The sequence below is a fragment of the Triturus cristatus genome, chromosome 1_1, assembly GCF_964204655.1.
Source record: "Triturus cristatus chromosome 1_1, aTriCri1.1, whole genome shotgun sequence".
NCBI classification, from domain to species: Eukaryota; Metazoa; Chordata; class Amphibia; order Caudata; family Salamandridae; genus Triturus; species Triturus cristatus.
In genome coordinates, this window is record NC_140579.1 from 216,656,841 (window position 1) to 216,921,309 (window position 264,469).

The 264,469-nt window shown below is 47.5% G+C and overlaps 1 long non-coding RNA gene across 1 annotated transcript; it reads left to right on the forward strand.

Annotated features, from left to right (window-relative positions):
* The first annotated feature begins 21,009 nt into the window (after positions 1-21,009).
* On the forward strand, positions 21,010-192,272 carry LOC146870012 (uncharacterized). The gene is made up of 3 exons (XR_014981682.1): positions 21,010-21,156; positions 171,833-171,909; positions 192,184-192,272. It is a non-coding gene; the product is annotated as an uncharacterized LOC146870012 (long non-coding RNA).
* The last annotated feature ends 72,197 nt before the right edge of the window (positions 192,273-264,469 follow it).

Below are 264,469 nucleotides of genomic sequence, written 5' to 3' on the forward strand. Positions count from 1 at the left end.
TGCTGTTGCGCCAGAGGGCCAGGTGCCAGGCCAGGTGACCTGGGAGATGGGGATGGTCCGCGGACTCTCACGGTCTTTTACGTGGACGACCCACCTTCCTCCGGGGACCTTCAGATGCAGGCCTTGACGATGTTAGGGACGCTCCGTCAGACGAATCCTCCTCCTCCTCGTCCCTCCCTGTGTCTGGTGCAGGTCTACGCCTGGTGGTACAGGGAGGGTTTGCCAGGCTTTGGGCGATCTGACGGAGTGATTGGCTCACGTCCCTGTGCACCGCCAGGAGCTCAGCCAGTCTTGCCTCCATCCGTCCTTGGTGTTGTTGATGACTGGCATGATGCTCGACCTGCAGGTTCTTAATCTCATCGAGGGTCCCCTGAATCCCGGAAAGTCTGGACACGACCTGGTCGATGCCTCTGGTGTCACTCCGGTATGAGTCCAGGATGTTGCGTATGTGTGACATACCGGGGTCCTGAGCTGGCTGGTCAGGTTCGCGCCTCCGCCTGCCTCCACTCCCACCACCCCTGCCCACTTGAGCCTGGCCTGCCCTTGTGGGCACACCGGGTCTATGGGACCCCTGAGGGATGGCATTTGCAGGGTTGCCTGCCTCCTCCTGGGTGCCCGCAGAACCTTGTCTCTCCTGGTCAGACTGGCTCTGTTGTTCAGTGCGAGCAGGGCTCCTGGGTGTGTCCTGGGATGTGGCAGGAATGGGGGTGGTGGTTGGCACAGATGTACCTGACGCAGGTGCTGCAGGTGCTTGGGCACCAGAGGGGCCAGGTTGGTCGGGGTCATCCACGGAGTGGTGAGAGTCATCTCTGCCGGTGGGATCGCCTTCACGCGGAGCCTGGGACAGTGATTCTTCCCGCCCAGTGTTGGGGGGAGATCGACGACGTTGCCCTGTGTGTGAGAGAGAGACAATGTCAATGGTGTTTCCTGCCACATCTATGTTTCATACATATTCAAGTTGACACAGTTCCTCCAGGTAGTTGGTTGTCCCTAGCATTCCTCTCAATGTCCACTTGGGTATGGGTATGTTGCGGGGGACATATTGGGATGTTCCCTGAGTGTTTTGTGGTAAATAATTTAATTACCGGGACTTAATTTGATACAGAAACATAATAAAATAGCTCAGTAAATAAGAGGCAGAATCCGTGGTATTAGAGGTTCGGAATGGGCTTTATTCCAATGGTCGATTATAATCGGTTGCTCCAAGTTCCATCACCACGAAGGTTCAGGAAGTGAAGTACATACGTTATTGACAATCAATTACTTTTATACAATAGGCATTACAGTGAGGCCAATACAAGAGGCGTAACAATTGATAGCAAAGATAACATTTCACATGCGTAGCAAAAATAGGCGTAACTGGGAGTGATTCAAAGAACGTCATCAGATGTGATGTCATAAGAGGGCGGTTACATGAAAGAATTTTGCAATGTCAGCAGAAATTATTGACAGGGATGCGCGCGCAGCAGCATGGCGTGTGATTGACGTGCATCTAGGGGGTGGAGGGGACTTGACATTTAGCTCTACATGTGGCGACAGATGTCTGGAGGGTCAAGTCAACCTAATCCCAAATCATATCTAACATCCTATGTTTAAAGAACTATGTTATCCAAAAGAAAGGTCTCTTAGAGTAGAATCTTATTCTATACTGACTATACTGACTGTTAGTGCGTGTACAAGCGTCTAAGTGTCTACACTAGAAGCGAGGGCAGGAATCTTCCATAGTAATCAGGGCTATGAATTACTTGTATAAAGACAGAGAAGCCGGGCCTTTGCTCGGTAGCTGGCAGAATGTTTACTTAAACTACTAGACAGGAATGCATTGGGCAGGAATCGGAGCAGATAATTTCGAAGGTGAAATACAGTTCTTGGCAGGCAGCAAGCTGATGTCAGGCTTCGTGAGCCGCGCAGGGAATGAGACAAAGTTCATGGTCACAGATGCAGGCTCGGACTGGAGCTTCAGAGACAGAAAGCAAGAAAAGCTTGATGACAGAATCAGGGCCTACTTGCCTGGACTGTAAAAATGGCATAAGTGAACCATATAAAGGCGGTGGCCTTTTGTACTTAGGAATGGAATATCCGGCCCATTCATGGCGGATCTGAAAGAGGACATGTTTACCGGTGGACGCACATGTATTTGCGTCTTTATAACTGGAAATAGAACCGTTGGGGTCCAAGATAGGGGACATAACTGACCAGAAAAATCCATATTTCCACATTCCCTCCTTGTCCCCTACTTGCCCGTCAAGAGACATCAATCTTCATCAATCCATTGATCTGTTCGTATAGCATCATTTGTTCTTCTTTCTTCTTCCGGGATTTTGAACGAAAATCTTGATGTGGAATGCACGATGTGGCACACAGACCACAGATCGCTGGTCCACATTGCAGGCATAAGCAGCAACTGAATAGTATGAGAAGGCCAATACCTAGGAAGGATAGAACTCTCCATCCCCAGGCTGATAACACGCTCCAAAACCAACCGGACCAAGTCCAGGTGCCTGGATTCTGGTGTATCTGGCTTACAATCTTATGGAGGCGGGTTATGGCTTTATATACAGATGGCGAATTTTCTGGTATGAAAATGCAACAGCTTGATCCGATGACCCTACAAGCTCCGCCCCTATCGGCCAGGATGACGTCAAGGACAAGACGATTTTGAAGCACAACAATCCGCATAGCAGACTGCTCTTCTGTTAAATTGCCTAAGGCGGAAATAGTTTCGTTCACTACTATTCAAGGGTTCTAGTTAATCTACGTATCAGTTTACTATTAGTAACGGTACCTATATAGGGAAAGAGACCTTTATTGAAATCTGTGTATTTTTCCCATGCTGTTTCGGTGTAATCGACTATTGGGAGATCTCTCCTTTCTCTATTGTGTACTAAATGAGTATTTCTGTGATAATCAGGAGGAGCTAGCAAAACAGGTGGCAAAAGAAATCCAATGTAGCAGGTACCATCCCAATCTAGAGGCAAACGTACATATGCCGTCTGACCACATATGAAATAGGAATGGCGGGAAGCTCTAAATGTAGACTTGCCTTGATCACTAAATTCTATTACAGTGGTGCATCTACTATGGCCCATATGTATGGAACCATTCTTTCTCACGCATAATTCACCTTTTACTGAAAATACTGACATGGCGGGCAAACTTGGATTAGCTTCGGATTCGACATTCAAGATCAGGAGATTAAGCGTAAAATGACCTAATCCATATACTTCATTTTCTAGATCAGTTCCTGTTCTCTGGGGAAGTCCCTCCTTGTTGGGGTGGCAGACTTTAAGTAAAACTAAGTTCAGATTTCCCCATACCCAGTTATCTTGATAAACTGCAGAATTCGAATCAAGGGAATTAATTAGACTAAACCATGCTCCACAGGAGCCATTGTGTGTGAACGGGTATGGAAAGAGAGGTAGAATTCCTTCATAGTTCTGATAGGGAGGGAGTCGGCCACACATCCAACAATTTGTAGCATTGCTAACCTGATGGGAATGATGTAACATACTAATAAAAGTGTTATTGCGCAGCGCAAATCTATATGCCAATTCATGCGGAGGTAATTCACTAAAAGAATGTTCAGCAGTAACATTATAAACATGTCTAGAAATAGGATAATATATGTGCAACAATATACTTGCAGTAATTATTAAAAGACTTAAGGAAAATAAAATTAATAACGTCACTGTACAATGACTACGCAGTGATTTACAGTACGCCTGTCGTTTCAACATTTTTCGGGTGTTATCTCTATTCAGGTCCAAGGGATACATGTCAGAGACAATTCAACCGCTTCACCTCGGAGAGGACTTAAACAATCAAATTGCTTGACTGATTGGGCCTGAGTTTTAGTTTATAATGTTCGGAATTACTTCTTTCAACAAGAGGAAGTTTTGAGTCAATGGGTGAAGACACACGAGGTGTGGTATTCACATCTGCTGGTAGTCCATGAAATTTCTTGATATGACTTGAATGAATCCAGCCTTTCCTGCCTTCGATCTTCACGGCTGTCCTCGTCGTTAATAACACGAGCTGAGGCGACCTCCACCTAGGATCCAGCTGAGTCTTTCGATCAAAGTTTCTCACTAAAACGAGATCCCCCGGAATTACGTCATGGGGTTTCACTTCAGTGTTGTCAGGAAAAGCTGCAGCTACCTGTGAACGACAAGATTGTAGTGCAGACATCAAGGAAGCCAAATAATCTGTCAGCATATTACAGTCAATATCAGTTATTTTACGTGGTATAGGCGTCCCCCACATATTTGGTGGTCTGCCGAAGATCACTTCATACGGGGATAGCCCTGTTCGAGAGTGTGCTACCATTCTCATGTAAAAGAGCGCAACTGGTAATGCTACTACCCAGTCGACACCTTTCTCCCTGCATATTTTGGACAATCTAATTTTCAGAGTCTGATTATGTCTTTCTACGAGACCTGCTGCTTCGGGGTGTCGGACACAATGAAACTTCCACTGATATCCTAACAAAAGTGAAACGTGTTTCATTAGTTCGGATGAGAACGGCTGGCCGTTATCAGAGTGAACAACACGTGGTAAACCGTATCGTGGGAAGAATTCTCGAACTAACTGTTTGGCAGTAGTCGGGGCCGTGTAATCTGAAACCGGGTATGCTTCCGTCCAACGGGAAAGAGCACAAACAACTACGAGAACATATTTGAATCCTCGACATCGTTCCATCTGGATATAATCCATCTGGAGGACTTCAAAAGGGTGATCAGGAGGCTGAAATCCACCCTGCTCTACGGGAATGCTTTTTCCTGGGTTGAACTGACAACAGATCATACAGGTACGAACTTTTTGTTTGGCTGCTGCTCGTAAATGTTTGTTGAACCAAATATGTTGAATGCTGTCTAGCATAGCTTTCTCTCCTAGATGCGCTGGACTATGGACAGTGTTAATAATGACTTGGACCATTGAATCAGGAAGGAACCACACAGACTTTTCCTTCATCATCCATCCTTGATCCGTTTGGATCCCTCCTAATTCAATCCATTTCTTTATTTCGTCTGGTGTAGCATGTGTCTGTATATCAATTACGTCAAGAGTAGGATCTTTAACCGTCATACAATGTGTTGGCGTCGGGACTATTGTCTTTGTCATGTCGGATGTTTGAGTTTGAGCAGTCTGTTTAGCTGTTCTGTCAGCTAAATCATTGCCTTGAGAAATGATATCAGTAACTTTCGTATGTGCTTTGCATTTCATAATCGGTATTGCAATGGGTAAATGTATTGCATCTAATAAGGCATGAATGAGGGGTCCGTGCTGAATGTGGGCACCGTGAGAAGTTAAATAACCTCTCTCTCGCCACAGCACGCCGAAGTCATGTACAACTCCGAATGCATAACGTGAATCAGTGTATATGTTGACTTTTTTATTTGTGGCTTGAATACAGGCTTGTGTCAGAGCGACGAGCTCTGCGGCTTGAGCGGACAAGGTATTTATGCAATTTGTTTCAATAATTTCAGTGTCTGTTGTGACTGCGTAAGCGGCCACTAGTTCTCCTGTACCTTTTCTCATACATGAACCATCTACATACAACGTCAGGTCTGGGTCTGACAATGGAACATCGGTTAAATCTTGTCTGGGTTTCGTCGTGATTGTAATAACTTCAATACAGTCATGAGCTAGTGGGTCTGTTCCATTTACAGGTAAAAGTGTGGCAGGATTCAATGTGTTACAACGTCTGATTTCTATATGTGGCTGAAACAATGTGAGTTCGTACCCTGTAAGTCTTGCTATAGTCAAATGTTGTGTTTGCGTTCGATTCACAAGAACCTCCACTGCATGTGGTACTTGTACTGTCAATGGATGTCCTAACACTATGGCATCGCTTTGTCTGATTGCTAAAGCTGTCGCTGCCACTGATTTCAGGCACGCAGGCAGAGCCTGAGCTACGGGATCTAATGTACTAGAAAAATAAGCACATGGTTTGTGTGATCCTGCTTGTTCCTGTGTGAGTACTGACAAAGCAGTACCTTCGCGTTCTGTAACAAAGAGTGTAAACTGTTTACTGTAACATGGTGTTGCTAAAACAGGTGCTTGGCATAGAGCTTTCTTTAAGCTTTCAAAAGCTTGTGTATGTTCCTGAGTCCAAGGGAGAACAGTCGATGTGGCTGCCTCCTGTGTTGTCAACTGAATGAGTGGTTTTGCTAGAAATGCATACTGAGGGATCCACTGCCTACAATATGAAGTGAGGCCTATAAAAGCCCGCACCTCCTTTTGTGTCTTGGGTATTGGCATGTTAGCTATTAACTGAATGCGGTCGGGTGTAAGCTGCCTTCCCTCCTTGGACAGCGAGTGTCCAAGATAAACAACTCGCTGGACACAGAATTGCAGCTTAGAAGGGGACACCTTGTGCCCCTTTTCGGCTAGAAATCGTAAAACTGTCAGTGATGCTTTCTCACATTCGGGTTCGCTTCTCGCGGTGATCAGCAGATCATCGACATATTGAAGCAAAGCAGTGTTGACTGGCATGTGTATACTGTCGAGTTCTCGTTTCAGTGCTTGGCTATAGATGCTGGGGCTTTCTGTAAATCCTTGAGGTGCGCGTGAGAATTTGAAGCTACGTCCATTTAAACTAAATCCGAACAAATATTGGCTTTCCGGATCTATTGGGACGCTGAAAAAGGCATTTTTGAGATCAATTACAGTAAAGAATGTTGCTTCGGAATCAATAGCTGTCAGTAATGACGAGATATCTGGAACCACAGGGAATTGTGGCACAATGCATTTGTTTAATTCGCGCAAATCAATAACCAATCGATATACTGGCGGGGCCTTCGGATCTGTTCGTTTAAGAATCGGAATTATCGGTGAATTACATACATTGGAGTCTGTTTCTACAACCACTCCTTGGGCAATGAGCTCGTCAATGATTTGCAGTAAAGCCATTACAGCATCTGGGGGTAACTTGTATTGTCGCATTCGTGGTAGTACCACTCCTGCCTTCAGTGTGACTCGATATGGTGTAATATTCATGCAACCAACATCAGTAGGGCCTTGTGCCCATAGATGTGTAGGTAAAGTCTGCAATCGGGGATCCATGTCTCTAGACACATAATGACCTTTGAAATCACGTAAAAACAATCTTACTCCTTCTGGAGAACAACATATTATGGCTCCTAGAGCTTTCAGTGTTTTTATTCCTAACAAGTTTTCTGGACATGATTTAGTAAGCAATAAATCTGTAGTTCGGGTCAAAGGTCCTATCGTAAGTGGAAGAGGTTGTGACACTTCATTAACAATAGGTTTTCCTGAAAAACCAAGGGAAATATTCTGTGAGCCTGAGAGGGGTACCCCTGGAACTTCACTACGTTTTATAGTTGTTCGACTTGCCCCTGTATCGAGTAAAAATTTTCTGTCTTGACCTAATAATTCACTATGTACATAAGGTCCTTCTTGGTCTACAGGGACCTCGATAAGGGGTAAGTCAATTTCCTTCTCTAGGCTTGTTCATGCATATCGTTGGTAATCAGGATAGTCATACTGTGCGGTCTGGTACAGCTGTCGTGTCGTGGTTTGTGTGGCAGCAGCAGGCAACGCTGGTGCGGCTGGCACAAACTGTATAGACTGTTGTGGAGCTGGCATGGACTGTGCATGCTGCGGTGCTCCTTGTTCATTCTGATCCTGTCTAGGTGGCCGTGGTCTTTCTTTTGTAATACCTGTGGCGATATTACGCTTCAGAACTGGACAATCGTGTACATAATGACCTGGCTGTTTACAATAGTTGCATGTCCCTTTTACAGGTCCTGCTGAATCACCGGAATGTGTCGTACCCTTTTTATGTCCTTCAGCTGGAACTGTCTGGGAGACTAGCATTTTCATTTTCGTGTCTTTCATGCGTCTTTGTTCATGATCTTGTTCTTCTCTAATTCTATTGTAATGGTACTGTAACATTTGTAGCATTTGTGATGGGGTATTACCTTGCCAGGTACTCTCGAATTTTAATACTCTATTCTTCACTTGGGGCAAAGAATTTTCAACTAATTTTGTCACAAACAGATGTGGGTATGACTCGCTACTTGCTTTTATACCACTATTTATACCAAAACATTTTTCGAATCGGGCATAGAAATCACTAGTGTCTTCATCTTGCTTTTGTTTACAGGCTGAGATTGCACCCCAGTCTTCCTTTTTCGTGGTTAATAAACGTGGCAGTACCTGTACTAGTAAACCTGGTAGTGCTTTAGTTTTGTCCCCAAGCCCCGAACCTGGACCTCGGGCCTTTTCTTCATTTTCTAATGCTGTCCAATCTATCTTTTGGTCTCCCACTTCCCACTCTTTTTCCTTCAGTTTTTCGTAAATGCCAGCAGGCATCAATACCTTTAATATGGTCATAATGTCGGGATAGGTATACTCTCCCATGAGTAACATGTCTTTAATTTCTCGGTGGAAACCCGCTGGGTCTTTGTCATGACTGGGTACCACTTTCTTCATTTCCAACAATTCTATTTTCGATATGGGCGTATATACATATACACGTTTAAACTCATTGTCCTCGCCCTTTATTGGGTGCACTTCTCGTAAGGGATTCTGTCTGTCCATGTAATACGTGGTTCTTTCCTTGATGGGCAGTGAGACATGTTCTGGGCATATAAAAAGAATGTACTGCTTTCTTGATTCTAGTATTTCTTTAATTAACTTAGTACCTGAACCTCTCCATCTATTCGTGAGTAATTCAGTCAATATATCAGGTAAGGGACCAGGATCTGAATGTTGGCTTTTATATAGTATAAGAAGTTGTTGAATCATATAAATCCCAGCTAAACGCTGTTCATCTGGGGTGAGATTCAAAAATGTGTGTGCTACTGTATCATCATCATACTTTCCGGGACTGTCAATCCAATGAACGGCTGACCTAGCTAATTCTTGTTCATCCATAGAATCAAGAAAATGATAACCCCTTCGTTCTCGCAGTAATTTGTCAGCGGCTTGGAACGAATGCTCGGGGGACCTCATATTTATTTTAGGTGTTTGAAAATTCCTATTATTTTCTAGACATATCGGACGTATCGGGTCAGTAAGACATCTAGTATTATTACAAGATCTTCCTCTACCTACATAGGCTATAGTTTCTGACTGTCCTGTGGGCAGTCCTGATCCTTCTTCCTCGCTTTGCTCGAACTGGTCTACCGCTAATCTTTCTTCGTGTAAGCGTTCTATTTCTTTACGGATCTTTCGGCACATGGCTATTATACAATTTTGCTTATCATGTCTCCCTTCTGATATATTCTGGCTCCATCTGGTAAGAATTTGCATTACTTCCGGGTCTACCCCCGGTCGGTCTTGATTTCTGATCACACAATTTATGAGGAAACGTAACAGTTCCCCCTGTATTTCCACTTTCTGGTATTCCATAGCTCTGTTAATACTTTCAGAATCTCGCCCTGTTTGGACAAAATGGTATATATTATATAGATGCATAGTCATTCCTGGTAACTTCCCTAAATACATCGCGGCTCGTCTGATACGTAATGATGCCATGATCATTTCGTCCTCTTTGCCGGGCACAGGGTCATATCTACAATCTATAAGAAGTTCCTTAAGCGTACGGGCATTTATGAGTTTGGGGGTACGTGAATGTGCTGACTCTTGAAAGGTAAGTTTATTTATTCTGGGTGGCGTAGAAAAAATGTTGGTAGCACCTCCCGTAGCCCCATCTGGGGTATCGGGCGTGAAAGGATTCGTTGAACGTGATACAGCAACTATAGGTGTGGACACAGCTATGGAAGTAGCTGTAGGAGCAGATGTGAAACAGATGTGCTTGCCGGGACTTGTGTCAGGATTTGGTGCTGTAGAGATACAGATACAGGATCTTGGCGTTGAACCTCCCCGGCCAATGGTCTATGTGGGGCGGGGTTAGCATACTCGGGAGCTGCGTCATCTAAATATGAGGAAAGAAAAACATCTTCTGCGGTTCTAGGATGCCCCTTGGGATGTACTTTTATTGGGAATAATGGGGGTGGCAAGTCTTTTGGTATCCCCGCAGTAGCCTTAGGTAATCCTTCGGCCAGAAGGGGATACATACCTTTCATAAGGGCATGTCTTTGTCTGTCTACTTGTTCTGATTTCACTCGTGCACCTTCTTCAATTAATAGATTTTCTCGGACTTCACTTGAATTCTCTTTACTCTTCTCTTCCTGCCTACGTGCTTTTTCTGTACGTCTATACGATTCTTTACGCCATAACTCAATGGCGTCTTTCTGTGATTGTCTAGCTTTCTTTTTCCATAATTCTTCCTCTACTTTCACGATGCACTCTGCATCCCAGGTCCCAGCTGCGGGCCACCTCTGACTTTCTGGTAATTCCTTAGTGTAGTCTACCCATAAATCAAGAAATAATATAGCATCTAGGCCATGTTTATGATACATGAAGTACCCTGGAGTGTCCCTAGGAGGAATAGGAACAGCTTCTTCGAGTACCCCTTTTCTAGTTGTGATCTGTCTTAATTTCAAAAAGAGCGGCATATTGAGAACTGATCTGATACTTGATCTTGAACAAACTTAATACAATAAACACGATAATAAACAGTCATTCATACCACAATATGCAGAACGTATTAACACATTTAACATTTAACATTTAAATGAGCAAACAATGATGATGACGATCTAAGGAAAACTTAATCACTTAAACATAATACTCGGCATTATCTGAATTATTCTGAATTTATATACTTGATATACTAGATATACTGCTAAACAGTACAGATACACTGCTGAAACAGTGCAGACCGGATTTGTGTACCCAAACCCGTCTGGACCGGCACAACTTATGTGCACGCCAGAACGCCTCCCCAGTAATGGTACTCACCGGGTAGCTCGGAACGGAAGGCCTCGGAAACTGAACTGAACTTGAACCGGACTGGACTGGACTCGACTCGAAAACTTCGGACACCGGACTCGACTTGGGACTTCGGAAACTGGTGGGCCTCTGTATACCTCGGATCTTGCTCTCTCAGCTAGGCTCTGGTCGGGATACTTCGCACTTCTCACCGCCTCGTCTGGGTGTTGATCGCAGCCTCAGTCGCCCCCGCTTGACCGGAGGGAGATACAGGAAATCCTGCTGGTACGCGTTATTGTCCGTCCAGCTGTGGCAGGAGACCGGGCCTGCAACGCACCGCCGGCGCGTGAGATGAGAAAGTGTCCCTGTTCGGGCGCCATTCATGTGGTAAATAATTTAATTACCGGGACTTAATTTGATACAGAAACATAATAAAATAGCTCAGTAAATAAGAGGCAGAATCCGTGGTATTAGAGGTTCGGAATGGGCTTTATTCCAATGGTCGATTATAATCGGTTGCTCCAAGTTCCATCACCACGAAGGTTCAGGAAGTGAAGTACATACGTTATTGACAATCAATTACTTATATACAATAGGCATTACAGTGAGGCCAATACAAGAGGCGTAACAATTGATAGCAAAGATAACATTTCACATGCGTAGCAAAAATAGGCGTAACTGGGAGTGATTCAAAGAACGTCATCAGATGTGATGTCATAAGAGGGCGGTTACATGAAAGAATTTTGCAATGTCAGCAGAAATACTTGACAGGGATGCGCGCGCAGCAGCATGACGTGTGATTGACGTGCATCTAGGGGGTGGAGGGGACTTGACATTTAGCTCTACATGTGGCGACAGATGTCTGGAGGGTCAAGTCAACCTAATCCCAAATCATATCTAACATCCTATGTTTAAAGAACTATGTTATCCAAAAGAAAGGTCTCTTAGAGTAGAATCTTATTCTATACTGACTATACTGACTGTTAGTGCGTGTACAAGCGTCTAAGTGTCTACACTAGAAGCGAGGGCAGGAATCTTCCATAGTAATCAGGGCTATGAATTACTTGTATAAAGACAGAGAAGCCGGGCCTTTGCTCGGTAGCTGGCAGAATGTTTACTTAAACTACTAGACAGGAATGCATTGGGCAGGAATCGGAGCAGATAATTTCGAAGGTGAAATACAGTTCTTGGCAGGCAGCAAGCTGATGTCAGGCTTCGTGAGCCGCGCAGGGAATGAGACAAAGTTCATGGTCACAGATGCAGGCTCGGACTGGAGCTTCAGAGACAGAAAGCAAGAAAAGCTTGATGACAGAATCAGGGCCTACTTGCCTGGACTGTAAAAATGGCATAAGTGAACCATATAAAGGCGGTGGCCTTTTGTACTTAGGAATGGAATATCCGGCCCATTCATGGCGGATCTGAAAGAGGACATGTTTAACGGTGGACGCACATGTATTTGCGTCTTTATAACTGGAAATAGAACCGTTGGGGTCCAAGATAGGGGACATAACTGACCAGAAAAATCCATATTTCCACAGTTTGACCTGTAGATTGGTGGCTCTGATGCTTATTTGGCTCTGGATTGGTGTAGTTGTGTCACATGCCCATTGTGGGAGTGTGTAAATCCGTTGCCTGCCCCGGGGGTGTGTGCTTGTGTTAGGGGGGGGTGTGACCGGGCGTGCTGTCGTGTGTAGTGTGAGTTGTCATTGGGTCTCCCAGGTGATGTGTCTGTCCCCTCATGGTGCATGCTGGCATGACAGTGTGTGTGAGTTCCTGTGCTAGATACCTGTGCTTGTGGAGTTGGAGTTTGAGTGTACAGTGGTCCCAGGAGGGCCTTGTGCTGCATACAGCAGGGCCCAGTGTCAGCTACCTTGTCAGTAGTTTGCCAGTCCCTGTGCATTGTGCATGGGTATGTACATATGCCATATGGACTGAGGGCATTGTTGTCTGCGTCTCATTTCCACAATGTGTTGTGTGGGGCCCACCCTCCCAGCCTCCCGGACATCCAGTCTTGTGTTTGTGGTTGTTGTAGCCTTGGACATGGCCTTGCCTTGATTTGTGAAGGGTGCATGGAGACGTTAGTGGCATGAGCGTGGTTTGTGAGTGTGGTTGTGTGCGGTGAGTGCTTGGGGGAAGTTGTGTGCATTTGGCGTATATGTTGTGTGGACCCCATTGCCCCCATGTTACGTAAGTTGTTTGTGTACTCACCAGGCTCTGAGACTCCTTCCACTCCGTGTACTCCCACCGGCGGTAGCAGGGCCATCACCTTCTCCTCCCAGGGATGGTAGTGTACGGGTCTGCGGGGCGGCCCACCTCCAGTGATGTTAGTCTGGGCATATTCTTCATTCATTTTCCTCTTGACCGCCCGGCGCAGATCGTACCACCTGGCTTGGCATTCATGCCTGGTCCTTCGGACGGGCGCAACAGCTTTCACCTTGTCGACAATCCTCTGCCACATGGCAGATTTTGCAGATATGCTGGTCTGTCTGACCAATGTTCCAAACAGCTGTGGCTCTACTCTGATGACTTCGTTGACAAGGAGCTCCAGGTCCGCCGTAGTGAACTTTGGATTCTTGTCTGTGGGCATGGTGTGGGGTGTGGGTGTGGGTGTGGATGCTTGTGGGTGTGTATGTGTGTGTGTGTGTGTGTGTGTGTATGTGAAGAGGGGGTTGTTTGTGGTGGAGGTTGTGTGAAGGTGTGTGAGTGAAGGTGTAGTGAAGGTGTGAGTAATGGGGAGTTATTTGTGTGTGGGGTCTGGCAGCAGTGGGTCTGTTGCAAAGGCTCATGGGTTGTGTGTGTGGGCCCTTTTTATTGGTACATTTTTGGGTGTGGCTGTGTTTGAATTTTGGTGGGTGTGTTATAAGAGGTGGTTGTGATTTGGGGCCTCTGTTTGGCTGTTTGGATGTGCCAGGTCAGTCATTGAGATGTATTTTGTCGTGTGGATGTGTTTGGTGGTGTTGTGCGAGTCGAATTGACCCTCCATGTGCTGTTTTACAGTGTCCTGGTTCTGTATGAGTCTTTTTCGCGTAGGTGCGATCTGTACATACGCGATGCTGGGTGTGGGTGCTGGGGTACGGTGTTGGAGTGTGGCGCGTACATGCGGTGGGGGTACGGTGCGTACACGGGCGGACCTGGGGTACGGCGCGTGCATGCGGAGGTACTGCGCGTACAGGGGGGGATGGCGCGTACATGGGGGGTGTGGTGCGTACATGCGGTGGGGGGCAGGGGGTACGGTGCGTACATGTGGTGGGGGAGGCAGGGGGTAAGGTGCATACAGGTGGTGCTCGGGTCTGGTGCGTACATGCGGTGGGGGGCAGGGGGTACGGTGCATACATGCAGTGGGAGGGCGGGGGTTCGGTGCGTACATGCGGTGCTGGTGTACGGTCCGTACATGCGGTGCTGGTGTACGGTCCATACATGCGGTGCTGGGGTACGGTGCGTACATGCGGTGCTGGGGTACGGTGCGTACATGCGGTGAGGGGCAGGGGGTACGGTGCGTACATGCGGTGGGGGGGCAGGGGGTTCGGTGCGTACATGCGGTACTGGGGTACAGTGCGTACATGCGGTGCTGGGGTACGGTGCGTACATGCGGTGTGAGGCAGGGGGTACGGTGCGTACATGCGGTGGGGGGGCAAGGGGTACGGTGCGTACATGCGGTGGGAGGGCGGGGGTTCGGTGCGTACATGCGGTGCTGGTGTACGGTCCGTACATGCGGTGCTGGGGTACAGTGCGTACATGCGGTGCTGGGGTACGGTGCGTACATGCGGTGAGGGGCAGGGGGTACTGTGCGTAAATGCGGAGGGGGCAGGGGGTACGGTGCGTACATGCGGAGGTACGGCGCGTACATGCGGGGGTGATGCGTGTACAGGGGGGACGGCGTGTACAGTTGAGGGGCTGGGGTACAGTGCGGACAGGGTGGTGTACGGTGCTGACAGAATTGGGGGTGGGGGGGCTGTACGGCTCGTACACGGGCATAGGTTTACCCGTGTACATGTGTGCTTTCATTAGCTCCGTACGGGCCTTTTTACGTGCGATTGTTTATTCGGACGGACGGTCGGGATCGTACTTGCGCGTTCGGACTTGTGTTTTACGATTTGCACGTACAAATGTCCGGCTCACTCTCGTACACTTTTCCTGATGATTTTCGGACGTAAAAAATTTCCGGCGCACTCTCGTACACTTTTCCCAACGCTATTCGTAGATAGTTTTTCGCGTACGGATCGTACTTGGCCGTTTGTACGGTACTTGTACGACTCGTACGTAAAAATATACGGATACGAGTCGTACGGTATTTTTTTTTACCGGATCGGAATCGGCACCCATGTGTTGCATAGTACCATTGCATAGAATGTTGATTTTCTTACTAATGTATTCCCCAAGGCCAAGGTGTAGCGCTTAAATGTACTATCCCGCCACAAAAAGTGTGCTTGTTTCATCGACTTTGCTCAATGCCCTAAAGAAATTTTTCAGCCCCAAATGTAAAGTGATACCAAATAATAAAATTAGTTTTTTTTGCCACAATAAAGCCCCTCAACAGCGACAAAGTGCAGCCAAGTATCCAAATTCGTGTCAGTAAAAAAGCCATCAAGGAATCCAACCTTAGCAAAAGGTGTACAGGTAAATAAATGGTATTTTGCAAAAGGCTGATACCATATTAACATTGCTATTAACACAATGATTTGCATAGTACCATTGCATAGAATGTTGCTTTTCTTAATAATGTTTTCCCCAAGGCCAAGATGTAGCGCTCAAATGTACTATCCCGCCCCAAAAGTGTGTCATTGACTTTGCTCGAGACTGTAGGTGTAAAATGTCCTAAACAAAATGTTATTTTTCTACAACAAAGGCCGTGAGCAGCGACAACGTCCAGCCAAGTATCCAATTTAGTCCCATCAAAAAAAACACCAAGCAATCCAACTGTATCAAAAGCTATATAGGTAACTAAATGTAATCTTGGAAAGGCTATTCCTATATTAAAATTGCTCGTAACACAATGTGTTGCATAGTACCATGACATTTTAGAAGTAAGTGTTCCCTCGGTCAGTAACACCATTGTTTATGTTCATGACAAAAGCATTAATCCCCATTTCTGCGAATATTGGCATATGTTTTACAATCTCAAACAAACATTTGCAAATCAAGCAAAACGTGTTTGGTGTAAGCTATAAGCCTCTGACTCCAGTAGTACCCTGTTTTTGTCCAGCTAAATAATGTATACAGACTGAACCCTAGAGTACATTTACAAAGCTTATAGGTGCAATCTGAAGTGAAACATTTGTGTATTTTTGAACTAATGTACATAAAGTTGTGTATACTTTTGACGACTTACAACACTAATGCATCTACATGTTTGTGTGTCGAAACTAATATTGCTTTTGTATCTCCTTTTTTTCCCAGATAATGTCTGTCCCAAAGATGGCCAAATACATCAGCTCCAGCAAAGGAAACCATCTCCTAAAACATAGTGGTTATGTGTATTGTAAGGAGAGACATTCGGAGCCAAGGTCTCATTGGAGGTGTGTGCAATACTACTCCACACATTGCACAGGCAGAGCGGTTACTCTGGGTGACTCTGTTTTAAGAAGCCCAGACCATAACCACTCTGCCTCTGCAACGGCAATTGAAGTTAGAGAATCTATAAATTAAATGAAAGTGATTGCAGGCAACTCCAATGAACCCTGCGGTGCAATTTTAAGGGAAGTAGCCCAACACATTCCTGAACATGTTGCAATCAGTATGCCCACTATTCCTAACTTACAACGAATTATACAACGTAGAAAACAGTCAAGTAACCCTAAACGAGTTACACCCCAAACCTTTTCAGATATAAGTATTCCTCAGCAACTATCTCTCACTGTTTCTAATAAACCTTTCCTATTGCATGACAACAAAAACCCTGTCAAGCGAATTTTAATCTTTAGCACCCTCCCGTAATCTTATATGGTTGGAGAACAGTGATGTTTGGATGATGGAAGGTACGTTTAAAACCACGCCCCACCCTTTCACCCAAATTCCAAATATACACTATTCACGGCTACATTAACAACACAGTAGTTCCCTTAGTGTACAGTTTGCTACCAGACAAACAATCCTCAACGTATACTGAATTTATGTCAGTATTAAAATCCAAAACTCCAAACAAAAGTCCTAGAAAAGTAATAATGGACTTCGAATTACCAATGATGAATACTATAACGAAATTGTACACGGATACCCAAATCCAAGGATGTTTTCTCCACTTTTCTCAGGCATATTGGCGCAAAATTAAAAAAACTTCCTTATTTGAGGATTATGTGTCTGACAGCAAACTACAGTTAGAACTTAAAAAACTAACTGGCCTTTGCTTTGTTCCTCCTGATCGTGTAGACGAGTACTACACATCTATTACGGACTCTGAATACTTTACGTCAAACAAAGTGAAATTGGCACCTATTTAAAATATTTCAAAGACACGTGGATTGGCCATCTAAACAGGTTGGGTCGCAGGAGGAAGCCACGTTTTCATGTGGACTGGTGGAACTGCTACTCGACATGCTTAGAGGGAGCAGCAAAGACAAACAATGCTATTGAGGGATGGCATAACTCTTTGAACAACACAATTGGAAAACCTCACCCTAATTTGTACCATTTCTTGGAAATTTTGAGAAAGGAGCAAAGTTTCCAAGAAATGCGAATGTCACAATCATTATTAGGTAGTCTAAATCCACGTATTTCCCATAAAACAAAAGAAATGTCAGCAAGACTATTGGCAGCATTACAACTTTTTAAGTTGTATGTGGCTTCAGACTAACTTTCTACCCTTACACACATACTGAATTCGTATGCCTGAATATGTTAGTACTTGCCTGTTTAGCTTCCTTAATGTAAACGTAATTTGTTTTTTGCATTGTACCCAAATTTTGACATAAATTGAACATAATCAGCATGATAGAGCTCCATCAGAGATTAGCATAATAAAAGAACCTAAAAATAACTGGCGTAAACAGAGAAATAATTTCATATTGGACCGTTAGGTTAGCCTGAATGCATCAAAATTCAGCCAAAGTACATGGTTGCGTCATAAGTAAATCGTTGGGCTATTTCAGGTTACATTAAACTTTCCATAACCACCATTGACGTCTCAACACATTTAAAAATAGAGCACTATGATCCAAGTGCTACTGCGTTGGTTAGTACTGGAATGGGATCCCAAGTACAATTTTACATCTAAATAAAGGCAAAGAAAGCTTATTTATAGGAAATTCCAAGTTAGTTTCTTTTAAGTACCATTGGCAACTTTTAAAGTGGTTTGTGGCTTTAGACTAAGTTTCTACCCTTGCACACATACTGAATTTGTATGCCTCACTACCTTAGTAGTTGCCTGTTTAGCCTCCCTACTGTAAGCCTTACATTTATTTAGCATAGTACCAAAATTGGGACATAAATTGCTAAATGAATTCACCTTACCTGAAGAAGTTTTCTTTCTTCAACACTTGGACTTGTCCTCTCTCCATGTGTTCACCAAGAGTACTTTTTGCATTGTATGCTACAAAAAATAAAACCAATGCACACATACGGAATTCCTATGCCTGAGTTTTTTATTATTGGCCTGTTTAGCCTCCCTACTGCAAGCATTAAATTAATGTAGCATAGTACCCAAATTTGGACATAAATTGTTAAATGTATTCACCTTACCTGAAGAAGTTTTCTTTCTTCAAGACTTGGACCTTTCTTCTCTCCATGTGTTCACCAAGAGTCCTTTTTCAATTGTATGCAACAAAAAATAAAACCAATCACCTTTCCGTGTCCGTGGAATCCATAAATGTTAATGTCCCCCTATGTATTGAAAGGATGTCTCCTAATCCAACGATGTACTCCAAAAGAGTCTTGTAAATCCACGATTTGTATTCCAAATCAGCGCTCAATTCCATAGTTCCAAGAAAAACGTTAGTCCTTCTATGTAGCTGGCAATCCTCGATTTGTATTCCAATAAAGCCTCCTATTCCAAACATTCCTAAACTTTTGTATTCCAAAGAAGTCCTTCAATTTCGCTGCCAACCCGAAATCCATTAAAAATGCAAACACGCCATCCAAAAAAGCCACCAAATCAAACGTCGTTATGTGTCCAGAAGCTTCTGTACGTGACATTGTACATCCCAGCTGTATCTATGGCAAAAGGAGTGGATATGAGTAAAGTATTCATGTAATAATGTTTTTTTTAAATAACACGTGATAATTAGTCTAGTCTGGCAACTTGTCATGTAGTGAAAATGTTGTATACAAAACATCCTAAGTATCCGACAGACATTGCCACGGTTTATCAACATGAGTACCACACTATGTATATTAATAAAGTTAAAAAGTGTTACCTTAAGGTATCTTTGCCTTCCATCTGCTGTCTCTCGTATCGACGCTGGGACTGACGATAGGATCGTGTGCGCGCCAACGTACAATGTAAAAGGAAAACAAACAATAATTTGACATGTATACGATGTAAAAAGTGTACATTAAAATGTTAATAAACGCATTTTGTTAATATTTATCATGAATATAGTTCAAGTGCCTTACCTTGACGGTGCACTCCCTTCCATCTGCTCTCTCTTGCGACTCGGCCCGTAATTACGTTATTAACGTCTGCGCGTCAACGTCATCGCCTACTGTAAAAAAAAAAAAGGACAATTATTAACCAGGATTGCTATGTAAAAAATGTGAGATATGTTGTTAATAAACACCTGAATGTTCAAATGTATATGCAAAAATGTAAACATGTAAATAAAAAAACGTAATAAATAGTTTCCGATTTTAGAAATCAAACTTACCTTGTAATTCCTCCTTATAATAAAACAAATATTTGTAATCAAATTGTTTTTTGTGTTTAGTTGGTACCGTAAATGTTAGCCAAACCTATAATTAATGTATTAATAATAATTAATAAATAATAATTAACATTCAGTACCTTAATTGTATTACACATTCCCTATAAGTTATTAATATGTCATTAATCAGTCCGGCATACATACCTAACGTTAATATTAGCTTTCATTTCCTATGTAACAACCTAGCCTCTACTTACACCGTACACTAAACTTTCCAAATACAGTTTGTTTATGAATAATATAAAAGTGTGTTAGCTTACCGGAGCAGTCCCTTCCATCTTCTGTGTTTCGCGACCACCCCATGAATGACGACATTTCCGCATGAACGTGAGCATCAGCGCTAACTGTAAAAATGAAACAAGGACAATTAGTTCCATTGACTCCAATGTTAAACCGTGGGAAATTCCATTGACATCAGAGTATACACTTATAAATAATAATTCTGATAAGTGATAAAATTCTATATAATTTAATGTAAATACGAGTATTAATGCACATGTATTAATATATTGTTTCTCATGTTTCATTGTGTCAATAATAATTCAAAAGCGTGGCAAATCCCATTAACATCAGAGTATACACTTATAAATAATAATTCTAATAAGTGATATAATTATATAAAATTTAATGCGAATACAAGTATTAATGCAGAGGTATTATTATATTATTTCTCATGTTTTAATGTGTAATTAATAATTCAGAGTATACACTTCTAAATAATAACTCTAATAAGTGAGATAATTAGATATAATTTAATGTGAATACGAGCATTAATGCAGATGTATTAATATATTATTTCTTATGAATTAATAATTCAGAGTATACACTTCTAAATAATAATTCTAATAAGTGATATAATTATATATATTTTAATGTGAATACGAGCATTAATGCAGAGGTATTAATATATTATTTCTCATGTTTTAATGTGTAATTAATAATTCTAATAACGTATATATGTATATGAAATGTTATGTGTATATGAGTAGTATTGCTGAGGTATTAATATAGTACTACTCGGGGGAGCCCGTGTTTCTTTCCGAGTGAGCTGTAAGCCCGCATCCAGTCCGCACGCAGTGGGGACTTCAACACCCACAGTTCTCCGTGCCAGGGAGGCGCCGATGCCTGTCTCTAGCGCCAGAAGGCGCTTAAAGGGCGGCCGGGACTCCCGCAGCGCGGGAGCCCGTGTTTCTTTCTGAGTGACCTGTAAGCTCGCATCCAGCCCGCACGCAGTGGGGACTTCAACACCCACAGTTCTCCTCACCAGGGAGGCGCCGACGCTTGTCTCAAGCGCAAGGAGGCTCTTAAAGGGTGGCCGGGACTCCCGCAGTGCGGGACGTGCGTGGGCGTGCCCAGGCCAAGATCGGGCCCATCTGCGCCCATCCGCGACTCGAAGAGGCTGGGCCGGGCCTACCCTCTTGGCTGTGTTCCATTGCTGGATTTTAGCATTTACTGCCAGTGGCCACCCAGACAATTAGGACTTGTGGCATCGGAGGAGGTAGGATTGACTATTCTTGCTGCTTGGGGTTCCAATTTGGACATAATAATCCTCATAAAGAATCCTGGTGGGGACTGAGGTGGGAGTGCTGGACTAACTTTACAAGCAGCTAGGGTGACCAACCGTCCGTAAATTTCACGGACAGTCCGTAATTTCGGCCGTCTGTCCGTTGTCCGTGAAGGATTCTTTAACGGACGCCATTTGTCCGTAATTTTAACCGGGCACCGGTCGCACCACCCTAAAGCCGGCACAGCTTCCACCCACCTCCCTGCTTGACTCCGATCCTCCGATGCAGCACCAAAGCTCAGATCCCCAGCAGCATTGGGGAGGCACAGCGTGATGGCAAACCTCACACCCTCCGCCCTTGATGAGGTGCTTGAAGGTGACTGAGAGGGAGGGGCTGCAGCTTCAGGGGCATCTATTCAGATGCAAACAGCCCGGAATGCGTCATGTCTCTGCAATTTAGAGGGGCCTCACACATTCCCTTTCTGCCCAGGGCCCCAAACACCCTAGAACCGGCCGATTACACCAGGCAGCACGTGGTTCTCTTCACTGAGCTTAATTACTGTCAGTAAATTGTAAGCAAACCTCGGTTCTTCAAACATGCTGTGTATAATGTAATAAAATAAAGAAATGGCACAATCGCAGCAACACTGATTAACAAAGTATGGAGGACAATCAGTTAAGTCAGTTCTCTTCCAGTATCTCTTTTAAGTACTGTACATCACAGTGGGGGTGGCAAAACTAACATTTTAGAAAGAGAGCCTGTCCTCTCGTTGTCTTGTCCAGGAGGGGGTGAGGAGTCCTACCCCACCCTGGAAGAGACCAAGATGATACTAGAATACTGCATGCCCACCCCTGTGCCCACCCTGGTGGATCTTGTTCCCCCTCCTGTGATGGCTCCTCCCCCCCTCCCCCCCCCCCCCCCCCCCAGTGATGGCTTCTGTCCCCCCCATGTGGTGGCTCCTGTCCCCCCCCGCCTGTGATGGCTCCTGCCCCCCCCCCCCCCTGTGGTGGATCCCGTCTCCGCCCTGGGTGACTTCTGTCCCAGTCCTGGAATGGCTCCTCCAGCGAGGGTGAAGTTCTTGATGGGCCTCTTCTCAAAAAGGCTCAGCTCAAAATTAATATGAAAAGGTGAACGAGTGAATAAGTGAAGGGATGGGTGGATGGCTGGATGAATTAGTGAAAGGGTGAATGGACGAATGAAAGATTGAATAGATGGCTGAGAGAGGATGGATGGATTGATGAGTGAGTGCAAGGATGGATGAGAGAAAAGGTAAATAGCTGGATGTATGGGTGGAAGGGTAGCTGGATGGGCAAAAGGGTGGCTGGATGAGTGAAAGGATGGATGAGTGAAAAGGTGGATGATGAGTGAGTGGGTGGATGGATGAGTGAAATGATGGATGGACTGATGAATTGATAAGTGCAAGGGTGAATGGATGGAGGGATGAGTGAAAGGCGGATGGATGAGTGAGTGAAAGGAAGGGTAGATGGACAAAAGGATGAATAGATGGGTGAAGGAGTGAAAGGATAGATGGATGAGAGAAAGGATGGATGAGTGATAGGGTCAATGGATGGATTCATGAGTGGACGAGTAGATGGGTGGGTGGGTGGATGGATGGAAAGAAGGATGGCTAAGTAAAAGGGTCGATGGAGAGAGAAAGGGAGGATGGATGGATGACTGAAAGGGTGGATGGGGGAAGGATGAGTGACTGGGTGGATGGATGAGTAAGTGAAAGGATGGCTGGATGGGTGAAAGGGTAAATGGCTGGATGGATGAGTGAATGGATGGATGGGTAGAAGAGTGGATGGATGAGTGTACAGATGGATAGGGTAAAAGGGTGGATGGATGGATAATGGATGGATGGATGGATGAAGGGATGGATGAGTGTAATGATAGATGGAAGGATACATGATGGATAGGTTTGCAAATGGTTGAATATGTTTGGACATGGCTGGGCTTACTTATATACTATTGCGCCACCTCCTCTGATGTGTCTGTAAAACTTACCTATTGTCCTGACGTTTTGTCCTGAATTTTGACCTCCTGTCCTGAATTTGTGTCCTGAATTTTGACCCTTTGTCCTGAATTTTTACACTCACCGTCCTGAATTTGCACCAATGCCAGTTGGTCACCCTACAAGCAGCCCTCACATTCGGGGTTACATATTTGTTAATCTTGCACGTATTTTGCTGTGACACTGTATTGGCTCGTTAATAGTTTTAACAGTTTTAAAGTTATGGGGAGGTGGAAGTTACAAACAGCCTCTACAGGGGCTAAGGTTAGCTCTAATGCTGCTGTCACGACTATGGACTCTTTTCTGCTGAGGGCAGCAGCTGTAATTGATAAGGAGATCGAGCTTGTGAATAGACACCTTTAAAGGTCACCATCCAATAGCCTGTATCCAACATCTGCTGGCCTTAGTGTACCCATTGTGGAGGCTGTCATTGAACCCTTGAGTTCATCCATCTGTTCTGGGTCATGTGACGACTCCCAGGCCAACATAGGGTTACCTTTTTTGCCAGGAGCTCCACTTAAGGCTACGCACAGACCTCTTTCTCCAGTTATCATAATAGAAAACAAGGAGAGCTGTGTTTCTTACTCATTACAAGAGAAAGCTGGTAATTTAACAAATAAACACGCGGATATACATCTAGCACCACGTAGTGAGAGTACTCAACTGCCCGCAAAGGGGACCCTTAGGCCTAGTGTGGGCACAAAAAGGAAACTTCAAGCTATTGGGGGTAAAGCAAAGAAATCTAAATCAAACCCTGTTACTAAGCCCTTGGCATCTGTGCCGGCTGCTTCGAATATTGATCCCTCGGTGGTATTAGAAGCTTTCCAAGCAATAATGACTAGCTTGCTGGACACAAAGCTGGGTCCCATTCATGAGGGGCTAACCTTGATTGAGAAATGTTTAGCAGTGCGTAATTGGTCTGATCAATTTGCAGCCCCAGGTGGGCCAAGGGATAATTCGGGACTTAGTACTGTAATTGCTTCCGGTTTACCTACACATCCACCGATTAGCAACAGGGAACAGCCACGTACCCAGCGTCAGACGATTCACTTAGCTCGGGGGGAGGCAGACACAATGAGTGAAAGCCAGGTAACCAGTAGGGCTCTGTCTGCACACCAGCATGGGCTGGAAGATCCTCAAATTACCGGTGGTCGGCAGCAGGGGCTGCAGGGGAACTCAGTGTTGGAGTCACAGCTCTTACCAGTTATTCATCTTCCACCGGAATCTACACCCTATGTAGTGATCCTGGGGAACGTGCCGCTGCTCCCACTGGGTATCAAAAAGGACTTTAGCCAGCTAAAGAATAAGGTACTTCACTGGTTATCTAATAACACCACCATGGGTTTAAGGGCGGAACAAAACATTATCATAGTGCGCCAAGTTAGCAGGATAGGCAGTTTGTGGAAAATTGGTGGGGGTCACTGTGTTATTGTGAACTTTAACAGATCATATCTTGCCGAAAGAATTCTGTCCAGGGATTCACATTTTGGCCCCCCGAATTTTGGGTCTGCAGTACAGGTTCTACCGTTAGGATTTTTTTTATAAAGCAGATACACAAAGGTACACTTCAGGGACTAGCAATATGGATGCCCCCCGAGATAGGTGGACAAAAGAAAAATGGCTCCCACCAGTGGCACGCAGTCTAAATAAGTCAGTTCAGCACCAACTTGCCCTTCCCCTAGAGTTATCAAATAGATATTCTACATTATCAAGGTTGGAGGAGTGTGATTGACGGCATAACCCTGTAGAGCTCGCTGTAGAGTCAAAGTCCCAGCAGAAGGCTCCAATTGTGCAATGTGTGGGGGAAAATTGCAGGCATGGCAGATAAGTTTCAGGATCCCATTTGGGTGCAGTTTGTTAAACAATTCTCTGTGATCTGTTTCCAAGAGACTTGGTTGGTGGACTCCAATATATTCCTGGAGGGATTTAAGGCCTTCTTTGTCCCAGCTTCCCAGTCAGCATGTGGCAGAGCCAAGGGTGGTCCGGTCATTTATATATCTTTGGCAGTGGACTGCCGGATTCAGATCCTCCCATCTTCAAGTTTTGGTCTCCAGGCTCTGGTATTAAAGAGGGGGACTACTAGTATGGGCCTGATTAACTTTTACAACGCGATGACGAGTACCCAGGGAGAATGTAATATCACTCAGCTGGGCTCCTACATAAGGCAGTCTTGTGGTTTTATATCCATAACCTAATGGTGCTGGGTGACTTTAACATCCACCCTTGTGGAGATCCAAGGCTTACAAGTAGGGCTGATCTGGGCTGGCCTCGAATGAGTGGGTTTCACTTTGAGCACCTAGCTCAGGGGGAATTATTGAACAACATACTCAATGAATTTGACCTGATGTCACTAATGTCTCTCTCTGCTCCTCATAGTAAGGCCCTTGTTCCCTCTTTTAAGGGGAGAAGTAATGGTTCTTTTATAGACGAAATTTTTAATTTCATCTACCTTCCAGTCTTTATTTTGTGGGTTTACTATCATAGAAAGTGTTTCAGTGACCACAATCCGCTTTGTGTACAATTGAGTGGGCCACTCTTATTTAAAAACCCTTGGGTGGTGATACCGGGCACGCTAAGACCAACGGACGGCAGGCGCCGTCTTAAATGGTCGCAGGTCTCCCCCGTTGCCTTTCACGATGAAGTAAGAGATTCTTGTGCTGCTAAATTAGCACTCTGTATCTCGCTGGGTACCTCTTCGAGGGATGTTCTTAGCGCTTTTAACGGTATCACCATTAAGGTAGGGGAACTCTTAAGTGTTCCGGCACGTAAGGTAGTCACTCCAACTCCCAGATGGGTTGATTCATCTTGTTCTCAGGCGGCGCGGAAACTTAGGGAGGCTTTGAATTTTACTCCGAGTAACCAACTACTGATACGCGCCTGCTGTAATGAATACAAACAGTCCCTGGCCATACGTAAGGGTGCCTTGAAGGAGTAGGCATGGAGGGAGTTGTTAGAGATGAATACCCTTGGGAACAATTCAAGGTTCTGGAGTATTGTTAAAAGACTGCTTTTTGAGCATGATGCAGGGGGTGATTTGGGTTCCCACATCACTGAGGAAGACTGGGTGTCCCATTTTAAATTTATGTTTAAGGGCCCTACAGAGCAATCTCACCAGATAGACTGGGTCATCAATACCCCCGCCGTGGTTTTTGAGCAGAAAGAGGTAGAGGCAGGGATTGCTGGGTTGACTTGTAATAAAGCACCAGGCCCGGACGGTATCCCACTGGACCATTTTAAATCGGATCCACTTTTTTGGGCACCGGTTCTTGTGGCTGTGCTTAATGCAGCAGCCAGGGACGGTTGTCCTGAGTCCTGGGCCACTTCAACCATCGTGCCAGTGTTTAAGAAGGGGGACCATAATAGCACCTTTTGCTATAGGCCGATCTCCCTTCTTGACTCAGTGGTAAAGGTTGTTGGTGGGGTATTATTAAAAAGATTATCTTCCTGGGCAGAGGAGCACAAGATAATTTCTGATATTCAATATGGATTCTGTCCATGGCGGTCAACTGTGGCCCAATGCCTTAATCTTTACATGGTCCTCGGTAAGTACACGATTGCTCGCGCAGGTACGATCTATTTGGCCTTCATGGACCTTTCGTCCACGATTGATTTTGTCAACCGGGTCCAACTGTGGCAGTCCATGAGGGCCATGGGGGTGGAGAGCAATATTGTTAACTTCCTAGAGGATCTGCACAGGGCCACTAAGCCCAACGTTAGATTCTCTCAGGATCTTCGTGTCTCTAGGGATTTCGACATTGGGAGGGGGGTACGGCAAGGCTGTATTATGGCCGCTTTTCTGTTCAACCTCTACATAAACAATCTGGATAGTTTTAGCAGACACAGGGGCAGATTTTCCGTATGTAGGGCGATGGTGGCTACCCGTCCTACTATATGTGGACAATGCTGTCCTTAGAGCCAGAACTGCTAGGGGTCCCCAATCCCTGCTTGACGCCTTCCTGAAATTCATCAGGGCCCGAGATTTAGCAATTAATAATGCTAAATCCTATATATTGCAGGTAGGGATGCGGCCCAAGAAAAAGTTTCTCTTCAAAGTAGGTCCCAGGAAGGTTCCTTTGACGACTTGTCTTTTCATACTTGGGGGTTTTATTGGATGACCGTTTGAATTGGGGGCCCCTTATTCGGAAGAAAAAGGGGGAGCTGGCGAGGGTAAATGTTGCTATTTTCAACTTTGCTGCAAAGTTAGGCAAGCGCCCAATTGCAGCCATGCTGAAAGTCTATCAGGCTAAAAGCGTAGCTACAGCTTGCTATGGCAGTGAAATTTGGGGGCATATTGCCACAGATGCCTTGCAGGTTGTTGAGAACACTTTTCTGAAGCGCTTGCTGGACGCGCCTAGCAGTTTGTCGAATTTAGTGGCTCATGAGGAATTGGGGGTGCCTTATTTATGTGATACCCTGGCTTTGCACCCCCTAGTGTTCTGGCTCAAGTGTTGGCTGAATAAGGATTTAGCCCTCAGTCAGCAGATCATAAATGAATGCATGAGCCTTGACAACATGTCCCGTATACCATGGCTAAAATGTACTAAACGTTGTTTCGATGAGGTGGGGCTCCTTGAACTTTTCTTAAAGCCTGATTCTGTTGTACAAAAGGATTTGGAGTTTGTTAAGAAAGCTTTTAGTTGCTTAAGGAAACTAGAAAGAGACAAGCGAGAAGTGCGAAAACCTAGTGTTCGCAAATTCCTGATGCTAAAAACAAATCCATCTACTAAGCCTTATCTCCTGGGGTCGCTGTCTGCATATGAGCGTTTTTAATTGTCTAGGTTCCGCCTGGATCTTTTTCATCTGTTACTCGCTGTCCCAAAAGGGTGCAGTAGGGGTAAGGTGTTAGCACCCTGTGGCTGCGACGAAGTGGCTCCACAGGATCTGCTACACTTCAGATATTTTTTATTCCCCTTATTAAAGAAGTTGAATTTTAACCAGGTCCGCCCAGTGCTTCTGTTCTTGCAACTGTTGAAGGCTGATTGCATTTTTTCATCGTGGGTTACTTGAAATCTACGGTGAGAACCAGGGCCTGTCTGGACAATTAGCAGCCCTTCTTGTTAGAGGGTACGCTCCGTTTTATTGTTTAGCATGTGAGGTAGTCCAACGGGGCCCTTTTTTTAGTCTTTTACTGATATGAATTGTATTTTGTATGTAATTTGATTATATCATGTTTTAAATGAAATTTGGGATGTTGTGAAACTTTTATGGTTTTCTGCACGTGAAACCGAATAAAGTTGATTTTGATTTGATTAGTACTACTCGTGTTTTAATGTGTAAATAAGCTTCCAAATAGCGTATATAATTGTATCAATTTGTATATGAATAGGAGTATTAATGCCAGGGTATTAAAATATGAATAGGAGTATTAATGTCGGGTATTAATATATTAATTATTTACTGGAGTTTACCGGAGCAGTCACTTGCATGTTCTGGGTCTCGCAAATCCCGAAGAAATATAATAATATACATGTACAGTAATATATTACCATTATGTAGAAGAAATATAATAAACATAATTACATGTATGTACCTGTCACTTGCATGTTCTGTGTCTCGCAACCACCCCATAAATGACTAAAATCCCGAAGTAATATAATAAATATAGATGTACAGTAATATATTACCATTATGTAGAAGAAATATAATAAACATAATTATATGTACTTACCCTGATTTGCGTACTTACCCTGATTTGAGTTGTAATGGCTAGCGATGTAAAAGTCACTGCGTTGTAATAGCATGCGTAGTCAATGCATGCGATGTAAATGTTCGTGCGATGTAATGGGTGCGTTCCGATGTCACCGCGTAGTAATCACCGCGTTGTAATGGATGTTCGCCATCTGCCAAGGCCAAAAGAAAATAGTCCATCATCTGATCTTCATATTAAACATACATCTACTGGGGCTCTCACTTCGTGATAAAAGAAAGATCAGGAAGCATTTAATATCAAGATAATGACTTCACAACCAAAGGAACATCCACTTAAGGCACAATAACACTCAAAAGTCATTGATTACTAACGTAAACCCTTCTGCTTATTCATTGGGCCCAGTTTTTAAACAATGTTTATGCACAAGAATTTTCTCTGGATATAATTAGATGGTGACGGAAGGGACATAGCTCATCCCCATCACGAAACCTTGGGTTTGCATTACAAAAATAAACTACACTTTACTCTCACATATATCCATAGAGCCATCTCACACAGAGCCACACGATGTACCTACTGAAGCACATCAAAGTGCTTAACATAATCACCGCTAGTGACTGATTATTGATCACAATTCTATCCCATTCTGGTATGGGTGGTAAAGAGACTACAAGGGTAGGGTGGGAGGTCAAGGAGAATTGTTTAGCCTTGTGGGTTCAAAGGGTTTCACTGTGCAGTATAGGAAAACATGTGGCCAAGGCTGCTGTAGGGAAATATCCCTTTGTTCTAGGGCTATCAAGCAAGCCACACACCCACAATAAAGATATGACCTATGGCATACATGAACTACTGAGCAGGAGATTGATTAATACTGTAGGCCCTGACTCGATCACCTCAGCAGAATGGGTCAATATGAAGGTGACCTATAACAGATATGAAGACAGCAGGGTTGGATTGAAAGCCAGTGATGGTTACCTCTATGGTGATTGGCTAGTACACTTTCTACCACATTGTTCCTAGTATTAGCCCCAGCAACAGTCCACACACCACAGACCATATCACTACACAAGATGGAAAATGTGGATTATTAGCATCAGATATAGTGTTGGAATGTTCATGGATGGCCTAGCGCAGAAATTGGAGTCAATAGAATGGTGTAAATTTATTGATGAATATCATGTCTGTGTATTTCGAGAATCTTGGGCCTTAACCCCCTTTCAAAGGGCAGGCTACACTTCTTTTTGCGTCCCAGCGGCGAGACAATACAAATGGAGACCATCCGGTGGGTTCACTTTCTGGGTTCATATCTTTTTGAACTGTAGATTTCAATAAATTGAACAGGAAAACCCAGATAAACAGCAATTTTTGCTTTCAACTCAAGTGACCAGATATTCACCTACAATGTCTACAATAGAGGGCGCTACAATGGAGCTGATTCACCAGCACTTTCCTTTCTCGATGCCAGACTTCACAAACTCAGCAATTACACAAAAAGTACATTTAAGCCCAGTCGAATGGTAGCACCTGATTTTATCAATATTTATAACCACAATGACAACTACACAGATGTGATGGAAAAAGACAATGTAGCATGGGTTACTCCCATCTTAGCAGAAAAAAATATTAAATTAAGCAATTAGCCCTTCTAAAAGAATTCCATGGCCTCTGTGCTTCTATTGGAAAGTCTAAACTGGGCTCCCCAAGGCAACCCACATTTTCTACCTTTTTCATAAAAGTTTAATTTATTGTATGTATTGTTTGACTTGTATCACTGGAGCATGATGACCAATGTGAAAGTTGAGACCCTTCCCATAAGTAATCATGACCCTCTCATTTTTTTCTCTAGAGCAATTCAGGTGTTCTGTTGTTCCATCTCATACTGCAGTTTACAGTAGACACCCAACTATCAATAGCCATAGGAGATTGAAGGGAGACGAGGTGGAATCCAGCTCTACTGTCCCATTGATAATTCTTTACTTCACTATTGAGCTCAGTAGGAATCACAACTCTTAAGATGTATCAACATACTGAATTGCATAGTGCACTAACAACATATTTAGCTCTTCTCTTATGCAAAGTAGTACCTGTTAAGAGATCAATCAACCAAGTTACAGGGCAGTGGTTTGATAAAGGATGTGGACTAGCGAGGATAGCATGAATAGCAGTAATCAAGAGTGACATGTTTGAAGAAATTAAAGCATATCATCGCAAATGGTAGAAAAATAACAGTACAAGACCAGAGTTCCACATTAAAGATCACTGGTAGTCACATTTTTCTTCACTTTATTTAACTGCAGATCCACCTTTCAGCCCTGTGGCATGTAAAAATGAGTCTAAGAATATTGCAAATTTTTTATAGAAGGAAATTATGGTTGACATTAGGAAACACAAAAAGGGGAAGGCACCTGGCCCGAAAAAGATTCTGGACAAATTGTATAAATCTGATCCTATCCTATGTGGCTGTTTTATTACCACCTTAAGTAATGCAATATTAAATGGAGCACCAGTTTCTGAACGTGGTTAGGAGCAGGAATAGTCATATATAGGGGCCTATTTATGAAAGTGTCATGCAGTGCAGGAAGTCACCTTGCTGCACTGCATGACAGAGAAAGGGCAGGAATGTGCCATATTTAAGGCAATAGGACGCATTCCTACCTTTTCCTCTGTGCTGGCGTCCTTTTGGCAGCCTATCACCAACACAGGCAGCCTTGCACTAATAAACAAAGCGGGACTCGCACAATAACTGAAATTAAAGAGTCCACTGTTTCACACTCAGGCCATCAGTGGCACAAGTGGCCCACTGTCACCAAGGGATTTATTTCCAGTTCTATTTTCACAGTGCAAGAAGTTTCCAACTTTGTCAACTACCCAAGCCATGCCTGCAGTTTTATGGGGGTTTTTTTGTTTAAAGAAAATTATTGATATTATAAGACAATACATGTTAAGAAGTACAATAAAGTTCATTATAAATGCTGTAATTGTATTTATATAGAGCTTACTACCCCTGATGAGGCGTTGAAGTGCCTTTCTGCGAGTAGCTCGCTACTCTGAAACGCAAAATAAATTAGTGGTGGATTAGTATAGTGAAAAATAAGTTGCTAATTCACATGGCAGACATGTGAGTCTGTCAGCTGGACCTAATAGAATAAAGGAGGGATAGAGATTGGATATCAAAGTAATTCTCATTTAGATAACAAAGTCACAGGTATGGCAAATGTTCTATCTAATCTCTGGTTAAAACAAACTCCATGCCAGCATGCCTGAAAAATATCAGAATTATCTTTCCAATGTTTCATAATCTGTTAAAAAGCTATAGCTATAACAAGATCAAGAATTTGAACATTAAATAAACAACAATTCCATTTGTCTGATAAACTTCTTAGAAACAGATTAATGATATTAAATGGTATATTCATTTGAAATTTAGGGGGAGATTCTCAAACATTTTGCACTAGGTTAGTATCACAAAAGTGGCGCTAACCAGCACAGAATCTTTTTTCCTGATTCACTTTTCAGTGCAAATCTTGTTTTGTGCTGGAAAGTACCCAAAACTAAAGCAAAGCAGATTTATCTGATATGAAAGTTTATAACCTGAAACAGTAGCGAATGAGTTAACTTCAGTGAAAAAAGGGGGGGATTGAGGAATCAAGGTTTCAAATAAACAGACATCATTTGTGTAAACTACCAATTTTAATTGTTTGTCTCCATAAGCAAATTCTTGTATATCTATATTTTGGTGTATTTGTGTCAAAATAGGTTCAAGGTTTAGAATAAATAAGTGGCAATAATGTATAGCCTTGTCAAACACCTCTACGTAATTAAAAAGAAGTCGATGAAGATCTGTTAATAAAAAGAGATGCTTTGGGAGCTGAGTATAATAATGATATTAATTTTAGGTTCTTAGCGCCAAAGCCAATCAATTTAAAAGAAGCAAACATGAAATTCCAGTGCATTCTATCAAATGTTTTCTCAGCATCAAGGGTAATGGCAGGCAAAGGGTGCTTAAAAAATGTAGATTTGCTCAAAACATTAAAGAATAATCAGGTGTTGTTTGAAGATAAGCATCCTATGACAATACCAGATTGTTCTCGACTAATTAGTTTCAATTGGAAGGGTTCTAATCGTAGAGCAACAATTTTTGCAAAAACCTTATAAGCAGTATTCACTAGGGAGATGGGTTGGTAACTTTTACAGTGTTTAATATCTTGACCATCTTTAGGAATTAAACAAATAATCTTTAGGAATTAAACAAATAGGAGCATCCTGGAAATTACCTTCAGAAGTTTTGGAATTAGAAAAGTAAGATAAAAGTGGAAAAAGTTTAGGTAATAAAAGATTTGAAAAGTTACCTAAAATGCAGTTATAAAATCATCTGGACCAGATCTTTATCTTTTTTAATCCAATTGAAGTTTTCTACGGATTTTGTCTAATGAAATATCTTTTTCTATGGATTAAAAAGCAATATCAGTCTTGAATTCTTTCCTAACTAAATTTTGAGACAGCTCTGAATCGTTGCACGTTAACATGTTATTGGAAGTGTAAATTCATTTTATTTTCATATGTGCTTTTTAAATGTTAAAATATTTAGCTAATAATGTACCAGTTCTGTTTTGACCTCCATAATAACGAGCGCTAGACATTTTCAGTGGAAAGTTAATTGAATTGGAATTTGGCTTGTATTACATCTTCTAGACATGTTGGAGAATTTGAAGTATAGTAAATGTGCTCAATATGTTTTAAATAAGATTAAAAACCCTTAAATTTTGTTTCACTGTTTTTCATTTTACGAGAGCCAAGCTGAATGATAAAATCTCTAGATGCTGCTTTAAAAGAATACCAAATTGTATGAAATTGCATTTCAGGTGTTATATTGAAAGTATAAAATATTTTCAACAAAAGATTGGAAAGATTGCGTAAAGTCTTGGTCAGAAAGAAGAGTATTATGAAATCTCCACCTTTGGGGGCTTTGTGGAAGAAGAGCAAGATTCAAATCCATAATAACAGGAGTGAGATCTGAAATTAAAATTGCTCCAATAGCAGCATGTGTTAGTTGATGCAATAGTGTTTTACTCAGAAACATAAAATCAATTTTAGACTGGGAACCATGAACCAGAGAATAAAAGCTGTATTCTCTTTTATCTGGATTAACAATTCTCCAGGCATCAGTAAGAGATCGTTGAGTAATTGCATTTAAGAATTGTTTCTGCATTGAATTTGGAATGTATTTTTATTATAATGTGGAATGTATTAGATTTTCCGTCTAAAAAGGGGATGTACTATTTGTTAACAATCACTACCAAAGATCAAGCTGTCATCTGCCTATTCCATTAATTTAGAGGCCATAAAATCCTAAAACGTATTATCAGCTTGAGTGGGACCATATACATCACCAATATAATGGGGATATTATCAATTTCCAATTTAACAATTGACCATCTACCTTCAGTATCTATTTCTTGAGCTAATAAAACAGCCTTGACTTTTTTTTAAACTAAGAATAACAACCCCATTTTTCTTCTTAGAGACAGGTGAAGAGAAAACATTGTCAACCCAGCTTCTTTTTAATTTCTTAGCTTCATATTCATTTAAATGGGTGTCTTTTAGCGGTGCAATATCAACTTTAAGTTTAAGCAAAATTATCTAGTGCTCTCTGTCCTTTAAAGGGAAAGCCAAGTCCCTTGATATTACAAGAGACTGTTTTAGGTACACTGTGGATAGAATATCAAAACATACATAAAGATTATGTAGTAAACATTCTGAATCATAAGAACAGATGGATAATAGTTTCTGTAAATTCCAAGTGAAAAAAATTGAAAAGAGATATATGAATAAAGTCATCAGAAGAGGAATAAAATGTTGATGTAAAAAAGGGAGATAGGAGGAAGATGCAGGTTCATGTTTCTAAAGGAAAGGGGACTTTCTATGTTATCTGTTGGGAATCCCCTTCCCAGAACACCCAAACCTTTGGTAAAATTTTTTAAAGTACTTGAGAATTTTTCTTGAAGAGTGTTAAAACGGACCAATAGCAGCTTGACCCCTTCCGAAGGTTTATGGATGGCCTTATGATTCTTGTTAGTTACTGTGCTTCAAGAATACCTTAAATGTGCCGAGAGTCAACATGTCCTTTTACTGGACAGGTTAAAAAAGTCAAGGTAGCTTTGGCACCTGACAGCAAATATGCCAATTATAAGGTAATATAAGGAAGGCCTTCTGTAGCAGCTGAATTACCTTTATGTCGAAGTTTTGCATAGCTGGGTTTCCAAAGTAACTGGTAGAGCTGCAGCTACGCTGTCAAAGGTATGAGTTGTTAACAAATACATTGTCAGAGTTCTCGCGGCAATCAACCAGGCACAGAAGGATAACCTGTGAAAATTCTACAAAGGTAACAAGTACAAACACCTTGATCTGGGGCCCAAAAAGCTTCATGTTTTGCATCACAGAGTCAAAAAAATATGAGTTTGAAGACTAAAAAGAAACTAGAAAAGAGCATATATACCCAATGCATGAATTTTCTCTAAATGCATAAACGAGTCAAGGGTATTTGGTTAAAATAAAAAAAAGGTCAACAAAGCAGTCTTTGAAGATCCAGCAATCAGAATCAGAGCCTGGACAATGGTGGCCAGACATCAAATCATATATGGCCTTTTTAGGCACCCTCCATATTGGCACTAGCATGGCACACAGGGTTGCTACCCATTCAGATTAGACATGAATGGCCTTATTTACAGTCCTCTGGATTTCAGCTCTTTTGTGCAGATTTCAGACAGCCCCTGGGATGTCTAGAGCGATTTTCGCTGCAAAAGACAAAGATTAAAGAAGAAAAAGAAGGTGGGTTCTCCCAGCCTGCTATTTAGTTGCATCAGTTGACAATCACTGATGCCCTTTGTGAATAGATTTGTCAGGAAGCTATTCACTCCTTGTCTCCAAAGTCGGCAGGACTTGGACCCTCAAGGTATCAGGAGATAAACCACTATGAAAGCTTTACGTAGTCTCTAAAAAATGCAAAGGATTTTAAAAGAATATGGTGCCGATTACGATCCTGTAAAAAAATTCCCCGTACGACTCGTATCCGGTCTTTTTACCGTACGAATCGTACAAGTGCCGTACAAACTGGCAAGTACGATTCGCATGGGGAAAAAGTCCATACGAATCGCATTGGGAATAATTCCCCACACGTCCTCGGGTCGGAAAATGTGTCCGACACATCCTCTGACGATTTACCGTACAAATTTGAAAAGTGAAGTCCGACCGCGCTAGTACGATCCATCCCGTGCGTCCGATGTTACAACCGGATGGAAAAAACACCGTCCGCACCGAACTCCCATAGCAACCATGGAGACATGTGCCTGCATACGCGCCCAACACCCCCCCCAGCCCTCCCATGTACGAGTCGAATCCCCACCCGTGTATGTACACCCGTGTATGTACGAGACGTACCCCCACCCGTGAATGTACACCCGTGTATGTACACCCGTGTATGTACGAGGCGTACCGTCACCCGTGTATGTATACCCCCGTATGTACGGCCCGTACCCCCACCCCAACCGTGTATGTACGACCCGTACCCTCACCCGCGTATGTATGGAGCGTACCCCCACCCCAACCGTGTATGTACGACCCGTACCCTCACTCGCGTACGTATGGAGCGTACCCCCACACCAACCGTGGATGTACGGACCGTACCCCCACCCCAACCGTGTATGTACGACCCGTACCCTCACCCGCATACGTATGGAGCGTACCCCCACCCCAACCGTGGATGTACGGACCGTACCCCCACCCCAACCGTGTATGTACGACCCGTACCCTCACCCGCATATGTATGGAGCGTACCCCCACCCCAACCGTGTATGTACGGACCGTACCCCCACCCCAACCGTGTATGTAGGACCCGTACCCTCACCCGCGTACGTATGGAGCGTACCCCCACCCCAACCGTGTATGTACGACCCGTTCCCTCACCCGCGTATGCATGGAGCGTACCCCCACCCCAACCGTGTATGTACGACCCGTACCCTCACCCACGTACGTATGGAGCGTACCCCCACCCGCGTTTGTACGGACCGTACCCCCACCCCAACCGTGTATGTACGACCCGTACCCTCACCCATGTACGTATGGAGCGTACCCCCACCCCAACCATGGATGTACGGACCGTACCCCCACCCCAACCGTGTATGTATGACCCATACCCTCACCCGCGTACGTACGGACCGTACCCCCACCCCAACCATGTATGTAGGACCCGTACCCTCACCCGCGTACGTATGGAGCGTACCCCCACCCCAACCGTGTATGTACGACCCGTACCCTCACCCGCGTATGCATGGAGCGTACCCCCACCCCAACCGTGTATGTACGACCCGTACCCTCACCCGCGTACGTATGGAGCGTACCCCCACCTGCGTATGTACGGACCGTACCCCCACCCCAACCGTGTATGTACGACCCGTACCCTCACCCGTGTATGCATGGAGCGTACCCCCACCCCAACCGTGTATGTACGACCCGTACCCCCACCCCAACCGTGTATGTACGACCCGTACCCTCACCCGCGTATGTATGGAGCGTACCCCCAACCCAACCGTGTATGTACGACCTGTACCCTCACCCGCGTATGTATGGAGCGTACCCCCACCCCAACATTCTAAGTACGGAGCGCACCCCAGGCCCCAACACCAGCACCTTCACACAACATCGCGCATGTACGAGTCGTACCAAGCCAGACACAAGGACAGCACTGTACAACAAAATTGCCGAAGTACACACCGTACACATGCTAAAAACGCACGTACACAACCAGGACAAAGCACAACAACACAAGAATACACTATTCGAATGGCACAAAGCCACAAAACATGTCCAACAAGCACAAATACAACACATTCACTGACCTGCAACTGCCAAAATCCCAAACAGAGGCCCAAAACACAACCACTCCTTATAACACACCCACCCAAAGTTCAAACACAGCCACACCCACCAATGGACCAATAAAAAGGGCCCACAGACACAAACCATGAGCCTTTGCAACAGACTCACTGCTGCCAGACCCAACAGACAACCTACAGCACCATACTTGAACCTTTACTACACCTTACACTTGCACACCTTCACACACACACCTTCACAAACACCCCCTCATCACATTCACACACACACCTGCACAACCACACCCACACACCCACAACCATCCACACCCACACCCCCACAACCATCCACACCCACACCCCTCACCATGCCCACTAACAAGTATCCAAAGTTCACTAGCCAAGAGTTGGAGGTCCTTGTCGACGAAATCCTCAGAGTCGAGCCACACCTCTTTGGAACATTGGTCAGACAGACCAGCATTTCCGAAAAAACAGCCATGTGGCAGAGGATTGTCGATGCTGTGAATGCTGTTGCATCCACCAGAAGGACCAGGCATGCATGCCAAGCCAGGTGGTACGATCTGCGGAGGAGGGTGCGAGCCAAAATGACTGACGACCACAACCAGGCCAACATCACTGGAGGAGGGCCGCCCCGCAGACCCGTACAATACCATCCCTGGGAGGAGAGGGTGATGGCCATACTGCCGGTGGTGGCAGTGGACGGATTAGAAGGACTCCGAGACCCGGGTGAGTACACAAACAACGCACCTCACATGGAGGGAACGTCATCCACAACCAAACTCACAATCAGTCACGCAACCACCCCAAGCTATAGCATGACTCAACCACACTCCATGAACACGCACATGCCACTAGCGCCACCATGCCCCATGCACCCAGCTGGACAATGCCAAGTCACAGGCCACAGAAAACACCAACACAAGACACGGTAAGCCGGATGGCGGGAGTGTGGGCCCCAAAAATCACATAGTGCAACTCAGAAGCAGACAACAATGCCCTCTGCCCATATGGCCTAGGTCACAGCCAGACAAACAGTGTGTACCCACACAGGAAAGACTTGCCAGCAAATGGCGGATGCCTTGCATTAAGACATGGGGGTGAAGGCACGTTTTTGCACATGACAGCAGCTAATGAACAGCCAACACTGTGAAAGAGTGGCAGCACACACCACCACAGCAGCAGCGCAGACACAGACACTACACACAATGGGTGCCTGGAGATCAGAAACAAACTCACATCAACAAGCCAAGGGCCATTCAAAGATCTGCTAAAAGTGTGTGCCTAGGAAGCTGGGCTGAGGTGACAGAGGGTGACACACAGAGGGAGGGAGAGGGGGAGAGATAGGGAGGGAGACGGACAGAGGGAGGAGGCTGACACAGGGAGGGAGGGAGAGGGGGACAGAGAGGGAGTGAGAAAGGGACACACAGGGAGACCAATTCAGCCTTGTGGGGTGTGGGAATGTCTGCTCGTCAGCAGGTGGACTGCGTGCATGTAGACAAGGGTGGCCAGTGCCTGAATCCCCCTCTCTTCTCCATGGCAAAACACAGGGCCATGTCTCAACCTGTGCACCAGCACAACGCCAGCTACCTGCATTATATAAGTGTGTGGAATAACTCCATGTGCCCACGTACAGTGCAACACGGAAGGCGCCAATGCATGGCTCGCCACACCTGCTCACTCCACTGCTGACTGCAGTCACAATTGACGCAGCAAGTAAGACTGTGCCACACATAGGTAAAGTCTCAAAAGCTGTGGCCAAGGGACATACCCATGCACAATTGCACTGTGAGTGGAATGCAAGACATATCCAAATTCCCAGAGGAAATGTGCCAACTTTGAAACAAATGAAACATGGATGTTGCATGGAACATAAATAACATTGTCTCTCTCACACACAGGTCAACGTCGTGGATCACCCCCCAACACTGGGGGGGGGGAAGACTCACAGGACGGGGATGCCGATCCCACCGGCAGCGACGACTCTCACCACTCTGGGGACGACCCCGACCAACCTGGCCCCTCTGGTGTCCAACCACCTGCAGCACCTGCATCAGGTACAACTGGGCCAACCACCACCCCCACTCCTGCCACATCCCAGGAGACACCCAGGATCCCTGCCCCACCACCACAATGCAGCCAGGCTCACCAGGAGGGACAGGGTGTACCGGGCACCCAGGAGGAGGCAGGCGACAACGCTAATGCCACCCCTCAGGGGTCCCGGAGACCCGATGTGCCCAAAAGGGCAGGCCAGGTGCAAGTGGGCAGGGGTGGTGGGAGTGGAGGACGGCGGAGGCGCGAGCCTGACCAGTTGGCTGCAGAACCGGTATATTCCCATGTCAGAAACATCCTGGACACATACCGGCAGGACACCACGGGCATGGCCCAGGTTGTGTCCATCCTCGAGGAGATCAAGACCCAGCAGGCCCAGCAACATGCGGAGCAACATGCCTGTCTACTGCGACACCAAGAGCGGATGGAGGACAGACAGGCTGAGCTCGTGACGGTGTTCACGGGAATTCACAGTACACTCTGTCGGATAGCCGACAACATGGGCAACCCTCCCTGTGCCACCAGGCGTAGAACATCACCACCCACAGGGAGGGATCAGGGGGAGGAGGAGACATCCGACGGAGCATCCCAAACATCGTCACAGCCTGCTTCTGAGGGTTCCCGCAGGAGGGCGGGTCGTCCACGGAAAAGACCCTGAGGGTCGGCGCAACAGCACCATCTCCCAGGACACCTGGCCTGGCACCTGGCCCACTGGACCAACAGCAGCACATCAGCAAAAGACATTCTCTGCCACATGGACTTGCTGGTCACTGTCTGACCAATGTTGACAAAGACTGTGGCATGGACTCTGTGGATTTCCAATGGCAAGGACACCAACTCCCCTAGTGAACTTTGGATTCCACACACCCGGAAAGCCCCTAATGTCATACCCCCCCCCCCCCACGTACCCCAACAAAATTAAAAAGGTACACGATGAAGAGATGATGCCTACATTTTGCATTATTACCTTACATGTGTCTTAAGTCTAACCATGCCTGAGTTCTCATATGACTTCATCCATCCACACCCTGGGGCCTGAGTCTGGCACAGGACACACATGGGTCACAATGTATTAGGCAAGACAGACATGGAGCACCATACACACCCTTGATGGGCCCAACCAGCTGAGGGGGTGGCCGCACAACCGTGCCGACAGACATATTGAGTACAGCGACAGCCATGCGCAGAGGTCAGGGATCATGTGGAGTGTCCTGGGGGGCACCCAGGTATGTGTGGACAGGTGGCAGAACCATGTCCTGCAAGCTTGAGTCAGGTGGATGCAGAGAATGGTGGCCTGGCCAACGTTGGATGCATGGGGATGGCACATGTCACAATACCCACACAGTCATGGACATCATGCACAATACACAGTCTAATCCCACACAAACAGCTTGCATCTTGCTACTCGACACATAGACACATAGCCACTATCACGGAAAACCATGCCAGACATGCCGTATGCACCGTGGCAACACACCAGCATTGACTGAGAATAGGCACCTTGGAGGCATAGGGACACCTTTATTATTCATGTATTCGGGAATGCAGAGGCAACTCGGAGTACACATAAACAGGACATGTGGAGTAACATGTGGGTCCAACACTGGAACCCCCCTTCTGCAGCACAAATGCGTGATAGCCATGGAACTGGCACACAAGTGTCGGCTAACAGCTAAACACCCCCTGCTGCTCACGGAGAGGCTGCCATACACCATTGATCCTCTGATGTGGAAGTCCCACACCATGTCAAGCCAATGCAAACCGTATGTGTCCGAGGGCAGTGTTACACACATTGATGCCATCATCACAATCCACTATCCCATCACAGATAACTGTCAACAAGTCTGACCATCTATTCAGGTGTACCCAGCTACATGTCATGTGTCCCATGGTGATGCGACATGTCTGCAGAGGAACCAAACATCAACAGGGGCAGTGTGCACACATCGGAAACAACAGCCACACCCAATACACCCCTGATGCATCCCTTACCCTAAGGAGACTTCCAAACTTGTCCGTGCGTGTAACGCTGAGTCAGCACACGATGACGTGTCCATGAGGAATAGCAGTGCCACAACAATGCAACCAGCAGACGGCATGCGCAAGTACCTGGGGATGAGAGACACACAAGAAGTCAGCCACAAAAAGCACAGCCACTTGCATGTGCATGTACTCGACACATGTAAGGATGACAACATGCTAGGTCACAATTATGACTGGGGAAATACACTCATCACTGGCACCATCACTCCAGTGACATATCCACACACACCTCTGACTCACGTGGCATACATGCAGATGGACACACACATCGCAACACATGCCACACGGGGACCAATGCGTGCACACACAGACACTGGTACTCACCACTAAGCAAAGAAGTCGCGTATGAGCCGACTCCGGATGTCCTCTTGCGGAACCACATCCTCCCCATCACTAGCCCCATTGCCAAGCCCTTCGTCCTCCACGGGTGGATGGTCCTGATCATCTTGATCCAGGATGAGTGGCACAGCTTTCTCAACTGCCATTTTGTGCAGCATGCAGCAGACCATGAAGATTTTGCAGACCTTCGCCGGGGCATATGGGAGGGCACCGCCGGTCTTGTGGAGGCATCTGAATCGGCTCTTCAGGAGGCCAAATGTCCTCTCTATCACTCGCCTTGTCCGGCCATGGGCGGTGTTGTAGCGGAGCTGGGCCGGCGTGATGGGGTTGCGAAGACGTGTGATCAGCCATGGCATGTTGGGATAGCCAGCGTCCCCTACATGGAAACCACATGGACATAAGTAGGACAGGAGAAGCGGTCGTGCTGGAAGTCTACACAAAATACAGGACAGACAGAGTGTACCCACCAACAACACATGCTCGTTCGTTGCGCAGCTGCGTCATCATTTCAGGCACCCTGCTACGCCTCATGATGTAGGCATCGTGTGCTGATCCTGGAAAACGAGCACAGACATGTGAAATCACCATGTTGGACAGACACACCACAAGGGCATTGATGGAGTGGTAGTGTTTGCGATTCCTGTACGCTACCTCCTGTGACTGTGGTGGTACCAAAGCCACATGTGTCCCATCTATAGACCCAATGACATGGGGCATCCCTCCCAGGGCATAGAATCCACGCTTGACCCTAGTCAACAGTTCAGGAGTTGGGAAATGGATGAACTCATCCAGGTGAAGCAACATGGCCTCTAAGAAATCATGCAGCACATGGCTGAACATGCTCTGGGACATGCCACCAACATGAGCTATGGTATATTGAAAGGTACCCGTGGCAAGAAAATGTAGGGCTGCCATTACCTTCAGCTTGGGTGTCAGTGCCGTAGGATACCTGTGCAGCGGTTGCAGGTGTGGTGCCAGCCTTGCCGTCAACTCCTCAATCAACGGTTGGGGGAAGCGGTAGCACCGTATACAGTCCTTCTCCCGCATGTCAGCCAAGTCCGGAATTGGTCGGGGAAGAGGCGGCGCTCTGCAGTAATTTGGAAGTGACAAGGAAGAGTGAGTGCCCTACAACAACAATTGATTTGTACTGAGCACATGTTAATCTGTCAATACACATATGCCACATACGGAGTCAGGTATGTGCCACATGCCCTGGACACGTATGGCTGCCAGGTGACACTCCTACCAAGACCCAGCTACACACGGAGATTGTGAACCTCCACATGCCATGGCATGGGATTAGCTGTGTCCCAGTGTAAGTGAACAGCCAGACGCAACACAGGAGTGACATACATCAACACATCAGCAGAAGTAGGATGTCGATTTCAGAGACAGGTAGCGGAACACTGGAGCCACAGGTCACATGACATTACACTAGGACAGCCCACACACCTTGCCAATAAGGTGTACATTAGGGGTGGGAGGAATTTGCGGAATTAACCTTCGCAAATTATCGCGAGAATGTTTAAAATTATCGCAAACAAGCAGAAATATCGCGAAGATGCGGAAGTTTTTTTCCGGCATGTTCGCGAGATTTTCTGCATGGTTGCGGGTCGCCAACTTACCCATGTGGTTGCTTGCGGGCGCGGCCATCTTGTTTTGAGTTGTTCTCGCGGTGCATGATCGCGAGAAGAAAGACGTGATCGCGCGACGCATGACGTCACTGCGGGCGCGAACTGTCGCGAGACAGCGCAAATGGCTAAAAACAATACAACATCTCATGGAGAACGCGACCGGATCAAGAAAACTTGTCGGCGAACGCAGGGATTCAGGTAAGGCGATCGCGCGCGAGAATGTATCATTTTACAGCGCGAGCAAGAAACAAATTATCGCCAAGCTGCGGAAACCGGAATTTTTGACATTTTCGCGCTCTCCGCGGAACGCAAAAATGTCAAATTATCGCAATTTCCGCGAACGGAACGAAATTTTTGCCCAGGCCTAGTGTACATGTAATGACTCACCACACATACATTGAGAGGATGCAGACATGTCCTTGTTACGCTACTCCGTGTCCCATGCATACATACGCACCTCACATCCGATACCACATGTGGCCTGGTGTGCGTAACAGTGTGCCATGTCCATCTACACACAGACACATGTTGGTTGCTGCAACAGCTGATGCTTTTGAGGGAGCACCAACATCAAGCTAATGGGAACACACCACACATACATGACATAGACACATCGTGCACCGTGGGTAGTCACATGTCTGGTGTGGTAACCCCTGTAGCGGGCATCAGGGGACACTTCGTGTGTTGTTGACTGTGCCATGCCAGTGACGCTCATCCCAAGTGTGCAGTACGACATGCACACATGTCAAAGGAGTTAAGGGCATGCCTGGCACACATTGCACCGTCACACATAACATCAGTACACATCTCATCATACATCTGTTGCCTTCTCGACTCAGGAGTAATGTGCCACATCACAGCCTTTCACACCTGTGCCCCACACATGTAGTACTGCCCAGACAATGCCTTGATGTCCATCCATGGACAAGTATGTCAGCTCTATTCCTTCCTGTGTGCTGCCTGTCACCACTGTGATGTGTGAAAGGCACCGTACATTCGCTCAGAGGGCCTGTGTACGTTCCCTATCACTATGGGAGTGCTGCCGTGTGCGTACCCATAGTGATAGTGAGCGTACGCACGCGTGTACGGTCCATATCACTATGGGTACGCATACACGAGCACACCCATAGTGATAGTGAGCGTACAGGCGTGTGTACGGTCCGTATCACTATGGGTGTGCTCGCGTATGCGTACCCATAGTGATAGTGAGCGTACAGGCGTGTGTACGGTCCGTATCACTATGGGTGTGCTCGCGTATGCGTGCCCATAGTGATACGGACCGTACACACGCCTGTACGCTCACTATCACTATGGGTGTGCTCACGTATGCGTACCCATAGTGATAGTGAGCGTACAGGCGTGTGTACGGTCCATATCACTATGGGTGTGCTCGCCTATGCGTACCCATAGTGATACGGACCGTTGCCGTACACACACCTGTACGCTCACTATCACTATGGGTACGCATACGCGAGCACACCCATAGTGATAGTGAGCGTACAGGCGTGTGTACGGTCCGTATCACTATGGGTGTGCTCGCGTATGCGTACCCATAGTGATACGGACTGTACACACGCTTGTACGCTCACTATCACTATGGGTACTGTTGGACTTGGCCCTTCTGGCAGGTTCACCCCCGAGACTTTTTGCTTTTTATTGGTGACTTGGTGTAGTGCTTGTTGGTTTCTGCGCACTTTACCGCTGTGTCCCAGGGTAAAGTGCGTGCGTGTTGTGAGGTTGGCCTGCCCTCCCATAGGAATGCATGGGGGAATGTATGTGTCCTGGTAGTTCCTGATGCGTGGGGTGTGCAGGCCCGAGTTTGGTATGTGCGGACTCGTGTGATTGAATGCTGCGCGATGATGTGTGCGGCGTGCATGTACCTAGTGTGGAAGTGCCACTTCTAGAAGTGGGCACTTCAGTGTGCAGTATGAAATGTGTGGCTTGTCTGGCGATTGGCTGGTGGAGGTCATGTGACGGGCTAGGGATTCCCCAGAGTCAGGAGGAGTCACCCAGTGGTGAATGGGAGTTTAGCATACTGATGGCTGGGGAGGAGTACACCTGGGTCCTGAATAGGACAGGGCTTTCCCTACACAATGCTGGCTCCGGCCCCTGTGGTGCGTCTGATGACCCTAGCCCTGCCAGTGAATAGGGAGAGGGGCTGAGCAAAACAAAGTGCTCAGGAACCTGTTGTAACTGGTTCGCCCCTTCCCTGCACCTTCAGACAAAGACTTTTACTGTATAAAAAGGGGCTGTGTCCCCTTGCAATTTGTTCTCTTGCAGGATCCACTTGAGGGGGGGCCTGCTACTGCTGGGCGCCAGGAGAGACCGCCACTGGGGACTGCCTCCCTACTGGAGGGCCCTGTGAGCTGGCTCTGGGCCCAGTCTTTGCCCCCCTGCTCTTTGAAGACTTTGGCTGGACTTGCTTTCTTGCCCAAGGGCCTGGAAGCGCTTTTTACATATAGCGCTAGGAGCGCTCCATTTGTGGCCCCAGCAGCGCTGAGCTGCGATCCCTGCCAGGGGAACCCCGACGTAGGGATTCCCCCCGCTTGCCGATTTGAAGCGGGTGCCCACCCCGCATTGCCGTGGTCGTTGGCGGGTGCCCACCCCGCTTATTGGTTTATTTTGTTGGCGGGTGCCCACCCCGCTTATTCGTTTTGCTTGCGAGGGAGCCTACCCCTCTGACGGCCGAGAATCACCGCTGCAGCCCGGGCCGGAAGTCAGGCGGGCCGGGGGCGGGCCTCCGGGACAACCGGAACTTAGAATAGGAGGGTGGGAGCCTACCCCGGAGCCCCGGAGCAGGCAGGAGCCTACCCGGGGCACTCTGCCCAAGAACGAAGTGCCCGGGAGCAGGAAGATCCAGGCGGGAGCCCACCCCGAGCAGACCTGTTGTAGAGCCTAAGAACTAGGTCAGCAGAGCTGCTCTAGAGCCAGAGAACCAGGTCAGCAGAGCTGATTTAGAGGGAGAGAACCTGGTCAGCAGAGCTGCTTTAGAGGGAGAGAACCAGGTCAGCAGAGCTGCTTTAGAGCCAAGGGACCAAGTCAGCAGAGGTGCTCTAGAGCCAGAGAACCGGGTCAGCAGAACTGCTTTAGAGCCATAGAACCAGGTCAGCAGAGCTGCTGTAGAGCCAGAGAAACCAGGTCAGCAGAGCTGCTTTAGAGCCAGAGAACCAGGTCAGCAGAGCTGATCTAGAGGCAGAGAACCAGGTCAGCAGAGCTGATTTAGAGGGAGAGAACCTGGTCAGCAGAGCTGCTTTAGAGCCAGAGAACCAGGTCAGCAGAGCTGCTCTAGAGCCAGAGAACCAGGTCAGCAGAGCTGCTTTAGAACCATAGAACCAGGTCAGCAGAGCTGCTTTAGAGCCATAGAACCAGGTCAGCAGAGCTGCTTTAGAGCCAGAGAACCAGGTCAGCAGAGCTGCTCTAGAGGCAGAGATATATCAAAAAGAAGGGGGAAAGAGAGGTTTTTTAACGGTTAGGTTCACCCTCCCATTGTGTACATGACTAAATAAATAATCCGAGTCTTCAGATTATGAGAACCTAACCAAAGGGTGTGAGGAAAGCACTTGTTTCCCGAAAGAACACCCAAGCAAAAGAAAGAAAGGGCAATTCCTTTCTTTAGTCCCCTCACTCACCAGGGTTTCCCCACGGTGACATGCTTCATCATTGGGGTCCTCTCAGTCCTCTATGGGCTGAGGCGTGCTGCGACTTGCGGATTTACGTAGGAGCACTGAACAAGACTATGTGTTGTGCAAGTGTTGTGGTGTGGAGTGGTTTAAAGTGAGTTAAAATAATCAACTAGTGGGCCAATATAAATTTTAATGTTGCTCCTAGCTAATTAGTTAAAAAGTGGGTGATATGCTAGAGAAAACTACTATAATGGGTAAGTGTACCTAGCATACGGTCGACTAGTTTCAAGCTTCCCAAGCTCTTCATCAGGACTACACTGGGACCAGCCCAGTGTAAGTACCACTCCTAGAAGACCTAATTTGGTGCAATAATAAGTGAAAAAAGAGGTGGAGCAAAGTTTGGCTGGTCCCCGTTCCAGAACGCCCCACACTATGGGCCTCCACCCCCACAATTCTTCTATGGGCCGCCACCTTTTCAACAACCATATCCTCCACAACCTTACCCGTATTGGGAACCCCAGAACCAAGAATCCAATCAGTCTTTTTTAGGGAGAGGCAAAAATCCCCCAAGAGGAAGAAACAGACGCGGCCAGCAAGTGCAATGGGCACAGCCACTGGAATCAGTGAGGAGTCACACACGGAGCATGGGCCCACCGAATCTGCCCTCAACGAGCAACAACCCAGCCTGATAGTCAACCTATCTAACCATTCTTTAACACCAATTCAAAAAAATGTGTTGGAGAAGGGTTTAGGGTTTGTACACACAGCAACCTTGGATAAATTTAAACTGATCTGCGAATTGAAAGAATTCATACGCAGAATCAAGTTGGAAGTATTTTTCAAAGACAAAGAACCAGACCTTACATCTAAGACGGACACAGGACTGCACAAAAAATCAAATTTCACACCTCCTCCGAATACCCTTCCTATTGAATTACTAGCATTCGAAAAAGCAGTAATTAAGGAGATTAGGGAATTGGACCCTAAATCCATAAGAGTTTTCCATAACACGAGTAGAATTGAACAAGAGGCGATTCACCAACTCTCCAAAGACGAAACTATCACAATCAAACCAGCCGACAAGGGAGGAGCCATAGTCCTGCAAGATGCATCGGATTACCAAACTGAATGTCTCAGATTGCTGGACGACAGAAGAAACTACCTAGCTATACCAACCAACCCAACTGAACGGCTGAGGATAGAGATTGCGAACTTGGTCGAAGAATCCCTTATCAATGACTGGATTAGTAGAAAAGAGGCGGATTTTCTTGAAAACAAGCGACCAGTCATCCCCTACTTTTACACTATCCCTAAGATACACAAGTCTATGGTGAAACCACCTGGCAGGCCCATAGTTTCAGGGATTGGTTCTATTTTGGAACCCCTGTCAAAATTCGCCGACGCTTTTCTGAGACCACTAGTCCAAGCGACTGACACGTATCTACAAGACACTAAAGCTGTTCTGTGTCTGATTCAAAATCTAGATTTCAATCCTACAACCAGCATCTTAATCAGCCTTGATGTGGAAAGCTTGTACACCAGTTTACCACACAAGGATACACTGGATATCCTTGAGGAAGTACTCTTCGAAAATGATTGGGCTTACCACACACCCAGACATGTGGTGTTGGAGTGCTGTCGACTAGCTCTAACAGAAAATTTCTTTCAATTTAATGATTCTTTGTTCAAACAGACCCACGGTACGAGCATGGGAAGCACCTTTGCGCCGAGCCTGGCGGGGCTCTACGTACACCATTTGGAACGACACAAGATCCTCCATAACAACAACCCACACATCAACAATATCAAGTTATGGAAGAGATACATCGACGATGTGCTCCTCATCTGGGAGGGTAACGAGACGGATTTTGAATGCTTTTTTCTCTGGCTCAACCAACAAGATCCATTTTTAAAGTTCACCTTCACCATGAGCAGATCAGAGTTGGTCTTTCTTGACCTTAACATATCGGCGCACGACGGCCGCCTGATCACGACCACACACTTTAAACCCACGGCAAGAAACTGCCTTTTGGTATATGAAAGTTTCCACCCGAGGAGTCTCAAAGATAATTTACCCTTCGGGCAATTCTTGCGTCTAAGACGCAACTGCACCACGAGAGAGGATTACAAAAGGCAAGCTCAAGATCTATCCAAAAAATTGATGCAACGACATTACCCACCACATCTTGTGTCCAAAGCACAAAAACGAGCATCCAACAACAACCGGGATGCGCTTCTGGAACCTAAACCTGAAAAAATATTGGATAAGAATGAGAAACGACAAATCTGCATCACAACTTTCAACACCGCATCAGATCAGGTGACCAAGATCATTAAAAAACATTGGCGAATCCTCAATAGTGGAGGTTTAAATCTGCAACTACCAATGTTTAGCCATAAGAAAGCAAAAAACATAAAGAACTACTTGGTACATACCAGACCTAATTCGACAAGGACGGTTGGTCCAGTACGCCTACTACACCCACTCCCAGAGGGACATTACCCCTGTGGCAATTGCAGCGTATGTCACCTAACCACAGCAACTAAGATTGTTACCTGCAACAATGGCATGACGTGGAATCTGCGATCTTTTACGAATTGCAACACTACCGGGGTAGTATACCTCATTACATGCGTGTGTAATCTCCACTACGTGGGAATGACCACAAGAAAAGTGAGCACGAGAATGGTCGAACACCGCAGCAACTTCAGATGCAAACATAATAACACCAAAATGACGACGCATTTCTTGGAAAAACAACATACACCAAATGACTTCAGCTGGGTCATTCTTGAACATGTCAACAACTATCCCAACAGTGAGAAGAATCTACACGAAAAAGAACAACGTTGGGTGTTTAAACTGCGTTCAGACGACCTCGGCCTTAATGATGATATACCATGGGGCCATTTCACAACAAACTGAGTTATCTGTCAGCAACCCTTTGTTATTTAACCACTCTGATTTTGGCACCCTGAATACATGAGCCTATCAAATTATATTGTGCAATTCAAGCACGCCATAGCGTTTCATTGTTTTTCATAAAACATGAGATATACAACTACTCTCCAGTATTTGGGGCACCTCACAAGATGTCTTTACAATCACTATTACAACTGAGGTAACTGTCTTTTCATTCACCCATGAGAAGTGTAATTGGGTCTGTTCAAAACCTAGTATGGAGGTACTAATGGGACAATTGTTTTTCCCAATCTGTGGGTAAGGAACTTATTGACTACCAAGAAAATCAGTTTGGCACTGCTTGATAATCTTCATCGGTTCCTTTTAATAAATTATACTCTTTTCCCTACCTAAGATGGCCGAACCAATTCAAATTACGAGAAATGACACCCTAAGGCTCTTCAGCCTTGTCCGTTTTTTGTGCGCTGAACGGAGCAGATGAGTATAACCTCTTTCGTCATTGCCTAAAATTAATTTCTCTTAATTTTTAGTCTTTATTAACTTTAACGACTGGTGCCTGCTCCAAGATGGCGGCGATCGAGGGGAACTACAACCAGCGAGCTGGTTCGCCGGAGCTGGTGTGGAGGGGGCGCGAGGCACATTGTCGGTGCCTGCCCCTCCGCGTTGCAGAGAAGCTCCGGAGTCCATCGCCGCCGAGAGGAGAGACGACGCGGGAGTCCCCGGAGAGCAGCCCGGTGAGTGCAAAGGGCTGGGGGACTCCGCGCATGTGTTGGGGGTGCGGGGGCAGTGTCAGAGCCCCGTGAAGGCTCCAACGTTGCCCGGCATAGTAGTGGCAATCAGAGCGGCCCCGGAAGGCAGTGGGCCGCTCCAGCGTTAGGGGCACCATTCTTTTCGAGCCCACGAGGCTCCAACGACGGGGCAAATATTTGTTCAGAGCCACGAAGGCTCTAGGAGGCATTCTTTTGCCAGAGCCCAGGAGAGGCTCCACGAGAGCGGCGGATTTGCTGTGAGGGGCACAGTGGTGCCCACGCTCAGTTCTACAGCTGCCCAACACTTAGTGGGCAGCTGCAACGTTTAGGTTGGGATCTTGCGCTTGTGGCTTGCGCAGCTGGCGCAGCCTTACTGGGACAGGGCGTCCTAGCCTGGACAAGGCCAGTTGGCCTAGGGATTGCCACAGGTGGTGGCATATGAGTTCTTGCGCAATTGTTCCTTTCCTGCACCTCTGAATGTATTTTTATGCATCATTTGTTTTCCTAACCTGCACCTCTGAATGTGTTTTTATGCGTCATGTGCCCTTGTTTTACACCGCTGAATGTATTTGATGCATCATGTGTTTTCCTTCCCTACACCTCTGAATGTTTTAGGCATCATGTGTAATGTGCGTTTACCCCTACAGGTATTGTGATACTTAGGTGGTTGTTTGTTTTCTCCTAGTACAGGTGGTGCTAGTGAGGTCTTAGTTCCCTGCGTGACATTCTCCTAAGGTGGTTAGGGTTGCGTAGGTGGTACTTTCTGGTTACCAGTAGTTACTGGTTGTGTGTTGTATATGTTATTGTGTGCTATGTTCTAAAGTATTATTCCTAAGTTCTAAGAGTGCTAATTTCGGACAGTGGTCCATGTGGCCCTGTCCCCTGTACATATAATCCCTTGTAAATTCTGCCCGTGCCTGTTGGCACATTGTAAAGTGTGTGTTTTTATCTAATGTGTTGTGTGTAATACAAAGGCTATTTTTATAGAAAACCTTGTGTGGAGTTTCCTTTGTGGTGGGCCTTGGCTGTTGTTGCTGGGTGCGCGCGCAAACGCTTTACACCTTGCCTCAGAGATAAGCCTGACTGCTCGTGCCAAGCTACCAAGGGGGTGAGCAGGGGTTATCTTTGGCGTGTAACTTCCTTGCCCTGACTAGAGTGGTGGTTTCTGCCTGACTTTGGCGCAAGCCTTAGCCAACCAGAAATCCCAGTTCTAACATTGGTGATCAGCGGTGGGATTTGGACTTGCGTTTGCGCTGTACCGCAGCAGCAACTGGCTGCACTACAAAACTCTGCATTAGATAATCACATTTTAGGGATTATTGTTTTTGAGTTCCATTATTTCCTCTACTAAAGGTGTCCTTTGTGAATTATGTACTCCTGTTTTAGCTCAGACCCCCAGGTTCCTTGTGTTAAACTCTTCACGAGAACGTCCACCAAAATGGAGCCTGCTTTTAATTTCTGTGGTCTGTTTAGATACAGTAGGTTGGAGTTGGTAAGGTTCTGTGAAGAGAGAGGCATAGAGGTGGGTGAATTAGATACCCAGTCCAGACTGAGGGACAACCTGATCCTATGGCAAAAGGATGAGTGGGAGCGAGAGCGCAGTGAGGAAGATAGGGCCCGGGCCGCACGCCGAGAGGGTGGTGGGTCTGAGGGGAGCCCTGAGGAATCTGAAGAGGAGGAGGATTACCTGACAGGGACGCCAGTAGAGAGAGAAGACCCCATAGATAGGGAGTCCCTTGCTGGGTCCAGTGTCGGGAGCAGCACCCCATCCCTTTCCCTGTCCCCAGAGGAGTGGAGAGATAGGAGGGAAGAAAGGGAGCATCAGATGGCCATGGAGAAGCTCAGGTTAGAGCATGCCCGGGGGATGGCGCAGCTGAATATAGAGGAGAAAAAGCTGGAGACCGAGAGGGTCTTAGCGCAGGAGAGGATAGAGGAGGCTGAGAGGGCCTTCACCAGGGAGAAATCGGCGCTGGCGAGTAGACTATCCCCTGCGTGCAGTCTTAGTTTTCTGGGCTCCCCAGGGAGGGTTGAGTCCAGTGGTGGCAGCGAAATAGAGTCCCGTGCGACAAGTCCCACTCCCAGTTCCCCGAGTCTGGTACCTGTTTCCCAAGAGGAGGAGTATAGGTTGAAGTTCAGGGGCAGCAGAAAACCGTCTCACCAGTCGTGGGGGTTGTTTGTGGATGACTGTCATGAGGCACTGTTGGACTGGCTGATGGTTAACCCGGAAGATGATTTGGATGCAGCGCTCAAAATGATTGTCAAAGAGCAGATGCTCAGTAGTTGTTCTCCAGGGTTGCGCCAACATCTCTTGAGGTATGACTCCTTTTGTCCTTGGAAGCTTGCAGATGAAGCAGAGCGTTGGGAAAGTGCTAGAGGTTCTCTAGAGTCAGTAGGGAGTGACTCCAAAAGTAGTGGTTCAGGTATCTTCCAGCCCAGCGTGGTGGAAGAGGCTCAGTGTAGCCCAGCTAGGTCCCAGGAGAGCGAGGAGGGTGTAGGGGCTTACGGCCTGGCTCAGTGGAGCGGGAGTAAGTGGGTGACCGAGGGTCCCCAGTCGTACGAAACCCTGCCTCAGGACTTGGATGGTTCCATGAGGGAACACCAAGTTGGGGACCTAGGCTGTCCTGTTAGCCCATTTGAGGAGGATCTCCTAGTGAGTAGAGGACCTGGAGCGCCTGTAAACAGGGCTCCTGTGGTTCTAGAATCTGGCAGTACAGCTCCAGTAGGGAGGGTACAGGAGTCCAGAGTGAGGAGTGGTTGGGGGATGAGTTTCCCAGTGGATGCACCAGTGGACCAGGGACTAGCCAGTTGGGCTAGATCTTCTTGGGGGGGACCAGGGTGGCGCCACTTCTGTTCTGGGGGATCTTCACGCACTGTCAGGGGGACGGGAGATCTGCGCCAGACAGACAGTCACACGACACATGGGTCATGTGTCAGCGTCCGCGTCAGGGGGATGGTGTGTAAATCCCCAGAAGTCCTGGAGTGCCAGGCAATTATTCCACCGAAGGTTCTAGACCAGAGGTTGGGAGGCCAGGTTCAGGAGCAGCCTGACCTGAAGGGTAGGACTACTGTAACAAGTGTCCTGACCGGTTCTTCTTCCAGAGGTACCGCCCCAGTTGGTAGGGAGCAGGAGTCTGGAAGGGGGTGCAGAGGGTGGGAGAGCCCACCTCTGACCCCGGTGCAACCTGAGGGGTTAAACCCTAGGTTGGGAGACCAGTTCTCAGGGAGGGGTCCTGAGCTGGTTGGTGAGTTATGTTACGGGGTCGCCTCTCAGAGGAAGAGAGGGCGGAACCCTAGGAGAAGAGGTAGGGGGAGGAGAGCCTCACCCGTGACTTTTGGTCAGCTTGAGGGTACAGACCCTAGGCTGGAGGATCAGTGGCAGTTTAGAACTGCCCTGATGAGGGGTAGAGTGGAAAATGGTCACTATGTGCAAGGGGTTACTACCCCCCACTCTGTGGTTAGGCAAGGACCAGTGGCGCCTAGATGGTCTAGGGCCTGGTCCTGGCCACGGACAGCTGAGGAGTACCAGGGGGGTAGCCCAGTTGGTCCGCCGAGTTTTTTCAGAGGAAACCATGAGAGTTCAGAGTGGCGTAAAACCGGAGAGTGTCCCTGCCGGTGCGGGCCTGCATCCGTGTTTTATCGCCCCAAGCAGGGAAGACCATCACGGTGGTGATTGGTCTCCCCTGCGTTTTGGCTGGAAGGGGGTTGTGTTGGACTTGGCCCTTCTGGCAGGTTCACCCCCGAGACTTTTTGCTTTTTATTGGTGACTTGGTGTAGTGCTTGTTGGTTTCTGCGCACTTTACAGCTGTGTCCCAGGGTAAAGTGCGTGCGTGTTGTGAGGTTGGCCTGCCCTCCCATAGGAATGCATGGGGGAATGTATGTGTCCTGGTAGTTCCTGATGCGTGGGGTGTGCAGGCCCGAGTTTGGTATGTGCGGACTCGTGTGATTGAATGCTGCGCGGTGATGTGTGCGGCGTGCATGTACCTAGTGTGGAAGTGCCACTTCTAGAAGTGGGCACTTCAGTGTGCAGTATGAAATGTGTGGCTTGTTTGGCGATTGGCTGGTGGAGGTCATGTGACGGGCTAGGGATTCCCCAGAGTCAGGAGGAGTCACCCAGTGGTGAATGGGAGTTTAGCATACTGATGGCTCGAGAGGAGTACACCTGGGTCCTGAATAGGACAGGGCTTTCCCCACACAATGCTGGCTCCGGCCCCTGTGGTGCGTCTGATGACCCTAGCCCTGCCAGTGAATAGGGAGAGGGGCTGAGCAAAACAAAGTGCTCAGGAACCTGTTGTAACTGGTTCGCCCCTTCCCTGCACCTTCAGACAAAGACTTTTACTGTATAAAAAGGGGCTGTGTCCCCTTGCAATTTGTTCTCTTGCAGGATCCACTTGAGGGGGGGCCTGCTGCTGCTGGGCGCCAGAAAAGACTGCCACTGGGGACTGCCTCCCTGCTGGAGGGCCCTGTGAGCTGGCTCTGGGCCCAGTCTTTGCCCCCCTGCTCTTTGAAGACTTTGGCTGGACTTGCTTTCTTGCCCAAGGGCCTGGAAGCGCTTTTTACATATAGCGCTAGGAGTGCTCCATTTGTGGCCCCAGCAGCGCTGAGCTGTGATCCCTGCCAGGGGAACCCCGACGTAGGGATTCTCCCGCTTGCCGATTTGAAGCGGGTGCCCACCCCGCATTGCCGTGGTCGTTGGCGGGTGCCCACCCCGCTTATTGGTTTATTTCGTTGCCGGGTGCCCACCCCGCTTATTCGTTTTGCTTGCGAGGGAGCCTACCCCTCTGACGGCTGAGAATCACCGCTGCAGCCCGGGCCGGAAGTCAGGCGGGCCGGGGGCGGGCCTCCGGGACAACCGGAACTTAGAATAGGAGGGCGGGAGCCTACCCCGCCTCCTACCGAAGCGTCGCGGCTGGTCGGAGCCCCGGAGCAGGCAGGAGCCTACCCTGCGCCCCGGGGCACTCTGCCCAAGAACGAAGTGTACGGGAGAAGGAATATCCAGGCGGGAGCCCACCCCGCGCTGGACCGAGAGGCGGAGTGCGGCCGGAGCTGGTGCGGAGGGGGCGCGAGGCACATTGTCGGTGCCTGCCCCTCCGCGTTGCAGAGAAGCTCTGGAGTCCATCGCCGCCGAGAGGAGAGACGACGCGGGAGTCCCCGGAGAGCAGCCCGGTGAGTGCAAAGGGCTGGGAGACTCCGCGCATGTGTTGGGGGTGCGGGGGCAGTGTCAGAGCCCCGTGAAGGCTCCTACGTTGCCTGGCATAGTAGTGGCAATCAGAGCGGCCCCGGAAGGCAGTGTGCCGCTCCAGCGTTAGGGGCACCATTCTTTTCGAGCCCACGAGGCTCCAACGACGGGGCAAATATTTGTTCAGAGCCAAGAAGGCTCTAGGGGGCATTCTTTTGCCAGAGCCCAGGAGAGGCTCCACGAGAGCGGCGGATTTGCTGTGAGGGGCACAGTGGTGCCCACGCTCAGTTCTACAGCTGCCCAGAACTTAGTGGGCAGCTGCAACGTTTAGGTTGGGATCTTGCGCTTGTGGCTTGCGCAGCTGGCGCAGCCTTACTGGGACAGGGCGTCCTAGCCTGGACAAGGCCAGTTGGCCTAGGGACTGCCACAGGTGGTGGCATATGAGTTCTTGCGCAATTGTTCCTTTCCTGCACCTCTGAATGTATTTTTATGCATCATGTGTTTTCCTAACCTGCACCTCTGAATGTGTTTTTATGCGTCATGTGCTCTTGTTTTACACCGCTGAATGTATTTGATGCATCATGTGTTTTCCTTCCCTACACCTCTGAATGTTTTAGGCATCATGTGTAATGTGCGTTTACCCCTACAGGTATTGTGATACTTAGGTGGTGGTTTGTTTTCTCCTTGTACAGGTGGTGCTAGTGAGGTCCTAGTTCCCTGCGTGACATTCTCTTAAGGTGGTTAGGGTTGCGTAGGTGGTACTTTCTGGTTACCAGTAGTTACTGGTTGTGTGTTGTATATGTTATTGTGTGCTATGTTCTAAAGTATTATTCCTAAGTTCTAAGAGTGCTAATTTCGGACAGTGGTCCATGTGGCCCTGTACATATAATCCCTTGTAAATTCTGCCCGTGCCTGTTGGCACATTGTAAAGTGTGGGTTATCTTTGGCGTGTAACTTCCTTGCCCTGACTAGAGTGGTGGTTTCTGCCTGACTTTGGCGCAAGCCTTAGCCAACCAGAAATCCCAGTTCTAACAGGTACTCATACGCGAGCACACCCATAGTGATACGGACCGTACACACGCCTGTACGCTCACTATCACTATGGGTACGCATACGCGAGCACACCCATAGTGATACGGACCGTACACACGCCTGTACGGGCCGTTGCTATGCATTTGGGGTGCCCTAGGGCCCCGGTACGTACCGTACCTGTGTGTGAAACTCCAAATTACATAGGGGACACATGAGGGACAAGTATAAAGGCCTACATGCATGCTGGTTGTCATGGAGACCAAGTTTAAACTTTGAATTTTTTTCAGCAGGTGCACAGCAGAAGTCAGTTTGAATGAATCTACTTTGTTGAAATGTGGTTCTGGAGTTGACATCCTGCTCAAGAAAAAAACACAATAAGAATCCACTGACTGTGCTAGGTTTGAAGGGATTGGAGGAAACATAGGATGCAAATGTGAGTGACCAATCACTCTGTACTCCTGTGCATGAAACAGGCCAGCAAGGCAGATATAAGGCAGCCAGGTCCCATGAGGGAGCACTTGCCTGCACATCTTTGGATTCTACGACCCAGCTGCTGCTACTGATTCCCTGGAACCATGTCAAGGTCTGTGGAGAGGGCACAGCCTTTCACCCTGGAGGAGAACCTGGCATTGCTGGATGTGATCCTCCCACAGTACCCCCTGCTGTATGGGCGACCAGGGTATCAGGTGAGTGCAGAGTCTACTAGCACAGACTGTGTCCCTTTTTTGTGACTGTGACTTCTGGCATTGTGTCCAGGTGTGATACACATGCTATGTACTGTAGGGGGGTCCCAATGGGGGGAATGCCTGATGTCTCCCAGCCAGAGCATGCTGTGGTGCATGTCTGCCGTCCTCACTTGCATTGTGTTTACTGTGACAATCACTGCATGGTGCATGCCACATTCTGCCTGTCTTGTCCTCCTGGGAATGTAGCCTCTACAGTCCTCATTTGATTATGTGGTCAGCCCAGTGTGACAGGTGACTGTACGCACAGATGTGTGTTAGTTCTGTGTACCTGTGCTGAGAGTGTCCACATGATGTGTTCGTACCCTGGACATCGGTGTGTGTGTGTGTCCCCTGTCATGTGGGTGGGTGCATATGTGGAGTGTGGCACCCGGGCTGCATGAGGGATGGATATACCCTGCCCATGTGATGTGAGCAGGGAGCAGTGCTGTGTGTCTGACGTGCAGAGCCAGCCCCACACCTGTGAGCCCCCCCCCCATCTAGTGGCACATGTGCAGAGTGAGGTTTGTCGCTGCATTTGGCAATGGCAGGTGAATGTCCTGTGCCTGTGTGTGTCTGTGTACTCTGCTGAGGTAGCGTCAGTGGCCTGTGGCATGTGACTGCTTAGAGGTGTAGCTTGTGATGCACAGTGTGAGCCTGGATCATTGATTGTGTCGTTGCCCTCATTCCACCTGTGTACTTTCAATGGCACGTACTGCTTTTGCCCTTCCCCAGAGGATCCTGTCCCTATGACAAAGGTGCAATGCGTTGGATGCATACTATGCCTTGTTGTAAACAGCAAATTTGTTCTAATATGTGTCTCTGTGACATGTGCCAGGTGTATTGATGTAGTGTCACTTGTTCATCCTCACAGGTAGGCGCCTCTGCCAAGAAGCAGATCTGGATGAACGCCGTCAGTGCCGTGAGGAGGACGGACGGTCGCAAGCGGCGCCTGGCCCAGGTGAGGAAACGCTGGCAGGATATCCGGTGCTGGACGCGGAGGATCGCACGAGTCCTGCTGGGGGACTCACCTGAGACCCATAAGAACCGCGGGCGCCGCCGTCTGACCCACATCCACAAGCGTGTGCTGGCGGTGGTATTTCCAGACTTGGACAGGCGCTTACAGGAGAAGCAGCAGCAGGAAGGGGGTAGGTACATGTGTGTTTGTTGTGTGTCACCAGCATTTGTAAGTGAACAGTTGCATGGATACACTGCCAGGGTTTAAAGGTGCTGTGCAGATCCTGTTACCCACAGTATAGCGGTGCTCTCCTGCCTCCCTTCCCCTCCTTGCAATGTGTGCCCTGGTCTGTGTGTAGTCACTCCTTCACAAGGTTATGTAGGCTGGCACTTTATCCACGTGAACTATGCCTGTAGCATCATGTGTGGGGGTGGTGTGTAACAGGTTTTGGGACCTTGCCTGTGCCCTGTCCAGTTCAGTACTTGTGGGTTCCAAGTCAGTTGGCACTGATGCTGAGTCCAGACATGGGAGTTAGTCTCTCAAGTGTCATGCCTTACAGCACGCATGTCCTATGTTGTGGCCTGTGACATGATGTGCATGAGTGTGCGATACGCATAGTGCAGGGATGGTGGCCTGTGTTGCAGTCATTCCCATTCAGGACCATGGAGTTGTGTGGCCACTACTGTCCCCTGGGGCATATTTTCCTAGGTGTCATGTGTGTCATCACAAAATGTGGACACTCTCAGTGTCTACAGCATAGGTTGTGCTCTGTGCCATTGTCCCCTGGCACCATGTATATTGACGTAAAATGTAGTACAAGTGTCCACTGTACAGCCTGACCTGATTTTCCTTGTTCATACTCACGGTGGCCAGTGCCTGTGTGTCTTGTTACAATCATCTGATGATGACCATTTGTACATGATTATTTGGACAGGCGCACCTTGGGTATTTTGTGTCCAATCTTGCATTTATCCAGCCCATGTGTATTTCACCCAGACTAAGAGATGTAAGTGCTTCCTGTGTCTCAACAAATTGTCTCATGTAGGGGGTGGTTGGTGCGGGCAAATCCTACATGTCAAAACCTGATATCTCCTTGCTAGGTCTGGCCAGTGTGTGATGTTTGTCTGCACATACACTCAAGGTGCAGTGAGCCAGTCATGGTGGGCATGTTTTCAGTATTACCTATGCAGCATGTGCCTCAAGTTCATGGATATGGTCCCTGCTCATCCCTATTTTCGGCAACGCTGTGTGGTGCAGATGCAGTGCTGGATTGTCCCCAGGGCCTGGCTCCTCTGTCAAACTCCATTTCATGTCATTTGCTATTGTGTCATGCTCTCCATAGTTTTTCAGTGGCATGGTGGGTCAACCAACTGTGTGTTGCATGCCCTACATCTGTACCTTGTTTTGTCGATGTTACTCATCTTTCTTTTCAGGCTATGCACTGTAACCTATGTAGATTGGACTCATGTGACATATGTATACAGGTGTATGATTAATTGCTGTCTCTTCACCTTGCCCACAGCATCGTCGGGGGACACGGAGGGAGACATCAGCACAGACGGAGCGGAGGGACCGAGCACCAGTGTCAGCGGTGACATCGTGGCTGGCACATCGAGTGGAACTGAGGCGGAGGAGAGTGAGGCCGAGGACCTGTCCACTGGCACGACAGAATATGAAGCTGACGGGTCCGAGGATGATCTCTCCGAGTGGGCGGAGGCTGCACCAGCAGCTGACAGCGGCACAACATCTCTCCCCGCCCCCTCCATTGCCATCAGCCACCTCCCACTTGCTCGTGTCCCTTCCCAGCGTGCCCAGTCACCACATGTCTCCTTCCTGCCAGGCACCGCACCCCCTGCCCCTGTCTCCACTGCTGCCGCCAATGCCGAGTCTGTGGACAGCCAGCGGCAGTTGCAGGTTGGTCAGGCTGCGATGCTTAATGTCCTCCATGGCCACAGCCAAGTGCTGAACAACATGGAGGCATACTTGGAGGGCATTTTCTCATCGCAGGCTGACCAACGCAACTTGCTGAGGTCCATTGACTCGACACTGACTGCAGCAGTGGGTCTCCTGCAGCACTACGTCCAACCCCCTACCCCCTACCCCTGACCCATCCACACTTCCCACTCCCATGCCTGTCCCACGTACACCCAGACATCAGCATGCACCCACCACAACAGACACAGGCACCACACCAGCAGGGAAGGTCAAACGCACACCTCCTGGCACGTACACACAGGGTGAAGTAGGCACACCCACTGGGTCGGGGGGCAAACGTAAGACACGCAGCCAGAGTGGGAGTCCGCATTCCACCAAATCCACTCCCTCCAAATCCCCTCCCCTCAGCTCTCCTGGCCACATATCCGGCAAAGACTCCTTCATGGCCGCTCTGTCCCTGAGCCCCACAGTGACACCACCCCGCAAGCGGTCAAGGGAGTCCCCGGTCAGGGTGGTTGAGTCCCCCCCCCCCTGTCCACACCCTCCCCCAGTGGCGCTGCGACCCATCCCTCCGCCCCCCCCCCTCCTTGGGGCCTGTGGTTCCTTCGGGTGCAGGGGAGTCGCTGGAGGACCTTGTTAAGGTGTGCAGCGCCATCCTGGCCTCCGCCTTTGGCCCTGCCCCACCCCCTGTGGTGGAGTCCTCCATCCCTGCACCCACGACGCCTACCCTTCGCCCTCATGTCCCTGCGGTGCCTGGTCCTTCCCCCCCACATGATGCCCTCCCCCCTCTGGAAGACGAAGGAGTCTGACTGTGCAGGCAAGCTAGGGGACACGCGTCCCACTGTGTCCCCCACCTAGATTTGAACTTTGGATTGCCCTATGGGCATTGTACATTTTGAACTTTCAAGGGACAGACAGATTTTTGGATGCTGAATAAAGCAATTTCTTTTTCCTTAGTACACTACTGTCTGTCTGGTATTGCTGTTGGTGGACCTGCCCCATAATTTTGGGTGGTGATTATGTGTTGGGTGTGTGGGAATTGTAGTCTTGTGCTGGTCATAGGGTGGATCCTGGTATCTGTGTGCCATCACAAGCTGTTGGCTACATAACTTTGTTCATGTAAGCAGTTACTGCATGGTGACATCGTCCCAAGGTGTGTTCCTTCCTCTGTGTAACCTGACATCTTCCCTGCAGGGTCTTTCCAATATGTGGTGCTGAGCTGTGTCTACATTGGCTGGGTGTGTGACGGACTCGTTAGACTTGGGCCATGCATGCTGAGCGATGTCTCCACCTGCATCATTCATGGCGTCCTTGGTGGTCACTGTACTTGTGTATGTAGACTGTTGTCATGACTTCATGTGGACATGTTTTCTTTTTGGCGCTATGCATGTGTATACTCCCAGCCTCGCACACATGTGGTACATGTACTGCAGGATCTTTGTGCACCTGACTGACATTTGTGGGCATTGGATCTGTGGGTACTCCACCCTTCTCTTTGCACTGGGCACTGCTGTGAGGGTTAGGCACCCACCCCTCCTGTGTCTGGGCACTGCTGGGAGGACTCTGCACACACCCCTCCTGTGACTGGACACTGCTGGGAGGACTCTGCACACATCCCTCCTGTGTCTGGGCACTGCTGGGAGGACTCTGCACACACCCCTCCTGTGACTGTGCACTGCTGTGAGTGTTAGGCACCCACCCCTCCTGTGTCTGGGCACTGCTGGGAGGACTCTGCACCCACCCCTCCTGTGTCTGGGCACTGCTGGGAGGACTCTAAACACACCCCTCCTGTGTCTGGGCACTGCTGGGAGGACTCTGCACACACCCCTCCTGTGACTGGGCACTGCTGGGAGGACTCTGCACACACCCCTCCTGTGTCTAGGCACTGCTGGGAGGACTCTGCACACACCCCTCCTGTGACTGGGCACTGCTGGGAGGACTCTGCACACACCCCTCCTGTGTCTGGGCACTGCTGGGAGGACTCTGCACACATCCCTCATGTGAATGGGCACTGCTGTGAGTGTTAGGCACCCACCCCTCCTGTGTCTGGGCACTGCTGGGAGGACTCTGCACCCACCCCTCCTGTGTCTGGGCACTGCTGGGAGGACTCTGCACACACCCCTCCTGTGTCTGGGCACTGCTGGGAGGACTCTGCACACACCCCTCCTGTGTCCGGGCACTGCTGGGAGGACTCTGCACACACCCCTCCTGTGACTGGGCACTGCTGTGAGTGTTAGGCACCCACCCCTCCTGTGTATGGGCACTGCTGGGAGGACTCTGCACACACCCCTCCTGTGACTGGGCACGGCTGTGAGTGTTAGGCACCCACCCCTCCTGTGTCTGGGCACTGCTGGGAGGACTCTGCACACACCCCTCTTGTGACTGGGCACTGCTGGGAGGACTCTGCACACACCCCTCCTGTGACTGGGCACTGCTGTGAGTGTTAGGCACCCACCCCTCCTGTGTCTGGGCACTGCTGGGAGGACTCTGCACACACCCCTCCTGTGTCTGGGCACTGCTGGGAGGACTCTGCACACACCCCTCCTGTGTCTGGGCACTGCTGGGAGGACTCTGCACACACCCCTCCTGTGACTGGGCACTGATGGGAGGACTCTGCACACACCCCTCCTGTGACTGGGCACTGATGGGAGGACTCTGCACACACCCCTCCTGTGACTGGGCACTGATGGGAGGACTCTGCACACACCCCTCCTATGTCTAGGCACTGCTAGGAGGACTCTGCACACACCCCTCCTGTGACTGGGCACTGCTGTGAGTGTTAGGCACCCACCCCTCCTGTGTCTGGGCACTGCTGGGAGGACTCTGCACACACCCCTCCTGTGTCTGGGCACTGCTGGGAGGACTCTGCACACACCCCTCCTGTGACTGGGCACTGCTGTGAGTGTTAGGCACCCACCCCTCCTGTGTCTGGGCACTGCTGGGAGGACTCTGCACTCTCCCCTCCTGTGTCTGGGCACTGCTGGGAGGACTCTGCACACACCCCTCCTGTGTCTGGGCACTGCTGGAGGACTCTGCACACACCCCTCCTGTGACTGGGCACTGCTGGGAGGACTCTGCACACACCCCTCCTGTGTCTGGGCACTGCTGGGAGGACTCTGCACACACCCCTCCTGTGTCTGGGCACTGCTGGGAGGACTCTGCACACACCCCTCCTGTGACTGGGCACTGCTGTGAGTGTTAGGCACCCACCCCTCCTGTGTCTGGGCACTGCTGGGAGGACTCTGCACCCACCCCTCCTGTGTCTGGGCACTGCCGGGAGGACTCTGCACACACCCCTCCTGTGTCTGGGCACTGCCGGGAGGACTCTGCACACACCCCTCCTGTGTCTGGGCACTGCTGGGAGGACTCTGCACACACCCCTCCTGTGACTGGGTACTGCTGGGAGGACTCTGCACACACCCCTCCTGTGTCTGGGCACTGCTGGGAAGACTCTGCACACACCCCTCCTGTGACTGGGCACTGCTGTGAGTGTTAGGCACCCACCCCTCCTGTGTCTGGGCACTGCTGGGAGGACTCTGCACCCACCCCTCCCGTGTCTGGGCACTGCTGGGAGGACTCTGCACACACCCCTCCTGTGTCTGGGCACTGCTGGGAGGACTCTGCACACACCCCTCCTGTGACTGTGCACTGCTGTGCGTGTTAGGCACCCACCCCTCCTGTGTCTGGGCACTGCTGGGAGGACTCTGCACCCACCCCTCCTGTGTCTGGGCACTGCTGGGAGGACTCTGCACCCACCCCTCCTGTGTCTGGGCACTGCTGGGAGGACTCTGCACACACCCCTCCTGTGACTGGGCACTGCTGGGAGGACTCTGCACACACCCCTCCTGTGTCTAGGCACTGCTGGGAGGACTCTGCACACACCCCTCCTGTGACTGGGCACTGCTGGGAGGACTCTGCACACACCCCTCCTGTGTCTGGGCACTGCTGGGAGGACTCTGCACACATCCCTCCTTTGACTGGGCACTGCTGTGAGTGTTAGGCACCCACCCCTCCTGTGTCTGGGCACTGCTGGGAGGACTCTGCACCCACCCCTCCTGTGTCTGGGCACTGCTGGGAGGACTCTGCACACACCCCTCCTGTGTCTGGGCACTGCTGGGAGGACTCTGCACACACCCCTCCTGTGTCCGGGCACTGCTGGGAGGACTCTGCACACACCCCTTCTGTGACTGGGCACTGCTGTGAGTGTTAGGCACCCACCCCTCCTGTGTATGGGCACTGCTGGGAGGACTCTGCACACACCCCTCCTGTGACTGGGCACTGCTGTGAGTGTTAGGCACCCACCCCTCCTGTGTCTGGGCACTGCTGGGAGGACTCTGCACACACCCCTCTTGTGACTGGGCACTGCTGGGAGGACTCTGCACACACCCCTCCTGTAACTGGGCACTGCTGGGAGGACTCTGCACACACCCCTCCTGTGTCTGGGCACTGCTGGGAGGACTCTGCACACACCCCTCCTGTGACTGGGCACTGCTGTGAGTGTTAGGCACCCACCCCTCCTGTGTCTGGGCACTTCTGGGAGGACTCTGCACCCACCCCTCCTGTGTCTGGGCACTGCTGGGAGGACTCTGCACACACCCCTCCTGTGACTGGGCACTGCTGGGAGGACTCTGCACACACCCCTCCTGTGTCTGGGCACTGCTGTGAGTGTTAGGCACCCACCCCTCCTGTGACTGGGCACTGCTGGGAGGACTCTGCACACACCCCTCCTGTGTCTGGGCACTGCTGGGAGGACTCTGCACCCACCCCTCATGTGACTGGGCACTGCTGTGAGTGTTAGGCACCCACCCCTCCTGTGTCTGGGCACCGCTGGGAGGACTCTGCACCCACCCCTCCTGTGTCTGGGCACTGCTGGGAGGACTCTGCACACACCCCTCCTGTGACTGGGCACTGCTGGGAGGACTCTGCACACACCCCTCCTGTGTCTGGGCACTGCTGGGAGGACTCTGCACAGACCCCTCCTGTGTCTGGGCACTGCTGGGAGGACTCTGCACACACCCCTCCTGTGACTGGGCACTGCTGTGAGTGTTAGGCACCCACCCCTCCTGTGTCTGGGCACTGCTGGGAGGACTCTGCACCCACCCCTCCTGTGTCTGGGCACTGCTGGGAGGACTCTGCACACACCCCTCCTGTGTCTGGGCACTGCTGGGAGGACTCTGCACACACCCCTCCTGTGACTGGGTACTGCTGGGAGGACTCTGCACACACCCCTCCTGTGACTGTGCACTGCTGGGAGGACTCTGCACACACCCCTCCTGTGACTGGGCACTGCTGTGAGTGTTAGGCACCCACCCCTCCTGTGTATGGGCACTGCTGGGAGGACTCTGCACACACCCCTCCTGTGACTGGGCACTGCTGTGAGTGTTAGGCACCCACCCCTTCTGTGTCTGGGCACTGCTGGGAGGACTCTGCACACACCCCTCTTGTGACTGGGCACTGCTGGGAGGACTCTGCACACACCCCTCCTGTAACTGGGCACTGCTGGGAGGACTCTGCACACACCCCTCCTGTGTCTGGGCACTGCTGGGAGGACTCTGCACACACCCCTCCTGTGACTGGGCACTGCTGCGAGTGTTAGGCACCCACCCCTCCTGTGTCTGGGCACTGCTGGGAGGACTCTGCACCCACCCCTCCTGTGTCTGGGCACTGCTGGGAGGACTCTGCACCCACCCCTCCTGTGTCTGGGCACTGCTGGGAGGACTCTGCACACACCCCTCCTGTGACTGGGCACTGCTGGGAGGACTCTGCACACACCCCTCCTGTGACTGGGCACTGCTGGGAGGACTCTGCACACACCCCTTCTGCGTCTGGGCACTGCTGGGAGGACTCTGCACACACCCCTCCTGTGACTGTGCACTGCTGGGAGGACTCTGCACACACCCCTCCTGTGACTGTGCACTGCTGTGAGTGTTAGGCACCCACCCCTCCTATGTCTGGGCACTGCTGGGAGGACTCTACACACACCCCTCCTGTGACTGGGCACTGCTGGGAGGACTCTGCACACACCCCTCCTGTGTCTGGGCACTGCTGGGAGGACTCTGCACACACCCCTCCTGTGACTGGGCACTGCTGTGAGTGTTAGGCACCCACCCCTCCTGTGTCTGGGCACTGCTGGGAGGACTCTGCACCCACCCCTCCTGTGTCTGGGCACTGCTGGGAGGACTCTGCACACACCCCTCCTGTGTCTGGGCACTGCTGGGAGGACTCTGCACACACCCCTCCTGTGACTGGGCACTGCTGGGAGGACTCTGCACACACCCCTCCTGTGTCTAGGCACTGCTGGGAGGACTCTGCACACACCCCTCCTGTGACTGGGCACTGCTGGGAGGACTCTGCACACATCCCTCCTGTGACTGGGCACTGCTGTGAGTGTTAGGCACCCACCCCTCCTGTGTCTGGGCACTGCTGGGAGGACTCTGCACCCACCGCTCCTGTTTCTGGGCACTGCTGGGAAGACTCTGCACACACCCCTCCTGTGTCCGGGCACTGCTGGGAGGACTCTGCACACACCCCTCCTGTGACTGGGCACTGCTGTGAGTGTTAGGCACCCACCCCTCCTGTGTATGGGCACTGCTGGGAGGACTCTGCACACACCCCTCCTGCGACTGGGCACTGCTGGGAGGACTCTGCACACATCCCTCCTGTGACTGGGCACTGCTGTGAGTGTTAGGCACCCACCCCATCTGTGTCTGGGCACTGCTGGGAGGACTCTGCACCCACCCCTCCTGTGTCTGGGCACTGCTGGGAGGACTCTGCACCCACCCCTCCTGTGTCTGGGCACTGCTGGGAGGACTCTGCACCCACCCCTCCTATGTCTGGGCACTGCTGGGAGGACTCTGCACACACCCCTCCTGTGTCCGGGCACTGCTGGGAAGTCTCTGCACACACCCCTCCTGTGACTGGGCACTGCTGTGAGTGTTAGGCACCCACCCCTCCTGTGTATGGGCACTGCTGGGAGGACTCTGCACACACCCCTCCTGTGACTGGGCACTGCTGTGAGTGTTAGGCACCCACCCCTCCTGTGTCTGGGCACTGCTGGGAGGACTCTGCACACACCCCTCCTGTGTCTGGGCACTGCTGGGAGGACTCTGCACACACCCCTCTTGTGACTGGGCACTGCTGGGAGGACTCTGCACACACCCCTCCTGTGACTGGGCACTGCTGGGAGGACTCTGCACACACCCTTCCTGTGACTGGGCACTGCTGGGAGGACTCTTCACACACCCCTCCTGTGTCTGGGCACTGCTGGGAGGACTCTGCACACACCCCTCCTGTGACTGGGCACTGCTGGGAGGACTCTGCACACACCCCTCCTGTGACTGTGCACTGCTGTGAGTGTTAGGCACCCACCCCTCCTGTGTCTGGGCACTGCTGGGAGGACTCTGCACACACCCCTCCTGTGACTAGGCACTGCTGGGAGGACTCTGCACACACCCCTCCTGTGTCTGGGCACTGCTGGGAGGACTCTGCACACACCCCTCCTGTGACTGGGCACTGCTGTGAGTGTTAGGCACCCACCCCTCCTGTGTCTGGGCACTGCTGGGAGGACTCTGCACCCACCTCTCCTGTGTCTGGGCACTGCTGGGAGGACTCTGCACACACCCCTCCTGTGTCTGGGCACTGCTGGGAGGACTCTGCACACACCCCTCCTGTGTCTAGGCACTGCTGGGAGGACTCTGCACACACCCCTCCTGTGACTGGGCACTGCTGGGAGGACTCTGCACACACCCCTCCTGTGTCTGGGCACTGCTGGGAGGACTCTGCACACATCCCTCCTGTGACTGGGCACTGCTGTGAGTGTTAGGCACCCTCCCCTCCTGTGTCTGGGCACTGCTGGGAGGACTCTGCACCCACCCCTCCTGTCTCTGGGCACTGCTGGGAGGACTCTGCACCCACCCCTCCTGTGTATGGGCACTGCTGGGAGGACACTGCACACACCCCTCCTGTGACTGGGCACTGCTGTGAGTGTTAGGCACCCACCCCTCCTGTGTCTGGGCACTGCTGGGAGGACTCTGCACACACCCCTCCTGTGTCTGGGCACTGCTGGGAGGACTCTGCACACACCCCTCCTGTGACTGGGCACTGCTGGGAGGACTCTGCACACACCCCTCCTGTGACTGGGCACTGCTGGGAGGACTCTGCACACACCCCTCCTGTGTCTGGGCACTGCTGGGAGGACTCTGCACACACCCCTCCTGTGACTGGGCACTGCTGTGAGTGTTAGGCACCCACCCCTCCTGTGTCTGGGCACTGCTGGGAGGACTCTGCACCCACCCCTCCTGTGTCTGGGCACTGCTGGGAGGACTCTGCACACACCCCTCCTGTGACTGGGTACTGCTGGGAGGACTCTGCACACACCCCTCCTGTGTCTGGGCACTGCTGGGAGGACTCTGCACACACCCCTCCTGTGACTGGGCACTGCTGTGAGTGTTAGGCACCCACCCCTCCTGTGACTGGGCACTGCTGTGAGTGTTAGGCACCCACCCCGCCTGTGTCTGGGCACTGCTGGGAGGACTCTGCACCCACCCCTCCTGTGTCTGGGCACTGCTGGGAGGACTCTGCACACACCCCTCCTGTGTCTGGGCACTGCTGGGAGGACTCTGCACACACCCCTCCTGTGACTGGGTACTGCTGGGAGGACTCTGCACACACCCCTCCTGTGTCTGGGCACTGCTGGGAGGACTCTGCACACACCCCTCCTGTGACTGGGCACTGCTGGGAGGACTCTGCACCCACCCCTCCTGTGTCTGGGCACTGCTGGGAGGACTCTGCACCCACCCCTCCTGTGTCTGGGCACTGCTGGGAGGACTCTGCACCCACCCCTCCTGTGTCTGGGCACTGCTGGGAGGACTCTGCACACACCCCTCCTGTGTCTGGGCACTGCTGGGAGGACTGCACACACCCCTCCTGTGACTGGGCACTGCTGTGAGTGTTAGGCACCCACCCCTCCTGTGTATGGGCACTGCTGGGAGGACACTGCACACACCCCTCCTGTGACTGGGCACTGCTGTGAGTGTTAGGCACCCACCCCTCCTGTGTCTGGGCACTGCTGGGAGGACTCTGCACACACCCCTCCTGTGTCTGGGCACTGCTGGGAGGACTCTGCACACACCCCTCCTGTGACTGGGCACTGCTGGGAGGACTCTGCACACACCCCTCCTGTGACTGGGCACTGCTGGGAGGACTCTGCACACACCCCTCCTGTGTCTGGGCACTGCTGGGAGGACTCTGCACACACCCCTCCTGTGACTGGGCACTGCTGTGAGTGTTAGGCACCCACCCCTCCTGTGTCTGGGCACTGCTGGGAGGACTCTGCACCCACCCCTCCTGTGTCTGGGCACTGCTGGGAGGACTCTGCACACACCCCTCCTGTGACTGGGTACTGCTGGGAGGACTCTGCACACACCCCTCCTGTGTCTGGGCACTGCTGGGAGGACTCTGCACACACCCCTCCTGTGACTGGGCACTGCTGTGAGTGTTAGGCACCCACCCCTCCTGTGACTGAGCACTGCTGTGAGTGTTAGGCACCCACCCCGCCTGTGTCTGGGCACTGCTGGGAGGACTCTGCACCCACCCCTCCTGTGTCTGGGCACTGCTGGGAGGACTCTGCACACACCCCTCCTGTGTCTGGGCACTGCTGGGAGGACTCTGCACACACCCCTCCTGTGACTGGGTACTGCTGGGAGGACTCTGCACACACCCCTCCTGTGTCTGGGCACTGCTGGGAGGACTCTGCACACACCCCTCCTGTGACTGGGCACTGCTGTGAGTGTTAGGCACCCACCCCTCCTGTGTCTGGGCACTGCTGGGAGGACTCTGCACCCACCCCTCCTGTGTCTGGGCACTGCTGGGAGGACTCTGCACACACCCCTCCTGTGTCTGGGCACTGCTGGGAGGACTCTGCACACACCCCTCGTGTGACTGGGCACTGCTGTGAGTGTTAGGCACCCACCCCTCCTCTGTCTGGGCACTGCTGGGAGGACCCTGCACCCAACCCTCCTATTTCAGGATATGTACGCTTAGAACATACACGGGTATGGGTTCGCTCCATGCATACGAGGTGGGGGTACGGTCCGTATGTACACTGTTGGCATGGGGGTACGCTCCATACGTACGCGGGTGAGGGTACGGGTCGTACTTACACTGTTGGGGTGGGGGTACGCTCCATGCATATGCGGGTGAGGGTACGGGTCGTACATACACGGTTGGGGTGGAGGTACGCTCCATGCATACGCGGGTGAGGGTACGGGTCGTACATACACGGTTGAGGTGGGGGTACGCTCCATGCATACGCGGGTGAGGGTACGGGTCGTACATACACGGTTGGGGTGGGGGTACGCTCCATGCGTACGCGGGTGAGGGTACGAGTCGTACATACACGGTTGGGGTGGGGGTACGCTCCATACGTACGCGGGTGAGCGTACGGGTCATACATACACGGTTGGGGTGGGGGTACGCTCCATACGTACGCGGGTGAGGGTACGGGTCGTACATACACGGTTGGGGTGGGGGTACGCTCCATGCATACGCGGGTGAGGGTACGGGTCGTACATACACGGTTGGGGTGGGGGTGCGCTCCATGCATACGGGGTGGGGGTACGGTCCGTATGTACACTGTTGGCATGGGGGGTACGCTCCATACGTACGCGGGTGAGGGTATGGGTCGTACTTACACTGTTGGGGTGGGGGCTACGCTCCATACGTACGCGGGTGAGGGTACGGGTCGTACATACACGTTGGGGTGGAGGTACGCTCCATGCATACGCGGGTGAGGGTACGGGTCGTACTTACACTGTTGGGGTGGGGGGTACGCTCCATACGTACGCGGGTGAGGGTACGGGTCGTACTTACACTGTTGGGGTGGGGGTACGCTCCATGCGTACGCGGGTGAGGGTACGGGTCGTACATACACGGTTGGGGTGGAGGTACGCTCCATGCATACGCGGGTGAGGGTACGGGTCGTACTTACACTGTTGGGGTGGGGGGTACGCTCCATGCATACGGGGGTGGGGGTACGGTCCGTACATATCCGTACCCACGCTATGGAATGCTTGTGTGGGCCGTACCCAGGTCTTTGCCACGTGGGTACAGCCGTCCCGCCATTGTTGGGGTGACGTAGGTGTGGGCGTGGTACGACTCGTACCCACGCTCTTAAGGCGTGGGTACGGGACATACCTGTATTGTTGTGTTGCCGGTTCGCGTCGTCAACCACTTCCGTTGTGGCGGAAGCTATCTTTGCTGGACACGCCCCCACCCCCTCGTAGTGACCAGGGCCTGGGGGTCAGGTATGTCCAGGGCATGTGTGCTGTGTGACTTTGGTGGGGGTTTTGTGGCCTGCCCCTGCCCCCCCCCCCTTTCCCCTCTCACTTTGTTGTTCTGACCTTCTGCGGCGTCTGCGTCGTAACCTGTAGAGGAGGTCGACTGCTATGAGGGCCGGGATGACACGTAGGTTCGGGTCCATGTCTGTCCGTCGCGTGCAGGTACTCCTTGTTCGCGTCGTCCTGATTTCCCGGCAGTTTTTGGCTGCCGGAAAATATTGTCCGTGCGGGATGACGTCGGTGCGAATCGTACTTCCTGGTTCGTGAATGGCAGGCTGCGTGCGTCCCGACGTCACGTCGGCGCTTTCCCGGATCACATTTGTATGTTTATTTTCGTCGGTCGGGGTTTTGTACGATTCGTACGGAAATAGTATTTCCGTGCGAATCGTACTTACATGTTTGTATCTTGTTCCGACCGGGTACGCGTCGGACGGAGAATATGCTCCGTCCGACGTGTCGTACCCGGTTTTTACAGGATCGTGATCGGCACCTATATGTGTGATGATACCCGAAGTACAAAGGGAGACAGGAGTAATTGATTCCTGTAAGATATTCACATTTTGGCATCATAAGGAAAATAATTATATGCCTGTTTAACACATTTAATGTAATGAGACACCTGTGTGTAGGTGTTTGTGCATAATTATTATAAAAATGGCCACATATATAGAACACAATATATCCACCAGGATGGCTCAGTGAGTGGAAATGTTTGAGTGTCTGGCAATGACAACTTAGCCATCCATCTATCCAAGGGCACTAAATTGGGTAGCATTGAATTGGATAATATTATCACCAGTTATTTACAGCTCTTAAAGCAGTAGTGTGGTGTGAAGTACTATAAGTTATTAAAAACATAGAATTTTATTTCTTTGTTGTGAATAATTACCTAACAGAATGATACTCATTTATTCAACTTCAGAACAATGAACCTTCGAGTCAGCCCTGCAAGCCTGATAAAGTATGTCTTGCTAGGTAGAAGCAGATATTTGCAGTAGATACATAATCCACCAATGGACCTTATGCCCGCCAGGATGTGCATAATTGTTTTTTTAAAAGAGTTGAAAAACACTGTGCTATATTAATAGGAGTCGAACAATAGTTCTGCAGGTTATACAGAGTGCTCTGCTGGATGCATGTTCGACATCTAAAATATTCTATGATTATTCAATGCTAAAATCAGCAAATTACTTACTAACAGGTCCTTCTCAGTGACGTAATCCAAAAGAGGTCCAGAAGTAACCATGAGGTAAGTTGTAAGTAACAGGTTTATTAGCTTAGTTGCAGGATGGTAGTTACAGGATGGTTCTTCATTAGTTGAACCCCACCAGGAGCTGGGAATGGGTAACGAGTAAAAAGATGCATTATAGGAAAACAAGGTATAACACATCCCCTTTCCTTGGGAGAACAATATATAATGATTTCTACAACAATGCGCAATAAAAGTACAGTGCAAAATAGAAATATACAATGTAGAAATAATAATTGCAAATTTGAGTTCTTTACAATAGAAGCAAGTACGAAAGAGAAATATGCAATATACAAATGATAAGTGCAAATTTAAAAGTTTAAAAGGACTAAGGATAGGAGGATTATCCACTATCTAACAATACTGAATAAAAGTAGAAATTACACAGAGGAAATTTTGTGCAAGACTGGGAGAATGGAGGACAACAAAGAAATGTAAATCACTCACCACTCACTGCCTTCTGCACACTTCACATACCTGAGACAAACAGTTTCAGGTAAAAACACAGCAAAGGGTAAACTCACTCATGGGTAAAACAAAAGTATAGGGTGGATGACCCCCTCAACGCACTCCTAGGTAAAATAAATGTACAGGGTGCACGACCCCTCAACGCACTCCTAGGTAAAACAAATGTATAGGGTGCACGACCCCTCAACACACTCCTAGGTAAAACAAATGTATAGGGTGCACGACCCCTCAATGCACTCCTAGGTAAAACAAAAGTATAGGGTGCACGACCCCTCAACGCACTCCTAGGTAAAACAAATGTATAGGGCGCACGACCCCTCAACGCACTCCTAGGTAAAACAAATGTATAGGGTACTAGGTAAAACAAATGTATAGGGTACACGACCCTTGAACGCACACCTAGATAATGACTACATTTGCATTGAGAAACAACGTCATCCACAAACGGAACATGGCAGCAAATTAAACATAAAAATAAAGGAACACAAGGGCAGAACAACTAATACATCTCAAGCATTTTACCTCTGCCACTGGATTAATACCTCACCTCATCCGCATCAACAAGAAATAAGACAACATAAAATCAGCATACATACAAATCACATTTGGCAAAAACTGGCATAGTGACACAACAGCAAGTAATAAGGATTGAAATGGACACCAAACACAATGAGAAAAGAAACCACAACTCCGGTGAGTGGTCTCTCACCTGAATGAAATGTTAATGATGAGCAAGATATGCACAGTTCCATCGTGCCAGGTTGGGTCAAGATGAATACAATTCTCAGTACTTAAGAAGTTGCCAAAACGCTTCCCTTGTTGCTGAAATTTGTCGCAATAAAGAACGCAATGAAGTTCAGGTAGCAAGCGGCATAATGTAAGTACATGGCACCGGACCCAAAAGTAAAATGACAAATATGTGACAATGCCAGAATGGCAACCTTGGAGATGCTTTCGCAGAACCAATGCGTCAAATGACTACATTGGACAGCAAACTCCACAGCCCAGACAGATGCTAATAAATGCGGTCTCCCGCACTCGCGGGTGCACTTACTGGCTGGACTTTTCCAAATGCCCATTGTTAGTATCCCCTCTTCATCTGACAGTGGTCTGACTCATGAACCTCAGCTGGCAGCGACAATATCGGGCTATGTTAAAACAAGAATGACAGCACGCAGGAGAGGGGGCGTCGGGTGGCTCACGGCGAGAACGTGCTCTCCCAAAGTCACATGACAGCACAACGTCATGCTTCACACAGGCTTCTTGCAGTCACCCCACTCGCGGCTCCACAGCAACAGGCAAGATAGCTTTATACGTCATAGACGTGTGGTGATGTTTCTTGGTCACTGGAATGGTTACATCTATGATGTCACTTAGAATGTTATCTTGAGCTTACTTGGAATGTGCAGAGTGACAGTTGCTTTCAGTGCCTTGTCGGTGCTTGGGACGGTTCTCTGTATGTCCTAATAAATATCTTCATTGAGTCACGACCAGCTTGCTCTTTATAACACTGGCGACAGAAGATGGGATGCGTGTCTACACATCTTACTTCGGAGTCTACCGCGAAGCTTTACGACACGAACTGAATCTCTTGTGAGATTTTCACATTTTCAGTATTGTTTCGTCTCTTGCCTCCGTTGTGGAATAGAAGTATCGTTGAGTTCCTGTTCGTCGAGCCAACTGCGAGTAATTTTTATTATTCTAAGGCACATCCCATTTTTAGCGGGACTTCGCACAGAGAAACACAGAGAGCCGTACCCGCGATTTTTTCATTACTCACCCCGAGTCACTTTGAACTTTGGAGGGTTCTATTCTTCGTGAAAAGGATTTCACGCATTAAGGCTGACGAAATTGAGTGTTGCAGGCATCAATTTTGCAAACAGTTCAGCGCGCGCACTGAGAGAATTCCTTACCTGATCTCGAGGCGCGACTTGTTCCATTCTTCAAGATTCGCACAGTCTGCTGGAACGCAACGCAATGCACATTACGCTGACATGCACAGCTTTCGTGCGTCACATCCAGATGGCATTCTTCCAGTTTCCATGACAACAAAACAACGGAGAAGTAACGCTCTACAAATCCTTATGCCACAATTTGTTTGAGAAGTGATTTTACGCTGACACGCACAGCTGTTGTGTGTCAGTCAACAATACAAAAGAAATCTACAAATCTGGCAACTTCCACACTGACCAACACAGTTTAAAAAAAAAAAATATATACATAGAGAAGAATAATTTCAGAAATATACTCATACTCTTTGAAAGTGACGATTTTCATTAAGCAATTTTGCAGTTGCCTGTCAGTTCTGATTATTTTACTTCGCTAACATGCACAGCATTGCTTCGTATTTCAGCTTGCTACTAGTTTCTATGAAGATTTGAAACAAACTAAACCAACGCTGCCACCTTGTGGTTTAATTTATTTTGGTTTCTACACTCATTTTTATCATGCTTTTACCATCTTGCTGTTTTAATTTTTTTTTTCTCTTCTTCTTCTCTATTCTTCTTTTCTTCTACGTGTTCATCTTAAGTCTCAAAATGCAAAGTGTCACACCGCCAGCACCTTTCTTACAGGAACCTGGGGAACCACAGCTCGAATGGAAGTTGTGGATCAGATCATTCAAAGCATATTTAGGAGCTATCGATGGTCAAAGATATAGACCAGAAAGAAAAAAAAACCTGATGTATTATCACTTAGGAGTTGAAGGACAGAACGTCTTCGATCACCTTCCTCCTTTTGAACCACCTGAAGGTCACGATCCCGATGAATTTGAAACAGCAGTTTTACAGTTAGACATGTATTTTTTACAAAGACTAAAAACATTGTTGTACACAGATACAATTTTTTTACAAGGACACAAAAACCCAATGAAAGTATAAACACCTTCATCACCGCGTTAAAGGTTCTAGCTGCAAAGTGTGAATTTGAAAATTTCACATCTCAACTTGTCCGAGATCAACTAGTTGCACGATGTCCTTGCAAAAAAATACAACAGAGATGACTTACCTGTAAAGATCCTACTTTAGATGAAGCTGTCGACATTGCAAAGAGCATCGCAAGATCAATGGATGATGCTAAATAAACTTGAATCTGCTCTATCCAATGTCACTATTTCTGGTGCTGTGTCTACTAAAAATTCTCCTTCCATTCCTTTTTCTTCTAGCATTCCTAGAGGGTTTACCACATCTAGGGGGGGGGGGGGGGGAGGAGTTTCAGGCCATATAGAGGCGGAAAAACTTTTACACCTAATAGACAGTACAACTATAGAGTAAATTGTTACAGATGTGGGTCTAATATGCATGTTTCATCTTTTAAAAACTGTCCTGCCTTGAATCAACAATGTGGTAAAATGGGCCATTTTGCAAAAGTTTGTATGAGTGGAAACAGTAGAGGTGTAGGTTGTGTTCTTAATGATTCTAATGAACAATCTGTAGAACAATGTTCGGATGATGTCACTAGTCAAGAGTATGTTGTTGTTGTCAGGAGTTGTTCGGAGAAAGGCTCTACACAACACATTCCTGACCCTGAAGTTGATGTCACAATTGACAATAACCACATCCAACTTCTGGTAGACACTGGAGCACGCATAACGATAATTTCTCATGAGAAGTATATAAAATTCAGGTCCACTAAGAGTCTACTCCCTCCTGACATTCTCACAGTAGCTTTTGAAGGAAGTAAAATAGACTTAATTGGGTATTTCTGGGCAAATATAAGTGTCTTTGCAAAAGTAATTAATGGTAAAGTATATGTAGCCAGGCGTGGGATAAATGTTCTCGGCCTTATTCACCAAGCCGAATTTGGGATCATCATTAAACCTGGACTAGCTAATCCAGTTTTTATTCAATTCAATTTGACACTAGTCACCCTTCTTCTAATAAGAGTGTCAATTCTCTATCCGACTCACGATCTGTCACTCACTGGGAACAAAAATACAGTAACATTTTTGAAGACCGTCTATGCAAAATCACAAATTTCCAACATTTTATCAAAATAAAAGAAAATGGTATTCCTGTCAAACATAAACTTAGAAATGTTCCTTTGTCAATTTAGAGGTGATCTGTCAAAACACCTAGAATCGTTGTGCAACCAAGGCATAATTGAAAAAGTCAAATCTACTCTTTGGCTTTCTCCCATCGTTTTAGCCAAGAAGAGGTCTGGTGATTTGAGGATGTGTGTTGACTTGAGGAGTCTTAATGAAGCTATTTGGGTTGACGGTTTTTCTCTACCACACATTGAGGATCTTATTGCTAAAGTAGGTTCCTCCTCATGGTACACCAAACTTGATCTTAAGGCGGCCTACCATCAAGTCGAACTACATCCTCAATCCTGACACTTCACAGGTTTTGTCACCCCAGATGGGGTATTTCAATTTTTTCGTCTTCCCTTTGGTCTTGCTTCTGCTGCTGCTATTTTCCAGAGATTAATGACTGAAATGTTTCAACATAACCCTAATGTTGTTGTTTTTCAGGACGATATTTAGATTTTCACTCAAAGTGAAGCTGAGCACGATTCTGTTCTTGACCAAGTGTTTAGTGTGCTAGCAAATAGAGGAGTCACTTTACAAAAGAACAAGTGCACTTTAAAAGTTAAAGAAATTGAGTATCTTGGACATGTCATCTCCGAACATGGCATCAGACCCAGACCGGGTCTCATAAAAAGCATAATTGATGCGCCTTCTCCTCAAAACAAAGAACAACTTATGTCCTTTCTTGGACTATGTGAGTTTTATTCCAAATTTATGAAAGATTTTGCTAAGACAACAGAGTGCTTTAGGGCGCTATTAAAGAAAGGATCGACTTTTGTATGGTCTGAAGAGGGTGAAAAAGGTTTCAAATCTATCAAGAATCATATAGTGCAAGCTCCTGCTTTACAAGCTTTTGTTGAAGGGAAACAAACGGTTGTCACTGTAGATGCTTCTGAGTATGGTTTGGGAGCTGTTCTTTCACAGTGCTTCAACGGAAAAGAGGATACCGTTGGGTTTGCATCCAGGACACTCCGTCCTGTTGAAAGGAAATATTCGGTAATTGAAAAAGAACTTCTGGCTTGTGTATGGAGCATCGAAAAATTTAAACAATATGTGTGGGCCAGATCTTTCATTCTCAGAACGGATCATCGCCCTTTGGTTGACATTCTTTCAGGAAAAAAAATCAAGCGTACCACGGCTCGTCTGGCACGCCTGTCTACAAAACTATTGGAATATAGCTTCACTGTGGATATATTCCTGGAGGAAAGAACTGCAGAGCAGATTGTCTGTCGAGACTTCCTATTCCGGACACAGATGAGCAAGAATGGGAACCTGAGGTAGAAGAATGCTTTATTGCCGTTATCAATCAGGACAATTTATCTTTTGCTGAAGTTGACTGGGTCACACAGATCGGCAAAGATCCTTTTCTCAAGGAAGTCCTTTCTTTGATCAGGAAAGGTTGGCCGAGGGAGAAGTGTCTTTCTTCAGATGTACTGGAAGGTTAATGATGAACTTTCTGTAGAAGATGGGAAGGTTGTCAGAGGGGACAAACTCATTACCCCTTCTTGTTATCGAGAGAAGATCATTCTTGCTGCACACTCAGGTCATCTCGGTGCAACCATTACAAAGAGGAAAGTCAGGAATGACTTTTGGTGGCCCAGAATGGACACGCAAATTGACGAATTAGTGAAGCAGTGTTCACGATGCAACTCCAGTGACAAAGTTCTAGTACTTGAGGGTACAGTTGATTCCCCTGTACCTTCTCCTAGCAGAGCGTGGCAAAAACTGGGGATGGACTTTCTTGGGCCTTTTCACATTCTGCCTTCAAACTCGAAATATTTTTTAGTTCTTATTGACCATTTATCAAGGTGGGTAGAGGTTGAACCCATTTCAATACCTGATTCGAAAAGTGTCATCAATTGTTTAGATACTATTTTCCGTAGAGAAGGTTATCCAGAGGAAATTCTCACTGATAACGGAGTTCAGTTCGTCTCTCATGAAATTACTTCATTTTTACATTTGTGTAACATCAGACACACAAGGGCTCCGCTTTACCATCCACAGAGTAATGGAAAGACTGAAAGGTTCAACAGAGTAGTGGTGGAATGTGTGAAAGCGGCCTTTAGATCCAGATCCTGCGTTTTTCAAGCTGTAAAGGATCTGGTGTGGTCTTATCGCACCTCACCCCATGTGGCTACCATGAATGATGAGAGGTAGAAAAGCTTCCTCTCAAGTTTACCCCTTTTGGATGGTAAAATCATTTCATCTTGGTTGCAACATGAGGTGTGTGTGGGAGTCTGCTAGAAAAAGCTCGAATGAAGTCTCTTTAAAATCTCACAAATTACCTACCATGAAGAACACACATAAACTCAGTGTAGGTGACTGGGTTAGAATCAAAAATCCAGTCTTAGTGAGAAAAGGTTTTTCAAAATTTCTTGATTCCCTACAAATTATTGATATGCGAAAAAATGCAGTTAAATTGTCTAATGGGAACTGGTGGAGCACTTCGCGTGTTGCAAAAGATCCTGGTGCTCCTAGTGAGGTTATCAAAATTAAACCAAAAACTGTGGGAGAAGAAAGTGTTAGGAAAAGTTCTAGGATGTGTGCAAGACCACGAAAGTTGCAAGACTACGTTTGAGTCTATTCAACTTGCATTTATATTGAATCTTATGCTCTTTTCTTTCTTCTTCACTCTTGTTGTTTTTTCTTCATTTCTTTTCTTCTCTTTGTTTCATCTTGTTAAAGGGGGGAGGTGTGGTGATGTGTCTTGGTCACTGGAATGGTTACATCTATGATGTCACTTAGAATGTTATCTTGAGCTTACTTGGAATGTGCAGAGTGACAGTTGCCTTCAGTGCCTTGTCGGTGCTTGGGACGGCTCTCTGTATGTCCTAATAAATATCTTCATTGTGTCACGACCAGCTTGCTCTTTATTACAAGATGCCTCTTTGAAAAGTCGGTAATATTTAAATGCTAATAACTAGCTTGTAAGAGCTCACCCTGGCTTCCCAGTATGGGAAAATCAATCCTACGCTTTAAAAAAAAGTTTTTCCAAGCACAGTCACCATTTTAGAATAAACATGTCACAGATCTCCAGCTAACACCTTTGTGCATAGCAGCAGTGGCTCCGCAAAAAGCTTGGGAAAAGTTTAACAAAGTTGTTTGGTGTAGTGCCAGTCTTTATTTATGCCAGGTCCACATCTTGGTAGAAAGGTATCTGAAAGTTTGCCAGTCTTCAAAGCACACTGGTTAGCACACATTAGATGTTTACATCCATAGATGTAAAGAAGGTAGAACGCCCTAGGCAGACTGTCCAGGTGGTAAGGGACACTGGTGGAGCTTACAGGGCGGTCTTCTTCTAGTTTCAAGCTTGTTTACCTCATTTTCCTTAGTAGATTCCAGTACAGTTCATTTTCATCTTCCTTCAAATTTCAATTATCTTCACCTCAGGTCTCTCAGTAGCTTCAGATACACTTAAGAACACACAGGTTTTTTTTCTCCAAATCGTCACCATTGATGTAATCCAAAAGAGGTCCTGAAGTAACCATGAGGTAAGTTGTATGTAAGAGGTTTATTAGCTTAGTTGCAGGATGGTAGTTACAGGATGATAGTTCATTAGTTGAGACCCACCAGGAGCAGTGAGAAAGGGAGATCTTTGATCAGAGCCCCAAGGGCGTGGTCACTGCCCCTTAAGAATGCGAAATACCTTCCGTGGGTGATCACAGGCACCAGCTCAACAGTTACTGAAATGAGGAACAAAGTAGTGAGATGACGCAGTGGCATTTATTTTGGAGTGGCACATTTTATTTAATTAACACAAGCATGCTAAATATATGGAAGAGGATTCACGTTACACAGGCTAAACCTTCAGCAAAAGCCTGGCTTCACTCTGCCAGGGAAAGCATTTAAATGTCGTAAGCACATACTTTTAAGCAATATACTGACAAAAGATAGATGATAAGATGGATCGGTGGAAGATCCCTTAATGATTTAATGACACGGCGTATTTAAACCCTCGGTAGGTTTAGATGCTCATGTAATGCAGTCTTTTTGCAGATAATCATTTGAAATACAGCTATGTCTGTGAATAAAGATCTAGGTGGCTAAAACATTTCAAAGTGACCACATTTGCTACGGCTAAGACCTTGAAAATATGTTTGAGACAACTTAAATGGAAGCAGAAGCTATCCTAGGGAAGCATAGTGCCCAGAGGCAACCTCAATTTAAGACAAATAATCCTTAAAACTTAATTATTAAAAGCTGAAATGCAAGGGAATGGGTGTGGATCAAAAATGCAGAGCTAAGAAGGATATCTTTAAGAGATAAAGGAAAATCCCCCAAAGAGGGGGATGTTCTCCCTGAAATAGGCTGTAAGGTCCCAAATCAGGTAGGCAGCCGGCTGGAGAACAGGCCTGTGGACAGCACAGAAAAGTTCTACCTTCCAACTGTCGTGTTGGATCTTAAATATCTTGATATGGGGAACCAGGGGTGGACCTGACGTATTTTCTGACGCCTTTGCCAACAGGTGGCTTGACCGCATGTGTTCCAAGATACAGGAAAGGGTCAACCGCATGTGTTCCAAGGCCGTGGGTGGGGTAAGGCGGCCAGGTGGCACAACGGTTGATAGGTCATGCCTGACCGCAACGTATAAACAAAGGAAATGTTGTGATCCGTACATTTCTTACAGTATGCATGTGACCAACACCCACAAGGCAGGTGCAGTTTTCATCAGACATTGCGGTTTATCTTGAGCAAGCTAACTTCCAAAAATAGGGTTTCAGCGATGATAAACAATGTCAACTTGTACCAGCTGGGTTTCTGTCTACGTGTGGGTGTGCAATGGCCTTGTAACGGTGGAAAGTTACTGTGTTTTTCTAGTGGCTTGGGCTTCCTCGTGTTTTCTGGTGCAACTGAAATGCAACTCTGGAAATCCTGGGCCTAGTAACTTCTGAATGTTACATACTGATATCATGGGGTGGTGGCCTTTGGGCCTTGGGCCTCCTATTTGGGCTTATGTACGTTGGGTTCTACAGGTGCTATGGACTTCTATGTGTCTTACTATGCTCATTGGGAATATGGTAACTTAGCATGTTAGCAGGTTTTGTGTCGGGGAGCAGAAGACTGACATCAACACTTTATTTTGTCAGGGTAGGTTAGGGAATGGTATTTAAGTTATTAAATGGTGGCTCGAGACCCTCCATCATCTCCCTCCTCTTGTTCATTCAACATGAACACATGCCTAAGTGAATATCTGCTGACAAGTGGTGGTCTCTCGGCTATCGGTGAAATCCATGGGGTGTCGTTGACATAGCATTCAATGTTATCGGGGAGTTGTCCTAGCTGCCTGGCCGCTCCCTCATCAGTCTTGGTACTCCACTGCGTATAGCCTGGGGCTGGCTCCCTGATCAGACACTCATACCGAACAGCAGCAGGGGTATTGTTGTATGTATTTCTGGCTGGTGGGAGCGGAGGTGCCGTAGGCACACCATGGCGTGAGGCGATGAGGGGTAACTCTATCATTGGTACCTGTACTCCAGACCCATCCCCAGGAGGCCTATCCATATCTTCATATTTTGGTGCCTGGTAAATCCCTGTGCTAGCGTAATTTATCCCTACAGCCTTTGTGCTCAATTTCCTAATACAATGACTCCCTATCTGAAAGGCGCAACACAGAACCAACATAATTCCAACTATAGGTATCACTAGTTTCAGTATTGCTGTTAGCCAGGATGGCATCCAGTCAAAGTCAAACCAGTTCACTGGGATAATGTCCGCAGGGGCACCTCCTTCGTCGATCATCTTCTTTCCCAAGTTCGACAACTCCTCAATGGCCCTTGCAATTGATCCGTTGTCCTCGTCGTTTCCTGGTATGAACGTGCAGCATGACTTCCCTATTTTGTGGCACAGACCACCCTCCTTGGCGGTCAGCATGTCCAGGTAGTAGCGGTGCTCCAAGACCATCTGTCTGAGGGGACGTAGCTCTTCCCTAATTGCATTGAGCCCATCCCTAGTACTGTTGATGGCCTTCATGACCTCATACCGGGTGACTTCCAGCCAGCGGGCATTCGCCTTTGTTTGAAATAAGGGAAATGCTCCTCCAAAGAATAGTTGGGCGTCGTTGAAGAGGCGGAATTCTTGGGGAATGTTACGATGTGTCTCTGTTGCGAAATATTCAGCTGATCTCCTGTGGCGGTGCAGGAATGTAACATCCCCTGTCATTGGATGTGACAGTATGTGGGAGACGTTCGATGCTGGTACCACCAGATGTATCTCGTGCAGAGTCACCAATGAACACAGTCCGAGCCACTGAGGAGGAAGTTGAAGGTACAGGTGTTCACCGCAGGCCCAATAGTAGTCCATCAGGGTGGAGGTGCCGTACTGCATATCGAAATTGAATGTTGTAGAGTTACAGTCTGTGTTAAGCCCAACAGAGACGGAGCCATTGCCTATGAAGCAAAGAGAAGGATTTTTAAGTTTAAATGCCTTTTTACGTTTGTACAGTCTGTCCCCACCCCAGGTGTATCTGCTCCCTGCCTCCTTCCAAATTTGTGCACAGTCATCTTCTACATCCCAATCAATATTTTCCTCCCACTCTGTTTCGCCCGACCATGGGGGGCCCAGGGATGCTGCTTTACAGTATATGTGGCTAGGATCCTCCCATTTATCGTTGTAATATACTCGGGCTTGTACTTCCAGGAGCGTTCTGTTCTGGCATGGACAGTCTGGGCCAGGGAAATTCCCCGGGTGGGAGTGGTGATGGAGGTGTGGTAGTGTGTCACAGTCCGCATAGGGTGATGAAATTGAAATGTAACGTGCTCGCCTATACATCTCTGCTCGCTTATCCATATTTGGTCTATTTCTCTTGTACTTTGCTTGTATCATCCGCTCTATGTCCCCTTTGTCAGAAGTGACCTTAAATATCACATTGTTATTGTCCCATTCCGATATGTTTACAATTCCAACCCATATTTCAGCCCCTCCTACTAGCTGCACTAACCCCTCAATGCGGCAAAGGTAAAGGTGTAGCAAGCACATCACTGTTTGTGGTGGGACCTCTTTAGGGAAAACTAGTCTGTCTGCACCAACTGCGTGGGGGACATATGAACACACATAGCAGGACTCGTTTGATATTCTTTTCCCCACGGCTGTCATGTCCCGGTACCATGAATTTTCTTCCAGGGAGGAGTGTACTGAATGTTCTCTTATGGATTGGGGTAGGCTGAGCATAGGCCCGAGGCCTTCCTGTATCGTCACGAGGTGTTGGAACGTTTTAAATGGCATTCCCTTAGGCTTGTGTCTCGGGTCGATAGGGAGACCATGGATGACCCGGTGTTTTGTAGCTTTCCCTATATATGGGGAGATGGGGGCGAATCTGCGGGCTCTGTGACGGCGTGACCGGTGTCCGTGGGTTACTCGTTTTTCCGTCAGATTGGCAGTCTTATCCCAAGTGTTCCCTTTGTCGTCTGGTACTACCATTGGGGGCTCGGGAGGTGAAGTGGTGTGTACGTTACTGGCCCTAGAGGCTGGGAGTTCAGGGCCTGTCGTGTGGTGTGGGGCTGTGTCCTTGTTTCCGGAGAATTCTATGCTATGTGTCGTGATATCTGTGTTTTGTGTGACCGCTGGTGCAGTTGCTGGGGTTGTAGGTAACATGGCATCAGTGGGTGCTCCTGTACCACTATTGCTTACAGCATGATAGCTCCTTACAGCAAGAAAAAAGATATACCAGTTAAATGTAGCCAGTGCCACTCCAATGATAATACAAAACAGTACTATAGACAGTATACATATCTTTGCTTCACGGCCACTGTACTCGTGGATCAGTACGTGAGTGTCCTCATCGTCTTCCTCCACAGTGGAGGGACAGCCGCTGTCTTCATTCAGGGGGACGCTGGCCATTTCTATTTCCTCAGTTAGTCCATTGTTTATTGTGGCGGTGGGGCAGGGTCGAGCCGGACGTCTTTCCTGTGGATCCATGCCTTGCGCTCAGCTATCCGGACAGCCGTTGGGGAGGAATCGGTCACTTGGAAAGGTCCTTCAAACTTGGGATCTCTCCAGCGCCGGACGTGCTTTCGGATAAAGATCAATGTCCCAGGACGTATTGGTGGGAGCTCTGGATCGGTGGGGCCCTTCTCCTTCCTCTTGGATGCCTGTACAGAAAGGAACTGCGCAGCGCGGGTTAGTGTGCACAAAAATTCGTAAAGCTCAGCTTTAACAATCTCAGAAGATGACTCATTATCCGTTTTGGGCCTTGTGGGAGGGACAGCTACATTTATGGATCGTCCGGTGACAAGTTGGTGGGGTGTGAGGTGGTGATCCGAACTAGGTGAGTTTCTTAGTGAGAAGAGGGCAAGTGGGAGGCAGTAGAGCCACTTTTTACCGATGGTGGCGCTGATTTTGCTTATTTTGTTCTTGAGTAGGCCGTTAAGGCGCTCACAAATGCCGTTACTTTGGGGGTGGTAAGCAGACGTCAGTTTGTGTCTGATGCCTAGCATCGTAGTTAGGGAGGAGAAGATGGCATTTGAAAAGTGGCTTCCGTTATCTGTCCGGATGGCCTCAGGGATCCCGAAGCGGGAGATGACATCACGGAGTAGGAATGTGGCTGCTGCTTTAGCATCGCAGTGGACGCATGGTCCAGCTTCGATCCAGCGTGAGAATGGGCAAACTACAACAATGAGGTATCGGTAATTTTGACATCGGTCAATCATATCGACATAATCGATATGGAGCTCTTTGAAGGGGCCAGAGGGTTTGGGGATGGTGGAAGTCACTGTTTTGAGAGTCGGATTTGGTGAGTATTGTTGGCAGATGAGACATTTATTAACGAAGAGTTGTATTAATTCGTAGGCGTTGGGAATGAACCAGTCTGCCTGCAATGTAGTGGACATGTTATCTCGGGAGACGTGAGCAGGAAGGTGGAGTTGGTCTAGTGCCACCTGCAGTAAGGCTAGTGGCATAACGGGCTTTCCTGACATGGTCTGTCTGTAAATGAAATCTGCAGGGTCCTGCTGTACTCCCCTCTTTTTCCATAACTCTTTCTCTTGATGTGGTGCACTTTCTTGTATTTCCCTGAGGTGCAGTTGGGCGATCTTGTCGTATTGTTGTGTGTTGTCCATAGGACAGGCAACGCTCGAGTCCAGTGTCTCGTTAGTCGTGCCTGTGTGTTGCTGTGAATCTAAACTGTCTTGGTGTGTGTCTGTCTGCTGTATCGGGGCTTGGATGTCATCATGCGTGGAGACAGGTGTGTTATGAGTATGTGGCCATGTTACAGGTGGGGGGCCTCTGGCTGCCGCTTTGGCCGCCCAATCTGCCAGAGCATTCCCTCTGGAGACAAAGTCCTGTCCATTGGTGTGTGCAGCACACTTGACAACAGCTACCTCAGCTGGAAGTGTCAGAGCTTCAATCAATTCTTCTAACAATTGCTTGTGACATACCGGTGTTCTGTCTGATTTGAGAAATCCGCGCCTTTTCCAGCGCAGTATGCTTGAATGTGTTGTAGTTGTGACGTATGCAGAGTCCGAGTATACTGTGATGCGGTCGTCGGCCCCATGTTGTAAAGCTGCAATTAATGCCGCCAACTCGGCAGCTTGGGCTGAGTAATGTGGAGGCAATGTTAATTGCTGTATAATGTCTAGGGAGTCAGAGGACTCGTGCTGCTGGGCCCGAACTACTGCTGCTCCGGTGTACCTGATCCCTGTCTCTTGGTCGATGGTAGAGGACCCATCAACGAAATACACAGTGCTGTCTGGTAGTGGGTCCTCTTTTGCTGCTCCTGACTCATCTGGAGAGTACGTGGCACAGTCATGAGTGTCATCGTCTGAGGCTGCAATGGGATGGGCAAAAATGTAGCAGGGTTCACCGTGTGACATTTGACGACTTTCAGGGAGGGTAATGACAATATTACTTCATATCCTGACACTCTTTGTGTGGTTAACGTTGTCTTGGCTTTTTGAATTATGGCGAAGACGGCGTGTTCAGTGTATAGTGTCAGGGGGGATCCCATGACTATGGGGGTGCTCTTTTCTACAGCAAAGGCGGCGGCAGCAAGAGCCTGCTCACAGGGGTAATGACCCTTCATGACAGAGTCCAGCATGCCACTAAAGTACGCAATGGGTTTGTGACCCATAGGGTACTTCTGGGCAAGCACAGAGGTCATGACCTGACCATTGCAATGGGTGAACAGGTAGAATTCTTTAGTGTAGTCAGGTGAACCCAACACTGGTGCATTCGTTATTTCATCTTTTAGCTGTTTGAAAGAGGCTGTCATGTCTGGGGACCAGTTTATCTTGTTGCGTCTGTCTTTAGCTGCTTTAACAGCTTTCAGCAAAGGGGCTGTTATTGTTGTGAAGTCAAAGACCCATTGTCGGACATAGTTGACCAGTCCAAGGAATTTCTGCATGTCTTTTACAGTTTGGGCTTCTGGCGTTCTATTTATGGCATCAACTCTATCTGGCGTGACTCGTCTCCCTGAGGCTGACAGTATTTGGCCTAGATAGTGTACTTCTGTTTGGCAGTACTGGAGTTTGTTCCTATCCACTTTGTAACCTCTGTCGGCTAAGGTGTGGAGCAGAGCGATGGTGTCTACTCTACATTGCTGTTCCGTGGTGCTGCAGAGCAAAATGTCGTCAACATACTGCAACAAGGTGCTGTCGCATTGGAAGTTGGATAGGTCTTCTCTGACAGCCCTGTTGAAGACGCTAGGGGATTCGCAGTACCCTTGAGCTAGACGGGTGTATGTCATCTGGACCCCTTTGAACGAGAACGCCAATAGGTACTGGCTGTCTGGGTGAAGGGGGACGCTGAAAAACGCATTTTTCAGGTCTATTACGGAGAAATATTTCGTGTTCGGGGGAATGTTTGTCAGGATGACGGAAGGGTCTGGGACAATGGGAAACTCGGGTATCACTATGTTGTTTACGGGACGGAGGTCATGTACCAGACGCCATTGGTTGGTCTTACCCTTCCGCACCGGAAAAAGACAGGTGTTGCAACAGGAAACGCATGGGTATATTACCCCTTGGTCAAGCAGGGCCTGTATTGTGGGAGCTATGCCTTCTTCTGCTTCCTTTGACAATGGGTACTGTTTTATTCTTGGCAATATTGCTCCGACTTTTAAGGTTATCTTAAATGGAGCGGCAGAACGAATGAGACCTACATCATTGGGGCCGGTAGTCCACAGGTGTGACGGAATTTGAGCTAAGTCTTCCTCGCGTACTGAATCATTTTTGGGAGGGGCAGTGGGTGTTCTTTTCTCTACTGTCACCGAGAGGGGCACCTCATACTGGTACAGAATCTCTGTCATGGGGCACTGATCGGGATCGCTAAAGAGCTGGTCGTCTGAAATGTCTCTCACCTGGTGTCCGGGCTCAATGAATATTACACAGGCCCAGGAACGCATATAGTCGTCACCTGCTATGAACGCCCCATATGTCGGTGTAATATGGAGGGCAAGTAGGCCTAAAATCATGCTTGTGTCTGATATCTGGGCGTTCCTGGATTGTGGGCGGAAGAGGAACTCCTTTGGGAGCTGAACAGTGCGGTCATGCAGCTCTGGGGTGTTGGCCACAACGATATGTACTGCAGTGGAAAATGCTTGCTCGTCTACAGGGCGAGCTCGTATGTGGGCTGCCAAGGAGGAATCAACGGTGAGTGCCATCATCCTTGCCAAGGGGGTGCCTGGTATCGAGCAGATCATGGTTCCATTGTCATGGAAGTGTATGGACATGTTTAGTTTTGTCATGAGGTCGCGCCCCAGAAGGTTCACTGGGGAGCGAGGGGAGTACAGCAGTGGCTGTTCCAACACCCGGTCTCCTATTTGTATGGGCACTGGTTTGGTGAAAGGGACCCTTTCTATCACCCCAGAGAATCCCTGTGTGTCCGCTGCCTGGTTTGAAATGGGCAGAGGTCCGCCAGTAATGCAGGAGTACGTGGCGCCTGTGTCGATGAGAAAGCTGTATGTTTCGTTGTTTATCGTGACCAGGACGGTGGGGTCATCTTCACCGCTCATGGTGCATGACAAAACTGGGCACACAAGGGTTGTCTGTGGGCTGGCCTAACAAGTGTACCCCCCTTGTTGGTATTGGTGGATGGTGCCTTGCGGGGACGAATTGTTGGGTGTAGACGCGACTATGATACCCCCTAAGGGTGTGGAACTGGGGCCCTGGGGCATCACTTGGTATGTTGGTACCTGCTGCTGCTGAAGCATAGGGGTATGTAAGGTGGCTTGTGCCTGTTGCATGGGGACCAGTTGTTGTTGGGGTGCCTGCTGAATTTGTGCTATTACTGGCGTTTGGAGCTGTGCCAGCTGCATGTTCTGCTGGGGGACATGTTGGGCATAGGTGTACTGTAGTTGGTGTTGCTGCGGGTATGACTGTTGTTGTTTGGACTGTTGTCGCATCGGCTGTGCTTGGCCCCTAATTTGGTCCATGGACCTAGTACGACAGTTTCTTTGTATGTGGCCTTGCTTGTTACAATAGAAGCAAATTGTCGGTCCTGACTGCTGTTGGGCCCTCTGCTGGCCCATACCATAGCCTCTGCCTTGCATGCCTGTATTATTGCTGTTCATACCGTAATACTGTTGCTGGTCGTTATGATAGTGCTGTTGTGCAGCAACGTTTTGCCCTGGGGGTTGCTGTGGCGTTTGTACATACTGTACTAGTGGCTGGGGCTGCACTTGGTGCATTGTATGATGTGTCGGCGCTTGCACATACTGTATGGCCGGTGGTTGTGTTTGTGGCTGTTGTGTCTGTTCATATAGTACAGTGGGCTGCTGCACCTGTTGCGGAATAGACTGAGTATTAGCGGCGAGCACATTTTGAGCTGCCTGAGGGAATGTGGTGACGGCTGTCATTTGGTTTACCGGAGCGGCCAACATGACAGTATCCACAGTGTCTCTCTTTTTGTTGAGCTTCTGCTGTACCAATTTTGCAGCTGCATTTTCTATGGCAAGTTGTCTATTTTTTTCCTGCTCTAATTTCTTTTTGCAAAAATGTATAATGTGGTCTTGTATTTCAGGCCATGGTTTGGCCTCCATGGCTACTACGGCATCAAATTTTTCTTGTACTTCCTCAGGCAGGCCTCTCTTAACCATGTGATAGAAAAGTCTGCTGTTCCCCCCCGTGGTATTCCAAGAGTCGCCTAATTCTTGGTGCCATTTTTCCTTCATTCTAGAGATGAAGGTAATCGGGTCCTCATTTACTTGCATTGTCAATGACATTAGTGACCCAATGTCTGGGACATCGGGGTACTTTAGCTGCAGTTTTGTCCAAACCCCCGCTCTTATTTTGTCAAATGGTTCTCCGTCGTATGTTGTGTCGTTCATAGTTATCAGCCCCTTACTTATACTTTTAAAAATTTCTTCTGCTTCTCTCCCCATCAGGGAAATAAGTAAACTTTTCATATCGCCTATCCCTGGTACTGTGCCTGTTGTATTTTTCTCTAGTGCCACTATCCATTTGCTGGCACCCTCCGTGAGGGGTCTTTTTAATGGCTTCTCTTTCTGCAAACGACCAGCAGTGATATACTGGGGGGTCTTGCATCCTCTTGTACAAGAGCGGCATTTGGCGAGCAAATCCCGCATCTTGAAGCGTTGGTCTTGTGGTGTCATACCGTCTGGCATATTTCTGCCATATTTTTAGACTGGCTCGCATGTAGGCATAATCCCAATCCTCATCCCCTGCACCTTGCAGGATGCATTCTACGGCTGTAGCCAGATGCTGAGGTTCGAAAGACCCGTCTCTGGGCCAGGGGAGCATCTGCGGGGCCAGAGACTCCGTCCAGCCAGCCAGGTCGTCCGTGAAAGGGTTGACAGCATAATCTGAACCCTCTCCTGCTTCTACTATTTCGTTGGGAGTCATGCCATTATTCTTTTGTAGGGCATGTGAGCTACAGAGGAGCATGCCGTTACCTTTCTTGTGTCGAGTGTTTCGCATGGAAGCGGCACCAGTGACATCATAGTTGACGTAGGCGTCAGTAACAGGGAAGTCATTATCAGGGAAGTCATATAAGGTGTCATCGGGGCGCCCGTGCGTTCCTAGTATCTTTAATTTGTCTACTTCTGTGCGCCTAGTCCTCCTTTTTCCCCCCGTATCCCTTGAACTCGTCAGTCCCTGATCCGTTTGGTGGAAGGGGTTTGTATTCGTCGCCGCCCGTAGTTGGCCGGACGATTGTACCCTAGTTATGGCGGATGGTGGGGTGAATGGGTTCGCCACAGGTGCCGTAGTTTGTGGGGAAAGTGTGGGCATCGGTACTGTAACCTGCAGGCATGGGGACTGGCCATCGTGGCCTGTTGTGTTATTCCTGCTTGTGCCCTCAAAGGCCCCCAAAGGTGCTGTCACCTTCCCTGGTGAGGGGTCTGCGGTGCCCGTGGGTGGAGGGTTGGTGATCTGCTGTTCAGTACAGCCTAGTGTCCCATCTCCCTCTATGGCTGTGGTATGTTTTTGCACATGTTGTGTTGTTGGAAGATGTGGCGGCGTTCGAGCCACATATTGTTCCGGGCGGGCCAGGGTCAGTGTCTCAGTTAATCTGTCATTTATTTGTTCCATTTTTAGTGACATGCGTCGTATGGTGGGAAGTATTGAGTCTGCCTCGGAGCGGTGTAGCACCGTTCTGCCAAAGAAGTCTGTGGCGGGGTCTTCGGTCGGACTACATTCTAGGCTGCCGTGTGTGTATGGGGCCGTTCTCCATTGTTCGTAATGGACTAGGGGTGGTGCCGGAGAGGGCCACTGCCACTCTGCTGTTGGACAGAGGAGAATGTGGTCTTTTGGTCGGCGGCGTCAGGGTTACAGAATGGCATGTGGTCTCGGGCTGCGGCTTCCTGCTCCTGGAGCTGCGGAGTAGTTGCGGCACGGAGGGCGTCGAGGTCTCGGTGGGGGTATAGTGAATGGTGAGATGTAGTGGACGAATGATGCGATGATGTGTGGGAAGCGAGAGATGGCGCGATGGACGCATTATCTACATCTTCATCGCTTTCGTCGGTGGGTAGGGCAGAGGCGGACGTGGGGAGGAGCCTTAATGTAAATTGCGCGTCTATTGGCCCTAGTAGGCCAGGTACTGCGGCGTGCAGCGTTGGACCGTTGCCGGTGGTGGATGACGGGGGCTGGGCGGCTCCACCCGGGATGCTCGGGGCTGGTCCTGTGACGGAGGCTGCCGTGGCTGATACTGTGACGGGGGAGCTTGGGCCACTGCTGGTGGCCGGTGATGGCTGGGCAATACAATGGTCGGTGGTAGGCGGAGGGGGCTCAGATGTTACGTTGATATCGCAGGGAAGCTGACTATATCCTACTGCCGGCATGCTATTAGTGGTTGTCTGTAGGGTTAGTTCTTTTTCTTCCGTGGACGTGAGCGCGGGATACATGCCACTAGCCTGATAGGGTGGGGGTGCCGAAGGGGCAGTGGACATGGTGGGCGTGTGCTCTTGCGTACTGTCTTTAAAGATGCGCCAGAGATCTAAAGTGGCCTTCCTTTTTTGTAGCTTGGTACCAGTGTATTTGGTGTTCAGGAAGGTGGAGGCGTGCTCCAGAATAGTTTTATTAAAGCTCCCTTCCGAGGGCCAAGGGTGATCCATATTTTTTGTCAACTTATGGAGCTCCCTACTATGTTTGAGTATCCTTCCCTCTTGTCCGCCGAATACGCTCAGGACGTGCTGAAGGGGTGTCGCCATGGTGGGATATGGGTGCGGTCGCAGAATGTGTTCCTGGGGTGGTGTATCTATGCGCCCCTAGAGGTCTGGCACTAGTTCTGTACCTACCCCTTCAAGGATGCGGTCATATATACCGTTCTGTAATTCAATGTTTTGGGAGGGGGTGCACCCAGGGAATGTCAGCTGTCCGCCGAAGCAGGCGTCAGCTATTTTAGATTGGAGGGGATTTCTTGGCCAGAAACCTGATACAACTGTGGTCTCTCTTGGTGGGACCTCCAAAATAAAGAATATTTGAAACCCAGTATGTGTTTTATACACAGTGGAACTCAGTATCCTACTCATAGGGCTAGTTAGTGCTTGTTTGTGTCACCTGTAGAGCAACGTGGAAATGGCGGGGGATGTGTGGCTGGAATACACGGACTGCCTGTGTCTGCGTAGTGAGGCTAGTTGTTGGGGCTGTTGGGGTCTGTGGAGTGTGTGTTCAGGATGGTGTTACAGTCAGGGGGAGGCAGGTCTCTGATAAGTTCTTCACCTACTTCCGTACATATTATGTTGTACAGTATGAATCTTAGGTGTATTTCATCAGGTCCCCTGTAGTTTCCTTCTGGGGAAAGGTCGGGAAATTCGAGATTGTGGCGGGCAAAGGCGAGACGTATTTGGCTTTGCAGTGGGTTTCGTGGCCAAGAAGAGGTAAATACGGTGGGTAGTTCTAAGCCTGGGGACAGCAACCGAACCCCTATGTAGATCCAGGCGGGGGTTCTGTGCACTGAGGTGCCAAATATTCGTTTGTTGTACACCGCATGGAGCGCCTGCATGGGGCTGTTATTCGTGTCGGACTCCAGGTGAATGACAGACCGGTATTACAGAGGTGTAGTGGGTGAAGGAGCACTTATTTGTTGTTTTGTTTGTGAGACTTGTTTGTGTAGTCGGCGGGGCGTGAGAATGCTGGTGCGAGAGATAGAGTAATTTGGCAAGGGTGACTGAAGTCAGTATTCAGTGTCTGAAAAATTGTGAGGAGGACGGCACTAGTGACGGGCGTAACATATATAAATGAAGCTGGGTGGCCGTCAGAGAGACCTACGATATTGTTATTGATCAGGTATACAGTAATATAATTATGGCAGTTGTCAGTCATTCCCTTTATTTCGAGAGGGAGCAGTGTGGTAAATTAGCAAGATTGGGCAGGGATCTGGAATCTGCAGAGTTTTGAAAATAGTCGCTCAGGAATGCTTTCAGGAGCGGTACTGTGTCGTCCTGGTACTGCTGGGAAGAATGGGAATCAGAGGCGGAGGGTGTTGGGGAATAGGGACCGTCAAGAGGGGGGATGGAAGCAGCTTCAGAATAAGCTAGTGTCTGGATGGAATCTATTGATGATGCGTTGTCCGTGAGAAGACTGGCGGAGGGGTGGTCGGGGTGCCGTGGGTATGCAGGAGAAGCAGTGTAAGGGACAGATAGGGTGGATGAATTGGAACGGTCGTCGGTGTACAATAAGTTCGGACAAGTGGTGTCCGGGGATGGTGGGGTGAGGGATATGGCAGGAAGGGCGTCAGGTAGATCGTTCAAGGATAGTGGACAGATGCGAATTTGGGTGTTTGTGGTGAATGGGACCCCTAAAATTTCCCAGGCGTCGTTCAATATATCGCGGTCGTCGTCATTAAGCTGGATGAATTCGCCAGTGGAGATATTGTGGACAGCTTGTGGAACCCCGTGTACAAACTGAATAGTGCGATAAATAATATGTGGGGGGGTGTGGGACATTACTGGGGTAAGGGGAAGCTGGGCATGGTGGGCAGGTGGGACACAGGAGGGAGGCAAGGGTGCAACTAAGAGAGCTCTGATCCCCCCCCTTTTGGCTATCATCGGCGGGAGCAAATGATAGGCAAAATGTGAGGAGGCGGGCAGGGGGAGAAAACCGTGCGTGTGAGTGTAGAGACTATAGCGAAGGAACCCAGCGGAAGGAAGAAAGGAGACTATCAGGGGGCAAAGGAGCATATGCGGGGGAATGCAGGAACTGTGGTACTGGACAGAGAGCGCGCACTGAAGCACATGAAACAGGAAAATGCGGTGGCACGGAAACAATGAAAGCACCTGATATGCATAGTACAGTGCGGAAACATGAAAGCACACAGGGGACGATGGACATGGAAGCGCAAGGCATATGGAGACAAGTGGACAGAAAACATAAACAGAAGGGAAAATAATGAGAATACAAACTAAAAACGACATGGCAATCCCAAAATGAAAACATTGCAGTACACCCTGATCCCAAAATAGAGTATGCAGGAGCCATTGCGCTGGCAGTGGCGATAGGATGGAGAGAGAGAGGAATGGGAACGGGCAGGAAGACGGAGGGGGGGGGGGTAGTGGGAGAGGAAAGGAAGAGAAAAAGTGGAAGAATTAGTGCAAGGTAGAGAAAAGAAAGACAGAGGAGAAGTAGGGAAGAAGTGCAGAGAAGGAGGGATAGGGGGGGCAGAGGGACAGAAAAGCAAGGGCAGTAGAGAAGGGGGCATGGGAGAGTCAGGGAGGGGAGGCGGGAGGAGGCAGAGGAACGGGCCGGAGCCAGGCGAGGAAGTGCGTGCTCGTTGGATCGAGAGATCTGCAAATACCACAAAGTAGTGTCCGGCGGTGGGGGTGTGCAGGGTGAGGCACCGGCAAAGGCGGCGGGCGAGGGGTGTGCAAAAGAGGCGCAGAGAGCCGAAGAAGAAGAGGTATACCGATAACAAAGACACCCAGCCCTTGCAGATAGAGATCAGGAGGGGGCGAAACAGGTGGATAGTGGCAGGTGGCCCCCATGGGGGAAGGTGCGCCGGAAAAAGACGGAGGGAGGCGATGGAGCAGGAGAAGGAGAGGCGCAGGTTTTGTGTCGGGGAGCAGAAGCCTGACATCAACACTTTATTTTGTCAGGGTAGGTTAGGGAATGGTATTTAAGTTATTAAATGGTGGCTCGAGACCCTCCATCAGCAGCACCCTTGCTGCTCAGCCCACACACTCCAACTGTCTCTCTCTCTCCACTTTACTCCACCGGCACTCCAGCATTCCACTAACTCATCAAGCATTCTAACATTCCACATACACAGCACATTCATACTGGCTGAGCAGCAGGGAATGGGTAACCAGGGAAAGGATGCATTATAAGAAATCAAGGTATAACACTGAGCCTGTGCTTTCATGACAGTATTATACCTAAAGCTGCAGGATAAACTCAGATTTCCCCAGCAAATACTCATCCCCAGTGATCCATCCAAGAAATAGATACACCTGGCAGGCAGATATGGCTGGTAAGATACTTCAGTGGTCAGTTACGTAGACTAGTTGCCACCAGTGGTGGTTCTCTGTGACGGCTGTATGTAAGAGCGGAGGGAGGGTGGTGGTGATACCTGCGGCAGCCTCTCTGTGGCCGTGTGTAAGACCAGGGGGGTGCTGCTAACACAGGTAAGAGCAAGGGAGGGAGGCAGCCGCCCCCAAAACTCAGACCAGCCCCCCCTCCTTGCTACGCCATTGTCAGTGGTCAATGTTTTCTCTGTGTTACCTAAAAGACTCAGGTTTTAATATTTTTGCAGCTAATTTAGGGGCATATTAACAAGGAACAGGGAAAATTAACGCTAAGGGCGCTTAGCGTTAATTTTTTTAATGCCCGCTATTGCTGGATAATATCGCCTGGTTATCGCGTTATTAACAACGCTAACCGCCTAGGCGATAAAAAATCCTGCGATAGCGGCATTTTGGGAGGTTATCGCTGGTAATGCAGCAATAAAACTACAAGGATATGGATATCCTTGTTGATAGCCCATGGTGGATTTAGCCATGTAATCCACCTCCCATTGGATTACATGGCTAAGTCTGAAAATTAGCAGACGTAAAAAAGCAGCGTTAACCGTGGTTAGCGCTGCTTTTTTTGTCTCTAACAGGGTTAGCGTGAAGCTTGATAATAGGAGAAATGTTGCTTAGCGACATTTCTCCTATTATTTTGCTCTGGAACGCCCACTTTTCATCTCATTAGAGATGCAAAGGGAAGAGTAGTGAAAAAGGGTGCTAACATGCGATTTTGCATGTTAGCACCCTGTTGTTGATAGGGCAATATTTTTATCTCCGCTTCTTTGGCTTTTAAAGCCAAAAAAGATAAAGCCCTTGTTAATATGTCCCCTCGTCTTTATTCTAGAATTAATGAAATAAACATCCGCTACTTGGATGATGAAACTTCCTGTTAGAATTACAACTATGCTGCAAAACTATGGTAGCAAGTAGCATGGAAAAGTGTGTATGTGCACCTAAATAGATTGTGGGGCATATTATCAAGAGTCGACGTTACAATTATCCCAGCTTTAGCAGCAGAATACTGCCGCTTAAGCCACGATAATGGGCTTGATAATATGCCCTTGAGAATTCCCATAGAAGCCCATGTTCTGGTGTCAACATGGGCTTCTATTGGAATTCTCTGCGGCATATTATCGAGCCCATTATCGCCACTTTAGCGGCAGTTTTCTGCTGCTAAAGCAGCGATAATTTAACGCCGTGCTTGATAATATGCCCCTAAGAAAGGGGGTGCGTGGCCAAGGAAGATGGCTGACAGAACGTTCTACCAAATAATCCTGTTAAAATCCTGCCCACTCCAGGCTGTCCCTTCCAGGGGCTTACTCCTGGTTGAGTAGAAGAAGCAACCGGGCGAGCTCAGCCTGATCTGGCCTGTCCTCCATCACTGCTAGGGCCCGTGGGAGCTGCGCATCCTGACAGAAGCCACGAAATTTGCCAATGATAAGCTGCCTGCTGGGGGTCTCCCGTGGCTGTGCGGGGCTCAGACAGTGGCCACCTTTGCACACGGCTGACCAGCTGGAATTTGCCGCGCCTGGACTGGTGAGGCTCTGGCCCCATGGAGCAAGGGAGAAATTGGAGGGCCGCGAGTCTCTGTGCAACTGGTGGCAGGCACAACCACGCGCAGCTGGGGAGCTCGGTGAAGCTGGCCTTGTTTGGTGTCTGCACCAGGTCCCTGCTATGCCGGAGTGGGCCTGGGTGGAGGAGGAGAGATGGAGAGGGCCCCTCCCCCTGACTGTGGAGAACACTAGTTGCTGCTTGCTGGAGCACCCGCTGAGAAGTGTGGACTCTTCTCCCTGGTGCCGATAGTCAGCGGAGTGCTGGCCTGGTGTGTTGCTCCCCTTACCCCAGTGTGACGTGACGAGAAGCAGCACGGAGCACTGTGAGACAGTTGGTAGGTCTAACCCCCCTCCCCCCCCCCCCACCAGTGTGACTGGTTTAGGGGTTCCCGGGGAGTGGGTGACCGGGGCAGTGGGTGGTAGCAGACCCCCCACCTGAACTGACTGCTGGCTGTGGGGCCCATGGAAAATGTACTATCTGGAACATCTGGGCCCTGCTGCTGTGCCTGCTGTTTGGCACCCCTTTGAAGTACCTTGGTCGTGCCGGCTCACTGCAGTGTCACTGGCATGGGGTAGCACAGATCTCACCACTAGACCCAAGGCAACACAATCGCATAGTATACCACCACATGCAGGCCACCGCATGGGATTAAACGGCAGGGTTGGGTGTCCTCGACGGACCAATCCCCGGAGTGGGAGGTGGAACCATCCAGAGCGGCTTTACTAGCTACCATATAGGGCTCTGGGGAAGCACTTGAAGGACAAATTGCAGGTGTATCCATCAAATCAATCTCCTACATGCAGATTTATTCAAAGTAGCTGACAAGGTAGACAATGCAATATCCAACATTAGTACCCTGCAATTGGAAGTTTGCCTTTTGAAGCAACAGGTGCCACAAATGTCGTTGGTCACGCATATCCTGGAGAACTAAGTTAAGGATGCCAAAGGGTGCTTGCATCGAAACAATGTGCAACTTTTGGGATTTCCAGAATGGCTGGAGGGCCAGTCGGTGGATAGCTTTCTCGAGAACTGGGTGCGGTACACCCTGTGCCATAGGGTCCTCTCAGAGCTCTTTGTTGTGGAAAGGGAACACTCGACGTTGGTCCCTTTTCCACTTCCAGGGGCCCAGCCCCCACCCTGGGCTTTCATTGTCAGAATCACGAACTACCATGACGGACGTTATCCTGAGGGCTGCCAGAGAAGTGCCAGTTCCGCAATTCGAGAACCACAACATCGTCATCTACCTGTACTACCAGTGGCGGCTGGTGCCATTTGAAAATGGTGAGAAGTAAAAGTTGTGGATGAGAGTTATGTTGCGAACGAGCCCAGTGGACAAAATATGGGTTTGGGAGGCTTCTTCCCCCTGAATTTGAGAGGAAATTAAAGATTTTAGCAAGATTCTGTCACAGTTTACCTCAAAATAGTTAAGCTCGCATGACACTGGCATCCCTAGAGACCACCAGTATTTTCAGTCGTTATCATCTAAAACAATGCACGTCTTGGGCGTTAAGGAGGGGGCATAATGGAATTACAAGAAAACACATAATGCAGCATTAAACTCTTCGAGTGGTTTTAAAATAAAAGTGTAACACTTCTTTCGTAAAGACTCAGGATAGTCCGAAGAAAACCCACCTCCCTGACGTTAATCCGATAGTTTTTATTTACATTATTTGAAGTGTTGCTCTGCGCCAGGGCATTACAAATGACTTTGGAATGATACATCACTTATTGCCTATCTAAATATATACTTAGCGCGCTCTACTGTAGTGTGTAAATCTTTTAATTTATAGTTTTATTATAGCGCAAACCCACTGCCCAAGAGAAGCTAATCGGCCTGGAGCAGAAGCAGAGAATGAGTAATGTCACGGAAACAATATCCCCATTCCCTCGTCCAGCTAAAAAGAAAGTCTACCTAATGCATCCATGCAGGAATGAAGGTGCGCACACACTTTATACCGCTGCGCCTTCTGCAGCAGAAGAGAACTACACTTCCCTCTGGAGAGAGATGCAATAGATGTGTCTATCAGCAATAAATAATATTAAAGTCGCCTGCTGCACACTTATGGTAAAATGAGGAGACATGCTAATCGCATCATGAGAAATGTAAAATCACAGCAGCACCATACATGTAAAAAAATATGTAACTATAAACAACCATAATCTTCCTCCATCCACCACTTGCCGTGTGAAGTGTTCCCTCGTCTAAATTGACCTTGCGTCGTTAAGCGTCCCTCTGTGCTACTTTCCACGTCAGGTCACATTTTAGGCAAATCAAGTGAGCACTCCCGTGTGTGGCTGCCGGCCCCCTGAGCGGTGTTAGTGTCTCACTTGGTATCTGCACCTATGGTTACAGAGGCATTTCAAAGCTGATGGGGGTGAAGTGGGCTTAAGGAAAAGGAGAGAGTTTCCAGGAGGATGATCTTTTTTCTCTACTTCTATCCATTACTGAGGCACAAAGTAAACACAATAAGGGCAATTTAGCTAGGAACACACTGAAAGTTACTTACTCTCAGGTGCGGTGCTCCAATCTCACCCTAGTCTTTACCACTCCCTGGGCTGGGCTGAATGATGAGGCAGGAACAGCAGCAACTGAAGGAAAGGTAGCAAGTGGATAGAAAATGACCAATCGCTGCATGGCTTCAGAAAAAGGCCATATTGTTTTTGGCCATGTTCTTCTGTAAAGCCAAACCTCCCACCTCCCACCCCAAAGCTGCCTCCAAGACTAGGCCTATTCCTTGAATCTCTTGAGCCAATCCAGATACTGATCACTTGCAGTTTATATCAGCAAACAGCATAAGAGCAGCGCCAGGATTGGCTGGAGCAGGGTAACTCAGCAATCCTCAGGAGACTGGGGAGGCTGAGACTGTGATCTCTGGCTCAATAACATTGTGCTGGTAGAAGAGGCCTGAGTTGGTCATAGAAAGACACCCCTTCAACCCAAAATGCACACTAATACGTCTTCAGACCTGTAAAGTTACTCCTTTGCCTGTAGTGCAAGGACCCCTCAAGGATAAGCAGGAGACAGGTTCTGGGTACTTAAACTGCCTTTATTATCTTTATAAATCACATCACCAAGAGAGCGCCGGGCTGTGAGCTCCGTTCGCTTCTCACACGCCTCCCTATCTCTCGCGCATGCGCAGTAGCGTCCAAAACGGCCGCTACGCGCATTCCTAATCTGACGTAGTGCGCGTCAACTAGACCGCGACACTACATATCTCCCCCTTTTATACCATGCAACACAAAGTACCTAACCTGGGGGTCAGTCCATTTCATAGTCTCTGAACTTGGCCGGTCTCACCACTGCTCGCCCAACCCGGGTGTGTCTTACCGGGGTGGTGTGTCCTTCTTGACCTCTTTCTGCAACCGGGCCCCCTCTTCTACCTTCCGGAGTGCCCTGGCTCTCTCTCACTCCATCCTCATCGTCTTCCCGGGCTCTTTCCTCTGGGGCCCATCCTTCCGGTATGTCTCTCTCACCACCTTGTCCTTCACTCCTGTTCTCTCCGCTTTCTCTCTTAGGAGCTCCTGCTTCCCTCGTCGCCCCTTCTGGTGGTGTCGCCTCTTCTACGTCCTCCCGGGCCCATTGTAATATTTTGTTGCACTTGGCCATGCGGTCATGGGACCACACGTTGCCATCACTGAGCAACGCTGCGCGGTCGTACACTTCTTCCACTCTTAGGGGTGGGGAGTACTTGCTTTCTCCCTTTCGTTTTAGAGTTGCCAGCTTCACTCTGACCTACTCCCCTCTTTCCAACACTGTCTCCTTCACCTTTCTGTTGCGGTTGTAGTGTTCCGTGTAAATGCGTTGTGCCTTCTCCAGGTTGTGTTGCACCATCGCCGGAGACCACTTGCTGGTGATTGTCTTCTCTTGCCAAGCAACATTGTCTCTGGTGAAGGGTTGCCTTCCTCGCAGGATTGGAAGGGGCTGTACCCCGTACCGGTGGGAGTGATGCGGTATGCCCAGATGGTGCTCTGTACTTCCTTTTCCCAGTCTTTGCCCCTCGTGATGGCGGCCTGTATGGAACCCATGAGCACCCTATTGAACCTCTCCACCTGTCCGTTACTGGCCGGATGAAATATCGATGTGTGTCTGAGTAGAATGCCATTCCTTTCAGCAAATTTGGACCATTTGTCCGAGGTGAATTGGGGACCATTGTCACTGATTATGGTTCTGGGGATACCTTCCCTGAGGAATACCTCCTTGAGGAAGCACAAAATAGCGTCTGTGTCCATGACCTCTTTGATGTGTACCTCCGGCCACTTTGAGTACTTGTCCACTAATGCACATAGGTATTTGGGTATCCCCTGGTCGTCCAGTATAGGTCCTAAGATGTCCACTGCCACCTCTTCCCAAGGGTTGCTGGGGTTCGTGAATTTCCCTAGTGCCGGCCTCATAGGCTTTAGTATTTTGTCCGCTCCTTGGCACTGCATGCAGTCTCTCACGTGCCTTTCTACTTGCATATCCATTCCCGGCCACCAATACGTTTGTTTGGTCCTGGCCTTCGTCTTCACGATTCCCAGGTGTCCTTCATGTAATATGGATAGCAGGTCCGGTATTATGTTTCCCGGTGGTACCACTCTGTTTCCTCTGTATACGAACACTCCATCGTTCCCCACCTGTGGAAATATGAATTTTTATGGTCAATTGTGTCCCCTATCTTAGACCCCAACGGCTCCATGTACATGCTATAAGTACATGTATGTTCCCTCCAGTTCCAGCTATGAAGACGCAAATACATGTGCGTCCAACGTCAACATGCCCTCTTTCAGATCCGCCATAAATGGGTCGAATATTCCATTCCTAAGTATGAAAGGCCACCGACTTTATGTGGTTCACTTTTCTAGTTTTATAGTTCGGGCGAGTAGGCCCTGAATTCTGCCATCAAGCCTTTTTCTGCTTCTGCCTCTGAAATGCTCCAGCTTGGACCTGCATCCGTGTCCATGAACTTTGTCTTACTCCCTGCGCGGCTAACGGTGCCTGACGCGGCCTGTTGCCTGCCAAAAACTGTATTCAGCCTTCAAGTTATCTGCTCCGCTCCTCATCCAATGCATTCCTGTCTAGTAGTTTAGGTAAACATCCCTCCAGCTACCGAGCAAAAGGCTCGGCCTCGCTATCTCTATGCAAGTAATTCATAGCTCCTGTTACCATGGAGGATTCCTGCCCCCTCGCATCTCATGTAGACACATAGACGCTTGTACATGCACTAACAGTCAGTATAGAATAGATTCCGTCCGAGAGACCTTTCCTTTTGGATAAACCAGTTCCTTAAACAAAGATATTAGATACAATTTGGGATTAGGTTGACCTGACCCCCCAGACTTCTGTCTCCACATATAGAGCTAAATGTCAATTCCCCTTCACCCTTTAGTTGTACGTCAATCACACGTCATGCGGCTGCGCGCGCATCTCTGCCAAATATTTCTGCTGACACTGCAGGATTCTCTTATGGATCCACCCACTTGTGACATCATTTTAAATGACGTTTCTAGTATACGCCTGTATTTACGCCTATTTTCATTACGTATGTGTATTCTTATCTGTATTATCAGCTGTTACGCCTCCTGCATCTGTCTTAATGCAATGCTTTTTATATATATATTGTTACTTGTCAATAATGTATTGCCTATCCCTTCCTGAACCTTCGTGGTGATGGAATAAGATTGCCTGGTTCGAACTATAATTCCTTTGTAAGGAATAAAGTCCTTTTTAGAACCTCTAATACCACGGATTCTGCCTCTTATTTTGACTGAGTTATTCTTACTAGACTTTACCGCATAAAAAATAGTACAGGTAATTTAAATATTTACCACATAAATTGGCGCCCGAACAGGGACACTTTCTCATCTCACGCGCCGGAGGTGCGTTGCAGGCCCGGTCTCCTGCCACAGCTGGACGGACAAAAACGCGTACCCGCAGGATTTCCTGTATCTCCCTCCGGCCAAGCGGGGGTGACTGAGGCTGCGATCAACACCCAGACGAGGCGGTGAGAAGTGCGAAGTATCCCGACCAGAGTCTAGCTGAGAGAGCAAGATCCGAGGTATACAGAGGCCCACCAGGTTCCGAAGTTCCGAGTCGAGTCGAGTCGAGTCGAGTCCAGTCCGGTCCAGTTCAGTTCAGTTCCGAGGCCTTCCGTTCCGTGCTACCCGGTGAGTACCGTTGCTGGGGAGGCAGTTAGACGTGCACATTAATTCGTGCCGGTCCTGACGGGTTTGGGTACACAGATCCGGTCTGCACTGTTTTAGCAGTGTATCTGTACTGTTTAGCAGTATATCCAATATGTTCATGTATATAATTCAATATCATCTAGTATTAGTATTATGTCAGTAACTAGTTTTCTTCTAATTATCATTGTTCGTTAAAAGTTAAATGTTAAATGTTAAATGTTTTACGGTGTTCAAAAATTGTGGTATGAATGAGTGTTTATTATTGTGTTTATTGTATTCATTGTGTTCAAGTCCGGTTCAAGTAAGAATCAAGTAGCAAGGTTTAAAGATGCCGTTCTTTTCAAAATTAAGACAGATTAAAACTAGAAAAGGAGTACTCGAAGAAGCTGTTCCCATTCCACCTAGGGACACTCCAGGGTATTTTATGTATCATAAACATGGCCTAGATGCCGTATTATATCTTGACTTATGGGTGGACTACACCAAGGATCTAGCAGAAAGTCAGAGGTGGCCCGCAGCTGGGACATGGGATGCAGATTGCATCATGAGAGTAGAAGAAGAATTATGGAAAAAGAAAGCCAGACAGTCACAGTAAGATGCTATTGAGTTATGGCGTAAAGAATCGCATAGGCGCACAGAGAAAGCGCTCAGACTGGAAGAGAAAAGTAGAGAGAACTCAAATAGAGCCCGAGAAAACGTATTAGTTGAGGAAGGTATCCGAGTAAAAACAGAACAAGTAGACAGACAACGAAACACTTTTATGAATGGTATGTATCCTCTTTTGGCCGAAGGTTTACCTAAGGCCACCCCGGAAATACCGAAAGATTTGCCAACCCCATTACTCCCGATTAAAGTACATCCCAAGACCGCAAAAGATATTTTCCTTTCCTCCTATTTAGACGATGCAGCTCCCGAATATGTTAATGATCCTCCACACACGCCACCTGTCGATGGTGCTCAACGCCGAGATCATCCGCCCCCACATCCGCAACAACAAACTCCTCCGCACGATCCCACAGGTCCATCTGTTTCCACCGCTTTTCCTGCATCCACAGTCTCTACCTTACACCCCACAAATCCTTTTGTGCCTAGCACCTCAGAAGGTGCGACAGCAATTTTTGCCACGCCACCATCACGAAGTAAATCGTCTCTTAGAGATTTAGCAAACCAACGTACACCCCAAATAGCAACGTCCGACATGTTTAAGGAACATCTTGTAGATTGTAGATATGATCCAGTGCCCGGTAAAAATGATAGAATGCTGCTATCATCACTACGTATACGACGAGCTTCACTATATTTAACGACGCTACCAGGAATGATTAAACATTTAGACAATATATATCGCTTTGTCCAAACAGGGCAAGGCCCTGAAAGTATTGACGAAGCCATGGAATACCAGAAAGCGGATATACAGAGACAACTGTTACGTTTCTTCATAAACTGCTTGATCAGAGACAGAGATAGGTCCGAGGTAGACCAGGATGAAATGCAAGTACTTACCCGATGGGGTCAGAATATATCCGAGGGAAAACATGATAAACAGACATGTATAGCAGCTATGTGCCGAAAGATCCGCAAAGAAGTAGAGCGAACACATAAAGCCAGAATGGAGGCAGACAAAACTGAATCAGAGGGAGAGGAGGAGGAAGAATCAGAAATGCCCACAGGACAATTAGAAACGATAGCCTATGTAGGTAGGGGAAGACCTTGTAACAATACCAGATACTTTAATGACCCGACACGTCCGATACGTCCAGAATATAACAGACATTTTCAAGCCCCTATGTTAAATACTAAGTCCCCTGAACACTTATTCCAGGCTGCTGATAAATTACTCCAAGACCGAAGGGGGTATCATATGCTCGATTCTATGGATGAACAAGAATTAGCCAGGTCAGCAGTACAATGGGCTGACAGTTCTGAAAAATACAGTGATGATGCGTTGGCACACACGTTTTTGAATCTTACCCCAGACGAACAGCGTTTAGCTGGTATATACATGATACAACACCTCCTTATATTATATAGAAGCCAACACTCCGATCCTGGTCCCCTACCTGATATACTGATAGAATTACTCACAAATAAATGGAGAGGTTCAGGTACTGATTTAATTAAAGAAATTCTAGAATATCGACACCAGTACATTGTCTTCGTATGCCCAGAACTTGTTTCAGTTCCCCCCAAGTTGGAAAGAAAAACGTATCACATAGACAGACCGAATCCCTTACGCGAAGTGCACCCAATAAGAGGTGAAGACAATAATTTTAAACGCGTGTTTGTGTACGCGCCCATAACTAAAATTGAATTATTAGAAATGAAGAAAGTAGTACCTAGCCATGACAAAGACCCAGCAGGTTTCCACCGTGAGATAAAAGACATGTTACTCATGGGAGAGTATACCTACCCTGACATTATGAAAATATTAAAAGTCCTATTACCCGCCGGTATTTACGAGAAACTCAAAGAAAAAGAATGGGAGGTGGGAGACCAAAAGATAGATTGGACAGCATTAGAAAACGAAGAAAAGGCCCGAGCTGCAGGTTCAGGGCTTGGGGAAAAGACTACAGCATTACCAGGATTATTAGTGCAGGTACTACCACGTTTATTAACTACGAAAAAGGAAGACTGGGGTGCAATCTCAGCCTGTAAACAAAAACAAGATGAAGACACTAGTGATTTCTATTCCCGATTTGAAAAATGTTTTGGTATTAATAGTGGCATAAAAGCAAGTAGTGAGTCGTATCCACATCTGTTTGTGACAAAATTAGTTGAAAATTCCCTGCCCCAAGTTAAGAGTAGAGTATTAAAATTCGAGAGTACTTGGCAAGGTAACACACCGTCACAGATGTTACAAATGTTACAATATCATCACAATAGAATTAGAGAAGAACAAGAACATGAACAAAAACGTATGAAAGACACGAAAATGAAAATGCTTGTTGCTCAGTCAGTTCCAGCTGACGGTCATAAAAAGGGTATGACACAGTCCAATGATTCAGTAGGTCCTGTTAGAGGGACATGCAACTATTGTAAACAGCCAGGTCATTATATACACGATTGCGCAGTTTTGAAACATAATATCTCTACGGGTATAACAAAAGAGAGACCACGTCCGCCTAGACAGGATCAGATCCAACAACAAGTACCTCAGAATATACAGCCTTTGCCAGCTGCACAACAGACCGAACCACAACAACAGCCACAGCCTATTGCTGCAATACAAAACACGACACAACAAATGTACCAGTATGCACAAAATGACTATCCAGAGTATCAACGCTACACATGAAATAGCCTAGAGAGGGAAGTTGGCCTACCCCTTATCGAGGTTCCCGTAGATCAAGAGGGTCCTTACGTACAGAGTCAAGTATTAGGGAAAGACAGAAAGTTTCTACTCGATACAGGGGCAAGCAGAACCACTATCAGTCACAGCGAAGTCCCAGGGGCACCCCTCTCAGGCTCACAAAATATTTTCCTTGGTTTTTCAGGAAAGCCTACTATTAACGAAGTATCGCAACCACTTGCATTTACAGTCGGTCCATTAACACGGACTACAGATCTATTGCTTACGAAATCATGTCCAGAAAACTTGTTAGGTATAAAAACATTGAAGGCTCTAGGAGCTGTAATATGTTGTTCTCCGGAAGGAGTGCGACTCTTTTTGCGTGACTTTAAGGGTCACTACGTGTCTAGAGACATGGATCACCGGTTACAGAATCTACCTGCACATTTATGGGCACAAGGCCCCACTGATGTAGGTTGTATGCACATTACACCATATCGAGTCACACTCAAAACAGGAGTGGTACTACCACGAATGCGACAATACAAATTACCGCCAGATGCTGTTGTGGCTTTACTGCAAATCATTGACGAGCTCATTGCACAAGGAGTGGTTGTAGAAACCGACTCCAATGTATGTAATTCCCCGATAATTCCGATTCTTAAACGAACTGATCCAAAAGCACCACCAGTATATCGATTAGTTATTGATCTGCGAGAATTAAATAAATGCATTGTACCACAATACCCCGTGGTCCCAGATATCTCTTCATTATTAACGGCCATAGATTCAGAAGCAACGTTCTTTACTGTAATTGATCTCAAGAACGCTTTCTTTAGCGTCCCAATCGATCCGGAAAGCCAATATTTGTTCGGATTCAGTTTAAATGGACGAAGTTTTAAATTCACACGCGCACCTCAAGGATTCACAGAAAGCCCCAGCATCTATAGCCAAGCACTGAAGAGAACTTGACAGTATTCACATGCCAGCTAACACTGCCCTGCTTCAATACGTCGATGATCTGCTGATCACCGCACAAAGCGAACCTGAATGTGAAAAAGCATCACTGACGGTTTTACATTTCTTAGCCGACAAGGGGCACAAAGTGTCCCCTTCGAAACTACAATTCTGTGTCCAGCAAGTTGTGTACCTAGGGCACTTGCTGTCCAAATGGGGGAGACAGCTCACACCTGATCGCATCCAGTTAATTGTAAACATGCCACCACCCAAGACACAAAAGGAGGTACGGGCCTTCATAGGCCTCACTTCGTACTGTAGGCAGTGGATCCCCCAATATGCATTTTTAGCTAAACCACTCATTCAGTTGACAACACAGGAGGCAGCGACATCGACTGTCCTCCCTTGGACTCAGGAACATACACAAGCTTTTGAAAACTTAAAGAAAGCTTTATGCCAAGCACCTGTTTTAGCAACGCCATGTTACAGCAAACGTTTTACACTTTTTGTTACAGAACGTGAAGGTACTGCTTTGTCAGTGCTCACGCAGGAACAAGCAGGATCACACAAGCCATGTGCTTATTTTTCTAGTACGTTAGATCCCGTAGCTCAGGCTCTTCCTGCGTGCCTGAAATCAGTCGCAGCAACAGCTTTAGCAATCAGACAAAGCGATGCCATAGTGTTAGGACATCAATTGACAGTACAAGTACCACACGCAGTAGAGGTTCTCCTGAACCGGACCCAAACACAACACTTGACTATAGCAAGACTGACGGGTTATGAATTAACATTGTTCCAGCCACACATAGAAATCAGACGTTGTAGTACATTAAATCCTGCCACACTTTTGCCATTAAATGGAACAGACCCATTGGCACATGATTGTATTGAAGTTATTACTATTACGACGAAACCCAGACAAGACTTGACAGATATTCCATTATCAGATCCAGACCTGACATTATATGTAGATGGTTCATGCATGAGAACAAATACAGGAGAGTTAGTGGCCGCTTATGCAGTCACAACAGATACTGAAATTATTGAAACGAATTGTATCGATACCTTGTCAGCTCAAGCAGCAGAGCTCATCGCTCTGACACAAGCCTGTATTCAAGCCAAAAATAAGAAAGTCAACATATACACAGATTCACGTTATGCATTTGGAGTCGTCCATGACTTCGGCGTACTTTGGCGAGAGAGAGGTTATTTAACTTCTCACGGTGCCCACATCCAGCACGGTCCCCTTATTCAAGCTCTGTTAGATGCAATACATCTGCCTACTGCAATATCGATTATGAAGTGTAAAGCCCATACAAAAGTGACTGACATTATTTCTCAGGGTAACGACCTAGCTGACAGAACAGCTAAACAGACTGCTCAGAATCAGACTCATCCAACTGACACGACAAAGACAATAGTTCCGACACCAACACACTGCATGACAGTTAAGGATCCCGCCCTTGATGTAATTGACATACAGACACATGCTACACCAGAAGAAATAAAGAGATGGACTGAATTAGGAGGGATCCAAACGGATCAAGGATGGATGACGAAGGGAAAATCTATATGGTTTCTCCCCGACTCAATGGTTCAGGTCATCATTAACACAATACATAGTCCAGCGCACCTAGGAGAGAAAGCTATGCTAGACAGTATTCAACACATTTGGTTCAATAAACACTTGCGAGCAGCAGCTAAACAGAAAGTACGTACCTGTATGATTTGTTGTCAGTTCAATCCAGGAAAAGGCGTACCTGTAGACCAGGGTGGATTTCAACCCCCCGATCACCCTTTTGAAGTCCTCCAGATGGATTATATCCAGATGGAACGTTGTCGAGGATTCAAATATGTCCTCGTAGTTGTATGCGCTCTTTCCCGGTGGACAGAGGCGTATCCCGTCTCAGATTACACTGCCCCGACTACTGCCAAACAGTTAGTTCGAGAATTCTTCCCACGGTATGGTTTGCCCCGTATCGTGTACTCAGATAATGGCCAGCCGTTCTCATCCGAGCTAATGAAACATGTTTCACTTCTGTTAGGCTACCAATGGAAATTCCACTGTGTCCGACATCCCGAGGCAGCAGGTCTCGTGGAGCGACATAATCAAACTCTGAAAATTAGACTGTCCAAAGTATGTAGAGAAAAAGGTGTCGACTGGATAGTAGCCTTACCAGTTGCGCTCTTTTACATGAGAATGGTAGCACATTCTCGAACAGGGCTATCCCCGTATGAGGTGATCTTCGGTAGACCACCAAATATGTGGGGGACGCCTATACCTCGTAAAATCACTGATGTTGACTGTAATATGCTGACAGATTACCTGGCTTCCTTGATGTCTGCACTACAATCTTGTCGTTCACAGGTAGCTGCAGCTTTTCCCGACAACACTGAGGTGAAGCCCCACGACGTGGTTCCGGGGGACCTCGTGTTTGTGAGGAATTTTGACAGGAGGAGCCAGCTGGAGCCTCGGTGGCAGTCGCCGAAGCTCGTCTTATTGACCACAAGGACAGCCGTGAAGATTGAGGGACGTAAAGGGTGGTTGCACTCAAGCCACATCAAAAAATTTTATGGACTACCGTCCGACGTGAACCCTCAGCCCTGCATTCCCTCACAGACTGATTCAAAACTACCCCTGGTTGAAAAAACCGAGAGTGAAAACTATAAACTGAAACTAAGGTCTAGCAAGTCAGACAATTTGATTGTTTAAGTCCTCTCCAAGGTGAATCGGTTGAATTTGTCTCTGACATGTATCCTCTAGACCGAAATAGAGAGAGAAATAGACAGAAACATGCGTACTGTAAATCACTTCGTAGTCACTGCATAGTGACATTGTTAATTATGTTTTTTCTAAGTCTTCTGATTATTATTTCCAGTATATTATTACACATGTATTACCCTATTTCCAAGCGTGCTTTCAATGCTACTGCCGAACATTCTTTTAGCGAATTACCCCCGCATGAGTTGTCCTATAGATTTGCGCTGCGCAACAACACATTCATTAGTATGTTACATCATTCTCATCAGATCAGCAATGCTACAAATTGTTGGATATGTGGCCGACTTCCTCCCTATCAGAAATACAAGGGAGTTCTGCCCCTCTTTCCGTATCCATTCACACACAATGGCTCCTGTGGAGCATGGTTTAGTTTGATTAATTCCCTAGATTCAAATACAGTAGTTTATCAAGACAATTGGGTATGGGGAAACCTGAACCTAGTTTTACTTAAAGTCTGCTACCCTAACAAGGAGGGACTTCCCAAAAGAACAGGAACTGATCTAGAAAATGAAGTATATGGATTAGGTAACTTTACACTTAATCTCATGATCCTGAATGTTGAATCCGAAGCCACATCAGTCTTGCCCACTATGTCAGTATTTCCAGTTAGAGGCGAATTATGTGTAAGAAAGAATGGTTCAATACACATGGGCCATAGTAAATGTACCACTGTAATAGAATTCAGTGATAAGCGCAAGTCTACATTTAGAGCTTCTCGTCACTCCTACTTCATCTGTGGTCACACCGCATACATACGCCTACCCCTAGATTGGGATGGTACCTGTTACATTGCATTCCTTCTGCCACCTGTTTTCCTAGCCCCGCCTGATTATCATAGGAACACCCATTTAGTACACAATAGACAGCAGAGAGATCTCCCGATTGTCGACTACACTGAAACAGCATGGGAGAAATACACAGATTTCAATAAAGGTTTCTTTCCCTACATAGGTACAGTCACTAATAGTAAGCTGATACGTAGATTAACTAGAACCCTTGAAGCAGTAGTGAATGAAACTACTTCCGCTTTGGGCAACTTAACAGAGGAGCAGTCTGCGATGCGGATTGTTGTTCTCCAAAATCGTCTTGTCCTTGACGTCATTCTGGCCGATAGGGGCGGAGCTTGTAGAGTCATCGGATCAAGTTGCTGTGTTTTCATACCAGAAAACGCGCCGTCAGTATATAAAGCCATAACTCGACTTCATAAGATCGTAAGCCAGATACACCAGAATCCAGGCACCTGGACTTGGTCCGGTTGGTTCTGGAGCGTGTTGTCAGCCTGGGGATGGAGGATCCTATCCTTCCTAGGTATTGGCTTTCTCATACTATTCAGTTGCTGCTTGTGTCTACAATGTGGGCCAGCGATTTGTGGTCTGTGTGCCACATCGTGTATCCCGCCTTCAAATTTTCATTCAAGATCCCGGAAGAAGAAAGAAGAACAAATGATGCTATATGAACAGATTGATGGATTGATGAAGATGGATATTTCATGAGGGTCGGTAGGGGACAAGGAGGGAATGTGGAAATATGAATTTTTATGGTCAATTGTGTCCCCTATCTTAGACCCCAACGGCTCCATGTACATGCTATAAGTACATGTATGTTCCCTCCAGTTCCAGCTATGAAGACGCAAATACATGTGCGTCCAACGTCAACATGCCCTCTTTCAGATCCGCCATGAATGGGTCGAATATTCCATTCCTAAGTATGAAAGGCCACCGACTTTATGTGGTTCACTTTTCTAGTTTTATAGTTCGGGCGAGTAGGCCCTGAATTCTGCCATCAAGCCTTTTTCTGCTTCTGCCTCTGAAATGCTCCAGCTTGGACCTGCATCCGTGTCCATGAACTTTGTCTTACTCCCTGCGCGGCTAACGGTGCCTGACGCGGCCTGTTGCCTGCCAAAAACTGTATTCAGCCTTCAAGTTATCTGCTCCGCTCCTCATCCAATGCATTCCTGTCTAGTAGTTTAGGTAAACATCCCTCCAGCTACCGAGCAAAAGGCTCGGCCTCGCTATCTCTATGCAAGTAATTCATAGCTCCTGTTACCATGGAGGATTCCTGCCCCCTCGCATCTCATGTAGACACATAGACGCTTGTACATGCACTAACAGTCAGTATAGAATAGTTTCCGTCCGAGAGACCTTTCCTTTTGGATAAACCAGTTCCTTAAACAAAGATATTAGATACAATTTGGGATTAGGTTGACCTGACCCCCCAGACTTCTGTCTCCACATATAGAGCTAAATGTCAATTCCCCTTCACCCTCTAGTTGTACGTCAATCACACGTCATGCGGCTGCGCGCGCATCTCTGCCAAATATTTCTGCTGACAGTGCAGGATTCTCTTATGGATCCACCCACTTGTGACATCATTTTAAATGACGTTTCTAGTATACGCCTGTATTTACGCCTATTTTCATTACGTATGTGTATTCTTATCTGTATTATCAGCTGTTACGCCTCCTGCATCTGTCTTAATGCAATGCTTTTTATATATATATTGTTACTTGTCAATAATGTATTGCCTATCCCTTCCTGAACCTTCGTGGTGATGGAATAAGATTGCCTGGTTCGAACTATAATTCCTTTGTAAGGAATAAAGTCCTTTTAAGAACCTCTAATACCACGGATTCTGCCTCTTATTTTGACTGAGTTATTCTTACTAGACTTTACCGCATAAAAAATAGTACAGGTAATTTAAATATTTACCACACACCGACAGCTCCTCTCGAACTTCGTAGAACTGCCGGACCTTGGGCCTCTGTCGCCTCCTTTCCGGCCACCCTTTTATAATGTACTCCTTGATGTCGCCCAGATCTCCATCTGCTGCGTACGCGCCTTTCCACTCCTGTCGGCTGATGGTCTTTTCCGGATCATCCGTCAAGGCCACCATCTCATCTTCTTCCTCTGTGCCGCTGGTGGCGCTTTCCATTGCTGACGCCCTGCTGAGGTAATCCGCTATCTTGTTTCTCGCGCCCGGTACGTACTCCACATCGTACCTGTACTCCAGGAGTTTCAGCGTCATTTTCGCAATCCGGGGTGAGGCACTAGCATGGCCGCAGGACGTCAACACCTTCACGAGGGGTTTGTGGTCCGTCTTCACCTGGAAACGTGTGCCCCACAGGAATTGGCGGTACTTCCCCATGGCCCAGACCACGGCTAGCATCTCTTTTTCAATTACGCTGAACTTTTGTTCAGGAGACGTCAATGTTCTAGACGCGAAGCTGATTGTCTCCGTCCCGCCTTCTGGTCTTTCTTGCATGAGCACCGCTCCTAGCCCCTTTTCGCTTGCGTCCGTCATCAATATGGATCTCCCCTGGGGGTCGTACCCCTGCAGCGGGATCGCCTGGCTGATTTCCCGTTTCACCGTGTCAAATTCTTCTTGCGCCTCTTCCGTCCATGCAAACGCCGTCTTGTCCCTCGTGAGTTGTCTCATGTTGTGAGTTTTCCTGGCGAAGTGGTGGACAAACTTGCTGTAGTATTCCGCCATCCCTAGGAATGACCTTACTTCTTCCTTGGATGTGGGCGGGGGTGCGTCACAGATGGCCTTCACGTTCCCTGTCTTCGGTGTTATCCCGTGTTCTCCTCTCGTGCCCCAGGTACGTGACTGATGTCATTCCGAAATGACACTTCTCCCACTCCGCCGTCAGACCATTTTCCTCCAAGATCTTCAGCACCGCTTCCAACTTCTCGTCGTGGTCGTCTAGCTCCTTCCCCATTATTAGGATATCATCCTGGAAGTATTGCACTCCCTCTATTCCCTTGAATAGGCGGGCCATAAGCTTTTGGAACACTGCAGCTGCGTATGCAAGTCCGAAGGGCATGCGACAGAACTGATAGCATCCAAACGGCGTTATAAATGACGTCAATTTCTTGCTCGATGGGTGCAGCACCACCTGGTGGTATGCCGATTGCAGGTCGATGGTGGAGAACCATTTCACACCTTTTGTGCGGGCCAACATTTCTTCTATGCGTGGTAAGGGGAATTTCTCTACCACGATGCTCTTGTTCAATTCTCGGAGGTCCACGCATAAGCGCACCTTGCCTGACGGTTTCATGGCCACTACCAGTGGCGCCAACCACTCCGCGCTGTCGATCGGTTCGATGATTCCCCCGTCTTCGTCGGTGTAGTTCCTGTTGCACCGCCTCTCTCACTGCGATCGGTATGTTCCTCACTCTGTGCGCCACAGGGCTGACGTTTTCCTTGAGGACGATCTTGTGGGTAAACTTCTCGAGTTTACCGATCTTGCCGCCAAACACTTTCGGGTGTCCGCCCTGCCATTTCGCTGCTGTCAACTCATCTCCGTCCAAGGTCACCAGCACTTGGATGTCCCCTCCTGGGTTCAGCTGTACGCCCAACTCTCCTTGGTCCATCCACCCTAGGACTGATGGTCCCTTCTCCGCGACATACAGTTTACATTGGGCGCTGCGTTCTTTGAATTGGAACAGCAGTCTCCTGAATCCGACCATCGGAATGGGTTCCCCTGTGTAGGTGACCGGTCGTATATCCGGTGGTTCTAGGCTTGAGCCCAGTGTGGGTTTGAACCTCTCGTTCCACACCGATCTTTGGACGATCGTGTATGGGGAGCCCGAATCCGCCACTATGGTGATTCCTACTCCTCCAATGAGCATGTCGCACTGGGGCTTGCGCGCTCTTCTTCCCTCGATGCCCAGTACCTGGTCTTCCACGCACAGGACTTCGTCGTCTTCCTCCTGGCCGTCTTCCTCTTCGCCTATGTCCTGTGCCACGAATTTCACCGCACGTTGTTTCACTTTCCTTCTGCACACCTTCTCGTAGTGGCCGACCAGGCCGCAAAACGCACATTTGGCTCTGAAGGCGGGGCACCGTTTTTCATGTGCCGCGTGGCTCGGGCTTCCACATCTGTAGCACCTCGCCGTTTCTCCCTTGTCTTGCTTCCACGGCTGTACCGGTTTTCCTTTCGCCTTGTATGGTCCTCTATTCTCCAGGCGCCGGTTTTCCTCTTCCTTGCTGGTCTGCGTCATCTACCTTGTTTATCGTGAGTCTCGGGGCTTGATCTCTCTTTGCTGCTTCTGCGCAGCGCTTGGTCAGCTCTGCCCTCTTCACTATGGCGATCACATCTTTCAGCGTCGCATCTCCACTCGCCCACAATTTGTCTTGCACCGATTTGCTTGTCGTGTGCATCACGATTTGGTCTTTGATGAATTCGTCCTGCAATCCTCCATATTTGCATGTTATCGCCAGCTTCCTCAGTGCCGCCACGTAATAGTCTATCGTTTCCCCCGCTTCTTGCTTCCTCTGCTGGAAGTTGTAGCGGTCAATGGAGGTGCACACTGCGGGACGGTAGTGGTTGTCCAGATCTTCGAGGGCATGTTTGAACACGTCAGTGTCGGCTGCCTGTCTGGCGACCGGTGTGAGGTTCTGGAATACCCGTATGCCTTCGGGTCCCAGGTTGTGCAGTAGTATCCTCTTCCTCCTGGCGCTGGAGAACGTCTGCTCATTCTCATCTTCCAGCGCCTCGAGGTAATTTTTGAAGTACTCCCTCCAGTCTTCCCATTTCATTTGGGGTTCTCCTGGTCGCGGGAGGAACGGGACCGGCGTCGTTAATGCTGATGCCTGCGCACTCATCTTGGCGTCCGCCTGTTTCCTCGGGCTGCCTGGCGCTTCTGTCCTCTCTCCCCTTCTTCGGGTCACTGGAATCTCGTTGGGGCTGCCTGCGCCGTCTCCGCCCGATTCCGCCAGGGTCTCTACTGCCGCACCCCGGTTCGCCCCTGCCTTTCTTCTTCCTCGTGGACGGCTCACTTACTGCTCTTGCGCCTCCCTCTGGCGTCCGTCAGCCTCTGCCGCGCTCTCTCGGTGCGTTGGTGTCCGTCCTCGACCTCCAGGATCTGTTCTCCGCGTGATGAGCCTTCCCCGTGCGTTGGCCGTCCTCCTATGTCCAGATTGGGGGCACCTCTCTCACTGTGGGTCTCCGGATCCGCTTTTTCCGAGCCTCGTCGCCACTGTAAAGTTACTCCTTTGCCTGTAGTGCAAGGACCCCTCAAGGATAAGCAGGAGACAGGTTCTGGGTACTAAAACTGCCTTTATTATCTTCATAAATCACATCACCAAGAGAGCGCCGGGCTGTGAGCTCCGTTCGCTTCTCACGCGCCTCCCTATCTCTCGCGCATGCGCAGTAGCATCCAAAACGGCCGCTACGCGCATTCCTAATCTGACGTAGTGCGCGTCAACTAGACCGCGACACTACAAGACCCAGCCAGTCTTCCTGCGCTGTCTTCAGTAATGATGCCCCACCACCCTGCCCACTCATGATTTGAAAGCCTGCTGCCTGCAATCTGCACTCGGCCCGCGACTGAAATAAAAGCACCGCGGCCGGGAATATAAACCTCCTAAATGCATTTTGTAATATTAGAATGTAACATTTTTAATACAGGGGCCAGGGGTCAACAAATTCAGGGGGTCACGCCCCCATAGAGAAACTGCTGCTGCGGACTAGACTCATAAGGTACAGGAACAGCACAAGTCCTTCACTGCTGTGACAAAGAAGCTCTGTAAGATGAACCTCAAAAACATGTTGTTATATCCCGCGAAGCTTTCATTTCTGGCCAATGAGAAATCATACATCTTTGAGCACCCGGAGGGGGCATGGTCCTGGCTGGACTTACCTCCCCAAATCTCAGCACATCCATTGAGTACTGTGGACCCCTTCCACAATGGCTCTAGGATCGGCTCAAATTGCCGCCCTAGGGGTGGAGATGGCAATCCGGAGGGAGCTGTGGGGCCTCAGCCGCATTGTAGTCATAGAGGATGGCATAATAGACGCCGCCACTGAAGAAAAGTCCCTGGTGCCTGAGACTTTGATTACCGTGACACCCCCACCCGATGTGGGTGATCAGGGATCCCCTACACAGACCACTGATGTAGTGCCTGAAACTATGACATCATGACTGCCGAGCTCTGCCTGTACTTAATGATCAATGATCTTGTCGGTCCTCCCCCCTCTGGGGGGATGATTACTTCTGGGACGAAACTGGTTACGAAATTGCCCCTGACCCCTCTGGGAGGGGGCTGCATGTCATCTTTGAGCGGGGCAGATGGGATTGTATAACCCTGATTTTTTAGGTCTCGCCTGCGATGCAGTGCATGCGCTGCTTCGCCTTGGCGAGAACTATAGTTGTTGCTTTTCTGTCCGGCTTCTTTGGAAGCGGGGTTGGTGTCCGCCTTGTCACCCTTAGGCCCGCCCACTCGCCTAGCGTTGCAGTGTCTCTTCACGTTGTGTCCTTGCTTTCACTTTCACAAAGGCAGCGCGTCACACTTTAACATTAGCGGCCGAGCGCCTTGTTCTGATCAGCTGAAAATGTGCCGCTAGTCAGCGCGCCCTGTCTTTATAGAGCCGTCGCCGAGGCTCGAACCCTAATGACGTCCATGCTTTTACTGTGGCCGTCAATCCTCGATTCTGTCACTTCATTGAAGAGTCCTGCCCTGATTTGACATAGGCTTAAGCAGCTGCTGACGCCATGATTGCTTGTGAGAAGGCAGGACACCATGCAATGGAGGATGAAGAGTTTTCATTAAGGCCTGTCAGGTCCTGAGGAGACTACCTGTGCCATCATTGGATTACCACAGAGGGCACAGAGGAGCATCGAGTAAGATGCCACCGCAGCCCTCCTTTCACCGCTCTTCTACACCTCAAGCACTCTTGGTTTATTCCTCACAGTCTGGCAGGCAGGAATGTTGTGAAACGTTGCATGGTGGGAAAGGAATTCTGGCTTCATCATGTTGGGTAAGTCAGGATCCCTCTGGTATAACTTCAGGAGCATTGTTTCACTGCACTGACGAACGCACATCAATGCAATGTAAGCATAGAGTGAACAACTATTAGTGTAATGGGTGGTGCTGTGCTGAGGTCAAGATACAGTGTTTTGTGACCGGTAACAGCACTTTTCCCATAATTGTCAGGGGCAGAAACTTCAACATGAATAATTCTGATAAAAAAGATTCATGTCAGAGTATTGGTGTGTCTGGCTAGAAGGTGGAGAGAAAGACTAATGTAAACATCAAGCACTTAATTTAAACTGTAAAACCGGCTGGGTCACTTCCAATGTACAACAACGCTTGTGGGTTTGGAACACAGCTGTCAATGTTATAGCAACACTTAAACTTGCCCATTTGGGCTGCACAGCTGCTAACAGAGACAGATCTGGACTAAGGCCCATTCACAGAAGGGTCAGCACTGTACTGCAAGTCTGGCTGGAGGCTGGGGTGCACCAGTGCGGCTCTGTTGACTGCATTATGTCATGTCATGCTGATTGCTTTCCATTTGTATACTTTTGTAGCAATCTCAGCACACCACACTTTAGGATTTAAACATCTAAAGCAGGGCCTGACACGAATACTACTAAGGCAAATAAATAGAAAAAAAATGCGACTGCCACCTGCCTTTTTTTTACAGTTAATTACTTGTGTAGAAATTGTTTTCGAACAGGCACCAGACACTATGTTTTAGAAAAGAGGCCGTTTTTAGCAGGTGTGTTTTTAGGTCTTGTGATGTAAGCAGCGCATGCGTTGCTCTCGTCTTACGAGGCTTCTTAGAATCAATACGATTCCAGAAGCCTCGTCCAGCTCCGCCTTCGGTTTTGATTCATGCGCGTCGTTTGGCGTCACGAATTATGCCGAAGGCAGTGCAATGATTGCATGCAAGGCATGTCATTCGCTGCTTGTTGCCACCCTGTCTCCTTTTAGCCACACCCACCGGGATTTGATCTTTTACCGGCGGCGTGACACTCTCCCCTTTATTACTCCCGACCCACTTTTTTGTTTGCATTCCGCTTTGGCAAAGTCAGCGCGTGTTTGCTTTCGCATTGCTGAAAGAGAAGAGAGAGAGTGTGAGAGAGAGGGAGAGAGAGAGAAGACAGAGAAGGAGATAGAGAAGAGAGAAAGAAAGAGAGAAGAGAGACGAGGTAGAGAAAAGAGAGATAAGAGTGACAGATAGAGAGAAGAGAGAGTGTGAGAGAGAGGGAGACCGAGAGAGAGAAAGAAGAGAGAGAGAGAGAGAGAGGAGAGAGGGACAGAGAAAGAAGATAGGGAGAGAAGAGAGAGAGAGAGAAGAGAGAGAGAAAGAGAAGAGAGAGAGAGCTGGAGAAGAGAGAGATAAAGAGAAGCAAGGGAGAGAGAGGAGAGAAGCGAGAGAGAGAGAAGAGAGACAGATAGAGAGAGCGAGAGATTGAGGGAGTGAGTTTTGAACATTCTTGCCATGGCTGCGTTTGGTTCCCAGTTCGGCTCTGGAGGAGATCCATCGATAGAGATTGACCAGTCTGTGGCATTGCACCCATTCAGGAAATGAGCAGACAGGGGATTGCAGTCACTTAAAGTGAAATCGCGATGCGAAAATAAACATGCGGCTGCCTTTGCAGTACCAGCGCTTGTTTTTAATTTGGCACACGGTTGCTTGTTGTAGGACCTGCCGGGTAAAACATAACAAGTACTGTGCTAAGCACTCGAGTTCTGTTGACTGGCAGCGGATGGGAAACCATACTGTTTCGTTTAGTTTTGTAAATAGCCATGTTTTTGACCGGGTCCTGTTTTGTTAATGTCCCCAGAATACATGTTGCTGTGTTGCATGCTAATACTTTCAGGTTTGCTTTTGAAAAGTGCACGTGGGGTGAATACGAGAAAGGGGCAGGTGTGAAAAAGGTGCACACCACGACCAGAGGAAGCATTTGTAGTTCCATTGGTATTTTTTAAGAAGTTGCCTCCCCGTCAACATCCTGAATCCCCGTATGGCAGCGGAGCTTTAACAGGGTGAGGGAGTAAATGAAAAAGCCACTGGATCCGTAATAGTTCTTCACTTGACTGCAGCCGGCAATAACAGCGGGAGCAGCCGCAGATAAGAGCGCCTCTGGTGTGTGAATGAGAGGAGCAGAGAGCGTCCCCCCGACAGAGCTCTGACACTTTTTTTCCTCTCTCCTTGCTCCTTTTTAGGTCTCGCTCGCTATCGCGTAAGCGATCGCTCAGCGAGACTCTAGTAAAGGGGCTCCCAAAAGTGCTCCCAAAAGCGGATTGCATGGCGAGCACGCGCACAATTACGTGCATCGTGCCGCCATGCAATCCGTTTGGCATCCTACTTCAAAGGGTCCGCTCCCCCGCCTGGAATGCGCTCCCCCGCCCCCGCCAAGCGCGCGCGCCACGCTCCGCCGGGCTTGTCTTGTTTTATTTGCTCCCAGATTGTCCCCCTCTTTGCATATCTTGGTGTCTTCCGTAAACAGGGCATGTCTCAATCCGATTTGTAATGGATCGGAATCAGCTGTAAAAGTTAACTCTGCGTAAGGATTTTTCGTACCATCCAATCCCTGCAGAAGATTTTTCGGCCTGTTCCGTGTGGTATCACTCAAGGACGCCTTTTCTGGCAGCTGCTAAACTGGCTCAGTGAGTTAAACACTCTCTGCTGATATCTGCTCTGATCTGAAGGGCCGGAGTCCACATCCCAGATCAGCCTTTCATCCTTTTGATGTAGGTAATTTGATGGCCATGAATGTCAGTAACTGTGTATGCTTGTTCTTTGCTTGTTTATGTTGCTTCTGCCCCCCTCTGTGTTGCTTCCGCCCCTTATCCCAGCGGATTTTCTTAATTTCTCTTGGCAACTAGAGAATCTAGCAGAGTGAACATTGAATTTATAACTCCCTCCAATCCTGCATGCAGCTGAAGCGATTACACTCATACCACCACACGTGTCTGTATATGGTGAGGTCTCTGTGTATTGTTCATGCAGCAGGAAGTGTCAGACACAGCCGGCCATTAGCGGTGGAAAGAGCAGAATCATAAAAATTACAGAAAGTGAAAAGATTCGCACTTTCTATTGGATTTGGCCATTTACTCCAATCGCTGGAGATGTTTAACCCATTTTACGAGCTCTGATCCTGGACATAAAATGCGTGCCTTCATCTAGAGGGGCGCAAAGAGGGCCATTAAGCATGGGTGCCACCTATGAAGTCATACCCAGCACCATCATTACCAAGCCGGAGCAGCCCCACCTGGCGAGTTATGGGCTGCCGCGGCAAAGCTTGCGACGCTTAATATCGCACCCGCAAGGGCAATGACCATATTTATCTTTTGCTGATGACCATCAAAGGAAAATCCTTTTACCTGAGGAGGGAAGCAGTATCCAGCCAAACTCAAAGTAGAATAAAAATGAAACATGGTGCCAATGTCAACTTTCATAGTTTATGGTGATTTATTTTATAATAGTGACAGGGAAAATGAGCCCCTATGATTAGTGTCAGTATAAGTTTAGGCTGATTTAGAAATATTCTTTTTCAGATGTGAATTCTTTAAAAGTAATGGAGAAGTACATTTGCTGGCCTTTCGGTGGTAAAATGCCTTTGTCCTTTCTCACACTTCTTTCTGCTTAAGTTTCCTCAGCTCAGGATCCGAGGCTGTAGCAGTGAAAAGTTTAAGGATTTTATTTCATGATAAATCACTGGGTTTCCAAATCAATGCAGGTGCAGCATGGGGATCGGAGCGTAAGAGAAACATGGCCATGCAAATGTACCCCGACAAGAGTTAAAGACTGCAATCCCCTGTCTGCTCATTTCCTGAATGGGTGCAATGCCACAGACTGGTCAATCTCTATCGATGGATCTCCTCCAGAGCCGAACTGGGAACCAAACGCAGCCATGGCAAGAATGTTCAAAACTCACTCCCTCACTCTCTCGCTCTCTCTATCTGTCTCTCTTCTCTTTCTCTTCTCTCCTCTCTCTCCCTTGCTTCTCTTTATCTCTCTCTTCTCCAGCTCTCTCTCTCTCTCTTCTCTTTTCTCTCTCTCTTCTCTCTCTCTCTCTCTCTCCCTATCTTCTTTCTCTGTCCCTCTCTCCTCTCTCTCTCTCTCTCTCTCTTCTTTCTCTCTCTCTGTCTCCCTCTCTCTCACACTCTCTCTTCTCTCTATCTGTCACTCGTATCTCTCTTTTCTCTACCTCGTCTCTCTTCTCTCTTTCTTTTTCTCTTCTCTATCTCCTTCTGTCTTCTCTCTCTCTCACTCTCTCTCTTCTCTTTCTTTCTCTTCTCTCTCTTTTCTCTCTGTCTCTCTCTTAGCTCTCTTCTCTCCCTTTCTCTTCTCTCTGTCTCTTCCCTCACTCTCTCTCTCACTCTTCTCCCTCTATCTGTCTCTCTTCTCTCTCTCTCTTCACTCTCTTTTCTTTCTCTCTCTCTTCCCTTTCTCTTTCTCCTCTCTCTGTCTTCTCTCTCTCTCTTCACCCTCTTCTTTCATGTTTCTTTCTATCTCTCTCTGTGTCTCATCTCTATCTCTTCTCTCTGTGTCTCGTCTCTCTCTCTCTCTTCTCTCTCGCTTTCTCTCTTCCTCTCTCTCTCTCTCGCTGTGTCTCTTTCTCCCTTTCCATCCATCTTCATTCTCTCTCTCCTTGTCTCCCACTGAGACAGCTCTCTCTGTCCTGGCCCCCCCACCGCAACTGCTGCAACCAACAATGGGGAGCTGGAGAGACAGAAAGTGACGCAGTCATCATCAGCAGCCCTTGATCTTCGAAAACCAGTCTCCAATGATTCCCACTTCCCCTCCCCACTGCCACCCCAAAATGGCCGATATGATATATGGCCCTGCACTTCACTGATGTCTGTTTCACTCTTTTTTAGATATGGCTAAAGGAGGTTTGAGCTCTCTCACGTTCAAAGCCAATAGTTATGGTCTTGGCAAGTCTGCAATTTATTTTGCAAAAGGATGCAACGGGGATTGAAATAGTGACAAAGTAACAAGCATTTGCAATGCAATAGGTCTCGCATTATAAAAGTGTGAGCAGTTGGCATTGCTAATAATAATGCAACACTAGCTATTGGCATTGTAAATGATAATGGCATTTATTTATGTGTTTGTTTTATAAAATAGATAAAGGCATTGTCATGAACAATGCCAATAGCTTAAACTTTTGCAAATGCGAGACCTATTACATTGCAAATGCTTGTTCTCTCCCCCACCAACCCCTAGAATCCAATGATAGCTGGACAAGTAAGCAAGCCTGCGCTGCTGTCGCTGCGGATTGAGATGAAAGCAGAGGTGAGAAGCGAGGAGGCGGCCGGGGCGCCGGCGTAACGAATCATGAGGTTGCCCCCCTGCAAAGTTCATGGAGGGGCCCCCTTTCAAACTCATCCAAGAACTGTCCGGCCAGGGTGCTGTGCAGAGGGGGCCCCCTGGAGCTCGGCCCTCCCACCGCACTGCGGGGGCCTTTGTTACGCCATGCGAGGGGGGGAGGCATTAAATCCCTTTTAGCCCCATGGGAGTTGGGCACTTGCCACTGACGGTCCTAATCTCGCCCACCGCATTACCTTGCAAATACTCACCCATTCATCCACATCTCTATTACGCACCTTTATCTCCTCGCACTCACCTCATTTACCCCCACTGCTTTACCTCACTATCCTCTCACCACTGTATCTCCCCCCTCTCCTCTACCTCTCCATCATTCACTGCACATGTCTCCCCCTACTCCCCCCTCCCCACCTCTGTCATGTTACCTCCCATAATCCCCGCCCCAATGTGTCACCCCTTTCTTCTGCTGCCCATTATACATAGCCGGGAGTAGAGGTGTGCCACCGTCCTCTCCCAGGAGCCCTCCCCTAGGCCCCCCCCCCCTCACTGTCTTGGAGGTGACCATGTTCAAAAGCGGAGCACCGGAGGGGAGAAGAGAAGAGTAGAGGAGGCCTGCAACACTATACAGCAATGCTTTACTGTCAGAACTCACGCGGACGCATTACCAAGCCCGATTCAGTCCTGTGTTCCAGAGACATGAGAAGGAGCGGCGCATGGCCTCCTCGCATGAGACCCAGGAATGTATCAGCACATGTCACAGCACAGGTCCAAGAGCAACAGTTACACTGGCTCCGGCCACAGGCAGCTGGGCTTTCCCTACAGTTACAAATTCTCAAACGCTCAGGACTCCGACAGCAGAGCTGTCCCTGATGTTACACAGATCTCATTTTCTCTCGTCTCATAGAGCGGAGCTATCTCTCTGGTTACACGTATCTCACTATCTGTGGCTCTAGAGCAGAGCCATCCCTCAGGTAACACAGATGTGTCATGCAGCAGCGCTGTCTCTCATATTACACAGATTTCGTTGCTAGCCTCAGACAGCAGAGCTGTCCCTAATGTTACACATATCTCATAGTGTCAATATCTGCAACACTCCCCATCCCTCCCACAGCAATATCTTAGAGAAATAATCAGACAAGACACATTCTTAGTTGATAAAATTGCTGCAGGTTTATTTGCATAACAAATATGTCAACATGGTGGATTATTTTAAGGGCGATCCCAGGGCAGGCAGCCCCTCGCCGCCTGCCAACCTGATGAGCCAAAATTCACCGTGGCCCTAGCCAAACTGTGTTTTTTAGATTTGGGGGAGGGGGTAGCCCCTCCCACCGGTGGACCACCAGTCCACCCCCCTACTCCCGCCCCCCCAGCTAAAGGGGGTGGAGCATTGAGGCAACCTCCGGTTGCTCAGGTCCACAACCGCCCGTAGGACTAACGGGGCACCGTCGCTCCTCCAGGGTCCAACGCGAGGACCTCCCTGAGGATATTTGGCTTTAGCACTCTTACTGTGCTTGTGCAGAGGGTACCCTTCTGTACCTTACAGCCTCTGGATCGCCCTGTAACTCCGCCTGCAACACAAAATAATAAGTTAGATAGACACACCCCCATCCCTGCCTGTATGCCGGGTAAGCGGTGGGGAGGGAAACGGCGTCCAGGCAGGATAAAAAAAGAGGGCGACCAGTGTGCGGGAGAGGTATATGTACCTCTCCTCCCCACCCCCTCCTGCCCGGAAGTGACGGGGGGGGGGGACCCATGAGGGTCCCAAACACTGGGAGGCTGACTCGTCGAGTGCCATCCAGTGGCACTAAGGGGGCCCGCCCTCTTAGGAGCATTCTAGGGTTTTCATTACATTGTGTTTATTAGTAGGTAAGAAATTTTGCATTCACATTGGGAAACACAGTGTAATAGGTGTCTTTTGAATCTAACAAGTGCTTGTCGCAGGTTATTCAATTTATTTATTGCAACCATGCAGAATGTGACTGCTCCTCCCTTCTTTTTATCGGAACCAGGTGAGCCCGCTATCAAGTGGAAGAAGTGGAAAAAAGTATTTGAGAGATACGCTAAAGTCTGTGGTGCGAATCTTGGTGCAGAGAGGAAAACTGCTCTTCTCTTACATTGTCTTGGTTCGGAGGGTCAAGATGTTTTTGATCATCTAGCTGATCTCTCTGTTGTTGAAAGCAGGCGTCTAAATGAATATGAAGTTTGTATTAAGAAACTAGATAATCATTATCTACCAAAAGTTAGCACAATATTTGAGAGGTATCAATTTACTAAGAGGCTTCAAAATGATGGAGAATCTGTAGAAATGTATGTTACTCAACTAAGGAAGCTTGCGTCTTCCTGTAGATTTGAACAACTTTTGGAAGAGAGAATAAGGGATCAGTTTATGTTAGGATGCAATTTAGAAAAGGTGCGTGAAGAACTATGGCTAAGAGATGAACCCTCTTTAGATGAGGTATTGCAAGTGGGGAACAGCCATTACAACGCGGTTTTTACCACGCGCGGTTTTTACCACGCGCAGCGTTTACATCGCATGCGTTACAACGCATGCGATGTTACAACGCAATGCCATTACAACGCAAGTCTTTACATCGACTTGCGCTAGATGGCGTGCTAACATTACAAATAGTGTAGTTTACTATCCCAACACCTTCCCTACTGTTACGTGGACTGGAGTTGGAATAGTAAATTACACTTTTCTAATGTCAGCACGCCATCTAGTGCAAGTCGATGTAAAGACTTGCGTTGTAATGGCATAGCGTTGTAACATTGCATGCGTTGTAACGCATGCGATGTAACTGCACGCGTTGTAATGACACACGTTGTAATGTCATACATCCATTGCAAGTTGCAAAAATGATTGAACATTCTTTGAAATGTGTAGACACCTTAAAGAATGATGTGAAAGTTTCTGTTCAAACTGTTAAAGAGGGAATTGTTAGCAGAAACATCTCTAAAGGTGATGATGCTGTTAAAGGTAAATCAAAATCTTTTGTTCCAAAATGTTTCAGTTGTGATAAACTTGGGCATTATGCGAATGATAAAAAATGTCCAGCTCTGAAGGCAATTTGTGCTAAATGTAACCGCAAGGGTCATCTTGCGGTTGTTTGTAAAACAAAAAATTCTTCAAGCAATGTCAAAACAGTTGAGACAGAGTTTCAGGAAGAGGACTTTGTATGTGGTCAAATTGTAGTTCAAATTCAATCTGATGTACAGCAAAATAGGTCTGGGGAGCATAGGTCTTGTCCTTTGGCTATAATACAGTTTGAGGGTGAACCTACAAGAGTACTGTTTGATTCAGGGGCCAAAATTACTATTGTTTCAAAATCATTTTATCAGACAAAGCTTGCTGGGAAGGTCAATTTACTGAAGCCAGATATACGCCCTTTGGCTTATGGGGGTGAACCTATACCACTGTGTGGGTATTTTATAGGTTTAATTGAGTATGGTGGGAGATATGTATCAGGGAAGGTGTATGTCTCCAAGAAGGGCGACAGTATCATCAGGTGGTTCCACCAGGCAGATTTAGATGTTATGTTGGATCCAGGGAGTTCCTCTCTTATCGTTCTTAAACAGAACGTTCAAACTGTTCTTCTAAATTTAGATGGCGGTGTTCTGGGTGACATTACAAGTAAATTTCCAAGAGAGTTTAGAGAGGAATTAGGATGTCTCAAAGATTTTAAATTAAATATACCTCTATGTCCTAACTCTCAACCTTCTACTTGTAAAGTTAGGAGTGTTCCTTTAGCAGTGAGGGAGGAGATGAAGAGGGAATTGGATAAACTTAAAGATGGTGGAATAATTGAAGAAGTCTCCAACACGGAATGGCTTGCTCCGGTGGTCGCTGCACACAAGGCCAATGGGTCCCTACGCTTGTGTGTGGACTTGAGACAACTAAACAAGTGTGTGGTTGTTGATAAGTATCCACTACCTAATATCTCGGAGTTACTCACATTGCTAGGTGGTGCCAAGGTCTTCAGCACAATTGACCTAGCTTCTGCATATCACCAAATTGAACTTGAAATGTCTTCCAGAGACTTGACCTCATTTATCACACCTTTCGGAACTTTTAGATTTGTTAGGATGTCGTTTGGCTTAGTGTCGGCGGCATCTGTGTTTCAACGTGCTATGGAAAGAGTTCTTGAAGGGTGTGATGGGGTTTGTGTATATCAGGATGACATTTTAATATTTGCAAAGGATCACAAGGAGCATAGGAAGGTGCTTTTTGGGGTGTTAAACAGACTTGAAAATGCCAACTTAACTGTAAAATTGGAGAAGTGTTGTTTTGAAACCTCTTCTATTCATTATTTAGGGCACACGATTTCTGATGCAGGTATTTCTCCGAAACCTGATTTGGTCAACACAATTTCTCGAATGCCACCTCCATCCTCAAGAGAAGAACTGATGAAGTTTTTTGGGATGGTGGAGTATTATAACAAATTTGTTGAGGGATTTGCGGAACATTGTTCGAGCATGAGAGCACTCTTGAAGAGAGGTGTGGAATTTAAATGGTCTCGGGAGTGTGATGAGGAATTTGTTGGGGTTAAGGAAAAACTCTGTAATGCACCTAACCTTAAGGGTTTTAATCCTTCAAGAACTTCAGTTGTGACCACAGATGCAAGTGTTAAAGGGTTGGGTGCGGTGTTGCAACAAGAGAGTGAAAATGGTTTGGAAACCATTACTTTAATTTCTAGAGGGCTTAAGGATACGGAATCACGCTATTCGGTGATTGAGCGCGAGGCTCTTGCTGTATTTTGGGCTATCAGGAAATTAAAGAAATTTTTATGGGGGTACTAAATTTGTTGTTAAATCGGATCACAAACCTTTGTGTGAGATATTTGGAAAGAAGGGTATAGACCAAGTTTCTGGAAGAATTAGTAAGTGGGTCATAGCTCTTCAAGAGTATGATTTTGCAATAAAATACATTCCTGGTGTTGAGAACACGGTAGCTGATGCTCTTTCTAGGCTGGTAGAGGGTTCCGGTGATGATGAAGACACAGATGATTGGGCTGAGAGTGATTTGCATGTGTGTTTTGTCAATACTGGCATTATTGATGAGGATCAATGGAGAATGAAGTTATCTCAGGATCCGGTATTATCTGAAGTGATGAGTTTAATTCAGAATGGGTGGAAAAAAAAGAATGCTTGGTCAATTGAGGCTACAAAGTTTTGGGGCGTGAAGGATGAGATGGGAGTGTGTAACGGTATTTTGTTACGTGGAACACGGTTAATACCTCCTTTAGAGATAAGGAAAGCCTTGGTGGATATGGCTCATGAGTTGCACTCTGGTACGTCCAGGACCAAAGAGCGGCTTCGTTCTTCATATTGGTGGCCTGGGATGGACTTACAGATAGAAAGGGTTATTAGAGAGTGTTTGGTGTGTGCAACACGTGATAAGTCGAAAATTGTTAGAGTTCAACCTATGATCATCAGGGAACTTCCCAGTGGACCGTGGAAAGAGGTAGCTCTGGATATTGTGGGTCCCATTCATTTCAATGGACAGCAAAATTATATATTGGTGCTTTTGGATTTGTTTTCGAGGTGGCCTGAGATACGGTTTACATCTGGTATAGAGACTGTTCATGTGATTAGATTTCTTGAAGATCTCATGGTTAGAGAGGGTTTCCCAGAATCAATCTTAACGGATAATGGGGTACAATTGGTCTCAAAAGAGATGGAGAAGTTCCTTAAAGATAGAGGCATAAAACATAAAAAATGTTCCCTGTATCACCCAGAAACCAATGGGATGGTTGAGAGGTTCAATAGGGTGATTAAGGAGACAATCTCTTTGGCAAAAAGCTCTGGGAAAAATTGGAAAGAACAAGTGTTAAAGAAAATTGAAGACTGTAGGATGACTCCGCACAGTTCAATGGGTCAGTCTCCTTTTATTCTTTTTAAAGGGAGGGCTCCTTGTACTCAGGTGGAACCCTCATGGGTTTGATGTTTGGGGGATACTGTGTTTGGTTCTTCTGTCAAAGAGAACACTGAAGGGTGGAGGAAAAGAGAAGAGAAAAAGTGTCTAGACAGGAAGGCAAATTTTGATGCGAGGAGATCTACTAAACAAACGGAAGTCAAGATTGGAGATAAGGTGGTTGTAAGGCTTCCGGGCTCTAAAGTAAGATTCTCTAAACCTATGTATGTGGTTAAAGTGTTTAATAATGCTGTAAGAACAAATGACCATAAGATTTGGAACTTAGGAAGAATCTGTGTGTGTTCTGATTTTAGTGTGGATTCAGAGAATACATTGAGAGATGATACAGTGTTGTCTGAAACCTCTTCTAGGGTTCAAAGGAAACCAGAATATTTGAAAGATTATATTTCGTGATTTGTTGTGTTTTTTTTTGTTTTGTTGTTGTTTACGGAGGGAGGAGTGTGGTATTCTCGTTGTCATAGCGATGCTTTGCCTATGTCATCTAGGTTCTCCAGCTTATTATTATGTCTTAGGAATGTTCTAACTGTTACCTTGGTTAGAGAATGTAATGTTTTGAAGAAGGTTCTAAGACCAGGGGCGGTTGAGGGAGAAACAGTACCATGTTGAGCTGGCTGAGGATTGGATGGGTCCTGTTTTACCTTGGAATAAACCTACAAGTTCCTGATGAATTTCCTGAGTCAAGTGTCTTTATTATATGAAAAGGAGATTCCCACAGTTATCCCTGACCCCTAAAACTCATACGCTCCCCCATTAGCTGCTCATCTTACGCATGGAGGACTTCACATCTTCCAGCAGTGCCTTCCTACCCAGGAAAGTCAACTCATGCCTCCCCTATTGTATGACCAAACTGATGGGAGGGAAGAACACCCCCGACCAGACTGTTGCAGCTTCTAAAGCAAGATGTTCCAGCACATGCCTGGGACCCCCGCCTAATTATCTCAGTAGTGTGCTGCAGCTTCTACCCCAAACTGTGCTCGTGCATGCCTGGGCCCCCCAACCCAGTTAAGTAAGTGGTGGAAAATCCATGCCTCCATTTATTGGATTCCGCCCGTCGCGCCACACACTGGACGCATGGCCGGCCCTAGCCCATAGTAGTCGGTCTTTGTGATCCTAACCCTCTATTCCCACAATATTAGGGTACCAGCACCCTATTGGGAAAGGCAAACTCACACCCCAGCTGACAGGATGGAGCCTATTCGTACTCGTTCTAAAAGACCCAACCGACATTTCAAACGCTGACAAGAGGAGGCCTGCTAAACTGACCCCCCTTCTTAGTAAACAACAACCTGTGCAATAGTTGGGGAAGCTGCCACCCAGAAAGACCCTCCCCGGCACCCGGGGGTCAAGCAGTCGCTCCTTGGCCTGAAACTAATGACGTTCACAAGTGGATGAAATCGAAAGACCCATCCCACAGCGCCTACCAGAATGCCGTCCTGCATGTGGAGAATCTACTGGAATGGGGTGCTGGAAAGAGGACCTACCAGGATCCGAACCTGTGACCACGAGGTTGAACACAAGCCCCTTTAATTTCTGCCGCTCCACAGGCCTGTGAAATTGTACCCCAGGCCCGACTACCGGCACCTGAACCCTTACTTGGACATGCCAGCGCTAGAAACCCACCTCTCGCAGGCCTGCCAACCGGCTGACCACCTCCAACCCCAGAGTGTCACGCAGCCACTCCGTAGCCAGGAACTAAACCAGGTATAGCTGTATTGAAAACCCATCTCGTGGCACATGGCAGCCCCAAAATTCACTGCGTATACCAGTCTGTTAAAACCAGGGTGCAGGGTAGCCGTCATAGCTAAGCCCACAAAGAAATAACCCGCCCCAACATGCAGATCAAGTATCCCTTACTCACCCCGCCACTGAGACTTACATGTTGCATGTAGCTGTTAGGCACTAGCCACACCCAGCTTGCACTGGACGTGGCCTAAATTCCAGTCACCGAAAAATAGACAATGGCATAACTGCACTGGGCCCATCCTAATAAGACATTCTATATTATAACCTTAAATTAAACTTGCGGGAAGCTTTAATACCCATGCCAGGGTGCAACTAAGGGGATTGCTGTGTCCCTGCTGACAAATTTTGAACCCTCTGACCCATCCCTGAATGAATGAATGAATGAATGAATGAATGAATGAATGAATGAATGAATGAATGGCGATTTATATTGCGCAGAACAGTAACCCGCAGGTATCAAGGCGCCTAACAAAAATGATCAGAGAATGATCAAAGAAGGAGACAGGAAACCTTACATGTATGCTTGCCGAAAGAGAAGGGTTTTTAGAGCAGAGCGGAAGTACTGTAAAGACGGGAGAGATCTCAGGTCCAGGGGAAGGTCATTCCACCACTTAGGAGCAAGAGTGGAAAAGGCTCTACCACCCCATTTGGCTCTTCGTACACGGGGGGCTGTCAGACGCAATTTCCCAGAGGAACGCAAGTTCCTTCCGGGGATATAGTGGGAAATGATGGACCCAATTCCTGTGTCGCTATTTTTGGCAATGGCTCTGTAGGCCATGCATAGAACTTTGAACCGGATTCGGTGTTCTACCGGCAGCCAATGCAGCGTTTTCCTGGCTGCAGTGGCCGAAGAGCGTCTGGGGATATCCAGGACAAATCTAGCTATAGCGTTTTGGACTACCTGTAAGCGCTGCAGCAGGCCTTTGTTAAGCCCAGCATACAGTGCATTACAGTAGTCCAAGCGCGATCCGATGAGAGCAACAGCTATTTGTTTTCTTGCCTGCAAGGAGAGATATTTCCTGATCCTTTGTAGGGTGTGAATCAAACCCCAACAGGTGGAGACAGTTCTGCTCACCTGGCTGCCTAAGTCGAGGGCAGGGTCTATCAGCACCCCGAGGTTCTTGGCAAATGTTGTAGGGGAAGGGCATGTTCCTAGTGAGTCAGGCCACCAGTTGGCTGACCAGATGTTTTCTTTCCCCCCGAACACCATCACCTCAGTCTTCTCCCCATTCAGTTTAAGAGAGTTCTGAATCATCCAATGACCAACCGCCTCCATACAAGATCTAAACCTGGAGGCGATTAGTTCATCTGAATGGGGAAGAGAGACGAGGATTTGAGTGTCGTCTGCATAAGAGACTATCTCCATCCCGAAAGATCTTATAAGTTTGGCTAGTGGGGTAACATAGATATTAAAGAGGGTCGGGCTAAGTGCTGACCCTTGAGGGACCCCACATAGCACAGATCGGGATGGAGATAGGAACTCCCCCAGCTTGACTCTTTGTTCCCTCCCCGTGAGGAAAGAGGTCAAAAGATCCAGAGCTGCGTTCTTCACCCCCACCTCCCTCAGCCGAGATGTAAGGACTGAGGGGGAGAGGGTATCGAAAGCCGCAGTTAGATCGAGCAGGACCAGGAGAGAGGTCTGGCCCTCATCTACTGTCGTGCGGATCTTATCGAGCACGATGGTGAGGGCTGACTCGGTGCTGAATTCTCTCCTAAATCCATGCTGGGAGGAGTCTAGGCATCCCGAGCTTTCCATAAAAACAGCGAGATGCCTGTTAAGATGAGTCTCAAGCATCTTCGCTGGGGCAGGGAGCAGAGAGATAGGCCGGAAGTTCTTTAAGACCCCCGGGTCCAGGGAGGCCTTTTTCAACAGGGGTTTTACTACCGCCTTCTTCCATTCTATAGGGAAGATACCGTCTCTAATGGCTAGATTCATTACCTCTAGCAGCGGAGGTAAGAGGGTATCCCTACACTGCTTGATGACTTTCAGTGGGCAGGTATCCAAGGGAGAACCAGACTTGGTCTTAGTTAGCAATAGCTCAAGATCTTGCAAGACCAACGGGGGAAAAGAGTCCAGGGTGCTTGAGGGGGGGATTTCTGTGGTGGTTAAACTCATCTCTACCCCGGATGTGGATGCACTGAGACCAGCTCTTTGTTCCTCGAGGGCCAAGTGGATATCCTGGATTTTAGTGTGGAAGAAGGAGGCAATCTTATCACATAGATCCTGCGAAGGAATAACAGGGTCAGGGGCTTGCAGTTTGACCAAGGAATCAACAGTTTTAAAGAGCTCCTTCGGGGAGGAGAGCGAGGTGGTCACGGTAACAAAGTATTCTTGTTTAGCTTGCACAATTTCAGCTTTGTATTTTTTAATAAGGAGTTTATGAGCTTCCTTGTTCTTGAGGTCCCAACTAGTATGCCAAAGCCTCTCCTTTCTCCTCACTTCTTGCCTAAGGAGCCTAAGGGAGTCGGAGAACCAGGGGGCAGATGGTCTCTTTCTGGCTCGGCGCCGAGATTGTACTGGGGCCAGTTTATACAAGGCCTCGGTGGTGACCTGTTCAAAGTGAGCGACTGCAGTCTGTACGTTATCTAGGCCAGTGATAGTAAGGCTTGCAGCCCAGGGCTTGAAAGAGTCGCTGTTGATATTCCTGAAGTTTCTGGCAGTCTCCATTAGGTGGTTCCCTTTTTTACCGGAGTCCATCCTATGATATTTCAAAAGAAAAGGGACCGCCAGATGATCAGACCAGGATAGATGAATCGGGTCCTTAGTAGTCAGACGGGGGTCATTGGAAAAGATACCATCCAAAGTGTGTCCTGCACGATGTGTGGCTCCGGTAACACGTTGCGTGAGCCCACATGATTCCAGGGCCTCAATGAGACAGGGGGTATCAGAAAGGTCAAGCCGTTCTAGGTGGTAATTAATATCACCCATGATGGAAAAGTTATCTCGACCAAAATAGGGTTCAAGGGACTGGAGGAGGTTGTGCGTAAAGTGGGTTCTCGAGCCGGGAGGTCGATAAACTAAGATACCATTGAAGGGGCGTTGCGCTTCCTTTATTGAAAAATAAAGTGCTTGAAAACTGTCAGGAAAATCGGGTATGGGGACGATATGGCATTGTAGGTGATCTTTGTAAAGGATCGCTATCCCCCCTCCCACTCGTCCCTGTCTATCGAGTCTGGCCAGGCAGTACCCTTCAGGGACCGCCTCGATTAGATCAGGGTCGGATGAATCCTTGGCCCATGTTTCGGTCACAAACACTAGAGTGGGCGTTCTATCCAGAACCATCTCCTTGAACATAACCTTGTTCTTGACAAGGGAGCGGGCATTAACCAAGATGCCCTCTATTCCTACTGAGTTGGGACTAGATATGACGGGGTGTTCAAAGAGAGGGTGGATGGGGGCGGAGTTAAGAGGCCTAGACGTGGAATGACAGCCACATCGTAATGGGAACAGAAAGTCATCTGGTTCATAGGAATGTGAACAGCGTTTTTTACGAGGTTTAAGGGCCAGCATTTGGCTAAAAGAGTAGCTGCATGGGAGAGAGAACATTTTACCAGAGTCCAGGGGACAGCCGTCCAGCGCGTCCTCAGCGCGGACGGACGCAGACGGGCTGGACTCTGGCGTGACTCCGGCGGGCATCCGGCGCATCCGCTAACGCATCCGCTACGCGGAGCGTCTAGTACCCCCTTTTGTAGCAGCTAGAGCGCGAGAGCGCAACTCCACACCCAAGATGGCCGCTAAGCAGCCCTCGCCTCCCCGGGACCGGCTCCCAGCGTCAATGCTCAGCTGGGAGCGGCCCAGGAGGTAGAGGAAGGTAGGAGACGATAAATCAAGTGCAAATAAGCTTTAAAATCAAGCGCCTCTTAAAAACGAGCGTCACTCAAAACGCGATCTAAAATACGTGATTACCCTCAGCAATTCAGTCTGTGGCAAGGAGAGTAAAGAAAAGTGCAGTAGAACCTCCGGCTTCCGCCTCAGAGGGTGAAATGAAGTCGCTGAAGGAGTTTGCGCGGGATGTCCCAGTCGACCAAAGGGTGGGGACTGGCCTAAGTGTCCCTGCCACAACTTACCACAGATACCATAACCCCCAAAGTTATTGCTCACCAACCTGACCAGTCCTTAGACCAACTGACCCCTAACCCCAAACAAGGTGACCCACCACAAACAACTGAAATTTCCATTATGATCACCCCGCATTCACCAAACAGGACTGCTGGGAGCACAGGCCACCAACTCCGCCGACCACTGGCGACAGGACAAGCCGTGCTCATGCCCAAACCGAGCGACACAAGCTACCAACCACATGTGGCACAGTTCCCTTGCCAGGTTCCTCCAACCTTTACACGCACCTACTGCAGGAGCCTGAGAATTAACTCTGGTGATCTGCATTGTATAAATTAGTGAAAGATGCACATTCGAACTGGTAGCTGATAATGTTAATTAAGCCTGCAAATACTCCGCTCAGAGCAACCCGCTAGACAATGGCTTCCCTTGAACAGGCGGTGCCAACAGACCTCCAAGCACCGACGGCGGTACATCTGCGTACAGCTTCAGTCTAACAGATGCCCCTTGCATCAGATATCAACCATACACACCTGGCTGAAAGCTGCTCAGTGCTTCTGATGCATCGGCGCTCCCTGACCCCCCGCCCGCTCACCCTGATAAAATCAGCTCGTGACTGGGACTTAACAGTGCGATGAATGCACCAGACGCCCGTACCCGACGTTAGCTCTTCAACCAGGCTCCACCACAAAAGCCCCTCGCAAGACATGTGGCCTAAAACATTCACCCAGTGGGGTGGTTGCAAATGTACTGCAAACAACTCCTAGGCATTCTCTACCAGTGTTCAAGTGGAGTTTCTGGTTGGTGAAGGTGTGCACCTGAGCCTGGCCGAACCCATCACTAGTCAGGAGAAGGGAGCACACACTTTAGCTAGGGCCTGCTCACACCCTAGGTAGCTAGGCAGAGCCTTACGGCTTATCCCAGAGGCAGTGTAAATTTAATGTACCAATCGCACACCCACAGTATCAAACTAGGCACACCACAGAAGAGACTCCATACAAGGTTATTCAAATTATCCTTCGCAAAAAACTTAGTTCTAACTGCCTATATCACACTGTGCTGCCAAACCTAGTCATGACTCCAATCACTAGATCAATTAGGTCACTATCCTACAGATCAGTTAGCACAACCCGTAGCTACTGGTAGGAACTGTACTTAACACAACACGTTATGCACCAACTCACTCAGCAGTGTACCCTACTAACACTTGTAGCCGGGCGCAAACCAAATTTACCTCATGTTAAATTTAGGCATCACCCCAGCGTTGCATAAAATTGCCTTCACACAGGGGCTAGGGCTAAGCTTGTCCACCCTCCTGTTGGCCAAACTCTGGTAATACCTTCACAACGTGGAGCACGGACGCCTCTGGCCAGCCCCATGCAACTCTGCCTACGGACGCTTAGAGTCAAAGAAAGACCAGCATCTGACATTCCCGCGCAGTCACAAGTAGAGGTAAGTCGCGAGCCCAGGGATTAAGTTACTGAGGGCAATGACACCCAGTGGCCCCAACTTGGCTGTACTCCTATAAGTGTCCCCAAACTCTTAACTGATCAACTCTGGTGAAGGGGGCTATGAACACGGCGTTGTACTAATTTGCAACATATACTCGTTCTCTCTCTCCCACTTGTATGATACTCTATGACCTTAACTTACTCCTGCCGCTCCTGTCTTTCCTGCGCACCATAGCATCCAGTGGTCGAAGTGGGGGGGAAAAAGTAGGGGAACTGTGGGCGGAGAATTAGAGGGCGGGAATAGCTCAAGGATTGGATCAGTGGGCGGAGCCAGATGTGTGGCCAGTGTGAGCCAACATCCCAATTTTTAGTATTTGTTTGGCATTTCACTGCCCAGTTTAATCAACCAATGGATACACATGATTATTTAAGGGTATAATGAGTTATTGACATTAAAATACATTCACAAAGTTGGATATGCTTCTAATCACAGAATGTCCCTAATATGATAAAATGTAGAAGCACAAGCCATTTGTCGCCGAGCCATGGAGTTTCTGTCATCAGCACTTCTCCCTTTTTCCACAACAGCAGTTCAAACATGAATGACAAAATATCCTAGTTTGCAAATGTTTTCTCTATAATTACAACTGCCATATTTGCCTCATAATGCAAGATCTGCTGCATGATCTGACCATTTAACCCCTTGTGTGCGCACAACAGCTCCCGCCCGTCGTGCATTACAGTGGGCGTGTGCGCACGACGGCCGGGAGCAGTCGTAATCCCGCCCACCGTTTATTTCTCCCGCACAGCGCGGGAAATAAACTCGCACACAAGGGGTTAAACTAATAAATTGTTTATAGCTCAAACGTATCAAACGTTAATTAAAAATGTGACTTCTGTTGCTGCGGAGTGGATGGCCTATTGCAAAGGTTGACTGATCACCTTTCTCACTGCTGCATTTGTATGTTACACTGGTACTAAGGCAAAATCTTTCCAGAGACTGTTAGCATGTGTACACATGTCAAAATAATAAAATCAGAAAATATACTGCATTACGCTGCAGCCTTTTTTTTAATGCATAATTTAGTCAACACTGCGGCATAATTTTGTTCTCATTTGCTGCATAATTAATTCTAGTGGCCCCAAAGCAGGCAGCACATGTTAAAAGTGCTTGTGAATGAAGCAGAGAGACTGTGAAGTTTGCAAACTTAGTTTGGTGTGCGTGCAAATTCTGCATTGCCAATCTCTGGTGAGTTGCAGCTTTTACTTCTGAAATAAGGCCAATGGAGGTATCTATGGGTGAGGCAGACTGGCCTCAAGGGCAGGGCTGGCCTTAGCACTGGTGGTGCTTTGTGCATTAATGTTTGTTATTGCCCCCCACTGACCACCTCCGCCATGCATTCCCTCACTATCACCCTTTAACAGTGCCCCTAAAGTCTCCATAATTACACTCTCTCTCAGATGCATTTAATTTGATTTACAGCGCCACACATTCCAATGTAGGGTGTCAGAGCACTTTACATCACACACATTACACAGAGACAATCAATATGTGTATAAATCACTGTATAGAAAATGTTACATAGGACTAAGGACTACAAGGTGTAGGAGTCACATGACAACCACACTAGTACGCCATATAGTTTAATAGTGATTGGTCTGGAGAAACACAAACTTAGAATTTAAAATGTAATACAATGGTTGGGGTTCTCTTTAATAATCAGAATTGATTTCTGTCCAAAAGAACACTTTTTCCAACATTAGGATAATCAAAGACTGCGGGGAAAAATAGAACGCTCTAATTTATACCTTGCAGTTTGTATGCAGCTCTTAGATGAAAGTTAATAGCTCACTGTTCTATGTTAGGATTTTAACTTATAAACTGCAAGTAACAAAAGGATCTCTCTAACAAAAGCAGTAGCCCACTGACCTATTTACATTATGTGCACTTTGTGATCTGCATGGTACGTGTTCTTTGCAGCAGGCACATTAACCCTCTGAGCTACCTTTCCATGAGTCAAAACTTCCACTAGACAAAATTCCGATCTCTCGCTAGGAAGAACATTGAACACCAGAGTCATCATGACATTTTTATTGTTACCGAAAATTGCTGGAGGCCAGGAAGGAGGCAGCAAGCGCTTTTAAAACCTTAATACACTAGCAAACATAATGCCTCCACCCAAAGTCAGCGCCCGGTGCGGTCACACCGGTTGCACTGCCCTAGAGCTGGCCCTTCTCAAGGGTCCTGTGACCTCAGTGACAGAGTCACTGTTGTTCTAGGGTGTGCTGCTTCATAGGCCTGCCCGCAAGACAGGAATTGAAATTCAGTATGGATTGTGGTGGACAAGCCTTGAAGGTTAACCCACACTTGCCCTGCTAGGGTCCACCTGCTGGAGCTAAGAAACCAGGGCTTCTAAGGTCTTGCGAAGCCTTCTAAGGTCTAGCATGGGATTGTGCTCTCTCAGGAGAGTGGTCTGGTGGACTGGTTATTAAGGCTGAACCTGGTTCCCCAGTTCCAAATTCAGCAGCTCTGGCCATAGTGCCTCATCCTCTCCCCCACTGACCAACATACTACCCCACTGAGAAAAACTCACACTGCCTTCAACTACAACTCAATTGTTGCCGGCTATAAACACCTGGATGCGGCTCATAAATGACGCACTAGACAAGAGCAATATGTGGCCTACAAAATAAAGTAACAACATCCTGGAAAAAGCAAACACTCATAGGGAATGCAAACTTTTGCAAACCATGTGAAATGTAAGCAGGAACAACATGGGTACCTTAATGCTTTTACACCCACTATTCAGAAATCATTGAGTGGTTTTGCCTGAAAAGTTAAGGACATGACTACAGGGCCCTATATGGACCCATTTCAATAGCCATTGCTTATATCCTTACAAAACGTAAGCAGTATGGTAAAAAGACCACATCCCTGAAAGCAGAGCCGCAGTACACATTTTGTTTTCCAATCCACACATTGCAGTACCTCCAGGATTGGTGAACTAGTTGCAAGCCCAGGGAAAACAAAGACAAGAAAACAAAAATAGCGCTTCTCTGGCAAACAATGTAAAAGTGGCACTAATGTGTTTGGGTGTGAATAAAATCAATCTGGCCAGTTTGCTACCAGTCTGTCTTACTTTATTTAGTTATTTTTCATATTTTTAACCTTTCATTCCCGATGCTGCACTTTGGAATTAAAATGTCAGAAAAATACGACATTTCCAGCAAAAGTGTTTTTCTTTTTTGGATCCATTTCACAGGGGAGCAAATAAAAGAAAGGAGAGGAAAGAGAGTCTTGAAGTCACGGTTTTCAGTAAGAGAAGAACTGCTAGACAGAAAGATTGGGAAGAAAGAAAGAGTGGGGGCAGTTGAAGGGGCAGAGCAGAAGTGGACACTATATTTTTCTTCTCTGGGCAAGAAGGAAAAGACAGAGTCCTGTTACTTCTCTGCCGCCCGTCCTCGAAAGCCAGGAACGCCGAGCTTTATTTATAGGCGATGGCAATTTCTTGCGTCCTGGGACCCATTTTCAAAATAAAAAAGTAGGGGAACGGAATCCTTGGATTTAAAGAAGTAGGGGCACGCCGTGCCCTTCCGATCCCGCCCACTTCGACCACTGCTAGCATCCCATCTTCCTGACAGCTGAACGACTGACAGACATTGAAATTATATACCAGCCACAATCTTTCGCGCACCTCTGAGACAGTCAGTGAAAACAGCAGAGTGGCCTTGTGGGGGGGTGGGGAGGGGGGGTCCCCCATCCCCCTGCCAGTACCAGAGAGAGCGATTACCTCCTGTCACCCAGGTGAGATGCGACCAAGGGAAAAACATGCTAATTACTCTGACATGTCCAGCGGGTGGACCTCGGCGGTGTAAACAGGCCGCCCGAGCATCGCAAAAGCACAAACCAGCAGTCCGCCGTCCCTAAAAACAAACTGGGAGGCCAGTACGCACAATACGCTGGCTGCCACACCCCCTACTCTCACTCCAAATAGGCTTTTTAATGAAAACGCTGTAAATATGTTTTTCCGATCTTAGGTTGCATTCAATCACAGACAATGCAATAAAGCTTATCATGATAAACTGCTTAAAACATGTTTGCTAAAATTCTGTGCTTAGCATAGTGTGCCTCTCGATACTTTGCTGTTTCTGCCATTGCCACGATATATAAACAGCTACCATTACACCTACAACAAGTCAGGACCATTTGGCTTTATCAATGGTTGTTAGTTGCATAAGATAAATAGGCAACAACTATGGCTTGTATATATTATTGCAAATGCTTCAGTTCAGAAACGAAGAGACTGGACAAAATAAAATGAGTCTGTTTCAGGTTCCCTCAAAGGGACCTGTCTCAGCACCGGCAGGAACGGGCCCGTTTAAAGTCCTGGTGGTAAGTTATCTGTGCTGTAGTAAATCACATCCGCCTCGCACTAGTTCCAAGGCGTCTGATTTTGTACCGTACCAGCCTCAGCGTTGGTACGTGAATTTAAATATACATGTGTTGGGCTGGTAATACCGTGGAATAAGTTTCTAGTTCGGTTTGGACTGGTTAGGCACAAAAGGCCACGATCGGGCAATATAGGACGTAGAACAACCTCCTTCCAGTCGTCGCCCGGCCCCATTTGCCGTAGTGTCGAGGTTTCAAACTATACATACACCTCTGCGACCGGTGTCCGACATAAAAGTGTCAGTTTTGAAGAGCAACGCTTTGACACAGTACAAAGGTGCCCTGAAATATATTGCAGACATTTAAAAAATAAATTAGGTGAAAGGTATGCACTCAATCAACTTATGAACAAATTAAATAAATGTGACACTGAAAAGGAGGGCTGTGTTGGGTTCTGTTAGAATTCCACAGATGTTGCCAAGATGCCGCCAAACAGGCAGCTGAATAGTCGGAAAACAGGCAAACTGCATACTCAGGCACTGGCCACACAAAGAACTCGCACAACAGGTCAGCCTGCCTGGCCCTGCGCAGGCGATAACCGAGGAAAGACACCTCCTTCCCTGGCCAAGCGACGTTGACGGACACAACCAACTCTGACCCCTCACCCTGTGTGCTTGTCCGACTGGGGGCCAAGCGGTAGTCTGCTATGGCGGTGAAACCTACCCCCAGATGGCTGCCGTTTTCACATACCAATGACCATTGCGCCACCCCCCCTCCGAACTGGCCGCCTGCTTCAGCTCATGAGGTTGGGTAAAGTAACCCCTTCAAACCCCGCTGTTGGGGGGGGTGGGACCCTACCACTGGTGATATTGCCAGGGTCGCAGGAGACTGCACGACACAACACAGGCTGCCTAGAATCTGCAAATCATAGTAACTATCCTAAGAACTCGCAATCTTCCAATCACGGGGGCCCCTGCAACAGTAATATGTGCCTGCAACAATACTTGCCAATTCCCCTCGCCGCGACACAGGGCCCGGCCGGTGACCCGACAGGCCACATTCTTAAAACAAAACTGCTCGGAGCGCACGCCCCCAACGTCTCCCACCCTCAGGCGACAAAACAAGCCAGGCGGTGCGTCTCCAACCGAGCCGGGGCTCAGTTCACTTACAACGGTTCCACATACTCAGCCCCCAAACTTCTATAAAAATTCCCCTCGGCTTGGCGGGCCCTGCACAGACCGCACTGGAAAAGGCATACCCAGTGCAGGTATGATCCTGCAAAGCAACATGCCCAGGATCACAGGGTGTTGCAGACACTGAGACCATCTCCCGGCTCATAGGCCTTCCAGTCGGCCCTCACACCATAGTCCACCTCTGCATACACACACACCGATTGCCTCCACCCTAAGCGTGTCTTGGGCGAGGCCTCGATACCACAATCGCATTAGCATTGAGCCTGCATTGAGCTTCCGCAAGACCCCCGAGAAGGGGTGGTGGGTCACCCACATGCCGCTCAGTTGTTCCCCTGCTCCTGAAACCAGTGGGGGGGTGAACAAAACCGACACCAAACCAGGGACCGCAAGCGGAGAACTCCCTAGCCAAACAAACGGTTTAAAATACCTGCGCGCAGTACCAGGCAGGGGGTACCATGTAACCCCGTGAGACGCCTCCCGAGCCACAACCCACGCCCAGGGACGCCACACATGGACCCGTGGAGCTGTACCAACCCCCCCCCCCCCTGGCATTCCGCAGCCGCGGCAATGGCCGGGCACTGGATGACCTGCCTATTTAATAAAGATGGGGGGGGATGGAGTTCACCGACTCACCGCAATGAGATACAGCTCCAGGGAGACCCATCTAAACGGCGTCCAGGCAGGATAAAAAAGAGGGCGACCAGTGGGCGGGAGAGGTATATGTACCTCTCCCCCCACCCCCTCCTGCCCGGAAGTGACGTGGGCATGGGGGATCCATGAGGGTCCCAAACACTGGGAGGCTGACTCGTCGCGTGCCATCCTGTGGCACTAAGGGGGGCCGCCCTCTTAGGAGGGCCCCCTGCGTGTGCCCGGGGCAGCCCTGCAGTGTAGCGGCTCATTCTATGCATGGATGACGCTTGCGCTGCTGCAGCTCATGCTATGTGTGAAGGACGCCTGCACTGCAGCTTCACGTGCTATAGGTGAAGCTCACCCCGCAGCTATCACCGGATGTGCAGAGCATGGAATGCATTACGTGGCTCTGTACATGCGGGGGCGGCTGCACAGACACACCCTGTTCTGTCCCGGCGCTGTACAAAGGCCCCTGGCGGTGCCCGGCCCAGAGGAGCCCGGAACGAGCTGACGGGAGTCCCTCCGCACTGAGGCCGATGGGCGACCAGTGGGCGGGAGAGATATATGTACCTCTCCCCCACACACCCTCCTGCCCGGAAGTGACGTGGGCATGGGGGACCCACGAGGGTCTCAAACACTGGGAGGCTGACTCATCGCGTGCCATCCTGTGGCACTAAGGGGGGCCGCCCTCTTAGGAGGGCCCCCTGCATGGGCCCGGGGCAGCCATGCAGTGTAGCGGTTCATTCTATGCATGGATGACGCTTGCGCTGCTGCAGCTCATGCTATGTGTGAAGGACGCTTGCACTGTAGCTTCATGCGCTATAGGTGAAGCTCACCCCGCAGCTATCACCGGATGTGCAGAGCATGGAATGCATTACACAGCTCTGCACATGCGGGGGCGGCTGCACAGACGCACCCTGTTCTGTCCCGGCACTGTACAAAGGTCCCTGGCAGTGCCTGGCCCAGAGGAGCCCGGAATGAGCTGACGGGAGTCCCTCCGCACTGAGGCCGATGGGCGACCAGTGGGCAGGAGAGGTATATGTACCTCTCCCCCACACCTCCTCCTGCCCGGAAGTGACGTGGGCATGGGGGACCCGCGAGGGTCCCAAACACTGGGAGGCTGACTCGTCGCGTGCCATCCTGTGGCACTAAGGGGGGCCGCCCTCTTAGGAGGGCCCCCTGCGTGGGCCCGGGGCAGCCCTGCATTTTCTCTCGCCTCATAGAGCGGAGCTATCCCTCCGGTTACACCGATCTCACAGCATCAGGGCAAAGACAACATAGCTAGCTCTCTGGTTAGACAGATCTCATTATCTGTGGTTCTAGAGCAGAGCCATCCCTCAGGTAACACAGATGCGTCATACAGCAGAGCTGTCTGGCCGAAGGCAGCAGAACTGTCCCTCAAGTTACCCAGACCTCTGCATTGACTCAAACAAAGGCTCCCTTTCCCATGGAATGAGACTTTTAAACCAGCCTGCTCCGCCCTGTGCATGTAGTTCCCTGAACAGAAAATGCTTTCAAACGTGTCACATAGGAATGGCCAATAATCCAAACCACCTATGTTCCTGATGCTGTCGGAGGTGCCTGTCCTTCCTTTGTTCGTTGCGGATGTTCCGACGCCAGTTTCCCCCCTGCGTGACAGGTTCGAGAAACTGTAGAGACTAAGCAGAAAGACACGCATCAGTAGAGTGCACGTGGCCCACTTACAACATGTGCAGCCGCACATAACGTTTGTAACAATTGGAGGACCACCTCCCAATTCTCTTGACATTGCTGCTGTGTAGCCCCCTCGCTGTTGCCTCGGTCGCAGCCCCTATTCTAAACAAGTGAGTTCCAAAGCGAGCAGGATCTAAACCTGTCTGCTTAGTTGCAACAATATACATCTGTTATTCAGCGCCTTGAGACTTTCGGGTGATACGTGCGCTCTACAAAAGTACATGTTATGTTTGTTAGTTGCCATGTCCATGACCCTCTTAAACTGAAACCGGGTGAGAGGTGTACCGTCTGCATGGATTAATAAAGTCCCACACCTTACAGAAGATCTCTGTCCCAAAAATGCCTCCAATTGTGCTACAGGGCAGCATGGATTGCCATGTGCTCAATGCAACACTAACCCCTCACCGCGGGCCTCTTGGTTAGTTTTGGACTTTTTAATTGATATTAGTAGGGCGTCGCCATGTATTTTCACATGGTCTAACTGCAAACCTCACTGTGCATCCTGTTTATTCTGGGCGACCAATTCCCCAACGTTATATGCGCCATAAAAGGCTAGTGAAAAAGCCGCCCTGAATAATAAAGCTTCCCCTTTTGTCGTGCAGACCACGTCAAGCGTCCCCAGTAGGACAGCCAATAGTTCCACTCCTATTCGACGCCTTGAATCTGGTGTTGTCCCCTGGATGCGCTGCCAACCTTTTAAAGCCTTCCTCACTGTAAAGCTATCAGTGGGATCCCCCTTGTCCCTGGCTCGGGCGAAGAAAGATATCGCTGCCACGTGGCGCCTGGCTGCCGCCACTGAGTGTCCCTCATCATGCAATATGCCTAAGTAACGTAGCAATGCCTTTGGGGTGTGCCAATCTTCTGCCCAATCCCTCCCCATAAAAGTGCAATATGCCCAAAATGCCCCCTCATAGGCTTTCTTTGTCCTGGGAGCTAGGCTAGCTGCCACGAGGTTTGGTAGTTGGGGGCACCAATCAGCCAAACTACTTCTAGGAAGGGTGTTGGGTTCGCTTCTGCAGAAGGGAGGTGTGTTCTGAAGACCTGCATCTTGAAGCGAGAGCGTGCATCAGCAGCATTATTCAATACGCCTGGGACATGCTTAGCCTTTATCAATATATTCCCCTTCATACACAACAGGACAATCTCTTTTAACAGGCGGAGGATCATCTTACATCTCGCAGCCTGCTGATTGATGCATTCAACCACAGTCATGTTGTCAGACCAGAATACCACTGATTGGTTACGCAGCCTGTCCGGCCATACCGTTAGGGCCACCAAGATAGGAAATAATTCTAAGAAGCCAATGTTAGCCATTAGACCGTTCCGTACCCATGCGTCTGGCCACCTGTGCGCAACCCATTCATTGTCAAGTATGGCACCAAATCCCACACTACCCGCAGCGTCAGTCCATAAACCTAACTCTGCAGCGGTAGTGGGTGGACCGGGCCAGACCACCCTGCCGTTAAAGTCCTGCAGGAACACCATCCAAATCCGCATGTCCTGCTTGACCTCAGCCGACAGCCGAATGTGATGATGTTTTTCTTGAATCCCGGTCATGGCTTGGGCGATAGAGCGAGAGAATGGGCGTGCCATTGGAATCACTCGAAGGGCAAAGTTCAACTGTCCTACCGTTTGCTGCAACTGATGCAAGGTAACCTTATCCTTTGCTAAGCATTGCTGTATGGTTGTCTTGAACTTCCAAATCTTATCTTCCGGCAAGTGGAAACACCCTTGAACTGAATCTAGCTCAATACCTAAGAATTCTATCTTTGTTGTTGGTCCCACTGTCTTTCCTGGCGCCAGGGGAACCCCAAAAGCCCGCATGAGCGTGCAGAATTCCTGCAGTGCCCACGCACACTTCTGAGAGCCCGCAGACCCCAGGATAAGAAAGTCATCTAGATAGTGCATGACAGACTGGTGCTCGGTCACACGTCTAAAAACCCATTCCAAAAATGAACTGAATTTTTCAAAATAGGTGCAGGAGACCGAGCAACCCATTGGCATATCCATATCCATGTAGAATTTGTCCTGAAACTTGAAGCCTAGCAGGTAAAAGTCCTCTGGATGAACCAGTAAAAGACGGAATGCTGATTCAATGTCAGACTTTGCCATCAAAGGGCCAGGGCCTAGCTCCCTGAGCATTTCCACAGCCTGATCAAATGAGGCGTATTTCACACTACAACTTTCCTCACTGATGGCATCGTTTAGTGAATAGCCTCTAGGTGCAGATAGGTTATGGATCAACCGGAATTCCCCCTCCTCTTTTTTGGGGACAACACCCAGTGGTGAACAAACAAAATTATGCACCAGAATGCGATCAAATGGGCCCATTATTATGCCCAGGCGTAGCTCTTTAGCAATTTTATTTGCCGCCACTCCAGGGTTAGTACTTACTGACAATTGATTTTTGCATTCAGGCATCCCTACATAACCCGGGGCAGGAATCCTAAACCCATATGTGAAACCTTCTTGCAGTGTTCTAGCAGTATCATGACAGGGGTATCTGTTTAGCCACGGGGTCATAGCTATGACGTCAATGGGGGAAATGTGTGACTCGATGCACCCTGCCATCAATCCTGCTTTCTCTTGCCTTTATCCCTAGATTTTTTGAGACACTTGGATTCTGGGTGGGAAGGATTTGAGCAGATAGAGCAGGCATGTTTAAACTTACATGTGCCTGGCGCCCTAGTACATGTTCTTCTGTTAACCCCTTCGCTGCCAGGCCTTTTCCCCCTCCTGTGCCACGCCCTTTTTTGGCTATTTGGGGTAGTGCGCGCTGAGGCCCCTGTAACTTTTTGACCCCATAAGGTATCCACGCCAAATTTTCATCCTTTTCTTCCAACATCATGGGGCTTCCGAAGGTACTCAGGGTTTGTGGATTCCCCTGGAGGGGTCACACAAATGAGCCAAAATACAGCAAAAGTTCGGTTTTTTGGGGGGAAATGGGAAAAACGGGCTGCAAATGTAAGCTTCTGGGTTTTTCCCTGCAAGTGTTATCAAAAAAGAGTTTGTGGGGCTGAAATCACCATTTTCCCAGCTTTTAGGGGATACCAGACTTTTGTCAGAAACCCAACATTTTTTACAAAGTTTTGGCATTTTTCTGGGACATAGCCTATTTTTGCTATTTTTTGTGCTTTCAACCTCCTTCCAGTTAATGGTAGAAATGGGTACAAAAGCAATAATGGATCCTGGAAAGCTATACATTTTAGAGAAGTAGACAAAATTCTGAATTCAGCAAGGGGTCATTTGTGTAGATCCATCAAGGTTTTTTTCTAGAAACTAACAGTTAAATATAGGATACATTGAAAATTTGTTGAATAAAAAAGCCTTTTGTGTCAACGTTTTCACCTGTAACTTCTTCTAATTATGACAGCTCTTTGAAAGCAATATACCGTTACATCCGCTGGACATTACTGGTTGTGGGGATATATAGGACTTGTAGGTTCACCAAGAACCGACGAACCCAGAGCCAAAAACTGAGCAGCAACTTGCAATGGTTTTTTATTATGTACCGGGTATATAGTAATTATTCTGTAAAAATGTGTACATGGAAAAATCGGTATGAAAGACACCTATGTATTTCTGAAATGGGAACAAAATATAGAGTTTAGAAACAGTAGATATTTGCACATTTCCAAAATTGGGAATACTCATACTAGCATGAGAATTATCAGTCATATTTTAGAATGACTTCTTTTTTACACAATGTCTTTCATTTGGAAGGCCGAAATGCATCGAAAGTCAATAGGTAATAACAGTTCCTTTACAAATCTGAATTACCCTAAGTCTCCCGATAAAAACGGTACCTCACTTGTAGGGGTAGGCATAGTGCCCATGACAGGAAATGGCTCAAAACCCAACGTGAACACACCACATTTTCACAATGCACAATTACCCTTTTTTAGCAAAGTGCCTAGCTGTAGTTTTTTAACCCTAGCTCTGCCGGCACCTAGGGAAACCTAACAAAGATATACATTTTTGAAAACTAGATACCCAGGGGAATCCAGGATGGGGTGACTTGACTGCCTCCCACCAGGTTCTGTTACCCAGAATCCCTTGCAAACCTAAAAAATTGCCAAAAAAACACTTTTTTCCCACATTTATCTGGTGGAAAGTTCTGGGATCTGCGTGGATCCACAAATTTCCACCCACCCCGCGTTCCCCAAAGTCTTCCGTGAAAAATGGTACCTCACTTGTGTGGGTCAGCCTAGTGCCTGTGACAGGAAACGGCGCAAAACATAACATGGACACACCTCAATTTCGTAGCGAAAAATGACCCTTTTTTGGCAAAGTGCCTAGCTGTAGTTTTTGAACCATAGCTCTGCCGGCACCTATGGAAACCTAGCAAGCCTATACATTTTTGAAAACTAGACACCCAGGGGAATCTAAGATGGGGTGACTTGACTGCCTCCCACCAGGTTCTGTTACCCAGAATCCCTTGCAAACCTAAAAAATTGCCAAACAATACACATTTTCCCCACATTTCTGTGGTGGAAAGTTCTGGAATCTGCGTGGATCCACAAATTTCCACCCACCCCGTGTTCCCCAAAGTCTTCTGAGAAAAATGGTACCTCACTTGTGTGGGTCGGCCTAGTGCACGCGACAGGTAACGGCTCAAAACACATTGTGGACACAACTCAATTTCGCTGTGAAAAATGAACTTTTTTTGGCAAAGTGCCTAGCTGTAGTTTTTGAACCCTAGCTCTGCCGGCACCTAGGGAAACCTACTAAACCCGCCCATTCCTGAAAATTAGACACCCTGGGGATTCCAGGGAGGTATGGCTTGCGTGGATCCCCCAACGTTTCCTTACCCAGAATGCCCTGCAAACCTCAAATTTAGCTGAAAAAAATCACATTTTTCACACATTTTTGTGTGGGAAAGTTGTGGCATCACCAGGCTGACACAAATTTCCTACCAACCAGCGTTCCCCCGGGTCTCTCGATAAAAACTGTGCCTCACTCGTGTGGGAGGCCCAAGTACCCGTGACAGGCAAGGGCCCAAAACGTATTGAGGCGACATGAAAATTGCCTACCTGAAAACGACCTGGTTTTGCAAGGGGAGTCACTTGGGTTTTTGGCCCGGTGCTCGGCGGCCACCTAGGGAAACCTACCAAACCCACACATTTCTGAAGACTAGACATCCGGGGGATTCCAGGGAGGTATGGCTTGCGTGGATCCCCCAACGTTTCCTTACCCAGAATGCACTGCAAACCTCAAATTTAGCTGAAAAAATCACCATTTTGACACATTTTTGTGTGGGAAAGTTGTGGCATCACCGGGCTGACACAAATTTCCGACCACCCAGTGTTCCCCCGGGTCTCCCGATAAAAACGGTGCCTCACTCGTGTGGGAGGCCCAAATACCCGCGACAGGCAGAAAGACTGTCATTTTTGGGGGGGGGGGGGGGGAGGAGGGTAGGGGCATTGGCGTGCCCATTTCGGTCAGCCCACACCCTAAATACAATTGCGCAAAAAAATCCCTGGTGGATAGTGGGCTTTCTGCCCCTCTGGGGGGGACAGATTGGGGGCAGCCTCCACCCTAAATAAAACCCATCACCCTAAAGAAAATTGCGCGAAAAAAATCCCTGGCGTCAAGTGGGCTTTCCGCCCCCCCCAAAGGGGCAGATTAGGGGCCAATGTCCCATCTGCCCCCAAGGGGGGCAGAAAGGCTGTAATGGTGGCGGGTGGGTGGGGGCATTGGCGTGCCAGTTTCGGGCAATCCCCACCATAAAAAAAATCTAAGAATCAAATCCTGGTGTTTAGTGGGCTTTCTGCCCCACCGAAGGGGCAGATTAGGGGCCAATGCCCCATCTGCCCCACGGGGGGGCAGAAAGACTGTAATAATTGGGGGGGGGCATGGGCCTGCCCGTTTTGGGCAGCCCCACCTCTATTTTTTTTTTTTTTTAATTCCCTGGTGTCTAGTGGGCTTTTTGCCCCCCCGGGGGCAGATTGGGGACCGATGCCCCATCTGCCCCAAGGGGGGGCAGAAAGGCTGTAATGGTGGCGGGTGGGTGGGGGCATTGGCGTGCCCGTTTCGGGCAGCCCCCACCCTAAAAAAAAACTCAAAACGAATCCCTGGTATTTAGTGGGCTTTCTGCCCCCCCGAAGGGGCAGATTAGGGGCCAATGCCCCAGAAAGACTGTAGTAATTGGGGGGTGGGGTGGGGGCATGGGCCTGCCCGTTTTGGGGAGCCCCACCTCTATTTTTTTTTTATTCCCTGGTGTCTAGTGGTCTTTTTGCCCCCCCGGGGGGGGCAGATTAGGGGCCAATGCCCCATCTTCCCCCTGGGGGGGGGAAAAAAGACTGTAGTAATTGGGGGGTGGGGGCATGGGCCTGCCCATTTTGTGCAGCCCCCACCCCTATTTTTACTTTAAAAAAAATTCCCTGGTGTCTAGTGGGCTTTTTGCCCCCCCGGGGGGGAAGATTGGGGGCTAATGCCCCCATCTGCCCCCCGGGGGGCAAAAAGACTAAATTGCGCCAAAATAACCAGGGGGGAGCAAAGGCCCTTGCCCAAGGGGCCGCTGCCCCCTCCCTGGTGTCTAGTGGATGGATCCCTGCTTGGGGATCGCCCTCCTGTGGCGATCCCCAAGCAGGGATCCACTGGGGAGGGGTACCATTGGAAAGGGGAGATTCTCCCCTTTCCAACGATACCTCTCCCGTCTTTCTACGTGCTCAGGTGGCTGAGATAGCCCCCTGAGCACGTAGAAAGTGAAACTGAAATGAGCCAAGACACTTTCACTGTAATGACGTCGGCGCGACGTGCGCGCCTATAGTCATTACAGTGAAAAGGGGGGGGGGCCTCGGGAGCTGGGGAAGCTCTTCCCCAGCTCCCGAGGCTAATTTTAATTAAAGTCATGGGCACAGCGCGACTGTGCTCCATGACGAGTCCAGCTCGTCATGGGCAGTGGAGGGGTTAAAATCCCAACATGTCACCTTCCGCCCCCCTCCACCACCTGAGCCATGGGCAGGGCCTGTGTTCTGCGCAGGCCGAAAGGGCTGATCAGGCTGAAACGCTGGAATTGCTTGTCCTCTGTTCGCCTGTGTTGTGCTAAACTGAAAATTGGTCTGAGGTGCACCAAACTGATCCAACCAAGAGATCGTGTCAACCATGTTCCAAGATAGCAGGGGTCAGATGCCTTTGCCCTCCTGAAGTTTATGTCATACTGTTTCCAACCCCATCCCCCGTATTTGTCGTGAGCCATGGTAATGCGGTTCTGGTAACATGCCATCTCTGCCTGTATGTTTGGGAAACGTTCTGCCATTACTGCCATAAATACTGAGAAACCCCTGATCCAGTTGTTTAAGTTCTCCTCCTCTCTGAATCGTAACAACTCGCTTTCCCATTCTCTGGGGAGCATCCAGTCTTTCTGTTTCTTAGCTTCCTCTCGCTCTCTCTCTCATCTACTAGCAGATAAAACATGCTAACATAGCACCTTGACCAAATGAGTTCCTTCAATTCGCGTGACACATGCCTAGCCAAGTTCTCCCTCCCGGTACGAGATTCACCCACTCCCAGCATAGGCAGTGTCTCCTGCTTACCTGTTGTGGTCACTCCCGCAGGCTCTGCCAGCTTCTCTTTTGCCTGGCTCACCACCGGTACTTCTTTGTTAACGCCCCCTGGTGAAACCCCTTTGAAGGGGCTAGGAAGAGAAGGAGGCGCCTGCCCTGTTCCTAGTGGCCCTACAAACTGTGCAATCAACTTCCTTGCTTCTGCCTCAGGGTCGCCCTGCATGCCCTTCCCCCCCCTACAGCTGGTGACAAAATCCCTGCTTTCCCCAACCAAGGCAGAACCGCCGCTAAATGCGCCACCAAATCTGTTGGAACCGGATTTATGCCTGCTGTACTATCCTTAGGGACCTCAGTATCTGGTACCCCTGTGCCCTGTGGCGGGATGGCTACCGGAACTGCACCTTCCGAGACGACTGGTAATGGCTCAGGCAATGGTTCTCCCATAGGTACCACCCCCACTGGCAGTGTCGGGCCGGGGGACTCAAAGGGACCCCCCCCCCCAGCGGGACCACTCCTGATGGTCCAGGGACCTCCCCCTCTTTAGGCTGAGACACCGGCGCCATTGCTTTAGGCTTAATCCCCCCTTCTTTGGCCTAACCCGCTTTGGAAGTGGATCCAATTCACCTCTGGGCTTGGGGGGTACTATGGTGCGCCTGGGTCTTTCTAAGGTCCCTTCTTGACCCTCAACCCTCTCCTTGAGATCTGCCAAATTTTTCCCCAATCTATCCACCTTCTTCCATTTCTTGTCCATGCTAACCATTTTTCGCATCATTGTCTCCTTCATGTACTCCATGCGAAAGCGCTTGTCGCCCCGCTTCATTTTTCCTGCCATTGCCACTTATGTGCCAAATGCTTTGACCTTAGACTAACACCGCGTATACAATGCTAGCTTCGTCCTAACCTGCCTAAAAGGTACCAACGTAAGAACGTTCTTCTGGATAAAATACTTGTCAGCACTGTATCACTGCAATATATAAAACACTATTGCCTGAAGCGCAATCCACAAAATATGATGACCTCCTGCGCGCTGCACTCCCAAGGTAGAACAATTTCAAACGTAAATGCTGAATAAACAGTATACTTATTTTGACCAGCGCAAGTGTTTCAGACCCCAATACTGAAACCACAGTTGCTTGCCCCACCTGCATGTTCTACTCCAATTGCATCCTAACACATTCACCATGAACACAACCCTGAGAACATATATATATATATATCCAGAAAGCAAACATTACTCCTTCCGAGGTGCTGGGACCCGAGAATCCATTACTGTCATCCATTATTGTCATCCATTATTGTCATAACGTTCCAGAACCGCCCTTGCATTGCGGGCAGCGGTGCACTTCCACGGCTGGACCATTGTGTATATAAAAGTTCCACCTTGTCCCCAAACGAAGCACACTCGCACTAGGAAACAATCATATGTGGCAAGTCAAAGCCAGCATGCCGCCTTTCATCTTAAATTTGCCCAACGCGTTTCGGATTCCTCATTCTCCTTGTTCACGGGCAGCGATATTGGGAAACAACAGTTCTCTCAAGGAAACACCTTTAAATACCCCTGTTATCACTCCATGGAGCTCAGGTGAGTATGAGGAGTGTTATTTGCAATTCTGAACACCATGCTGACTTTTCCAACTTATCAGGGTGATTATATATTATTGAATTGTGCGATATTGGAGATCAGTAAATAATGTGGAACTACATTTCCCAACATGCATTGTGCTTTATTATATACTCACCTGAGCTGCATGGAGTGATAACGCGGGTATTTAAAGGTGTTTCCTTGAGAGAACTGTTGTTTCCGAAGGAGGAAAAGGAAGCCACCATTTTTATCAAAAAGTAGAAGAACACGATGCCATATAATTTATATTACATGGTCTGAAAGAGAGGTATACAGTGGAATTTACGTAAATAGCACCACTGCTCCAACAACGCATTCCGTACTGAATTCCCAATAAGGATTTATTGGTTTTATATAAAGAACACTGTGATTTTATGTTGTGGGTCCTGAAGAAGGTGTCTTAAGTACAAGATACACCGAAACGCGTCGACAAAAAAAAAGGACACAGTGATTTTGGTTTTAATAAAAATTATGTGATGTAGATTATGATATGTATTGAGAAGCATATAAAAGTGTTTTGAGTAATTTTTGGAGAAAAAATTATTGTAAAAAAATATCATCCTTTAAATATTTGTGCTTGATTTTATGAAAAAATGTACAATGATATATAATGAAAAGTGTTTTTAAATTGATGCAATTAACATTTTTATTTGTGAAAATGCATGCAAACAATAAAACAACAAGAATATTAGTTCAGTTTATGTGCTGCGATACTTGAAATGTATTCTTTTTTTCAATTTTTTCTTTGGTTCATTGTAGTATGTATACAAACTCATTTGAGTAGTGTTGATCAACACAAAAGGGATATCTTTATTGTTCAGTATTTATAATACCCGGTCCCTTTTGGTATAGCCTGGGCAACTCTTTTTTTTTTTGGACAATTTAAAAGGGATACAACATTGCAGTGAGCCAAATGTAGAAAATAATCATATAATGTTGCAGTATAGTGTGTCAAAGAAAGAAAAACAGGAAAACAACAAATAGCATGTCCTAGCTAAACAAGCATTGGCATAGCCAATAGGTCTCGCCTTTGGGACCTTATAAGTGTTTAGCCATGCAACAGTTGATGTTGTTGCACCAAGAATATTGTGCTGCATAACTAAATACTTGTATGTTCTGACAGGCAAGACGTATTGGCTATGGCAATGTTTTTATAGCATAACTATGTTTCTAAACACTACTACAAAGTAATGAATTCTGTGCTACTGAAAAATCTTGTTCTAGCTTTTTTGCTTAAAAAGCAAATGTGGAACAGCTTTACAATTCGTTTTAATGCTAAAGTAGCCTGAAGGCTAAAAATACAAAATGTACCTTCTGAGCAATGTGCAGTACTATTTTTTTAGCATACATAAAACACCCAATTAGAGGTTGGCAGTTTGGATTTTATTTTTGAGCTATTGGCATTGCTAATATGTGTTGTTTTTTTGGCACCTTATAAGTTGTTAACCAAAGATATTGGCAATGGTTTGTCCAGGAATAACTGACAAATGTTTGTTAGTTTAAACTTTATTGCAAGAATTTTTAGTTAACATTTTTAGTACTTTAAAATAAGATGAGTGGAAAAAAAATATTTATAATGTACATTTATACATGTTTTATAAATATATTCATTCTGTTGCAATATCTTTAAATATTTTTGCAATAATCCCATTGTAAAATATTACTTCACATGTCTGTGCTAAATATGGCCCAAGTGCATCGGATAAGTCTTCCACATCTGTATTGATCATAAACCAGTCTATTAGAAGTTCATTGCTAATATCCATAGATTGATATGTTACAGTATTGTGCACTTGTGTTATTGTAGATGGCCCCAGAAATCTGTGCACACGCAGCAGCCACAGGTTCAAATGAAAGCAGGGCTGACTCTAAGTTTCATCTTTTCTATAACTTGAGAAGAGACGCAGCATGTGCTAGGAGAGAGTACTTGTTTATTTGGTGTGTGTAGAGAGCAGCCCCTGTTTTAATGTGAATTGATAATGTGCACCGCTAACGTTATAAAAATAAATGTAAACAAATAATAACAGAGTAGGCATGGGGAGATTAAGTGATTGTTATTGGCAGTGATCAACATGCCTCAAACTTGGTTAGGTGGAGACAGTTAACAAGAAAGGGCACGGGTGAGTAGGCTGGGAGAGAGAGTTAACAAAGATAAAGAAGCGGGCGCGGCCACACTAATTAAGAACAGATGGCACCAGAAATCTGTGCACACGCAGCAGCCACAGGTTCAAATGAAAGCAGGGTTGACTCTAAGTTTCATCCTTCCTATAACTTTGAGAAGAGAGGCAGCATGTGCTAGGAGAGAGCGCTTTTTTATATGATGTGTCTACAGCGCAGCCCCTGTTTTAATGTAATATACTAAAATACATGCTAGCAGATACTTTTGACAAAATACGATTAGTTTTAGTGCAGCTGCTAGAAATGTAGCACAGTTATTGGCAGAGATCAACAAGCCGCAAAAACAGATGGTCCCAGAAATCTGTGCGCGTACTGCAGCCACAGGTTCAATTTAAACCAGGGCTGACTCTAAGTTTCATCCTTCCTATAACTTGAGAAGAGAGGCAGCATGTGCTAGGAAAGGTTGCTTGTTTATATGGTGTGTGTATCAAGCAGCCCCTGTTTTAATGTATTATATACTAAATTACTTGCTAGCAGATACTTTTGACAAAATACAATTATTTTTAGTGCAGCTGCTAGATATGTAGCACAGTTATTGACGGAGATCAACAAGCCACAAAAACAGATGGCCCCAGAAATCTGTACGCGCACTGCAGCCACAGGTTCAATTTAAACCAGGGCTGACTCTAAGTTTCATCCTTCCTATAACTTGAGAAGAGAGGTAGCATGTGCTAGGAGAGAGTGCTTGTTTATATGGTGTGTGTGGAGAGCAGCCCCTGTTTTAATGTATTACACTAAAATACATGCTAACAGATACTTTTGACAAAATACGATTATTTTTAGTGCAGCTGCTAGATATGTAGCACAGTTGTTGGCAGAGATCAACAAGCCATGCAGATAATCATATAATTGACATTTGATTACATTTGATATGTACAGATATCAGATGGCTATCCTTAACATAACTCTAATACAAGTTATTCCTATCCGAATCTAAGCATAACATCATTCATAACCATAATGGCAATCACTTTCTGTGTATCCATGTTTGAGCCTACGGCAAGGTCAATAACTGGTGTCAGATCCTTATCAATTAAACCCTGCCCTCCCGCCTGAGTGCGCATGCGCAGCGGGCCCGTTCACCGTGAGGGTACTTCCCCCCCCCCCAGTTACCCCCGTATGCTCTGTATACTATCTCCATCGGGGGCCCTTGCAGTTCTGCGCCCTTTACTAGCGCCATTGTGCACGTGCGGGGTGGTCAACCAGCCTAGGAAAAGCGTAACTCCCCCCTTCCCCACACCCATACAGCCACAACGGCTGTAACTGCCCCTGGAGAGTTCTAGGAGGGACGACTTGTCCCTCCCCCTTGGGCGACCCCATTCAAGAATGGCGCCGCCTCCTTAAATTTACTGCTCACCAATCATGACCTTACCGCCACAGGCCAGCATAGTTGCCTGACTATCTGGCCCCCCCTACCCTCAGGCTAACTAGGAAGTCATGCCCTGCTTTTCAAGCCCACCAACCACGCCAGCAGATTCTCCGAGAGGATTGCATTCCCCACAGTTGATAAATGGACACCGTCTTTTAAGAAGCACAGGTCCCCTCTGATACACCCGTGGGCGATAGTCTGCAATTGAGGAGACCTAAACAACCTCTCTATCTTGTTGTTGATACGTCCTACCGAGTGGTTCAGTGCCCTTACAGACTCCACCCCCCCTCCATTGACATCTAGGTACCATCTGCGACCATGCGATGGTACATCCCTGGCATGCTTTTGCTAACCAACCCACTTCTGTGCTTTTGGATTCCACCAGCCCTCTTCTACCCAGATTCACCAGATCATTCCCTCCCAGGTGTAAGATAATGATATCCGGAAGGGGACCCCTTCTACTCAGCAAATCCCCTATAAAACCCCTGCATTGACTCAAACAAAGGCCCTCTTTCCCATGGAATGAGACTTTTAAACCAGCCTGCTCCGCCCTGTGCATGTAGTTCCCAGAACAGAAAAATGCTTTCAAACGTGTCACATAGGAATGGCCAATAATCCAAACCACCTGTGTGCCTGACGCTGTCGGAGGTGCCTGTCCTTCCTTTGTTTGTTGTGGATGTTCCGACTCCAGTTTCTCCCCTGCGTGACAGGTTCGAGAAACTGTAGAGACTAAAAAGAAAGACTCATCAGTACAGTGCACAAGGCCCACATACAACGTGTGCAGCCACACATAACGTTTGTAACAATTGGAGGACCACCTCCCAATTCTCTTGACATTGCTGCTGTGTAACCCCCTCACTGTTGCCTCGGTCGCAGCCCCTATTCTAAACGAGTGAGTTCCAAAGCGAGCAGGATCTAAACCTGTCTGCTTAGTTGCCATGTCCATGACCCTCTTAAACTGAAACCGGGTGAGAGGTGTACCGTCTGCATGGATTAATAAAGTCCCACACCTTATACAAGATCTCTGCCCCAAAAATGCCTCCAATTGTGCAACAGGGCAGCATGGATTGCCATGTGCTCAATGGAACACTAACCCCTCACCGCGGGCCTCTTGGTCAGTTTTGGACTTTATAATTGATATTAGTAGGGCGTCGCCATGTATTTTCACATGGTCTAACTGCAAACCACACTGTGCATCCTGTTTATTCTGGGCGACCAATTCCCCAACGTTATATGCGCCATAAAAGGCTAGTGAAAAAGCCGCCCTGAATAATAAAGCTTCCCCTTTTGTCGTGCAGAGCACGTCAAGCGTCCCCAGTAGGACAGCCAATTGTTCCACTCCTATTGGACGCCTTGAATCTGGTGTTGTCTCCTGGATGCGCTGCCAACCTTTTAAAGCCTTCCTCACTGTAAAGCTATCAGTGGGATCCCCCTTGTCCCTGGCTCGGGCGAAGAAAGATATCGCTGCCACGTGGCGCCTGGCTGCCGCCTCTGAGTGTCCCTCATCATGCAATATGCCTAAGTAACGTAGCAATGTCTTTGGGGTGTGCCAATCTTCTGCCCAATCCCTCCCCAAAAAAGTGCAATATGCCCAATGTGCCCCCTCATAGGTTTTCTTTGTCCTGGGAGCTAGGCTAGCTGCCACGAGGTTCGGTAGTTGGGGGCACCAATCAGCCAAACTACTTCTAGGAAGGGTGTTGGGTTCGCTTCTGCAGAAGGGAGGTGTGTTCTGAAGACCTGCATCTTGAAGCGAGAGAGTGCATCAGCAGCATTATTCAATACGCCTGGGACATGCTTAGCCTTAACCAATATATTCCCCTTCATACACAACAGGACAATCTATTTTAACAGGCATCGGATCATCTTACATCTCGCAGCCTGCTGATTGATGCATTCAACCACAGTCATGTTGTTAGACCAGAATACCACTGATTGGTTACGCAGCCTGTCCGGCCATACCGTTCGGGCCATCCAGATAGGAAATAATTCTAAGAAGCCAATGTTAGCCGTTAGACCGTTCCGTACCCATGCGTCTGGCAACCTGTGCACAACCCACTCATTGCCAAGTATGGCACCAAATCCCACACTACCCGCAGCGTCAGTCCATAAGCCTAACTCTGCTGAGGTAGTAGGTGGACCGGGCCAGACCACCCTGCCGTTAAAGTCCTGCAGGAATACCATCCAAATCCGCATGTCCTGCTTGACCTCAGCCGACAGCCGAATGTGATGATGTTTTTCTTGAATCCCGGTCATGGCTTGGGCGATAGAGCGAGAGAATGGGCGTGCCATTGGAATCACTCGAAGGGCAAAGTTCAACTGTCCTACCGTTTGCTGCAACTGATGCAAGGTAACCTTATCCTTAGCTAAGCATTGCTGTAAGGTTGTCTTGAACTTCCTAATCTTATCTTCCGGCAAGTGGAAACACCCTTGACCTGAATCTAGCTCAATACCTAAGAATTCTATCTTTGTTGTTGGTCCCACTGTCTTTCCTGGCGCCAGGGGAACCTCAAAAGCCCGCATGAGCGTGCAGAATTCCTGCAGTGCCCACGCACACTTCTGATAGCCCGCAGACCCCAGGATAAGAAAGTCATCTAGATAGTGCATGACAGACTGGTGCCCGGTCACACGTCTAAAAACCCATTCCAAAAATGAACTGAATTTTTCAAAATAGGCGCAGGAGACCGAGCAACCCATGGGCATATACATATCCATGTAGAATTTGTCCTGAAACTTGAAGCCTTGCAGGTGAAAGTCCTCTGGATGAACCGGTAAAAGACGGAATGCTGATTCAATGTCAGACTTTGCCATCAAAGCACCAGGGCCCAGCTCCCTGAGCATTTCCACAGCCTGAGCAAATGAGGCGTATTTCACACTACAACTTTCCTCACTGATGGCATCGTTTAGTGAATAGCCTCTAGGTGCAGATAGGTTATGGATCAACCGGAATTCCCCCTCCTCTTTTTTGGGGACAACACCCAGTGGTGAACAAACAAAATTATGCACCAGAATGCGATCAAATGGGCCCATTATTCTGCCCAGTCGTAACTCTTTAGCAATTTTATTTGCCGCCACTCCAGGGTTAGTACTTACTGACAATTGATTTTTGCATTCAGGCATCCCTACATAACCCGGGGCAGGAATCCTAAACCCATATGTGAAACCTTCTTGCAGTGTTCTAGCAGTATCATGACAGGGGTATCTGTTTAGCCACGGGGTCATAGCTATGACGTCAATGGGGGAACGTGTGACTCGGTGCACCCTGCCATCAATCCTGCTTTCTCTTGCCTTTATCCCTAGATTTTTTGAGACACTTGGATTCTGGGTGGGAAGGATTTGCGCAGATAGAGCAGGCATGTTTAAACTTACATGTGCCTGGTGCCCTAGTACATGTTCTTCTGTTAAAATCCCAACATGTCACCTTCCGCCCCCCTCCACCACATGAGCCATGGGCAGGGCCTGTGTTCTGCGCAGGCCGTAAGGGCTGATAAGGCTGATCAGGTTGAAACGCTGGAATTGCTTGTCCTCTGTTCGCCTGCGTTGTGCTAAACTGAAAATTGGTCTGAGGTGCGCCAAACTGATCCACCCAAGAGATCGTGTCAACCATGTTCCAAGATAGCACAGGGTCAGATGCCTTTGCCCTCCTGAAGTTTATGTCATACTGTTTCCAACCCCATCCCCCGTATTTGTCGTGAGCCATGGTAATGCGTTTCTGGTAACATGCCATCTCTGCCTGTATGTTTGGGAAACGTTCTGCCATTACTGCCATAAATACTGGGAAACCCCTGATCCAGTTGTTTAAGTTCTCCTCCACTCTGAATCGTAACAACTCGCTTGCCCATTCTCTGGGGAGCAGCCAGTCTTTCTGTTTCTTAGCTTCCTCTCTCTCTCTCTCATCTACTAGCAGATAAAACATGCTAACATAGCACCCTGACCAAATGAGTTCCTTCAATTCGCGTGACACATGCCTAGCCAAGTTCTCCCTCCCGGTATGAGATTCACCCACTCCCAGCATAGGCAGTGTCTCCTGCTTACCTGCTGTGGTCACTCCCGCAGGCTCTGCCAGCTTCTCTTTCGCCTGGTTCACCACCGGTACTTCTTTGTTGACACCCCATGGTGAAACCCCATTGAAGGGGCTAGGAAGAGAAGGAGACGCCTGCCCTGTTCCTAGTGGCCCTACAAACTGCGCAATCAACTTCCTTGCTTCTGCCTCAGGGTCGCCCTGCATTCCCTTCCCCCCTACAGCTGGTGAGAAAATCCCTGCTTTCCCCAACCAAGGCAGAACCGCCGCTAAATGCGCCACCAAATCTGTTGGAACCGGATTTATGCCTGCTGTACTATCCTTAGGGACCCCAGTATCTGGTACCCCTGTGCCCTGTGGCGGGATGGCTACCGGAACTGCACCTGCCGAGACGACTGGTAATGGCTCAGGCAATGGTTCTCCCATAGGTACCACCCCCACTGGCAGTGTCGGGCCGGGGGACTCAAAGGGACCCCCCCCCAGCGGGACCACTCCTGATGGTCCAGGGACCTCCCCCTCTTTAGGCTGAGACACCGGCGCCATTGCTTTAGGCTTAATCCCCCCCTTCTTTGGCCTAACCCGCTTTGGAAGTGGATCCAATTCACCTCTGGGCTTGGGGGGTACTATGGTGCGCCTGGGTCTTTCTAAGGTCCCTTCTTGACCCTCAACCCTCTCCTTGAGATATGCCAAATTTTTCCCCAATCTATCCACCTTCTTCCATTTCTTGTCCATGCTAACCATTTATCGCATCATTGTCTCCTTCATGTACTCCATGCGAAAGCGCTTGTCGCCCCGCTTCATTTTTCCTGCCATTGCCACTTATGTGCCAAATGCTTTGACCTTAGACTAACACCGCGTATACAATGCTAGCTTCGTCCTAACCTGCCTAAAAGGTACCAACGTAAGAATGTTCTTCTGGATAAAATACTTGTCAGCACTGTATCACTGCAATATATAAAACACTATTGCTTGAAGCGCAATCCACAAAATATGATGGCCTACTGCGTGCTGCACTCCCAACGTAGAACAATTTCAAACTTAAATGCTGAATAAACAGTATACTTATTTTGCGCAGCGCAAGTGTTTCAGACCCTAATACTGAAATCACAGTTGCTTGCCCCACCTGGATGTTCTACTCCAATTGCATCCTAACACATTTAGCATGAACACAACCTTGGGAACATATATATATCCACAACAGCATTTCCCCGTTCCGGAGCCCCAGACCCTTCAGGGCGGCCTCACGCAATGGGCACGGAGAAGCCCATCAAACACACACTGGTTAGGCAAACACAGTGAGGCCCACTACTGTAAAAGAGGTTTTATTTCCAAATTTCAGCAGCGCCTGATTCCACTCGTCTAACGTTTCGGCACATTTGCTTTGATCACAGACTGGAATTACAAGGGCCAGGTGCGCTCAGGTATGCTTTTAAATAATTGCATCACGTGACTGGAATCACCATACTACCAATCCCACAGTGCATTGTGATTGTTTTTAAATGCACAAGATGGAAGTCCATAGATGTTATGACCTTACTGGCAATTATATTGTAACACAAGCACTGTTAATACTGTGGAAAATTCTTAGAGGACAGTCAGGTGAGTTGGTACATTACCGCAAATGTTCTCATGTTGTATTTGACTTAGGAAATGCAACCTTTCACGGCACGATCATCGCAGGATATCGTCCTGCTTGAATCCCTTCCAAGCGCCAGTCTTTTTTGCTCTAGTGGCAATCCTAGTAGGTAATCCTTGGTAGGTTGTAGGCGCAAGTGAGTCAGGCTCCTCCATTAAACATCCACAACAGCATTTCCCTGTTCCGGAGCCCCAGACCCTTCAGGGCGGCCTCACGCAATGGGCACGGAGCAGCCCATCAAACACACACTGGTTAGGCAAACACAGTGAGGCCCACTACTGTAAAAGAGGTTTTATTTCCAAAGTTCAGCAGCGCCTGATTCCACTCGTCTAACGTTTCGGCACATTTGCCTTGATCACAGACTGGAATTACAAGCGCCAGGTGCGCTCAGGTATATATATATATCCAGAAAGCAAACATTACTCCTTCCGAGTTGCTGGGACCCGAGAATCCATTACTGTCATCCATTACTGTCATCCATTATTGTCATAACGTTCCAGAACCGCCCTTGCATTGCAGGCAGTGGTGCGCTTCCACGGCTGGACCACTGTGCATATAAAAGTTCCACCTTGTCCCCAAACGAAGCACACTCGCACTAGGAAACAATCATATGTGGCAAGTCAAAGCCAGCATGCCGCCTTTCATCTTAAATTTGCCCAACGCGTTTCGGATTCCTCATTCTCCTTGTTCACGGGCAGCGATATTGGGAAACAACAGTTCTCTCAAGGAAACACCTTTAAATACCCCCGTTATCACTCCATGCAGCTCAGGTGAGTATGTAATAAAGCACAATGCATGTTGGGAAATGTAGTTCCACATTATTTACTGATCTTCAATATCGCACAATTCAATAATATATAATCACCCTGATAAGTTGGAAAAGTCAGCATAGTCTTGTGGACTTATTCACGATGGGGGAGCTGAGCTTTCTTTACCTGAATAAATGCCACACGCCACAAGTCTTCTTTCGAGTGCATCTCCGCCTGGGGGCAAAACGGAGCTTTAATTGACACGTGGCGGTCCCGCCACGGGAGTTGCACCACCTCGATACTACTGGGGGCCACGCGCTTGGCATACAGTCATGTGCACTACGTGGGAAGAGGACTTAAGGATGAATGACTGCTCAGCAAACCGGGGTCCATTCTGGACTTCCTACTGGGACACAGGAAAATGAAATGTGCATCCATTCAGGATTTTAGCGAAGGCACAAACCACAAAGTCCATAAGACTATGCGTTTGGCTCATTGGAGCAGCCCATCGGAGGGCGTACCAAAGTGGGTGTGTCAGCAAGCACGTGGTTATGCCGAGCCTCTGAGGAAGGAGCTTTAAGCTCTGAAACGCGTCAGGCTACAATCGGCTTCCTGGCTGTGTTCACGATGGGGGAGCTGAGCTTTCTTTACCTGAATAAATGCCACACGCCACAAGTCTTCTTTCGAGTGCATCTCCGCCTGGGGGCAAAACGGAGCTTTAATTGACACGTGGCGGTCCCGCCACGGGAGTTGCACCACCTCGATACTACTGGGGGCCACGCGCTTGGCATACAGTCATGTGCACTACGTGGGAAGAGGACTTAAGGATGAATGACTGCTCAGCAAACCGGGGTCCATTCTGGACTTCCTACTGGGACACAGGAAAATGAAATGTGCATCCATTCAGGATTTTAGCGAAGGCACAAACCACAAAGTCCATAAGACTATGCGTTTGGCTCATTGGAGCAGCCCATCGGAGGGCGTACCAAAGTGGGTGTGTCAGCAAGCACGTGGTTATGCCGAGCCTCTGAGGAAGGAGCTTTAAGCTCTGAAACGCGTCAGGCTACAATCGGCTTCCTGGCTGTGTTCACGATGGGGGAGCTGAGCTTTCTTTATCTGAATAAATGCCACACGCCACAAGTCTTCTTTCGAGTGCATCTCCGCCTGGGGGCAAAACGGAGCTTTAATATATATATATATATATATATATCCAGAAAGCAAACATTACTCCTTCCGAGGTGCTGGGACCCGAGAAGGGTGGCGTGCACGGCGGCGGAGCGTGCCGGTAATCCAAATGTCCCAAATTGAGTACGCTCTCAGGAAAGCAGGCACAGCAACCACATATAGGGGTCCAAGTATTTATTTACACTACGCATTTCGGCAGAAAGCCTTGATCACGTGTAAAGTGAACAGACCACAACAAACATTAAATAAAGTTTCACATGACCCATTTGTCAACGAAATAAACAAAGGACTATACAGCAAAATGCTATCCCCTTTCATGGTCGCCATCTTTGAATAGTCAAAGGATAATTATCTGATAACAAAACAGTGTTGCATCTAATCACATTCTTTGTACATAACAATATCTTTCAATTCAAATGAATTAGTATATATCACTGAATCTTGTCAATGCATTGTTTAAATTCATCATAAAATATACACATGATAGAAACAATTTGTTACTCGTTAGGGTGACGTAAATCCAAAGTTGCACAACAGACCCAGTATGATGTCGCTACAAAACGAAGCTACTCCATTCATGTGAGGTTGATATTGATTAAACCAACACTCCAAAATATTAGACTTCGAGTTAGGAAACAAGCGCTAGTTCCTTTCGTCCCAACCCTTGAAGTGCAGGGGAAACGTAGCAACAGAAAGAAGAGACTCAGACAACGCTGGCAATACAGGCAGAGGAAGGGGCGCAGTGGGAAATCGCCGAACACGCTCCAACAAGAACTACTAATGGACAACGAAACGGTAAATAAAACGGTAGTGAACATGTCCAAGAGACTTATGAACGATGTAGAAAAACGAACTCTTAAAAGGGATACAACATTGCAGTGAGCCAAATGTAGAAAATAATCATATAATGTTGCAGTATAGTGTGTCAAAGAAAGAAAAACAGGAAAACAACAAATAGCATGTCCTATCTAAACAAGCATTGGCATAGCCAACAGGTCTCGCCTTTGGGACCTTATAAGTGTTTAGCCATGCAACAGTTGATGTTGTTGCACCAAGAATATTGTGCTGCATAACTAAATACTTGTATGGTCTGACAGGCAAGACGTATTGGCTATGGCAATGATTTTATAGCATAACTATGTTTCTATGTTTCTAAACACTACTACAAAGTAATGAATTGTGTGCTACTGAAAAATCTTGTTCTAGCTTTTTTGCTTAAAAGGCAAATGTGGAACAGCTTTACAATTAGTTTAAATGCTAAAGTAGCCTGAAGGCTAAAAATACAAAATGTACCTTCTGAGCAATGTGCAGTAATATTTTTTTAGCATACATTAAACACCCAATTAGAGCTTGGTAGTTTGGATTTTATTTTTGAGCTATTGGCACTGCTAATATGTGTTGTTTTTTTGGCACCTTATAAGTGTGTAACCAAAGATATTGGCAATGGTTTGTCCAGGAATAACTGACAAATGTTTGTTAGTTTAAACTTTATTGCAAGAATTTTTAGTTAACATTTTTAGTACTTTGAAATAAGATGAGTGGAAAAAAAATATTTATGATGTACATTTATACATGTTTTATAAATATATTCATTCTGTTGCAATATATTTAAATATTTTTTGCAATAATGCCATTGTAAAATATTACTTCACATGTCTGCGGTAAATATGGCATAAGTGCATCGGATAAGTCTTCCACATCTTTCCTATAACTTGAGAAGAGAGGCAGCATGTGCTAGGAGAGAGCACTTGTTTATATGGTGTGTGTAGAGAGCGGCCCCTGTTTAAATGTATCCTACTAAATTATATACTAGCAGATACTTTTGACAAAATACGATTATTTTTAGTGCAACTGCTAGATATGTAGCACAGTTATTGGCAGAGATCAACAAGCCACAAAAGCAGATGGCCCCAGAAATCTGTGCGCGCACTGCAGCCACAGGTTCAAATTAAAGCAGGGCTGACTCGAAGTTTCATCCTTCCTATAACTTGAGAAGAGACACAGCACGTGCTAGGAGAGAGCACTTGTTTATATGGTGTGTGTAGAGAGCAGCCCCTGTTTTAATGTGAATTGATAATGTGCACTGCTAACGTTATAAAAATAAATGTAAACAAATAATAACAGAGTAGGCATGGGGAGATTAAGTGATTGTTATTGGCAGTGATCAACAAGCCTCAAACTTGGTTAGGTGCAGACAGTTAACAAGGGAGGGCGAGGGTGAGTAGGCTGGGAGAGAGAGTTAACAAAGATAAAGAAGCGGGCGCGGCCACAGAACAGATGGCCCCAGAAATCTGTGCACACGCAGCAGCCACAGGTTCAAATTAAAGCAGGGCTGACTCTAAGTTTCATCCTTCCTATAACTTGAGAAGAGAGGCAGCATGTGCTAGGAGAGAGCGCTTGTTATATGGTGTGTCTAGAGAGCAGCCCCTGTTTTAATGTATTACACTAAAAAACATGCTAACAGATACTTTTGACAAAATACGATTATTTTTTGTGCAGCTGCTAGATATGTAGCCCAGTTATTTGCAGAGATCAACAAGCCACAGACTTGTTTAAGAGAAGACGGTTAACAAGGGAGGGCAAGGGTGAGACAGGAATGGGGAGAGAGAGTAAACAAATATAAAAAAGCGGGCGCGGCCACGCTAATTAAAAAAATGTGGCCCCAGAAATCTGTGCGCACACAGCAGCCACAGGTTCAAATTGAAGCAGGGCTGACTCTAAGTTTCATCCTTCCTATAACTTGAGAAGAGAGGCAGCATGTGCTAGGAGAGAGCGCTTGTTTATATGGTGTGTGTAGAGAGCAGCCCCTGTTTTAATGTATTATACAAAAATACATGCTAGCAGATACTTTTAACAAAGTACGATTTTTTCAAGTACAGCTGCTAGATATGTAGCACAGTAATTGGCAGAGATCAAAAAGCCACAAAGTTGTTTAAAAGGAACCAGTTGACAAGGGAGGGCGAGGGTGAGGCATGCAGTGGAAGGGAAAATAAAGAAATATAAACAAGCGCCCACGTTAATTACAAACAGATGGCCCCTGCACGCCGCTGCTCGCTCCCGCAAGTGGGATGCCACCACAAGCACGAGTGCTTGAAAAGTGCAGACCGATATCTAAAGGTCATCTCCTAGGGCATCGCATGCGCACTGCACTAGGCTCGACCTAAAAATGTTAATGGAAATCCCCAACTGTAGTATGCCGAACTCAGAGTGTAAACATAGCCTCTGATAATTGCTATAGCGTGTTGAGCTTGAAGCAGTACTGCAAAAATAGTAATAGTGCTCCACACTGCACAAAGCTGAAGAATTGCCACAGACGTGCTGCTCTGTAATTTGCCAATTTCTGCCTTTGCCACAGGCGTACAATATGCCAAATCCAGCAAATGAACAAATAATCTAGAAAGTACCATTCTACAGTGTGCCAACTCGTGAGACGTAATGGAGGAAAGCTACACTAGTGTGGATTGCTACATGGCAAGGTTAAAAAATGTGGCATTGCAATGTTCAGACTACCTTATTGTGTGTCGAACCTGCAGCAATAACATAGAAATACTGCACCTTGATGTGCTAAGTCCAAAGCAGCACAATGCAAAATACTGCATTTTGGTGCCAAATCAATAAAATGATTTACTGTGTGAAATACACAATATTATCGTCATAATACTGCCCTATAGTGTACCAGATCCAAAACGTGATAAAAAATGTTGCATTGTTGTGTGCTAAATCTAGAAAACTGGCAGAGTAATAATGCTGCTCCATAGTGTATCAAATCTTTTAAGCTGGTGGTACATCAATAGTGCGGAAAACCTAGAGCAGGACAACGGGAATGCTCGCCCATAGTATTCAGTGCTCCAATAATAGTGCACTACAGTGTGTCATATCCACTGCCATAGAAATTCTAAGATATGGCACTGTGCCCACGCCACATAATTTTGATAGGACTGCCATGCTATAATTTGACAAATAATAGTCATTACTGAAGTTATGTAAGCCTAAATGGTGTGACTTGTAAATAGCCAGTGAATCAGCAACAGTCACAGTACATGGGGAACTCATGCAAATATTTGACAAGCCTTAAAAAGTTGAACTTATTCAAAGCCTAGGCAAGAGTACATTTCAGACTTTTTTGAAGGTGCTTTTGTGAATCAGAGATAGTTTCAAAATTGAAAAGGATGCAGAAGCAATCACATTTCTTTTCAATTGTAATCTATGATCGTTTAACAAAGGCGGCTATTCTATTAATAAAAAAATCTTCATGTTTATTCTCCACTTTTTATGCTTTATAACATGGACACACTTGAAATGTGGTCAAACGAATATATTTTGAAAACATGCTGGCTTAGGAAACTTGAATGAGCAAACACAAGGCAGCAGAGGTTATTTCCAAAGCAGTCAAGCATGCAGGCAACCTAGTTTTTAGGTCTCGCTTAGCAGCGTGCATGCGCTGCTCTGCGAGACTTATTGTAAGGGGGCTTCAAAAAGCTCACCACACGCTCGTGCGTATGGGGCATATTGCTTGCGGTTACCCGCACGGGTGCCATATGTTTTGAATTATCGTGCCCAGACGCGTGCGCGATAATTCAAAACGCATGGCTCGCTGTGGCACTCGTGTGCTTGTTATAACTTTAGCTCCACACTAGTCTTCAGGACGAAGCTGGGAGAGTCACGGCATTGTTTGCATTCCTTATGGGCCACGTGACACCCTGTTGCTTCACTCCCCTCTGCCTGCCCTCCATGGACTTTCCAGCGGCAGGGGGACGGTGCTCTCTGCCCCTGCAGACTTCTGCTGTCTCCCGGTCCCTTTCTCCAGTGCTTTCAATGGAGAATTTGCAGTGTATGTAGCTGCTGTGAGCTCAACCGCTGGCAGTGCTTGCCTTATCAATAACATTGCTGTGCTCCTTACAAATTCCAGACCCCTTTGCTTGCATTGAAGTCAGGTAGGCGCTCCACAGCCGCCGTCTCCCGATACTTACTCCCCAGAATATATGGCACTGTCTGTTCTGTTGAAGCTATAACAGCGGCGGTGGCTTTAAAGCATCAGTACTTGTTTCACATTCCATCCAATTCCACCCTTCCTGCCCTTTCATCTTCCCCTGAATATTTACTCCCTCGGATTCCTGAACTAACCTTGTTCTATTTATCGCCAACAAAATACACTTTCGACTGATGTCTGATCTGTTCGTTTTTCTTTGCAACTTTCGAAAGCACGTGAATAATTTTATAACTCTTGCTTTTATGTTGTGAATCTTTTTTTCTCCATGATTGACGGTATTTTCTACTACCCTTACTTTTAACACGTGGCCCTACCTATTCCCGGTCAGTGCTCCCACCTGTGCATATTTGTATTTGCATTCATATAGCGCTTAGTGCTTACTATGCAACTTGGGCAATGGGCAAGTTGCATTTCAGTTCAGACGCCAGCTAGGGTGCCACTAGCAGTGGGAAGCAGAAAAAGCGACACGGATTGCCCTTGTGACCTTTGTGTGTGCCACTGCGGTGCTCGCTGCAGTCCTGTTTTTAGGTATGTTGCTTTTATGTTATGGTTTGTTATTTTGAGCTGCATCATGTGAAGTTACAGTGGTCATATCACTGGATTTTCTGCAGATCTCATCACCGCCCAACCAAATATGCAACTAAGTGGCTACTGGAGTACTAGCAATCTAGGGGAAATCAGCCAGGCAACAGATGGGTACTAAATGAGAAATTATGTATATATGGCAAATCAAGCAAAAGCTTATTTCTCCAACTGGGTATGTCTGTGTCTTCCATGCAGTGTGGGGTTGACAGAACACAGAAGCGAATCTGCACATAGAAAACATCTGGTCGGATGCCTTCTAGCAGTTAATCAAGGTAACAATACATTTCTGACAAAACAATCATTAGAACTAATGTGCTTGCATATTCATTTATTTGATGTTTCTTTTTGGCAGCATATGAATTGTCTCCCGCCATTGATTTACCCCAAACTTTTATATCTTAAATGACTAATGTAATAGATAATGTGCTGCCTGTCTAAAAACTTATAAGGTCCCAAAGGTGAGACCTATTGGCTATGCCAATGCTTGTTTGAGCAGTTGTGTGCAAACAAATGTTTCTACTGTTTAACATCTGACGAGTATATTTTGGAAAGCGTTGATAAATGTAGATGCTGTGTTTAGAAGATATGAGGCAGTGTTATTGAAGCCATTCAATTGTTCAAATACTTGTGATCGGGGTCATTGGAATGATGCAGCAGTGGATGGCTAAGGTGGGAGGCGGGGTTGCCTAATTAGGTGTCAAAAAACAAATTATATTGTACAGAAAGGCAATTTATACAGCATGTTACGTAACTAAAAGCAAAATATATAACGCATTCAGTGGCACGTTTATTTAGCCATTTTGTCTTTTGTAAATACACTGGAGCAAAAGGGATCCTGCTCCCGTAAACAAATACATCCTTTTCTTAAGAAAGAATCAGATACACACTCAGCAGTTCATGTTCAAAATGTTATTCAGCAACAACATTTTGTCATGTTTGGAAGCACTGGAACACACATCATTAATACTCTCCTTTCCATCTGCCTGAGGAAAATACATTGAGGGTTTACTCATCTTAACTTAAGCCTACACCTACACACTTCTAACAAAGTGTGTAGTTCATTTCTTTGGCACATCCCAGTAACGTTGTAAAATTCTGAAATCACCTCTTTCGGCTAGTAAACAGGCCTGCAGAGAAGTATGGTACATTCATTTTCATTATGAAAGTGTCTCACTGGGAGTACATTAGGAATCAAGACATTGGACCTTATGCAGAGATGCAACAGGTTTGTGATTCTTTCAAAGATAGAATGCACACTTGCAATAACTGATGGTTTGAGACCAGAAACTGTAATGTATATCTCATCTTTACGGATAGTAAAACAAGGCATTTATCGGACTAAAACAGCTAATTACTTGAACGCTGTTGGAACGATATGTAAATAAAGGTTTTTGATTCCTGGAACAGACAAAAGCTTTTCCCCTGGTCTGGCAACTGAGGATGTATGCACTGGGTCTGGAGATTGGGCACCTCTATAAATAAGTGAATATAGAAGGCCACAGCTGAAACTTGACTACTTGTGTTTTTTAGATTCAAGCACTGCCTTGCATTCAGTGGGCTGTGATTTTAATGCCAGTTGATTAATCTAACCTCGAAATCAGCAGCACATGATGGCAGTGTGGCAAATTTATATTTACCATGCAAAACCTAGTGCTGGAAGGCCCACAAATAAAGTGATGGATGGGAATTCTGACAATCTGCAGACAAACTTAAATATGTAAACTCCGCATGAAAATCCTCGGTGAGGATTAGGGATGTCCCTTCTTGTAGTACTCTAAGATCCCAGTTTGCATATTGTGACGCTATACAGGCCTGATCCATCAAGACAGGACGAGATTCTGTCACCAGGCAGTCTCAGTCTCTTAGCCATCACCGCGTCCAATCCACCGTCTACCCCAGCATGTTCATGGTATGAAAAAGACTCCCAGATGAGGAAAGCGTTTTAGTGCTATGAGAAAGGCTGAGGAGGATGTACAAATACAGAAGGCAAAACATGTTCTGTAGGTTGATTCTGTATCGCCATGCCCGGGTTTCTTACTATTAGTAGACTACGGTCAAATGCAGAGAAACCAATGCTATGACATACACGTATTTAGCATTGATCAATGCCATCAGATTTAAATATAGGACAGTTTTAGGATTTGTATATCTGACTGTGAAGATTGCATTGCCTCTCCCGTTTCTTTTCTCCCCCAAGACAACCAAGGCTGGGTATGTACTCTAAGAAAGCACATCCCAAAACAACACCAATATATAAAGGGGACTGGATTTTATTCTGTCTTCTCCCACTGTCCAAATCCAAAATCAGCACACAACTGGTATTCAGTATGCTATACACAGTCAATACCACATGCAACCAACACACCTCTGATGAGCCATATTTGGCTTTCAATGAATATCCAACAGCGCACTTTAGACAAAAACACCAGCCACCACTGAAACAAACGCACCTACTGCAGACCCAGTTCAAGGGGCCACAAGGCAGACGGGTAACTAGGCCCCAACCGCAGTGGTAGAGGTCATTTGTCACTCGTATCTTGGGGTTTGTCCTACTATTGGTGTGTAAACTGGGATAAGTAAAATATTTTCTGCACTTGACTCTCAGGATTGGGAAGGTGAACTGTCACAGGCGCACAGAACTCAACATTCAACCAACAGAAAACACGTCAAGCCCAATGCGTACTCAAAGGAAACGGCATACAAGGTTGCAAAGAAGTTGGGTAAAACAATGTGATGCTACCCCTACTTGCCGGGATCCCCCCTCCTTAATGCTATGGCAACAGCCCGTATCGACAGTCCCTGGCACAGTACAGCTATAGGCGCGATTAGGCGCAGGTTCAAATGGCCTAAATACACTCAAGTCAAATGTGCAACTCAATTCAATGTCTCTTTTTTCCTTTGGCAAAAAGAATGCTTGGCAGACTCGCCTGCAAGCGTTTCGGGCCAGACGTATAAAGGGCTTGTATTGCCCTTGCATCACAGAAGTTGCCTGAAGGGCAACATACATACTTAATTGAGATTTACTACGCCACACATATATTCTGACTGCAAGGCTCCAGACCCCTGGAAGTCTGAAGGAGGTCTGCGTACTGCTCAAAGTAAGTTCTAGGCCCGACTTGACATCTCTCTTGAGCAAAAAACACAAGCACCTCCAATCAGGTCTTTTCTACTGCTGCACTTAGACATAGGAACATTCTGTCTCCTACACTCTGACTACCCCCATGCTTCTAGATTTTCGAAAATAGTTCAAACTAGACATTGGTTTGAGCATTATTTACCATATGAATTTAGGTTTAAGTGTTTCCTGCCTTTTTGGCCCTTTTGGCTGACAAACTAATAGTTGCTTACCATTTGATCAGTGTCAGCTTTTGGTAGGGTACGCCCTGTGCAAAAAGTGAAATGAAATTTACAAAAAAATCAAACTAGCTGAGTTTCAACGTAGAGACAGAGAAAGAATTAGAATATATCATGAATGACCTACTGCCTTCCAACATTAGGCATTGTTCCCCTCTCCCAATGTAGTGAATGTGAAGTTTGAAAAGTAAAGGACCAAGACAGACATGCACTAAAATGGAAATAGTGCTCTCCAGAGCAGGCCTCTCGTAAAGAATTCTCTTTAACCAATGTCAAGAAAGAGCATCTAGGTTCCATACCCCTTCCTCCCACAATGTGGAAAGAAAAATAGGGTAGAAGACCATTCTGCTGACTTACAACGAATTTATCACTGGATTCCCCATCTGACATATTTTTGAAAACGGAGGAGGATCTAGCTGATCATCTTGAGAAGGGGCAAAACCCCTGCTCAAAAGATCTGCCATCAGATTCTGGACGCCTTGAATATGTACTGCAGAACGAAGCTTCAGAAGTTTCTCTGTCCGTTGAAACATTGTTACTGCAATTAGAAAGTGGGGCTTTAAATGAATTCTCCCTGGTTTATTCCCATAAGATTTTGGAATCACATTGTTTGTTCTTATTTATACAGCATTTCCTTCCACACAGAAGCAAATACCAGCAGAGCTAGATGGATTGCCTATAACTCTCTCCAATTGCATAAAGGCCTCGTCTCCTGAAAAGATCATTCCACCTGCAGAGTCCTCTCCTCCATCCATGCTCCCCATCCTGCACTGCTACCAGTCCTTGTTGAAATACACAGCAGAACCCCTGGCATCACATTCGAAGAAGCTATCCACCATTCAAGAACTTTTCTGATTTGCTGGTCTATTTTCCCTCTGGCGTTCCAGTGGCCACACTTTTCACAAGCTGGTTGACTAGAATCCCCAGATGGATTCTGGTTTATGGAACCAGATATGTGGTTGATGCCATCTCTTCTGGGAGCTTCAACTATTCCCTGGATTTCGTAGCCTTCTGACTTATGAATTCCAGTAGTTGATTCACCATTTTCTGCCATCCCCTCTCTGTGTGATTTGTTCCAATTTAACAGAAAACTTTGGCTCTGTAGTAGTCTTAAGACTGCATATCTGTCCTTGTTTACTTGTTTGTTTTTTAAAGAATTCTTTATTTGCTGAGAATTCAAACACATATGCTAACACCTTTGTGATCATTTTGGGAGCTGACTTTACCCAAATGGCAAAACTGTTGTCAGGACTGTCCGTGGTACTGTCAGGGACTTGGGCAAGGGCTAATGGCTGGGTAGAAAAATGTAAGCCGAAAGAGGCGCACAGGCTTGCCCAGAATCACACAGAGTCAGAGGAGAAAAGGGATCCAAAGAGGAAGCATGTACAAGGGAAAATGATGATTAAGGCTCAGAAAGGTCAGGCACCCAAGAGGCATCTTAGCCTTCAGAATAATAAACACCAAAGACAGACGCACAAGACGTATACATATATAACATTAAAAATAAAGGGAATGTGGGGTAAAGCACTCTGGAGCTCCACACTGTAAGGCTGAAGCTCAGTAAGTTCCTCACCCACAATTGCGGTTACAGATACTGACTGCAAATACCCACATATAGGATATGCATGCAAAGGCAGTGTCTGTGGAGCTGATACCTATGGTGATGTTATAAATGTAACTCAAAGACAATACTCACAGTGAGCAAGAAACATCACCTAGGTTGTCAGCTGTGCCCACGGATCCCGGCGATCAAACAGGAACACGCAAGGCAGTAAAAGCAAGGGTGTAGAACTAAATACACAGACACAATAGACAAGGAGCTAGCAAGGAGGAGTGCTTAACAGGAAAGAATGGAAAACAAAGGGCACACTTGGCAGAAGGTAAGAAACAAAACCCACAAGGATACTGAAAGCTAAGACTGCAGGAAGAGGAAGACAGCAAGGTAGAAACAGGAACAAAGGAAAATGGAAAAAGGCAGGGACTGGAAAAAGGTAAATACAAAAGGAAAGAGACTTTATAGGTGCACTAAATAGTACTGGTTCAGAAATCAAGGAAACAAGGTAGCACTGAAGGCAGTGCTAGTTCAAGCAACACAGATTTACCTATAGTTCAGAAATCAAGGAATCAAGGTATGGGAATGAAGGAGGAAAAAAGGGCACACTTGGTAGAACGCAGGTAGCAAACATACAAGGAAACTAGAAGCAAGACAATTGGAACAGGAAGACAGCAAACTAGGAATTGAAACAAAGGTAATGGGAAGAAATGCAGGAACTGGGAAAAGGGAAACACAGGAGAGAGGCTTCAAGGGTGCACTGAACAGTCCTGGCCCAGGAATCAAGGAAACAAGGAATAGTTAAGGTACAGGAGTCAAGGTAGCACTGAAGGCAGTGCTTGTCCAGTGCAAGGTATAGCTGCAGCTTGGGAATCAAGATATCTAGGTAGCACTAATGGCAGTGCTAATTCAGGAACAAATATAACTGCAGCTCAAGAACAGGAATCAAGGTAACACTGCTAGTTCAGGAACAAGGATAGCTATAGGTCAGGAATCAAGCAATAACTACATCTCAAGAACTCTGTAAACAATGATAGCAAATGCTCAAGGGACAGGAACACAGCTACAATAAGCAAATCTGGACTGGAGAGAGCTGGGGCTTAAAAGAACTCACATTAATCACATGCATCCGGTGTGAACAGGCTGTCAGTTGCCAGCCACAGGTGTGCTGAATTCCTTCACCCATCCTTGGCCTGCAGGGGTAGAGTAAGGGATTATAGGCAATGGAGTTTCAAACATGAGCAAAATGGCTTCCACAAAACCAGGCATGGACTGGGAATGGGTGGCAATTTCCAAATTGCGTTCAAATGGCTGGAAGTCAGGCTATGCATGCAGGGGAAGGTCTGGAAGCTTATTAGAACACTGGAGAGTCCCACAATTCAGCCCCCTGGTGGTGGGCACGAGAGCGCAGCCGTGACAACTGTGTTCTGGTAATGATGTTCTTGAACAGCAAATCTCAGATATTTCTTGTGAACTTGGAATATATAGCAGTGGGAAGGGAAGTGCCTTTTAGATCTAATTTTCTCAGAAAATGTCCTTGTATCAGCATTGGAACGACCATATGCAGACTGTCCATTGTCAAAGTAATAGTCTTTATCCTGTGATTAACTGCTTTTAGATCCAGAACTAGCCTTAAATCTTCCTCCTTTTCCACTAAAAGATTTGAATAAACACCCTTTCCTCTTTCTTCCCAGGAAACTTGAACAATGGTTCTTTTTTCCAACAATGAAGAAATGTCTGTTTTTAAAGCCCCTGCTTTTATCTTTACCTTTGGCATAGGGTAAAAGCAAGTATTATATGCTCCAGATCATTCAATTCTCTCAATATTAAGCTTTAAATTTTATCATGAAAAGGCATAGATTTGCTTGAGGGTTTATCACACTGAGGAAACAGTTTGTGTGTTTTTTTCTGAAAAAAACGCTCAGGAATTTTTTGCCAGAGTTAAAAGTGTGTGCTCCTGGCTCGGATGAGGATGATGTTGTACAGACTCTGTTGTCATTTATTTATTTGGCCTTTTAGTACTTCAATGCATTGAATACTGCATTTTGAATCAATCTATGAATTTCTAGAGAAGACACCATTTCAAACTTATCTGGTCCTGATCTCTCACAGGTGCCTGGAAGTACTCCTACTATCTCTCCCTGAGTTAACAGAAGAGTAAACAGGAGAAAGATGCCTCCTCTTAGATGCTCATTTCCCTTTCGTGATTAACACAGAATTAAACACAGAATGAACAGACATAAAGAACCAACTCTTTAGGCTCAAATTCGACCAAATTCTATCAAAAAGGAAGAGGACCTTTCAGACAATCCATAAAACAAAAATCTTGCTACCCTATCTTTTTCTCATCAAAGCCCCCTTTCTTATGCACCCTTAGTCATCGTGCTTTGACCAACATGCCCCTGTCTTACCTTAACGGACTCCCTTCTGCTCTCACATGCTTCACTATGCTCGAGCCTGCGCCCAGAATGACTGTCATGTTTGTTTCCCAGCTGAAAACACCCTTCTACGATGTGGGTGCATACCCTAGGCCCCACATACTCAGACTTCATAAAGTTCGAGTGACCCGCTAGCCCTGCACAGCTATGTCAGCCTCTTCTGCCCCTTTCAACCATGACCCAAGCACAGCAGAAGCTTTGGGAACATGACAAAACAATGCAGCCTGTGTCCTGCTCTCGTCTGCGCTACGTAGCCTTCTAGGAGACCAAATGAAACAGGATGTTTCTATGGAAGATACATACAGATGTCTGCCTGGAGCACATAGTTACAGATAAACTCTGCCAACCGCTGTGTGGTGGAGTTTTTCTCTTGCATGGCCCGCCAACATTAAGTTGGTGAGAGAGAAAATCAAGCAATAGGACGTGTCCCAGCCCGATTTCTCAATGTGGGCGGTAGTGGCAGGTCGCTACTACTTGCTTTGAGGAAGCTGCCGCTCGCGTTGAGAAAGCTGCTGCTCAAGTACAAAATCTATTCGAACAGAAGGAAGAAGCAGCACCCTCAGGCATGCCATGTGGTGCCATTCACACTCATTTTACATCATGGGACAGGCTCCCGATGCTAAAAATCAGCACGAGCAGCACGACATACCAATATTCCACCACTTGCGGAACTCAGTGGAATCTAGCAGAGTTTTTTGGTAACCCCGCAGAATTCCATGGAGTGAAACTCTGCAAGTACCGCCCACCCCTCCACAAGGGATCAAGCTTGTAAACCAGTCTAGTTGAGGCATACAATCCACTTTAGTAATAAAAAGAAAAGGATGGGGCAGAGGAGGTAATGTTGCTATGTTAGATGATGTCAGCTGGCATGTTATTTTGGCATTGGAAGGCCTCTTTACTATACAGAAATGCATCTCTAAATTCGGGTGCATTATTAAGGAAAGTGACCCAATTGTCCCTTCACTACCAGACAAAGCGAGTCGAAGCGGCCAAATTTCCAAAAGAATAATCAATTTGGGGCAGCACCCCACAGAACCCTAAAATAAACAGAAAGGATTGACCTGGGTATTAGAACTGACTTAAAAAGTAGAGTTATACAAGGTACGGAAAAATGCACATGGGCAACGCACACTACATGGTAAGAATATTGCGTGGAACTTCAACTCCGATAAATCACACCCATACTCAAGAAACCAGGAGCCAACCCCAACGAACTCAACAACCTCAGACCTATCTCCAACCTCCCTTTCCTAGCTAAAACATTGGAGAAGTGCGTGCTCCAACAACTCAACAAACACATTGACGATTTCGACCTCCTCGACACCTTTCAATCTGGATTCAGGAAAGGTTGTAGCACCGAAACAGCAATGCTAAATATTTCTGACGATATCCACAGAGCCTTAGATGAAGGCGAGGCCTGTCTCCTCATCCTTATTGACCTATCTGCGGCATTCGACACAATAAATCATCCAGCTTTACTTGAGACTCTAAAGAGGCACTCCGGCATTAATGGCTTATTACTAAAATGGTTCACTTCCTTCCTTCAGCACCGTTCGCAACAAATTAAAATCAACTCCTGTCTCTCGAGGCCAACACAAGTAACACTTGGTGTCCCACAAGGATCAATCCTCTCACTATCCCTCTTCAATCTCTTCATGGAACCCCTGACAATCATTCTGAAATGACAGATATTTCCCTAACAGGAGTGATCACCATCCGCCCCCAAATCACCTTCAGACGGGGCAATACACTACGTACTAGATTGAGTCCTACTGTACCTAAGTGTCATGGTCCCAGCCGGGGGTGTTCTAAGGTAGGTTTTCGGAGCACGCACCACTGTCAGGTCAGCGGTCTAGTGCTCACGAACACCATAGGAAGCACTTCCGGATGAGGCCGCATTTAACCGCGGCGCCCATTCCCGTCAGTGCTTCCAGTACTGAGACGTGTTGCTGCTTCGCCGCCTGCTTCCGCATATCGAATCTCCGCCTCCGGACTCCCGTGGAGATAACCACGAACTGTCAGGAACACCCCTTGTTGCAGCACCCTCGCAGTTATATGCTGCGCCACGCTAGAGGAAGCGTAGTCTCAGCATACGCCTGACTATACTCGTGACACACGCAGGAAGCGTGGTCACGGGCTTTCTTACCTCCCCCTCACCGCGCAGGAGCGCATTACTCCTGACTCCTTCCGTGACACACGCAGGTAGCGTGGTCACGGATTTCCTTTATCCTTTCCCGCACAAGAGCGCAAGAGTGCCTTATAACTCGTACTCGTGACACACTCAGGAAGCGTGGTCACGGGATTTCTTGCCCCCTCACCGCACAGGAGCGCATTTGTACATACCTTCGTGACACGCACAGGGAAGCGTGGTCACGTAGTTTTCTACTTTGCCCCCTCACTGCGCAGGAGCGCATTTGTACTTACCTTCATGACACGCACAGGGAAGCGTGGTCACGTATTTTCTACTTTGGATCTCACCGCGAAGGAGCGCATTTGTACTTACCTTCATGACACGCACAGGGAAGCGTGGTCACGTATTTTCTACTTTTGGATTTCACTGTGCAGGAGCGCATTTGTACTTACCTTCGTGACACGCACAGGGAAGCGTGGTCACGTATTTTCTACTTTTGGATTTCACCGCGCAGGAGCGCTTTAGTTGGCTCTATTGCATGCTGCTGTCAGGCAAGCATGTCTGACGACCCTTGACCCTCTGCGCGTAAGACATCGATCACCAATACAACCCTCTATCTGGAGTACCACGAAGGGACATACAACCATCAGATGCCAGGTGACTATTGACTCCTACTGCCAGCTCTGTATTATTTTACGATTGTTGCGCCTGTACGTGTGATCCACTAAAGGAAAGCAGGCGCACTAAATCATTGTTGTTCCTCTGTTTAGCTGGCGATACCCCAGAGAGCATCCCCGGTCTATTGACACCTCCTTGGATCCTCATCGACAACGTCTTTCCCCCGATACCTCTAGGCATCTTTCCCTTGTCTCCTCCGTGCCTGGGTCTGATTCTTCACCTTGATCAGGTAGGGAGGGGAACGGTGGAGGTTGCTCACGGCGTCCCTGCGAGATAGCTCCACGAGTACAACAGGTAAGACTTGTGGGGTTCTGACAGAACTGGAAGCCCACGTTTACATATCTCGCCTGGGCGCCATGAGTAACCCCGACATTACCCTGCAGGACATCGCAGCTATGCTGACCTGTATACAGGCAGACAACCTGAGTTTCCGCCAAGACATTACCACACTACAAGGCCAGATAGCAGCAGGACAAACAGGGGCCTGGGGCCCAGATCCTGCAGTCAGGACCAGATACGGGGGGTTGGTGCCTGAGCAACAAGGCCATCACTCACCCATACAAGTGATAGCCCCTCACCCCGTCCAATTAGCTCCCCCGGAACGCTTCTATGGCGACAGCGCTAAATATAGCATCTTTTTAAATCAATGCCAGCTACATTTCATGGCACGTGCTACCGCCTTCCCTGACGATGCCTCCAAGGTTGCATTCATCTTGTCCTATCTCGGGGGAGACGCTGCCCAGTGGTCAATAGCCTTGGTCGAAAACGATGATCCCATGCTGTACAGGCTCCCCGTCTTCAAGGAAACCCTGCGGCGAATGTTTGCCCGCCACACATTCGTGCAGGCTGCGGACAATGAGCTGCTGAATTTGAATCGAGGTTCTTCCGACCTCCTACATTACATAACCACTTTCAACAGACTAGTTATTGAAGCAAGGTGGCCAGACTCCAAGCAGGTGTCCGTATTTTACAGGGGACTGCGAGACGACATTAAAGACCTTCTCGCGCAACAGGCCGAACCCCCGGAGGATATAGGGTCTTTCATTGACCTGGTGGTTCGACTAAACCTTTAGGTTGCAGGAGCGAAAAAACGAAAGACATAAAGGCACTGAAGTTCGGTTCATGTCGTCTTGAGAGAAAAACAGGTTTGAACCAGGGAAAGCCCAGGAAGCACCCGAACCAATGCGGATCGGCGGAATCCGTGGTCCCCTGACCCGGGAGGAAAAAGACATACGACGAAAACAGAATCTGTGTCTTTATTGCGGCAAAAACTGACATTTTGTCAAAGAATGCCCTGTTAAACCAGCCAAACCAACAACCCGCAAATCCCTTGCTCTCACGATTTCCCGCACGGATGAAGCGGGAAACGACGAAACCCAGTAGGCGATGGGGTTGGTCTACTGGGTTCTTCCCCCATGCGAACCCCCCCTTCCGCCTCGCTCGTCAACATCAGACACATGGGTCTGTCAGTTACGTTGCGTTCCTCGACAGGCCGGATTTGGGCAGTCACCGCTCTCATCGATTCAGGTGCGACAGGGAATTTTATCGACACAGGTTACATGGAAGGATTAGGCATACCGACCGTGGCTATGAGTAAACCAGAAAGCGTGAAGGCTGTGGACGGCACCGACCTAACATCTGGACTCATACGATACTAAACCGAAGCCATGAAGATGACGTGCACGAACGGGCATATGGAGAATATCGCCTTTGCCGTGATCGATGCTCCTCAGTTCAAGCTCATTTTGGGGCTTCCTTGGTTGGTGACACACAACCCTCACGAATGGGGAACCCGGATCGTGACTCTAAACTCCTCTCATTGTACCGCCACCTGCTATCAACATGAGAAGGCGGTAACTGAACCCTCTATACCAGCTCAGTCAGTACCTATGACAGGGACGGGTTTAGTCACCCAGGACAACGTACCCACGGCCTATGCAGACTTTGCCTCTGTCTTTGATAAAAAAGGGGCGAATACCTTGCCCCATCATCGCTCCTTCAATTGCCGGATAGACCTCATACCAGGTTCGACCCTTCCCTGTAGTCGGGTCTACTCACTTACGGAGAAGGAGAACCTCCATCTACGGATCTACCTGGAAGAGTTCCTGCAAAACGGTTTCATTCGCCACTCCAAATCGCCTGTCTTGTCCCCTTTCTTTTTTGTAGCTAAGAAGGAAGGAGATCTGAGGATGTGTATCGACTACAGAGCCATAGACACCATAACTATCAAAAATCGATATCCTCTGCCTCTCATCTCCAACCTTCTGGATCAAGTAAAGAACGCCTCCATTTATACCAAACTCGATCTACGAGGAGCGTACCATCTCGTCAGGGTCCGAGAAGGCGATGAATGGAAGACCGCATTTCGGACGAAATACGGTTTAATTTGAATACCGGGTCATGCCCTTCGGGCTCTGCAACGCTCCGGCTGCCTTTCAATACCTCATAGACTAAGTATTAAGGGACTACTTGGATCAGTTCTGCGTCGTCTACATCGACTACATCTTGATCTTCTCCGACACTATCCCTGAGCACATCAACCACGTCCGTGCTGTCCTAACACAGCTACAGCGGCACGGCCTGTACGTAAAACTGGAGAAGAGCATGTTCCACACCACCATGGTTGAGTTTCTAAGACATATCCTAACCCCTGAAGGGGTCAAAATGGATGCCCAAAAGGTCAAAGCAGTCCTTCAATGACCTTCGCCTTGTTCCACCAAACAGGTCCAGAGATTCCTGGGATTTGCCAACTACTACAGGCGCTTCATTACGGGGTCTTTGATATCGTTACACCCATCACCAACCTACTACGTAAAGAAGTAACGTTCTCCTGGAACCCTGAAGCCGAAAAAGCATTCCAAGACCTGAAGGAACGATTCTCCAGCACCCCCGTCCTTCGGCATCTCGACCCAGGACAGCCCTTCATAGTGGAAGCGGATGCATCACAGAACGCACTGGGAGGAGTGCTATCACAACGCAATGCCGAAACAGGACTTCTGCATCCCGTGGCCTTCTATTCCCGAAAACTCCTGCCGGCGGAACGCAACTATACCGTGTCAGACCTCGAACTACTCGCCATTAAGGCTGCCTTTGAAGAATGGCGCCATTACCTCAAGGACGCACGATACCCGGTGACCATATACACCGACCACAGGAATCTACAATTCCTTCGCTCAGCTAGAGCCCTCACTGCCAGACAATTGAGGTGGACCCTGTTCTTCAATGAATACGAATTTCAAATCACCTATCGCCCTGGAAGAGAAAATGCCAAGGCAGACGCCTTGTCCAGGTTGGACGAAACCGAAGACAATGTAACAAAGACCGAACCACTGTCCATCCTTCCTGAGCAATGCTTCCAAGGGGTGGTCTTCTCCTCCACATTCTTCACCCATCTGCGCGACGATCTACGACAACAAGAAGCAGACGAATGGATCGGGGACCTAGTCGGAATCACCGTACGGGATGGGTTCCTGTTCAAGGGAGACCAGTATTTCCTTCCGCTAGAAAGCCACCAACAACAAGCTTTATTCATGTGCCATGATCATCCGTTGTCCATCCATCCAGGATTCCACAAAACCATGGACCTCTTGCACAGACATTTCTGGTGGCCTTCCATGGATACCACAGTTCGTTCCTACCTAGAACATTGTGCTGTTTGTAATCAAGGGAAGACCCGTTCCAGTCCCCCAATAGGGCTCTTGAATCCGATTCCCGTTCCTCCTTGCCCCTGGCATACGGAGTCCATGGACTTCGTAGTCGAGCTACCAAGGACAAAAACCGGCTATACCACTGTCCTCACCATCGTGGATCACCTTACGAAAATGACACACTACGTTCCCCTGAAAAAACTATCATCAGCACTCGACCTAGCCTTGATCTTCGCACAAAATGTGATCCGGTTGCACGGCATACCCTCCGTATTGATCACAGACAGGGGCTCCCAATTCGTATCCAGATTCTGGGGTGAGGTATGCAAAAACATGGGCATGGAAACCCGTCTCTCCACGGCATATCACCTACTAACAGACAGACAGGCAGAACGAACAAACCAGACCATGGAACAATACCTCCGTTGTTTACTGTTAACCATAGAGCAAGAATGGTCAGAAGCCCTCTGGATGGTGGAATATGCATACAATAACAGCAAACATGCATCTACAGGTATGTCGCCTTTCTTCTGTCTACAAGGACTGCACCCACGATCGGAGCCATGGGAAAAGACTTCGTCCTGTCACATCCCTACCGTCCTAGAGTACCATGCCCTGTTACATACCATATGGCAAGAAGCCCGGTTCGAGCTCGCCAAGGCCAAAGAAAACCAGAAACACTACGCTGATACCCACAGACAAAAAGAACCCGAGTACAAAGTCGGGGATGAGGTATGGGTATCCATAAAGAACCACAACGTGCACGGTCCTAAGAAGCTATTGCCACGGTACGTAGGCCCGTTTCCCATCGAGAAGGTCATCAACCGAGTGGCAATGAAACTCACTTTACCTCAGCAGATGAAGATACACCCAGTATTCCATGTCTCCCTCCTACGTCCCGTCCATTCAAACGCTCGCATCACCGGCTCTCCCCCTCCTATCCTCAGGGACGAGCACGAGGAATATGAAGTGAAGGCCATACTTGATTCCCGAAGAACTAGAGGGCGGCTCTATTATTTAGTGGACTGGAAGGGGTATGGGCCCGTGGAACGTTCCTGGGAACCTCTGTCCCATGTTCGCCATGCCCCCCTGTGCGTACGCGCCTTTCACGCCCTATACCCACGCAAACCTCGCCCTGCTACCCCCGTGTAGGGAGGGGGCAGTCTTGGGAGGGGGTACTGTCATGGTCCCAGGTGCTCTAAGGTAGGAAACTGACTTCCGGTTTTCGGAGAACGCACCACTGTCAGGTCAGCAGTCTAGTGCTCACGAACACCATAGGAAGCACTTCCGGGTGAGGCCGCATTTAACCGCGGCCCCCATTCCCGTCAGTGCTTCCAGTACTGAGACGTGTTGCTGCTTCGCCGCCTGCTTCCGCATATTGAATCTCTGCCTCCTGACTCCCGTGGAGATAACCACAAACTGCCAGGAACACCCCTCGTTGCAGCACCCTCGCAGGAATATGCCGCGCCACGCTAGAGGAAGCGTGGTCTCAGCATACGCCTGACTATACTCGTGACACACGCAGGAAGCGTGGTCACTGGCTTTCTTGCCTCCCACTCACCGCGCAGGAGCGCATTACTCCTGACTCCTTCCGTGACACACGCAGGTAGCGTGGTCACGGATTTCCTTTATCCTTTCCCGCACAAGAGCGCAAGAGTGCCTTCTAACTCGTACTCGTGACACACGCAGGAAGCGTGGTCACGGGCTTTCTTGCCCCCTCACCGCGCAGGAGCGCATTTGTACATACCTTCATGACACGCACAGGGCAGCGTGGTCATGTAGTTTTCTACTTTGCCCCCTCACCGCGCAGGAGCGCATTTGTACATACCTTCGTGACACGCACAGGGAAGCGTGGTCACGTATTTTCTACTTTTGGATTTCACCGCGCAGGAGCGCATTGGTTGGCTTCATTACATGCTGCTGTCAGGCATGCATGTCTGACGACCCTTGACCCTCTGCGCGTAAGACGTCGAGATCACCGATACAACCCTCTATCTGGAGTACCATGAAGGGACATACAACCATCAGATGCCAGGTGTCTAGTGACTCCTACTACCAGCTCTGTATTATTGTACGATTGTTGCGCCTGTACGTGTGATCCACGAAAGGAAAGCAGGCGCACTAAATCATTGTTGTTCCTCTGTTTAGCTGGCGATACCCCAGAGAGCATCCCCGGTCTATTGACTCCTCCTCGGATCCTCTTCGACAACGTCTTTCCCCCGATACCTCTAGGCATCTTTCCCTGGTCTCCTCCGTGCCTGGGTCTGATTCTTCACCTTGATCAGGTAGGGAGGGGAACGGTGGAGGTTGCTCGCGGCGTCCCTGCGAGATAGCTCCACGAGTACAACAGGTAAGACTTGTGGGGTTCTAACACTAAGTCTCGAAGCATACAATCGTGGCTAACCTCACATAATATGGGTTTCCACAAATGCGGTTTCTGTGGTGTTTGTAAATGGGCCAAACACAAAACAAGGTGCTTTCAAGGACACAACAACAAGACTTACGTAATTAGAACTAATATCAATTGTACCACCAAATTTGTAGTCTACATTATTGAATGCACATGTGGTAAACAGTATGTAGGCAGCACTATTAGAGCTCTTAAAGAGAGGATTGGAGAACATGTCAGGGCACTTCACCAACAGGATGCTAGATACCCGGTATCCAAACATGCAGCCATGTGCCCCTCACAAAGTTCTCGTAAATGTTTCCAATTTTTGGGAATTGAAACTATTGACTCTGGTCCACGTGGTGGCAATAGAGAACTGCGATTAAGAAGTACAGAGGCCATTTGGATAATGCGTCTTCAGACAGTCGAACACGGTCTTAACTATGATTCGGAGATGCAATACTTTTTGGGCTAATGTTTTTGACATCTGTGCTTCTGCTGGTTGCATTTTCCTATTCAACTGACTGACTATGATATTATGTCCTAGGAAATGGTAATACATGACCATTTCAGGCCAATTAACTTCCCTTCTTTTGGTGGGTATTTTGACGTATTTTATGTAATATACTTTTGTGTCTATACGCACCAACCTTCATTAATGTAGCATCTGTGCTTCAAAACGTCTTGTGTCATTTATAGTCCTGTATTGTCTTGTTTGCCTGTCATTGCGTTATTCCAAATATTACATTCTGTTTACCGGTCGTTCCTAGTTCCTGTTTTCTCATGTACAATTTATTTTGATTGGTTTATCTATATTTGCTTTTGTCAACATGCACCAATGTTGCTTTCCTCTTTCAACTTGCCTTGTAAAACGTTATTATGTGTTATGTGTAGATATATACTGCTATTTTTGTCCCCATATATGTGTGATACATCTTCATATTTTAAATTGTGCTTGCAACTTTCTGATATGTAAATGAGTTGTTATTTGCTTTTATCTTGTATGCCTTCCTTGCCTCTTTCTTTCTGCTCTGTTTTTTTTTTCATCTTTTCATAACCATTCAAATGTTAGACACTCCGCTGTCAATCTCATGTTTCTATTTTATTCCCACCACCCTCTAACATGGATATTGTATGGGCTGACTTTTTCCCCCATTTTTTGTTTGAGATTCACCAATTCACTTCTACAAGTTGGACGGGTGGCCTTTTTCACTCCAGCTCACTTCCTTTACGGTGGTTTTCTTCATACTTCCGTTTTTTTGGGCCGTGGGTAGAGCCGCGGTCTAGTTGTTGGATGGTCTGCTTATTTGTATCCACTTCCGGTTCCGCGGGACTCTTACACACATACACTTATATCGGTGCCGCTAGGATACACGTTCTTTTCCAACTAGAAGTAAGTACCACTGCGATAGTCCGGGAACATGCCTTCCTGATTTATAGCAGTTGGCATTTTACATAGGTGTTATTTAATTGTAAGTTGTTTTTCCGGTCTTTTTAGGTCTCGGCTAGCGAAGGCTGCGCTTGCGCAGTCTCGCCTGCGAGATTTAATGACTTGGAGAAGAGGGGCTTGAACCCGCCCCTCTTCTCTCCTCTTCTCCATTGGCTGGCCTCTTAAATGCTGGTCAGCCATTGGAGAAGAGGCTTATCTCTCCAAACAAGCCCCGTCGTTTTGCGATTCGGGGGGCGTGTTTTTTGTCGATTTTTCTCTGGGCGTGTTGTTCGAGAAAAACACGCCCCCGAATCCGAAAACGCCGCTGCCTTTCTCCGAGGCATTTCTGCTTTCACCTCGGAGAAAGGCAGTGGTGTGCTTGTTTTCTTCTGGGAGTAAGCCTCTCTGTATTCAGATGCTGCCTGTGTGCCTGTTTTCTGCCTCGCCGTGTGCTGGAATCCAGAGTTCGTCCCTCAGGGTCGCGTCCATATCCTTCCCCGTGCCTGAATGGGTGACGTAACCGGCGCTCATGTAAGGCGCTACTAATCTCCCCGTAACGAGATGTGTAATGAAAAAACGGTGCTATGTGGCGCGCTCCCAACACCTTCCGGTCGAGTTCACGCTATATCAATGCTTTGTCCGTCGGCTAGACTGCCGACTTTTGTGCTGGAGACCGGAGTTCGTCCCTCGGGGTAGCGTCCACATCCTTCCCCGTGCCTGAATGTGTAACGTGACCGGCGCTCATGTACAGCGCTACAAATCTCCACATGCCGAAATGTGTAAGGTAAATACGGTGCTATGTAAAGTGCTCCAATACCTTCCGGGCGAGTTCACGCTATATCATTACTTTGTCCGTCGGCTACACTGCCGACCTTTGTTCTGGAAGCCAGAGTTTGTCCCTCGGGGTCGCGTCCACATCCTTCCCAGTGCTTGAATGTGTAACGTAGCCGGCACTCGTGCGGGGTGCTCCAAATCTCCCCGTGCCTGAATGTGTAATGTAAATACGGGGTTATGTAAAGCGCTCCAATAACTTCCGGGCGAGTTCGCGCCATATAAATATATAACTCTGCCAGCTGGTGCTTTCGTTCTACTGCTGCCTACATCGGGAGAATAAAGGAGGTTAAGAGTGCTGGTTAAGTGTTGTGTTGAGGGTCGCGTCCACATCCTTCCCCGAATGTGTAACGTAACCGGCACTCATGTAAGGCGCTCCAAATCTCCCCGTGCCTGAATGTGTAATGTAAATACGGGGCCATGTAAAGCGCTCCAATACCTTCCGGGCGAGTTCACGCTATATCATTACTTTGTCCGTCGGCTAGACTGCCGACTTTTGTGCTGGAAGCCAGAGTTCGTCCCTCGGGGTCACGTCCACATCCTTCCCCGTGCTTGAATGTGTAACGTAGCCGGCACTCATGCGGGGCGCTCCAAATCTCCCGTGCCTGAATGTGTAATGTAAATACGGGGTTATGTAAAGCGCTCCAATAACTTCCGGGCGAGTTCGCGCCATATAAATATATAACTCTGCCAGCTGGTGCTTTCGTTCTACTGCTGCCTACATCGGGAGAATAAAGGGGGTTAAGAGTGCTGGTTAAGTGTTGTGTTGAAGATTTGTGGTGGGGGTTATGAGCAATGCCAATAGCTCTAACTTTAACAATGCCGAGACCATTGCATTGTAAATGCTTGTTTTCTTTTGTGTTAGAATTCAATGAACACATACTCGTGTTCGGCCGCTTCTATGGACATTGCCTGAATTATATACGTAACCGTACGTCAGCTGCAGCAACCTAGATGGTTCCAGCATGATACTACTTGGGGGATTACTGTTCTGCTCTCATTTGTGGCACTGAATACTCTATACTTGGAAGATACAGGTGAAAATTTTACACTTACATAATAATAGTTTGAGGGTGCTTTTCACCCCTGTTTGCGCTACTATATTAAATGACATCGTTTAGAATTGCTGCAGCTGTTTTACAGACTCCTGCTTTTGACTGACAATTTGTGCTGATTGCTATTTTGGATTTCCTTGCCGTTTTTTCGGTAAGGGCATTTTTCACTTCATTTGTTTTGGATACGGGTACTGCTATTTCACTCGGCACTTCCGACTTCGGGCACATCATTGGAATTTTAGCCGTCTTGGCCCTCACTTGTTTTTTGTCTTTTTCCATAAAATTGTTTGCTGGTTTATTATTGTGTTTGTATCCGAATTTTTCTTTCCCTGTCAACTTTGACTATACACGTTATGTATGCAGCTGAGGGGGCATGTTTACCGATTCTTGGGGTTTGATTCCATTCTTGGTTGTGTGCGATAACAACCTTGGTTGTTCTCACCGAGTCCCCCACTCTGGAGAATTTTTTTTAACAATTTGTAATATTTTTATTTTGTATTTGAATTACTTTTTATCCTCCTTTGTTTTCTTTTAGCCATTCACCTTTGTCAACGCTATCAGCCTGAGGTATTTTCATTTGCAACTTCTAGATCTTTATCCTCTACGTTTGAATTTTCCCTCCTTTTTCCCTTGGGTGTTTCTTTTTCTTGTACCTTCTTCATTTCTTCATCTTCCATTCTTCTCTTTCATATAGTTACTATTTCATCATTTCAGGTTTCGGTTCTTCACAATCAGCATGGTGTTATCACTACCACATCTTAATTCTTTCTTTTATGCTGTTCTGACCTCTTCTTTGCCTCAAGCTCTGTAGGTTGTTTGATGGCTTTGTGCCTATATTGGATGGTTATGACGATGAACACACCCTCCTTCCTTTTTTCTACTATTATCTTCTAATTATCACAAATTTTCCTAAGGAGTGCTTATGTTTGGGTTTCCACACCTGTTTGTGGGTGTGTGTTGTGAGCTACGGAGATGGTTGTTCTCTCTGTTTAGTTCAACAAAATGTTGTGTTTTTGACATCAAATATTTGTATTATTCCCAGCCCTGAAGAGACGTGGGATCATCTTCCCCGACTAAACACGTGTCGGCTGGTGTTGTCTTCAAAAGAATTAAAGAATATCCAATACTTCTGAAGATTTCGATTGGTCTCACTGTCTCCACTACAGCATTGACTGGATTTACTTATATGTGTGCACAGGATTTCTTTGTATTGCTTTGTTGTTGGGCTCGTCCCAACACACATTTAGGGGTTCCAAGGGTCTCCTCTACCTGTTCAAGCACCATATTCACTTTATGCCCGATACGTACACTTGCTGAGCACCATTACTTCCTATTTATTTAATACCCTTTTCGCAATTGTAATCATTCTGAAACAAGCAGGAGTTCACTACCACCTAGATGCAGAGGACACTCAAATTTACTACAAAATCAAATCTCCCAATGACATCCTTCACCTCAATGTCACACTAACCAAGATCCAATCTTGGTTCAACGCAAATCACATAAAGCTGAACCCAGACAAAACAGAACTAATACTGTTCTCTCCAAAAAGTAACCACCGACCAATCCAATACTGGATCAAGAATCTCGATGCCCTAAACTGCTCCCTCGTCCTATTCGACTCGGTTAAGTCACTAGGCATTACCCCGGACAAGAACTTATCAATGACCACATCAAAAACTCTGTAAAAGGTGCACTTGACTCACTAAAACACCTCAAGAAAACTAAACCTTTCATTCCCCAAGATGATCTCAAGATAATAGTATAATCCCTAGTCCTCTCCAAACTGGACTATGGGAACACCATCCTAACAGGGACACCGAAAGCTCACCTAGCCCCACTAAGGTCAGTCCTCAAGATGGCGGCCTGACTCATTACAGGTGTAAAAAGATTTGATTACATCACACCAGCTCTCTACGCCCTCAACTGGCTTCCCATGAAAGGTAGATGTATTTACAAACAGGCCTGCATCACACACACAACCCTTCACTCACCTTCCCCCAAATACCTTAACAGCAAACTAGTAAAAGCAGGCAAAGACAGAACGCTGAGAAGCTCCAACTCACTTCTTCTCATCCCTCCGAAAGTGAAAAGGAAAACCACTCAGTGTCGATCCTTCTCTGGTAATGTGCCCAGGTTGTGGAACTCACTCCCTAGAGACCTCAGATGCAACCCCTCCTTCTCCTGCTTCAAAAGGGACTTGAAACTCCATCTCCTCAACAAATTCTTTACCGATCAAGGTCAACTAACCTAGACTCTGGCTCAGATAACCTAGTGGACTCCCCCCTCACTTGATCATCAAGGATTGGTGGTTACTGGACTATGCCAACCACCTACTTTATTTTGTCTCCCTCCCCAGCACCGTTTGCCTAATTATTATGTTTTTTGCTTATATCTTTCTTGCCTCCTTAGATTATGCTATGTAATGCTACCTTTCTCTCTCACTGTTTTGCCTAATTATTATGCTTTTGCTTATATATTTTTTGCTTCCTTAGATCATGCTATGTAATGCAACCTTTATCGCTTGTGTATATGTAAAGCGCTCTGATACCCACGGGGCAAGGTAGCGCTATATAAAACTTTTAAAATAACTAACTAAATAAATAAATAGAGCTAACCTGTGCTCTCCAACGCATTGGCTGGGGGATGCAGCATGTAATATTCTGTAAGCACTATACTGTCATACGGCCTCCTCCTCCCACTGTCTACTGATGTGTCCTGCTGACCCCAGGCAACAGCTGGTGTGTCACATTCTGTCTGTGAGCCTCAGAATCAGACACAACATAGAGCAACGGGCCTCATCTGTCTGTGCTGTTTAGTGAGGCGGAGGGCTCGGGTTCAAGTGTCTGATTCTCGATGCCCTGCATAGTGGTAAGGGGGGAAACCTTGTTCTGACTTAAACACTTCCCAGCCTCAGTGACTCAGGTTGCGCATTTCCATCTCTTTGTAGAAGGAGCTCGCCGTGTTCTTAAAGGCTGCGAGGGGTCAGAGATGTAAGGCTCCTTGAAAGGCGGGGCCGGCATCGGCCACGCCGAAAGTATGGCGGTCGTGCCGGCCCCCGACTACCATAGAGGGGCGGGCCTGCAGTGATGACGCGACAGGCGCGCCCTGCCACTAATTGATCATAGTCCTGGGTGTGACCCGGAAGTGATTGAAAGCACTTCCGGGTCATGCGTTGTTGGGCTAATGCCAGGGCTGGCTGGGATCTATCTTGGCAATAAAAGGCTGGGGAGCGGCGGAGTCTCCCTCTCTGGTCGCCGCTCCCTCAGCCTGCCATTAGTCACCTGTAGTGTCCTAGCATGGACACGTTCTAGTGTTCCAATGTGTGTGTAATACACTATACACCCACCCACCACCTACGTCACTGGGTCAGGTGACGAGGATAATAAAAAGGCCGAGCGCACGTGCTCATGGCCATTACCCACTACCCCAACTATGTGTCTGGTGTCCATCATTATACCCAGCATGCGGGCCTAGGGCCCAACATAACAAGGGCGACGAGGAGTCTGTGCCCCAGCATGCAGCAGCCCAGCTGTGATGAAGGGGGGAGAGAGCTGCCTGCGTGTGAACCCCCAGCAGGCACGAACAGCGCCTGATCGCCGCCGGGCGCGTGAAGAGCCCCGGGCGTAAGCGGTGACCGGGAGTCCACCCCGCACCGCCGTGAAGACCTGCGGGCGTGCAAGCCGCCCCGGAGGGACAAGCGAGGAAGTCGGGTGCCCACCCCGACCCCGTCGCGTTTGCTGCCGTGACCCCGGTGGGGGATCGCCCCGAACAAAGAGCGGACCGATCGGAGCCCACCCGCATCGGCCGCGACGTGCCCGGTGAAGGAGGAGAGGAGCGGACCGATCGGATCCCACCCGCATCTGCCGCCACAGAGTGCCCGTTGCGCTCGGTATCCCACGGGGCGTGAGAAGAGCCCCGGGGGTTCAAGCAGCCGAACGGGAGTCCACCCCGCATCTGAGGGAAGCAGACAAGCCCCTACGGAGGCGGAGCCCACCCGCAGCTGCAGTCCGGAGACGTGGCCGATCAGTGCCAGCACCCCCGCCCGAGGCCCGGGAAGTAAGGAGGCCTGTTGAAGCGAGGGCGGGAGAAACTGGGTGCATCGCAGAGCCCACCCACGCAGGAGTGGAAGAGAGCGGCACCAGCACTCCTTCCCGCGCGGCCCGTGAGACGAGGAGGCCGGCTGCGGGAGGGGGGCGGAATAGACACAAAAGTAAAAGCGGAGCCCACCCGCAGTCAAACGATGACACCAGCACCTCTCCCCGCCGCGCAGCGCATAGGAGGTGGGCTGCTGCGGCGGGCTGTCGCCGCATCAAGTGGAGCGAACCCTCGAGTGAACTAAAAGACTCAGTGCAGATGTACCCCGGACGCGGAAGGTACACAGCAGCGCCTACAAGAGAGGAACCCACTGAAGAGGATGGACGCAGCAAGCATCCGACACTGACGGGCAAGGATGCAGAGGCACACCCAGTAGCGCCAAGAAGCCACCACATCAAGAAATCACACGGCGCAAGTAGCAACGCCACACTGAAGATGTACCATGACGGTACGAAGAGAAGCACGCACCAGCGCCCGACAAGTCAGAAGACACAAGGAGTCACACGACGTGACGCACCTCGTGAAGCCGACCTGCCAAATGGTCGCACCACAAAGGCCCAGCCGACCAGCCAAATGGTCGCACCACAAAGGCCAAGCCGACCTGCCAAATGGTCGCACCACAAAGGCCAAGCCGACCTGCCAAATGGTCACACCACAGAAGCCAACCCGCCAGGGGTTGCACAAGGAGGTGACCGACGCACGGGTCAGTGAATCGACGAAACAAAGGTCTGACGGAAGACTGAAGGTATCCTGCCAGTGATCGGCAGCGCAGACCGCCAAGTGGTCCAAGAAGCTCAAGAAGAACGGAGAGGACCAAGAGTATGGCCCCACGAACTTCAACAACCAAAGTAACTGGTGAAAAGGAGAAAAACGAAGAGGACCAAGAGTATGGCCCCATGAACTTCAACAACCAAAGTAGCTGGTGAAAAGGAGAAGACTAAGAGAAGGTCACAACCCTAACTCGGAATGCTGAGGAAGATGGAGAGAGTGTCCTCGGACGAGGACAAGACCAGGGGGAACACGTGCAGAGTGTGCGCGCTGCATGGAGAAGCCTGGCCAGACCTAGTGGAGAACAGAAATGGTCCAGAGTAGGTCGTGAAGCGAAGGGGAGAAGATATCAGAGTGGCATGTCCGCCACTACAAGAAATGAAGATATCAGAGTGGCACGTCCGCCACTACAAGAAATGAAGACATCAGAGTGGCATGTCCGCCACTACAAGCAAACAAGAAGAATGAGATCTGAGTGGCACGTTTGCCACCACAAGCCAAAGAAGAAAGATGACATCGGAGTGGCACGTTTGCCACTACAGGAAAAAGGGGAAAGAAAGAGATCTGAGTGGCACGGTTGCCACTACAAGAAAAGGAGAAGTCAGAGTGACTCGACACCCTCACGGAGATTAGAACCGAGGAAAGAGAGAGGAGTGTGGCAAGACTACTCACACCTCGAAGATAAGGAAGGCGACAAGTGCCAGAACATGGAGCAAGTCCTGAGAACACCCGTGGCACGGAGAGAACACCATCTGCTTGACGATGCTTTCAGCACACCTGGGATCTGCAGCGGTGAGCAGGCCGGACCGTTCGGAACATCCACCTTTGGGGTCACGCGGTCACTGGACAACGCCAGCCGTGGTGACTCAGGGGCAAAGGCCTCAGGGATGCCAGTGAGAGAGAGCATCCCCGCGACGAGAGATGGTCATCAGCCGCCCTTCAGCAAAGGTCCCAGGAGGATGAAGACATCGCGCGCAAAGACAGGAGCCAACAGCTACCCTCCAGGACTGACTGCGGAATCTGAGGTGAGACTCGTCGTCTCCTCCGCACCCGCACTTATCGGCATGGAAGTAACACGATACAGGATACTCAACCCAGGACAGATCTGATGAAGAGGGCCTCAGGGATATCCCGTGGCAGGGGAACACCTGCGAGAGGGGCATCATGGTGAGAGGGGTGTCTTGCAACCAATCCGTCTTTTGCCAAAACAGAATACACGCCACAGATGAAGAAGAGGACAGGACGGAAAGATGAACGGCAACAGCTAGCGGTGAACCACAAGAACTTCAACTGCGTTTGTCGCCAGGGAAGTAAAGTGAAGAAAAGACTGAGTACAACTTCAAGGCAGAGTCGTCAACAGACTGGATCCATCGAGCACCCATGGCTGGTGCCACAGTGAACTGGTGGTCTCCGCGACAGGAAGAACATCGTCTGTGACCCCAAGCAGCGGAGGCGTAAGAGACTCTACGGAAGTTTTGGTCACTGTCTTACATATGTATGGGTTTTCTGTCTCCCACAGGTTGAACTTTGACTTTGGGTTTTTGTCATTAAAATTTGGGAGGGATGTAGTGTCCTAGCATGGACACGTTCTAGTGTTCCAATGTGTGTGTAATACACTATACACCCACCCACCACCTACGTCACTGGGTCAGGTTCTCGTGGCCATTACCCACTACCCCAACTATGTGTCTGGTGTCCATCATTATACCCAGCATGCGGGCCTAGGGCCCAACATAACAGTCACCCCAGCCTCGCTAGGAGGCTGTAATTTAATTTCTTTTTTCTTTTCCAGGTGTTACTTCTCTTCACGGCTGAGCGGCGTTGGAGCGTTCCTGACAACTGCGCGACTGGTGCGTCTGCCGGACGGTCGGGGCGAGCTCTATTCGTGGGCAGAGCGGCGTTTGAGCGCACCTGGAACAGCGCTAAGGGTAATTTGATGTGTGCTTGAGCAGCGCTAGTGGGGGCAGTCTCCTTTGTAGGAGAACAGCTGAGCGCAGTGCGCGATCGGGGAGCAGTGGTCACCGTCAAGGGAGGGGTGGTTTATGTGGTGCTTACGGAATCCGGACACGGCCTGCTCTTTGGCAAATCTGAAACAGCTAAGCCGTGTGAAGTGGCTTGTTAGTATAGTGCTGTAGTGTGTTCGTTCGTATCGTGTTCGAGCACAGCTCTGATGCCTGATAGCTCCCAGGCTGTCTTTACATGAATTAATAGACACAAGGGGGCATATTATCAAGCCAGGCGATACAATTATCGCCACTTTAGCGGCAGAAAACTGCAGCTAAAACGGCGATAATGGGCTTGATAATGTGCTCTATGGAATTCCAATTGAAGCCCATGTTAGATGTCCTTCACATCTAACATGGGCTTCAATTGGAATTCCATAAAGCATATTATCAAGCCCATTATCGCCGTTTTAGCGGCAGTTTTCTGCCGCTAAAGCGGCGATAATTGTATCGCCTGGCTTGATAATATGCCCCTAAATTGGCATGGAATGCGCACGCAGAGTTGTGATTCTTAAAAAGCACAGGAAAACGTGGCCCGAGTTTCCGTATGGAATGATAAAGTAAGTAATTTTGAAATGGGTTCAAGCCCAGTGGTTAAGGTTCAAATTTTTGAACCGATAGTCGATTCCCAAGGTGTTATCTTTGCTTGCCAACACGAATTGTGTGATTCTGCCCGGGTTGCTGAAGGGTGTAACGTCGGATATCCCTAACAATGGTTAATAGTTTAGGATTACGTACGAGCTATACACTAAGGGGCAGATTTATGTTGCACTTGCGCCACTTTTGTGCCGCCGTTGCGTCACTTTTGTGACGCAGCAGCGGCGCAAATCCTGCGCCATGGTGCGGGGTATCTACAACGTGACGCATCTGGGAGATGCGTCACGTTGTAAAGCCCTGCGCCACATGTAGGCGTTCCAGGGCAGGTGGGGGCGTTCCGGCGCAGACACGCCTCCTAAAAGTGGCTGAGTGAAATCTACAAGATTTCACTCAGTCACTTTTAGGCCCATGCTGCGTCAAAACCCTGCGCCTGCTTGAAGCAGGCGTAAGGATTGACGCAGCATTGTACAGATAGGGCCCCCCAGAGCATTGCTGGAGCTGCGTCGCGCTTGTGACGCAACTCCAGCAATGCGCCACTTTTACGGCACAGATGCGTCACGCATCTGTGCCGTTTTTGCCCCATGGTGCGCCGCATTATAAATGCGGCGCATCCATGGTGGCGCAGCTGTGGCACATAATAACTGGCGCATCCCTGCTGATATGCAGGGATGCGCCAGTTATCATAAATCTGCCCCTAAATTCTGACCGAGGGTACCATTTTTCTTGGAAGGAGTATATATCCTATTGCGAGCTAGCCATGTGTATTGGGCAATTAAACCTTCCCCCTCCGTTTGGACTTTCAGCAGCCCATTAGTTACGCATTTCTTAAAATGAGGGCAAAAAACACGATGGAAGGAAATCGGATGTGTCTTCGGGAGGCTGGCGAAAGAGTTGTAATTCTTGAAAGCACTAAGCTCCAGCACCTGTGACACCCCACCACATGGTGGCACTGTTGGCATAATTTTTAAGATGAGCACGCACATTGTCTCTTTAATGTCGTTTAAATTTGCATTATACTTAGGACACCAGTTACCTGTGTCTCACTTGAACAATGTATTAATGCATAATTAGACATTTATAATGTATAATGCTGTTGTCAGCTGTATAATAGCAGTAGGCATACATAAAATGTATAATGCGGTGGCCGGCTGCGGGAAGGTAACGCGCAAAATATTTGCAGCCTTGCTAAACACCGCCATTTCTCGATTGCCCACGCTCGCCGCGCGTAGGTTGTAGCATGTGACGGCAATATTCTTTTATACAATATTAACCGTTTCCTGATAATGTTCAGCTTCTGCTTATTAACTGTGGCTTTTCTGCAAGGGCAATTTTCTGGCGGCGAGTGTTCCTTAATTTCCCCCGCGCTCGTGGCATTAGCGTTGATATTTTTTTGGCCGGTCCGTCGGTTTGGAATGTATGGGCCATTTCTAGATACAGGTTTCCAGGTACGCGATCTTGTCTTCAGACGCATAAATCCGCTTGTTGCATGTGAGCACGTACTGCACATGGAGTTTAGAGCAAAGAAAGGCTGCATGCAAGCATTAGTCCAGAGACGTTTTTTAGTCACGGAAAAGTGGGCTCTGGACCAGGGCCACAAACCTGACAGGAGGGCTCCCCCACAGAACAAGCTGGGTTTTGGCAGAGTCTGGCCCCCGATTTCCGTGAATACTTCTCAAGCAGATGGTTTAAAGGCCATGTCCCGTTTATCCCCTGTGGGTGCTTCATGAGAACCCAGTATAAACATGCTGCAGAAAAAAGTTGTTGTTCTTGCAACAGTTATAATGGGTCTTTCCGATCAAATTCAGAATGTCCTATAAAAGAAACAGGAGGGGTCGCAGAGAGTATTTAGCAGCAATATTAATGAGCTGCAGCTGTCGTCCATATTGAGTTGGGCCTCGTGGATTAGGGGACTAATGTGTCCACTATAGGGGCCTGTGTTTGACCGCACAGTCGCAGTTCCAGATCCCGGTGGGTCCATTCAGCCTTTTATCCTTCTGAGATTGATATGAGTACCACTGAGTTTGGTAACAATAACGATCTGTTATTCAGCATCAAGATGCCCACTGGTGAACATGAGCTTTGCACATACATGTTCGATTATATGGTGGCAAATCCCTCAAAGATGGTTATTCAGGGGTTCAGTTGAGGGCTTAAGTAACATTTCTGCATCAGAGTGCATACCAGTGGCAGACTTTCTAAGATCTTCAAGAATGTCAACCAACTCCCAGAAGGGGTCAACTGAAACCAGTCAGTCATATGTTCACATGTTTCAATGCAGGAATACTTAGAAACTCTACAGAAAGCAACTTATTTAACACAGTTAATACTGTGCGTAAAAGGTGCTTTTCTACAAGACGGTGCCTCACTGTCTGTGTTGCAATATTTTGTGCAGATTTTGGCGTTGTCAATGTTTTCCCTCCGTGTCCATGACGGTTTATGGTTCTGAAACCTGGTCTCCCTGTGTTATTTTGAACAATCCAGGAGTCCTCTGTTTACTGCCCTCGTTCATTGTCGCGTTGATGGCACCGCTGAAAGCCGCAAGTCTCCTACCAGAATTCCAATCTCGGGCTGTTATCAATTTAACCAGATAACCCAAGCGTCATTGTAATATGTGTTGCCTCATTAACCAGCATTCCTTAAGTAACCATATATGCATTATTATGTAAGTAGTTAGGCGCGCTAATTTGGTGTACACCTTCGGGGGAGAAAGGGACTTGGTATGCTGGTAAATAATAAGCCCGTTCTAGGACGGAATTAGATGGTTGCATTCCCTTCTCGTCGGACACAGTGGGTTGGCCATGGGCATTTGCACTTTCCTTGCAGTGCTTCTCATTGGGATCCAAGAGGGGAGATGTCACCTGTCTTTCCCCTTCCAATGTGTCATTTATCGGGTCATGAAGCTTCAAACTGAATATCTCAGAAATTACATTGAACATAGGCGATGCTGGGCAGATCATTTAATCGCCCGCGCAGAGAATATGAAGGGGTCCCCATGTAAGACAACTAGTGCGAAGCTAGGCGCTCGCATTGAAGGTCCAATTTCAATGTTCCTTATTTAATACAGCTGATGCTGTGCTAGGCTTTCACAATAACACTTCTGAATTCAATTAAAGTGCTAAAAAGCCCTGTGAAGTACTGGGTTCTTAGAACCCAGCGGTGCAGGGGAACACACCCTAAGACTTCGAGTTCTTCCTGTTTCAGACCCACAGAAACACAGAGTCTTCTAGGTGAAGTCAAAGATCGTATTTATTGGCTGCAGACCAATTACAGGTATCTGAGAAGTACAACACAATGTATGTTCTCAGGAGACTGCTTAAACTTACAGAAACGGCCTTCTCCTTATATACAAAATATCATGCTTCAGACACTCATTCCTCGTTTTTCGATATGGTCATTCATATGTATTCATTACAAATGAAAAGGCAGAGTCATGATGACCATCCCACATTCCAGTTCAGCCAGCCCACAATTATTTACCCAGCGAGGCTCAGATCCCTCATCAGATATCAGCAGACCCCAATAAACACGGGCACCTCCTGTTGGTAAAACAAGCCATAAAGCAGGAAGAGTCAGGTGTGAAAGAGATTAGCCGGAGGCTTGTGTGGGATGAAAAGGCTTTATGGTGTGTCAAACCCTGATGTTAATCACAGGTGGCTGTAGGACGGGGAGCTCGTGAGACCGGACTGACCTGGGGCAGTGGAGCCATATTGCACAGGTCACAGAGAAGTCAAATAGAAGGCACATGTGTTCTGAAGGCCTGTGCATGTCCTTAATGCGCAGCCTATGTGAGGGCAACCATAAGATGGCTACCGCTCCAAAATGGAACCCACGAAGTCGGTGTGTAATATCGTATACAAAGTGAATCCATCGATGAAACGTTATGCAAAACACTTGTACATACTGCATTGGCCATTCGTGGTTCGCTGATACCGGAATAGGCAGGGTAGGGCCATGCCTCCTACGCGGTCCCAAATTTTAAAGTACCACACCTGTTTCGGGGCAGTCAACCATCGCAAGCTGATGACCATTCATAATTAACATTGAGTTGGGGCCGCTTCACAAGAAATGGACGTTACACACCTATGGTGGTTTTAATGTTCACATTTTAAGTCGGCGGCAGGCTTTTAGTACCAAATGTTTGGCCGTAGCAATCTGTTGTCGCCAGAATGGACAAAACATGGACGTTTTTAGGGCGTAACATGACTTGCCCTACTGTTGGCATCACAGCAACCCAATACAATGTTTTGATGGTAAGTCTTGCGAGGCGCTGGCCACGGGGGATGTCACTCAAGTGCATCATCGGCACTTATGATGTCATATTGGTACGTCCCAGGCCTTGTTGTCACACCCTTAAGAGTACTTAAAGACGCGTGTGCAGATTGCACATGTGAATTAGGGGTCTGTGCCAGGAAGCATCCAGGCACCCATTGCAGGTACACGTAGGCATTAGAGGCGCGTTATGTCACAGGGGGGGTACAGCAATGTAGGCCGGCGGTCTGTCACGCGGTACTGGTGCACCCGTGTGTTCTACATGTATGCATACTATTAATGTATGGTACCTCTGCACCCAGGTGCCGGAGCACTGGTGCATTGGATGTCTTCTGGGGGTGTGGGTTACAAGGCGAAGTGCAGTCTCATGATTTAGACAATAGGGCTGGCATGTAAACTGTATCTTTTACTCAAAGACTAAAAGCACTAATCATCTGTGTTTGATTTTCATTCATGTATGGCTGAATCCATGACTGTGATACATGGGAGGCGCTCCACACCACAAGGACTGCAATATGTGGACAGGCAAGGGGACCAGAAGATCCGGAACATGAGTGGCAGGCAACGGCATAAAGTGTGATGGGCAATCAATAGAAAACTCAAGAGGTGCCAGCATGCATGGGTGAGATGTTGAGGCCAACGCGCTATATAGGTTGAGAATAGGTGTGTCAACCATTTGTTGCCAGCCGTGGTATTTTAGCAGTACGCTACTTTACAGATGTATACCATGCCAGCTCGACCAAACCCAGGGGTAGCGGGCGGATGCAACATCTCAACACCCCTTGTCATGAAACTGTATTCTGCCGTTACGGTGCCTGTGCTCGCAGGTGCCATCGTAGTGGACACTGCGCGGTGTTGGGATGCTGCATAGTAGGGGGATAAGCTTACAACAGAGCCTATCCCAGAACCCCAGGGACATAGTGGTCAGAGATGGTTTGGTCACGGATTCCATGATATCCTTATGGGATGTCTCGGGGCCTGTGGGGTACTCCCTGGGTAGCCTTCCAATGGTGCCGTTGCACCGGCAATGAGTATCATTGTCTGGGGCAACGGGTCTATCGGGCGCATCGTGCTGCTATCGATTGAGGCCATTTAGTGGCTCCAAGACGGTATGTCAATTTCCTCTGAATCAGCCAGCCCTAGCATTTTATCCTGCACTTGTGGGGGGATGACTGGGTACGCCTGGGTGAGATGGGGGCTGGTCGAAACACTAATCACTGAAGTGGGTTGGGCAACACGTATATGCATGGGGTAAACCCTCGCACAGAGACTGCAGAGTTTCTAATGGGGGGGAAGTGTGTTAAATGGTAGCGGCAGTTGCAGTCGATAACCTTTCAAGATTTGCCCGGCGGTAATCGCCTCTTATACCATTCGATGATTTAACCAATAAAAGAGGCAGGCGCCGGAGACTGGAAGGCAGGAAACAAAGTTTTATTCCGTCGGAGTAGAACACATCAGATCAGACAGCAAGGTATCGTCACGAGGTGCTCTAACCACATCTCTGAGGCCTGGCCTCTTATACACAGGTTTATGGCTTTATTGCAGGTTTATCATACATGGCACATTCCTGAGATTGCTTTGATACATGAAAGGACATCCTCGGAGCCCCCGGCTCAGGTCCGCTCCCACACATAGTTACAGTAGAAGTCCCCACCCCACCCGCGGTAGGAGATGGCTATCACACAGCTGGACATTCCGCCAATTCCCGGGGGTGTGTGCAACCGGTCGGGTCTCAGGGGGTGGGAGCCTTGATCAACTGTAATCCCTTTGATGTGGGGTGTTTCCCTTACAGTAGGGGCAATAAACTGCATCCGCAAGGCTAGGTGATGGCCTGGGATCGGCCCGGACAATCGGGCGCAGAGGAAGGGGGTTATCAAAGAGATGTATGACCATGTATGGGATGTCGGTCAGGCGTGGGATGTGGTTCCATGGCAGGGTCGCGCAGAAGGAGAGGGTTTATGGCCCATGTATGAGAGAGCGGGGGTGGCCGGCGCGCGGGGGAATGTTCGCAGCGCCAGGGGGACGCGTTGGCGATCGGCAATGAGCAGGGAGAGAGACCAGGGTGCCTAAAATGGCTGCCGTGCGCTTTCCTGTGTGTCGCACTGGGGAGAGACAAGATGGCGCAGATAATGTTCAGTTACGAGCTACTTTTCCACAGTCCTCCCTTTTAACATATCTCGCCAGCTTGTTTAGTTCGGATCTATCCCCATAATGCCACGAATTTCTGCCTTGTATAGGGCTTTCATATATTCTGCTTCAAAGTTCAGAGTTTTAGGGCGGACAGGAATTATCCGACACATTTGTACATAATTACATGTAGTTGATGGGGTAGGTGAGGAGGAAGTGCATACAAAATTACATCAGCTGCATCATATGTCAGACCCGGAGATAGGAGGAGGGAAGCTCGCTTGAACACAAACATGATACCGTAAAGTAATAAAAAATGTTCTGGCAAAACAGGGAATATTACGTACATTACTTAAGGCCTAGACTTCGTGTGGATCAAACTAGACAGCATAGTCATGTGCACGGCTGGTGTTATACAAGTGTCATTATACAGAGTTAAAGTTTCTTAACTATGAGTGTACAGTTGGAAGTGACCGATGCAATATCATAAAAACTCGATTGGAAGATAGTCAATACGAAAGCGGTTGGGAGAGGAATTCAACTTAACAAGGATTACAGTCAGGGAAGGGAGTTCTTCTTTCCAGTGTCCTAGTATAACGAGCCATCACTGGTAAGCTCTCATTGTTCTTCTTCTTTTGTTGGCACTGTTGAGCACCGGCGGTGGAGCTAAGGTCCAGCTCAAATCCAAGTTTTCACGTAGCAGGGTGCGACCAATCATTGTTCTCGGATCACAGTCCTGTTCCCTAACTCATCTTATCATAGGTACCTTGAGACGGGGTACCCGCTTCTCATTCTTCTTTTGTCAAGTCAAGTTCAAAAAATGAGGGTGCTTTGGGAGGCCGAGGGATGAGGGGGTGGAGTGGGATCGGATCAAAAGTGGGCCAAGGGGAGCAGAATCTTTCAGCACTGGGCCCATCAATCGGGCTCGACGGGTTGGGACTTCAGGCACGAGCTGATCAGCGAGCAGGGGGCTTCGGGATAGCCCTTCGTTCTATCGCTCTCCATGCTGAGAATGGTGCCTCGTCCCGCATCCTTTCGCTTCGTGGCTCCCCCTTGGTCGATGCCATAGGTGTTCCATGATCCGCAGCCAGGCTGTGCGTCACGTCCGACCCCTCTCTTCCGATGACCGCATGTTATCTTTGAATGAGTACAAAAACAAAATCTTAGAGAGCTGGCAGGGAAGACATTTACACACTTCATTCTCTCTCCCAACCAACGAGTAGTCGGAGAAAAGGTTTTATCGGTCGCTCTATGATGGATGTCTATTAAATCTTATGTCGGTGTATGTTACTAACTTATTAATCATTTGCTGTGGTGAAGGTTTTGTGGGTGTTCCTGCAGATTTCCATCGTCTGGCCTGCTAGGTGTCGATTCCTGTACCTTATAATCGTTGCGGGAGGCCTGACATTGGTCAACTTTCTGGTCTATCATAAATTTGAACCGGCTTCTCCGGTAGAGACTCGTCTTTCTAACACAAGCCCTGGTTATTCATATTTTTCTCCAGGGACTGCTAAGTTTATAAAAATGTGAGGTGCTACTGTCATGGGTTCACAAATATCTATTTCGGGGAGGGACACAAGCTAAACTAACTGGAGACAATAGGTAACCCTCATTAGTTTAGGCGATGTGTCTTCAGAAAATAAAGTCATCAGCTGTATTGCTTAGAATATCCGGGGACGGCTAGTACAGAACTGGGACTATTCTGGGAGGGCGGGGTGCTTAGATGCTCCATTTCTGTGCAATGGGCAGGGCGATTCTGAGCGGTGGAGGTGGTGCCGTTAGAGCTCTAAAACGAAAACCACTGACATATAGTCCCCGTTATAAGGGCCAGATTGGGAGACATTAGTCGTCTTACCTGTCCCTTCTTTCTCAGCCAATTAAGTTCCATCATTTTACAGAAAGGAGAGGTAGTAGTGTGGCAAAGTACGGTCGTTTTGCTTCTGTCAATTTGTTTGAACACTGTTGTGTCTAGGCCAATTATACATACACTGAGGAGGTACAGTGTCGTCATTTATTCAAAAAGAGGGCAGGGGAGCCTTCAGAGAGAGAGAGAGAGAGAGAGAGAGAGAGAGAGAGAGAGAGACGTGCGCATCAAGTAGGCTATTTGGTACACGTACGACATAAGACGAGAGAGAGAGACAAACGTGTACGATAATAGGCCACTTGGTGTACACACAACATAGAGCAGCATGGGTCAGTTATTTGTACAAAAACACAAGCTGGGGGAAATCAGAAATTCAACGTTCACGCACACACAAATACCGGATAGGATGTAACAGTGCATACATCAAGCACAGCAAGTTTCTGGTGTAAGTCACTCTCCAATTTACCAGCCTCCGGGAGAGGGAGAGTCGTTTCTTCAAACAAGGAGTTTACCGTATTCAAGCTTATTCTCCCATTCCCTTGATTGATTGACGGGTATTTCAGTCACACACAGGCGTTCTCTCCAGCCACCCAGGCATATGCAATACATACACATTCATACCGCTCAATCAGGGCACATACGCACAGTCAGACCATACAGTTTTCCACGTTTCCAGTGATGGTCTGCACTCCGCGCACCATCCCACAGCGCATGTCTGTTTCTCCCTATATGGAGCACGGTGCGGTCTAGGTCTATTCCATTCTTTAGTCGGAACTCCGATGCGACCTATGGAGAGGGAAAAGAAGGGGGGGGAGGGGGTGTAGCATTCAAAGTACGTTAGCGCGCGTGGACACGAAAAAGTTCTACTTACCACGTACCAGGCTAGCTGCAGGAGCGGGTAGTACCACAGACCTACTATAGCCTTCGTTTCGACTACACAAGATGCTTCATTCTATTCGTCTCCTAAATTCGGGTTCCCTTGTCGTGCATTTGTTTCTCAATCGGTCGCATATTATGGGGCAAGATACCGTACCTTGCATTCGGCAGATACCTTAAGCTATAGTCAATCATCTTCTAACAACTCTGAAAAGGACAGGCGTGATGGGTACAAATGTCATTAATCCAAAATTTAGGAAAAAGGGAAAAAGGGTCTGTATTATCTACCTTCTATTGCTTGGGAGTAATAGTCATTATAAAAAAACTTTACCAACCTAGATGATTTGTTATGACGCTGATTCCGTAATTCCTTCAAAAAGCCCTTTATTTAAAACAATGTCAGTATACAAATACGGGCCTACAACCGTTACAGGCCGGCCACGATGCAAGAGGCGTCGAGTATCATGAGCAATACTACCTTAATGCGAAAATAAAAATAAAAATGATAATAAAGATGGGGAGGACAGCATCAATAAGGTCGTCCGTATGCCCGATCAGTACCCTCCCCGTCCCTCCGCCCATCATGTGTGAAAACATCGCATTCATATCCTTTTAACATAAATGTCAAATAACTGAAACGCCATAAGGAGTTGTAGGCCCTTCCTACATCGGCGCCATTTTGAGGCGAGGTCGGGCGGGTCCAGCGTACAGTCTAAGTCCTTCCACTAACTAGCTGCCAGACCAGAATCCCTTTCGGCAGTTCGAGAACTTTCGTTAGAGCCAACGGAAAGAACAGACAGCATGAATCGTGATTCGGGGGTGGGGAAGCACAGTTTTTGTTCCTACCGGGTCATGTTGAGGTTCCACCGGAACTGATCCGAGCGGCTAGGCTACAGTGTCTCCTGATAATTCAAACAGAAGCTTGCGTCAGCATGGCGTCACCACGGTCTCGCAGCAATGCCATGATCCGTTCTTAGGGCGGGACAGCAGGCGGGTCTCGCTGCCGACGCCTTGAATCAGTCTCTCTCAGGGCACCAAAAAGGAGGCAAGATGGCTGCTGCCCGGGGCAAAAACAAGCTTAATGTGAAATGATCGAGCAATAGCGGCGGTTGCCCCCACCGGAAGTCCGCGGGAGTCGAAGGCCAATGACTCCCGCAGAATCTGATAAGGCTGAGAGGACGTTTTCAAGGGTGTGGCCCACGCTCGAGCAGGCACACTTCCGAGTTCCAAGGTAGCCCAGAGCCATCTTAGTGGACCAGGCCCGAATCCAGAGAGCCGACCGCCATTTTGACAGTCCAGTGGCAGCAGCAGCAGCAGCTCTTCGTTACAGCCACCGGGGTGGGTCCCTCCGACCATTTGGCTGCGGGGGCCCACTTCTTGCGTCGAACGCTAATGGCAATCTTGGTGCAGAAAGGAACTTCCGCCTGAGTGGTCGTCCGGTAGGCGAGACAGAAATGGCTCCCCTGCGGCAGCTGGCCGGTGAGTGCAGGGGCGCCTACTCATCTGGACGGCGAGTGAAACGGCAGGGTGCAACTCAGCTGGCCGGCGAATGAAACGGCAGGGTGCAACTCAGCTGGCCGGCGAATGAAACGGCAGGGTGCAACTCAGCTGGCCGGCGAGTGAAACGGCAGGGGTGCCTTCTCGCCTGGTGAGCCTCCACCTGGGGAGGCGGGGGAGGCCCGTTCGCGTCGCTTCCCCCCTGCCAGGGCACCCCTCGCTGTCGATCTGTGCAGCAGAAGAGAATGGCAAGACCAGTACAACTTGCCGGACACCACCTCGGCGCTGCCCGGTCTTGGCGCGTCGTGTAGCCTCCGGCCTATTCGCACAATTTTCCCCTACTGATGCCGCCTCACAGGCTGATGGACTTTGTGGGTCTTTTATAGCCCGAGCCGATTAAAAGACCGCCCAAAACAGGCCAATGTTGCTACTTCGAGGAAGGAGGGGCGAGGACTGTCATGCGGACGTGAATGCTTAAGGATTTGCAGCAGGCTGTCATGTAAATAGTTAAAAATGTGTATTAGCATGTTTACCCTGTTGGAGTGTTACATATACCTATAAGTTATTAAAACGTTTTAACCATACTACTTTGTTGGAGTGTGGCATATATATGTTGGGAGGGAGCGTATGGAGGGGGCACGCAGACGATCGGGGGACCTAATAGCAATTCGTCATTCGCTCGTTGCTTGGAAGGCAACTCAGGGTAGAGCGTAGAGGAGGTCCTAACAGGGCACTGGCCTGATGTTTCAGACTCTTGTTTCAGTTTAGCTTCTTTTCTCTCCTTTATCTCTTCCTCTAACTTTCTAGTGGCAAGGTGAGCTGCCTTTCGTAATTCCTTTTCTGCTTTTACTTCTTCCCTCTTTTTCCGTTGCATTGCTTCTTTGCGCCACATGCCGATACTGTCGAGCATAGTAGGCGTCGTTTTATTACTACGTAGAGCTATTTCTAGCGTTTCCATTTGATGATCATCGAAGGATCCCATCAGTTGCCACTGACTCTCGGGGTCCCTTTTTGTATATTTATGCCATAGTTTGCTGTAAGCTACGGCGACTAGTCCATATTTAGTGAACATGTCCTTATTAGGGGTGCCTTCCAGTGGAGCCGGATGGTTCACCTCTAATAAGCGGTCCGGGCAGAACCAACTACCAATCAGTGGGGAGAAGATAGGCATGACGGGTTACAACGGGGACAAAAGTCAGCACTACCTATCTTTTCACTGCTTGCAAAGACTAGATAGAATATCTCTATTCCACGTTATTTGCAAGCAGAGAATACCTCCAAAGAACCAATATCGAACAACTAGTGTTCGGACAATCAATCAATCAATGGTGAGAAAGAGATAAGCACGACGGGTTACAATGGGGGACAAAAGTCTGTGTTACTTATCCTTCACTGTCTGCAAAGACTAGACAGAATATCCCTATTCTACGTTGTTTGCAAACAGAGAATATCTCAAGAAGTACTATTCTTCAAAACAATCAATGTTCGGACAATCAATCAGTGGGGAGATAAAAATAGGCACGACGGGTTACAACGGGGACAAAAGTCTGCGTTACCTACCCTTCACTATCTGCAAAGGAATGAGGAAATATGAATTTTTATGATCAATTGTGTCCCCTATCTTAGACCCCAACGGCTCCATGTACGTGCTACAAGTACATGTATGTTCCCTCCACTTTCAGCTATGAAGACGTAAATACATTTGCGTCCAACGTTAATATGTCCTCTGTCAGATCCACCATGAATGGGTCGAATATTCCGTTCCTAAGTATGCCTTACCACCGTCTTTATATGGTGTACCTTTCACGTTTTTCAGCTATGGCAAGTTAGGCCTGAATTCTGCCATCGAGCCTTTTCCTGCTTTCTGCCTCCGAATGCTCCAGCCTGGACCTGCATCTGTATCCATGACCTTTGTCTTACTCCCTGCGCGGCTAACGGTGCCCGGCTCGGCCTGTTGCCTGCCAAGACTGTATTTTGCCTTCAAGTTATCTGCTCCGCTCCTCGAAAAATACATTCCTGTCTAGTAGTTTAGGTAAACATCCCTTCAGCTGCAGAGCAAAGGGCCCGGCCTTACTGTCTCCGTGCAAGAAATTCATAGCTCCTGTTACCATGGTAGGCCCATGCCCCTTCACATCTCATGTAGACACGTAGACGCTTATACACGCACTAGCAGTAAGTATAGGATAGCCTCTGCCCGAGAGACCTTTCCTTCCAGATAATACAGTTCCTTAAACACAAGATATTAGATACGATTTGGGATTAGGTTGTTCTGACATCCCAGACTTCTGTCTCCTCATGTGGGGCTAAATGTCAAGTCCCCTTCACCCTCCAGTTACACGTCAATCACACGTCATGCCCTTATGCACGCCTATTGTAACGCCTTTTTCATTACGTATGTGTATTCTTATCTCTCCTCTCAACTGTTACGCCTTCTGCATCTGCCTTTACTGTAATGCATTGACTATATATATGATAACCTGTCAATAAAGTATGCTCGATCCCTTCCCGAACCTTCGTGGTGACGGAACCCGATTGCCTGGTTCGAACCAATTCCTTTGTAAGGAATAAAACCCCTTTTTAAAACCTCTAATATCACGGATTCTGCCTCTTATTTATTCTGAGTTATCCTTATTGAACTTTACCGCATAAATTAAGTACAGGTAATTAAAATTTACCACATAATTGGCGCCCGAATAGGGACTCCTCCCCCACCCCACGCGCCGGAGGTGCATTGCAGACCCGGTCTCCTGCCACAGCCGGACGGACAACTACGCGTACCCGCAGGATTTCCTGTACCTCCCTCAGGCCAACGGAGGTGACTGAGGCTGCGATCAACACCCAGACGAGGCGGTGAGGAGTGCGGAGGATCCCGACCAGAGCCTAGCTGAGAGAGCAAGATCCGAGGTATACAGAGGCCCACCAGGTTCCGAAGTATCTACGTCACGAGTCGAGTCGAGTCCAGTCCAGTCCGGTCCAGTCCGGTTCAGAGTTTCCGAGGCCTTCCGTTCCGTTCCGTGCTTCCCGGTGAGTACCGTTGCTGGGGACGCATCTAGACGTGCGCATTAATTTGTGCCGGTCAAGACGGGTTTGGGTACACAGACCTGGTCTGCACTGTTTTAGCGGTGTATCTGTACTGTTTAGCAGTACATCCAGTATTATGCAGTTAGCTAGTTTTATTCTAATTATTGTTGTTCGTTTTAAAAAGTTTTAATATGTTTTAAATGTCGTGGTATGAGTGATTGTTCGATCTTCATTACTGTGTTTATTGTATAAATTGTGGTCAAGTCCGAGTCAGAATCAAGTAGCAAGGTTTAAGATGCCGTTCTTCTCAAAATTAAGACAAATAAAAACTAGAAAAGGGATACTCGAGGAAGCCGTTCCCATTCCACCTAGGGACACTCCAGGGTACTTTATGTACCATAAACATGGCCTAGATGCCGTATTATATCTCGATTTGTGGGTGGACTACACCAAGGATTTAGCAGAAAATCAGAGATGGCCCGCTGCTGGGACATGGGATGCAGATTGCATCATGAGAGTAGAAGAAGCATTATGGAAAAAGAAAGCCAGACAGTCACAGAAAGATGCCATTGAATTATGGCGTAAAGAATCGCATAGACGCACAGAGAAAGCGCTCAGAAAAGAAGAGAAAAGTAGGGAGGATTCAGACAAAGCCCGAGAAAACGTATTAGTTGAGGAAGGTATCCGAGTAAAAACAGAACAAATAGACAGACAACGAAACACTCTTATGAATGGTATGTATCCTCTTCTGGCCGAGGGTTTGCCTAAGGCCACCCTGGAAGTACCAAAAGATCTGCCACCTCCATTGTCTCCGACTAAATTGCACCACAAGACCGCAAAGGACATTTTCCTTTCTTCCTATTTAGACGATGCAGCCCACGAATATGTTAATGTTCCGCCGCCACGCACACCACCTGCTAACGACGCTCGACCCCGAGATAATCTGCCCCCACCTCTGCAGCAACATACTACTCCTCCCGTTCCAAACCTTCCGCCTGTTCCTCCACTCCTTCCTGCACCTATTCTCCCTACCTTACACCCAACAAATCCTTTTGGACCTGGGACCTCAGGAGGTGCGACAGGAGGTTTTCATACGCCACCACCAACACATCGATTGACTTATAGGGATTTAGCACACCAACGTACACCTCAAACAGCGAATTACGATATACTTAAAGAGCCTCTTACAGACTGTAGATATGATCCAGTACCCGGTAAAGACGACAGAATGATGCTATCATCAGTGCGTCTACGACGAGTTGCGAACTATTTAATGATACTACCAGGAATGATTGATCATCTAGACAAAATATATCACTTTGTCCAAACAGGGCAAGGTCCCGAAAGTATTGGCGAGGCCATGGCATACCAGAAAGTGGACACGCAAAAACTGTTGTTACGCTTCTTCATAAACTGCCTGATAAGAAACCGAGATAGGCCTAGTGCAGACCCGGAAGAAATGAAAGCACTTAACAAATGGGGTCAGAATATAGCAGACGGAAAACATGATGAACAGAATAGTATAAAAAATATGTACCGAAGGATCCGAAAAACAGTAGAACAAATACGTGAAAGAGAACAGCCTGAAAGAGAACTAGATGCAGATAAGACTGAATCCTCGGAGGAGGAGGAACAACCAGAAACGACAACAGGACAATTACAATTACCAGCTAGAGAAATGATATCTTATGTAGGTAAGGGAAGATCTTTTAATAATTCAATGCGTCCGATACGTCCAGAAAGTAAGAGAATTTTTCAAGCAGCCATGTCAAATCCAAAGACCCCCGAACACTTATTTCAGGCTACTGATAAAATACTTCAAGAACGAATGGGGTACCATGTCCTCGATTCTATGGATGAACAAGAATTAGCCAGGTCAGCAGTACAATGGGCTGACAGTTCTGATAAATATAGTGATGACGCGCTAGCACACACGTTTTTGAATCTTTCACCAGACGAACAGCGTTTAGCTGGTATGTACATGATACAACACCTCCTTATATTGTATAAAGGTCAACACTCCGATCCTGGTCCCCTACCTGATATACTGATAGAACTACTCATGAAGAAATGGAGAGGTCTAGGTACCGATCTAATTAAAGTAATTCTAGAACATCGGCACAGATACAGTGCCTTCCTGTGTTCACAGCTTGATCCAGCTCCCTCCATGGAAAGAAAAATGTATTACATAGACAGACAGAATCCCTTACGCGAAGTGCACCCAGTTAAAAATGATGATAATACTTTTAGACGCATGTTTGTGTACACGCCCATAACTAAAATAGAACTATTGGAAATGAAAAAATGAGTGCCCAGCCATGACAAAGATCCAGCAGGTTTTCATCGTGAAATAAAAGACATGTTACTCATGGGTGATTATACCTATCCTGACATTATGAAAATATTAAAAGTATTATTGCCTGCCGGTATTTACGAGAAACTCAAAGAAAAAGAATGGGAGGTGGGAGAGCAAAAGATTGATTGGACTGCATTAGAAAACGAAGAAAATACCCGAACTCCAGGCCTAGGGCTTGGGGACAAAACTAAAGCGTTACCAGGACTGTTAGTACAAGTATTGCCACGTTTATTAACTACGAAAAAGGAAGACTGGGGTGCAATCTCAGCCTGCAAACAGAAACCCGATGAAGACACTAGTGATTTTTATTCCCGATTTGAAAAATGTTTTGGTATTAATAGCGGCCTGAAAGCAAGTAGCGATTCATATCCACATCTTTTTGTAACAAAATTAGTCGAGAATTCCCTGCCCCAGGTTAAGAACAGAGTAGTGAAAGTCGAGAGCACTTGGCAAGCTAATACCCCGTCACAAATGTTACAAATGTTACAGTATCACCAGAATAGAATTAGAGAAGAACAAGAACACGAACAAAGACGTATGAAAGACACGAAAATGAAAATGCTCGTTGCTCAGTCAGTTCCAGCTGACGGTCATAAAAAGGGTGCGACACAGTCCAGTAATTCAGCGGCTCCTGTTAAAGGGACATGCAACTATTGTAAACAGCCAGGTCATTATATAAACGATTGTGCAGTTCTGAAACACAATATCTCTACGGGTAAAACGAAGGAGAGACCGCGTCCACCTAGACAGGACCAGATTCAACCACAAGTACCTCAGAATGTACAGCCTATGCAAGCTTCACAACATACCGTAGCAGCACCACAGCCACAGCCTATTGCCACAACACAAAACACGACACAACAGATGTACCAGTATGCTCAAAATGACTATCCCGATTATCAGCGATACACATGAAACAGCCTAGAGAGGGAGGTTGGCTTGCCTCTTATTGAGGTTCCCGTAGATCAAGAGGGTCCTTATGTACATAGTCAAGTATTGGGGAAAGACAAAGTTTTTAATTGATACAGGGGCAAGCAGAACAACTATAAGTCACGACGAGGTTCCAGGGGCACCCCTCTCAGGCTCACAGAATGTTTCCCTTGGATTTTCAGGAAAGCCTATTGTTAACGAAGTATCGCAACCCCTTCCTCTTGCAGTTGGTCCATTGACACGGACTACAGATTTATTGCTTACAAAATCATGTCCAGAAAACTTGTTAGGTATAAAGACACTGAAAGCTCTAGGAGCTGTAATATGTTGTTCCCCGGAGGGGGTACGACTATTTTTGCGTGACTTTAAAGGTCACTACGTATTGAAAGATATAGATCGCCGGTTGCAGAATGTCCCTGCACATCTATGGGCACAAGGTCCCACTGATGTAGGTTGTATGCACATTACACCATATCGAGTCACACTCAAAGCAGGAGTGGTATTACCACGAATTCGACAATACAAGTTACCTCCAGATGCTGTAGTGGCTTTGCTGCAAATCATTGACGAGCTCATTGCACAAGGAGTGGTTGTAGAAACCGACTCCAATGTATGTAATTCTCCTATCATTCCAATTCTTAAACGTACTGATCCAAAAGCACCCCCAGTTTATCGATTAATTATTGACCTGCGCGAATTGAATAAATGCATTGTACCACAGTATCCCGTGGTTCCAGATATCTCTTCATTATTGACAGCTATTGATTCAGAAGCAACGTTCTTTACTGTAATTGACCTCAAGAACGCCTTCTTTAGCGTCCCAATCGATCCGGAAAGCCAATATTTGTTCGGATTCTGTTTAAATGGACAAAGCTTCAAATTTGCACGCGCACCTCAAGGATTCACAGAAAGCCCCAGCATCTACAGCCAAGCACTGAAAAGACAACTTGACAGTATCCACATGCCTGTTAACACTACCCTGCTTCAGTATGTCGATGATCTGCTGATCACCGCCCGAAGCGAGCCCGAATGTGAAAAAGCATCACTGACGGTTTTACATTTTCTGGCCGACAAGGGGCACAAGGTGTCCCCTTCGAAGCTGCAATTCTGTGTTCAGCAAGTTGTGTACCTTGGGCACTTGCTGTCCAAAGGGGGGAGACAGCTCACACCTGACCGCATCCAGTTAATTGTAAACATGTCACCACCCAAGACACAAAAGGAGGTGCGGGCCTTCATAGGCCTCACTTCGTACTGTAGACAATGGATTCCCCAATATGCATTTCTAGTAAAGCCACTCATTCAGTTGACAACCCAGGAGGCAGCGACATCGACTGTCCTCCCTTGGACTCAGGAACATACACAAGCTTTTGAAGACTTAAAGAAAGCCTTATGTCAAGCACCTGTTTTAGCGACACCATGTTACAGTAAGCCTTTTACACTATTTGTCACAGAACGCGAAGGTACTGCCTTGTCAGTACTCACTCAGGAACAAGCAGGGTCACACAAACCGTGTGCTTACTTTTCTAGCACATTAGATCCAGTAGCCCAGGCTCTGCCTACGTGCCTGAAATCAGTCGCAGCGACAGCTTTAGCGATCAGACAAAGCGATTCCATAGTATTAGGACATCAATTGACAGTGCAAGTTCCACATTCCGTGGAAGTTCTTTTAAACCGAACACAGACCTAGCACTTGACTATAGCACGACTGACAGGTTATGAATTGACATTGTTTCAGCCACACATAGAAATCAGACGCTGTAGTACATTAAATCCTGCCACACTTTTGCCATTAAGTGGAACAGACCCATTGGCACATGATTGTATTGAAGTCATTACTATTACGACGAAACCCAGACAAGACTTGACAGACATTCCATTACCAGATCCAGACCTGACACTTTATGTGGATGGTTCATGCATGAGAACAAGTACAGGAGAGTTAGTGGCCGCTTACGCAGTCACGACAGACACCGAAGTTATTGAAACGTATTGTATTGACACCTTGTCAGCTCAAGCAGCAGAGCTCATCGCTCTGACACAAGCCTGTATTCAAGCCAAGAATAAGAGAGTTAACATATACACAGATTCACGTTATGCATTCGGAGTTGTACACGACTTCGGAGTCCTCTGGCGAGAGAGAGGTTATTTAACTTCTCATGGTGCCAATATTCAACACGGTCCCCTCATTCAAGCTCTGTTAGATGCAATACATCTGCCTACTGCGATATCTATCATGAAGTGCAAGGCCCATACAAAAGTCACCGATATCATTTCCCAGGGTAACGACCTGGCAGACCGAACAGCTAAGCAAACAGCGCAGAATCGGACTCATGCAACTGACTTGACAAAGACAAATGTTCTGACATCGACACACTGCATGACAGTTAGGGATCCCGCCCTTGATGTAATTGACATACAGACACATGCTACACCAGAGGAAATCAAGAAATGGACTGAACAAGGAGGGATGCAAACAGATCAGGGATGGATGACGAAGGGAAAATCTACATGGTTTCTCCCCGACTCCATGGTTCAAGTTATCATTAACACAATACATAGTCCAGCGCATCTAGGGGAGAAAGCTATGCTAGACAGTATTCAAAACATCTGGTTCAATAAACACTTACGAGCAGCAGCCAAACAGAAAGTGCGTACTTGCATGATTTGTTGTCAGTTCAACCCAGGTAAAGGCGTTCCTGTAGAGCAAGGTGGATTTCAACCTCCTGATCACCCTTTTGAAGTCCTCCAGATGGATTATATCCAGATGGAACGTTGTCGAGGATTCAAATATGTCCTCGTAGTTGTATGCGCACTTTCCCGATGGACAGAAGCATATCCAGTCCCAGATTACACTGCTCCGACCACTGCCAAGCAGCTGGTTCGTGAATTCTTCCCACGGTATGGTTTGCCCCGTATCGTGTACTCAGATAACGGTCAGCCGTTCTCATCCGAGCTAGTGAAACACATTACACTCCTGTTAGGCTATCAGTGGAAATTCCACTGTGTCCGGCATCCCGAGGCAGCAGGTCTCGTGGAGCGTCATAATCAGACTCTGAAAATTCGACTTTCTAAAATCTGCAGAGAGAAAGGCGTCGACTGGATAGTAGCTTTACCAGTTGCGCTCTTTTACATGAGAATGATAGCACATTCTCGAACAGGGCTATCCCCGTACGAGGTGGTCTTCGGTAGGCCACCAAATATGTGGGGGACGCCTATACCTCGTAAAATCACTGATGTTGATTGTAATATGCTGACAGATTACCTTGCTTCCTTGATGTCTGCACTACAATCTTGCCGTTCACAGGTAGCTGCAGCCTTTCCCGACAACACCGAGGTGAAGCCCCATGAAGTGGTTCCCGGTGATTACGTGTTTATAAGAAATTTCAACAGGAGGAGCCCGCTGGAGCCTCGCTGGCAAACGCCGAAATTGGTACTTCTGACCACGAGGACAGCAGTGAAGATTGAGGGTCGCAAGGGTTGGCTGCACTCGAGCCACATCAAGAAATTTCACAGACTGCCTTCTGATTTGAACTCTCAGCCCTGCCCTCCTCCACAGACTGACTCGAAACTCCCCCTGGTCGAGAAAACTGCTTCCCAGGAATATAAACTGAAACTAAGGTCTAGCAAGTCAGACAATTTAATTGTTTAAGTCCTCTCCTAGGTGAATCGGTTAAATTAGTTTCTGACATGTATCCTTTAGACCGAAATAGAGAGAGAGATAGACAGCAACAGCTCAAGAAACGTGCATATTGTAAATCACTTCGTAGTCACTGTATAGTGACATTATTGATTATGTTTTTTCTGAATCTTCTGATTATTGCCGCAAGTATACTGTTGCACATATACTACCCTATTTTCAAGCGTGCACATTCTGCTTTCAATGTTACTGTCGAACACTCTTTTAGCGAATTACCTCCGCATGAGTTGCCCTACAGACTTGTGCTGCACAACAACACATTCATTAGTATGTTACACCACTCCCATCAGGCCAACAACGCTACAAATTGTTGGATATGTGGCCGACTCCCTCCCTACCAGAAATACAAGGGAGTTCTGCCCCTCTTTCCGTATCCGTTCACACACAATGGTTCCTGTGGTGCATGGTTTAGTTTGATTAATTCTTTGGATTCAAATACCGTAGTTTACCAGGGCAACTGGGTATGGGGAAACCTGAACTTAGTTTTGCTTAAAGCCTGCTACCCTAACCAAGAGGGACTTCCCAGAAGGACAGGAACTGATCTAGAAAACGAAGTATATGGATTAGGTAACTTCACACTTAACCTCATGATTCTGAATGTTGAATCCGAAACTGCACCAGTCTTGCCTGCTATGTCAGTATTACCAGTCAAAGGTGAATTATGTGCAAGAAAGAATGGTTCAGTACACCTGGGTCATAGTAAATGCACTACTGTGATCGAATTCAGTGATCAAGGCAAGTCTACATTTAGAGCTTCCCGTCATTCCTACTTCATTTGTGGTCATACCGCATATATACGTTTACCTCTAGATTGGGATGGTACCTGTTACATTGCATTCCTTCTGCCACCTGTTTTCCTAGCCCCTCCTGATTATCATAGAAATACCCATCTAGTACACAATAGACCCCAGAGAGATCTCCCGATTGTCGACTACACTGAAACGGCATGGGAGCAATACACAGACTTCAATAAAGGTCTCTTTCCCTACATAGGTGTTGTCTCTAATAGTAAACTGATACGAAAATTAACCAGAACCCTTGAAGCAGTAGTGAATGAAACTACTTCTGCCCTAGGCAACTTAACGGAGGAGCAGTCTGCGATGCGGATTGTCGTTCTCCAAAATCGTCTAGTCCTTGACGTCATCCTGGCCGATAGGGGCGGAGCCTGTAGAGTCATCGGATCGAGTTGCTGTGTTTTCATTCCATAAAACGCGCCATCAGTATATAAAGCCATAACTCGTCTTCATGAGATTGCAAGTCAGATACACCAGAATCCAGGCACCTGGACTTGGTCCGGTTGGTTCTGGAGTGTGTTGTCAGCCTGGGGATGGAAGGTCCTATCCTTCCTAGGTATTGCCCTTCTCATAGTATTCAGTTGCTGCCTGTGTCTACAATGTGGGCCAGCGATTTGCGGCCTGTGTGCCACATCATGTATTCCACATTCAAGTTCCCATTCAAAATCCCGTAAGAAGAAAGAAGAGCAGATGATGTTACATGAACAGATTGATGGATTCATGAGGATCGATATATCATGAAGGGTCCGTAGGGGACAAGGAGGGAATGAGGAAATATGAATTTTTATGATCAATTGTGTCCCCTATCTTAGACCCCAACGGCTCCATGTACGTGCTACAAGTCCATGTATGTTCCCTCCACTTTCAGCTATGAAGACGTAAATACATTTGCGTCCAACGTTAATATGTCCTCTGTCAGATCCACCATGAATGGGTCGAATATTCCGTTCCTAAGTATGCCTTACCACCGTCTTTATATGGTGTACCTTTCACGTTTTTCAGCTATGGCAAGTTAGGCCTGAATTCTGCCATCGAGCCTTTTCCTGCTTTCTGCCTCCGAATGCTCCAGCCTGGACCTGCATCTGTATCCATGACCTTTGTCTTACTCCCTGCGCGGCTAACGGTGCCCGGCTCGGCCTGTTGTCTGCCAAGACTGTATTTTGCCTTCAAGTTATCTGCTCCGCTCCTCGAAAAATACATTCCTGTCTAGTAGTTTAGGTAAACATCTCTTCAGCTGCAGAGCAAAGGGCCCGGCCTTACTGTCTCCGTGCAAGAAATTCATAGCTCCTGTTACCATGGTAGGCCCATGCCCCTTCGCATCTCATGTAGACACGTAGACGCTTATACATGCACTAGCAGTAAGTATAGGATAGCCTCTGCCCGAGAGACCTTTCCTTCCAGATAATACAGTTCCTTAAACACAAGATATTAGATACGATTTGGGATTAGGTTGTTCTGACATCCCAGACTTCTGTCTCCTCATGTGGGGCTAAATGTCAAGTCCCCTTCACCCTCCAGTTACACGTCAATCACACGTCATGCCCTTATGCACGCCTATTGTAACGCCTTTTTCATTACGTATGTGTATTCTTATCTCTCCTCTCAACTGTTACGCCTTCTGCATCTGCCTTTACTGTAATGCATTGACTATATATATGATAACCTGTCAATAAAGTATGCTCGATCCCTTCCCGAACCTTCGTGGTGACGGAACCCGATTGCCTGGTTCGAACCAATTCCTTTGTAAGGAATAAAACCCCTTTTTAAAACCTCTAATATCACGGATTCTGCCTCTTATTTATTCTGAGTTATCCTTATTGAACTTTACCGCATAAATTAAGTACAGGTAATTAAAATTTACCACAGGAAGAGCGAGTATTTCTACTCCTCCCCGTTTGTAGACAGCGAATATCTCAAAGAGAACAATCAATAAGCAATACTAGTATTTTCAATCAATCAATCAATCGTTTCGCAATTTGTCGTGTTTCACGACCTTACCCGGACCGTATGGACAGTTTCTCGTCTTCCGCCTCCAGCGCCCGATCGTCCTCTACTCTCCGTATTTGCCGCGGCACTCCTGATGGTTCCCAGTCAGGACCGTAGATCACTCGAGAGAGGTCTGCTCGGAACCAGTGAAGTTCGGATGATCGGCTGCCAGACGAGGGTCTATCGGGCAGGAGCTCTTTCCGATCGTTGCAGTCGTTCACTCTGTCATCGGGACCTCTCCCACTGGATCCACGTGTCGCTGATGGGCCCCACGCTTGGGACGCCAATTGTTAAATGGTAGCGGCAGTTGCAGTCGATAACCTTTCAAGATTTGCCCGGCGGTAATCGCCTCTTATACCATTCGATGATTTAACCAATAAAAGAGGCAGGCGCCGGAGACTGGAAGGCAGGAAACAAAGTTTTATTCCGTCGGAGTAGAACACATCAGATCAGACAGCAAGGTATCGTCACGAGGTGCTCTAACCACATCTCTGAGGCCTGGCCTCTTATACACAGGTTTATGGCTTTATTGCAGGTTTATCATACATGGCACATTCCTGAGATTGCTTTGATACATGAAAGGACATCCTCGGAGCCCCCGGCTCAGGTCCGCTCCCACACATAGTTACAGTAGAAGTCCCCACCCCATCCGCGCTAGGAGATATCTATCACACAGCTGGACATTCCGCCAATTCCCGGGGGTGTGTGCAACCGGTCGGGTCTCAGGTGGTGGGAGCCTTGATCAACTGTAATCCCTTTGATGTGGGGTGTTTCCCTTACAGTAGGGGCAATAAACTGCATCCGCAGGGCTAGGTGATGGCCTGGGATCGGCCCGGACAATCGGGCGCAGAGGAAGGGGGTTATCAAAGAGATGTATGACCATGTATGGGATGTCGGTCAGGCGTGGGATGTGGTTCCATGGCAGGGTCGCACAGAAGGAGAGGGTTTATGGCCCATGTATGAGAGAGCGGGGGTGGCCGGCGCGCGGGGGAATGTTCGCAGCGCCAGGGGGACGCGTTGGCGATCGGCAATGAGCAGGGAGAGAGACCAGGGTGCCTAAAATGGCTGCCGTGCGCTTTCCTGTGTGTCGCGCTGGGGAGAGACAAGATGGTGCAGATAATGTTCAGTTACGAGCTACTTTTCCACAAGTGAGTATGTGAGCGCATGGAGCCACTCTGTAAAAGACTTAGCAACAAACTGGGGTGGCTAGCTAGGGCTCTCAATATGCAGACTATAGCCCATGGGAGTCGTGCTTCTTAAAAAGACGGCGTCCATGTGTCCAAATTAAGGAATGAAATTTGCATGATGAATCTTCTGGTCTAGTTAGTAGTATATAGGGACACGGGCATGACCTTTCATTGAGCTTTTGGGGGGGGGGGCCTGATAGTCGGGCAACTATGCAGGCCTGTGGAGGTAAGGTCATGATTGGTGAGCAGTAAATTTAAGGTCCTTAGAGGGCGGCGCCATTCTTGAATGGGTTCGCCCAAGGAGGGAAAAGTGGTCTCTCATAGAACTCCAGGGGCAGTTACAGCCAGTTGGCTGGATGGGTGCGAGGAAGGGGGGGAGTTGCGCTTTCCAGTAGGCTGCTTGGCCACCCTACACATGCACAATCGCGCAAGTAAGCGACGCATAACTGCAAGGACCCCATTATGGAGATAATCTACAGGGTGTACGAGGGTGACCTGGGGGGAGGGGGGAGTACCCTCACGGGGAACGGGCCCTCCACGCATGCGCTCTCCGGTTGGAGGGCGGGCGTAAGGGCGTATGGGGGTGACCTGGGGGGGGGAAGTACCCTCTCGGTGAACGGGCCCCCTGTGCCTGCGCACTCTGGTGAGAGGGCGGGCATAATGAGATAAGGATCTGGCACCACTTATTGGCCTTGCCGTAGGCTCAAAATAGGGATACGCAGAAAATGAAATGTTATTATTATGATTATTGATTATGGTATGTTTGGATTCGGATAGGAATACTTGTGTATTAGAGATATGTTAAGGTTAGCCATCTGACATCTGTACCTATCAATGAAGCAATGTAATGTAATGGTTTTCTGCGTATTGTGTATTAATTTTTGTTTTCAATATGTTATGTAAATAAATACGCTGGGGGTTTGGGGTTTACGATCCCCTAATCCAAAATCCTCATGTTATTGTCTTGTTATTGATAAAGGGAGGAGGGGGTTTAGGTAGTACCTGGCCATATAGGATTGCCTCACCACCAAGAGCGGGAGTCCTAGGGCAGGCTCAGGCATTTGCCAATTACCGGGATTGGGCTGCTTTCACTGAGCAGAAGGCAAGGAAGTATGCGAGAAATGCAGCCTTGGTCAGCCGGAGGCTTTTATTCCTGTTCTCGGCAGCTCACGTGTATGACACCGCCTCAGGGAGGACCACCGAAGCTCTGTCTGGCGGGAGGCTGAATAGTAGTGTCTAAAACAGCTGTTGCTGATCGCTATCCGTGTGTAACCTGTGGATCAAATGTTCAGTTGTGTTGAAAGAGCGGTAACACATCTCAGCAGGTTATTGCCTTTGTTGCAAGTAAGCGTACCTTCGGTGAGCCACAGGTTTCCATTGCCGCTCAAGCAGGGCTTTAAGTGGGATGACAAAACTGCGGGGTCTCTCAAAGGGACTCCAATGTATTTAAGGGCGTGGCTTAAAAACACAAGTAAGCTAAAAATCTGTGCTTAACATAGTGCGCAGCCCGACTTGTATTTTGCTGTTTCTGTCATTGCATCCAGATATATGCTACAACAAGTCACATCATACCTGCAACAGGTCAGGACTATTGACTTTGTCAATGGTTGTTGGTTGCCTAAGCTAAAGAAATCGGCAACTATGGCTTGTATATAATATTGAAAAAGCTTCCACTTAAAGCCACGACAATGTTGCTTCTCCTGAGTTTCAAAACGGAGAAGGGAAATCTGGAGAGAATGGAGAAACAGTAGGAAAAACCACTGGCCTCCTTAGATAGAAATTCCTGAGGAGGCGGGATTCAAAGGAGAGAAAAGAGGGACCCCGGAAGCTTTTGTTGCCATCCAGTGAGTGGTGACGTGGGGTAGAGACTGAAAGGCCCAACAAGAATCCACCTGTGAAGACTTCTAGGATTTTACCACTGTTGCAGGAGTCTGGAAAAAGACCTTTAGAAGAACACCAGGTAGAACAATTCTTCCAGTGCCTTTCATAAAGCAGGAGAGTGCTAATTTTCAGACAATTCTGTATCGAAAGAGCCATCTCTGAGAATCAACCCAAGCTTACCAGCCTCTTCCTTTAAATTTCTAAAACCCCAGTGACAACTGATTGAGAGAGCTCTCGAATAAGAGTGGAAACTGAGAGGGGATGGGGGCAACAACATCGCCAATGGTGAGCAATGGATAGGTAGTGAAGAAGGGAGTACCAGGGTTACTGGCACCAAAAGGAGACCACAAACAGAAATTTCATCCTCGCCCTTATAAACGTGGCTAAAACCATACTAGATGGGAAAAGCAAAAAGAAGACCCTGAGGCCAAGGAGAACTCATTGTGTCCACCCTTCGCACCTCTAGAAGGAGAGATTCGAAGTTTGGCAGAAGAGCATCCTGAGGGCAAGTGAAGAGCCTTTTCACTATTTCTTGGAACACTTGAAGAGCTAGGCATATTGTCACTGAGCTGCCATCGGACCCAACAAGTTGTCCTCCACCCACGCCCCTATCTGATCTGTGAACACCACCAGTATAGGAGAATGGGTTCCCCCAAATGATTCAGACAGGACCAGGCCAATTGACTGTTTGTCCTGATTTGAACAAATCTGTCCTTGGGGAAAAAGTCATAAAAGCCTTAAACATCTGTAAGCTATTTCCAGTGTGTAATCATCATCCATTGGGCAGCTGCCCAGAATCCCTGAGAAGAGTGATCCCCCAGAGTTGCTCCTCAACCCCAAGGACTCGCATTGGTTGTCAAGGTTAAAGCTGAAGGAAGATCAGTTATAAATAGTAGTGAATTTGTCATGCAAAGTTGCTGCATGTAGAATCTCAATCACTTTTTTATTGTAAATTCTGTTTATTGAGCAAAAAACATGTAATACAAGCCAAGCAAATGGAATACTCATGTTCCTGTAAAACAAGCATCAAATAAGCTCACATTCCACTACACAAAATGCAACCGCTGTATAAAAACATACGTCAGGATCTACCCCATGTAGAATGCAATCAGGCTCTACAAACTATAGCTCAATATAGGGGAACAACATTCCTCCGAGCCTCGCTGCTATTTCTCGTAACGGGTAACCCAGTATGGCGGTAGCGGAGAGAAACAAGCCTAGATGCGGGGGATAAAAATGGATAAAACAAGATCCCCCTTAACTTGAGTATTGAACAAGATCCTATCTTCAGTGTTGCCTGTGAAACTTTGGGGATGTACTGTGGGTGCCAGCATATCATATAAATTCTTCCCCTGTTCTATGGGGGGCCCACTGCTCAGGCAAGCCATAGGGAACTATCATCAATTACGCAAAAAAATAACCCTAGAAACAAATCCAAAACTGGAAACCTCACAGCAATCACTTTTTTATTCGCAAATAGCGTGCTGGATGCTACGTATTTTCCTAGTGTGAGACTCGAGATTTACATACCCCTGGGTTCCGTTCAGCACTGCCTAGGGGTCAAACACTTTGACCACTGTTATTGGTGCTGGTGAAGAACTCTCTTGACTTTTATTTTCGACCATGCAAAAATTGTACCACATGCTGCCCTTGGGTATGAGATATAAATTAAATCAAGGTATTTGAGATCAGCAGGGCCGCATAGGCCTTTTATTCCCCCAGGCATATCCCTTGTAGGCAGGTGCCCTTGAAGGCTGATTTTGAAAGCCCGGGGCCACTCCTGGTGCCTCTGTCACATTCCCCATATTAACTGCAGCAGGCAGGGGAGACATGAAATAAAGCAAGAAAGGGAGGAAGGGAGAAAGTAGAGAGAAAGTGATTTAAAAGAGATATGAGAGAAAGGAGAGTAGGAGAGAGCGAGAATGGATGGATGGAAAGAGAGAAATGCGAGGAGCGGGGCCTGTTTGAACAATGTTTTTCAATCTTAGTCATTGTGAAATTAAAAGTAATGCCAAGGTCTGAAAGAAGATTTTCCTCCTGTGATGTCTGAAAATAAACCTATTTTTAAAGCATTCATTCCAAGCGTTTCTACTTTATTTACGTGGCGCTGTGACTCATTGTGTTCAAAAAGGGGATTGAGCTGCTGCGACCTCAGAAATAAAAATGTTTTTAAATGAAGTGAGAGGTGGGGGAGCAACAGACGATTGGAGGTGGGAGTGAGGAATGAGCTGCCTGTGCGGGTGGAAAGCAATGTATTTAAGATGGCATGCAAACCAACATAAGCAAACAACCCGGTAGCAGCTTGAAGCTGCCAGGCCCTTTGCACACTGAATTTTGTATTACATTTAAAACATTTATTTGAAACAAAACAGTGAAGCAGGGGTGAGCAGCGAATAAGCAGGGGAGGGCAGGAGGGTTGTGATGAACGATAGAGGAAAGCCATGCACCCCCAAGAAGCACCGAATAGCATTTGGAAAAATAGTTCCGTAATATCAGCAGTGGAAGGATACAACTTATCCAATCAAAAGAATTGTAAAAAGAATTGTTGAATGGGTGAGCCATACACGACTATGAATAAAAGCCAATGAATCAGGTCTATGTGACTGAAAATAAAGCTATCCAATATTGAGCTAGTGGCTGACCCAAAGCCTACTCTGTGTAGTATATTATTGGAGACAATAAGTATTTGACAAGAAAATAAACTCTCATCTAATCTGATAACTGCAGTAGAGAAACGTAAAATGTTACTATAATCCTATTGTGAATCAATACGTTCCCTTAAAAAATATTTAACAAATGTAATCAAAATTCAATTACCAAAAAGAGCAACGTGTGGCTAAATTACTGCAATACGAAAATGCCATTCTGAAAAAAATATATATTTGCCTATTTTATCCAGGATGGGTATTCTACATTCAACACGTTTCTAAATAGTTTTAGATAACTTTTAAGATGTTTTTGTTTGTATAAGAAAACTCATTCGAGGTGCATAGAAGCTACTTGTGAAGTGCAACATCTGCCACTACGGTGTTCTCTAAGCACTAACGAAACAAGAGCCCAGAAGGAATCCCCATCACCACGTGTTACTTAACTTGGAGTCTAGAGTTAAGCTTGACCTGCTCAAGCTGGACATGAATCGGGGTGGCCTGGGGCTCCCTGATTTGCATCTATACTACATTGCAGGGCTCCTCCAATATGCAGCACCGTGGTGCATGGTGGGCTCGAACAATGAAAGAAACTGCTGGCCGGTTGGTGTCCAGAAGCAGAACTCCCTAAGTATCTGATGACGGGAGCCAGGACCCCCTCGAACTGCCCATTTATAGTGAAACAAGTAGCCTGGGCCTGGGAACAGGCGGTGACCATGGTGCTGCGAAAATCCCCCTATGCGCGCGCGCTTCCATTGGAATGGCTTCCGGGATATCGCCAGATACAATCCGTAATGGATGTTGCCAGCTGGAGTGCAGGAGGCTGCACCATGGCTGGGGATCTTTATCTTGACGACTCCATCCTATCCTTCGAGGATGCCAGGGAGCACCACGGGATCCCTGAGAACAACTTCCTTCAATATGCAAAGATAACCTGCACGTTTTGGGAAATATGGACTACATTTCCAGTGGGGCCAGAGGGATTGAGCACACTGCACGATCTTGGACCCGAGCTCCTTCCGAAGATTGATATCCAGGCTGTACAAGCCCTAAAAACGGACCGCAGACTGGACATGGCCCGGGCACGGAGGAGGTGGGAGGTAGACCTGCCCACGCCCTTAACGGACGGGGAATGGAAACGCGCTGTGGCGCTGGTTCACGACGTCTCGAGCAATACACGGTTCAAGCTTACGCAGTTCAATTATCTAAACCGCACTTACCTGACACCCGCACGCTTGGCGAGGTTTGATCCAACACTTGCGCCAACTTGCTCAAGATGCAGCTTCTCCTTGGCTCATTTTATTTATGTAACCTGGGACTGCCCCAGGCTCGGCCCTTACTGGAGCATAGTGCTGGACAGTCTGCGTAGAGCAATAAAGCCCTTTTGGGAGTACTTAAGACTCCCAAGGCAACAACTCGCATGCATCATAAATTTGCTCTGCTTGGGCTGGAACTGGCGAAACGCCGCATAGCTATTAATTGGATGGTGGATACAACCCCCCCCCCCACCCCCACCCCAGAGAAATGGAGGGTGGATCTGCGGGAGTGGGGAATAGCGGAGGAGCGTCGCCTTAGAACGATGTGCACGGATGAGAACGCGGACAGAGACTTGGAGACCTGGTGTATTATGATGGACCTAGTCCAGGAAGCAAACCAAGACGATGGGACCAGCGCCATCTCCTCTGGGGATGATACGGGCCACATACACAACATGGCTCTCTGCTAGAGACTCCTCTCCCCGCCTGCGCCCCGCCTTCCCCTCTCCCTGTAAGCTTATAGTGGCAATAACACCATCACTTCACCCGTGCAGGGGTGGTACCCTAGTAACACATATACGCCCACATTCTGATCCAATAAGCCCTTGGGCTCCTGCCTGGATGGCCTCACAGATAAGCTAGGCCCACATGGCCAGTCCACCTTGGGAGTGTAACCCCCCACACGAGCCCCCGATCCCCCCCCGAACAGATGTAGCCACTATTATGCTTAGGTGTCAGAGACACAAGATACTGCACCACACTAGAACCGTGCATAAATACTAAAGAATGACAAACTACTGCAACTCGGGGAGGGACGCCCATTCCGCCAGAAGCTGTCAAATAGCGATAGAAATTTGTTGGTTTTTGTTTTGTTTCCGTTTCAGAAAAATGTAAATCAAAAAAGTAGTAATGTGATTATAGGGCACAATTGTAAATAGACTATTGTGATAGTGGGATAAAAAAAAGGTCCCTAGAAAATTGTACCAGCAATATGGCCTAGGTTACATTGTAAACTTAATTCCCTTGTGGCACCTCCTAAGGCTAGCGCTCTATGAGCTGGGAACGGCGCCAAGCTACTGTTTACAGCCGGGCAACAATATACCATATGGATGCTTGTAACATGATGTCTGTACATTGATCCTAACATGCATATTACCAATAATTTTTTATTTTTTTTAAAACTTGGGACTCCGATGGCTCTTCAGGCCATTTCCAACGAGCAGGTGATTTTTTGTGATTTTAATATGTGAAGGAATAGAAGTACATAAGCAACAGCTTGCACTAAGAAAGTCCATCCTACATTTTTGTTTTTATTGTCTGTCTACATGCAGCCAGTAGACCTGCCAAACAGAATACTATTTATTTTGGTAAAGAAATTACATTTTATCAAATATTTTGGGCTTTGGCAATAAATTATCATGTGAACCAGGCATTAAGATTGAAATTGGGCTTTTTTTACAACCTTGAGCCTGTGCAGTGCACACCTCCTACCACAGAAAGCATAGGAATTCTGATCGAGAACATAAAAGGCATCCTTGGGCAAAGCCAATAGGTTTGACTTTGTCAATGCTTGTTTTGTTTTGTCTTGCCTTTTATTGAGGCAGTTGCCCGATCCTCACCAATATGAAAGAAAAACTGATTGGCTAGCAGTAACAATATTTTTTGCCCTCAAAAGCAAACTCTGCCATATTAGTCCCTTGCATTGATGGGAGCTACTTTGGATGCAGAATGCAGATGTGCTCTATGTGAAAGAACCAAATGACATCACTTACAGTCAGTGCATAATTTGAGGGGTCCACCTGCACCAATTTTTGGGGACTGACACTTATTTCCTCATCAGATTTTCACCCAGAGCAAGAAAGAAACAAGCATTGAAAATGCAATAGGTCTCGGCCTCGTTTAAGTTAAAGCAATTCTGTTTGTAATTAGGTGGCTTTTTAGCTTTGCTTTTATTAGTGTTTTTCAAACTTTCACGTACATAACATGCATATGTATGCATATATGTATATGTATGCATGCATTTATATTTGTATTTATATAGATATGCAGATGTATATATATGTTTATATATGTATGTAAATATATACACATACATATGTAAATGCATATATATATACACACACATATATATATTCACTGAAAAAAGCATAGGTTTCAGGGACGTTATAGTTAGTTGGACATTTGACTCATATGAAACCAGAGAAATACGCCTGTTTTAGTTAGTTGAGCTAACTATAACTCGCGCCCCCGCAATGCACTGCTGAGGACGCCACATATTAAATCACTCATGACATGGTCAGTGACATCACTGATGACATCTCAAATGACATCACTGATGACATCATCCAGTTGATGTGTGTTTCTGTAAAGTTTAAATATGTTTTATAAATATATATATATGTCAAGGTGTATTAAATAATGAATGAGTGTATAAGACTCAGCATGGATGATTAAGTAGGTGTGTCACTAACTGTATAAGTGACTAATTAATTGTGTCTTGCTTAATGCATGTGTTAGCAACTGATATAGACATTCACACAGTTTAGGTTGTTAGTTGATGTGTAAGCAGTTCCATGGTTTGGTTAGCAACTAAATGAGGATATATATGAGCTATTCATTGCTTGTCTGAGTACCTGAGTGTCTGGGTGGGTGGGGGGTGTGACTCTGTATAGATGTGTGAGTGGCTAATTCACTAGGTATATGTGTTCAAGTCTGTATCTGTGAAGATCTGTATAGCTGAGTGTGTGTATGAGTGTCTCGGCGAGTGAATGGATGCCTCAGTGCTACATGTGAGTAGCTCCATATGTGAAAGTCAGTATATATGAGTGTTGCACTATATAAATGACTATATGTGAGAATGAGTGATTGTGAGAGCGCCTGTACGGATCAGTGTGTCCTTGTATTAGTTATTGTATTAGAGTGTAAGTATGTGTTAGTATATGTTTAAATAAGTGAAGTGGTATGTGTAGAACTGTACAGGTGAGTAAATGAAAGTGTTATTGATTATTTCCATTACTGACTAGGTGTGTGAATAACTCTAAGAATGAGAGGCAGTGTCTGAGTGTCTGTATAGATATGTGACTGATATGATAATGCTGTATTGATGGCTGACTGTATGTATGAGTGAGTGTATAGGTGAATGAATGTATGTGTGTAGACCTATAAATTAGAGAGTGGATATGCACTAACTGGTATTGGTGTGTTCACGGTTTCAAAAATTATAGTCTGTATTTTAAACTGGGTGTATCAAGTGTTATATTAGGGTCTGATCAGGTGCATCTGATTTTCACGTGGATGGTGTCATCAGTGATGTCCCTGACCATGTCATGAGTGATGTAATATGTGACATCATCAGCAGTGCATTGCGGGGGCGCGAGTTATAGTTAGCGCAACTAACTATAACAGGCGAATTTCCCTGGTTTTATATGAGTCAAATGTCCAACTAACTATAACGTTCCTGAATCCTATGGTTTTTTTCAGTGAATTTCTAAGATTTTTTTAAATGCTAATTCCTAACTATAACGTCCCTGAAACCTATGTTTTTTTCAGTGTTTTTCTAAGGTTTTTTTAAGTGCAAATTCCTAACTATAACGTCCCTGAAACCTATGGTTTTTTCAGTGAATTTCTAAGGTTTTTTAAATGCTAATTTCTAACTATAACGTGCCTGAAACCTATGGTTTTTTCAGTGAATTTCAAAGGCTTTTTAAATGCTAATTTCTATTTATAACATTCATTAAACTTATGTTTTTTTCTGTGTTTTTTATTTATCACTCTTCCATCAATACCTTACACCAACAAAATCGCCACAAACAATAGCCACATCTAACGCTACTGAAATGCACAGTAGGCGTTCCCGTGCAAAAAAACACACGAAAACACCACTGCCCCATATTTTCAACGACCAGCCAAATCTGCAATGTGATCCAAAAAGCAGGCGATAAGCCGAGTTAGCAGTAACAAATTAACATCAACCTTTAACTGGTGTAAGGAGGTCAAGTATCTACTCCGTTATTTCGACCCAACTCACAGCCACATCTAAAGACCAACACGTGATAGAGCTACTGAACTTGCAGCTCCGACACCCAACAACGCCACAACACCCAGCCCCACCACCACCAGAACCTCCCTCCCCCCCCCCCCTCCGGACCACCCCCCCTACTACCACCGAGGCAGCACAAAACAGAACAACGGACCATCCCAAAATGCCATGCCCCTCAGCCACACAATAGCTGAATGTTGGGAGATGAGCAACCAACTATATATGAAGGAGGCAAGTCCCCCATCACTGATAAAGCACACAATGCTAAGTGTAACGCTCATGTGCTGCACAAACCTCACTATGTGAGAAGTTGGCCTGATATATGCTGTCCACTAGTTCTAGTGGGCACCCTGTATCAGTCCAAACAACCCCTTATGGTGAATTGGTTAAAGACAACCTTTATTGAAAGCTATCCTAGTGGTAGCTATGGAGAGCAGCCTTCAGGCTAAGTCTTGAAGGAATGTAAAGCAGCTTGTTTTACCAGTCTATAATCTCTTGAATGATCAAATGAAAGGACAACCACACCCGGTATATATTTAAAATGTATGTATTTAGGATAAAACACACCCCTCTAGTCTCTTTATGAGACTGGAGTTCGAAGTACTTCATTTACAAGTTAGCAATCAACAGTAATAGCACAAATACACGTTTGGGCCCTAGGGGCGTACCAAACCATATACCAATAAAGTGGTATAAGAACCACAACTGGACTAGACACAAGGCCTAGAGCCTGTAGAATCGCTGGGACCCCAAGGAACCACCCAAGGTAGTGACACAGGGGACCCACGGGGACTGTGTGCAGTGTGTAAACACAACCGCGGGTTCCTGTTAGCTTCTATGGGCAATGTCGTGGTTGGAAATTTAAAGATTAGGGACACTTAGAATCGAGTCAGGACCAAATCCTTTTGAAGTTCTAGGGCTAGCACCCACGGGAGCACCAGTGTACTCGAGTTACCTCACCCAGGGAAGCTGGGTGCATAGGTGTCTTTTGGTGTCGGGTCGCGTCGTCGATTACATTGGAAGCTGGTGAAGAACTGCTGCTGCCGTGAAGAGAAGTGTCCGAAGAGATCCAAGCCTGGATCTAGGATGGAAGGAACCTGAAAGCAGAGGGGACAGAATCTGGGTCACTTGCCAGTGACTGAGGGCAGGATGGACCAATGCCCACAGATGTCTGGTGCTTCAGGTGAGTTGATGGATGTCTTGACTCTTCAGCCACGAGGTCCAGGAGGTGTCGAAGCCCATGAGCCGGATTCGAGCTGTCCACAAAGTTTGTAGAGTGCTGCGGTGTTGGCGACCAGATTGGACCCAACAAGCCTTGGCAACGGCAAGTCTCGTGGAAAGAGAGGAAGGACGTCGGTGCAGACCAGCAAGGTCTGAGGGACTCACCCAGCGAGGGTAAGTCAGGGCACGTCTGGAGCAACCAGGAAAGCCCAAGCAGAAGAGGAGTTGCCTTTGTGGGGACCCACTAGCCAATGGGCTAGCGATCGCGAAGGAGCCTCGAGCGGTCGCACTGGAACCCGGCCCACGGGTCACTCATGGAGTGGAGGCCAGATCTTCGGTGCAGTCTGTGCTCAAGGCTGGGGCTACTCGAAGCCCAAAGCAGAACTTCAAGGTTAAACAGGAAGTCGATGTACCAGCAATAGTACGTGGTGCCCAGGGGTCACGGTTTCTCGTCACCCACGATAGCCACGGGCCTCAGCTTTGCTGTGGACTCAGGGTAGCCTCGGGAAGTCAGGAAATCAACCTCTGGTGATGCAGAGACTTCAGCGTCCAACGGGAGCTTCGGAATTGCAGACCGGACAGTTGCTTCTTTGGTGCCTGCCAAGCAGGGGAGTCACTCCTTGACTCCAAGGAAGATTTCTTCAGTCTTCTAGTCCGGATAGAACGTCGAAGGTCCAGGATATATGTAGCAGAGTTTCGTCCAGGGTAAGCTAAAGTCTCAGGGACTAGGTTCCCATAATTATACAAAGTTTGGGGGTTGGACATACTCTAGGGACCCACCTATGGGAGGGTTTGGAAAGAGGGGTGGATACACCCATTTCCTTTGTCCAGTTTCAGAGCAGGGGCAGGTAGCCTGTGGTAAATTAATTCAATATTACCTCATCTCAGAATTTCTATACTTAATAATCATAATTTCAGTCAAAGCAAAGAGAGGAGTCCGTGGTGTTCGAGTAAAAAAAGGGTCCAGTAACTTGAGTTAAGGGGAGAGCTCCAGCACCAAGCGGGTACAGGAGTGGTCTGCAGTTTTATTCACACATCAGAATATTTATACAGTTTTCGGTCAATAGGAAAAAGAAGAAAGGAGAAGTGACAAGAAAAAGGGAAGTGACAAGCAGTAATTTCCAACAGATGTGTCAAGGTAGGGGCGTGTCTTGTGTCTCGTGAGAGGGCATGTGATGTGTGGAAATGTGTTCTCTTTCAGTTGAAGGCCCTTACTCATTCGGGGGTTTATCTCTGGCTTAGAGTCAAGAACAGGAACCATCTTGTGTAAAACAGGAACTATCTTGCTGGTTCTGGGAATTGGCAGAACCACAGAAATGTGTGTTCACAGTGTACAGCCTTGTGCTTCCTCTATTAGTTGGTGTGGTTTCAGGGCCTAACCTCGTGTTTCCTCTTTCATTTGGGGGTGGTCACAGGGCAGCTGGTGTGACAGGCTGAGTCACCAACAATGGACAGGATGTGTCTGAGTCTCTGGCACAACTGGGGGAAGGCACACAGGCAGGCTTCTTGGAATTGGCTCGACCACAAGGAGCAGGGGGTTGTGCAAGATTCAATGGGGATGTGAAGGACAGTTTTCAGACAAGTTGCTGAGAGCATGTCACACACAAAATGGGTGTTTGTCTGAGGCGAATGGCTACCAGGCAGAAACAGGGAAATGATGGGGCACAATTGTCAATTTTATTTCCACAAGCCCCAGCAACCGGTTTGAACTGGACTATGCACAGGGACACCAAGTGTGCCCCCAGTGCAGGACTTCAAAGCACCAGAGAGTGCTCCCGCCCAGCCCCAATACACATCTGCCTGTCTGGGGAGGTGGTTGCACCTCCCTTCAACAGGAAACCTATTGTCCAGTTCTCCCCTGCCGGAGTTTCGGTCAGCAGCAGGAGGCCAGACCCGTGTCTGTGGCAGAGGCATCCATTTTGTGATACCAGGGCTGTAGAAAGTCCTAACGGGTTAGACCAGTGTGAACATGTCTCTCCCTCTAGAAGGGTGGGGGGGGGGGGTAGTATTCCAAAGCGTTTGACACCAAACACGACATGTTTCCGTGCAGCCATCCCAAAGTTAGCATTTACCGCGAGGTTATAATGCACTCAAGAGTATATGGTCAGGCTGCACCACAAACAGCATCAGAGGAGGTATTCTGAACGATGCAGAGGGGCTCTGCTCATGCAGGGGCACCCTCTCACATAAAAACCAAGCACTCTGCCTTCAGGATTGTTAAGGCCTGCCATAGGAGTGACTTATAGGTTTTATATGTGTGTGCAATTGTAGTGATATAGGTAGCCTATACCACTGTAAGGGGTGCAAGCACACCCATACCCAGGCAAATGGCTACCAGGCAGAAACAGGGAAATGATGGGGCACAATTGTCAATTTTATTTCCACATTCCCTCCTTGCCCCAGAGTGTACCTATATGATATCTCAATTTGCATGAGATCATCTATACATTCTTGTAGCATAATTCTTTCCCTTTCTCTCTGCTGGACAAGTGGTTTAGGAATGCAGTTTGCAGCGCATAGACCGCACAGGGCAGGACCACATTGGATGCAAAGGCAGCATCCAGTTATTATCAGGAATATTATACCTGCTGCTGACAGCAGTTGCCATCCCCAGGACGATATTATCTTCCAGAACCAATCAGACCACGTCCAGGTGCCAGGTTCTTGATGTAAACTTACGGCTATCTTGTATAATTTTGCTATGGCCGTGTATACAGATGGGGAATTATCAGGAATAAATATACAGCAGCTAGAGCCTATAATTTTACAGGCTCCGCCTCTGTCAGCCAGGATGATGTCAAGGACAAGGCGATTTTGGAGAGTAACCAATCGTATGGCGGACTGCTCCAGGGTTAAGCTCCCCAGGGCAGACGCCGTCTGGTTTACAATAGCCTCTAAGGTCCTTGTCAACCTGCGTATAAGCTTGCTGTTCTGTACAGGGCCAACAAAGAAGAAGAACCCTTTGTTAAAATCTGTATACTGTTCCCATGAGGTTTCTGTTTGGTCAACCAAGGAGGTATCGATCGTTCTTTTATGTCTGACATGGAGGTCTCGGTGGTAAGTGGATGGGGCCACAAAGACAGGGGGTAACAGGAATGCTATATAACAAGTTCCCCCCCAGTTCAAGGGCAGCTGCACATAGGCCGTTTGGCCACAGACGAAATAAGTATGGCGAGATGCTTGAAATGAGGACTTTCCTCTGTCTTCAAAACTTATAGTGGTATGACAGTCACTGTGTCCTAATGGAACAGAGCAATTTTTCTGGATGCACAGGTGTCCTTTTACTGGTGAGACCGAGATGGAAGGGGGACCAGCATTCTTTTTAGGTTTGGTATTTAACATCTTGTAGGACATGGTCATGTTCCCTTGCTTGTATTCTTCACTTTCTAGGACTGTTCCTGTAGCCTGAGGACTTCCATCCTTATTTGGGTAATAGGCAGCATTAAGTACCTTGTTTAAGTTCCCCCAAGGCCACCCATTCTTGCATGAATTATTTCCGTCAGGGCAGGAAGTGGGGGTGGTATCGTCAGCTGTTATTAGGGCGAACCAGGCTTCACAAGTCCCATTATAGGAAAATGGAAAGGGGAAAAGAGACATCCCTCCCTTTTTCTGATGAGGTGGGAGGCGGCCCATATCCAGCAATTTGTGCTATTGCTGGCCTGATGAGTGTAGTGTAACATCTGTATAAAGGTATTGTTTTGCAGGCTAGTCTATGGGCTTGTTCATGAGGGGGTAGGTCATATGTGTGTTCCTGAGTGCTGTTGGGTGCATGAGAGGTGTGTGGTGTTGGAGGAAAAACAGTGTGGAGGATCCAACCAAGACACGTCATAATGGTTATGAAGAAAAACAATATCATTAAACATATGATAGAACCACTACGCAATTTCTTAAAGTTCTTGTTTCTGCGTTTCATTCTATCTTTTTCCCACATAGTCAAGGTGTTTAAATCCATCCCCATGCTCCAACCGCTTCACCACTGGACCTGCGCCCAGTGGACTTAATTAGCCAGAGTCCGGATGGCAGACCTCAACTTTGATTTATATTCTTGTTGTGGGGTCAGTTCCAAAGGCACAAAAGATTGTTCTGTTACAATGTCACTAGGGTTGGCAGCGTCGCCGGCAACAGTGTCTCTTTGTCCAAAATATTTCCGGCAGTGGCTCGCGTGTAGCCAGCCCTTCCTGCCTTCGACCTTCACCGCCGTCCGCGTGGTTAGGAGCGCGAGCTTCGGAGTCTTCCACCTGGGCTGAAGAGGACTGGTCCTGTCAAAGTTTCTTATCACCCAGTCGCCGGGTCAGATGGTGTGTTCTCCAGGGGCGGTTTTGTCAGGGAAGGCTGCAGCGACCTGTGAACGACAAGATTGGAGTGCAGACATCAAGGAAGCCAGGTAATCAGTCAATATTCTGCTGTCTACATCAGTAATTCTTTTAGGCATTGGCGTACCCCACATATTTGGTGGTCTGCCAAAGACCACCTCATACGGAGATAGACCAGTTCTGGAATGTGCTACCATACGCATGTAGAAGAGGGCAACCGGTAAGGCTGCCATCCAGTCCACGCCTTTGTCTGTACATATCTTGGCCAATTTTATCTTCAAAGTCTGGTTGTGTCTCTCTACTAGACCTGCTGCTTGAGGATGTCTTACGCAGTGAAATTTCCAAGTGTACCCTAACAGAAGAGACACTTGCTTCATGAGTTCAGAGGAGAAGGGCTGGCCGTTGTCTGAGTAGATGACGCGGGGCAACCCATATCTCGGGAAATATTCTCTTACTAGTTGCTTAGCAGTTGTCGTTGCTGTGTAATCTGGGACGGGATAGGCTTCTGTCCAACTGGTCAGAGCACATACTACAACTAGCACATACTTGTGACCTCTACATCTCTCCATCTGGATATAGTCCATTTGGAGAACTTCAAATGGATGGTCAGGGGGTTGGAATCCACCCTGCTCCACCTTTGTGCCTTTACCTGGGTTGAACTGATTACAAATCATGCACGTTTTAACTTTTTGTTTGGCTGCAGCTCTCAAATGTTTGTTGTGCCATATGTTCTGTATGCTGTCTAACATTGCTTTTTCTCCCAGATGCGCTGGTCCATGTATGGTGTTTATTATAACCTGTACCATAGCATCCGGCAGACACCATACTGCTCTTTCAGGTGTCATCCAACCCTGATCTGTAAAGACCCCTCCTTTTTCCTTCCATTCTAGCAGTTCCTGTGGTGTGGTGTGACTTTGGGCATCCTGGATGTCAGAAAAGGGGTCTCGTATTGCGTATTGGCGGTGTAGTATATTCAATTCTGTGTTTGCTGCTAATTTGGCTGCACTGTCTGCGGAATCAGTTCCTTTTGATATTTCATCGGTTCCTTTTGTGTGCGCTTTACACTTTAATACTGCAACTTTCGCTGGTAACTGACTGGCCTCTTAGAGGGCAGTGATGAGTGTAGCATGCTGTATTTTAGACCCGTGTGATGTGAGGAATCCTCTCTCTTTCCACAATGTGCCGAAGTTGTGTACAACCCCGAAAGCGAACTGTGAATCAGTGTAAATATTAACTGATTTTCCTTTTGCTAAGTGACATGCTCGTGTTAGTGCTATGAGTTCGGCTGCTTGTGCCGACAGTATCTCTATCTTGTGTGCTTCCAAGGTGTTTGTACCATTTGTGACGGCATAGGCTGCTGCTAGTTCTCCAGTGGGGAGTCTCATGCAAGAACCATCAACAAAAAGGGTCATTTCTGCCTTAGAAAGGGGAGTATCTTGTAAATCTGGTCTGGGTTTGGTCACTAAATCAATTATGTCAATACAATCGTGAAGTTGTTCAGTAGGAGAGGTCAGTGGCAAAAGTGTTGCTGTGTTTAAAATGTTGCATCGTCTAATCTCAATATGTGGCTGAAAAAGCGTCATCTCGTATCCGGTGAGTCTGGCTATTGTCAGATGCTGTGTTTGCGTTCTGTTTAGCAGAAGTTCTACAGCGTGTGGGAACTGAACTATCAGATGATGTCCCAATACAATAGCATCGCTTTGTCTAATAGCTTGTGCAGTAGCTGCTACTGATTTTAGACATGCAGGTAATGCTTGTGCTACTGGATCTAATGTACTTGAAAAATAACCACAGGGTCTATGTCTGTCTGCTTGAAGTTGGGTCAGGACTGATAGTGCTGTACCTGAGTTTTCTGTTACAAACAAGGTAAAATCTTTGGTGTAATCAGGTGTTGCTAACACTGGGGCTTGACACATAGCCTTTTTAAGAGACTGAAAAGCTTGCGTGTGTTCATCTGTCCAGGGTAATTGTGGAGTAGCGCCAGCTTCGAGTGTTGTCAGCTGCACTAATGGTTTAGAAATGAGTGCAATTTGCGGGATCCACTGTCTACAATATGAGGTGAGACCAACAAAAGCTCGAACTTGTTTCTGTGTTGTTGGTTGTGGTATTTGTTGTATGAGCTGGATGCGTTCCTGTGTAAGCTGCCTACCCTCCTTTGACAGCAAGTGCCCTAAGTATGCCACTTGCTGTAAACAAAATTGGAGCTTACCAGGGGAAACTTTATGGCCATTTGCAGCTAGGAATTCTAGTACTAGTAGTGATGCTTCAGCACATGCTGCGTCAGATCTGGCCGTAATGAGGATATCATCAACATATTGTAGTATGGCTGTATCCGTGGGCATTTGAATAGTGTCCAATTGTCTTTTCAGCGCTTGGCTATATACACTTGGCCTTTCGGTGAAACCTTGAGGAGCTCTTGTGAATTGGAAACTTCGTCCTTGTCAGGAGAAGCCGAAAAGGTATTGACTGTCTGGGTGAATGGGTATACTGAAGAATGCGTTTTTTAAGTCAATGACAGAAAAATGCGTTGCTTCTGCATCTATGGCTGTGAGTAAAGTGGAGATGTCTGGGACCACAGGGTGTTGTGGAATGACACATTTATTGAGCTCTCTCAAATCCACCACTAGTCTGTAGACAGGTGGTGTTCCTGGTTCCACTTTTTTATGAACTGGTAAAACAGGGGAATTGCAAATGTTCGAAGTTGTTTCTTTAATCACACCTGATTGTATTAGGTCCTGAATAATTAACATTAATGCTTGTTCAGCTTGAGGTGGAATTTTGTATTGTCTAATACGTGGTAGTTGGGCTCCCTCTTTCAGTGTAACCTTGTGAGGTGTTATTTCCATACATCCTACTGTGGTGGAATCAGTGGCCCAAAGGGTGTGTGGCAAATCTTTCAAACGCTCGTCTAATTCTCTACTTGGGTAGTGGCCCTTAAAGTCTCGTAGAAATAATCTGACATCTTTAGGTGAGCAAACAATAACAGCTCCTAATTCTTTCGATGTTTTTATACCAAGCAAATTTTCTGGACATGATTTTGTCAATATAAGATCTGTAGTTGTCGTGAGGGGACCAACCTGCAAGGGCAGTGGTTTTGACGTGGCGTTTGTCACAGGTTGTCCGGAGAAACACAGAGAAATACCTTTTGAACCCGAGAGAGGATCCTCTGGGACCTCTTGATGGCTTATTGTTGTTTTACTGGCCCCAGTGTCTAGTAGAAACTTTCTATCCTCCCCAAGAAGTCAGACCTCTATAAATGGGCCTTTTTGATCTACTGGGATGGGGATATGGGGCAGTTTGTCATCTTCTCTCCCTGGGCAACATCATGAAAAATCTGGGTAGTATTCAGTGTAGTCGCTGTCTATAATGTTCATTTGGGCCATTTGTGTTGTCGGTGGAACTGAAGGTGTTGAACTGTCTTGGGAAACATTCTGTTTTGGCTGATATGGACGAGGCTGTGTCTTACCAGTAGCCAAATTGTGCTTTAAGACAGGGCAGTCTTTAACAAAGTGTCCCGTCTTTTTGCAATAATTACAAGTGCTCTTCATGTTTGTCTTGCTACCTGGTGTCTGTTGGCGCTGGGGTGCAGTTTGGGCTACTAACGCTTTCATCTTGGTGTCTTTCATGCATTTCTTATCATTTTCTTCTTCATCCCTAATGCGATTTTGGTGGTATTGTAGCATTTGTAACACCTGTGGTGGTGTATGTGCTTGCCAGGTACTTTCTACTTTTAGTACTCTTTCCTTAATAGCTGGCAAGGCGTTGTCTACTAATTTGGAAACAAACAGATGCGGGTAAGCTTTGCTTGTCGGCGTAAGGCCGCTATTTACCGCAAAACATTTTTCAAGTCTGGTGTAATAATCTCCTATGTCTTCACCATGTTTCTGTTTGCAGGAGGAAATGGTATCCCAGTCCTCCTTTTTTACTGTCAGTAACTGTGGTAGCACCTTTAAAATAGTGCCAGGAAGTGCTTTAAGTCTGTCTCCTATACCTTGACCTGCTACTCTAGTATTTTCGTCATTCTGAAGTTCGGTACATCTAATGTGTTCACCTGCTACTTCCCAATCTTTCTCTCTTAGTTTGTCATATATACCCGATGGCAACAATAATTTCAGAATTGCTGTGATATCAGAAAGAGTATATGTTCCCATCATTAATACATCTCCTAATTCTTTAAAGAATCCAGCAGGACCCTTTGAGTGGGAGGGAACCATCTCTTTTATCCTTAGTAACTCAAGTTTTGTCAAGGGTACATAAATAAAAACGCGTTGTAGCACGCCATTCGTGTCAGCTCTGGGGTGGACCTCTCTCATGGGGAACTGGCGTGTTTGAGGAAGTCTATTAATTGGTCCACAAGTATTATTGAAAGATTTATATTCAGTCGTTTTCTGGTATTTCTGTCTAAAATCTATAAGTGTGTTGAGAAAAACTGAACTATTGTGGAGGAACATGTTATCAGCGCAGTCAGACAGAAAATCTTCGAGTCTTGGATCATGTTTAAAATGAGTGTCATTGAGTGTGATGAGATGTTGTACCATGTAGAGACTTGCTAATCTTTGATGTGAGCGTGGTAATGCTAGAAAAAGTTGGGCTATGAGATCATTGTCATATATCTTATATTGAGAGACCCATAGGGTCGCAGTTCTGGCTATTTCCTCCTCCTCTGGTGTAAGCGGAGGTTCCTGGTCTAACCAGTAGTCTAATGCATTGGATGTTTTTTCAAATAACTCATCTGGAGATGACCGTTCAGAGTGACCTTGGAGGAATGTAGGCGGGGGTGTTCGTGAATTAGAGGCGGAAGAACGAATGGGTAGGACTTTTTCAGTAGGTTCAGTAATTTCCTCCTCAAGTTTCTTATTCTCTTCATTTGTTTGCAAGTTTTGCAGAATACGGGTCACATTACGGGTGAACCTGTCTAGTGCATCATTTATAAGTTCTAGACTAGTGTGGTCGGATGCGGAATCTAATAAGTCAAAAAGTGAAACTGGTACACTTCTTTCCTCTGCTTGTATGTGTTTTATGAAACAGCAAAGGAGGAACCTATACATGTGCATTTTTACAGGGTGTGATCTTCTTGTAGTCATAGCGGTAATGGCTCGTGAGTTCTCTCCAGTACGAAGAAACTCAGAGGCCGCTTGAAGAAACGTGTCAATTGCTGGTATATGTCTTATTTCTTCCCAGGAGTCATGAAGTATTTCTTATTCGGACCGCCTCCCCTGTGTTGCTCGGAGTCGGGTGATAGGGGCAGTCGGGAATTGTTTTACCTGGGTCTGGACCTACGGCACCACCTTCTGGAGTGAGAGGTAGTGTGTTATGTTGTAAAAAGGGTGGCGGAGGCAGAGGGTGTTGAATTCCTGGAACCTCATATGGAGGTGGAGTATCTAAGAGGAAATTGGTGAAAGTATCCTCTGGTGATGGGGCGGTAGGTTGTGTCTTAGGTGGTGCAATGTTAAGGTTTTCAGGTGCAGATGGCAATACAGGATAAAACCAGTAGAAATGGCTGTTTGTTCCCTTTTATTCCTTTCACTAACTACTTCTTTCCCTATTTCTTGTAACTGTTCTTTCTTGGCCTGCTCTGACATTCTCTTACCCTTTTCAACTTTTCCTTCTGTTGCCTCCTATGGGCTTCTTTTCTCCATAATTCCACTGAGTCACTTTGTGACTGGCGGACCCTTTTTCTTCCACAACTGTTCCTCTAATTTTATAATACATTCCATGTCAAAAGTACCATTTTCAGGCCATCTATATCTGTGTTCTAGGTCTTTAGTATAATCCACCCATAAATCACAATAAATAATTGCACCAACACCATGTTTTGCATACATGAAGTGTCCTGGAGTATCCCGAGGCGAAAGGGGAATTTCCTTCTCAAGAATACTCCTTTTGGTTGCGATCTTACGTATTTTCGAGAAAATAGGCATGATGGCAAGATTTTTCAAAGATTTAGAATTGAGAGAAAAAAGAAAAACAGAACATATATCTTTACCGTACCCACGAAAGTGGTGAGTCCGTCTTTTATACTAGTTTAGCAGTCCTCACAAAATAAGTGAGAAACCAACAAAAACCTGTATCTTTACCGCACCCACAAAGTGGTGAGTCCGTCTTTATACTTTTCAGCAGTACTCACCGAAAAAAAAATAACTGGAAGGCCTCTTGAAGATCTTAAAAATGCGTAGCTTCTAAGGTGGGACTCGCAGAACCTCGGATTCGTCTCTTCACAGGTTGGGCTCTGGTTCAGGACGTTCCGCAATTTTCCTCACCGCCTCGTGTGGATGCCGGGCCGCAGTTGGTCCTCCTCTTTGCCTCGAGGGAGTAAGCGGGAATTCCCCACGTTGTGCACTTTGAAGTCCGTCAAAGGTCAGGAGGGGACAGTACCGGGTCCAATATCGCCGGCGCATGGGGAAAAGGGAATGTCCCTATTCGGGCACCAATTAATGTGGTAAATTAATTCAATATTACCTCATCTCAGAATTTCTATACTTAATAATCATAATTTCAGTCAAAGCAAAGAGAGGAGTCCGTGGTGTTCGAGTAAAAAAAGGGTCCAGTAACTCGAGTTAAGGGGAGAGCTCCAGCACCAAGCGGGTACAGGAGTGGTCTGCAGTTTTATTCACACATCAGAATATTTATAGTTTTCAGTCAATAGGAAAAAGAAGAAAGGAGAAGTGACAAGAAAAAGGGAAGTGACAAGCAGTAATTTCCAACAGATGTGTCAAGGTAGGGGCGTGTATTGTGTCTCGTGAGAGGGCATGTGATGTGTGGAAATGTGTTCTCTTTCAGTTGAAGGCCCTTACTCATTCGGGGGTTTATCTCTGGCTTAGAGTCAAGAACAGGAACCATCTTGTGTAAAACAGGAACTATCTTGCTGGTTCTGGGAATTGGCAGAACCACAGAAATGTGTGTTCACAGTGTACAGCCTTGTGCTTCCTCTATTAGTTGGTGTGGTTTCAGGGCCTAACCTCGTGTTTCCTCTTTCATTTGGGGGTGGTCACAGGGCAGCTGGTGTGACAGGCTGAGTCACCAACAATGGACAGGATGTGTCTGAGTCTCTGGCACAACTGGGGGAAGGCACACAGGCAGGCTTCTTGGAATTGGCTCGACCACAAGGAGCAGGGGGTTGTGCAAGATTCAATGGGGATGTGAAGGACAGTTTTCAGACAAGTTGCTGAGAGCATGTCACACACAAAATGGGTGTTTGTCTGAGGCGAATGGCTACCAGGCAGAAACAGGGAAATGATGGGGCACAATTGTCAATTTTTTTTCCACAAGCCCCAGCAACCGGTTTGAACTGGACTATGCACAGGGACACCAAGTGTGCCCCCAGTGCAGGACTTCAAAGCACCAGAGAGTGCTCCCGCCCAGCCCCAATACACATCTGCCTGTCTGGGGAGGTGGTTGCACCTCCCTTCAACAGGAAACCTATTGTCCAGTTCTCCCCTGCCGGAGTTTCGGTCAGCAGCAGGAGGCCAGACCCGTGTCTGTGGCAGAGGCATCCATTTTGTGATACCAGGGCTGTAGAAAGTCCTAACGGGTTAGACCAGTGTGAACATGTCTCTCCCTCTAGAAGGGTGGGGGGGGGGGGTAGTATTCCAAAGCGTTTGACACCAAACACGACATGTTTCTGTGCAGCCATCCCAAAGTTAGCATTTACCGCGAGGTTATAATGCACTCAAGAGTATATGGTCAGGCTGCACCACAAACAGCATCAGAGGAGGTATTCTGAACGATGCAGAGGGGCTCTGCTCATGCAGGGGCACCCTCTCACATAAAAACCAAGCACTCTGCCTTCAGGATTGTTAAGGCCTGCCATAGGAGTGACTTATAGGTTTTATATGTGTGTGCAATTGTAGTGATATAGGTAGCCTATACCACTGTAAGGGGTGCAAGCACACCCATACCCAGGCTGCAGTAGCAGATCTGTGGTGCCATTTTGGAGTGCTTCCCAGGGGTGGCATAATACATGCTTCAGCCCCAGGTAGGCCTCTGAGGTATCTATGCCCTAGGTACATAGTATACCATATAATAGGGGCTTATAAGGCACTCCAGAATCCAATTAGATATGTACCTAATGTACATGCAAACCATTTTAGAGAGGAAGCAGCTAGGCTGTGGTCCTGATTAGCAGGGCCACAGCCAGACTAAGGTCGAAAAACAGTGAAACCCCAGCAAAAAGTGGGGGTACCCATGTGAAGCAGATCCTACTCTCCTACACTTGTACTGTAGTGCACAGTGGACGCAACCATGTTACCTCAGGCAGTGGGGAAGATCTCGGTCATGTAGCTGTGTTGTCCCCCCCTGGAAGCGGAAGGGGAGTGGGCTGCTCCAACGTACGCCACTCCAGCGTAGGAGTATGAATAAATAGATCAGGCCGTAGGCGTGGTTCACTTGAGGGAAGACCAACGAGTCTGTCAGAGCGGCAGCCCTCACCCTGGCACGTGACAGCCGCCATAACCGCAGGCTTCCTCGACACAGGGCCCCTGCGAACCCAGAGGCACAGCACTGCAGACTTATGTCTGTACCGACTACTGCCTTCAATCTACACTACGGACAACATGGCTCACAATTCAGATGTAGGGGCGATTGCAGATATCGCAGTCCAGTTCGCAAGACACGTTGCTCCCAGTGCGGCCCACCCAGACCACGCATCATAGCAGGGTGCGCACACGCTGTGTGCTTCAGGTACACTGCACCATAAGTCATCGCCACGTGGCCTTATCAACGCAGAATTCTTTAGACAAAACACATTGCTCCCAGTGCGGCCCGCTGGGACCACGTAATCATTGCAGGGTGCTCACACGCTGAGTACTCCAGGTGCCACTAACTGTGCAGCTCAACTCAACGCCACGCCTGTGCGCCCATCCTGACCACTGCCTCCACCCTACACTGGAGTTACATGCTTCACAATTCAACATTAGTAGCGATGCAAATTGTGTAAAAGACTATAATGGGTTAAGAAGACCAAATGTTCCCAATCTGTGTAGCTCAAGTCAATGTCACCTGCCTGTGGGCCTTTGCAGACTGCTGCCGCCGGCCTACACTGTGGAAGACCGGCGACACGTGGTGCCAACTAACCCTGTTCAACCCAAGCCGATCCCACATGTGTAACTGTGTCCTGAGTCCTGAATGGCAGCAACCACAGCACCAGACTCCCTTTGATCAGTGAGGGGTATTTCCATATGGAAGGCCGGCGACACGTGGTGCCACTGACACTACACTACGCAGGCCAGTGGGGCCACCAACGTATGCACGTGGGGGTGGACTCTAGCTCACCGCTACCTCTGCCCTAAACTGTGGGCGACCGGCGACAAATGGTACCACTAACCGTCTTCAACACAAGCCGATCCCACATGTGTAACTGTGTCCTGAGTCCTCAATGGCAGTGACCACAGCACCAGACTCCCTTCGATCACTGAGGGGTATTTCCACATGGAAGACTGGCAACATGTGGTGCCACTGAACCGGTACTACGCAAGGTTTGTTTGGGTCTCCAACGTATGCATGTGGCTGTGGACTCTACCTCACAGCTACCTCTGCCCTACACTGTGTGCAACCGGCGACAAATGGTACCACTAACCGTCTTCAACACAAGCCAATCCCACATGTGGAACTGTGTCCTGAGTCCTCAATGGCAGTGACCACAGCACCAGACTCCCTTCGATTAGTGTAGCGTATTTGCATATCGAAGTCATCAATTTGGAAAGTATTGCTGATGAAAACATAACACAAAAGATACATTTTACACAAACTGTCGATTTCCCTTTCCACGTCCAGTAATTTCCAAAGGAAGAGTGAACAGTTTTATGTCAGCAATGAGACATACCATCACTCGAAAATCACCCAAAAATACTTATAATTTAAAAAGAACAGAAGCATCGAAGTACAATAATGATTACAATACGGAGATTTTGAAGATGTGAAATGCAAATATGAACATACAATATGATGCACATAACTCAATTGCTGTTTCTCACTATGTCACGTTGTATATTACCAACTCTGAGAAGACAGAATTGAAAGAAATGTGGGAAGAAATTTCACAGGAGAAGACACTTAGGAAAAAAATGTACAGCTTCAGTTTGAAGATACTTTCACATCGAGAAATTGGATCCTACCAATGTTCGGATCGATAGACATCTGCAAGTTTATATTTAAAGTCATCAGGAACCATCTGGATATGTCTAGGTTTTCCTGCGGCACGAAATCGAGTTTTAATATAAATGTTATAACACAAATTTGTGATGATACAGACTTACGTTTCTTTGCTAGTCAAGAGAACTGTACAGAAAATAACAGTTGGATATGTCTAGGTGTTGATCAACAAATGGAAGATGATACTGTTGTGAAGTTTGAAAAAGAAATAATAAAGTTTAAAGCAGTTTCTTGTGAAAATCCCAACTATGTTTATATTTATTGCCGGCGTACTCATTATAAAATTCAAACTAGGAATGTAGATGTACTACCACTAACCCTGTTCAACACAAGTTGATCCCACATGTGTAACTGTGTCCTGAGTCCTTAATGGCAGTCACCCCAAGTCCCTAAAAACGACCACAGCACCACACTCCCTTCGATCACTGAGGCATATTTCGATATGCAAGGCCAGCGACACGTAGTCCCACTAACCCTCTTTAACACAAGCCGATCCCACATGTGTAACTGTCCTGAATGGCAGTGACCCCAAGTCCGTGGCAGCAACCACAGCAGCATACTCTTTGATCAGTTAGACATATTTCCATATGCAACGGAGGTGACACGTGGTGCCAATAACTGTTCAACACAAGCCGATCCCACATGTGTAACTGTGTGCTGAGTCCTGAATAGCAGTCACCCCAACTTTTTATATCAGTAATGACCAAATTAATCTTCAAGTACAAACGAACACTCAGCAGTCTACACTGCGGGCAGCAGACCGCACAATTTGAATTTCGGTGGTGCCAACTAACACTGTCCAACACAAGCCGATCCCATATGTGTAACTGTGTCCTGAGTCCTGAATGGCAGTGACCCCAAGTCCATGGCAGCCACCACAGCAGCAAACTCTCTTTGATCAGTTAGACATATTTCCATATGCAGTGACCCAAAACTTCATGACAGCGACCACACCACCACACTCCCTTCGATTAGTGAGGAGTATTTTCATATTGAAGGCTGGCGACAAGTGGTGCCACTGAACCTGCACTACGCAGGCCGGTGATGCCACCAACGTATGCACGTGGCTGTGGGCCCTTGCTCACCGCTACCTCTAGCCTACACTACGATCAGTAGGCCTCACAATTCAGATAGAGTCGTGATTCCACATGACGCAGTCAAGACACATTGCTGCCAGTGCGGCCCGTCCACACCAAGCATCATCACAGGCTCATACACTCTCAATACTTCTGGTGCCACTAACCCTCTTTAACCGAAGCCGATCCCACATGTGTAACTGTGTCCTGAGTCCTGAATGGCAGCGAGCCCAAGTCCGAGGCAGCAACCACACAACATACTCCCTTCGATTTGTGAGACACATTTCGATATGCAAGGCCGGCGACATCTAGTCCCACTAACCCCCTTTAACACAAGCCAATCCCACGTGTGTAACTGTGTCCTGAGTCCTGTATGGCAGTCACCCCAAGTCTGTGGCAGCGACCACAGCACCAGACTTCCTCTGATCAGTGAGGCATATTTCCATATGCAAGGCCAACAGCACGTCGTGCCACTAACCCTCTTTATCTATCATAGAAAGAACTCAGATATGTTTTCACAAATACCTCGGACAAATGCCAGCTGACGGACTGAATCACAAAATGATTTTTCAATACTTATTTAGTGTGAGTTATGAACAGTTCGCACCCAGGCTCGCAGTGGGACAACTGCGGCCCGTCGACTCCACTCACAGACGCAGTACTATGAGCCATCTGCGCCATTGTAGCTATCCCTGCCCTGTTCTGTCGTACACTACGCCACTCAGATTATGTTCCGACGATGGCCCCACATAGCTGCCTGTCGCAGGCGTACTCGCTGTTGGTGTGCAGGTCAGTGGTCTAGTTCTCCACATCTCCCGCCCACTCCCTGAGGGCAGGTTTGCACACACACCACACCCGTCCGGCACATGTGTCACAGGCCATGTGACCACGCAAATATAATAGATCGACAACGTCACATCCTTTATTGCCGGTGCTGACTAGATGCCGGACGCTCCTCGTGTCTCAGCCATAAAGAGTCTTTCAAAACTTCAGCAGAAGGTTACTCGCACCCTAATCTGTATAGCCCTCAGGGGCCTACCACCCCCTTGGTGCGGACTTCAGATGCACAGGTTTAGTGCCACCCGAAGCTCATATGGCCATCAGGGGCCTACCACCACGTGGCACGAACTTAACTTCCACAGGCTTAGCGGCCCCAAAAGCTGATGTGGTCTCCGCCATTGATGACTCAGGACTCGGCGACTTGTGTGAGATCTGCCGGGCCGTGGAGAAGATGATGTGGTCTCCGCCACTCAGGACTCAGCGACATCTGTGCAATCCGCCAAGCACCTGATGTGGTCTCCGACATTCAGGACTCGGCGACATATCTGGGACGTGCGGAGTTTTGACGGGGACGTGGAGTGCCCACTGCTGCACTTTATCATTGATATATGTTAATAAAAAAAAAAAATGTTTGAAAAAAAAAATTATTATGTTTCTGGTTGTTTTCTTAACTGCTGTGTAACTCTTTCTTGTTCTTATTACTGTTATTTGATGAAGTCCACCATGGTCTTAAATTTTGTAGGACTTATCGCGGGAATACTGGTGATGTCTGCAGTTTCCACCAACTTCTGAATAGTGTGTTAGATTTATCTCAACTTTACTTCCATTAAAGTGCTGATAATGAAATGCAGACTAGCCGTTCCCGTGCAAAAAGACACAAGGTGCACCTTTGCGATTTATTCTAAATACTAAAATCCTATATTGAATTGCACTGAGGTAGTGGCTGCACTTACAGTGTACACACAAAATCATTTACGAAACCTCATTGTATTTATATTGATTGGGAATCGGGCCTGAGGTGCTGGATCTTGACGAGATACACTGCCCAGTTCGTATATTGTCCTGCACAAGCAAAAATCACATCACAACTTTCACACCAACTGGAATGCAAAACAAATTCAGGTGATAAGCCACGTTAGCACCAGGGATTGTACACCTGCTTTTTGATGGTGTTAAGCAGGACGACTACCTCCACCATGAAAGAGAACATAGCCAAGAGCCACACCAGAACACCCACAGGTGCCATAGAATAAATGAGCATGATACAGGGATACCCATGAGGGCCACAAGACTCTTCGGAATAACTCCGGGACCGCCAACGCCTCCCAAACCCGCATCTGAGCAAGTGTGTCCCTCTGGTCATTGTGTTAGCATGATAGGCACCAGCCCTGCAACATTACAGTGTGCTTTCACCTCAGCATTGGCAGTGAACCTGGACATGTAGCTACGCACGCATCCTCCTGCATGCACAACCGGCGTGTGCTGGTTCTGAGTACACAGGTCAGCGCAGGGGTGTGCCTATCCGACAACTGGAACGGTGTGTCTCGGACATCTCCGTGTACAGGAAGTGCGGTAAGTGTGTCTCTGTGTTCTGCTGTGGCCTGCCACAAGGGCCGCAGCAGTCAATGTTGTAAAGTGGCATGCACCACCTCCAAACGGCACTGTGATGGTGTAGTTTGAATGCAGCAGCACATACGCAAATAGGCATTACAATGGTGTGTCGTACGAGTGCACGAGATACAACACCGCACCGTACAAAAGTGTGGCAGCTTGTGGGAGGGAGGAGCAGCTGTTTGCAACGTAACAGACAGTGAACTCGCCCATGTACCACATGCTGGGCATCTCATCCATGATGACCACGGTCGCAGACATCCCACAACACCAACGATCCGCCCTTGTACACATCCTCTATGAATGCAGCGTGGTTTTCACTTCTATGCTCGTTCACTGGTGTGATATTGGCGAGTTGTGTGACTTGTGCTCCTCGAAGGTGTATTTCATTTTGGTCATTGTTTGTCTATACTTATGCTATACCTAATTGTGCATGTCTGCAATTCTGCCCATCTCCCCCCGTCCCCCCACTCCCTACTTCTTCCTCTTCCTGGTGCTGTTCTGTCTATAATTTTGTTGCTCCACACATAAATACATGTAAATAACAAATTAGAATAGTTCCTTGATTCTTTTAGGTTTCAAAACTTCTCTCTCTTGGTTTCTTTTTAATTTTCCATATAAACAGTTTTTTTTTAAATATTCAACAACAAATAGAAGTCAGAAGTGCAACGTATTCTATCAACACACTTTCTAGAACATTCTACAACACGTGCAGGTTAAAAGTTAATCAATCTTTTTAAACGTAACCATATTTTTTGCAACATTTTCTCGAACATTTAACGGCACGTGCAGGTTAAAAGTTCACGATTGTTTTAAGTTCGAACAGTGCCTTCCAAATGCAAGTAGCAGGTGTGGTTGAGTTGACAACTTTTATCCTATGATATGTACTCCACGTTGAAACTGCTTTTTCTTAACCAATCACAAAGGTGCTTTTCCACAAAACTAATGTGCACCCTACTTTTAAAAAAGAATGCTTTTCGTCTCCCAATCACGCATCGTTTTGTATGGCAATAAAAAGTAGTTCCCCAGATTTAAACATATCTCCTATTCTACCATGGAACTGCATGAGCTACAGACATCTTTCCATACCTTCCAGTCATACCTTCAAAATGCTAGTGTGGATCGTAGGACATAGCTATATTTTCTGGTGCAAGAGGTATGCAGAACAGAGACGTATTGACTTAAACCTAGGTTTACAAAATGTGGACATTAAATGGTTTGCACATAGAGGATTGAAGTGGCACCAATTGTTGCCTTTGGTTAAAACCTGTTTGCATCTCCAACACCCTGACCTCATGATTGTGCACTGTGGTGGAAACGACCTAGGCACATTGACTGGGGTAGGTTTGGAAATGCTTATGAAGGACACCTTTGAACAATTGATGTTACTTTTCCCTCAAACTGTCTTTGTATATTCCAATATATGCCAAAGACAGAAGTGGAAATGGTCAAAACAATTTTGTCCTCAGATTGAAAAATCTAGGAAGAAACTCAACAAAGCTGTGTCTGCATACCTTAGAGACCACAAAATGGGGTCCATACAACAACAACATACGTTTTGATATGGCTGATATCTACAGAAGTGATGGAGTACACTTCATAGATCACGGAAATCGAGTTTTCCTGAATAACTTGAAGCTGTGCATCCGCACTTATATGTAGCTCCAACTAATCAACACAAGGGCTCTTTTTAGAACCACCCTATAACTGACAACTTAGGCCCGCTATTTTAGGGCCAGGTAACGGCAACTCCCGCACCCTCAACAACATTTATTCTCCACACAGCTGTGATGCAGCGGCCAGACCATCTGACTTTGCAGCACAGAGCTCTCGCTTTGATCACCACCTCTACTCCCCCATAGGGGTGAGTAGTTTGCGCTTTACAAATACCGAATTGATTTGATACGCGTTATTTACCTTTGCGCTCCCTGTATAACACCCCCTAAGCACCATACACAAGTTACAATGTTCGAAACAAAAGTTCCTCTGAGTAGGTATAGCTACATACTGACACTACTTGGACAGATGTGGCACAGCAGCCAGAGCACATGACTTCACAGCATATGACACAATGTTTGGACTCATGCTTTCATCCCCGAGTCTGGCAGCAGCTCAGCTTAGCAGCATGAGACTGTACACAATACCTCACATATTTCCCGTACCCCAGGACTTTCAGACCAGTACGGGTCAGTAGTTCGTCCTAGTAGGTATAAACACATGCTGACACTACTTCCACAGGTGTAGTGCAGTGGCCATGGCACATGACTTCACAGCATAAGACACACAATTTGGGCTCACGCTTTAATCCCCGACTCCCACACCAGCTCACCTTAGCAGCATCAGACTCTAGGAAATACCTCACTTAATTTCCGTAGCCCAGCACTTTCATACCGCTAGGGGTGAATACTTCGCTTCGCACCCCGTCTATAGCACACCCTAAACAGCCCACAGAGGTTACAGTGCTCCTACCCTCCTCTTTCCCACTTTTTTTGCCCTTTTTTCCCCTTACTCGCTTCGACAGAATCACAAAATGGCGGCCAACACTTCCTAGTTGCAACCGCTCGCAGCGCTCGCAGCCAATAAGCAGCAAGCTCATGCTCGTAACGCCTCAGCCAATCAGATGGCAGAATTTCCAAATATCGATATCTGTAAATTTCGATTTTTCTCAAAAACTACTGAACGGATGTACACCAAATAAACAAAAGCGTGCTTTCTAGACCAAGACCCTTCTCCCTGCCAAATTTGGGGTAATTCCGTTAACCCGTTCGACCTGTAGCCTTGTCTAAAGTTTCCTATGGAAATTAACATGGAGAAAACACGTTTTGGGACCCCCCTTTTTTCTCGGCCCCCCTTGACGAATCACCCCCAAACTTCCCACATAGGAGCTGATATGAACAAATAATTAGTTTGGAAATATCATGAAGATTCATCAAACGACGCCAAAGTTATAAGCAAAACAAAAAATGCTCTTCCTATGGAAACTTGGTCCTGCCTATAATATATATATATATATTACCTACTGGCAGTCGCCAGTAGATAGTTATAGTTAGGACCTATTTTCCATAGGAAATCCGCAACATTCTATTTGGAATAACGTTGGCGCCGATTGACGAATCTTCGTGAAATTTTCCCAACTTTTGGCCAGCTCCGGTCCACTCCTATCCATTTCACGGTGATTCGTCAAGCGGGGGCCGAGAAAAAAGGGGGGTCCCAAAACGCGTTTTCCCCATGCATTTTCCCATGGGACCTGTTGACGCAGCTACAGCCCAAACTGCTGAACGGAATTACACCAAATTTGGCAAAGAGGTAGTCCTCAGTTCAGACTCGTGCCTTTTGCTTAAATGGTGTAAATCCGTTCAGTAGTTCCTGTGAAAATTAGAGTTAAAATGATAGATATATCTGGGCGGAGCCTAACCACACATCTTATCGTGAGATCTGATTGGCTGTCAGTACTTCATCCGAGAAGTGTTGGCAGCCATCTTGGGACCACTATACATGATAGCACCTCATTAAAAAGCATTGCAGTTAATAGAAGGTTTTAAGACTTTAGTTACATTATAAATCATTTGTTGATGGTACCATACTCATTTTAGGAATTGTGGTGTGTTCTAAGGTGATTTTACCATGTGAAAAAGCCTTCTGCTGTGATATCATGATTCATGTTTGAGAGAAAACTATTTTCTCATGCTTTTCCCACAGAGGTTTGGAAGGTGATCTATAAACTAAACTGAGAGCATATTTTCTGTAAATTCACATTATCTTTCTCAGTCGTGTGAGAATGAAGTCTGACATTCTCAGTAAAACATGTACATCCAACAAGGGCAGAGACTGTCAGTTGATTCCTTTGTGTTCTACTGCAGCTTCCCAGAGTGTTCTAAAGAACAACTAGAGCGCTAACAGTCCTACTTATGACAAACGTATTGCACAACTGAAGCCATCTTGATTGGAATAAAGTGGTAACTCTTAAAACATTTAATTTAAAAAGGAACAAAATGAGGGGGTTCATTTTGCCATAGAAAGTATGATTAGTGCTGCAGAAAGAAAAATTAGGGCACATTTTGAGTGACTTCTCAAATCCTCTTCTATTTCATAAAAAAATTCTGACATGCAGACTGAAACATGCAATTTGAATACCAGCAGCAGACTTCCCTGGTGAGCAGTAGCTTTACTACAGTGATCTAATGAGCAACTAGAGTGCTAACATTCAGAATTTATGGCAAATGTGTGACACATCTGAAAGCCTTCTTGATGGAACCAAAGTAAAAAACTGAAAGTATTTCCTACTGAGGAGACTGCGGTAAATGAGGAAATTAGGAAACTTCATAACAAATAAATCTCCCAAGATGGCCACCAGAGACAAAAGAGCCCAAATGTAGCCCAAATATCACCCAGATGTAGCCCAAGTATAGCCCAATGACAGAATGTCCCAGAGTGTTCTTAAGAACAACTAGAGCGCTTACTGTCTTACTTATGACAAAAGTATGGCACACCTGAAGCCATCTTGATTGGAATAAACTGGTAACACTTAAAACATTTAATTTAAAAAGGAACACAATGAGGGGTTTCATTTTGCATAGAAATTATGATTAGTGCTGAAGAAAGAAAAATTAGGGCACATTTTGAGTAACTTCTCAAATCCTCTTCTATTTCATTAAAAAATTCTGATATGCAGACTGAAACATGCACTTTTAGTACCAGCAGCAGACTTCCCTTGTGAGCAGTAGCTTTACTACAGTGATCTAATGAGCAACTAGAGTGCTAACATTCAGAATTTATGGCAAGTGTGTGACATATCTGAATACCTTCTTGATGGAATCAAAGTAAAAAACTGAAAGCATTTCCTACTGAGGAGACTACAGTAACTAAGGAAATGAGGAAACTTCATAACAAATAAATCTCCCAAAATGGCCACCAGAGACAAAAGAGCCCAAATGCAGCACAAATATCACCCACATGTAGCCCAATGACAGAAGTGTGCAAAACACTTATTTTTTGAGTATTAGCAGTTTTATATAGTGCAGACTTGTCAGGTATTGGAGTGCTTTACATGAGCATTGGTTACATCACACAAGATCAAATTCATTTTGGTTGTAGACATGGGGAGATTAAGTGATTTGACCAGAATCGCAGAATGTTGAGCTGAAGCAGAAACTCCAACCTGGTTCCCCAGTTTCAAAGTCTGCAGCTCTGGAAGTAACACCACATCCTCTCCCTTAGGTGCAACATTTAATCAAGTGGTCAACTGGATACAAAAACATAAAGATTACAAATAAATTTAAAAGTTCTTTGTTGCTATTTGAAAACTCAGAAAATATGTCCTCATTTTAGTTTTTTAGAGCACTAACCATAATTTTGATGCAAATAAGACCCTCTGATATATGTTATTTCTAAAGGAAATGCTCTAGGTATTACAGTTTGGATTACATCAAGATGACGTCAGGCATTCCACACTTTTGTAATAAATATAGAATGTTAGCAATCTAGTTGTTCATTGGGGTACTGTTGAGAGGCAGAGGCCAGGGGCACGGATTCTGAAAATTGAAGGCAGGTAGGAGAGTGCAGAGGCAACAATTTGACCACACTAGCAGGCAGGAAGGGCAGTGGCAGCACAACAGACTATGGAGGGCAGTGGAAAGGGGGGCAGGGGCAACAAACCAACAATACAGGACTGGCAAGAGAGGCTGTGGCAATATAATAGACCATTGTGGGCAGAAGGAAGAGGCAGTGGTAGTACAACCATACATGCCAACAGACCCGTTTCAGCCAGGAAACGTCCAATGTTTTTAAGCTCAAATGGGCTTCATTTGATCTGTCTCCTGTCTACAATCTCCTCTTTTTCAATGTAACTCAAAGGGGAAAATCAATACCCCAGTTTTTTTCCCAAATCTCCCTCTTACTAAGTTCAAAATGTTCGCAAGTATGGTACATTGGATCATGGTAGGCAGGAGGAATTGGGGTAGGGACATGGAGTCGGATAACAGAGGACAGGAGGTACATGGAGAGGTTCACCAAACTGACCCTACAGGGCAGGCATCAGGGTTTGCAGCAGCACAATACACCACACAGGGCATGCGGGACGGGAGTGCAGCACAACAATCCATAGAAAGCAATAGGGAGGGGACAGGACCATGCACATGGACAACAGAGAACAGAGGGGAAAGAGGCAATGGTAGCTAGCTGACCATAATGGACAGACAGGAGAGAAAACTGCAGCAGAACAGACCATAAAGGGCAGGAGGGACGGATCAGGGGCATTACAATGGAACAGACAAGCCAGGAGGGAGGGAATAGGGGTCTGCACATGGAAACAGAGGGCTGGGGGCAAGGGGGCAGGGCAGGAGCAGCAAGATGACCATGGAGGTCAGGCAGGATGGGCACTAGAAACAAGACACACCATGGAGAGCAACAGTGAGACTATGATGGCATACACACAGACAATGGAGGGAAGGTGGGAGGGGGTCAGGGGCAGCTAGCTGACCACACAGGGAAGGTGGGAGGGGCCATGGCAGCACAGAAGACCATGCATGGCAAGCGGGAGGGTTAGTGGCAGCACAATGGCTATAATGGGCAAGAAGGAGGGTACAGGGGCATGCACAAAGGACCATGGAGGATAGAAAGGTGGGTCAGGACCTGGGCACAGACAAGAGAGTTCAGGGGAAGGGGCCTCACAACAGACCGCAGGCAGGAGGAGCAGTTGCAGCACAACACACCAGGGAGGGCAGAAGGGTGTGGCAGTAAAATGGACCATGGAGGACAGGAGGAAGGGGATAGGGGCATGGCATGTGGACAGGCAGGGTGGAGGTGGCAGGGACAGGTTACAGTCATCTGACAATGCTAGGCAGGTGGGAGGGGAGTGGTAGCTCAACAGAACACTCAGAGTAGGTAGGAGTGGCAGGTCCATGGAACATGGTGGGCAAAAAGGATGGAGCAGGGGCATGCACAAAGACATCAGGGGAAGGAGAATAGGGGCAGCAAGCTAAGCACAGAGGCTAAGCAGGAGGTCAATGATGGGCCATAGAATTGGGCAATGGAGGGCAGGAGGAGTGGACTGGTACATCATGCTAAATTGAGGGCAGTGGCAGCACATCAGACTATGCATGGCAGGAGGGAGGAGGCTAGTACATGGATTCAGACAACAGAGGAAAGGGAGGAGGTGGATGGGGTAGCAAGCTAACTGTTCAGAGAAGGTGGGTATTAGGAACTTTATTGTTTTTAAAATGTGTGTCTGTGCGAACTACTTAAAATATGAACAAGTATGCAGCATAATCTCACTTTTATTCAGGAAGAAGAGGATGTTTGTGACTGTGACTCCGGGCTCACTTGGCAGAAACACCCCCTGACCCTCCACCCCCCATCGCAAAATGTAATGCCCGTGAAAAGGGTGGGTGGACGCAGTGTTATATAGAACATAGCCCTGAGAGCACGATTGAAAATAAAAACTAGATATAGTATATGGTATAAACTATGCACCAAAAAGTGTAATACAAGATGAACCGGGGCGTGAAATATAATATGCAATACATTGTGCGCAATGACAGATTCATTGGAGAGCGCGAGATAGCACAGGCACTAGCGCGTGCTATGCGATATGCGCCTTTGAGTGTAATATGTACAGGGCAGTGTTGTGTAACCTAACTAGTCTCTAAAGTTGTAATATAAAATATGTGCTGGGGAGTGTAACGTTGCATATGCACTGTGACAAAGATATGGATCCCAGATTGTAATATGTATGGCATAGCGCTGTGCGTTATAACATAGGCATCGAGGAAGGCACGTTAGATGGGGCAATATAACCCGTGCGAAGGCAAGTGTGGCATGACATCTTTACGGGGTGGTGTTACAGTGCACATGGGCTAGAGAGTGTCATAGCATACGCACTAGCTGGTGGAATACAACACAGAGGTGTGTGGCACTCGGCGGGCACTGGTGGGTGTAACACAGCATTGGGCTCAGCCAGGAGCACGCTGTGACTCTCCTTTCCAGAGAGTAAAATAAAAAGTATTACACATCCGGCGGTGGATGTGTGTTTTATTGACCGTGAGGGGGGTTTCTTGCATAGTTTTTGTCGTATTTTTGTCGAATCCCCTTTGAATGGCTTGGTGTGCGTGTGTATTAAATGGGCCCGTCTATAGCTACCCATGTTTGTATAAATAAACGACAAGGGTGTCTACTTGGAAAATACCAACCGGCAGGGGCGCCGGGATTAGGCACGGTAGGGAGTCAGACACGTCAGAGCTTCACTAGCGGTGTAAATACATTCCACGTGGATTCATTGTATGCATAGTCGCCTTTTAATGAATATCACGGAAATCGTCATGGTGATAGGTACATACGGTTTGTCCAGCATGTCCTAGGTGTTTCTATAAATATATATGTTTTTAAAATAATAAAAAACAAAGGCCGGCCCTGGGGAATGGGGTCCCCGGGGCCATAAGTGGCCTGAGGAGGGGGGCAACGCTGCCCCCCTCCTAAAGAATAAAAAAAAAAAAAAAGGCCATGACCTGGGGGTTGGGGTCCCCGGGGCCGATTAAGGCCTTGGGAGGGCCAAATTAATTTTTTTCAACAAAAAAAATTAGGGTGCAGGCCCTGGGGGATGGTGTCCCCAGGGCCAATAAATTAGAAAAAGAAGGGGGGCCACACAGCCCTCCTTCTTAAAAAAATAAAATAAAAGACCGGCATTGCGCCGGAGGCCACGCCCCCTCCTTGCAGCACTCTGCAAACGTGCCCCCTGGCCAGTTGTAAGTTGGGGAATTCATTCCCCTTCAATACTGAGGGTTCCTGAGGGCCAACTAGCCCAACAGGTATCTCCAGTATGTGCCAGGGAGCTGCGTTGCAGACAGGTGTTCTGAGGCCACGCCCCTTTTTACACCTCTATGCAACGCAGCTCTGTGGCGCTTACTGGAGGTACCTAGTGGGCTAGTTTGACCCTAGGGACCCTTAGGATTCAAGGGGACTTAATCTCTCAACATAGAATGGCCACAGGGCGCGTTTACACAGTGGGGAAGGGAGGGGACGGGCCTGAGGTGACTTGTGCAAACACGCCCTGTGGCGCGTTTTAAGTTGGGGAAATAATTCCTTTTCAATCCTGAGTGACCCTGTGGGCCAACTAGCCCACCAGGTGCTTCCAGTAAACGCCACTGCTCTGCGTTGCAGAGAGGTGGTGCAGGCCGTGCCCCTTTTCACACCTCTCTGCAATGGCGCTTACTGGACGTACCTAGTGGGCTATTTTGCCCCTGGGGACCACCTTGATTCAAGGGGACTTAATCTCCCAACTAAAAATGGCCACAGGGCGTGTTTACACAGTGGTGAAGGGAGGGGACGGGGCCTGAGTTAACGTGTACAAACACGCCCTGTGGCGAGTTTTAAGTTGGGGAAATTCCCCTTCAATCCTGAGGGACCCTGGGGGCCAACTAGCCCACCAGGTGCTTCCAGTAAGTGCCACTGCGCTGCATTGCAGAGAGGTGGTCTAGGCCGTGCCCCTTTTTACATCTCTCTGCAACGCAGCTCTGTGGCGCTTACTGGAGGTACCTAGTGGTCTAGTTGGACCCGAGGGACCCTCAGGATTCAAGGGGACTTAATCTCCCAACTTAAAACAGCCACAGGGCGTGTTTACACAGTGGGGAAGGGAGGGGACGGGGCCTGAGGTGACGTGTGCAAACACGCCCTGTGGCGCGCTTTAAGAGGTCGTTTTAATCCCCTGCCCTATTATATACTAGGGGCTTACAGAGGAGGTCATGCTAATCACAGGGGGACCCCAACGCATAGTGTTCCCTAGTGTATGTAGGTGTTTTCACTGTATTCTGAGTGTCTTTTAACATAGCACTGGCTCTAGGACTGGTTAGTCAGACTCAGTTACCACCAGTATCCGTCTGAAAAAGTTGAGGGTACAGGATGATTTTGCAACAAGGCTTCTTTCTGCTCTTCTGTTCTTTCTGCACGTTATCCTTCTTCCTGCACTTTTTTTCGTCTTTGAGGACTTCTGTTGCTTCTTTCTGCATTTCTTTTTTTACTTTCTGTGCGTTTTTTCTTCTTTCTTCACATGTCCTATCTTCTTAGGCATAGTTAGAAATTAGCATTTAAAAAACCTTTGAAATTCACTGAAAAAACCATAGCTTTCAGGCACGTTATAGTTAGGAATTAGCATTTAAAAAACCTTAGAAATTCACTGAAAAAACCATAGGTTTCAGGGGTGTTATAGTTAGCTGGACTTTTCACTCGTACAAAACCATTGAAATTCCCCCGTTATAGTTAGTTCAGCTAACTATAACTCGCGCGCCCGCAATGCACTGCTGATGACATCACATATTACATCACTCATGACAAGGTCAGTGACATCACTGATGACATCACTGATGACATCTCAAATGACATCACTGATTACATCATCCTTGTGATAGAGTGGCAGACCTCCTCTCCCCCTAATATAACCTTTGATACACACATTCAAAAATAGAAACTAAAATTTTCAAAACAATGGACATACCAATACCAGTTACAACAACCTATTCAGTAATTCTAAGATCCACATACACATCCACTCATTCACCAACAGTCCTATACAATCACTCATACATGTACTCACTCATCATATCTACTCATACACCTATACATCCTGTCACACAACGCCACTCATCCATAGAGTTACTCACACATAAAGAATCAAACATCCATTTACTTGCATATACAGTTATACAGACACCACCACACTTACTTCTACAGAAACTTACACATACTTAGTCTTTTAAACAATCACTTATAGAAACACATACTTATTCATACAGGAACTCTTTCAATCTCTCACTCTCACATATACTCACTTATATACATCAATAGTCACATATACTAGTTTAAAACATTTGTAGTTACTCATAAAGACACTATTGAGACAGTCATTCACTCACTAACACACCCATGCACACACTCATCCACCCATACAGTCCTGCACACATGCTGTCTTCAACACATACAAACAGTGAGTCACTCATTCATGCACCTATGCACTACGTAATACCCCCCACCGAACCATACAGACACTCAAACACTCATACTGATACTCAAAAAACCAACTAATAACCTATAGAGACACTCATGTAGCTACTCTCCAACCCATGCAGCCACTTATACACAAAGTGAGAGACTGATACAGATATTTACATATTTAAACATTACTCACTAAGCCATGTATTCACTAAGATACACTTAATCAGTCAGTTATACAATCAATTTTTCAAAAACAAATCATCCATTTAGACACTTATATACCCATTTATTCTTCCATCGACCTTGAGATATACATATATAAAACATATGTAATTTTCAGAAAAACACACATTCACTGGATGATGTCATCAGTGACGTCATCAGTGATGTCATTTGAGATGTCATCAGTGATGTCATGAGTGATGTCACTGACCATGTCATGAGTGATGTATTATGTGACGTCATCAGCAGTGCATTGCGGGCGCGCGAGTTATAGTTAGCTGAACTAACTATAACGGGGGAATTTCAATGGTTTTGTACGAGTGAAAAGTCTAGCTAACTATAACGCCCCTGAAACCTATGGTTTTTTCAGTGAATTTCTAAGGTTTTTTAAATGCTAATTCCTAACAATAACGTGCCTGAAACCTATGGTTTTTTCAGTGAATATATATATATATATGTATATATATATATATATATATATATATATATATATACGTACATACATACATATGTGCACATGTGTGCGCGTAGAGAGAGGTAGAGGTAAAGAGAGGTAGAGTTAGAGAGGTAGAGGTAGAGAGGTAGAGAGTGGTAGAGAGGTAGAGAGTAGTAGAGAGAGAGGCAGAGAGAGAGGCAGAGAGAGGTAGAGAGTAGAAGTGAGTAGTAGAGAGTAGTAAAGAGTGAGTAGTAGAGAGTGAGTAGTAGAGAGTAGTAGAGAGTGAGTAGTAGAGAGTAGTAGAAAGTGAGTAGTAGAGAGTAGTAGAGAGAGAGTAGTAGAGAGTGTAGTAGAGAGCAATAGAGAGTAGTAGAGAGTGAGTGGTAGAGAGTGAGTAGTAGAGAGGGAATAGAGAGAGAGTAGTAGAGAGTGAGTAGTAGAGAGTGAGTAGTAGAGGGTAGTAGAAAGTGAGTAGTAGAGAGTGAGTAGTAGAGTGAGTAGTAGAGAGAGAGTAGTAGTGAGTAGTAGAGAGAGAGTAGTGGAGAGTGAGTAGTAGAGTGAGTAGTGGAGAGTAGTAGAGAGTGAGTAGAGAGTAGAGAGTGAGTAGTAGAGAGTAGTAGAGAGTGAGTAGTAGAGCATGAGTAGTGAG